The sequence below is a fragment of the Argiope bruennichi genome, chromosome 2, assembly GCF_947563725.1.
Source record: "Argiope bruennichi chromosome 2, qqArgBrue1.1, whole genome shotgun sequence".
In the NCBI taxonomy this organism is placed as follows: domain Eukaryota; kingdom Metazoa; phylum Arthropoda; class Arachnida; order Araneae; family Araneidae; genus Argiope; species Argiope bruennichi.
In genome coordinates, this window is record NC_079152.1 from 107,176,042 (window position 1) to 107,445,157 (window position 269,116).

A 269,116-nucleotide genomic window follows, 5' to 3' on the forward strand; every position below is an offset into this window, starting at 1 on the left:
GTTTTTCAAAACATATAACGTAACGCAACTGAAATGTTTTCTTAGAATTTCTTTACAGCGTGGAAATTCCAACCATTATGCCGATAACTATTTGCTGAATTACGAGAATTCAATCAGATTTATTTGGGAAATGAAATATATTTTGCACAAATTTTCTTTTTGCTTATGGATATTTAACAATAATAAATCTGATTTACGGTGAAAGCAGTTGTAATTTCAACGATGTCTGCTTCAATTAACGTCATCATCGATAAGAAATGTTATTGACGATTGATTCATCAATTTTATAGATAAATAGAGATATTTCCTAAGATAATCCCATTAGAGTAGATTTATCGTGATACTACATTCTTAGAAAAAAATGTTGAAATAAAAAAACTGGAATTTAATTTTTTAATTTGAAATTGAATGAAATACATATGAAAATAGCTATAACCAATATTCTAGGAAAATGTAAGAGTTTGTAGACAAATATTATTACAATTCTTATTAACTTTGAAGCCACAATTTTATTATTTCCTTGAATTACATTTATAATGGATATAGGTATTGATTTTTCGAAGTTCAATAAATCATGAAGATATCCTAAATAATTTAACACTTTCTTTCGTATTTTTCATTTTTAAGAATACACAATAAAGAAATAAATGCAAAAAATAATTGAACAAAGCATTTAATTTATTAATAGAACATAATATTTAATTAAAATCGATATTTCCTCGGCTTTGATTTCAGTCAAAAATGGAGATATTTAAGGGATACAAATAGCTACTTAAAATGCCCCCCAGAAGCTAGACTATTAAGGTTTAAAAAATGTAAATGTATACCATTAATTCGATAAAATGACTAGCGGGAGTTTTGAAACAATATTCCTTGAATTTTTCTATTAGAATTCAAGTAAAACATAAAATTTTTCTACTGGATTTTCAAGAACAAATCGGCGATTTTTAACTTGCATTTTTTAACATAAAAAGTTTTAAATTGGTGAAGGTTATGTCTTTTAACTAATATGATTACAAATAATTTAATATTTCTATTTCAAAAAATATAAAATATATATATATATATATATATATATATATATATATTATTTTTGATTCGTATATATTGTGTCCAATCTTATCTGACTTAATTCTCTAATCATAACCAATTTCTAAGCTGCTAGAGATATAATATATATGCAAATGAAAAAATTCCGTAAATGTTTGATACTTTTTTTAACTAAATAAATATATTGCTTAAAATATTTTGAAATAAAAATTTTTATACATCCTCTCGATCCTATAAACATTTTACCAGAATATTCTTGTCAGTTTAGCATTTTAAACAAAAATACATCCCTTCTTCGGCGACTAAACCTGGTCGAGATATAAAGGTTTAAATATCACTATTTTAGATATATTCCATTGACAACTTTAGCAATCGTTACTTGTTGATTGCTTTTGAATAGCTACGCATGCGGCAATCAGGAAAGCCTCTTTGGTATTGGCAGTTTCGTTTGAAAATTGGTTTGCTGTTAAAATATAAAGCATTTGTGAACAAGTGAAGTAAAAGCTGACATAGTTCCATTATATGATGTTATGTTATCCTATAGACAGGCTTTCAGAAAATCCACACATTTGTATTTCATTAGGAAGTAAATTACTATCAGCTGCTAGTTAGATATTACCGAGAAATTCGTTAGGAAAGTGTATATACTGTCTTTTTAAAAAACAATGCTAATTATGGGAACAGTCAGGGGGAAGAATCCATAACACTATTTCTCAAATCCATACTTCTCGCCTCTGACATACCTTTATCCACAAAGTCAATGGCTGCCTTTAAAAGTGTTGATATATTGCTGAATTTTCTATTCTCTCATGCGCGAAGTATACAAAATGAAAGCATAGGAATCGGAAAAAAATTCGAGCTTGAGAATTTAATGAACTTTCACTTTTAAGAATTTCCAGAATCCAAACAAACATTTTCGAAATTACGTCTGTCCGTCTGTCTGTAAATAAGATAACTAATCTTATTCATTCGTTTAATTCTTTGGCTCAAAGAAATAAACGAATGGAATTTGGTATAAGATCTTCACACAATATAAATATATTTCTATCAAAATTTGAGCGAAATCCATTCAAAGGCATTCTCACTGGATACAAATTAAAACGATAATTACAAATCCAAAGGCTAGATGAACAAAATTTGTAACAGATTTATCATTTAAAGTATAAAATCATGTCGTATTTGGAATTAGACACAAAAAAGGCGATTGTCTGCCGGTCTGTACTTTCAGTCTGCAAACGCTACAACTCCAAAACGCATTGATTCAGATATATGAAATCTGGTACGCAATTTTGAGATTACAATTGTAGTTTTTTGTCAAATTTTAGTTAAGTTACAATCGGTTGAAAAAAAGTAGACCAAAATATGCATTTGATGTTGCGGTGGTGTTCAATAGCCGTAATCCAGGGCATTAATCAACAACAACAACAAAAAAAAAACAATTGCCGAAGATCGGACGCTATTTGTAACTACCATTTGCCAAAGATATGTGGTTAATAATTTGCAAATACATTTATTAGCGAATATATGAAAAGTTTTGGCTAGATCATTCCCTCTAATTTATAATTTAAAAATTAATTAAAAATTTCTATTAAATATGACAGATATACGTTCAATACTAATCAAATACTGAAGATGTACAAACTTTATACACATATGAAAAATGTGTACAAAGAAAACACAGTTTTTTTTTCCTTTTCACAATATTAAGAGAAATGGATCTCAAATCTATAAGTAATCATCTACGAAGATAACGAACAAACATAAAATTTATTTACATGATATGTACTCTAATGAGAGAAAATAATTTATAAAATGTTCTTTTTTTCTCTTTTCAAAGGGCTAAGAAGCTAAATAAGTTACTGAATTCTAATAACGAAAAGGTATATTTTGATAAAGTACTATTTAACATTGGACAAGATGCTTTATTTATTATGATTAGCGTCTTAAGACATTTTCTAACATTTGCATGACAAGCTATTTATTGTTATCTTTCATAGATCGTGATTTTTGCATACAGTCATATTATGTTTGCTGGTAGACGAATTTTTAAACTAAATCTGACGGATGTCGTGGTACAAAATAAAATCAATGTTGATTCTCAATGACTATATAATTATTTTTTGACTCTTATTTAAACACCATCCTATTCATTGAGTCATGTGTGCGAATCCATAGATTTTCACTCCAAATATAGTGAATCAAGTGGAATAAAATGTTTGCAATCCTCTTTTATGCTGAACTTCATGGCAACGGCGCATGACCTGAATTGCCAACGGGATGTGAAAGAATGACCTTTTTCGCCCCAAAAGGCAAAGGCTTTATTTATATTTACGCTCCAGCATATGAATCGCAGATTACATGGTTGAGCAATCTCGACTTACTTTTCCATTTGGAAGATAGCAGGAAAGTTAAATTTACACACGATGCGAATTTATTATATTGGTTTGTTTTATCATTTTCTATAGAAATTTTCTGAGCAAATATTTTATGATTGTAAAAGTGGCTTCTGTTAAATCAGTTTTTATGATAAGGCTATTAAAATATTTTAACAATCACTTTCTTGGTGAATCAATTAAGATTTCAATTTGAATTAGAACAAGGATTTAGATTTCTTAAAGGGGGAAAAAATGAGACTAAAATTTTTATGATTTTTTTAACTTCCCTTTTCAGAAGCTGAAACAAATTGAAAGAAGCTATATCTTTTAAAAGGAAACTGAGATTGAATGGAACTGACAATAAAAACTATAGTTTTTGAAAAATTATGAATGGAATTCTTGGGTGATGCCAATAAGTAAGTGCCAGAGCAATCAAAAGATCAGAAAATGTTGTTTCCTGCTTTAAAGATTTATGAAAGCTTATTTTCATTATTATATGATTTTGAATTTTATTGATAGCCTTGAGAAAGATGGCAATCGTATCAAGTATAAATGAAAGATTATTCACAGATTTCTATATAAGAGAAATTGTTAGTAATCAAAATAGAATAGCTGGAAATCCAAATTAAATGAAAATGAATTTGTGAGATTTTGATATAAAAATATATTTTAATGACTGTTTATAAATAGATGGTGTCTCAAAAAACGTGGAACAAACTTCGATTTCTATAACTATTGCTCTTAGACATATACTTTCAATTCCAAATTTTCATCAAATAAAGTATCCAAATGTATGAAAATGCTTTGATTTTTTTAAAGGGGGATAATAGAAAATTTGATAAATTAAATATTCGTATGGGATCTTAAAGAAAAAGTGTCACAGTACGTACATGGATGGATATGTCAGTATGTACATGGATGGATATGTGTCAGTATGTACAGATGGATAATAGGAAAATATTTTCCTTTTATTCATCTATGCACATACAAAGTTTCATACTTTTATGTTTAAAAATTACTAACATATTAAAAGACAAATTCATTGAATTATACCACTTTTTATAGATCTTACTGGTGTTTGACTTAAGTTACGATTTTCGATGATAATATCATACGACAAAAAGCTGTTAAAACGGCAGAATAAAAAAAATCAACGCATTTAATAAACCTCTTATTACATTTAAGATTAATTCAAGTGATTTAAAACTTTTTCAAACTAAACACTTTCGGCGCGTATACAAAATAGCATTCTTTTAACAATATAGTGCTTATGAGATTGAATTCACTGCTTAAAGTCAGGTTTATTGAATTCGCCGACAAAGATATACAGAGCGCGAACTGATAAAATCAATTCATACTTTACTTCAGACATTATAACTATCAAAACTTCCAAAGCCACTGAATGTACAAACTTCCAAAGCCACTGAATGTACAATTTTATTTATTTTCATACATGCTGTTACTCAATCATATTTAAGTTTTGCTCCATCTTGTAAAAAGAATCTCTTTCAATAATTTTTAAAAGTAGCTTGAAACAAATTTTATATTTATACATCTTGCTTAAAAATAAAATTCCAGACTTAAGACGATTTCTTGTATCATAATAATTAATATAACAATATTTTAGAATTAAAAATATTACATTTATATTTTTAAAAATTGGTAATTTTCGAATATTTTATATTTCTTTAATTATGAATATTTAATTTATTTTTATTTTTCCATGCATGGGCTTTATACCACATAGCCGTCAACAATCCTGTATTCGATAGCTATCTTCGATAAATTTTAAATGAAACTTATTGCATGAAGAAAAACCCTGAAGATTACAATGTATAAAAAAATTGTAAAAAGGAAGAAAAAAGAAATTAATAAAAGTATGAATGTATTTTCACTCAGAAATTCAAACCTGGTTTTTTTTTATGTTATACCTCGTGACTCGAATCTTTTAAAAATTGAAATTTCAGTATGAAAAAAAAAGAAATTATAGAAGCAAAAATAGAAAAACCAAGAATGAAAAACAGAATTACAAAAAACGAAAGTTTAAATTTTGATTTTTGACGTGACAAGTCAACTTTCAGGTCACAAGGGGTTAATTTTTTTTGATGACTGTCATGTCCCTTACAGAAAAATGTTGCCAATTTAAATCCCTGCCCAAATGTAATCCTTAGTAAAATTCCGTTTATATCTTGCAGGAAATGAATCATATTTTCATTCATCTTATTTTTTTTTCTTTAAGTCCATTTTTATTTTTATTATTTTTTACATACATCTTCAGGCTTTTTGTTCTAGGAATACTTTTTTTTAGATGTTGCATCATTTGCTCATTCTTATTGCAACGATTTCCCTAAGAAATTATTCTCACACATGAATTATTTTAAGACATTTTATTCTTATTTAGGTTTTGCTTTAATTATTTTCGGATTTTCCTATGTTGTATGAAGTAAATTAAATTCTGTTAAGAATAATAAAGCATAAAGTCTATTTTAATAGATTTTTCATGATAATTTATAAAATAGTTGAATTTTTATTAATAAAAGAACGCGAAAACATTTGTGCCTTGAATAATCATGGATATACCTGCTAGTAGTAAAACACTGAAGCAGCAGGCTGGTAAAGCTCATAACATCAACTTGAAAATAAATGTTGAAGGACAACAACCTGCAATATAATTGAGCTGTGCTGTTGGCTTTGACAGGATGCCGGTGATTAGTAATATTCTCTTTCGGTAACAACATAATGCCAAATGTAAAAGCCATTGTTCTCTTTCGGAATAGACAAGGAAAAGGATGTATGGCAAAGCAAAATTAATCATTTATTCAAAATTTCATTTTATGCAAAATCTTACCTGATGCAATAATTTAAAATGTTATTTTACCAATGAATTTCTCTTGTTGACTTTGGTATAACTTTTAAAATAAGATTATGTTCAGTTTTGAAGCTATTACCTTAGAAATTTTTATTTTAAAATTAAATAAAAAAAATATAAATAACGATAATTAAAATTGCACAAAATGAAGCAATGGCTTATTCAGGACATAGAAAATATATGGAGAATAAAATCAAGTCTAGATTAAAATAGTTGATTGTATTTACGTAACAATCTGAAAACAGAATAAAATCAAAAATGCAATTTTCGTTAAGCATCGTTTCGTGCATTTTTATCGTTGATAAATAAACTTTAGATAAAGATTGCGATTACCAGTCTAAATTAATTCATTTCAACATGTGAAGGGAAATAAAAGAGAAAACTATCGAGTAATCTTTAATACATTCATCAGGTCAAGGAAATTTGCTATTGAAAATTTCGATAACCATAATGGATTTATATTTTTATTAATTTTTGTTTATAGTTAGCTTTATAAATATTTATTTACTACATCACTGTTTCATAATATTTAATGTATGTGTGTATAAAACTGGTAGTCTGTGTATTAGAATTCTTCAGAATTCGACACTTCTTGATTCGAAAAAAATTTAGAACATGTACTTTAGCACTTGAAAGATAAGGTTTTCGATCTTGAATCAGAATATATTACAAAATAAACTATTTTTAGCCAGTCTTAAAATTTAGACACTTAACGTTTTATTGACATCAGTTTCATTTCCATGCAAATATTGTTTTAATTTTTTTATCATTTTTTTTCAAAATTAATTAACAACATTTAATTAATAATAATTCAAAGTTATTAATAATATTTTCTTGTTATAAAATTAAACCAACTTTACTATTTTATTATATATATTATTGCTTTGGCAGTATTTAAATTAAATTTCTTTGTTTATATATTTCCACTTTTATTTCGTATTAACCACATATTTTAACAAACACATGCAGCAATTTAACTATAAGCAATACTCTTTGAAATCGTTAAGATTTCTCTTATTGTTTGATTAATTTTTTTCTTTCAGTTTAGCACTTGCAGATTTGAAATGTTACCAGTTGATATATATCCTTTTGATGATCGTTTTTAAGTTGACTCGTTGAATAAGATTTTATTTTACTTGCTAAGTTTGTTAGTTTTTATTGCATTTTTATATATTTTATGGAGCCGGCATCAAAACTATACTTTTAAAACTTGCCGAGAAAAATTTTCATTTTAGATTTGCGCTTACAATTGTAGATTTTTAGCCTCTATTTTTCCTTCGTATCATCGATAATTCAGGTATTTTTTCCCCTGTTGAACATTTACTATAATGCATATTATTCTTAAGTTATTAAAATAACCAAATGCTGGATATGGGGCATTAATTGAATGATAAAATTTAATAACAATGCTCCTATTAAAGTATGGGCATGAAATAAACGTGAATGTGATGTTTTTGTGGCACATGCCCTCAAACACTACTTATCGAATTTCTTATACTGGGCTAAACTTAGAACAATTATTATTGAAGATTATAAAAAGAGCACTAAAACTTTTAAACTAACAGAGCTTTTAATGTTCAGTAAATTAGAAATTTATTGAAATTTTGATGTTTTCATACTTTGATTATTTCAGCGCAAATCCTCATCCAAAACATAATTGCATCATCTGAAAATTACAAAATAAATCTTTAAAATTATGAATCCATTTTCTTTTAATGTTTATTAATAGTTCAAAATTAATTTTTAAACATAATTTTAAGAAATAAAAATTTCTGTTTACCATTTCATATACCAATCATTGTAAAGAAATTGTAAATCATTTTTATTGTTTTCATTTCTAAATTGATTCTATTCTGTCTTTCATAGGTATTTAACGTCATGTTGCAAGTAAGCTCATTGCTTTGTAAGATTTTTTTATTCCATTTGATATTTTTAATTAATATTTATTACAAATATTTCTCTTTTACTTTTAAACTAAGTATTATCCGATATTTTAATTAAATATAAATTCACAGAGGCATGGGTAAATTAATGACTGTTTATTAAAACTTGAATTCCTTGAAGATTTTGTTAATTTTATGGATTTGTGCTTACTTCCGTCCAATTATTTCAAACTCACTCAAGCCATTTATTATTTAAAGCTGGCATTTCATTTTGACTTGTGCTTCCAACAATAGAATTTGGCTTTTCAAATTTCGAAATACTATGATTCAGACATTTACTTTCATGTTAATAATTAAAAAAGGTAAAAATTTCTAATAGATGTTTTACATATTAATAGTTTAACAGAAGCGAGTACAAATATTGCAAGGGTTCAACCTGGTAGCTAAAGGTGTGACTTTGTTAATAACAGATGAAATGTCATCATCTAAAACGCAAAATGGTCAACGTGGAAAGAATTGGAAGTGAACGTTAGGGCTTTAAGCAGCAATTGCAGATTAAAATATGAAAAACTATTTGTTTCTTCTGAAATGTTGGGCAACTAATACTAATCACTGGACATTTTAAATTTTGCGATGATATTTTAATGGACATTTAACTTCAAAAGCTTGGCATCAATGACATTACTGTATTTAATATTGTGCAACAATATCATTCAACCGTAACGCACGTGTTAAAAAAGTAACGGGTGAACATTATTGAAGTTACAAAAGAAAGGTCACGTAAGCATTGAATCATTAAGTATTACGCCTTCTTCGCATTTATTTTCCTACAGAAAAAGAAAATATGACTAGATCTAAAATTAAGACATCGTAAATAAGAATTAATTTTGTAGTGTACTCAACTTCATTTTTGCATTGTTCAAAAGGAATAAAAATGGCAAATGGAATACCTTGTCGCCAAGTAAAGGGGAAAAAAAACTAGTTTCATCCCTGTAAAGTAATCGTCGGCAGAACCATGACACCGGCTGTCACGGCCGATGACATAATTTATTTCCTAGAAGTATGGTCTCCCGTACTGGTTATTCCTCCTGATGTCACAGTTGTTTGGCGGGAAATTTCACAATAGAATTATAAGTACATCGTAACCTTGACAATAAAAAAGAAGCACGCAGTGCCGAATTCTTTTTTTTTTTTTTTAATGTTATTCCATCACGCTAGTAGAACCTTTCTGAGATGATTACTGTAAACCTGTTCGTTGTTTGGTGCAGGACGGTTTAGAATAAACATTCATATTATTTACAATTTCTTGCTTTTCTTCCCCCAAAAAAATTTCTTTTTTAAGTTCCTAAGAATTTTTTAGTTCCTTATCTTTAAAATATCTTACTGTTGTAAAAAGCAACCTTTTCTGTGTGTGGTTTTTTACAAATAAATTAATTTTTATATACTTTACTTTTTTTTTAAAAGGAGAAAATATAATCGAAACTTAACTAATGTACAATTGTTGTTCAAAGAATTCTTCTGAAATAACAATTCTCATTTCAAAATTGGTTTTGATTTATTTAAAAAATTCAAAATTGGTAAAGTTTTATTTAAAAAATTCTTAAATGGTAATCTAAATCTTATTTTAAATCTCAGTTCTTTTGAACACAATTAGGATTTCTTTTTTAGACAACTATATGTTATTGATTAATGTTCCAAGTTCATGTTGTTTTATTTTTAAAGGTATGACTGAAGAATTATTAGCATCATGTACAAGATAGATATAAACAAATTTTAAATCAATATTAGTAATTAAATTTGCAATCATACACAATATAACAAAAAGATCAATTTATCTTTACAAAGCTTTCAACTTTCAGACATAAAAATTGTTGCTACAATATTTATAAATTAATATCTTGAAATAGTAAATAGATGGATTTTTTCCCGCATTTTTAACGATACAATTACTCCACTATTATTACAAAATTATACAAATATAAATATGTCAATAAAATTACTACAGCGTTTATATTATTTTATTGGTATTATATACAGTGGTAGCTCTTTTATTATAACAGTTAAATTTAGCTGTAATTAATCTATACCGTTTTCAGTGGAATTCATAGCTCATAAACGGTTACCAATAGAATTTCTTAAAATTGTTTTGCTTCTCAACACAGAGAAACAAATAATCATAATTTACCGCAATAACGATGGTTAAAGTAAAATTCCCATTCAAATAAAAATAAAAATGTTTTATTGATATGACTTTGAATGTTTACTTTTATTCACAAAAGTTATGTGACGCCGAGATTCATTTAATGTTTACGAATGATAATGCTTATTTCCCACGACCAGGGTTTATTATTATGAGAAATCAGTAGGCCAAGAATTGAACAAAAGTGAGAACAGAATGAAACCAGCCGAAGTGGTGTGCAGAAACTTTTTCACATACTTTCCAAAAATGGTCTTATGACCCCGCATTAAATTCTGGACCTTGAGAAAGACCGTGAATGGATTGGAGAATAACAGTTACGAAATATAACTTTGACAGGAACCTAGAATTTTTACTGAATCTATCGTGCGAATATGTACTTTGAGTACCTCTTTGTGATTAATTGATTAATATCAAAATTTTGCACGGAGATACAACTGTAGTCACAAGAAAACATACGAATTCTATTTTTTAAGTCATTGTATTTATGGATTATTGAGTTTACATGCATTGAAAAAAGTACTGACTGATAGACATTTAACATTCCGCTAAAAATTAACATTTTAACAGCGGTGAATTAAGTTTTATTTACCTAGCGTTATGTGTTTTTTTATTTATTGAGCTCACTTGTAATCGAATAAAACCAGAAAAAAATATGTTGTATGTGTGAATGTTTTTTGTTCAATATATGTTGGAAATATGTAAATTTGGTCTTAAGTTCATATAACATATTTCATCAGACTATGTCAAAGAGTTTTTGGTTTATCGTATTTACAAACAGACTAATCACACATGTGATGTCAAAAATATGTGTTTTTCGGATTCAAAAAGGTCTAAAATGTAGAGATTCGTCAAAATTTCGAATTCTAATTTTTTGTCAATTATAATACTTTTTCTATACTTCGCAAGCAAGAAATGCAAAATAAATAAATAAGAAATATAAATATTTTTAAGAAAAACCCTTGAAACCTTAACATTTATAAAAACAAATAATAAATGCACGAACAAAAAAAAATGTAATGCAATAAGAGAAGTTACTCAGAGAGCTAGGCATTAAATATAGAGATATTACATATCGCTTTACTTCAATGGAATTCATCCGTCACAAAATAATTAATCAATTGTATAGTGAACAATCATTCAGATTCATAGTTCCGATGACTACATTATGTCCCTCAAGACATTATACTTACCATTTAGAAGGAAACTTAAAAACTTATGAAATATATATTGATTTTTGTTTTAAAGATTTAGAGTACAATTTTTATGGACTATTTATTAAATTTATACTTAAAACTATAAAAGTTTAACGGAAATCTTATAACAAAGGAATATGTTCGTATGTAAGATACTACAACAATACGCCTCAAAATTATATGGATCAGCCATTTTTTTGAAATAATAAGGGCGGAATAATCGGGAAAAAATAAAAAGCATATGAAATAAAAGCATAATTATATTCCAACAAAGACATATAGTATAAGCTTTACAAAACTTCTGAATTACAAATTAAACAAAATAGGCTGCTCCAAAAGTATTTGTACTTATCGAATATTTTGCATTTAAATTCAAATTTTGGATCTGTTCATTTAACTTGAAATGTCTATAAGGCATAAGTTGATTTAAAGTTTGGAAAATGTGTGTCTATTATGAGAGCTAAATCTGCTCTGATTTTTTCTTTAATCCCTGAATTGTCGAAACTGACAACCATGAGCATACATTCTCATGCAAATATTCTTGAAAGGTGGGTCAGTTAGATTCAGGTCAGAAATGATGGATGGTCAGTCTAAAAGCCACTGATTCTGAATGGACAAGTCTATTGTTGACTTGGAAGTGTGAAGCCAAGTGTCGTGTTTTTAGAATTTCCAGTTTTCCCTTTCTAAAATGTTTCCAATTAAAAGTAGATGAATTTTGAGGAAATTTTGATAATCCCAGATCATTAGCGACCGTTAAGAAAAGCAATATCTGTTGTTTGTTTGAACAGAACGTGTCCACACTGAGGGGGGAGATATTTTCTTATTGTCGATTGAAGAACTCCAGATATTTTCGTTGTATATTATTCCAATATAGTATACCCATATGTGAGGGTCATCCAACCTCACTTATTCTTTATCATTGAAAATAGATCCATCATCATCATTCATCCACACAATGCATGAGTTTTTTCGCCCAATGAGTGCGCTCCTTTCTATGGTGTAATTTCTGCAAAAGTATTCGATGCATTCTTCGATATTTATGAGATTTCCATCTTGTATGCGATGTGAACAGTTTATCTCGAAACAAGAAATCTCCACAATTTCACGAATGTTGGATAATGTTTTTCTTATGAAGATGTATTTCTTCGTCAACCCGAACACTTTTTTCGCAATCGCTTTATCAGCTTTCAATAGAATTTCATGAGTTCCAGATATGTTGCTTTTCATTTGTTTCGCAACATCAGAAACATTAATATTTTGAGTCTGTAAATGCCAAATTTTGCTTATAGAATTTCCAAAGAATCGAACTTTGTGAGGCAGTTTTCAAATATTCACAAATTGAAGAAGTGTACTGATTTTATATCTCGAACTGTTATTTTTTTAAAAAAATGTCTGTCCATTTAATTTTGAGACTCAAGCATTCTAATTAATATTCTTCAGACATATTCTTAAGTAATTTCGCCAAAATATATTCCATCAATGTTATATTAATATAATATTGCCAAATTTTACCAATAGAAACTTCAAAAACTTGACATTCTTCAAATAATCTCAAATTAAAAAAATGTAGTTATTTTATATTCTGAAAAGTTATTTTTTTAAAACAATCGTCGGTTCATTAAATTTTGAGACTCGTCGCATTCTAATTAATATTTTTCAGATATATTCTTAAGTAATTTCCCCAAAACATATTCGCTCAGTATTATATTAATAAAAGGGTATCATAGTTTCCAAAATACCCAAGTTTTTATAGTGAAAACAATATGACAAACTTTAAATTAATAATATTTTGAAAATTATGAAATGGAATTTTACTTTTTGGAATTATATAATTTTGCTTTCCTCAAAGTTTTGCTTTAAATTATAATTTGTGCAAAAATAAATGTCAATAGGGCATTTTTCATTTCTAAATCGAAAATTATCTTGTTTTAAAAAAATCATGCAAAGGTAATATTTGAAAGCATTTTGCGTTACAGCTAACAAAGTTAAAATACCATTGAATGCGCTTTCTTCATTGGTCAAAAAGAAGAACACAGAATCTGAAAGGTATTCTTTACAAATAATGAATTATAACTATTATTACATATTCTTTTATAAAAAGAACTGCTCTAAATTTAGAATTTGTCTAGCAGACATTTTTCATGCAATGAAGGCTTTACTTACCATTGGCAAAATGGGGTTTCATTTCACTTTACGTTTCACAATAAGTATATCATTACTTTAATGAATAGGATATTTCTTATTGCTTGATTATCATTTGCAGGCCTAAGCGGTAAAGTTGAACAAACACAGACTCTCAAAATTGCCCAGTGCATCCACTGGCCTGAATACATGTGTAAACAATAATTATTGTAAAGCAGTCAATGCAGTGTCGCATTGGTGAATCTTAGTAATTATTGAGCTATAATGACATTCTGCTCATACAAATGTTGCAACTAAGAAATGGTGTCTTATGGTTAAAATTAATGATTGAATGCTGTATCGTTACAAACTCTCCAATTCTTCATTTGACCTTTTTCTGTTCCTTTTAACCTTGGGTTTCAACAGCTTGGATAAATGTAAATTCAAAAGAGTAAAGTCGATTTAACTACTTCCTTCTTTTTCAGAAAAAAATCATTCTGGCTTTATTCATAATAATTATTTGTTCTATGACCAGATAGACTAAATGCATATTATTTATTACAATAAATGACAGTTATCGAAATAGTTGAGAAATCCTTGAATTTACTATTAATTAAGAAAGTCTATTTCTTAATTATATATTCATATTCACCTTCTTTTCTATTTTCAGTCATCCAGAATTAAATTATGATTTCTTTTAAATAGCGGTTCGTTTGATTTTTAGAAGCAAACCGAAATCCTAAGAGTATTTCATCGACCAACTAATTGATATTAATAAATTGATTTTAACGAATTGCTTCATTAATACATATTTTTCTAAGTTCTTCTATTTCGGTTTAACTAACTCTTTTATAATATAACAGATTGCTGTACATAGAGACGGTTTTTCCTAGCTTTTAACATTATTACATTGGAGATTAAATACTTCTTGTTTCTCATTTTGGGTATAGTTTTCAGAAAATAACCAAAGGATGTATTTTTATTCTTTTAAATTTTGTTATTTTGTTCATTGTGCATATAATTGCTTATAGATGTTTCAACTGTTTATTTTTTTATTTTTAAGTTAGTGAAGTTACAAAACATTTGCTATATTTTACATAATAAAGTATGCAATTTATACGAATCCACACTAGAGTCTATTGGCGCACAAAAGAATATGATGGACCAACGGACTCTTTCCTTCGTATAATTAAATCGAAATTAATGAATGTGGATGATAAGGAATTTGATATTCCTTTAAAAATATTAACTCTTCTAATAATTGAGGCACAACTGTGTGATTACTAGCTAAATTGAACTTCTATATAACAATTTCTGATATAATGTGAATTTGTGTAATTATTATATTTAGCAAAATGACTGTCGCATGAATTGCCTGTGAATCACACCTACTTTCTAACTAGATGACCCCTTTCTTTACTGTAGTTAGGAAACGTCGCACATCGTGACAGTGAACTTGTTATACTTGCATAAATTCGTAAATTAAGCTTCTTCAGTACGAGTTACTATTAAAAAAATGTGCTCTCCTCATTATAAGAGATTATACTGTATTTAGAAAACAAAATCTGAGTTTTTATAAAAGTTAGTTTGAGGTTAAAATTAATTATTTGAGATTAAAAATTTTAACAGAAGCACTAATCGTATTCCGCTTCCTTATTTTGAAACTTTTAGTTTATGCCAATTTTGAAGTACCTTCAGATTTGAAACTGGCCTTTTTTTCAATGATTTTGCTTTTTATTATCATGTGAGAACATAATGTTGTTTTGGTTAGTTGGATTTTGAAGCTCGAAATCGCTTAGGCAATGAATAGTGAAGTTCGAAATGGCGTAGGCAATGAATAAAGCATAAATGGCAATTTTCATCATCATCTTTTAATCGCATATAATTTTTTAACTGTTTTTACCAGTATTGCATTATTATTTCATATGCTTCTTTGCCAGCAGATGCGTTTTTAAAAAGTTGATCTGATTTTACCAATATTGCTTTATTAATACAACTAAAAATATCTCATTTTGAAAAAAAAAAAGATTACAGTTCGTTTTCACATTTATATACCAATTTCATATTCTGAATTTTCATATGCACATTTTTTAAAGTGTGAATTCTTTTTTCAATCAAATATTTTCTCATCTTATAAAAAGCAAAATGCTTCTCCTTTATTCAAAATTTTTTTTAAAAAAATGTATTTTGACATTTTTAGGATCATTTAATAGATTATATCTTTTGTATTCTTTAAAACAGTTTAGTTATAATTTACAAAGTTACTTTTGTTTTCTTTAAAACAGCTTATTTATGTCGTTACAATTACAAACACACATCAAATTCTTTCATTTTTAATAAAATTAAAAACTTTTAAATATTAAATCTAGTTACTTCATTAAAAAAAACTTAAAGAATATTTTTAAAAAGGGCTTTTAAAATAAATCCCAAAAAATTAATCATGTTAATTGGGCACTTAACTACTGCAATAAATAAATTTTTTTATTGCATCTTCACAAAATTGGCGTCGATGGAAAAGAAATTCGAAGGGAAGATTCGTTCCACTATACAAATTGATTAACCGCATTAATTAACCTAATGACTTAACTACTATTATAGAAAGTGGAAAAATTTAGAAAGTGGAAATATAGAAAGTGGATTTATTGAAATATTTCCATTATAGAAAGTGGAAATTTTCAATATATCTATTCGGGCTCTTTTATGTATATGTATCAAATTTTGTTTCAAAATTCACAATAATTCTTAATTTTGTTTGCTGAAAACTCTGCCCTAATAACCAGTTTACTAGAGGACAGTATAATTAGTAAATCTCAGCTTACTAATAGCAAATGAAGATTTTTCTTCCATTTTTATTCACAGATTCAGATGAAAATGCCTTAATTTCGAACAATCTTCAATACGATTCACAGATTCAGATGAAAATGCCTTAATTTCGAACAATCTTCAATACGATTCAGATGTATCGTTAATATGAGCATGATTTTTCAAATTTTGAGCCTTATATTGTTTTTATTTTAATATTAAGGAATTTCCATGACTGTTCAATTCCTGGAATTCAATTCATTCAATCAGTATCTTTTATTTATATTGACCTAAGACATCAGCAGTTATAAATTTTTATGACGAATGAAATATGCTGCTTAACGCATTTATTAAAACCACCGATTATTGATAACGAATAAAGACATTTAACCAAGAAACAGTAATATATATATATATATATATATATATATATATATATATATATATATATATATATATATATATATATATATATATATATATATATATATATATATATATATATATATATATATTAAGCCAATGAAATTATCAACATTCATTTATTTTTCTGGCGGATTTTTTTTTCCTGTGGAAACGATTTTTAATCGGATAGGGGATTTATTAGGTTTAATAGGGTTATTTCAATATAATAAAAATAATATGAATCTTATTTTTAAATAATGTGAAACAATATTTTAATTACTTCAGTGCTATGATACTTACATAGAGTTTAACAATATTTTAAATATTTCAATGTTCTGAATTTTATTCAGAGTTCAACAATATTTTAATTATTTTAATGCTTTAAATAAATGCCAAATATTAAAAGATTTTTCTAATAACACAATAAAATTTTAAATTACGAAATTATGGTAAAAGAAAAAGATAATTCACAAGGATGAAATTCCATTTATCTGGTTAAAAATCCGCACCCATGATTTCGACATTTTAGCATTTCAGTTTAGCTCTCTAGCAAAGGTTTTACTATATTATAATTCACATTTCCAACTTCATGTTTGACAATCATAAAAACAAAATAAATTAGAGTTATTTATTCATTTATTTTGCGATTTTATGAAATAAGACCATTTTTTTTGTGAGAGCAGATATTTTTTAGAAATCTATAAAAGTTACCAAGATATCGTCGTAGAACCAAAAGAATAATATAACATTAGAAGCGCCATTCTTCAAACCCTATAACTCTCGAAATTCTTTCCAGAATTCCATAAAATTTCATTGAGAGTTTAATTCCATGAAAATTATTAAATCATCTAAAAATGCCGCAATGAAAAATTTGGATAGTAGTTAATTAACTCATTTGATCCATTTTCCAAGAGTGGAGCAAATCTATACTTTCTCTTAGGCATTCCCATTGTCGTCAATTTTGTAGGACCACCCTAATACATAAGGAAATTACAGAGGTGTTCTTTTTTTTTCGCTATTGTTTGTGATCGTGCAATAGCCATTCCTTTGTTAGCCAAATAGCCAAATCTGTTACCTTTAATTCAGACAATGTCAAAATTTTCCATTAAAATTCCAATAGTTTTCAAATATTTAAGATTTTACAATTATTAAACTATTTTGGAATTTGCGAATTCGAAAAATATTTGTAAGCAATTCTCTAACTGACACAAATCAATTTTGACAGGACATATTCCAAAGTTATTGATATTAGAAACAATACTTACTAAGAATATGTGTTGTCATATGTCTAGTTAATATCATATTTATGAGAAAAAAATCAATCCACCTAAAATATAATTTCAAATGACGTGGATAAGTTATCATCTGTTACTATGATGTAATATACAATTTTTCTACGAACCTCTTGCATAATTTGTAATCATTGGGGGAAACCAAGAAAAAAAAATGAATGACAGAAAAGCGGAGAGAAGTTGGAAATGTACAATTATTGCTGTGTACAATACCTTGAATTCAACTGAAAATAAAATAAAAATTGAACATCAATAACCAATTCCGTGAGGTGGATGTTTACAATAAGGATTAAGAAAAAAGAATTGAGTAAATGCTTGCAACTTTGTTTAGTTTGTAAAATATATTATGAGATGGTGTCCAAATTGAAATTTTTATTTAACCAAATTTAATTTTAATGAAATTATATTTTCGATAGTTCTCTGACTGAAAACTATTTTACGAAATAAGTGGCGATTTGGTATTAAATCTATTTTCAAGTGTCATTGAAGGATACGCTCTAAAATAAAGATATGGGTTTTTGTGTACTGTTTCTTTTCTTTTATTTTTTATGGAATGTGAAATTTTTAATAAAATGAATATTATGAATATTTATTATGAATTTTATGAAATATTATTATTATGATTTTTTTCTAAAAATGTGTGCAAATGATCAATGAATATATAAAGCTGCAAGCAATAATAACAATGGAAATAACTTTGTTCCTTGTTCGCAAGTTTATCATCTTTACATATGTTAATTTCGCTATACGTATAATGTGTTAAAATAAATGCTTTTCCGTTTATGAGTAAGACGTTCAATTTTTAATTTGATATCATTTTAATTTTTGTTTTATTATTTTGTCCAGCTAATTTCAAAAGGAAATTTTAAGAGTTAACAAATAACCATAACAATAAAATTCTAAAATTTAGATCTGGTACATATGTGTAATATGAATACATATGAATAACGAATGGCTCATTCCAGTCAAACTTACTATTACAGCTTTTCTTGGGTTTTTTTTTCTTCTAAGTAATGTAACAGCAATTTCATCTGAAATTTCATCATATTCCTATATAACTAAATTTTCTTTAAAATAAAATTTTGATATCAAATTCTTTAATTTACGATTGGGTATAATTATATCTAAAGTAATTTTGAAGAATTAGCAAATTACCAGCAAGTATTATGCGTCATATTTTATTAACGGCAAGATTCAAATTCTAAAATATAATAAAAAAATGATGCTTTAAAAACTTATTAAAATTTTTTTTAAAAAAATTGCAGATGAAGTATTATATATAAAATGCATAAGAAACTGAATGAAAAAAAAGAGTAATAATTCAGGGAAAGATAAAATAAATTGATTTTAATGTTTACTTGTATGTCAAAATTTTTGATTAGTAATTACTAATGGTACATTACTTAATACCTGCAAAACCAACTCACAAGTCCTTTTGTTCCCTTTATCAATTGTTTTATTATTTTCAGCTAACATGAGCCAAGAAAATAAGCTTTTCTGAAACAAAAAAAATTAATAATATACTTATGTTTTTTTTTTTTCAAGAAATTGGCGTATTATGGTTTTTCAACTATAACTCTTTTTTGTATTTTTATCTCTTTTTCTACTAAAGGAAAAGCAAAATCTGTTTTAATTCTTATTAAGAGATTGTTTGATCTGCCACTTTTAGTACAAATATACTTTGGAAATTAAGAATGTATACCTCGGACCGATTTTATTGAAATATTATTTAAATAAAAATAAAGACAATTTTTAGAATATTTCTGATACATGATAGAACTACCTGCAAATTATCGGGCAAAATTCTTTTTGGTCATAATTTTAGATTTGAAAAAAGCAAACAAAATAAAACAATGTACTTTTAAAGCTAATTACTATTTTCCATTTATAAAATTATTTTCAATTAATATATATATATATATATATATATATACACAATGGATTTTATTATTAATATGAAATTCAAACCATTTTCATTGAATCATCAACCATTTAATCGTGTAATTTTCTTCCACTTCTTACCACTGTGAAAGGTATGGATTGAATATCTGTTTATATTCAGAGCAGCTTACATGCAATCAGAAATAATAATTTTATCACAAAAGATATTTGCAGTTTCAAACAGATTATCCATAAGCGTAAATATTAAATGGCAATGTGAAATCATAGGAATCGACTGCATTAGTGAGGTTCATATATATAGTAATCAGAAGGTATGTTAGGCTATTAAAATTTTCTATCTTTAATGCTTCCCATTTCTAGATGCTTAAAAATATCTTGTTGAGAAAATCACAGATTTCAAGTTATGAATACATGATTACATTAAAATAAAACACAATTCAAGATTTTCGTTGCTCTTTAGACATTTAGATTAAGAATAAATTGCCTTCCTATACAGTTTACGATGGAAAAAAAATGTGCCTAATTCTACTAAATTATGTAAAATACAATCATACACTAAAATCTTGTCAAGAAAAAAAAAAGGAATATTTCTATTTTATGAATAAATAATTTTTGTGTTTTTATAAATCCCACTTAAAATTCAACAATCGTCACGATTCTAAAGAAAAAAATACACTTGTTAATTTTCCACACTGATGGTTACTTTTAACATTTAAGCTATTCTTCCTTATATAAATCTTGTTTTATACTCGTTAGAGCGCAGTGAGTTAGTTAAAAATAAAGAAAGGGGATTTCCTATCAATTAACATTTAAGAAGTTGAATGCTTAAGCTATTTCAAAAACCTTTTCTCGCAAATATATAATCAGAGATAGGTTAAATGATAAAAAAGGACAATAACTCGAAATTTGTAGTTTTCTTTACTTATATCATTTTTCAAGCACTATCTATCGGCTTAATTTACTTTCATTATACACCATCTCATATCCTGTTCTTGCCAAGTGAGTGGAAATTAAATTTATTGATCCAGCAGGCTAAATGCATTCATTATTTACATTTTCAGCTATTATCACAATCTATTATCAGTTCCATCAAATTAACGATGATGCAATTTTCTTCATTTTTCCCACTCGCATGTACTCGTAAGCAAACATCCGGGATTAAATTACAATTTTTTTTTTTTTGTAATAATAGACAGAACTAAAATTAACACACAATGCATGGTTGCAAATATCAAACCATGACTAAAACAGTTTATGTAGATTTGTAATTATTAAATCCACATAAAACGATAAAATATATAGCCTTTGTGATAATCTGGAAATCCCCTTTACGAAAATATGAATTATGAGTTTCAAACAATAATCATTTATGATTTACAAACTGAAAACAATTACAAATTGATATATCTTAGCATATAAAAATTATATTAGCAAGAAATTTTTTCAAGTATTTTACATGAAAGGAGAATATACATATACAATTTCTGTTATATGACAATAGTAATATATCTTTTAATGTTGTGATAACATTGAGTAACTTAGATGATATTTGACTTTTTTATCTATCAAAGGACGCGCGCTTATATAATATGATATAATATAAAATAGAATAACACAACACAGGTGTCAATTATATAAAGAATTAAAAAGTTATAAACACTTTATTTAAAAAATAAAAAAAAAACTTATTAGAATATTTAAAAATAAATCAAATTTACAAATAAATTTTTTTAAGTATATCACATGAAAGGATATTATGAATGAATAACTCCTGCTACCTGAATAAAATTTATACATTTTAAGCTAATATAATAAATATATATTATAAAATGATCTTAATATTTTTATTTAAAGAACACGCACACATTATAGAGATTCTAATTATAATTTTGTATGATTTACACAACGGTGTCATTCGTAAAAAAGTTTAATAGTTATAAGCATTTTATTAAAAAAACATTAAAAACACTTATTAAAAGCATTAAAAGGTATTTCCATAAAAAGTGTGAAACGTTTTGTCTTTTTTATTTAAAGAAATATTATAATGTTATTAAACTATTCAATGCTATTACCAATCAGGCAGTTGTCTCATGAATTCTTGTCGATACAACTCAATTAATGCAATTGAGTATGTAAGTGCATTCAACCATAAAACTGAAAAATTTATATAAAAAATGACATGCTATAAAGAATAATGAGCTGATCATTCATGCTTCTCTAAAGTGAAGCCAATCTGAGCAGTTCAAACCCAAACTGATCGTTAATGTGAAAAATAGCCAGAACTTGCATAGCGTGGAGTAGAATAATGGAGAATCAACATGTCTTAAATTTTATTACATTGTATGGAATAATCACTCCGTGAATGTGAGCAATTAGGCAGATGTTTGATGTGGATATTGGAAGTAATTTAATAAGGCATGCACAGCAGTGAAATGAACTTGGTATCTAAAACTAAACTAAACTTGATATCTAAAACTAAATTATCTTGGTAACTAAATTTCCAAAACAGCAATTAAGTTAATAATTATTAAAATAATAAATAATGGATTTTAAAATTGGTTTAAAGTGTTTATGGGCAAATTATGACTTATAAAAATCAAAATAATATAGAATTTGTTTAATTCAGTCATGTTCTGCTTACATTCTCAATATGAAAAAAAGATATTATTTACTGAAAATAACAGATATTTCATGCACTTCAATATTCACTTGAAATTTAAGTAATCTCATAAATTTTGTATTTTATTTCATAATAAAATTTATTTTGCACATCTTTTTCTTCTCCTATTAATGAATCAACTTAATGTCCATCAGTTATTTAAAAAGGAAAAGAAAATTTGTAAATCAATTTTATATATTTTAAAATGTAAAATAAGAATATATTCGCATTCTGACATCAAAGATAAAAATTATAGTAAAATATATGCAACAGAAATGAAGCACTCGTTTGAATTTATATGTCGCTCTGAAGTTTCCGAATTTTTTTTAAATGCTATTTTTATGCAACGTTGTTAATATGTCTTTAACAGTTTAAGCAGAACTAATTAAATAAACGAGTAGAAATTTTTGGCACACATATATCTAATTTCGCAGCTTCAAAATGAAAAGTGGAAATAAGTGGGTAAGTTTTATTTCTTTTAAATGCGGAATTATGTACTAACTTAAGTATCTTTAAAACTAACATCTCGTGATGGCTCAGAAATGCCATCAGTAACTGTTCTTTGCAATAAGAAAATGCAAGTTAAGTAATATGTTATTACATTAAGCCATGCTCGTACAATATTTGCCTTTTTTAACTGAAATATTTTCTTCCATGCATGAAACGCCCATCGGATAGCAAGTAAGCTGAATGAAGTATTCATGATCACGTGAATCAATGAAGCATTCCAAGCAATCTCATTGTTTCAAAAACTTTGAGAAGCTATAAAAATGTTTCCTCCACCGTTTGATGCATTAACAGAAAATAAACATATCTGTTGAAGAATAAAATAAGCAGCGTAAACACCGAATTCTGAAAAGGCAAATGCGATATATAACCTGATTAATTTAAATCGGCTTGCATTTTACGATTACGATTTTACGATTAGGTAGCCGAGCATTTTGTCAGAAAACGTTATTTTGCATTTACCTATTGTTTGTTCATAGACATTTCCCCTTTTATCTCTTTAAGATTTCCAATCAAACCAAAGCATTTCCTCCTTAAAAAATGGATATTTCCGAAAAAACAATATCATGATTAAATTCTGATTTTTTTCAATCAATTAAAATTTTTTTACTTTTGTTTTTTACAAACAATTAATTATCAAATCTAATTATATATGCAACAATATATAAAAATAAAAATAGCAATTTAAACTGCGTGAAAACACAGTGCTTAGGCCAATTTGATTTCTATGGGTAATATTATAAAGGAGAAAGCTATTTAGAAAAAAAAAGGAAAAAAAGACGAAATGTCTAAATAAAATTTGCGGTTGTGAGCGCACATGCTCATGATCACACGTTTTTGTCAATGGCGAACGTGATTTAGGTCAAGGTTTAGATTTCTTTTTCGGATCCCCGGTCTTCATTTTTAAAGTTTCATCTATGAAGCGAAAGTGTTTTATAAAATGCATACGTGACGGCCATGGAGGTTGCCGAATTTCACTTACAATGAATTAGAATAAAAAAAGGATGAGAGACGGACAGAATGATAAAATGGTAAATTCTCCAGGTTTCTAAAAACCGACAATTAAATCTTAATGCATTAATCACTTCATTTTAACAAATATTTTAAATCTGATTATACTAAAGTATAGTATTTTAGATCGATTTTAGGTATAATATATAATATTCAAAATGTGATCAATTTTTTTTAACTTTCTCGCATACGAAATATAAAGGAAGTATTTCAATCGTCAAAAATATTCAAACTCGAGATTTTGACGAATTTATACGTTTCAGATCTTCCTGAGTTCGAAAAACACATTTTTAGAAAATGTCTGAGTGGTCGATCTATCACAAAGATAACTGAAAGCCTATCGCCAAATGAGAGACTATTAACATGGATTATTTCCCACAATATTCATTTTCCATTTCATCATCATTGGCTAATATTTCCATTAATACTCTCCAAATTAACCTTGCCCAGACAGGGAACAGCTCCAAAAATATATCTTCAACTTTAATTCGGACATCCTTCTTATTCAAGAATCGTGGGCTAATGCAAGAGAAATTCAAGGTCTACCCAAATCTTGGAACGTTTTCCCATCTAAAACCAAAAAAGCAGACATAGTAATAGTCAGTAGAAAATTATATACAGTCATCATAGCGTATAAACAAAATGTGGTAGCCATCAAATTGCAAACAGGAAATCAACCTACTACTTTCATTTTAGCCTATAACTCTCCCTACGCTAACATCGAAGACACTTTACAGGAAATGCAGGAAATCATCATTTCTTTTAAAAATGAACTCATCTTCATCGGAGCGGATCTTAACGGCCATCATACACTGTGGGGATACAGAAATAATGACAGAAGAGAAAAAAGTATCAGATCTTATCCTGGCAAATGTTATAAACAGATCAGGGGCTCCCTCATCATTTCAGAGAGACATATTAAAGGGTTGGCCAGACCTTACTATATCCACACAAAATCTGATTTCACAAATTCAAAAATAGATGTCTCTGAAGAACCATCCCTCAGTGATCATAAATACATCACCACTCAAATTAACACCCAAATCCAACAATGATTCTTTATGGGAATAACAGGAAATTCCTCAATCTTCTAAGATCAACTATCTATATTCTCCTGTAATTAAAAAAACATGTATTTCGTAGGAAACAATTAATAAAGCTACAAGCCACATTCAGAATTCAATAATTGAAGTTTGCAAGAGCTCCTACAAAATTAAAAAAGCAACAAGTGTTGACCTCCCCCCCCACCCGCACCTGATACACCAATAAACTGGAGATAGAGAAAAGTGCTGAGATGGCGCACGCAGATAGTCGCACAAGACCAGAGGAGGGCTACGTTCCATCTGTTAAAGAAAAATCCAACGATTTACATGATGCATGCACGAGAAACCAAGAAGTCAAGTTGGAAAATATTCTGTACAAATTCCAACAAGACCATTCTTGTTGTCAATTGAGTGCTAACAGAACGACCCAACATCAGCGCTCCAAGGTATCCTCTGGATCCCTCCCCCCATTGCCTCTTAAACTTCAACAAGAAGCCAGATATACTTCCATTAAAAGACTCCACGTTTCCCTACCAGAGACCCTCACAATGTTCACACCGAAGGATGTTGAAAAAACTGAAACAGGCTGTGCTGCTCACCTATTACAGTATCCATTTCAAGATCAGATCTCCATTGAAGATGGTGGACACATTTCCGAAAGAGTTCGTCTTTACACGTAGGGTTCCCAGACAGATAATGGAGTCGGCCTGCATTTTGCGTCATGAAAAACCCCAATATTATGCATAGATGGTCAACAAAAACACATAATTATAATACAATATTTCCAACTGTACTTCTTGTCCTTCAACAAGCCATAGAATATACCACTGACCTCCCTTCACAGCACATAACAATGTTATTTGACAACCAAGCCTGTGTGCAAGCGGCAGCTAACCTCAAAAACCGAAATCCAATTAAGAAAACCATCTGCAAAAATCTAATCCAAAACAGACAAACCAAAGTTTTTTGGATTAAAGCCTACGTTAGATATGAGTGAAATGAAGAAACCGACAAACTGGCGAAAGAAGCAGCGGAATCAAACATGGAACAACACCACACTAAAGTACCGAAATCAAACATAAGATTGTTCTTTAAGCAAGAAGGTACTTAAAAATAGCTAAATAAAATGAAAGGGCAAAGGAAGGAAGTCCACCACTAATTTTTCAAAATTTGAAGTGACTTTCTAAGGTTAAACTGATGCATATTATATTTTTCGAATACAAACAGAGCATTTCAAAAATATACATCATGATGACAATAAAAATGCTAAGATGACTTAGCATTTTTATTTCAAGAATTTAGAATTTTTATTCCAAGAAAAAGGATGAACGCAAACAATGAATACATCCAAATTAAACATAATTCCATCAGGAAATTATTCAGCTGAAACACTCAGACAAAACATACGAACGGCATCAGAGACTTACCAAGCCATAAAAGTATACAAACTGAATAATCTTAATAACTTTTCACAAAAATTTCATGAGAATTCATGATTTTTTAATTGTTTTAGTTCTTATTGCTTTATGTTAAGAAATTTTAATTTTTTTTTGTTTTGTTTTTGTTTTTTAAAAACATTCAGCTTCTAAACTTTTAAAACCAAAATTTTGCAATTTTATCTCCGAATGAATGTTTCGTATATCCTTTGTAAAATATTTACGAAAGTATTTAATTAATTTATTACTAAATCCATTTATTTATTAGAAAGAATAGCTTGATATTTGATGATGAAAGAAAAAGGAAGTTAATTTGCAACGAGAAAGAAAATTTAAAAAAATAAGCCTGTACCCTATTAGCACAAAACATTATTAAATATCCTCAGGATATTAGTATCATTAAGTTATCGTAAGCAATATTGTAGAAAACCTCGTGAGAATAGAATAACACCTCGTTTATAATCAAGATTATTTATTCATAAATAAATAAAAATCTCTTACGAAAGGATGACACGTAATTGAGTGAAGGAGAATAGCTCTATTTACTTCTTTAAAAATCTATGCAAATGGATGCCAAATTTGATATTTAAACTGATTTCACGACAAGAGAACTTTTAATATCATAAAGGAACAAGAAACAAAGTTAATCTAATAACTAATATAAAATCTAATATTGATATTGTATCATTCTTTTATTTGCTAGGAACAGGTCAGTATCAAACCGTTTAAAATACATAATCTGAATTAAATATCTTCATGGCCGGCGTCCTGGCAAAGGGGTAGCGCGTCTTCCCCGTGTTCTGGGCGTCCTGGGTTCGAGTCCCGGTACGGGCATGGTTGTTCTTCCTCCGTTCTATCTGTGAGATGTGTGAATGTACCCCCTGTAAAAAGGGGTTGTGCAAGCTAATGAGATGTGTGAGTAGCTAAGACGCACTCTTGGCCCCAGTTGGCGCTACTAAAACAAGAGACGCTCCCTTGGCTTAAAATCGCTGACTTCGTCATCGAGCTTGTGCATGGCAAGTGCCATTATAAACAACAACAAATATATTCATTTAAAACATACTGTCTGAATAAAATAATTATATTTACAGAGAACAAAGAATATCTTCTTAAGATTTGTATTATGATTAAAAGAAGAATCTGTATAAATGGATGTACTTAAAAGATTTATCGTAAAGGGAATTAAAATAAATATTTTTGATAAAAATAAGAGGGATGGCATATAATGAAAAATTAATACTGTAACTCACATTTGAAATTTATAAGTAAAATAATGTTCATTTAATGAGAGAAGTTAAAACTTCATTACCTGAAAACCAATAAGATAAGCACGATTTCTTATTATTGGCTGATAAGTCCAAATATGTTCACTTTCGAAAAATGATAATCTCGTAAATTTCTCAATATAACTATTGCATGCTTTTGCTAATTTCCGTATAATTAATTTCATTTCTGCTAAATGAAAATAGCATATATGAAATTTGCTTTTCTTTTCTTGTATATGATCGGTTTATAGATATAAGCAATACCAAATCAAAGATAGACTTATTTCAAGAAAGAAGCCTCTGTGTGAATGTCCATTAATGTATATTATACATTATTATCTATTAAGTTTATTAGCATCAAAATAAAGGAACATGGAATTGGTGTAAGAATTCACAATGCGTGTTATAAAAGAATCTTACATTATTTTCACCTTTATCATCAACAAAACATTCTTGTAATTTTTGGCGAAAACTGAAATCTCAAATTCAGATTTCTATCATTATAATTCGTGTTAATTAAGTTAGAAAATATTTAAACGTTTAGTCAACAGAATTTCATAAATTCTCACCTATTTTGCAGTTCTTAGCACATTTTAAACGTGAAATGTAAAGCTCTATTTTGCTGTCATCCATTTGAAAATAATAGCACTATAAGCAATTATGAATCGAACCCAGTGTGAATCCCAGCAACGTAATATGAATCTAAATGTGTGTTTTTTTGTATAGAAATAATAAAAAATAGTGAAACTATACATTATTTCAAGAAATTGAAGAATTCGATGACACTATGCTATCTTAAACATTGATACAATTTCGATAATAACATAAAAAGATTTAACGAACTTTAGAAACACATATTCCCAAACATTTCAACATTGAGTTCCCCTTTTTTGAAACCGAATATACAGTGACCCATCCACAGTGTTCTGAATTTACTCAGAAATGCATAGTACGCTTTCTTTCAGAAAGAGGTTTTGTGGGACATAAAAAAAAATTTATGAGGAAAAAAAAAGGACATTCATTATTAAATATATTTTTACAAACAATATTTCTAATATATGGTTGGATGAAGATTTTAGCCAACATCATAATTTTGTATTTTATGAAAAGATGCACATAATTCAAGATCTTACTGCGATCCACAGTTTGAGAAGCCCTAATTTAAAAGACAAGATTATACCAAAAGGGAAATAATGATATGTTAGACAATGAAACACATACACATTATTTGGAACATCACACATATCCTACCACAGTTTATCTAGTCTATCATTTTATTTTAAACTGATTAATAAGAAAAAAGTTGTTATAATTTGATGCGATTAAATTTATATATCCTATACATTATTTCTGGTATTAACATTTTTTTTCTCAACTCATACTAAACATAAACGATTTAGCTAGCTATCAATGGGTGTATATATATATATATATATATATATATATATATATATATATATATATATATATATATATATATATATATATATATATATATATATATATATATAACCAATCTAAAGTAAGAAAAAGTTTGAAAACGAAACTAAAATGAAAACGAAACAAAACAGTTTCGAAATCGCAACTAAAATTTATTACCTATTTAAACTAAAACCAAAAAGGAACTTCATAGTATTTAGAGAGCGCAATTGCAGCTACTTCTAAAACACAGATGAATTGATACTAAAGTATTAGAATCAAGTTAATAGGAAAAACAAAAATCAAATAAAAATTAAACCAAAAAAATTATTAAAAAAATATTAAAAAAGAATCCGGCCTGAAGACTTTTTCAAGGGTCACCCTCAGGCAGGGATTCAAATAAAGGGATTTTTTCTGTGAGGACATACAGACATAAGTCTAATAATGATTCCTCGTGACCCGAAAATCCCCTGAAATTATGCTCAAGAGATATACCATTTTAACAGAAAGGAAATACAAAATAACAAATTAGAAAAAAATAACCACAAAGTAAAAATACAATAAAAACAATAACAATAAAAACAAAAACAGCATTAAAATTAAAATTAAAATTAAAAACGAAAAGGCCAGAACATACCATCCAACAGTGAAGGAAACTTTAAACAATCGTTTGTGATTTCCTGTTTTAAAAAAAGTTAACGGTAAATTATGTAAACAGAGGTAGGCACCCAGCGCCATCTATTGAGTGATCCAATATGCAAGTAAAGTTCTATTTTTATTTAAGCCAAAAGATTAATCCCAAACCATACCCTGTTTAATTAAAAAATTGACATTACAGTAATTTCTAGGAAAATCATTTTAAATTTTTAAGGAGGATATTTGATGCTTCAATATAAGAATTTTTATTATTGCAAACCCTTTTGATCCTGTTAACTTGCGAGAAAATTAGATTTTTGAAAATTTTAGAGTTTAGATTGGAATGGTAGTTACATAGTTTTGTTATTTTAAAGTTGAAATCATCCCTTTTATCGTATATACCAACTATTGTTTTATCATTAGCAATTTCGATTTTTAAATCCAGAAAGGTAGCCTCAAGTTGATTTTTATTTGTATCTTTTAGAATTAAATCTTTTGGATAGCAATTAGTAATAATATTAGTATTGTCGAAGTTAATCAAAAGTAGGTCATCAATATATCTCCACCCGTTTATTAAATTATATTTAATTATTTTTTTCTCATAGTAATGCAGGAAAATATTAGCTAAAGCACTTGAGAAAGCTGTCCCCATTGGAATGCCCTTGACTTGTTTATAAAAATTAATACCATTAAACACGTAATTTTCAGTAATATTAAAATTACATAACTCAAGCCAGTTATTTTTAGGAATGATATTTTCATTTAAATATTCGTCATATATAAAAGTGCAGACCTTTATTAATTTTTCATGAGGTAGATTAGTGTATAAATTTTCGAAATCAAAAGTATTAAGTTTAAGTTTTAAGTTTAAGTATTAAGTTTTTGTTTTTATTGTATTTTTACTTTGTGGTTATTTTTTTCTAATTTGTTATTTTGTATTTCCTTTCTGTTAAAATGGTATATCTCTTGAGCATAATTTCAGGGGATTTTCGGGTCACGAGGAATCATTATTAGACTTATGTCTGTATGTCCTCACAGAAAAAATCCCTTTATTTGAATCCCTGCCTGAGGGTGACCCTTGAAAAAGTCTTCAGGCCGGATTCTTTTTTAATAACTTTTTTGGTTTAATTTTTATTAGATTTTTGTTTTTCCTATTAACTTGATTCTAATACTTTAGTATATATATATATATATATATATATATATATATATATATATATATATATATATATATATATATATATATATATATATATATATATATATATATATATATATATATATATATATATATATATATATATATATATATATTAAATAACAACTTTTTTCTTATTAATCAGTTTAAAATAAAATGATAAACTAGATAAACTGTGGTAGGATATGAGTGATATTCCAAATAACGTGCATGTGTTTCATTGTCTAACATATCATTCAATTATTTCCCTATATTATTTTGCAGATCTCAACGACAGATTTGAGTCAAAACATTATTTTTTTCAAAATTTGTTGAAATACAATTTAAGTTCAAGCAAATATATCCATTCAACAAGCAAATGTATGGATAATTTATTCTAAGATATGAGTTTGAGATTTAAGTAAAATATTTATTTGCTCAAGATATTTAAGTAATAGACAAAACATTATAATCTTTGCAATGCGCGTTATTTGTGTGAATTCACCCTATTAGTGCAAGATATTCTTTGATGTTTCCATGATGTTGTTCGGTATTCTGAATGCTGGCCAATATCGAGAAGATATCGTAACAACATTGTTGGCAATTTTGTGCTAATAGGGCATGCTGTTTAAAATCATATCACGCATTGTGTTATTTGTATTCAATGTTTGTTCACAGGATAATTTTCCTTTCATTATTATTTTGTTTGATTTTCTGAAACACTCGTACTTATTTATTTATTTTTATACTTCTCAGTGGTTCCTTGCAGGCTAAAAATAGACTAACGCGAAAGAAAAATCTAATTAAATGTTAGAGTTGTTGTTTTTTTAGTTTTAATAAAACTTTAGCACAATTTCAAAGAGTATTTTTATTCAGATTTGCTTCATTCATTCGCAACAACTTATCTTCTTACTGATGCTTAGTCTTTTATATTATGCCAATGGAACGAATTCGTGAAGGTGTGAATGAGAGGTTTCGCTACAAAAGAATGGCGGCAATCTAGACATCTGGCCGATGAAAATAACGATTTGCACTCTTGGGTATTTCTCAGAGAGTATCCCGTTTCTGGAGAGTCCATCAATTGCAACTATAAACAATTGGTACAGACAATGAAGTTATGTTAATAGAGAACATGTCTCAATCTACAACCAGCATATTTTCACAACAAGGTTTGAAAGCATATACTGAGAAAAACAAATGTGAAATAAGCTGCCAACAGCTTATTGACACTCAACGCTTTTTCAAAAGATTTGTATTGAAACAAAACATGCTCTTGATCCCATGGACAAAGCATGCAAGAGTTGTAGCGCAAAGAATCTTTGAAGAACATAATTTCTTTGGTATCAAAGAAAGTCATTGTTTTTAAAGAACTTAAATTTTTCTTTGGTAAAATTGCGTAAAAGCCTAAAGACTATTTCAGTATTATTTATCATTTTAATAAATATGTTCAAGTAAACTCAGTACATCCTAAAGGATGTGAACCATTTTGTTTTAAAATTCATGGGCGAATGCATCACATGATTAGTGGTTTGCAAACATTTGAAGATATTTATCCATATCTTGCTTAATTATTTACCATAGAATCTGCGTAGACTTTAGAGCAATGTTTTTGGAAATCTCTGAATATATTTTATGATCTGAAAACAACGAACAAATACCTAAATAATTTAAATATTACTTAAAGAACGTTCTATCCGACAAAAGGCCAACCAGACGCTGTTTTTTTATACCGAAACTAATTATCGTGCAATCAAACTGTAAATGATTATAACTGTCAAAAACTGTTCTTCGTAAATGTTTAGAATTGTCTTTCACACAAAGAATCGTTTTCATACTTAGATTGGACGAATCTCCTTTCTTTTAAAATAACAAAATGGAATTTAAAATGAAAATGAAAACTATCCAGACTAAAACAACTCGAATAAATATAATTTATTGTAATTTTGTATAAATATTTTGACGAATTGTAGACAATTGAAATCTTCAATTCTTGGTTTTTAAATTTGAATTTTCGTTGTTATTATATATTTCAAGATGTAATGAATCTCACAATAATTTTATTGTAATTATTATCTATTATCTATTGATAGAAAAAAACTAAAGTTGCGGATTTTATCAAAAATGAAGAAACGTTTTTTATATTTATTTTTATTAATTATTAAATGTTATGTAATAAAGTTCTGAACTTAAAATACATAGAACCACATATACCAATTGAAAGAGCAAAACCCGAAACCTCACTACTTCAAATCTTTCAGTTAAGTTGCGGGGGGGGGAATTTCTGGGCAGCAGGAATTTTTTATGGATGCATCCACTTGATAAAAGGGCTCTTTACTTTCATGAATAATAATAAAAAAAAATGAATAATGTAGATGAAATTTTTTTAAATATATTAATTTCAATATACATAAATGCTATCTGAAAACTCTTAGAACATGATTTGTAATAAAAATTCACCAAGAACTATTGCTGTCATAACCAAAAGGAATAACATATAGGCAGAAATATACTTTAATTATGAGCACAGACTAAAATTTTAATTTGATAACAAAAAAGTAATAAATTTGAAAAGCAATAAAATAAACGTATTCACTATCACTGTCTGTTCAAGCATAAAATTTAATCAAATGTGATATTTTGTTAGAAAATGCCTTCCATGGTGAAATAAATCAAACATATTATCTTTTTGCCTTTTACTTGTGCACTGACTTGCGAATTAATCAAAACCATATCTAAAATGGGCAATTTTTTGAAGAAAATTTTACGTTAAATATAAATTAATGCGAATAATATAATAGAAACTTTCATTCTGATGTATCAACAACATAAGGAATTGTGCAAATGTTGTAGGAAATCACAACAGATAGTTTTTAAAAACTTGAATTATCTTCATATTTACTATCAATTATGATTTATCAGTGAAAAATCAGATTTACACGTTTTTATTTCTGTAGTTATTGGCAGTTGTTTTAGAAAAAATAATAAACGAAAATATTTTTTTTATAAAAAAAAACAAGACAGAAAATTCATCACCTACCTTATAATTCACATTATATTTAAACACAGAGACTTCGATTGTGCTGCCATCTATTAGCTATAAAGAATAATTTAGACAATATCGCACCAAGAAATTTAATATTGTAATGTTGTTGTATGTTTTTTGTTGTAATTTTTATGTACATATATATGTATATATATATATATATATATATATATATATATATATATATATAAACTGATAAATTTATGTGGTATTTAATCCAATAACAAACCATCCATTCAGTAGTTACCTCTTGATAACCAAATAATTTAAACAATAATTTTCCAAGTGATTAATATGAAAAAGATTTTTGAAAAAGTATAATTTTATTAAGAATTTTAAATGTTAAGGGTGCATTTTAATGTTTTAAGATAAGGAGTATTTGCGATAAGAGTAGATGTAACTGCTTAGTGTCTATTACCGATAAAATTATTTATTACATTAGATATTGTGGACAAAATCTGGAAATACTGCATGCATACTTGCCATATTTTTACTTGAAAGTAATTAATATAAAATTGCTTATCTTCAATTTCACAATATTTATTTTTATATTATTTTATTAGATTTCAATTTCATAAGTTACATTTAATTACATTAATGACAACTAGTTTATAATTATTTTTAGATTTTAATTAGCCATCCATAATAATTTATGCAATTTTAATGATGATTACAAATATAAATTTTCTTTAAAATTATTATTTGAATATGATCTTTAAATTATTCATTTAAATTTCTTTATTGCCATTTCAGAAAATATGTAATATGTTTTTTTTTTTTTTTTTTTTTTTTTTTTTAAGAAATTTATTTTTTTAAAAAATCTATTCTTTTTTATCCCGTGTACAACTCAAGATGGCGCTACTGTCGTATTAAGATCAAGTTGGAAGCGTATGATCGTCCGTAATTGCCGCTGCCAGCTCTATATCGAATAACTTTTTGGTTACTGCAGACAAAAGAACAAGAATTTAGATTCCCCCCCCCCATATGTAAGCAGAGATGAATCACACTTTCTTCAGAAAGACAGAAATTAAAAGAGAAGGGATAAAAAAAACGTATAGATCCAAGAAATTACGAATTCGCAGTATATACTTATTTTGTTAGTTCCAAGTAATTTTTATTTTTTTATTAATTACATTTGTAATTATGCTCATTCTTAAAAAGATTCATTTTATTATTTCATAATAAAAAAAAAGATGTTGAACTAAAATTTCCTTTTACTGACATGAACTGAAATAACTGAGCATTTACATTATTTCTCTCGCATAAAATTCTATAATTAAAAACTAAAATTTACGCTTATAAAATAAATGATAATAATAATAATAAACTTGGTAAGAATGGTGTTTGGCTAGTTAAATTTTGAGATGACATACAAGTTTTAAAAGGAAGAAAATTATATATGTCCTATTGTATCGTTTGTTTCCTTTTCTTATTTTCTCGCATACAAAAAGGAAGTATTATAATTGCTCAAAATTATGCAAAGTATCGTAATCGTAATTTGATCTCGATATTCTGAGGAATATTAGGTCAATATAACGATATAACAAAGTTTTAAAATTATGTCTGTTTGTCTTTGAACATGATAACTCAAAAACTCTATGTGTTGGCTGATGGAATTTAATTTGTGGCGTTTCCATTTCTTTGTAGATTTCTATAAAATTTTGGATGAAATCCTTTTAGAGGAAATAGGTCTATCCATCTACCCCAATATAGTAAACACAATAATTATTGCACGAAAAGAGCTAGAAAACTAAAATTTGGTAGACTGATTTATCATCTATTGTGCAGGTTTGTGACAGAAATGAAATCAAATCTGCCAATGGGTTGGCTGTTTGTTCGTCTATAATTTTTCATATTAAAAACTTAATAATTGTTCTATAATTTGCAATTATTTAAAAACCTAACAAGTTAGGAAGATGAAATTTGATTTATTGTTTTAGTATCGAAATTGTGTAATCGTATAAATTTTAAGCCACATCTATCGAAGAGTTAACTGTCTGTACTTTCGAATGCATATAAACGTGATAACGAAAATTCAATGCCTTAAATAAATTTCAGTTTATTCCTGTTACTACTTGGTTACAGTCGTTTTGAGAATAAAAGCGGCCAAAAATATATATTTGGTTTTCTTGGGCTTGTGTGTTAACCACATCCCAGCGTTTAATTGCCCAAAGAAATGCACCTCTGATAACATATTAATAAATTATTTCATAAATATTGTTCGCGGATGGCATGCGGTTAATATACACATTTATAGTTTATTATTATTATGATATGAGGCACCCAGCTCTCATATTCGGGACACTAAAAATAAAAAACTGAGTACCCGTCACCTTCACGTCCTTTCCAAAGTCTACCTTTTTATGCGGGGTAACTCTTTTATTAGAGAATATATGGGGAAGTTTCAGTGGGACATTCCTCTCGTTCCCATTTTGACAATTGAAGTAGAAAGCCAGGGAAGTGCAGTAGGTAATATTTAAATCCAGACGATTTGTCATCAAAAAATATCAAAATAAGGGGAAATTACATAATCGTGATTTTATTGATTAAAATTGAGTTGTTTATCGAAAATAGGCCTCTAAATTTTCACTATGTTATGGAGTTGAGAGAAAGATAGTAGTTGAAACATTATTTTTTTGTGCTGCAAGAAAAAATTATTAATATGAGTTGAAAGTTTTTAAATAAAAAAATTTAAGCATCCAGTAAAGCGTTTTAATAGTTTAATTAAGTCAGTGGAAAATTTAAATCATTTTATCTGTAAAAAAATTCACCCATTTTTTTTATAAAATTTACTAAGATTATGGAATTTTAATTAAATATAAGCTTTATATAAAGCAATAAGTAGTCAAAATTTCAAATCCATATCTTAATTTTTTTTGAAAAATTTAATATTCTAGAAAAAACAAACACAAAAACAGGATCTTCAAAAAATACAAATGCACACTTCTCTATCTTTCAGGTGTAGTGAATCGAAAAAAATATCCTATTCTAAAAGTGTTATTCTATGATATCCAACAATATCCTAGAAATAGATTAAAAGAATGCTAGAAATTAAATTTGAAATTATTAATTTGTTTCAGTTATTAAGCCCGAATTCATTTCCCAATGACCACATTATTATTGCACTACTATTTATTGTTTTTTGAGAAACAGTAGACGCAAAGTAAGGCTTCTTTTCTTTCTTAATTTTTTTTAAAATTCCAATATTACAATACCATTTAAAATTGTAGAGTAAGGCTTTCAGTACAAGAAATTTTGATTTTGCCCGAGAATTTTGATTGATAGAAATATACTAAGGAATTTTTCGATGAAATTATTTTGTTTTTGTTTTTATCCCTAACAAAATATATTTTTTTTTGTTTGTTTTAAATAATCAGGCACTATTTGAAATTTATCAAAAAATATTTTTTTCTAAATTTTCTCTTTTTAAAAATTTACCTCTGGTTTAACTAAGGTATTATAGAATTCGACATTTTATTGTATATGTTCTTTCAGCACCCGAAATCCTTTAATTTATAGTTTTCCTCTCATATAAATTGCTCTTTAGCTATTTTTTTCAGCACGAAATCCAATGACATCATCCTTCCACCCTTACCCAGTAACATTTATGGGTGCAAACTTAGAAGCATGTTTTGTATAGCCAATTAATAATTTAAACTGTAATATTAATAATTTAAACTTACAAATTTGCTGTATGTTTTTTCCCATACATAAGTAATATTTATTTCAGCACGAAATCCAATGACATCATCTTTCCACCCTTACCCAGTAACATTTATGGGTGCAAACTTAGAAGCATGTTTTGTATAGCCAATTAATAATTTAAACTGTAATATTAATAATTTAAATTTACAAATTTGCTGTATGTTTTTTTCCATACATAAGTAATATTTATTTCAGCACGAAATCCAATGACATCATCCTTCCACCCTTACCCAGTAACATTTATGGGTGCAAACTTAGAAGCATGTTTTGTATAGCCAATTAATAATTTAAACTGTAATATTAATAATTTAAATTTACAAATTTGCTGTATGTTTTTTTCCATACATAAGTAAAATTTGAGTGGAATATTTATGAAAATTAAAAGGTAGTATTTATTTCTGTTATAATAATTATATTTCTTTTGAAAATGTCTATTATTTAATTTTTAAACTTGTTTCGATCATAAGAATAAACATTTTTAAACAATGAAACCTAATATACTGTTGAACACGATCCGATGTCACTTTATACTTGACTTTTTTATACATGATTTTATAGTACAAACAATTTCTGCTCTGTGTTTCCAAGTGACGAAATACAACTACATATATCACATAAATCTTCTCATATTATGCTCTGCGACAATAAAACAAAACTTCTTCAATGCAAATTGCTTTACCTTGAGAAACAATTTCAGGATATTAACCCGAAAACCTTAAACCAGAAAAAAAGATTATGGGCGATTTTTTTTGTTTGAAAACAATGAGTCGACAATCGACTACAGAGTATATAAGTCTGCATTTTTGTTCACATTTCCGCATTCATTTGTAACTCAGCATTCATGTTTATGGAAAAGAAAGACTTTTTCCAACTGTTTTTAATACATTATGTAATATTAAATCTTAAAGAGCGTCATGCAATTTCAATGATAAGACTGTGTTTCATTGCAATTTCGTTCCTATTAATATCAATTAACAACCTTCTGAGTTTATTGATCCATTAACTTAATACCTTTTATGTAAGACATTAAGATGAGATTTTATATGAAAAATTGCGATCAGTTCCTAGTAGTATTAATATCATTTACTTAAAATTCTCTTTTCAAAATATTTTGGCATAAAATCATTAAAAATCCAAAAAATATTGAAATTAATAAATATTATAGAAGTTTTTATCATATTTTGTTTTCCGACTGTTGCAGAATTTCTTAATTATCATTTATTAACCCAATTAATAATTTTATGAATAGCTTAGAATATGGTAGTTTCAAAATTTACCACACACATTTATGTTTTTGTGTATTATTTAAAGAACAGAGAATTTAGAAACACAGATTTAATCGGAAATTTGTCACATATATGCAATTTTAGATAAAAATTTCATACTAAATTTTCTCAATTTATCTTATTTAATTTTATCCGCTCGCTTATATACGAATAAATAGAAATGAATGGATTTAATACTATTTTGAAATGTAATGGTGGTAAAAAGACATAAGTCAAATTAAAAACTTTTGACGATTGTTAGGATGCATGCTTGATATTTGGATCATATATTTAATTAAAATACCCCTTTTCTGCTATTTCTTGATTATAATAGAAAAGAAGTCAGCGAATTATTTTGGTGCCTTAATATAATCATACAGTAGCTGTGAACCACGTGCAGGTCATAAGGCAACCAACGCGTTTATTTATTTAAATACAGTATTTCATAATTATATTCACATACACGAAGACTGACACCTTTTCTACTAACATAATCCAACTAATAGGTGAAATACAGTTGATATAACTAATATATAAAGTTTGTGTACAAAATCCACAAATCAAACAAATTTATTTTGAACATTTCTAATGAAAAAAAAGTACTTAGGACATATTAATTTATCATTTGTTCACATATTTTTTCTTTCCTTAAAACTGACATTAAATCACTTTTAATTACTAAATAAAATTGATTATATTGCAACGAAGCTATGTCTCCGTGGTTCGTTGATAAGACATGGGACTGCGGGCAAATAGATTGCTGGCTCAATCCTCACCAAATAAATTTGTTATTTATTTATTTCTTTTCCTTTAAGCTCTTCCAGAAGTTTCTGGAATATTCCATTACTATAATTTCCTCATAATCTTTGCACGTCATTTCCTCTTCAGTTAGTTCTAGGAATGTTCTAGAACATTCTATATCTGTATATAAGAGTTTGCTTTATAGTAACCGAGGTCTTTGGTTTACTTTGAATAAACTAATATTGTTCTACGAGTGTTCTCTTCCGTAAGCCTATAAACGTGACAATATTCATTTATATTATTTTTTAATATGATGAAATTATCTACTATCTTTTAATATATCTTCATATGCTCTTATTGTTTCGAATCCGAATTTTTTTAAAATTTTTTTCCTTTAGTTACCATGCCTTTCGAGAGACCACATTATAATAATCCTCGGAAGAAGCAAAATAATAAATAGACAAGGTAAAATTGTATATTTGGTGAAAAAACATTAATCGTCACTTTGGCTTTTGTAGCAGGCAAACTGTTTTCGAATGGGACCCTTTCAAAAGTAAGATTAAAAACGTATTATTTTTTATTATGAAATTTTAAAATAATTCTAAATATTCAAATGACCTTGTGTTCATACTATGTACAGACATCAGGTGTGTTATTTTGTTTTGAAACAAGATATTTAACTATGTTCAAATTCTTGGAACCTCTTTTGAAGTATATATATTCGTTGACATAGTTCATTTATAAAAAAAAAATATTTGTAAAATAGTAGACTATTTTTCGTTGCTATGCTCATTGCTTGCAAAAAAGTTGAAAAAAAAAAAGAACCTTGAAAAAATATGGTATTTTTTATATGAAACGTTATACCAGCCTTTCTTGAAAAAATGTTATTCATCTGACATTCTTGTGTGACGTTCTTGTGGATGGCTTTTTGTCATTCCTCAATAGCATTCTACGTTTATAAAACTTTTTTATATTGGAAAAATGCTTAAAGAAGACCATTTTGACAGGCATATTATTATTTCTGTCGTTAAATAAATTTTATAATGATCAAGATAAATGACGAGTTAAGCCATCACTATGTGTTGGAGATCGAGAAATCTCGGATGTGGATATCCTCACGTTTTCTTGATGGGATATAAGTTTTACCAATCTTCGATTTGGTAAAGCTAAACCCTTTTCTATAATTGCATAAATGAGTGTGATTAGTTATTCTATATGCAGTCAATAAAACTATATATGTATTAATTTTCGAAGAACCAATATTGTTCTGAAATAACAAAGTTTTACTGATGAATATCAATTTCTGATTTATTTGAGCTTGTTTTACCAATAAGAATTTTCAATTTATGTATTCAAAATCTTCCAACCATAGTCAATTATTTTGCAAATTAATAGCTTTCATTGCGTTGAATAAGTATAATAAATAGTTTAAAAAAATTGAGTTCATCAAGAACACATACATTAAATTTTCTCTGCTGCCAAGTAGTTTGAAATATTTTTAATGCATGCACGAGTGAATGTTTTGAGATTTTATTGTGTGAGGAAATGTGGTTCTGTATTAATCTAAATCCTAATTACTAATATGGCTGTCATATTTTTTTTCTTCCGTTCAGCTATTGTAATGCGCCTCGTTCAATATAAAAATATCACTACACGGAAAAGACAATTTTGTTTCTACCATTTTTTAAGTTCTTGACTCCATTTTTAGCACATAACTTTTATATAGGACAATTATATTTTCTAATTTAAGAATGTGAAAGATAATGAATTTCTTTCCAGTTTCTCTTTTGACGTTAGCATGTACAAAGTTGCTTATTCTCTTTCCTATTTTAGAACGTTTTTATAGGAATTACATCAGGAAATGCAAGATAAGATTCGAGTCTTAATTCTTTTAGCTTGTTTTTCCAAATGAAACACTTGCCTCACATATAAGCCACTCAATTTCAGAGTATCTTTTACTAAATCTCTAGGCGCATAAATCTCACTTAGGAGATAAAATTGTAAATACTAAGCTAAATCTATTCAGATGCTTATTGAATTACTAACTATATTCTCATAAATAAATAAAATTGATAGTAACTATTTTAACGTGATCCACCCTTTTAAGGCCATTATATTATATTTTATTATGGTGGTTGACATGTTATATATTAACATGCTGAATCACCAATGATTTGTATCCACATTTTAATGAGATAATCCTTTTCTACTAAAGTTAAGAGATAACAAAGAAAATACAATTAGAAGTTGAATCACCAGAGGGAAACGTACCATCAAACATGTTACTGTAGAAATAGTAAATTTAAAAAAAAAATCTTGAGATTTATTTTTAACAGTTTAATTTGAATGTAAATAGTACCTTATTCAACCTCTCTGAACTCCTGTGTAGTACAATTCTTACTAAATAAAATTCTAACATAATTTACTTGACAACATTTTGAATTCCACCTTTTTAAGGCCTGCTTTTTTTTCCTCGAAAGATAAATATTAGAAGACGTTAATTTCAGAGACTTACCATATTACTTAATTATAGCAAATTCAGAATATGCCGATTTCTGCCATTTGTACGTTCTAATTTTAGCTAGGTCGGTATTAAAATCATAGTTAAAATCGATGTATTCCTATTTTCAAAATTGTCATCCTCCAAGTTCACTTAAGAGTACTGCAACTTAAAATTTCTAATAGTATAGATTTTAAATCCCAAAACTTGTAATTTACTTTTTTCACCTATGCTTAATCCTTCACTATTTAATTCCTTTTTAACTTTTGAGACTTGCTTATTTTGTACTTGCATGATATTTTGTTATTTATAAGAAATTATAATAGTGTGTCAATCAAATTCTGTTTTTTACTCTGAAAAACCTGATCAACCGCTTAATAAGATTTACTATTTATACAGGGTTATATACAATAAATCAATAAGTAAATTTAAAATGTCAGTTAAAATTTATAAACGAATAACTTGAAATATTAACCTGACAGCTTGATATATCATGAATATACAACATTTTTTGGAAATACAACTTTTATTCCCTTTGAAAAACTAGATTCTTTTAAGTATTTAAAACACTCAAGCAATATTAGAGATAAAAATTAAAAGTACAATTTATAAACTAATTTCCAAAAATTTTTTATTTAGATTTTACAAAACTTCCAGCAAAGGATGACTGATGGTTTGACTGTCAGCTAACCAGGAATCCTTTGAATTAAAAAAAACCTAGAAATTTTATTGTTAAAAGACTAATATATAATTCTATTAATGTGTGTGTGTGTTATAAACACACATACGTATTAATAAAATTATATATCGCACATTTATAATTAACAGAATTATATATGCACACATTAATAGGATTATATATATACACACATTTGTATCACAAAAACTTTTTATGTTCATAAATTTTACTTTTGAAATCAGGATATGTAAAAGTTATATATAATGCTGATGATAGTATAATATATTCGATTTTCTATAGATAAGAATTATGAATAAAAAATTCCATTCTGCTTTTTTTTATCTGAATTGAATGTATCATTTTTTATTTTATTCATTTTTTTACTGCACAAACATCCAAAATTTCGAATTCTTAATTTTAATTTGATTATCGAAAAACAAGTTTTTAAAACAACAAATCAATTAAAAATAAATCGATATATTGATTATTTATATTATTAACTTCAGAAGAATTTTCATTATTTGATTAAATCATTCATGCAGCTAGGAAAGAGATGTAAAATGGATTTTTAATGTCAGCAGTGTTATCACCACAATACTTGTGAATTGTCAATGCTAAATATAAAAATGAAAATACATATAATAAGCCTTATCTTAGAGAGTCTTTACTATGTGTTATGCTTCGATCTTCACTAATCTCCAAAACAATGATGGGAAATCTGTAAAAGATTAATCACCTGACTTCCCCATTATTAAATAATTGCTAATAGTAGAATACAGAGTGGAATTTAAAATTTTAATTTCAAATTTCGTGTTTACTGAAGGCTTTTGAAAATTATTGTTCTAATGATAATTTGCCAATGTTTCTCAAATTCTTTTGAGAAAAATATTTCTGTATTTATCGAAAAACTTGTATAGTTTTATTTGTCATCACTGAAGTTGCAGTATGTGGATAAAAATGTTCTGTTTCTTAATTTTAAGTAATTGGAAATGTTTATAAAAATTATCTATTTGAAGATTTCAAGAAATTCTTCGATTTTCGTTTCATGCTTAAATTTAAAAGTGATACCTAAATAATATGCTATTAAGCAGCATCAAATCAAATACAGTGCAAGCTGTTTAAAATCCTATTTTAATTTTATAAATCCTTCTTTTTTTAAATATTTAATATCAAAATTTGTTTGAAAGAAATTTTTTTGCATATCCTCAAAAATTTTCCAGAATGATGCAAATTATATTATTCAAAATTAATAAAAATTTCCAAGTAAAATCTTTGAAGTTCTTGGAATATTGAATTTCTAAACCATCTTCGGTTTTCAATTTTCAAGGCAAACCAACTTTTCACAATAAAATAACAGTAGCAAAAAAATAAACATTTCTACAAGGACAATAGCAGTTTCCTGCTATTTGTTGCAACTATGTACTACAGAAAGTTAAGGTCAAATCAAGGAAAACAAACGAAAGTGCAATGCGTAGTGGAGCGTTATCAGTGACAAGGCAACATATTCTTTACATTACTAATGTTCATCACCTTGTTAATATTATGCGAATGTTGACCGAACTATTTTTAGGTTCCAGATACATATTTTGCCTGAATTTTCATTAATTTTGTTAATTTAATATTTGGCAACTTAAAGATTTGTTTTAACCCTTTATGACTGAAATTATCTTATAAATATTTAATATATTTAAAAAGTTTAGTATTCCAACCAATCTAAGATACACTATTTACCGATTTAATTAATTTATTTAATGTAGATATTTTCAATTTAACAGCATATTTAAAACCCAAGTAAAATAATTTTTTGATTTTTTTTTCAATTTTTTGTAATTGTCTATTAAAATACTGCAAATTGTTATTTTCGTAACTTTATTGGAAGTAGTTTTTCATCAAAAACATTTTCTAAGTGATCTGATAAAACTTATACAAATCTATTTCCATTTTATATGATGAATCTTCGTAAAGCGTACAACGTTTTTCATTAGTATGTTGAATAATTTACCTGGTGAATTATTCGAATAGAATTACTCATTCATTATAATTAGGAGAACTATAATAAAAATTGTTCAAGGAATTATTTGAATAAAAAAATTCCGATTCATAAAGTATTTTAAAGTGGTTGATAAATGTAAGCTATAAATTCACCTATGAAAAAAAGTTTTCTAAATTTCATTCGCTTAGTAATGGAATTTTGTGAAAGAAATGATAAATATTTTCTTACTGACAGAAAATCTAGACGTCCAAAATTCTTTCGAATTTACTTACAAAAGTGGATAAATACTCTGTAAGCATTTCATATCTTAATGAAACAAAAAATGGTAAAATTTCACTTTTCAGCGATTGAAACTAATGATTACAAAACTATTATATTTTCTCATTGTTTGTTTGTATCAATTATGTAAAGTTTCTGACAAAATAAGTTTCTTTTCCTGAAATTAAAAAATGATATCAATAAATTGGAAAAATATATCAATTGTTATTACTGTATTCATCAAATATGAACATACACAAATTCTTGAAAGGCCAAAACTATTGCACTTATTTTAACTTTTTAGATTTGAAGCAATAAAAACTATTAATTAAATGATAATGAAATTTAATTGAAAGTGAATCAACTTTTTCTATATTTTGCATCCGGAATACTGCATAAGGCACTGACAAATGGATAGATCTTAACCATGTTAATTCCCAACTCTGAGGTTGATAGAAAAAATTCAAAATTGGAAACATGAATTTTAGGTATAATCAAAATATCATTTTAGCGTTTGATAATGGCATCTAAAAGTAAAAAAAAAAAAAAAAAAAAAAAAAAGACGCCTAATCACAATTGCGAAATTACAGTAATAAAAAAATTGTTATAATGAGGTAAGCCAAAAAATACATGTCCATTATAATTCTAAAAAAATATAAATTTTTAGACACTGTAAGAAAATATTTCAGAATTTTAAAATGAAATGAAAATTGGTTCATTAAATAATTTTGAGTTAACTGCGGATCAGTGAAATTTATTTTGAAATTGACATAATGAATATTTTAAAGAATGTGAACTATCTTTTTTAAAATTTAAAATCTTTAAAAACGAAAAAAAAAAATAATGCTGTCAAATTTTTTTCGCAAAATTTTTATTCTTTTCTATAAAATCAAACATCGAAGAGAAAAAAAATAATGTCAAAATATTATTAAAATATGGAATTAATATGTCATCTAGTGTGACAATGGGCAGTATGAACAATAGTCTTGTGTCAAGCAAACATAAATAATATAGAAAACAAAATCTTTTATATATTCCATTAGAAAATTAGCAAAATGGTATGACTTTTGCTACAATTATATTGTTCCGCTTCATTTTTTTGTTTAAAAAATTAATAAAATTAAAGAGCATTTGTGTGCACCAAAGCTGAGTTTGTATTATTAAAGCATAATTTTTTTGGAATTTTAAAATAATGCCAATTTATTTTTGAGAAATAATGTTTTTAGAAGATACTGTTAAAAAATAACACACTCAATTGATATTTTTAACTTTTCTAATTTACAATTTTTTGGATTATAAATTAAATAACTTTAATTTAATTTTAACTTTTCTTTTGTTTTCGAAGACAATAATTTTCATAATGATTTGTAAAAAAATGTGGATTTTTATACGGAACTGACAAAGGCATTGTTTTATGTTTAAATTTAAGAAAAACTAAATATACTGTTGTGAATCATAATGGTTTTGATATTTGATTTTTTATCATAATTTGCAAGTATATTATTTAAAAATGGGAAGGTTCATATGCGTATTATAATTCCTATGAGTGGAATTTTTTTTGTAAATATGAGCAATTTATCAATTGTTATCAAATCAACATTATTTAATATTTAATTTGAATGAAGAAAATTAACTGATCATAAATACTCTTTTTCTTACTTTCTGCTCTTTTTCATTACTTTCTACTACTTTCTTTCATTTACTAAATGTGTTGAAAATTTTCTTTTCCTTTTATTTTTGCTTTGTTAACCGAAGCTAATGTACTACTATATATATATATATATATATATATATATATATATATATATATATATATATATATATATATATACCATTTTCGATAATGTAATAACTGATACTCAGTTTCTGATATAACTCGGTCAAAAAAAGAATGTAACGGCGTTCTTTCTTTAAACTGAATATACGTGAGAAATGTACTTTGTTCCAGTCATGCTAATCTACAAATAATCGGCGCTTTAAAAAAAAGTTTCTGTGAATCAGAACTCTAAAGTTTGGCGCGAACTGCATTTATCGTCGCATGCATTCATTAATTTGCTTTCTTATAATATTTCGAGCGCTTGGCAACGTGTAAAATGTGATAGAATGCTTAAAAGACGCGAAGATGTTGATTGTAAAATGGCTTTAGATACTGTGTTTAAAAATATAGAATTATTTTTTATAATAGCTGTAAAGTTGAAGTTAAATTTGTAGCCGTGTAAAACAATAATTGCATATAAATGAATGGATAAAAGAAAGTCTACATTAATTAAACCAAAATTTGTCATTAATCTTGAAGCTTCCATTCACCGATTTAAATTTTCATTAAATAACGATATTAGCTTCCAAATTTTTTCATATTATATTTGCTAGATATTTAATAACTGAGGAAGAGATTCAAAATCAAATTTTGTATGGAAGTTTTGAACATTTTTTGATCTAGTAAAATAGAAAACCAATCGAAATAATTTCCCAATTTTTATCTCTTATATTTGTAAGAATTCGTCAAATAAAATAATTCAAAAATTGCCAAACTATTCAAATTAATAGAAAAAATATTTGTATTTTGATAAAATGTTTTATTGTCCTCTTCAATGAAATTTGAGTGGAAGAGAAAATGGAATATGAATTAAAAAATGTACCAATTTGTATAGAAATTGTAGTATCGACGCTCATTAAAATAAAATATATATATATACAAACATACATACAGAAGAAAATTCGCCCACATACCATTATTATCATTACAATTCTGAAAAATGATTATGGTTGTATTAAAAAAGATTTTAGGAAAATTTATCAGTTGTCATTTAGTGTTTGGTTAGTATACAAGTAATTTCCTTGAGCTTCTAGTCTTTATCTTCATCAATCACATCATTTGGATTTACAACACTGGCTTGGTAGTATATAACTTTGTTATGAATCCAACTGTAACTATTATCAAATTGCAAAATGTCTGAAAAAGAATTTATACAATTATATTGAGGAATTTATAGAGAGGTGAACATTTAAAAATACAAAATAATTAAAGAAATATTAATTCTTTTTACCCTAGTAGCATAAAGATACAGTTCAATATTCTTATTATTGCTTAGTATTCAAAATGTTATATAACACTGTTGCAAAATTATACTGTACAGATTGAGTGCATTTCCTTTGAAATTTAAATTTGCTTTCTAGTTGTAACTGAAAAGCAAAATTTGAAATGAAAAAAAAATCATATATATATTTTTTTTTATAATAGGAACAACTTAATTATGTTTTATATAAAACTTAGTTTAACACCATTATAACATTTGCTTGCTATCTCCTCTTATTGATTCCTTTTGATCTTCTGATCTCTCCTTATGTCTCTTGATCGAGCTTCATGAATCGAATTAAATTTATGAAATAACAGGAAGAATCTTTTTATAAAAGCTTAATAATTTTCATATAAGGTTTATTTGTTTAATTTATATAATTATAGAAATACTTACAGGTTCCAGGCTTCTCACATTTAACTACTCCAGACTCTGATTCAAGAATTGTGTCAACTCTTTGCTTCGGTAAAATCTCTTCGCCATCTTCAGCTTCCTTTTCGGGATCTTCATATATCAAAGTATAGCTTATATCCTTATTTTTCACATCGAAGTCCCATTCAATATGTGATCCGGATTGCTGAACTTCAAGTTTGACATTTTCTTTTGATCTTCGATTGACAACCAATTTTTTCACTCCAGGGAGTTTCGAAAAACTCTTGCGATCCCTCTGCACATAATATTTCTCGGGTATTAATCCGCCATGTTTGATCTAAAAAACGTATAAATTCGTAATCAATATTTAATTTTGTAAATACAATATATGAAACAACATTTAACATTGAAGCATTATCGAATAATTTCTTCGTAACAAATGCATCCATTTTTTATCATACTTCGAAGTAAAACAGAAATGCGATAGACTTTATAAATTATAATTATTTATTGACACATTGATTTAAGTTAAAATAATATATATGACTGTTTAATTGAGATAGATTTATATGGTAAGTAAAAATAACAATGCACATTTTACTTTGTTCATCATGAAATTCATCTAAAAACGCTCATTACTGTAATGCTCATTTTTAACATTTCCTCTGGAAATGCAAAATGAAGGTCGACCTTTATTACAGAAGAATGATGTATACAGAGAAGTTTACAAAAATTGGTTTTCTATTGTTGAATAGCGCATCAATGAATTTTGATCCTAAAAGTTTAAGAATATTTAAATGCTGCTTGGCATTTTTTTATTTTGTATTCTTAATTTCTAAAATAAATTTGTCTATATTTGATGTGCTGGTTTTAAATATGAAAACTATTTTGCACTAGCTGCTTTATTTTTTAGTTTTTTTTTTTTTTAAATTCGCAAAAACATTCAAAATTTAAAAAATTAAAGTACGTCATTTATTGGAAAGAAAATTCAAATGAAAATAAAATATAAGTGCATATTCTTATATAAAAATTTACGCGGTAAGTGTTAAGTATATGATACCAAAGCTTTACAAAGGGAGCTGACTAAGTTTCTTTAAACACATGTATTGTAGAATTAAATGTAATTAAATATCTGCCTCATTAAGAGGAGAGTGAGTGCTTAAAATATCCTTGCTTCAGATACAGACTTTATTTAGGTATATATATATAAAGAGTATCCTATTAAAACGAAACTGTCCTTGGAGCAAATACAGTTTCAGGAATGACATTTCTTGATTGATATAAGATGATCTCATTTTTTTTCTACATTTTCTGGTGTTTTCCTTGTTATCTATCGAATAATCTGAATTGCAGGATTCCAAAAATACCCTTCGTATTTATTTAAAATTTAATGGAAATACATCTTTTTTATATATTAATTATTAAATTGCTTAAATATATATAAATATACAGCTTACCCCAAAAAGATCCGTAAAAGCTCCAATTTCAGTAACGAATATACCTACAAGAAACTTATTTGCTGGTATGTGCCAAGCAATGCACGCAGTTCTTTTCTCATCTGTTTTTGATTTCCTGGTGCCACTCATCATAAGTCAGTACAGGAGTGAAAGACTTCACGATTGTCCACTATCCTCTCATAATTTTCTTTGGAAATGATTGTAACTACAGATGTTCAAAATTTAGGTCTTCTAAAATCAGAACTACAGTAAAATGTCATTTTCTACCGTGTGATGGAGCACCTCAATGATCATTGACAATTCGCAATTTCCTGCATTATTTCTTTCTACAGCGTTTAATAGACAATGTTGGATGGTCCTATTTCATGGGTGTCAAGCACGCTTTCATCCATCCCCCCTCCTCCTAGTAATAGACACTTCTTCATAAATTATGGGAAAGAAGTTATGAGCTAAATAAAAGTTCATAGCGTTGTGAAATTGAAGAAAATTGTTCCAAAATGAATTTTATTATCTAATTTCATGATCAAAGCATACTAAAACGTTTTTGCCTCAACCCAATCACATTCTTAAATGTTTAAATTTTACGATTTTTGAGATTTTAAGGGATTCACTATTGTTTTTAGACTTTTTAGAGATCTTTGGTTTCATGGAGATGGTATAGGACAACTACAACACCTGGGATTAGAAACAACAACAACGACGATAAAACGTTTTTAAATGGTATCAGAACGCTATCTTTACATTATTCGAAGGAAAATGTGAAAACAGCGTTCTTAAATGTGAATTATGGAAATAAATTTAAATTCGAAAATAAAAATAATTATCTTTCCTGAGTTTTCCTCATCATAACTACAAATAGTTTTATTATAGCCATATTCTTTTTTTAAATAAAAGTCTAAAATTGGACGTATTCATTTTTTTCTTGGCTCATAAAAATTTATTGAGCATTTAAGGTTTATTAAAGCTTTTGTTGTTTACTTATAAAACGTTCGTTTTTTTTTTACTCGTAATAAATATCATTTCGGAAAAAATGTAAGTAACATTAACTTACAAATGAATTACACATAGGATTTCCATCTGGGTCAGTGACATTTCCCCCTAAAAATGCTGGTAAATTATCAGCTCCAATTTCTTTTTTTAGTTCCTCTTGCCAACCTTCTACAACACAAATACCATAGAAATGTTTCAAATTGTAAGATATTTAATTTCAGAAATATGTTGAAAAATATAAGCAAAATAGAAAGGAGTATAATTTTTAATTTTTTTAGCTTTTGATAGTGAAATAAATAAACAAAAATACCCAAACTAAATATATATATATATATAATTCAGTTTCAATGAAAGAATAAATAACTATTTGATAAAAAATAGAAATTCAAAATAGACAGATTTTATATTTTATTATGAAAAAAATATTATCCTTAAAATATTAATGCAAGATCCATTTAACTTTTGTAGCATAATATTTTAATATATTAAAGAAATATGAATGAATCATAACATTATCTTATTGATGTACCATTAAAACAAAACGTAAATATGATGAATATAGATTAAAAGAAGAGACAGATTTTTTTAAAAAATTAATCATGAAATTTGAATAGGAACGGAAATATAAATCGCACATTACAAAGTAGTAATATAAATATACAATACATATAAAGCTTTGTTAAGTTTGCAACAAGAAATATCGTCGTTTGATTAAATGAGTCATAACTATAAACAGAAAATAACAAACTACCTTTTCCAAATATTTTTATCTTCCGGTTTGTTTCAGCGGAAAAGAATGGCTTTAAAACCGCCCAAAGAATAGTGAAGTAAAATGAAGCTAAAATTATATAAAAAAAACATAAAAACAATATTGTTAAAGACAAGAAAAACATTTATCTCAAAAATGCTGAATAAAATGGTAGCATTATTAAGAGAAACAGAAAATAAGGCTTAGTGTACGTCTATAAAAGCTCAAATTTTGTATCAGAAACATCAATTTCTATTTCACTGTATTTCATTAATTGCATTACATGTTTATCTCAAAAAATAAAACAAAACAAATGACGATAAAAATGAAAAAAAATTGTATAATATTTCAAAAATAAATTCCACGAAAAAAAAATCTAAGACCGTTTCGTAAAAAGATATATGTAGTTAAAGTTAAAGGCTTTATGTTATTTTAATTTACAAAATTATTATAAATCTAAAAACTGCATTCAAATTCTCAAAACATAAAAAATGCAAATATTAATTTAAAGCCCATCATTGACCTTATAATATTATGAATTATACTCTTAAAATTCTTGTTAATTTTATTTAAAATATGAGAGAGCTGGCAATTTTTACGTTAAAATATTTAAAATGCATGTAAAAAGAACATGGTATTATAAATAATTTAAAACTAATGTCGAGTTTTCTACTCACCGTTAATCAAATAGCCAGCTTTCAATCTTTCTGGGTAATTTGCGTCGTATATTTTGATTAAGTTTATAAGCACATCAATTGCTGAAAGATTTGTAAATATAATTTGAATAATGAAGGCGAGTTAAATAATTTTGTCATTCGTTATATAATTATCATACTAATGAGAAAAATAATATGTGGTCAAAAACATGACAAAATATTTTCATTTGTTTAAAAATTATAATGATGATATTTATGAAATTTATGTTAATAATGAAATTAATATGATATCCATCGTTTCATTGTCTTACTTCTTCTATCTGTTGCACTGGCGAGTGAGAAATGTTCATAATTGAATATGTAGCTCCATTTTTCGACTTTCTTTCCAAGCTATACGGAAAAAAAATTGTTAAAACACATTACTGAAGTAACAAAAATTTAATTTACTTTTTACAAATTATTTTAAATATGGTGAAATTTTAAAAAAAAGTTTTCGAAGCATTCTTATAGATTTTGCAGGGCATTAAGCAACTAAGACTGATTAATTCAAAGTATCTTTAGCCTTTGGATAATGTATTTACGTCATTTCTTTTAACAGATATATATTGAAAGTTCTTAAAATGATATATTATACATAAAATATGAAATTATTGTTATTTTTTAACATTTAATAGAAATTTTATGATTGCTGATATGTTTACTGCTATTTTTATTTTTATTCTTTTAAAGAAAGTATGATATTTTATGATTATTCTAAAATAATTCAGATAAAAGAAACGGGGAAATTATGAATAAAATGAATTTCATAAACATAAAATAGTTATTCTAAATTAAAACTATGCGTGACTACATTTCATTGTACATTAAAAACATTAATATCAAAGAAATAACTGCCTGAACATTTCTGCTTGATGGATCTTATATATATATATATATATTTCACTTTAAATAAATTTTAAAATTATTCACTTTAAAGAAATTTTAAATAAAAAAAACTTTTATGTATTTTCTTGATCTTGAAAGGATCTTTCAAATAATGAACCGTTCGTGCTATTTATGTTATATTTGAAAATAATGATATTAACTATTAATAGATGATGATTAATAATAGTTAGATAATGATAGATTAAAGATAAAAAGCAAAGATAATAAAATATAACCTTTTCACTTTGAGATTTCAATTTTTGAGTGTCTTCCTCTAGGTGATGCAAGAAGAAATGAAGAAACTCAGATTTTTTCGAGCATTTCGCCAAACCTAAAAGTAAAGATTAATTTCATTTAAATGCCATACATTTCAACAGATAGATGACATTTTTTGTAAAACAAGAAGTTATGGTCTATCATATTAGTTTTTCAAACTGGTGAATGTAAATTGATCCTTTCATTTAATGGCACATTTTTATACAAGCAGAAATTTGTTCTGTTTGTAAGAAATAGTACAAATGTAGCATTTGAAATATAGTATTTTATTCCCCAAACTGAAAGCAATCTATTTGATCTCAAATGACCGACATATAATTTTATTCCTTGGTTGATTAATGAATTTATTACCATTAAAACAAGACAAAAATTAGTGATACTAATAAGTAGTGAAAAATGAATAAATGTCTTACCTTCATATATCTTGAAAAGTGGAAATCTACTATGTAGAAACCTTTTTTAACACTCCTTTAATGTTCAGATCTATTTGACCAGTAACTGAGAAACGGTGATATGAGGTTATTTATTAGATATTCCTTGCTGTGTTAATGAAGATATACTATTTCTCGTAAAATGCTTTTCTTTTATATATATATATATATATATATATATATATATATATATATATATATATATATATATATATATATATATATATATATATATATATATATATATATATATATATATATATAATATTTAAATTAATGTATCGATCGATCATATATTGCCCAACCAATACTGTTTTCTCTTAACAGCACAACCTTTTTGTACTTTAATCAACAAGAAAATATTAAAAGAAATTCCTGTAGATAATAATTTATTAAGAAAAGTCGCACATATATTTTGAGAAATTTGGAGAAAAAAATGGCTAGAATTTCAGTCGAAATTTTTTATGAATATGAAAATGCTACGATGGATACATAATTAGTCTTTTTTCAGGGAAATCAAATAATGTATTCCATATAAAGGATCTAAATGTATAATTAACATATTATATTTAGGTCTTTGCAAAACTTTATTGTTTTTGAAGGCCTCTCTGTCTTTCTCTCTCTATCTTTCTATATATATATATATATATATATATATAATAAATACTTTTAAAAATCCATCAAAAACAGAAAAAAAATCAAGAAATGCGAGCTATAAATCATTTAGCATAGAAATATAAGCAGGACATTAGATCATGTCAATGTCAAATTTTAAATTTCTTCTAACTTAGTCAGCTATTTCTAAAATCAAGTATTATTACGTTTGGTACTATCAGATAAATCAGAATTTTCTGTTAAAAGGAAAAAGATATAAGTAGCTAAAATTTTTAGTAACATATAACATTTGAAATATAGATGCGGCTATATATTTCCTTTAATAAAAGTATAAGAACAGCACTCTTAGAATCACAATGTATCTTGATATATCAATTAGTAGTAGTCTATATAAAGACATAAGATCAGTGAATGACTTTTGATAATCAATTTTTACAGGCATTTATACAAAGAAAACTTCTTGTTGATATAAGATTACATTTTGTAACAGATCTGTAGCTTTGCTCGCAAAACATTTATTTTCGGAACATCAATCATTACCAAATGGATTAAAAACGAACTGTCCAAAAGATAGCTGTTTATAAAAAGAAATTTAAAAAAAAAAAAAAAAAATTAGGGCAGCACTATTTTTCCCCCAAAAATGAAGAGTCACTTATTATAGTCGGAGGAAAAGAGGAAGAAAACAAAATGCTTTATAATCACATCTAAATATTAATTTCTTTGTCATAAGCATGAGCGTTACATGTTGCGTCCATCAATTAATGATAAGAAAGGAAATGCATTTTGCAAGAATTATATAAAAAAAAATACCCATGTAGCATATTTTTGTCCAAGTAGAAAATACAAAGGAAGTAGCATTCAAAAATTGTTCTCTTGTTTTTTTTTATGTTTCTTTTTTTAAATTTGAAATACCTAAGCTTTACATTTAATTATTTAATGAATTATTTTTTAAATTATATCACGTTACTTTATTAAAACAATTCTTTGATAATGAATACTTTAATTCTTTTTTTTATGAAAAGTGAGAGGACATTAGCTCTTAAAAATAGTATTAAATATTTAAGTCTCATTGACCTAAACGTTATATCCTATAGTAAATGCGAACAGAACAGCAGGGTTAAGAGTTTTCAGTCTTCAATCTAATAACTAAAATCAAAGATATATTATTTTTTTTTTATTCTGCTACTTTTTATTATTTTTAAACAACTTACAAAGTAAGAACAATGAATAATAAATGCAATATTAATAACGTTTATATTTTGTGCAAAATAGATTTATGCAACAGTAATAATCTTTTTATCTCATAAAGTTGTACTCTACCTTTATATTGCTGTATTATAAATTTTATAACAAAAAGATATAGATGTTTTGAAATTGATGTTTTGACCATTTTTCTTGCTGTGAAATAAAAATTAAATTAACAATAAACCTTCTTACCTTTGACATCAAGGTTTCCATACGCACAATAGGTCACTGAGCAGCCGTCTTTATCATAGCACATAAAATTTAACGGGAAATATTTCTCGAAAACCTAATTGAATGACAATAAATTAATAAATTTTTATTATTGAACTTAACTAAAGACTAACTTTGTTTATTGCAACAATTTTAAAACTAAAAGAAAGTCAAAATATTCTTTGACATCATACATAAAAAGACCACATTAAAATTACATTTCTATTCATAAGCATTTACTTTATCTAAATAAAATTTAACCCTTTTTTAAAAAATGCTCTTTTCTTATTTACATAGTTTTAAACTTAACACAAATATTAGCATTTTAGTTTTATTTTTATATTATATATTTTTTCTTTTAAAATATACATTTATGCTGTAAAAAAATCCACCGGCTTATAAAATACTTATAAAATATATATTCATGTCTTATTTGCTTATATTTCTGCCCTATTTTAATTGAAAATGCATCATTTCTCAAAAACTTTACTGCACATTCATTTTTTAACCATTATCTCCACCTCAGGAGAAAAAATTTTAAAATTAAATAGTAAAAATTACACTTAACCAAAAAGATTAATACAAATGAAATATTTCGGATATCAGTTTCCCCTCCCCCATTTAGCACATATTATTTGCCATTTTTTGTTCTAATAAATGGTACATTTTTAATTATATTGATCTGGTGTTGATATAAAAATATAGGACAAAGAAAAAGAAATTACTGAGTATGAACTTGAAAACAGAATTTTGTTGATTGTATCGTATCTTTCCCTTTAAACTATAAATGAAAAATAACAGATATTTTAATCGAGAATCAAATTAAAATTGACAGTTTCTTATATATTTTATTATATTTACTGATTTAACATCCTTAAACATAATATATATCTACAAATGATAAAATAAAATGTGTGTTTGAATGCATAATGCTGCAGTGACAAATCTCTTAGAGCTATAAAATATCGGGCATGTTTATTTAGAAATTTAGAAATGTGTATCTCGGAAGTGAATTTCTATTTAAAGTATATCTTAATAAAATTTCTGAAAATTTATTTTACTTACTGTTGAAGTTTCAGTTCACAAGTATATACTGATGAATAATTTTTAAAATATGTTTGATTATAATCATTCTATTCTTTTCTGTAATTTAATTAAGTTTATGAAAACAATATTATTGCTTCTATAACTTGAAAAATGCTTCTTAATTCTGTTATACTCTATTTTTCTTGAATTAATGGAAATTTTATTAAACAATTCTTTAAATTACTACAGCACACACAAACATTCAATGCTAATAGGTTCTACTTTCTATCCGTGTATTTTTAGGAAGGCGAAAAACTGGTTTGCCGGGGTATTGGCATATGTAGTTTTAGGTAAATTATTTAATCATGATTCCTCCAAATTGTGTGATATGAACGCCATAATTTCAATTGCCTTATTTAAGTTATGTTTCTTGTTTGGATGACCCTTTTTAATATATGCCAGTCCCAAAACACAAAAAAATCAATTAAAAGCTTAAATCAATTAAAAGCATAAATGTAATCAATTAAAAGCATAAATGTAATCAATAAAAACGTAAATCGTCTATCTTCTAACTTTCGCGGTACTGTAATTTGATTTTTGTCATGTAAATTAATTACATATATACCAGCCTCAATCGTGTTGAAAACTGGAGTAATACGATTGTGGCTGGTATATATGTAATAAATCCTAAAATATATCTAAATATGTATAAAATGTATGTAATATAGTGTTTAATCCCGTATGTTAAAAAAACGACGGGATTAAACATTCGATGAAACTATGAGAACGTTTTGAATTTCAGAGCAACGGCGCAATATATTGCAGAAATTTATGCACAAAATAGCGCCTAGACAAACATAATGATAATGCACATACACATCTTTAGTATTAGTAAATATAGAGATGAGTATGATGATAAGAAAGTTGCTAAATTAGTTGAATTTTATCTATTCATTTCAAACTAAATATGAACTAGAACTAATTTTAGATGAACTGACAGTAGGAGATAGAGTAATAGGGAAGGATATAAATAGGGAAATCACAGTCATTTTTCATGGATCATTTAATCTGGGGGGCATATTAGGATTTGCAAGTTTCATGACAGTAAAGGTCATACTATCTTTTAATGATTGAATGCATATTTCAATCATTTCTTCTTTGCAAAAATATGCATATGAAAGAGATAAACTTAATGACATCATTTGTAATAAGTATTTTAAAACATCCTGCACGTTTTTATGGAAATTCTCTTGGCACGTGCAGGCACTAATGCAAATTTATTTCTGAAATAATTAAAAAGAATTTCCTATTGTTATCACGAATGAGTAAAAGTTGAAGGGAATCAAACTGACATTCGAAACTTCCTTAAACGTTATGTAGGAATATCTCTCACAATAAATATATTTCATTTTCCTTGTCGTGTTTTCCATATTTGCGAAATTATTGTTTATCAAATGATACATGTCACCTCAACAGAAATCTTTTCAGTGTTTCAGATATATACTTTTAGATTTATATAATATTTTTATTATTTTCTTTATTATTACAATCTGTAATGATGATAAATAAAATTCAACAGGAAAGTCAGAATTCATTTATTTTATTTGCAAATGAAAGGAGACGTTCTGAACATCAAAATATATTTCTTTTGTCTTATATTGTGTATATATGCATGTTTCGAATATTTTTTAATTAAAACTTTAGTTATTAATTTGGATTAATAAAATATTAGGGAAAATATAATTCTTTTTTTTTTGCCATTAAATCTTAACTCACAAGCGTACTTATCAAAGATTTTCTTTTTACAGAGAATTATTTGTAGAATTATAGAAGTAATAATATAAAAGGACACTAAATGCCATGCATATGTTATATATTTATTGGTATAATTTTCATTATTGTAAATTCTTTTAATAGACGACATATATATTAGATTATTAACAAAAAGTTACTATTGAGATGGATTATGAATATTCTGTATGGCTACTTTTGTTACACTAGTCTTGAAAATAAATGCATCGGAATCTGTCAATCATCGGAAAGAACTGACAACTTTAATAATATTAAAAAATTGTTAATAGTTGTTATCTTTGTTTTTCAACGTAGCTTTATAGTGATTTGCATGAAGAAATTTGAATCAAAATTAAATAGCAGATAAAGAGGAAATATTATCTGGTATAGTTTGCCCTTTTTATTCTGATAAAAATACATTTTCTTTTTCTTTTTGAAAATAAATATATTTTAAGAATTCTAATTTATATGGTCTATTAAATGAACTTTTTTTTAAATAATCAGTTCCATTCTTTTTCCTAAAAAAAATCTTAGCATATTAGAGCTGTCTTACCTCTGGTGCTTTATAATCCGTCAGGAGGGTGTCAATTTTGCTCCTTTTTCTCCACTGTTGATGCTGATAAGTGAAATTATATTAATTTACAAGACTTTTAAAAATATGGGACAATTTTACAGTAAAACGAATGCTTTCGTAAAACTTTTAACTTGCAAAGATGAAATGTCGATTATGTAAATGTAAACTTTCTATTCATATTAGAGTGCATTTAAGGAAAAAGCTTTAAAGTCTACATTAAACAGTTTTGTAAAACTCATGCTACTTTTAAAGCATATTTAAAAATAATTTATTTTTTCAGATTATTAATTTAACTCCATTTAAAGTAGTAGAATAAGAAAAGGTCTAAAAAGATGTGATTTTGTTTTGCACCAAACTATCTATTCTTTGAAATAACTATATTTTTCTTTAAAAATTGAATCAAATTTAAACATTAATCTTTGACACAATTTCTAATACCCAAAATAAAAATCAGAATCATTATAACAAAAATAATGTGTTTTTAAATTTGATGACCAAACATCCTCGGCCTTTTTACGATACCTTCATCGACGCATCACTACCTATTTCAAAATTAACTGAGGTTCACAGAAATAATAACAAGGGACTCGGAAATTTCCATTTGGACTGAGAATGTATGGGAGGAGTTCCTAAAAAGAAACGTTTTGCAAATGAAATCATTATTTTTATATTATGCATTTAACTTATATTATATATATTGTTAGTCATCATTATTTTTATATTATATATATTAGTGATTCAATGAGCATAATTTGAACTATTTAAGAATTAATGAGAATTTTTGCAATTTCATCAGTAAATCACTTTTCCAAAGTGATAAGAAGTAATAGAAATGTTATTAACATTTGGAAATATTTTTTTATTCATAAAATAGCATAATTGTATAGATTTGAATGTTTGAACTACCTTTAAATATATCTTAAATTATTTATAAGAACTTTTTTTTATAGTTAATCGATTTTTACTGAATAAAAATATTGAATAACTACAATTATTTTTTAATGTTTTTAGCTGATGATTTATTTAAAAAAAATTTTTTTTTCAAGATACTACTAAAATTGCTTGTTTGTGACATTGCATTATCCACACACATGGAATTGATTTTACATCTGATTAATTTTTTTTTTCTTTTAATCACATTTGCATATTACAAAATCATACATTTTCGGGACTTTGCTTTTGTATTTTTTTATTAAATAAAGCTTTCACAATTTTTTTTTATAACCGTAATTGGTTCACTCTTGTACCAAACAAAATGCCACTTGAAATGTTAATGGAGTACACTTTATTATCAATTCATATCTTTATAAATAAAATGGAACAATAATATTTTGAACAATAATATTTCAGATTCTTTGATTGGCATCAAAAATATGGTGAGTTTTATTCAAAAACTCTTGACTTATAGATTAAAGATGCATATTTTTTTTTCTTTTCTAAGTAGTGTTTTAAAGTAAAATATGAATTATTGCAAACTAATCAAATCTTAAAATATACTGAAAAAAAAAAGAATCAGGCATTTAACACCAGGAACTAAAAATTTCAATTATTTTTGACTTTTCAACAGTTTACTCAAAATTTCTAAATAATATACTCATTTGATAGATATTTTAATCTGGAGAATTTGGATATGCGTTTGTAATTAGGCATTACTCTTTGAAAAAATTGATATTTTTAAATATATGTTACGGCCAAAGCCCGAAGTACGGCCAGTTCCCAAAATGGCAGGCCAATTCGCGAACTGGTCAAGAGGTTTGGCCAAAGTCCGAAATACTTGCTATTAATATTGTATTTTCTACTTCAGCTGGCCATTTCGCGAAGTGGCCGGGAATCCTTGGCCAAAGCCCGATGTGATAATCTATACTTATAAATAAAGTTTAGTGTGTGTGTTGGCTCTCTATAGTCCAAACCGTTTGACATACAGTTACAAATTTGGCATATATATACCTTGGAGGTCGGGAATGTGCACCATGGAGCGATTTTTAAAAATTTTTAATTAGAATTTTAATTAAAAACTAAGTGTAATTTCGGCGTTTTGTCGCTATAACCAGAAAATAATGCATCACAAAATCGATTTTTGCATCAAATTAAAGCTCAAAAAATTATCTTTTTAATGATACCAATGTTTTAATTTATAAATTATGCTTAGATTTTCAACGAATTTTTAAAGAAATATTTTAAGCATATTTCTCAATAATATATTTCGCTCAAAATAAAAATAAAATTTAATCTGCACGAGCACGGCAAATTAAAAAAAAGCTTTTATCAACGTGTTGCCATCACATTGATAGAAGTTTAAATTAAAAAATAAATCAACTATTATTGCAAATTTAATAAAAAAAATTGTAATTTTTGGCAGGCGTCTGTATAAAATGAAAAAAAAAAAATGAATAAGATATTTTCTGAAAAGTAAAAGGAGGAAAAGTTTTCTATGAGCTTTGACAATACCTATATTATTAATTCAATAAAACAATTTCATTTAAGGCAAACATAGTTTAATATACTTATAATCATTCTAATAAGCGACCATCAGCTAATTTGGGGCATACATTTGCTAACAAAATGGTCTAAAGGAACTAAATAATTATATTTAATATAACTTTAATCAATAAATGCTCCGATGAATCAGGAATTTTAAATTTTTACGCTTATCTTCTGCCAGGATTTCTCAACAGTGATTCTGAAAATGTTGATTGTTCTAAAACTGATACATAAAAACTTCATTAAATCGGTCAGATTCATCGCAGAAGATAGGAACGTTTATTTATTTATTTAAAAGTTGAAGTGTCAAGAGTATTTCGCAGAATATGATTCCTTTGGGACCAAAGGACTGTGTAAAATTTCAAATTCGTAATTTTTTCATAAATTCCTTTATTGACTGAAATAAAATAAAATATTTTTATTTGCATCATTTAAATCTTTTTAAAGTAAAAGATTAATTTTACGATGAATCAGAGAAATTTTTGTTGAATAATTTTTTAAGATATTATATAAATTATTCTGCAGTGCACATATAATTTCACAGCTAAAGGACTATGATTTCAATCTTCATATTTATAAAAAAGACATGGTTAGCTTCAATATAAAAAGCTTTTATATTGACTGCAGTTTAACATTACCACTTTTATTTAAAGTAGAAATTTTATGGATACTGACAGAACATTAGAGAAACTAGTACAATGAATAGAACTGTTTAAGGCCTACATAAAAGTATGACTGAATCATATAACTACCAAAATATAAAGCTCAAAAATATTTTATAGAAAAAGCTACTAAGAGAACAAGTTACATTAATTGAAAATTTTAGCGATCATTAATACTGGCGAACCGACTGGTCGCCAAAGGCGGCTAGTGGTAAATCAATATAATGACATTTATGTATAAAATATTAATAAGGTCATGTTGTAGGTGAAATTCGACAGATGGCGCCAACAAATAAATGTCTTTAAATGATATTAATAACAAAACTATATTTCCTTCATATTTGTTTTAATTAGCCCTTATATTTGCTATTTGTCTTTGCAAAAAATTTCATATTTTTCAAGCAATATTTCGGGAGACAGTGTGATCTGGGATCTTTAACATTAGGCCCATGGAGCAGAAAAAGATTAAGGGTCACCTTTAAATGTAATTGAAAACTGTGTACTCAGTTTGCCTTTGTATTCATACACGATACGCAACGCCTTTGCTGAAGATTAATTCTTTCATTTTGACGGGCGCAAATCTAATCTTCAAGCTATCACGTTGTTACAGCGTATACGTTCACTGAATAATTTCTATTATGGCTTTAATATGAGAACAGAATAACAAGAGATCATATTTTTATATATTACAAGCTTATTTTTAACTCGGAGGTGTCATTTATATTTGAACTCGTTTCTGAAACAATTGTACTAGAAAAAAAAAAGTATTCGGCCAAAGCCCGAAATCAAGAAAAGATCGGACATTGGCCGGTAAGTTTACAGCAACGTTGGCCAGTTCACGAATTGGCCCGTCAATTGGCGAACTGGCCGATTTCGGGCTTCGGCCGTAACATATATATAATATATGCCGATGACCTATATTCAATATGTTTATATGGAACATATTTCTACAATGAAAGAAGTTTTCAATTTTATTTTGTCATAAATAGTTTTGGAAAAATAGGTAGCATTCGAATACTTTTTGACAGTGTGGAAAGGTAACAATTTAAAGTTCTTAAATGTTGTGATCTTTACAAATTGAATTCGAATTTGCAAGTAATGCATACATTTACTTACCAAATTGTATAGCAGAGACTAGATCATACTGGAGATACTCAAACAATACTTAAAATTTATACAATTAAAAAAAATTCAACAATTTTACATTTTACAAATAATAAATTTATTCACCGATTCTCTCATTATCAAGACCTAAATGGAAAAGATCAATGTATTTCTAATAAATTCTTCTGAGTATTTCTTGAGATTGTTTAATCATTTTACAAGATAGCAGCTTTTATTTCACTAACGGTTTGTAATTATGATCGTAGTTACATCATGTCCAAGATAGTAAAGTTTCCCTTATATCATGATATTTTGATCTCTTAATGGTTTTCATAGAGAGGCATGAACTACAAAGTCATCTACATAATATGAAAATATCATGATCCCTTATATCATGATATTTTGATCTCTTAATGGTTTTTATAGTTCGAATTTATGAACTACAAAGTCATCTAGAGATCAAAGGGAAATTAGGGAAACTTTTGTAACTTGGGCATAGTGTTCTTCAAATCACAAATCGTAATCTCAATAATTATTTTAATTTCTTTTTGAAATATGTAATTATTTTCAAAAGAGTGATTTTCCTGAAATAAGAATTAACAAACCTTCACTAATAATCTGTAATTATTAATGAAAATAAAAATTAACTAATCCTACCTTCAAAAGCATATCTTCCGTAGCTTCTATGTTGAAGCTCCGAGCTGTAAGACAACAGATTTTGAGAAGGAAGTCATTTGCGTTTTGAATACATCTCTCAAAAATTAAAATTTATTTCAAAATTCATTGATTCAGTATTTGATGAATACTACAAATAAGTATTTCATTTTTATCATTCATTAACGAATAACATTAGTTTCATTTCTTATCCTAATATTTTATTTCATAGAAAAATGCTTCATTTTAATCATTTCATGTTCATTTTGAAATATGGCCTTAATTTTGTTACCAGTAGGTTTATTTTAAAAAGAGTATTCACATTAACAGGAACGCAAGCAAAACTTTTCCTTACTTTACTTTCAACTAAGAATGTTGCTTAGAAGATAAAATTATAATTTTCTATAAATTTATTGCTTTATGATTTCGAATTAAATTTCAGTAGAATCGAAAATACTTTATTATGGTATATTTTCAAGCTCTTTCCATAGAAGTCTACTTGCATTTTAATTTATAACTTAATAGTTGAATTCGAAACTTAGGTAGCTATTCAAACCAAATTTTATCTGTTTAATATCTAAATATAAAGTAATGATTTTAGAAAAGTTCAAGTTTTTCATAAAATTGTTTATTATAAGTTTAAATTGTGGAATTAATATTGTTTAATAGAAGACAATTTTTATCACATTGCAATAGACATATATGATTACACCATTGCTTTTGCTTTTGTATTAATCATGCTCATAAAAACTGATAGAATTTAGGGGATTGCTTTTTGCATTAAACGCTTCATTAGGTTTCATGGTAAAAAAATTTACGAACTTGATACTTGCAATCAATATCTTCATCATAAGCTATAAGATAAAAGTTAATTCTATGTTTACAGTATTTTTTAAAAAAAGTTGTAAATATATTTTGAAAGAATTTAGTATTATGAAATCTTAAGCTCAGTATTGGTAATCGTTTCACCAAATTGACATTAAATGGAACATCATAAACCGAAACAGTAAAATTTTACTTGAAAATAAAGTTATAATTTAAATAAAGTTAAAGTTTATGTTCTAATAAATATGTCTTAGAGCGTTATTGAAAAATTGGTAAAGCTATGTGCGCCTTAGCAGTAAAGTGTTCTGTATAATTCGGCAGGTTTCAAGAGATTTTCTCGAATTTTGTCAAGCGAGTAACTAATTTCCTCTAAAAATGTACAAGATAGTGAAAATATTTATATACACAGGAACATAAACTGCACTTCTACCATAAACGTTTTTGGTTGTTTTAGTCGAGAAAAAAATGTCGCATATCTACTTTATCATGAACTTTTGGCATTCTATAAAATAGAATGTGTGGGCTTAACAGGTTAACGAATGATGAAAAGTTTGAACAAGTATTTATTTTTTTGATTTTATGAATGAAAACTTTGTTAGCATTTCACAAGAAATAAAAAAAAGAGTTTTCAATTTTGAAAGTGAAATTTTCTTAAACTCGTCCTATTTTATTCATGTATTCGCAACTAATAAATGAAAAAGAAATATATATTAAAAAAAATAAAAACTGAAATTCAATTTCCTGCAACGAAAACATAGAGGAAATAGTCTGGTGGTAGCCCTTTCACATATTTTCTTAAACATGTGTTAACACTCCCCATAGCATAAAACTTTTGAACTTTAGATAAGACCGTAAATGTCACAAGAACTCAATTTTATTTTCAGAGTCTCCTCATGAGTTTTTTTTGTGTTTTGTCTTTTAGTGAAGAAAACCTGGTAGACATTTTGGATTTCTTTTTTAGAGAGATTAAACCAAGATCTCACACACAAAAATATGATTTCAGTAACAAAAGTTAAATCTCATTTATCTAAGTATGATCAACACAATGACGGATTTAAACTAACTTTCGATATTAATCTACACTTTATATGATAAAAAAAACTGTACTAAATTTTACTCATCTAGCTCTTTACGCTTTGTAGTTATCATGCTCATTTTTACTTGGACAAAAGGTTAGAGTTTCTATGTATGGATTTCTTTCCAAATAGAAATATACAAATTCGATTTAAAGTTCACACAGTATATTTCATAAGTCTAGTTAAAATGCTTTAATATTCGAAGAACGAACATAGTTCCAAAAATACACTCGTATTTATTGGACACTTGTAAGTTTTTAATACGAAAATTCATAAAAATCTCAAAGCTGATTTTTTTTATAATGATGCCTTTTTTGTATAAGGGGAGAAATAAGAAAGATAATCTATTCATTATAGATTTAATTTACTTGTTGTTTAATTAAACATACTTTTCTATCTTTTAAAATACTTTAAGAAAGCAGGAATCATTTTATGAAAGTAATCAGAAAATTTTATTATAAACAAATAAAAAGTGTTCTTACCTCTTAAGAAACGCAACAATAAATCATCTGTAAACATTTCTTCGCTCATCTTCCCCTTCAATCTCTTTCGAAGCTGAAATAGTTTGAAAAATAAAAGGTTTAAGAAAAAGGTTCTTTTTAATAAATAATTTCTATAATTTTTAACAAAAGAAATAATTTCCAGCACTTTCGTATAGAGATATTAATCATATGAATAATATGATTAATATCTCTATACGAAAAACACACTGTTCAACGAAAAACACACTATTCAATAAGTGTTACGAAAAACACACTATTCAACAAAATTTCTGAGGTCTAGAATATTAGAAGAAAAATAAAAAACAGTTTAAAGCATTTTAATCCTTAAATACATGAAATATGTATGTATATATATGTATGTATGAAAAAAGTTAAAACGAATAAAATAAGTTTTTTTTTAAATCGCCTTATTTGTTTATTAAAAGGCAAATTTTTATTTTTTGAAATATAAATATTTTCAATTTTTTGTACTAAATTTATAATTTGTGATTTAAGAACAATTTTTCTTTACATAATTAAAGAAAAAAATCCTAAATATGATATTGAATGTTGGCGCTGGTATGTTATCCAAATTCAATCAATTTAATGATTAACTAATAATAAAGTTCTAAAATGAAAAAAAATTAATAATGTATGAATACGTAAAATTTTGAAATGTCAGTTAGTAATTCAACTTTAAATACAAAATTCTATCCTTACAAACATGTAAGAAGTAAAGATGAAAAGCATATAATAATTCCAGAAACTTTCCGCCCCTATAATTATTGATTAAGCATACTCATATATGAAATTATTCCAATAATTATATATATGAAATTATTCCAATCATTATATATATGAAATTATTCCAATCATTATATATATGAAATTATTCCAATCATTATATATATGATACCATTCGCATATTGGATTATTCCATTCTTGTAGTTTTAACAGTTCTTCATTGCCTGCTGTTAGTTTCTTGATATGGAAATCGTAGGATCGTGCAGATACTCCATTCTACAGAATGTATATATCTTTTTACCTAATCTTACACAATGACGTGTATGCCAAGCACGTACAGAATAACTAAATTTTTAGTATTTAAATCCGCAATTAAGTGAAAACGCTTAAGAAGGAAGATCTTCAATATGCCTAGATGGTATTACAGGCATGGTATATACATATGGCCTTTAATGCATTATAGGCACTGAAATAACAACAAATATTCCAAATAGAATATGTAATGTAATTTAAAGGTTAATTAAATTCGCAAATCAAGGAGTTGAGGAATATGAAAATTTTATCATAGGTCAAATTGTAGCCCATTGGTGTTATGCAAAAAATTTTTCAAAACGATGCCAACTCAGAATGGTGCATTGATCAGTCAGCCTTAATGCCCTTCATAAATTAAGTTTTATGCTGCTATAGAATAGGACGTTTATCTTATTAAATTAGAGAAGCATAATATAAACATAATTATTTCAATTAAACTTTAAAAATATTTTTAATTAACAAGTTTTTATTCCATTTCTGAGAATATTTCAATATGATACAAAATAATATTAGTGTTTTGGAGCAAAATATATGAAAAAGAAATGTAATTCATTTTTTAAAAGAATTTTGGACGATAAATTTGAACAAAGTAGTAGATTCATAGAAGTAATTTTGGTTCAACAAACAAGATAAAATATTTTTTTGGTAGGATAAATACTTAGATAGCATCCAGAAACTATATTATTCTGATAAGATTTCTTAGGTAGGATATATAAATAGGTTCCTTTTGCCTTATATTTTTATTTCTCAAAAGACTGTTAATGTCACGACCAATTCATCTCTATTCTATAATAGCATACAACGTAATTTAAATGCAATACATAATGTCACCATATATTTATACATTGTTATTTATACGAAAACAAAAATAGGTAATGATGAAAAAAATAAGAAAATAGCAATAATCTTTTGTGTCAAATAATAATAATAATAAAAAAAAAAAAACAGATCAGGAAATTCATATGTGGTTTCTAAAAAAAAAGAAAAGAAAAGAAATCAAGGCCATTTAATGGTTTTGTAAAGCTAGTTAGTATATCATTTGTGCAAAAAAGTAAATAAATAAATAAAATAAAATAAAATAAAAATAAAATTAATAAGTAAGAGAATAGAGGAAAAAAACAGTACAAGCTCTCATAATATTTTAAACATTTTTAAAGTGAAATAAATAAATAAAAAAACATATTTGTGTCATAGTATGAAGACTGCTTGAAAACGATCGCATGCATTGCTTCAAGAAACAGGTATTAAAGTAATTCTAATAATTTTTAGGTATTATTCGTATTCAAGGTTGAAAAACGTAGGTTTCTTTAGGGGTATCCAAAGACAAAAAAAATAAAACTTTGATTTTTTTTTCTTCAGTGATGTATGTGTCTTTATCCAATGCCGTTTATTAGAAATGAATATTTTAAATAGGCTGTTTCTTTTTGAATATTCTTGTGTTGATTTCAGTTGTACTCTCGTTGAATATAGCTGCTGATTTTAACATATGAGTGTAAAGGTGTCATTTTTATACTTAAAAATAGTTACAGTTAAAATTATAAAATACAAGCATGTCTTTTTTTCATTAGTTTAATAATAAAAAGAAGACAATTTAATTTTATACTCTATATACTTTTGGGTTTAATAAATTATCAAAAATATTTTTTTTATAAATAAAATATCAAATTTACTAAGATACATAAAAATTAATGCTGATAATTGTAATTTTTCTAAACTTTATAGAGACTTTATCGTAACTAACTAAGCACTTTATTGATATAAGTGTTCATAACTATGAAAATTTTCTACTAACTATGAAAAATCTACTCAATTTTGAACGACTATTTAGCAAAGCAACTAACGGCCATATAACAGTAAAAAACATCTTTAAAAATAACTGAATTTCTTAACAAAACACAAAACAGTACGAAATGATGTTGAAAAATGAATATGATCCACTTGATAAAACAAATATTACGGGAACTAATAACTTTCAAATGTGAACTTTGTTTTGTTTCAAAGTCTCAAGTGCCAATTTAAAATACTTTTACAATTGGTAACTTTTATTTTTCATGTAAAGAAACAATACACTTAGTTAAATCAATTAAAAAAATAAAGCAATTTTCATAAATTGATCATTTCTTTATTGGTCGTAGAAAGTTACAATTGACAATTAAAGAATCCTTAATAAGTGATCTATACAGTCTAAATATCTACATCCTGATCGTAAATGGAAAATTCACATTTAAGCTTTGTGTATTTTTGTGTTGAGAAGCTTATGATTTAATACCCTCCCCCATGTATATGTATTTATATATCCCTAAAGTTTTATATAAAGTTTTCGCTTTAATAAATAAATGTGCATCATAAATCCTAGATTCAGCAAATTTCTTGTTTATTGTTATTTGACCATATTTGTTCGGAGAATATTTTGATTAAACTTTACTAAGTCTTACCATATTTGTTCGGAGAATATTTTGATTAAACTTTACTAAGTCTTACCATATTTGTTCGGAGAATATTTTGATTAAACTTTACTAAGTCTTACCATATTTGTTCGGAGAATATTTTGATTAAACTTTACTAAGTCTTACCATATTTGTTCGGAGAATATTTTGATTAAACTTTACTAAGTCTTTATACCTATTACAATTGCTATGAAATTCTACAGCATAATTTTATCCTTTATCCTTTATAATATCGCAATACTTTAAAGTATGATTTCTTTCAACGAAAAAAAAGTAAGTTACATGTTTTTTGAAACAAAGAATTTTTCAATAGTGTACAAAGAGCGTACTCCTTATTAAATCACTAATTCTTACATGTTTTATGATTATTTTAACATAAAAATGAACTGATTCTGCAATGCTCATAAAGAAGTTAAAAGTTTCAGAAAGAAAGCGATATTTTTAATTAAAATATTCTTTGAATTGTCAAGTAATTATACTAATAATTTTTTCTGTACAAAAAGTATTTTTGCATTACTTTCATGCCAGAAATATGAAAGCAGAGCAACTGAACAAATATAATATATATATATATATATATATATATATATAGATAGATAGATAGATAGATAGATATAGATATATATCAAAACAAAGCTATAAATGTAGAAGTTCATGAATGATAAAATACAACTTACTTTATCCACATAGCGCTGTTCATCGGCATTGATATCTCCTCGAGTCATTTTGCAAAATTTTGGTTTTACTACTCTGCGTATTTGGAGAGATATGCTTTTTGGAAACCTCTGAATATCTGTGCAAAAACGCCACCATAAATTTCTTTTCTACCGATAAAAAAAATGCAGATTGTACGAGTACTGATGAATAAGAATCTAATCTTCTTCCGTGTTTGGATAAGAAAATTATGCATAATTTTCTGATTGTTAAGTCGATTATACTTTTGTAGGAAAAATGCAAAGACAATATTAGCTCGAGCTATTGCATGCAGAACATATTAAAGTATAATCTGGAAATTTAATCTTTTTGAATATCTATAACCAGTTTTATTTCATTATTTTAAACATCTGGAAATATTACTACTACAAATTGATATAATTGCACAGCGGATATGTCGTAAAGCTTTCAAATGTTTCTTAAACTATCTATAATCAAATTCTGAGGATTTTAAGCTTTATTACATCTAAATTCTCTATCTTTCTGAATCATTTGTTCATTGTTTAAAAATTATCACGGAAAAGTATTCAGTTCAAAAAATGCACAATATTTGCATGTAAATAAAATGAAATATTTTGTATAATATACGAAATGCAAGGAAAAGGTACATTATGCTTAAAATAAAATGTAGATATAAAGTGATGAAAGAAATACGAGGACCTTCTGAAATCTTGAATAGCAGAAAAAATCTTTTATCGGTATTTAGGAATATAAAGCATACAAGCATATTATCTACATCCAAATATCAGCAAGCGTACATAAATGGAAGGAAATAGGATAGGTGAATGAACGGATAAAATGTGTTAATAGAAGTATAAGTGAAGATTTTTTTAAATTCTTATAATAATAAATCGATAAATCGGCTACATAATTTTTTTATGATAAGCATAATTCTAATTCAAAATTTCCATGGTTGGGGCGAAATAATTTATAAAACTCTAATTGTTGTACCATGGTTTCGCCTGCATCTATTTGTCCGATATGTATATAGGAAAAAAACAACACTATAGGCTGTACTGTATTTAATCGAACAAAAATAATGCAATTGCTACAAATCGCTTAAATTTGAGGTACCGATAAAAAATCAACGACAAATTATACAGCAATAAAAATTATATTTCTATAAAAGCATTTTTTTTAAATTTTAATATGGCTTAAAAATATTATTTGTGCGTTAATTTTTTCAGAAGTTAGAAGTAGAAGGAACTAAAAATCTTTAACTCCTGTTTCACCTCTTAGAGGAGCTTAGAAACTTTTAAATACCTCATTTAATCCTTCCAAGCGGGTCTGGTGCACGTTAAATTCATCATGACCAAATGTCTTTCTGCTGTTGTGGTGTGGAAACCTGAAGAGGGAGTGCCAGCTCAGGTGTAGTCCATGTTATCTGACAGCGGCACAAAATTAATAGGTCCGCCCTAAACTAGCCCTAGTATTGCTTTAAAACGGGAAGTTAATATAACTAAACTAAACTGAAACTTTCATTCCAATCTTCGCAAAGAATTGGGGAGTCAGCCTCGTGAGCATCTATGATTAGCGGTATAGCAAAGAAGATCCAAGATGCATTTTGCAATCAATTTTCAACCAACTATAAACAAAATTTGATACAAGTATACATTTTTAACAACGAGATTGCATCTTCTTAAATAAATTTCATTTATTTAAATCCGAACTTTTACTTACTGAAGAATATACAGATCAACAAACAGTTTACCCTTTGATGAATTTGGCTTAACATTTGATACATAAATAGAAAATATTGCTATCGCCAACAATTCGAATTTGTGATTTAGAAGATCTCTAGTATTTGAATCTTTTTTAATCCGAAAAACACATGTTTAGAAATTTGTCTGTGTGTCTTTGCACACGATAGCTGACAAATGTTTGAGGTGGATCAATGAAATTTAATACATGAACTTAAAACCAATTTTGTAGATGTCTTTCAAGTTTTTAACGATATCCATTTAGAGGAAGTCTTTTTACCTGGCTGTCCAAGCATAGAGAACACAATATCTACAATTTTTAAAGAGCTAGATATTGAAATTTGGTAGAAAATAATTAAGTATCTAAATTATCTAAAATATAGATCCATATCATAATTGGAACCAAATCTGATAAGGGATAAAGGTATTCAGATTTGAACTTTTGTATGCATGTAAAACAGAAATTCAAAAACTCAGTAACTTAATGAAATATGGTATGTAATCCGGTAATAGCAATTATAATTCCATGCCAAATTTTCGATCGGTTAAGAAAAGTGCATTCAAAATTCTAATTCGATTCGATTTTCTGGTTATTATTATTTACCGCACGTCAAAGATTAATCGACAGATATAAGCTAGATATAGATTTGCATCAAAAAAGGATTTTTTATAATTATTATTCGCCGCTGACATGCTATTAATAAAGAAGATCCGGATTTTCTTTGCTATATTAGGAGACATACAAATTTGAAAATAAGAATATGAACACTTCTGGCATTCAGACTTGGCCAAGATCTAAAATTTTATTTCAGAAAAAGGATAACACTTCTGTTAGTTTCCGAGAAAGTTTTGGGAAGAACCTTAACAAACGCGTGGTTATCATGTTCACTAGTATTCGGACAGACAGATAGAATATTTCGTCCAAACTCTGTTAGAAATCAACAGAATTTGTATAAAAGCCATATAGAAATTGTCATTCCTATAGCTGAAATATTCTAATAGTTATCGTTTTCGCGAATAATAGTATATATATTTCCAATCAATATAAATGTTCTCATCCTGATCTTCCTGCATACTTAAATATGCTATGATTTTTTTAGATACTTTCTCTTCCTTCCCTTGAATATCCCTAATGGGATAGTATGAAGGAAGGCAGGATGTGGTAAACAATCCATGATTACGTCATTCATGCTTTCATTCTTGACTTGCGTGGGTTGTGACATATTGTAGTGGGTTTTGTCTTAGTAATATATAAAAGAAAATTTAGTAAGTATTTTGGACGTTTTTCTTTCCCTCAGTTATATCCAAAATGTGGTAGAGATTGTGGTGAAAGCTTATAAGCCAGTTAACAGCTACGCTACCCGAGCAATTGCTTTTGTATTGTGTTTATGTTACTAGGATGCGAGCCACAAGGTCTCAGGTTCAATTCTCGCCCAATCCAATTCGCCACAAGATCAAGAGGGTGACTATGAGACCATATACATAATATTTTTAATTTAAATTGTTCTGATCTTTAGGTTAGACCATTCACATACAGGAAAATATACAAATCAGCAAATAATCCCCCATTTTATAGATTTAGTTGACATTTTGTTATTTATCTAAAATTTCGATTGTGTATCTGTAAATAAATCTGTCTTTATATAGCTTTTTTCGGTCTTAAATGGTCTAACCTAATGGTCTTTTCGGTCTTCGGAAGTCTGCTTCTCTTCCTCTACGTGCGTAGAGGAAGAGAAGCAGACTTCCCTTCTACGGACCACATCAAAAATTTTATAAAAATTTATAAATTCTGCTTTAAAATTATATATTGTGTCCATTCTTATCGTATTTCAATAACTAAAGTCTAATCGTCTGAAGATGGACGTATAGTAACAGCTAAAAATTCTTTAAATGTTAGCAAAAATTAAATTTTATGTTAAATCTTTAAATGTATTTCTCAAAAAAATAACGAATGCTAACTTTTTATGCACACCCAAGGTCCTATAATTATATTTAGTAAAATATTCTTGACACTGTAATATTTAAATAAAAAAATTAATTTCTACGATAAAATTGTTCGAACAATGAAAAGTTTAAAATGACAATTTTAGATGAATTTTAATGGTAAATTTGGAGCATCGGTGGATATTTAAGGAACCATTTTAAATTAAAATTATGTGCTGTTATGTTACTCTTTCAAGTTGTTCCTTAAAATAAATTTGCATATTGTATCCGTTTAGGTTAAATAGCCATAAACTAGTAAATTTTAATCATAAAACAACGAAAACTTTTTTAATCATATGCTTTTGCATGTCAACAATTTTTTGGTAAGTATCAGTGATAGGTGCAGAAGACCGTATTAAGAGTTAGATTCCGTAATTTTTTGAAAAATATATTATTGATTTGAACAACATAAAATATAGTTCTTCCCGAAAATCAAGCATTTTTCCAAGTCAAACTACACGTCTATCTAACAGTTTAGGAATTAGCTATTGGGTAACGATAGGAGTGGATATCCTGTACACTAAATTTCATTAAATTTAATACGTTTTCCTGTTACCGTTTTCACGGGATGACAGAGGGGCACACATAATTTGAGGCTGTATTTTTTCAGGAAACTCTGAAATTAAGCGTTTTATCAAAATCGTGTCTCCAATTTTTTTTTATCGATTTAGAAATTTATAAAAAAAGGAAAAAGCAAATTCGAAGGATACTATCTGGTGCAACTAGCTAGATATAGTCTGTGCAATATTATGAAGACCTCCCCCTACTCTTTCAAGGTCAGAGTGCCTTTTAGTAACTTAGGGAATATTTTTTTACTTCCTGGATTGAGAAATTAGTGAATATTAGAAAAATAAATTAACCTGTTTAGCCAGAAGCAAGAAATTCTGATTCTTTAATCAGCTGTTTTGAAAATCCAAAGCTGATGCTTCATAATCCATTTTCTTCATTTAATTATGCACTAGAGGTTTTATAGTATTGTTTACTTATGTTTCTTGATGACAAAGCATTTTCATTAGTCAAACTTAAACATTAGTAAGTCGTTTAATTTATTTTAATTTTGATTTAATAAAAGAAGTCTCAAAATGATATTGAATTAAACAAAATATTGTTCTTGCAATTTAAAATATTTATGATAATTTATTTGAATCGGAAAATAAAAATTACATAAAAATAATTCATGTAAAGATATATTAATATTTTTTCTCATTGATAAAGTTTATTTTTAGGATTTTGTTTAAATATATATTTCCGAAGTTATAATTCACAGAATATGAAGTTTGAGGGAAGAAATTTACGATTCGATTATCAAAGTATATTTGCCTCCAGAAGAAAATATTCTTTTTATGAAATAAAAAATAGCTTTTATTAAAAAAATATATTTTTATAATATTCACATTCTCAGTTTCCACTAATTAAAAATGGAAAACGAATTTTGAATTTTTTTTTTTAATTTGAATGCCATAACGTTGTTTTCTCAAATTGTAATTGCGCAGGAGAATCTCAAAATATAATATTTGTATTAGACGAATTATTTCACACTTTTTGTCAGATATAATGATCTCTTGGATCACGTATTATTGCAACATGTTTTCATGAACTCGCTTTTTGTTCCGGTTATTCGGTGCAAATTCTGTAATCCATTTTAAATAAACTTTCCAATGAGCTATAGTCTTAAAACTTTAAATATTGTTCAGAACTGGATTACGATGGGGTATAAACTCTCGTTCTTGTTCGTGTGTTTATTTGCATGTTCGGTGACATCTTTCATTACTAACGATGACATATAAAAATCGTTAGATCATTCGGAAGTTAGCCTCAAATCGATTGAAATCTCACACACATTAGACTAAAAATCAGAAAAAAAAATATTTTTAGAGTTCTGGTAAGGGACATAGAAACTCACTCAAGGTTATAAATATTGTAGCAGGATATAGTGGAAATTAAAAGAAAATCAGAATGGATCCTTATAAACATGTCAATAAAATATGCAAAATTTAATGATGAGTGGTACTGGATAGCGCACCACAAAGGGTTAAAACAAAATAAAATTAATAAGCGACCATATATATATATATATGATGATATTTTACTTCTAATTTCAATTTAATTAATTTCCAAGATTTTATCTTAATTTAGCCCATAGTAACTTCATTCTAAAATATACTCTTATTTCGTGATCCAATTCCACTTTCGGTTTAATTAATCCCTTTCTAAGAATAATGCGCCATCAGAACCACGTTTCAAATGAGAGTGATACTTCGGTACCCTGGAAAAGGTGTCAAAGGTCATTCCCTCGTCGCGTGGCCGGAAATCCTATGTTATATAAGGCTAGTGATCATCTGTTTGGCCCTTTTCTTACTTCTGTGTGCACCGCGCTGCGTTTTCTTGTATATAATCATGCCTGCCACTCGGAATAGAATAAAACGTAATTAAAAATACCAAGTCTCTTCACTGTTTCGAACCTGCATTCTACTTCAATATATATATATATATATATATATATATATATATATATATATATATATATATATATATATATATATATATATATATATATATATATATATATATATATATATATATATATATATATATATATATATATATATATATATATATATATATATATATATATATATATATATATATATATATAATACTGATTATCATTGCCAATCTCAAATCTCTCTCTCATTAAGAAATATCTCAACGTTACAGAAAGCCACTTACTTATATGCAGGTTATTTCAAACATATGTGAACTGTTTAAATTTAAATGTGAACTATGCAAATATTCCTGTTTATTCAATCTAACAACAGACAGAAATAATAGCATATCTTTACATACAATTCTAAATTATAAGATGTTTCAATGGCTACTCCTGTTTAACGTTTAAACCCATTCATTTGAAATTCGATACTTAATTAGTATTTGATACTTAATTAAATTCGATATTCTTTTAATTAATATTTGAAATCCTTTATTTTAATAATTTTCTGTTATTTAAGCCCTTATTACTTTTTCTCATAATTAATAGTATTTCTGTAAAAATATATAAACATCGTACTACTTTTTTTCAATAATTAAATTCTTAATTGATAAAGAAAAATTTGTGTTGATTAGTATATTTTTTTAGAGAATTTTTCATTTCATTTTCAAAGCATAAAATTTCTTACAGGATATTCGTAAATATTTCCGATTTTTTCCCCTTTATCTACGCATAAAATTTAAAAATATTATAATTATTATTTAAAATATTAAATATTATAATTTGCATTACTATAGTGCATAAAAATTATTAAAAGTCTCTCCCATGATGACAATTTTATGAATTACATTTCCAGATATATTATAGTTTTTTCCCCATAATTTAAAAACTTCCAGAAATCCTATTGAAGTTTGCAATTGAAATTAATTGCAATTCAAGATTTCAAGAGAGTTAATATTTCAAATTCTTTGTAGCAATATACGTACAATATAAATTCAAATTAAAATTTCTTGGAGTCCTATTGGAGGGCACCATGAGTTATATACATTATGTTATATAAGTAAGCAGTTTCTCATTAATCTGGTGATGCGGTGTATATTTATCTTTATTCCATTAGCAGAATGCATCTGCTGCGAGATTGATTAGGTCATTGTTAATGGTAGTAAGTAGAATCTGCCCACAATTTCATGGTAGTTATGAACATATTTGTCGCACTGACTTTCATGAAGAAATCATGCTACTGTAATAATGATCATTCCGACCACCCTGGATCCCTAAGCAAGGGGAAGTAAGTTATCCGTGGTTAACAGATGTTTTACTATGCAAGCGCAATCAATTTAGATAAAATTAATACAATATTAAACATTTTGCTTCAAAAAACATTGCTAATTTCTTAGAACATACTGAAACTGTTTACTCTTACCAAATTATACAATTTAATAAATGCCTAGAATGTTTATATGGAAACTGTTAAATATTTTGGAATGCATAAATTCTAATTTTTTTTATCTCTATAATCTTTACTTATTTATTTTATCTTTTTTAACTCTTTATATTTACTGCATTTGTATCCTTTTCTACCTTTAATTAATGCGTATCGATATTGGAATATATGTTTGAAAATGTGTATTTCAATCTCAAAATAAGGTATTCACATGAATGATTTTCGATATAAAATTGACAATTCTTCCTATTAGTAAAAATATTTGATATCTTTCAATATTTTATTCGAAATACCGAACGCCTTACAATATTGTGAAGATATTGTAACAATATTGTTGTACATTTTGAGCCAACAATGATTCAAATAATCAATAATATTTACAAACGCATAATATAAATTATCAATATTGTTTACAAAAAAACTTCTAGTATCTTATAAATCTCAGTATATTATATTATATTGCATAGTATTGTGCTATAACAAATACAATCAAATATTTTTCACAATTTTTCTAATCAGTAAGCAAAAAGTGTCTTTGTTTCACTATGCCTCCGAAGATGACGGATCAATATTTTTCAAATTAATTTTAATTTGAAAATATACTTAAGCATATTTCTCAGAAAATAAATGAGCCAATAATATCCAAGCAGTGATTTATTAGAGAAATAATATGATTTGATGTTATTTTTAAAAAATGTATGCCAACTTTAGATATTTATGATGGTAAATAATAGACATATATAAATATGTTGATTCATTTAATTAAAGTTTTTAATTGATGTACCTTCTCCTCATTTCGGTATATTTTATCTTGTTTTTTAATATTTCCATGGTGTTAAAGGAATAGGTCGCAGTTCTAAAACCAATGGCAATACATATGCCATGACATTGAATTCATTGTTATGAAGGAATAAAAAACAAATCCAACAATAATCTTTAGTTTTTGCAAACATCTGTAAAGTATAGAAATTTATATAATAGTAAAAAAATAACGTTTTCTTGAAATACAGAAAATATGAGAGTATTTTATTAAATCTTTATTGTATAGTTAAAATAATTTACAAATTTTCTGTAAATGAATGGATAAGATGGAACTTGGATGCAATGAATGTAATAAAAATATAATTTTTTAGCTATGCAATCGTAAAATCAAGTGTAATAAATTTGCAATTGTCACAATGAAGTAAAGTAAATGGGATTCATAAAAGTAAAATAAGTGAAAATCGCAATCAGATTTCCTGTTTCACATTTTGTTAGAATTTCATTTGATCTTGTTTTTTTTTGTGTGTGAAGAAAGCTGGAAGATGAAGTGAAGGAAGGCACAATTTGTTATTGATTGTACTAATCTTCCTCTTCGTTAATCACATCATTTGGATTCACCACACTGGCATAGTAGTATATAATTTTGTTATGCATCCAACTGAAGCTATTATCAAATTGCAGAATATCTGAAAAAAAATATTATGAAACATTTTTAATTACCAAAAATAAATTATTCAAACAAAATCAGACTAATTTCCCAATTGTTAGTGTATTTATTTTGGATTTCGAATCTATTAAAATGTTTCAGATTATGGAAATACTCATCTTTATTATACACATAGTTTTTAAATCCAAAGATTTCAACAATAAAAGATAAAATTGCAAACAATTTTGCTACTACAATATTTATGTTTTTAATCCCCAAATATATTGTTTCTTCAAGAAATATTTTGCTCGTAAGCACTGATGTCTCAATCATAATCAAATTTTGCCATTAATATTTTTTGCTATTAAACATACTTGGAAGATATTCATGAATTTATTAACACGCGCATCATTTATAATTGAATTCTGTTCTATTTCTCCCTCGAAAAATTTATATAAAAACACTATAGAAAGATCTAGATTTGTAGAATGATATTTATTAATGGCAATGAATTAGCAATTCATAAGAAATATATCGTAGCGTAGATCAATAATTGGGAATCAGAGATTTTATCTCAAACTATGAAAAGGAAAGAGATAGAAACAAAGCATAAGAGCACAGCATAATTAACTTTCTTTTGAAATGATCTTATGAGGGAAAGACTGACCAATATTATAATTCATTTAAAATCCTTGAAATACATATTTAAGATAACTTATCAACGTTGAAATTACATCGTTAAACGTATGAATAAGTTTTAAATTTTTAAAAATGTATCGATAAAATCACAATTTATCTAAAAAATTTGTAAATCAGCAAGATATTATAAATAAGACAAATGAAAAATAATATGTCCTTCCATTATTTTTGTCAATAATAATAACAACTATTATTATTTTTATTCAATAATAATAATAGCGTACCTTTACAATTAACAATGGAGTGGTAATATTTCCTAAATTTTTAATTTTATTGATATTAAGATAATTATTTTTAATCAATAATAATAATAATACCGCACTCACTAGAATTAACAATCGAGTGGTAATATTTACTAAGTTTTTAATTTTATGGATATGGAGATGGTTATTTTATATAAAAATGTTTACATTTTGTGATTCACTTTCTTCTTCTGTGCCGTATATCTTGAAATATAATATCTATGTTCAGACCTTTGGAAATTCATACACTCTGAACATATTCAAATGATAATGTGGATTTATTTCTTCGATTTAATTCTAATTAATTAATGTGGACTTATTCCTGAGCTGTGGATTTCGAACATAATTCTGCATTGTATAGAAATATTCTGCATACAATAAAACGTGACCGCTTTTATTGTTATTCTTAGAACAACCTTTATTTACCACATATATTATAAAATTTTATGACTAGATTAAAATTTACAAATTTAAAATTTGCTCTTTTATGAAATGAATTAATAAAAACCTCTGAAATCGTACTCTTTTCAAATAAAAATGGATGAGCTTAAGAATCATGAACATTCTATACTTACATGTGCCTGGCTTCTCACATTTAACTAGTCCTGATTCTGATTGGATTATTGTGTCTACTCTTTGCTTCGGTACAATCTCTTCTCCATCTTCTGGTTTCTTTTCTGGATCTTCGTATATCAAAGAAAAGCCAATATCCCTGTTTTTTACGTCGAAATCCCATTCGATGTTTAAACCAGGCTGCTGAACTTCAAGCTTAATATTTTCCTTTGATCGTCGGTTTACCACTAATCTTTTCACTCCAGGGAGTTTCGAAAAACTCTTGCGATCCCTGTGCACATAATATTTTGGAGGTATTGTGCCACCATGTTTGATCTACAAAACATATTTAAATAATCAATATATGATTATAATATTTTAATTGAGAAATGTTATCGAAGATTTATCTTAAGATAATTCCTTAGTAACTAGTATTTTATTATTAGTTTTATTCTATTTTTGCTTAATATGCAATTTCTAAGCCTTTAAATATAGGTATTGACTCTCTGTTGGTAAAATGTTCTAAAGAACAAAATATTTTATATTATTTGAAGCAATAAATAGACTGCTAAAAAATTAGGTAGTCTAAATATTTATGTAATTTCTATATTCAATAGTCATATTTAGTGAAGTGTTTTTACTTATTAACATTGAGAAAAGACAATGTCATGGTTTCGAAATAAACATGATGAGTTCTGAATTTCATTATATTCAACCAATTAATGGTTGCCTTGAGGAAAAATTGCCTGTATAAAAATTGCCGGATCTACTTTGAGGCAGATATTGAAATGATCGAAATATTAATTGATATCCAAGGTTCATATGTCATCAATTACCTTTAGTTGCAGAAAAGTGGAATAGTATTTTTGTTTAAAATGTTAGTGGATAAAATATTTTAATAAATTACAAATGCGAATTATATGGCTGCGGAAAAAAAATTATTATTTCTTTCCTAAAAACTGCTTATAATAATGTGAAAGTTTTTGCTTTTAAATGCCAATTTTAAGATATAGAAAAAGCCTGTAATACTTGAAACTCAATTCAAAAATATATTAAAATATTCAAAAATATATGTGCTATTAAAATATTCAAAAATATATGTGCTATTAAAAAATTCAAAAATATATGTGCTATTAAAATATTCAAAAATATATGTGCTATTAAAATATTCAAAAATATATGTGCTATTAAAAAATTCAAAAATATATGTGCTATTAAAATATTCAAAAATATATGTGCTATTAAAATATTCAAAAATATATGTGCTAGATTCAAACGAATGTCAATTGAATAAATAAAATATCAATAGAGGGGCTATATAGTTTTAATAAACTTCAGTTCTAATTATTCCTCTTATATAGTTCATTTCTCAATATTATACTTGTAATTCTGAAGCACGCCACTAGACATGGAAGCCTAAGAACTGTCAGTTATAAGTAGTAACCTTTCAACACTATAGGCTAAGTGCCTTTAGGTGACTTAAAATTTAAAGGGTTGAAAGGAATGGTTAACTCAACACTCTATGTAAAACTGAGAACTTTAGGAAAACCAACTGTTTTTTTGTAAAATTATCGAAGGATAACAGTTTAAATTACTTAAAGGATTGCAAACAACACATCATGGAATTTTTGTATAATGTACCAGAATGGTCTCAAAAGAACATTCTCATATTCTCTACAAAATAGCTTTTATTTCTTTCCGCTGCAAAAAAGTGGACTTTCGGTAAGGGCGCGAACGCCTTGCATGCCAATGGTGAACAACAGTTATGAAATATAAATGAATATAGCATTTTTAATAAATATATCGTGTTAATATGCATTTTTGACTACTTTTTTTCCAATAGATTCAAACCAAAATTTGAAACTGAACTACACTTTGTAGTCACAAAATCAAATTCAGAATTTTATTGATTTAAGTCATTGCATTTATGAGTTATTGCGTTTAAATGGATGTAAAAATGCAGACAGACATACAATGAATCCTTTGACAGATTCCCTTCTAAATCTGATAACACATTTAAATGATGATCCTGTGTGGTAAATTTTATCTATCAATAAGCTTTGTAGTTATTGAGCTCACTAGTACTTGAATAGTCAAACAGATTTCCACTTAACAAATTTCGTTTAGTGTTTGATAGAAATTTCTAAATTTTTGTCTAAAATTCTTGTACTAAATTTCATCCGTCTAGCTCAAAGTTGTTTTGAGTTACCGTTTGTGCAAGCACAGACAGATATAATAATGAATGTGTGTTTTTCGGATTTGGAGAGATCTAAAATGTAGAGTTTCGTTATCATCTCCAGTTTGAATTTGACGATTACAATTTTTCTCTGTATTCTGTATAAAAGAAAGTAAAAATATTAACTTCTGGTCTGCTCACAATTTTAGGAAATGTAATAATAAGAAAAAATTCATTTTATTTTTAAATATTTTTTAAAGTTTAAACTGAAACACCATTTTGATGAATGTTCTTTAAAAAAAAACCCAAAGAAAATGGGATAATTTAAACATCATTTACTTGAACAATTATCCAACAATTTTCTGATCGTTATTACATTGAAATTTTCCTCAATTTTAAAACTTTACATGTGATTAAATTACTTCAAAACCACGAATCAAATTATAGGATTATATATTTTGTGTTTAAAATTAAGTTGGGTTCCATTTTGTCATATTGAACATTTAATTATGTTAAACGGGCTGTCGTCCTGGCATAGGGGTAGCGCGTCTCCCCCGTGATCTGGGCGTCCTGTGTTCGAGTCCGGTTTGGGGTACGGTTGTTCTTCCTCTGTTCTATCTCTGAGTTGTGTGAATGTGCCCTCCTGTTAAAAGGGGTTGTACAAGCGAATGAGTGATGCATGAGTGGTAAAGTCGTACTCTTTATCCTAATTGGAGTTACGAAAACAGGAGACGTACCCCATGTCGGCTTTAGTCGCTGTCTTCGTAACAGCGGGCTTGTCTAAGTGCCATGAGAAACAATAACACATTAAACGGCAACCTATATGTTCTGAACGATAAAATTGTTTAAAAATGTACAATAATGCATCAGATATTACAAATTGATTTAGAAGTAAGTATCAATAACTTACATGTGTATCCGATGCATTTCCTCCCAAAAATTTTGGTAAATGATCAACTCCAATATCTCTTTTGAGTTCTTCTTGCCAACCTTCTAAAAAAATATCAGAAATTCTAAGCGTTATCCTTTAATCTTTCGAAAACATATACTTGTTTTCGAAAAGATATTGAAATGAAAAAAACTGTGTTTGGATTTTTATTTCCATACCATTATATTTTTTCTATCTCGTAATGGAATCAAAAAAACATTGGAAGGTATAAAAATAACTTGCTATAAATGAGCGAATACAATTCAAATTCAATAATCATTTGAAAATATATCGCAATCTTTAATAGAAATCTCAGGGAGACAGGCTTTCGCTCCGCAGTTTTTTTCCCTTGTAAAATAGTGTTCTTTTAGGAGAAAATATTTATAAAAGAATCGCATACTGATTACATATGGATATTATTCAATCTTACTTCATCTCACATCCACCAGCGAAATCTCTCAAAATTTTGTGTTACCACTTGGTTATCATCCTATGGCAACAATGAAACTACCACAAACATTTACGAGATGGCCATTGTCAGTATGAGAACAATCAAAAAAAGGCTCTATTAATTAGTTATAAAAAATGTTTTTTTTTATGTAAAATCGCGTTTTTTCAGGAAAGAAACCTATACAGATAAACTTAAAAAGCAAAACTTTATCTAAATATAAAATTTGACCCAAAGCATTAAAGCCGTTTCTGAGATAACACGAAATAATTTTTATATATACGAGAATTGCTCGTTTAAAGTTATAACCTTTGGTAATTATGGTATCTGAAGCGATACTACTAATTTCTAGAATATGTATATAATGTCTAAAATGAATGAAAGAAAAAGAATTTCATACTCATCTTTCACTCAGTAAAATATTATAAATATAAATTGCTGTTAAAACAGAAATTGAACCTAGTAAAAATAACATTAATATACTATAAAAAAAGGGATCGTATTTTTTGTTGACTTTATAAAAACTTCTAAACATACAGCAAAATATCATAATTATAAATAGGTAAAAGAAACAAGCTACCTTTTCCAAATATTTTGATTTTCCTATTTGTTTCAGCTGACAGGAATGGTTTTATAACAGACCATATAATGGTGAAATAAAATGAAGCTAAAATAATATAAATGAAAATATTATTACACATTTATGTATAATTGATTACACGCATTTCATCATTTTCGTTTGCTAAATCGAATACTCTTTCTACACGATTATTATCAGTTATTACCTAACGTGCAATTAATATATACATGTTTGGATTGCTGCACTAATGGATCTGATTAAATTATTTTTTAATATTTTAAGAAGCAGTCACACAGGAATAGAAGTTATAGGAGATTAATCCTTTTTAAATTATTTAAGAAAAAATAATTTTTATAACATAAAATTTTTTATACCTTTAAAACTTTTAGAAAAAAATTTAAGAAAAAAATCTTTTATGACGCATTTCCTTATATATATTTCATATTCTTAAGCAAAATATAAATCAAAATAAATTAACAATTCATAAAAATCCATACCATTTCAAATCAAGAACATTCACATCCATAACATTTCATAAAAACAACATATAAAAGTTAAAACCAATTTGTTTTAAAAAATTATTAGTATTTCTTAGTATAAAGATTTTGGAATATGATTTAGAATATATTGATTATAATTGATTTAAATACAGATGTTATTTAACATTGTAGTGAGTCCAGTGATATTTTAAGAAGAAAAATATTATTGTTTCCTTTTCTTCAGCTAATTTAAGATTACTTATAGCTGCATTGTAGTAAACTTATACAGGAAATATAGGAACATTTCGTATTTGTTGTAGTAATTTGAATTACACACTTTTCAATATTGTTTTTCTTTTCAATTATCGTTTTAATACTTATATATTGTACAATTTATTATGAAAAAAAATTACTTTAAAATAAATTATTACTATAGATTAACAGAATAAAAAATGTTTTTAACATTAGAAGTAAATGGAAATAGTAAAAGTGGCTGACATGAAATTACAGATTTCTTCTTTCCCTGAAAATATCTAATTTATATTTTATAGAATAATTATATAACTATAAATATAGGGGAAAATGATCTTTAATGCATCTAACATAAGTTTTTCAGTGTGCTCATAAATTATTTAGTTCTATAGTTATTTAAGTATCATTTGTGAATTAAATCATTAAAATCAAGTACATCAACATATAACATATCATGAAATGCATAACCCTCAAGAAGTGTAGCCACTCAAATATTAATTAAAAGTTCCTCTTGCAAGATTACTAGACTACTAATATCATTTTTTATTTGCTATTAAAAATAGATAACCATTTTTGGAGAAAAATTGAAAATGGCATATCTATTCCATTAAAAAAAATTAATGGCTTTACCAAAATATATATAGTATTTCAAGAAAGAGTAAGGAAATCAAAACTTTCCACTCACCGTTGATCAAATATCCTGTCTTTAATCTCTCCGGGTAATTCGCATCGTACATTTTGACTAAAGTTATGAGTACATCAATGGCTGAAAGATTATATTTCATTTAAACGATAAATCCAATAGTGTTTTAACAATGACATAATTATTCAAAAATTACTATAAACAGGAAGCGATTAAAAATTGAAATTTATTATTCCCAAATACATACCTCATGAAAATAATTAAGATTATTCTACGCTACTTTTTATTTCTATCTATCGGCCCATTAATAATATAAAATGCAATTTGGAGCTGTACCTCACCCAAATTTCCAAATATTCCGAATAATCTAAAATTTAAGTTTTAATGTAAAGTCTAAATAGCAAATTTACTTCGCATAAGTCATTGGTGTATGGATTAAATATTTCAGATGAAAGTGAAATTTTAAAATTATCTACAATTGGAGGCATGTTTGAAACTACAGGAAATGCATGTTTGAAATATCATTTCTGATAAATATATAAATATTTTCAGGAAGAAAAATAATGATGATTTTTAGTACATAAACAAATTTTGGTTCATTATTTATATGGAAACTTATTTTATGAATCTTTTCTGCATTCCAAAAAAAAAAAACCCATCAATATTCCTTGATAATTGTACGGCCTATTATCTAATAACAAAGGTAATATGGATTTTTATAGATAATAGATACTAATATAGATATTAGATAATGAGACAGGGTTAAAATTAAAATGATGCATAGAGATGTATAGATTAGGTGATATATTTTAAATATGAATTTTAGTTAATCAGACATTTCACGTATAAAAGAAAAAAATTAGATACGATTTAATTATTTTCCTGGTAATCTTATATACACTGAGTCATGGGGTATCCCCTAATAGTTACTTTTGCCCGGCAAAATGCAGCAACTCTACATGGTTTGGACTAAAGTTTAGTTCATCACCATTTTCGCATTGTTTCCCATTGTTTAATCACTAAACAATGCGAAAATGTTTTTTTTTAGATTTTAGTTTGGTAATAATGCCTAAAAGCTGCCTTTTAGGTTCAAAAACAATTTTTAAAAAATTGGTTCCAATATTGCATTATCTTGAAGTACCACAAAAAACTGAAATCTGTAAAAAAAAAAGGAAAAAATTGGCATTTTTAAAATGGGCCTTTAAAAATTTTTCTTAGATTTTAGTTTGGTAATAATGCGAAAAAATTGCCTTTTTGATTCAAAAACAATTTTTAAAAATTCTGGTTTCAATGCAACAATATCCCGAGGTGCGGCAAAGAGCTTAAAGTTTTTTTAAAAGTTGAAATATTATAAATTTTGATAAGATATTTTTATGAATTTTTCATTCATATAATATTACAAAAGATGATTTTAAATACATATATAAGCATTACAATTGGAAAAAATTATTAATTACAAAGTAATAATAATAAAAAATATTTTTATGTCAAATTGTGCGTTTCTTATTTTTGTGTCTTTAATGATTAAAAATGTTACAGCTGCAAAATGTTTGTTTCTATTTCATTGCCTCATTAAACTGTTTTTTAATTAAATTTTGGCATATTCACACGTGGGTCAATTTTTGCTTTTATGTATCCTTCTTTTGCGATTGAACCACAGATATTTTGAGCCAATTCGACCATCAGTTTCACAACTCTTTCCACTACTTGCATGTGACAAGGCAGCCTGGGAAAGTCGATAAACGAGCCCCTATACTATTTGGTTTGACTTCAGATGCCTTCTGTATAAAGTGTTTGAGAGAGTCACTGGAAACATATTTTAGCAAGGAGGGGGGGAGGGTAAGTTACGTCATTTTCAAGCCATGAGATCATGTCGATATAATCCTTTGCATCAAAGTTTATGTTTGGAACTTTAAACTTCCTGGCTCTCTCTTTATTTTCTGGCCTTGCTTTTAAAACACGTCGTAAACCAAGTAATATTTGAATTTTACTTTCATCACTTAGCATGGATAAGAATATTTTCTGAAGCAGCAAAGTACCCATTTCTTTGAATAATCTGGTCTGGTCTATAACGTTCTTGTGATTGTCAGAGACATCGATATATGCGAGATAAAGATGTTTGGAACCATAAGTACATGAAAGTTTTAACTTAATATCACCTTTTATCTATTTGATGGATCTGGTTGGCTTTCCTCTGTTTGTAAAGAACACTGTTTGTTCTTCAGCGTTGTCATTGTCACTAGTAATCGTTTCTGATGCACTAGCATTTTTTGTCCTTTCTTGATTAAACTATTCTTTATTGTTCTTTATTTTTTTTTCTTGTTTCTTCCTCAAACCGCTTATGGTAGCAATATCAATATTACCTATAACCATTTTCCTGTTGGAGCGTTGATCGTTTAGAACCTTTTATTCCGTAACTGGTATTTTTTTTCTTCTTTTATACAAATCAGTAATATCAAAAGAACGTCTGGCTTCTTCTCTAAATTCTGTGAGATTGGAATCAAACTTATCGGAACATTTTCTGCTTTTAGATTTTAATAAATTCCTGTATTTAACATGATGAGCTTTTATTTTTTGCGAAATTCTTTTGCTAGAAGCAGCGGGAATAGAAATTCTTTACCATATTTATTCTATTATGGGAACTAAAATGTCATATATTTCGCTTACAGAATGATCCTTCTCTGAAGTAATTTTGAGGTTATGTTTAATATATCATTAATACTAGATTCGTAAGTAAGAAGTTCAACCTCAAGCAAATCACTAAATTTCTCAAAAATAAAACACTCCGATATTTCTCTTGACTTCAATAATTTAGACGGAGCCATTTTTACTCACAGCAAAGCACATAAGCTCACAAACTAACAAATCAGTTACATAATAGACGTAGCGGAGACGCCAACTCAACTGAACACTGCAAAGCTACTGAGTTGAAACTAATTCTGTCCTTGTCACCAGACGCAGACAAATCACGACCTTATCTCCATAATAACCGCTCTGGCGACGACTCAGTGCCATACCTGTGCAATAGTAAAACTGTTTTTATATTTTTATTCATATGACAACACCTATTAAAAGCTTTTTATTTCATAATCGAGGCACTTAAAAATCCTTTAAAAGTTAAAAAAATTTTGTTTTTATGAAACTTTAACGTCCTTGCGGCACCTCAAGATGTATTCCAATATTTTTCATATTTATAATTTATTTTAACTACACCAAAAGGCAACTTTTCCGCGCTATTACAAATCAAAAATCGATTTTTTTTTTCGTTTTACCCTACTGAACAAGTTGTTGGAAGTCCCTTACAAAAATATTAAGACATTCTGCCTCTATAGATATCCATAATTGCGAAATTATTGCCGGTGTGTGATTCTGCGCACAAACCGACCTTTCGATTATGACATGGCGCATTATCATCCTTAAAAATTCTATCGTTGTTTGGGTATGTGAATTCATGTATGCCTTCAAGTAGTTAGCAAGTTGGATCTGAGAACCCAGTTCATTTTATGTAAACACATATCATACTGTATGGAGCCACCACCAGCTTACACCATATTTTGATGAAAACTTGGGTCGATGACTTCGCTGGGTCTACGCTACCTTGGAATCCTACCATCAGCTCTTACCAACTGAAAATGTGACTCTTCTGGTTAGGCTAGGTTTTTCTTTCGTCTAGAATTTAATCTGTATGGTCACGAGTCCAGGAGAGGCTTCGCAGATGATATCGTGCTGTTAGTATTGGCGCTAGAGTCGATCTTTTGCCTGCGATCTCTTTAAAGCCAAATTTCGCAGCACTGTCTTAACCGACACGTCCATCATGCGTTACACATTGATTCCTGCTGTTATTTCACGCAGTATTGCTTGTCTGTTAACCCATACTATTCTACACACACGTCTATGGTCTCGGTTATCAAGTACATGGTCGGCCACTGCATTATCCATGATGGATTGTTATACCTGAAATTAGGTATTCCAGTCACATTCTTAACACAGTGAATCTCTTTATTTTCAATTCTCTAAATGTTTACGAAAGGAAATGCTCTATGCTCTATATGCTTTGCTCCAACTACCATTCCGCATTTAAAGTCTCCTAATTCACGTCGTACGGCTATAATCCCATCCTTTTTCAGGTGAACAAATTTAATACAAATGAAATCCCTGTCATCGGACTGCCCATTTAAACATTTTTTACACGATGCTACTGCTATCTGTAAATTTGTATATTGTTATTCACTGATTTTTGTCACCTTGGTGTATAGTTCATTGACAATACATGCTACACATAAGAAATGAATTCCATTTAATTTTAAAATGTATGCTTTTCCCCTGTCTTACCTTTTTTATCAGTTGCACTGGCGAGAGAGAAATTTTCGAAATTTATTACGTAGTTCCATTTGTCAATTTTTTTCCCAAGCTGTAAAAAAATAAAACTGTTATAAATGAATTTTTATAAATATTCTAATACGCATACAAATATCAGTCAATATAAAATAGCTCATTAATGCACAAAGCTGGCAGGAAAGTGGGAATATAAACATTTTACAACAAACAGGGATTTTCTGCAAAAGTGATGAAACAGTTAACAATGTTGATTTATTTTCAAATCTTTTTGTTCTAGCTAAAACTGCATTTTCAAAGTACGGAGCATATTTAGCCAGTCATTTGAGTACGATTTTACATAAAAAAACTGACTAAAACATATTCAAAAGAAATTTTTGAATCCATAATTATATAGACAAAATAACATTTATCAATTTTTGCTACCATAGAATTAAAAAATTTGATTGCTCTTATATCCGAAAGGATAAAATTCTTTTATTGATTGAATTTTGATAGTATTTCCTGTCGAATTTTATCTTCTCATACCTTAAACAAAACATGATGTTTCAAATTTTGTTTTATTAACTAAAAACACCAATTCAAAGTCAATTACTTTCGAAGTATTAATTGATTACTTCAATCAATCAATTATATATAATTATTATTGATTGACTAATCAATTAACGATTAATTAAATGACTATGATTAACTTAGTATTATATTAAAAGGATTATAGTAACAAATGTTACATTACAAGGATTTGGAGACGAGCATTTTCTTCACCAATGGCCTAATGTCTTGGATGATGCTTCATTCGGCGCCACACCATGTGCGCCTAATAGACATCAGTCCCACGAAAACATTTGGCATTTTTGTTAAATTAAATTTCTAAGTAAACCCTTCATTCCGAATACAAAATTACAAGACCTTACCGAAATTAAAATCGAAACCGAAATATATCGAAATTAAAATGTATTTCATCATTCCACAAAACTTTGACATAAAATATAACACGGGAAGGAAAAACACAATATTGTTTGATAAAACTTGACTAATTTATCGCAATAAAAAAATAGAACGATAAAAATAACCAAAATGACAAATAACTGAAAATTGTTTATTTGGAAACAATAATAGTAAAAGCATTGAAAAAAAGATTGAAGGCACACAAAAATGAAAATTGAGAAAGATACCTTTTCGCTTTGAGTATGCAATCTGCGTGAATTTTTCTCAAGATGGTGCATCATGTACTTGGTTATCTCAGACTTCTTTATGCATTTCGCTAAGCCTACAAAATGAGGTTTATTTTATGTAGATAACAAAATTTATCATTGTTGTATTTTCTAAAAACAATACATATACTGGTAGCCAGAAAATAAACTGATCTATTTGAAAGTATTTACGCTTGATTGGTAAATGGGATAGAACCAACTTTCTTATACAGAGTATTGAAAAATGAAGCAGTCGCAAGAAAAAATAGTAATGAAAATCACATACAGTAGAGATTTTGGTGCTATCGAAAGAAAAAAAAATGAAATTGAGGATTACGCAAATTGATTGTGGGAATTACCACAGGAAATTTGGTAAAACTGTAGGGTACCTATGATGAAAATAAAGAAAGATGTGGATGCGAGTCACTTTAAAGAAAAATGACACTAATCATCGTAGAAAACCATTTTTAGAACTAATTTTTTTATATTATTTTCAAGCTCTGCTAAATATTATTAAATTTGGAGTGATAAAAATTATCATGCAGAAATCAATGAAATGCAGTTTCAAATATAGCCAAAAAAAATTTTTCATTTATCCACATATATTTCCGAACTGATGATCTGGCCTTTGTGTGCAAGATATTGAATTGATAACATTTATTTATTTAGAAATTTGTTTCCCATGTCTTCGATAATTTGTGTATGGAATTTGGGCTGCAGACTTTCCATAAGATGAGTTATTTTATAGGTAACACTGCATATGTATATACATAAAAGTGACTAAAAATGTAGAAATAAATGCAATGCAATGCAGTAAATGCATCAACTGCGGGTATGAAATTAAGTCGATGTGCTTGAAAATAATATAAAAAAATTAGTTCTAAAAACTGTTTTCTACGATGATTAGTGCCATTTTTCTTTAAAGTGACTCGCATCCACATCTTTCATTATTTTCATCATAGGTACCCGATAGTTTTACCAAATTTCCTGTGGCAATATCCCAAAGGCGCCAAAAATTTTAACTACATGCACTATGAATTTCAATTATAACGCACTTTAGCCAAATTTGTAAAGAGCTGTGCTTTTTTTATGGCTTTTCTTCACTTTTAATGATATAAACCTTTTTTTTTCTAATATCAATTTTCTAATTAGTATAAGAATTTGATACTTATCAAATTATTATAAAAGTTGGAAATGAAAGCGTATTTTTTTCGATACTCTTTGTAGAAACCTCTATCTTTCTTTCAAGCGTTCTGCATGAATTTCAGCCTCTGATGGCGTAATTAATTCTTTATTGCATTGATCGACTTTGTCTCTATTATTGGTTTATATATAGTTCCATAGCATCCCTCTATTTTTAACCTTTTTTGCAGTCTGCAAAAAACGCAGCATTTGCGTTTCATATATTTTTCCACCCTTTCTATTAGTGTGTTATTTTCTGTTGGCACTAACCACTTTTTTTCTTATTTTTATTCTTTTTTTCCCTTATTTCCAGTAATTTTATTTATTTATTTTGTTATTGTATAATTTTGCTCTTTATTGAATTTTTTTCATTACATATATTTGCATAATAAGAAACATATATACAAATATCTGTAATGAGATACAATCATCGTGAATAATTTATTATTTAATTATTCATACTAATCAGATTATCAAATAGATTATTATGAATATTTACCTGCTAGTACGTATAATTAGGAATTGTTATTGAAACTAATCGTATTAATTGCTTTAGCCTTTACACACATATACGCACGCACATATACACACTCGCAATATACTAGGCATCCTGAAATAGACTGAGGATTTTCAAATATGAGAACAGTTAACTTTTAAAATACAATTCTTGCACCAAATTCACGTGATAGGGCTTAAATCTTTCAATCCACAATTTTATGATTGAATTAAAAAAAATTGGCGATAGATGGCAATAAAAGTCCTTTTTATTGTTCTTCCAGCATGCAAATGATCAAAATACGCAGGCTCAGAAGAGGTTCGAATTTAAAAGGAATGTTTTGTGACTGTACCGGCAGTAGAGAGCTGAACAGCATCTGTTGGAAAGATGTGAAAATGACGCATTCGTTGGAGGAGGGAATTTTTCTTGTATTGGAATTCCAGTGATTTGGGAAGATTATTACTGCAATGAGAGGAAGCCTTCAGTGCAAATTCCAAGTCACTAAGGATCTCTCTCTCTCTCTCTCTCTAATTGTTTATATATATATATATATATATATATATATATATATATATATATATATATATATATATATATATATATATATATATATATATATATATATATATATATATATATATATATAATATAAACAATTCAATAGCTCGTGTTTTGGTTGAGAAAGCATAACTGTTGGACAGTCGTTCGGGTATTACAGAAGCAAATGTACAGACTGTTGAGGAAACAACTATACTCTCCCATAGAAAATATATCTGAAAAATTGCAAAATTGCAGTCGCATTTCAAGTGAACGGAATGGGGATGCATAAAATAATGCGTGAGTGTTTAGTGTCATTCCGTACAAAATTCAAACACAGCAACCGCTTCATACCGTATCTGTAGAGAAAAGGAACATGTTTGCAAATAAAATTGCTGGATATGATTGATGGTGGTAATATTGATGAGAACTCTCTATGATTTTGAGATAAAGCACATTTCTACATCGACGGATTTGTCATTAAGCCGAATTCACGAATTTGGAGAATTGAGAGCAATCATGTATGTGTTCCAAATTCACTCTGTTCTCAAACAGTGACTGAATGGGCAACTTTTTTCAGTAAAGGTGTAACTGGACTTTTTTTCCAGCATGATACAATGAATTTAAAATTTTGCATTTAATTCAAATTTTGCATCACTTTGTGGCCATTGAAAACGCTGTAATCGGACCATCCATGACAATCAGATGTATTCAAGATGGCGCGAAGCCTCACCGTATTGCTAGCATTTTCTATTTCTTAGAGAAATATTTTGATAACCTTTCAGTTCAGGCCACCGATTCACAGACCACCGAGTTTACCAAACTTAAATCACTGCGACTTATAACTTTGAGATTACTGTAGGATGTGGTGTAAGAGACAAATTCCAGAACACTTGAGGAACTTGAAGAAATAATCAGTAATACATGTTCAACCATTCCATTGGCCACTTTCCAGAAAATGACTATCAAATTCGTCATCCAATTACGACATGTGATTGCAGCTGAAGATGGGCATTTTGAAGGTATTGCACTGGGATTTTCCATTCTTAAAATATTTCACAAAATTGTGATGTGATTTTCTATTTTTTTGTTTACATTTTACCGTGTGTATCGCCAACTACCTACAACTTTTTGAACTAAAACGAATATTTGTGGAAAGAAAAATTTATGCCTTGTCATATGACTTTATAAATTGTTTTTTTTTAACTTCAACCAATTTCCTGTTATGCATTTTTTTAAATTGTCAGTCTAATTCAGGACGCCCAGTAAATATATATATATATATAGGAGAGCGAGAGGGACAATAATATAAAAATTAATGAAAGCATTTTTAGAATAAGAAATTATTCTGTTTTAGAAGCATGCAGGCGATCACTTTAATAAAAAAAGACAGAATAAAAATCCATCTTTCTAAAGACTAATGGATATCCTAGGACACAGAAAGGAAATAAATATAGAATATATGAAATATCTGTGAATAAAAATTATTATCAAGTCAAAAGAAAAATATTTAACTAAGAGAATGGAAGGGAAGGAATAGAAAGAAATGGTGCACAAAATATTCACCCAAATTCCGCTGCCCCCTCCCTCTGTATATATATAATGATATTTTAAACTCTTAATTTAATCCAGATTAATTTTCTAAATTTTTTGCCTAATTCGGCCCATGTCGGGATCCTTCTAAAGTGTTCTCTTGTTTCCTGGTACCATTTTACGTATGAAGCTGTGTGAAAATTACTGCGCAATCAGTTCTATGTATCAAGTGAAAATGATCCGTCCGTTGCCCTTGTCTAAGGTCAACAAATGTTTCCAATTGACACGTGGCCGCAAATCCCATGTTATATAAGATTAGTGATCCTTTGTTTCGCGCTCTTTCTTACTTCTACTTTTGTGCCGCACTGTGGCGGAAGTGCCTTGTCCGCGTCTCTGCTTGTAAATAAAATTGCTTCCCCGGAATGGATATTAAAACTAATTTAAAATGAAACATGTTTCTTCAATGTCTTCAAACTTGCCTTTTACTTTTTTTTTACATTACTTTTCAGAAATATGCTTATATATATATATATATATATATATATATATATATATATATATATATATATATATATATATATATATATATATATATATATATATATATATATAATATAGTTTGGGATATGCTTAATTTTCCTGAAAATGCGAAAGTGTTAGGAAATCACAGGGCATTGTTAAAGGGGATGAAAATAACAAAACAGTTTGATAGAAGACACCTTTAGTGGCACTGGGTAATATTCATTTATAAGGAGAATCTTTTGACGTGGTGTTCAATCCAGTTGTAAATTTTTTTCTGTTTTAAGACTATTTTTCAGTATCTTTGTATGTTTGTGGAAATGGGCTCATGCTCAAGTGAACATAAATAATGCTTATTTATATGTTAATTTAGGTACAAGAGTATTCATGAAACCACTAGCAGAATACGAAACATAACCACATAAAGATTGTCTGTTACGATAGACAATTTACAGTCTTCATCAAAGTGGCCGTCAATGCTTTTTAGTGTTAGAAAATACCTTAATTAAGTTAGAATTTAAGAAGTTAGATTCTTGTAGCAGTGTATATACATTTAAAGATAATGCAATTCTATTGCTTAATGTTGATGACATAATCATTTTTGGTAAAGTGATTCAAATTGTAAATTATGTATTAAATTTACTGAAAAATAATTTTAATCTAAACGTTTTGAGTAGAGTTCCAAGGAAAAGGAAACATTTTGTTTATAGTCTTATAGAAAGGTCTTAGGTCTTATCAAAAAAGGTCAAAGGTTTAATACAGAAAGACTTTACACGACTTATGAAAAATATAAATTTTTAGTTTGTTCCCTGCTTATAGCAAAAGGTCAAATTCTTTCTGGACTTGATTTATCTAATATTAGCAAAGAAGTAATAGATTTTCCATATAGAAATTTAATAAGCATTTTAGCATTTATTGTTCTTACAACAAGGCCAGATATCTTTTACGCAATCAATATCGTGCCCCAGATTCAATCCAACCCAAGTATAAAACACTGGAATTGTTTGTTGAGGATATTAGGTTAGGTAAAATATACCCAAGATTACATGTTGGAACTTTCAAAAATTAAATGTTTAAAATGAAAATGATTTTCGGATTTGGTAACAAATTGAGATGATAGAGTATCAGTAGGAGGTTTTATAACTTTCATTTACGGAATCCCAATTTTTCAAGGTGAACTTTTAAACAAAAATCAGTTAGTCTATCTACTATGGAAGTCGAGTAACTAACTAATTCTAACAGAACTTTTTTCTAATAGGAGCGGCAAAAAATTATATGGTTAAAAAACTTATTGAATAATAAAAGTTAAAATTTGAAAATAAACGAAAATATAAGGTTTTGTGATAATCAAACCACCATATGTTTCTTGAAGTCACCTGTTGAAAACTATAGGACAAAACATATTTGCGTCAGTTTTCATTTTTTGAGAAATTTATGGCAATGTATTTAAAATTCAATATGGCAATGTATTTAAATTTCAATATGTTATTTAAATACATTGCCATATTGAATTTAAAAATTTATGGCAATGTATTTAAAAATTTATGGCAATGTATTTAACCAAAGCAATGAACCAAAAAATTTATGGCAATGTATTTAAAATTCAATATGTTAAAACAACAATTAATTTAGCAGATATACCAACTGAACCTATGGTTAAGGATAAATTGCCAAATTTTATAGAAAAATCTTTTCTACCTAAGATAGTTTTTTCTCGTCTTTTGAAAAGCAGAGATGTAATTTTTGTAGAGTATTATTTGTTCGCAAATAAATAACATAAAAATTGTGTAAATGTTGATTTGTAAAGGATCATGGTGTGGATATCATTAAAAAAAAGGGAAGATGGTTAGATATTTTAAAAAATTTCAAACTAAACTTGATTTCAGATACGAGGTGCATACTGTCTCCGTATTTAAAATTTTCGAAGTCATGATCTCAAATGATTCGAACCCGATCAGCACGTGTTTCATACTGCGACTAGCAATAATTCAGACGAATGGAGTGTTTTATAAAGGTTGAAGTTGTGTAAACGTGAAACGCGTACGAGATCGAGGTTTGTTTTGCAGTAAGAAAATATGTTAGAGTAGTATGTATACTTGTAGTTTTTCCTTACTTTTTTTCAAATTGGATTATATTTTATTTTATTTTTAATAAATCATTTTAAAGAAAAACCTGATTTCGTGTTTTACGTATACGACAGTTCATTGTGAACTAATTCTGCTAAAAGGATAAAAATTTTATTATCTTATTAAAATAAAGTATAAATCTTTAATAACTACAATTAAACTCAAATGATTAAATATATTATTAACAAAACTTTTAAAAAAATGTTTTTATAATTTTAGCATTATTTCAAAAAATTTTCAAAGCACTATTTTAAGCAAATTTCTACAGCCTAATATAGAAAATTGTTACACTTACAAGCATTTATTTTATAGCTAATAATTTATTCTGGGAAGCCAGAGGCTCAAAAGTAAGCTTATTTTTAATTATTAAATTTAAAATTTGAAATAGATTTTTTTTTTCAGAATTGAAACATTCAATTTATTTAGTGGAGATTTTGGTGAGATACCGAATTGTTCGAACACCTTATCAATTTTACTATTGTAAAAGATTGGTTAGAAAGTAAATGAGAAAAAGTGTCTGTAACTTCGGTTTTTCTTGTTAAAGATATTATTGAAATAAAAAAAAAAGCAAAATGTACCTTTAACATCAATATTTCCAAATGCACAATAGCTTGTTGGATAACCATCTTTATCATATCCCATGAAATTTAGAGAGAGGTATTTTTCCAAAACCTAAATAAAATGAATAATTTAATAAACATTGATAATTTCAACAACTTTGAAAAATGAAAGAAAACAAATACTGGTAAAGATTTGTTATTATTACAGAAAAATGTAATGCTATTATTTAGTAATTCCTTCTTATAAAGTTTAAAACTATTTCCAAAAGAAAACCATTTTATTTGAAATAGGGATTTGTTTATCATTTCTTCCAAAATCAGTTTGTTTTCTATTTTAAGATATAAAAATGTCAATAAAAGACGCTTTCAGGAAAATTAATGATAATTACTCTAAAAGATTTATAATTTACATTATTACATTAATTTCGTATATTTAAAAACAAAAAAAAATATTATATGGAGCCAACGAATTGGTTTTTATATGCTAACTTATAACTTAAATAATTAATGTAGGAACAATCAAGTAATGCTAATAAATATTATAGGTAGCCATCATTTACTGTGAATCAATGATAATATACTTCTTACTAGAAGAAAGACGATGACGAAACAAATGTTATACATGACAAATGAAATAATGCAAATGCGTTCAAATATCCTAATTTACCCAATTTTAAAGTTCCAACAGAGTTGTTATATAGAAATCTGAGAAATAGATCTGTACAAATGTTGTAAATTTTTGTTTATTTTAAAGTCTATGAATCTGTGAATATTCATCTTAATATGGTTATATTAGGGGTTGGCAAGCAATCTCTAAATTACAACATGTGAACGATGCAAATTGCTCTACAAGACTGACCAATGTACTTAGAATTGATGATGATGTCGTGTCCGCTTTACCACGAAAATAGGGTGCAGTAGCTTCTGAGGGTAAAGACCCCTGAGCACCCGAGGGCTGAAGTCTGCCTTCTAGCTCATATGATGAAACTCACACATTCGCTTGCACAACCCCTCTTTACAGGGGGGAGGGGTCACATTCACACACCTCACAGATATAACGCAGATGAAGAACAACCATGCCCGAACCGGGATTCGAACCCGGGGCGCCCAGAATACGGGGCAGATGCGCTATCCGTATGCAAGGACGCCGGCGCTTAGAATTTCCAGACAGGAAAGTATTTATTGGCTGGATGTTAGTTGCATATTATAATAAAGTTTTTGAAATTTGTATATTTTTTTTAAAAAATTATGAAAATAACTTATATTTTAGTGCAAATCTTCGATAACAACTGAGTATATTTTAGCACAAATGCCAGATATACAGAACTTTAATCCTTATAATAATTATTTATTTGCAAGAGAATTATCACTTAAAAACTGCTACTTTAGACTACATATATCTTCCTAAACTCATTTAAAGAAATTAGGCATAATGTAATGCAACAAAGTTTTACCCATTCGAAAAAGAAAAAAAAAATACAGCATGTCAATACATTTTTACCTCTGGGGCTTCGTACTCCTTTAATATATTTCCAACATTTGAATATTTTCTCCATTGAAGATGCTGTAAAATAAAATTTCGTTTATTTTATAAATTATATCCTCCATACAACTAAAGAGAGCTTTCAAAAAAATTTAAGCATCTTGAAAAAGAAATGTGACTTACTTTGGGAATGAATAAATCGATTTATGCTGAAAATAACTGATTGCTAAAATTATTTAGTTAAACTTTAAAAGTAAAAAATAAACTATTTATTATTTTAGTTACATTTTAGTGAGCTTTTATGCTATTTAATATAATATTCTTTTATATTAATCGCATTTCAAAACTGATGCTATCAATTGTTTTCAAGAAAAAACAATACAGATTGCTAAAAACCAGTAATAATTTCAACCTTATGCGTTTAATTCAATCCATTGAAAGATGCTTTTAATTTGTAAAGACACTTTACAAATTCTGCTTATAGATAATGAAATTCTTTGATATGGAAAGAAAACGCTTTCAACTTCAGCTTAGATATTAATAATGTGTAATATTATGTGTTAAAAAACACATTTATAAATTTCATTATCAAAAAATATATAATGGTTTCAAAGAAAAATGAAATGAATAAAGTTTAAACTTTCTTTCTAACATTTAAATTAGGTTTTTCCTTCCTACGGACCTTTAAAAAATTTAATGAACATTAAAAATTGCGATATTAATTAAATTATAAGATAAATTTTATTTCATTTCTGAGTTAGTTTTATAAAAAAAAAATACTTTTCTTCCTTATGATAATTTATACCTAACTCGATTTTTTCAGAAAAGAATGATTTATCAAAATTTCATTTTTTTTAAAATTTATAATAAAGTAAAACAACAACTGCAACATTTAATAACGAAAGACACTGCAATAATCATGACAAGTCTTTTATCAATATTTAGAAATACTATGAGCATCAAAAAATTTAGTTTTATACATTTTAAAAGCATGAAAATTGTTAGAAATTTCGAAACATTATAGATAACTAAAAAGTTAAGAATGACTTAATAATCGAACGCAATAAATGTCGACAAAATAAGCAATATAAATATAATTAATAGCTATAAAAGCTTAAAAAATATATTTTCATGTAAATGAGAAAATATTAGAAATTGTTTTATTTTGATTTAAATAGTGGCTGCCAAATTGTTTAATAATTACATTATTTTTAATTCTAATTTATATTACACATGCCTTATAGATTGAATTTTTTGCTGGTGCTGATAATGCTTTTTAATAACTGCTTTGAAATTCTTGATATTCTTAAATATAAAAGTTTTATCATTTCTGGTAATTAATAACGAAACCTGAAATTTGTATTTTCGGTGAAAATGTGAACAAAATATAAATGAATTAAACATACCTTCGTCAGCATTTCTTCTGCAGCATCCAAATTGTAGCCTCGAGCTGTAAGATTTTATTTGGAAATGTAATTTGTCTTTATTCAATAAAATCGCATTCATACAATAAAAGCTTTAAAAAATCACAGTTTTATACTTTTCTCTGTTGAACTGATAAATAGATTCGTTACAATAATAGCAAATATCATACCAATTATTGTCTAGCTCAATAATATTATTGATGGGTTTTCCATGAATTTGATATATGAAAAACTCAAATAGCAATATAATTTAAGTAAGAATGAATATTTTAAATATAAATAAAAAATAAAACCATACAATTGCAATGAATTATCTGAGCGATAAAAAGTTACAAAGTGTAGACTCACATAACCTTTTTTTTTAATATAAGTGTTGGAAACCAACACTTTTCTGATTTAAATATCCTTTTACTAATGCAGTTTAACGCTGTCGTATGGCTTTTGATACTTTGAATACTTTTATAATCGTTGTGTGTGCTAAGATGAAAAATTGTAATTGTCAAAAATATTCGACATCAAGATTTTGGTGTCTTTTCTTGACGTTGCCTTTCGAATACATTTTTCATCTGCCTTATTCTTTTCATTTGTATGGAAAAAGTTCCAGAAAAACTGAAGAAAAAATGGAGGAGATGGGGGAAATTCGTTCCAACATGACATATTATTATAAATACTTACTTTTCTAGATTAAATTCTTCAAAATAAAAAGTGTTTATATATGCGTAATTCATTACTATGACTCAGGAATCTAATTATTTGCATAAATGAAGATAGAAGATCTTTGTATAAAATTTATTGAAAATTGGCACATTTATAGGATAGAGTGATAGTATTGCTTATTAATAAATTGGCATAAAGAAATTGTACCCTTGCTCAAGTTAAATCTATACGAACTTATTTTTGAGTACATATCATAAGCAATAATCTTTGGATGTAATAAGAAAAAAACAAGCGAAAATTAGTCTTGTTATTTTTAATAATATTATCATAATAAACATTTATTATCATATTTATCTTATCAATATCATTATTTAATTCAAAAAGATAAATAACAAAAATTTGAATGAAATTCTGTTTTGGGTTTCTGCTTGATATATTGCTGCATCTAGCATAACTTTTTATACATTGAGTTTATTTCAGAAAAAAAATATCATATTAGGTTATTGGCCTTTAAAAACAAGTAAATGTTTACCTCTTAAGAAACGAATAAACATATCATCATCAGCATACATTTCTTCACTCATTTTCGGTTTTAACCTCCTCCGAAGCTAAAATATGAAGAAAATAATTAAAGAGAAATATTTTGTATTCAATAAGTGATAAATTTATACATTTTTCAAAATAGCGTTAATGCATTAATATATTTTTGTTTGATCTTACACAATAATCAACAATGATAATAAAAAGAAATGCTACTGATTTTAATTTTACACAAATAACTAATATCAAACAGAGACCAAGTATAAAGGCCAGATTAAAAATCAGTTGCTGGATTGCAAAATAAAAAAAAAGTAACTTGATTTTAAAAATAAAGGATCTGGATTATTATCTGTAAAATTATTGAATAATTTTATTTAATATTTTTTAATAAAAAGATTAAGGTAAGTAGAACCAAATAATTATATCACTTTTTTAATTTGGTCATTTTAATTTAATTTTTTTGTCAAAATTTTGTTTTTGTTTCAATTTTTTTATAAACTGCATATATATATAACTACGTAGTTTATTTATCTACGTGTTAATAACGTGTGTAGTTTTTTTTAATTGGAAGGATAAACGATTATTGTAAAGGAAGTAAAAATTTAACACATAAGGTAAAGAAATATAGTGAGATTCTTATATTTTTTTTAAATTTTGATTTAGATTTCCCGAGAAAATTTAAAAGAGCATAGAGATTGTATTATACAGTTTTCTTAAGAATCGTAAAATACATTTCTATTCTAATTAAATATACTTCTGAAAGAGAAAGACCAGTTATAAGCTTTTAATATCATAAAGTACAATATTTAAACTCATGCCTACTCCGATACATTTTAAAACATATATAATTTTGGGACATATATAAACAAATAATTTCTTTGTTATAGAAACATGTTTAACGAAGATTAACTTGATATTTTCATTATTAATGATAGGATAACTAACAAGACAATGCATATATTTTAAATCTCAGATCATCGGTATTAGAATCTTAGATTTGGAGACGCTTACTATGCTAATTATTATACAAGTTTTTTTTTTTTTGTAAGAGTCTTTTTTTTATGAGGATTATTCAAGAGTTATCCATTATTCAAGTTCTGCTACAATTTGCTCTAAATTCGATTATGGTAAAACCATACACAAAATACCTTCTAGAAATTTCAAAAGAAGCATTATAGAGACTTACAATCCATATTTTCAGAAATTTTTGTAGATATATAATCAAAACAGGTAAAGAATTCAAATCTATCACATAATTTCAGACGCAGTTTTAAAAATACCAAAAATGAAAAATTCTCAGTGTATTTAGCAATTTTAGATTAACAAGCCATTTTGATAATGGATTAAAAAATGCTTTGCTGTAGACTTCGTAAAATTGAAGAATGGTCGGACACTTCCACCGACATGCCTCAATTACCATGAATCTGAGGCTAAGAGATCGTCAAGGGCATTTGATCCTTGACCACAATCCATTGTGCACCAAATCCACTTATAAGAATAATGTTGATAGAAGTCCTGCGATTCTCCTTACCCAAAAAATGAGAATATTTTGCCAGATTACTGGACTGATATATCTTTCTGCCAGAATAGTCAGGAGACTGATGGTTTTAATATTTTATTTCTGCATTCACCGTTCACAACTGTTTTGAAACGCAATAGTAAATTTAGAATAATTAACCTAACGATATTACAAATGATAAATATTGCAATTTTCTATATTTCAATATTTACTTCAAATCTTTTTCACTTAATTTGATGATTTATTTCTTGACCCCTATTCTTCGACCTCGATTACATAGAATTTAAATGAAACACATGAGTAGACGAAGTAATTAAAATGCTCATTAATCAATTTTTGGACAAAAAATTCTTTAATTTCTTTACAGAATTGTTCAAATTTGTATTGGTTTGCATCAAATTATATCAAAAAATAATTCTTCTAATAATTTTTCTTAATTATTTCCGAAACAAGGACAAGGAAAGAAAATAAAAGACAATAGAATTCAATCATTATAGATTATAATATTACAGAAAGCACGAATAGAAAGAAAATCACGTTTTCTATTGTTTTCTTAGATTTTGTTTGAAGGTTGGGGTATGTAATCAAAAATTCAATTCTTATTTTAAAATAGAAATGAATGTAATTAAGCTGCATGATTGCGGAATTCAGATATTGCAAGGTCATATTACTTTTACAAAACGGCATTTCCTATAAAAGTAGAAAATCATAACATATTTAACTAATAAAGGTTAAAATGATTTTAGAAATGCTGCTATTAAGGCATTTCAAAAATCATTTATAAAAAGGCAATAGAATTCAAAATTATTATTTAATAATTAATAAATTTGATATTATAAATTGCTGGTAGTAATATAGTAATTTGAAAACAAATAATGCTTAAGACATATAAATTTTTATTGAACAATTTTTAAAACACAGCTGCATTCTTTCAAAGAAAATATATGTACTTATACAAATTTATAAAAATACAATTATAATATCTACAAATAAATACTAAATTATAGTTTTGTTTTCCTTGCACACATTTCAGTTAAAAGGAAGTATTCTTGAATGCTTCTGTTAAATTTTGTAAGCTATTCTGTTTTCTTGGAGTTGCATTGGTTTGGAGTTGGAGTTTAGCATTTGGTTTCACCTATATGCTAAATTTATAATTTGTATATATTTCAATTCTGATTAAAATTGTAAGAAAATTTCATTTTTAATCATTTATTTTAATGTCTTAAATTAACAAGTTGTAATTAATTATTCTACTAATGACTAACAGTAGTGATACATTAAAGTTTAAGATTTGTCTTGAAGTGTTATGCTTTATGCGTAGTATATACATTGTCCTACATTCAACAGTTATTGTGCATAATTATTTATTTCCAGAGATATATGTCATATTCTACGCATCTTTAATGTTTCATATTTCATGTTTCTTTTATTTCTTATAGGGAAAAAAGAAACGTTTGGTAATTTTAAGACAGATTACTCCTGATGTTTTTATAATCTGCAAAGCTAAAGTGAATTATGTTTAATTGTTGCGCTTTTAATTAATAAAAGTCTTATTTTAAATATTATATAGTAATGCTTAGTATATTAATAAAAATGCCTGTAAAGTACCAAAAAAATGCTGAAAAATAAAGGATTCTCTTGTAATATCAAAATCTCAGATTATAAAATAATTAAAATAAAGATACTTTAGATTTTGGTTGATGCTCTGTAAACAATTAATTGTTAATTTTAACACATTTGTATAGATATGAAAAATGAATAAATGGCTAAAATGTCTCTCGTTAAAGTGAAATGTGCTCTGATTCATGAGAAAGTTTTTAGACTATCTTATATATCTTTTCTTGTACTTAAGGTCTTCAAAATGTTTACAGAATTCTAAAAAATGCGACTCTAACAATTAAATTTATTGCTTTTGATTAAAAAATATTATAGAAAATATCGGATTCAAATATAGATAGTTCAGAAATATTATTTAATAATTACAAATCTTTCTGGTATTTTATTTTTGATTTCTAATTAAACTTATTTCAATTATTGTTGTAATTCTCTTCAGATAATTACTCATTTCTTTCTGGTGAACACCATTTTATTTTCGGACACATTTTTTGTGCCTCTTCAGGTAGACTGTTACAGATTAGGACACCTCTCACAGTTGGATGCCACGTCTAAGTCACAGAATCGTTCTTACACACTCTGCCTTCAGATACAAAAAAGAACTAACAGAACTTTGTACTCGACAGATACGCCATCTATCGGCGTGAAGCTGTAACATACTCCCCACCTTGAAACCCCAAGGTTTCAAGAGATTACAATGCTCAATAACATGCACAATATTACAACTTTTACACAAATTTAGTAAAAAACACACAAAAAAAATAATAATAAATATCTCTAAGAAATAACAAATCAAAACTTACAAATTACAAAATTAAATATTACAAACTAATTATGTTCCATTGGCAATACACAAATTTTAGAAATGGCTCTTTTACAAGTACTAGACTGCGTTTTAATCTTAACAACACGAATTTTCTTATCACCATAATAAATTTTAATTATCCTACCCATAGCCCATTTATAACAAGGCAAATTATCTTCGATTAATAACACTAAATCTCCTAATTTTACATTATTTTTGTCAAACATCCATTTAGATCTCTGTTGTAATTGACTTAAATAATTACGATGCCAAAATTTCCACATATATTGTACAAGTCTAGTTACTTTTTGCCATTTCTTGAGATGACTTTCTTTTAAATTTGTCAAATCAGGCTCACTCAAAGAGGTTAAAGACCTATTTACTAAGAAAGAAGAAGCACCAACATGTAAATATTTATTATGAAAATGTTCTATTATAATTAGAGTTAATGTATGGCTTTTTGGCAAAATTATTTGATGCTTTTTATTAAAACTAAAATTACTATTACCCAACTGTCCTCCGACTCTTAACAATCCTTTAGAATCCAAGAAAGGATTCAAAGTTTTTAATTTACTACCAGGTGGCACACAGTGGTGTTTTTGATGACTACTGACGTTCAGAGTTCTTCGCAGTTCTTTTCACCTCAAGAAGATATTGATCATCTGAGACACGAGGATCGTCATTGAAGTTTGGCCATCTACTAGATGAAAGAAAAGACGGTCCATTCCACCAAATGTCCAACTGTTGGATCTTTGAAGGGAAAACTCCTCGTGATATCAAGTCCGCAGGAGTCTCAGCAGTATTGACATAATGCCATTGGAAGTTCTCAGTATACTCTTGAATCCTAGTGACTCGATTAGCAACAAAAGTTTTCAACGATGTAGGTGGAGTTTTGATCCAAGCAAGTACCACAGTGGAGTCCGAGTACAAATGTACTCCATGACTGTCTAGCTGCAAGGATGACAGAACTTTAACGATAAGCTTGGAAAGCAGATCCGCTGCACACAGCTCCAAACGTGAGATACTAATTTCTTTGATGGGAGCCACTCGAGATTTGCTGTATAAGAGTGACACCTTTATCTCACCAGACCCTGACAAAGACCGGGTGTAGATGGCACAACCATATGCATTTTTCGAAGCGTCTCCGAAGCCTATCAGGTCTACTTTCAGAACTTTAGAACATAACACATGACGATCTATGTTTACATTTTTCAATTGACTCAGTTCAGAACTAAATTTTTCCCACTCTCTATTTAAGTGTAAGGGAACTTCATCGTCCCAATCAATTCTCAAAATCCACAACTTCTGCAAGAACATCTTCGTTGTGATTATCAAAGGTCCTAAGAGACCTAAAGGGTCAAACAATCTGGATATGTCCGATAGCATTGTTCTTTTTGTTGCAGGTCTCACAATTTTTTGAACACTAAAACTAAATGTATCCTTTTCAGGATTGAATTGTAATCCCAAAGTTTTTAAAGTTGCTGAGTTAGGGTTATCGAAATTGTATTCTCGGTCCGACGTTGGAACATTTTGTAACAAAACAGGATTATTTGAGCTCCATTTGTGAAGCTCCATACCAGCTGATTTTAACAAATGTATTAAATGGTTTTGTAGTTCAATGGCAGAAGATAAATCCTCGGTACCACTGAGTATATCATCGACGTAAAAGTCCTTGCCAGCAGCAGCGGCTAAAGGATAATTGTTCTGCTCATCACAGCATATTTGTTTTAGTACTCTGGTCGCCAAATAAGGAGCGCATTTGGTTCCGTAGGTAACAGTGAGCAACTTAAATACACGTAATTTCTCTTCCTCTAAATCCTTCCATAAAATACATTGTAAATCACACTGATCTGGATGTATCCAAATTTGACGATACATCTTTTTTATATCAGCGGTGAAAACTATAGAATGTTTTCGAAACCTCAACAAAATAGCAAACAAATCATCTTGGACAACAGATCCTGAATACAAATTATCATTAAGCGATTGTCCAGATGACGTTGCCTCTGATGCGTTAAAAACAAAGCGTAATTTTGTAGTACTATTTTCTGGCCTAAAAACGCCATGATGAGGCATAATATATCTTGGAGTTTCGCAAGTTGCCTGCATATGCCCCAATTTCTCATACTCAATTAAAAATTCACTGTATAGTTGTCTATATTCTGGTTTTCTCTTCAGACGTTGCCAAAGTGATTTAAATCTTTTAGTAGCAATGTGTTTTGATTCGCCTAAACATGGGGGCTCTATTTTAAACGGCATTTTAACAACAAAGCTTCCATCGTCATTTCTGAAATGTGTTTTCATGAAATGATCTTCACATATTAAACTCTCATCATTTTGTAATTTATCCCCCTCAACATCTTCAATTTCCCAAAATTTCCTTAAATTTGCATCCAAATCTTCTATTACCAATCCACAATGAACAGTAGTTTCTTTTTCAATTGGAACAATTCCGGTAGCAACAAACCCAAACACAGTATTTTCAAAAACAATGTCTGTTCCCGAAAACCTAATTTGACCCGATCTTAAAAGTTCACAGAATATTTGGGCACCTAATAAAATATCCACCTCTCCAGGTTCATTGAAACTCGCATCCGCTAAATTGAAACTATCTAATTCTAGCAAACCAATGTCAAATTGTTTGGAGGGAATACAATCTGTTATATGCGGTACTATCAATAGTCCAATTCCCTTTTCAAAGCTTCTGCTTACGTTCGAAATTTTCGTTTTTACGATCGAGTCAATAACAGAAGAAGATTGATTTAGTCCAGAAACCAAAATGTTTCGTCTTTCTTTTTTCAAATTCAGTTTATCGGCTAACCGTTTTGAAATGAAATGATTCATACTACCAACATCCAGTAACGCACGTGCACTCATAAACATTCCTACATTATTTTGAATCATCACATTTGCAGTACTTAATAAAACCATTTTGTTTAGATTTAAGTTGGTAGCAGTGCATGAATGCGTACTGTTCGCAGGTGACTCATTCATCAGTTGCGAAGAATTATGACTGGGATTTTCAATTCGCGGAACGAATACATTTGACCTTGGATTTAATCCCGCGTTAACATTTTGCGAACGAGTTTCAGTTTCGCTTTGAATATTTCCCAAGTCCAACAATTTTATGGTGATTTAAACAATTAAAACATAATTGCTTATTTTTAACGACCTCTATTCTCTCATTAACAAGTATATTTTTGAAAACAGGACATACATTCAGGGAATGATTTTCATTAGATTTACAAATTACACATTTCGGAGTTTTAACTTCCGCTACGAATGCTTTTTGTGGACTGTATCCTTTACGATATTTTTGCGAATGGTTTACAATTTGCGGTCGTGAAAACACATTACTATCGTTTTTGAATTTTGACGATACATAAATATCGCAATGCCTGGCCAAATCTGGTGGCACATACCAAGATTCTCCTTGTTTCACGCCAATATGAATTTGTAGTTCACGATCTAATGAATCAAATATTTTTTCCGAAACCATGAGTTCACAAACTCCCTTAAAATCATTTACCTTTCTTTATTGACAATAATAATCAAAGGCTGCACTAAGTCGCGATGCAAACTGGATATAGCTTTCGTTTGGACGTTTTTTCGCTTTACGGAAATTATTTAAAACTTCTCGTGGGGTGGACTGAAATTCTTTTAACACTAATTCTTTTAATTTGTCATACATACACAATTAATCTTCATTTAAATATATTATTAAATTGGTAACTTTTTCGCCTAAAATATTTAATAGGATCTCTGATTTGAACTGTTCTGGGACATTTTTGGTTTTGAAAGCTCTTTCAAGCGATTGGAAAAATAAATTATACGACTCTGCTCGTGTAGGAACAGGAATAGTTAAAGTTTTGACACTTTTTATCAAACTTTCTAAGCTAAAATTAGAATCAGAATCGCTATTTGTTACATTAACCTTTTGTGTTACATCTTTTCGTAAATTCACAAGCTCAAGTTGTTTTTCTAATTGCGCGAGTTTAAGTTTTTCCAATTCTACTTTCTGTGCTTCATTTTTCTCGTAGAGTTTAAGTTTTTCCAATTCTACTTTCTGTGCTTCATTTTTCTCGTAATCTTTTTTCCTATCAATTATTGACTCAACTACAGTTTTTACGAATTCATAATTATCTTTATAGATCTCGCTCTTTTCAATTAAATCTTTAATAGTAACTACTTTGGCACCCGAAAGAATATCAATTTCTAGTTCCTTGGCAACTTCAATTAATTCACTCTTTTTAAGTTTTGAAAAGAGAACTCTAAATATATATGCAACTCATAAAAACGAAAGTAATACACAAATTCAGAAAACAAAAGTGTACTCACAGTTACCTTGAAACCAAAAAGGACACAATAATCCAATTATCAGATAGTCCAATCATAGGAATTTACACTTTATATCCATTGGAGATGACTCTAAACGATTCAGAAATCACTGAGGACAATATCAAGTAAGCACACGCGGCAAAACAGAAACACTTGCCGACTTCTCAAAACTCTCGATGGTTCAATACTGCGTAGTCGACGGACCACTTAATGTAATTCTCTTCAGATAATTACTCATTTCTTTCTGGTGAACACCATTTTACACACACACACACACACACACACACACACACACACACACTATTTTTTATGACTAACTATTAAAATAAGTATATTCAGCTTCCGCTTCGAAGTGTGGGTAGTGCAAACAGTGGGCAGAACTACATGAATGACGAGTGTGCAGGGACCTCGGCTTGAGTCGCGCTTTTTGCTTTTTTTTCCTTACTTATGTAGTTATATTTAATATACTTCTTTTCTTTCTGTATAGGTGTCTTTTCTGAAAAAAAACGCCGCAATTTTACATAAAATAAAACAGTTCTTTATAAGTAGCTATTAGAGCCTTTTTCCTATCTGTTCTCATGCTGAGAATGTCATATAGCGCCATCTAGGACCCGATTTCACCATGGTAAATCTGAGTACAAATTCACAAAGTAAGTAATGATAAACTGTGAAAGGAATACTGTAATATAGCAATCTGTTTCTAATAAATTTTGCATTCATTTTTTTTTTTTATTTAAATGACCAGTTTATTTGTACATAAGATTAAAAAATATTCATATGTAATGAGTATATGATCCATATCTAAATATTTTCACAGAAAAAAACAATTTTTGCAAAGAAAAAAAGTGCCCAGCGAAGATTGGTCTTCCAGATATGTCAATTAACAAATAAATGTTTTACGTTATATCACTATTATTTTTTGTAATTTAAAAGAACATGTGTATGTTAGAGCTGTAGAAGGTTTTATACGAATATACTTTGAAAGAAGTTAGATGGTAATCTATTCCTCAAAATGAATTTTTTAAAAATTTAACTACAATTTAAATTAATTAAAAATAAAACAAAATATATTCCCTTTTATCCAATGCCTTTCAAAAATGATTTTTGCACCGATTTAAGACGAAAACGAATTATCTTTTAAATTACATCACTTTAGTTGCACTGCATTTTTTCCTTACATTGTTGAAAATTAACATTCATTCTTATTTCGGAAGATGTATTTCATTGTTGCAATGGAATTTAAACTTTTTTCCTTGTATCATCAGATATTTAATCACGTCATTTTCTTTTATTATTGAAAGATGGAGAAAAATATTCCTTTTATTATCTACGCACTTAAAATGAGACATAAGGACGAAATGATAAAGCATTGTGAATGATAAAATGTAGCTAAAAGGCAGATTAATCTTAAGTTTTTAATAACACTGTGATGCCACGGGATAAGATTTTACTAAAAGTTCTATCTCCTAAAAAAGTTAAACGCTATAGAAAATTCATTAATTTTTTAAGGATTATTACAATTTGATTCTTAATGTATATTTTGATAAGCGAATCCTGAATATGAATTAAAAAAATAATCAAAACCAGTATTATATTTAAACTTGCTACAAGCCAAAAGCTATTAGTAATTACATAAAATTATAATATTTAATAACTTCCTGAAAACCATTGAGGAATAAAAATAATGAATTATTTTCGAACAAATGTGATCTATAAATAAAAATTCTATATTCTAAATCACAAGTACAAATAAGACATATTTTCGCCATTGCATTTTACTTAAGTAACCTCTATTAGCCTTAATTTTTTCTGAGATTTATATCCGTTTTAGGGATTGTTTGAATGTAAAGAACGGGAAATTTCTTTGAGCATTTGAGTCGTCATTAAAGAGATTTTCAATAAAAATTGAAATCTTACACATTGTTATGCCATTAAATTTAATTTAAGTATTTATCACTTATTGCTTGAATGCTCAAAAAATTTATTTAATGAATTTAAGAAATAATATTTTAAATCGCTTCCTAAACATGAAATATCTCTTGATTGTAAATTTTATGGAGAATAATGTCAATTTAATTTTAATTTTGAAAAACCCATTTTTAATCTTCAAAACTTTGGCATCGATTTTTATTTTATTTAAAGAATCGCGGCAATTTTGGTTTTTCTTTGAATGCCACATTTGCAATTTTTTTTGCACAAAGGCAAATTGCTTTTGTTACTTCCCTAAATTTATAAAATTTTTGCGATATTGTTTCTGTGTTACCCGAGGAAAGAGAGGTTAATGCTATTTCTTCACATCCATATCGTGAGGTATCATTTTAATATTTATTATGTATTGAATTTTTCGTCACACTATCTTCATAATTATGTTATATAGAAAAAAATATATTTGAAAACTTTTATTGTTAAAGCTATTATTAATTATAATTCAAGAAATTAATGAACTATTATAATTACTTAATTTTACTAAATCTCTCAATATTGAGCATTTATCGTAAATTTTCATAATTAAATTCTATTAAGAATATTATATTTTATTTACTAAATATATATATATAATTGACGCATTAAATTATATTAAGAGCATCATTCTTCCGGTTAGAAAAAGAGATTATATAATGAGGCGTGCTATTAAGCACATTTAAAAGGTGATATTTCCGATAATTTCTCATGACTAGTTTAATGTTAAGAATCATTTCATAAAAAAATATATCAATTTCTGTGATATTTTTTACAAATGTCATGAAGTTAAACCCTGAGTAAACATAGCTCATGATGAGTAGAAATTATAATACACTTTTTTAAAACTTTTAATTGTCCCTTATGACTTATATATTCTTTAAAATAGTATGAGAACACTTATTACATGATTATGTCTAAAGGAATTCGGATTTTATAAATTTGTTATTGAACATTCTGGTGAAATCTGCAAATTTTATAAATGTTTTTTTTTTCTTGATGCTGAAGTAAGATGCACGTGTGCAGCTTAGGGTCTATTTTTACAATAATAAAATCAACTAATAAAGGCTGAAAAATGTTATATATATATATATATATATATATATATATATATATATATATATATATATATATATATATATATATATATATATATATATATATATATATATATATATATATATATATATATATGCATATATATATATATATATATATATATATATATATATATATATATATATATATATATATATATATATATATATATATATATATATATATATATATGCATATATATATATATATATATATATATATATATATATATATATATATATATATATATATATATATATATATATATATATATATATATATATATATATATATATATATATATATATATATATATATATATATATATATATATATATATATATATATATATATGCATCTAATATATTTTTGGATCATAAACAATACAAATTACTGGATATATGTCTAGCATACCATAGCAGTAACTGATTTTTAAGAAGTTATCTAATATTGATTTCAGAATTGCATTTTCTACTCGAATGCTTTTCATTGAAATAATTTATGTTTTACAAAATTACAAAATTAGTAATCAGGTTTCGTATCATATATATTGCAGATTTTAACCAAATACTGAGTTCTGGAATGAAAAGTAGAAGCTAGAAATCTTGAAATGATGCTAAAAATACAGAAGTTGGTAATTTCAGAAATAATTGCAATAATTTATAAGAATATTTCTACTGAGCAGTTTAAAATATTTCAATGAAACAATCTATATTTACAAAAATATAAATCCTTAGATTGACTTAAGTATTCTTTTGTTTAAAAAATGGAAGGAATAACCGGAAAACTGCATTGATGTGGTATGGTTTTGATATTGTGTATTTAATTATTTCAAGACTATGTAGGCGATGTAGAAAATGTATAATTTTTATAAAGTAAAAATAACCTACCTCATCCATATTCCGTTGTTCATCGGCTATGATATCCTCCTGAGTCATTTTGCAATATTCATTGATGTTACAATTCGTGTTTCGAGAGATATGCGTCCTAAACCAAAGAGATTCTATTTAAAGGTCCCATTGTAAATTTCCTTTTCTCCTGCAATTACAAAAATTCAGGTAGTGTAAGTACTAAAATACCGATGGATGATAAACGCCAATCTATATTTTCCTTATCATCTGTATTTTCGTTATAAAGATAGAGATTATATTTAATTATCTTATTGTTGAAATAATAGTATTTTCGAAGGAAAATACGCAATGAGGAAAACGATTTTGGATGTTTCATCAGTTGAAGAACATAATCAAATACTGCCAATCAAGAATCGCTGTAAAAAGAATGTATGTTGAATATATGTTACAAAAAATTCAAGTGTTTCTTTTCATGAAAATTGATTCACGTTTTTATTAGTGGCACATTAAACATATGTATGTACTGAATGAGATGAAAAGACCTGTTAAAGGATGATTATTGTGGCATCAGAATCAAAGAGTTAATATATTTTGTTATAATAAAACCCCTATAATATAATTTTGATCACGTTTTAATGATAGGTAATACAATTTAATGGTTTCTTAATATTTTTCATTTATTTGTTATTTTTGTGTTATATCAGAGAATGCCTTTCTTTCTTCGTTTGGATTCAATAACCTTGAATTATTTTGAAATATCTTTTTATTTATATATCAAATCATATTTTACAAATGACAAATTACCAAAAATTCCAATTTTCTATATAACATTCTATATAATTCTCTACATAACATTATGTGAAATAATTGTAATTTTGGAAATTTAATCTATACAATAAATCTTTAAATGCGATAAGTCTTTCATGTTGTTAACATTTTATCATAGAATTTATTGGATTGATGAGTTTTGATGTAATAATTAATTTTTAAAATGCTCATCTTTAATTTTGAAATTATTTGAAAAAAGTGTGTATACCTTTCCCAATGGCATCTATTAGAGTTCGTGGAAAATCAGAATGCTTGTATGAAAAAGAATAAAAAATGCTTTTATATGAAGATTTTATTAAAGTTTTACTGAACTAAAAATAGCTTGTGTACTTAATGGTTGTGAACAGAATAGAAAAGCTTAATTTTTTCTCACTAGAATTTTTTTAAAAAAGAATGACCAGTACTTACATGATGCTTATGTTACAGGCATTTATGATTAACCTTTGACAAAAGAAGTTTTTTAGATAGAAACACTCTAAATGAAAGCATATTTGGCTAGAATAATTTTTTTAAAATAAAATTATGTGTTACAATGTTTCGCTTCAGTAATAAAACCTGAAAAATGTTTAATTAGGGCGCTAGAGAAATTAACGCTCATTTAATTTTAATGTTATTTGATACATTATTACATTAGGTAATTATAAATAAATTTTCCACAGGAATCTTGGTTTGATTACTATATTATTGAGGTGTATATCCAATGAGAGTAGAAATATTTTGTCTTTTTCTGCCAAAACTTTGAAATATAAAATCACACATTTTTTCTTTCTTTCATATCTTTAAATTTTAAAAGATTAGTTTTTCAGTAACCTTTATATTCTTTCTTAGTTTTTCATCTTTTTTTTTCAAACTTTTTATGCAGTGACAACTGTTTAATTTAGAGTTAAGTTTCCAAAACATTTTAAGCGGTTGAATATAAGAATTTATATAACCTTTTGCATATTGCATTTGTCAGCAAAGTAAGAGATGAAGCATGTTATTATGCAGAATAGTATTCCGAACAAACACATATCGAATTATCAAATGCTTGGGAAACTGCACTATAATCTGTGTGAACACGGAACATTCCACAGTTGCAGACATGATACGTCACGCAACACACACCTGCTATCGAAGTGGAGAATTTGCGCCGTTTAAGAAACTTTTGGTACAAGCATGCAAACCAAAGCCCGTGATATTGCAGCATCTCAATCCAGTGTGTGGTGCATACACAGGCAGCAGTCACATCCACATAATTTGCAACGGGTCAGTGATTTCAGCTTGAAAATTATTCTCGATGTGTGGAATTCGCGCGTTGATTATGAACAAATAACAGTGACGACAACCTTGTGTTTCCAACTTTCCTTCTATTCATGTATGATGCCCCTTTCTCTTGTTTAGAGATATTTAATAGGGTGAAGCGAAAAATCAATTTTTGATTTTTAATTTGTAATGGCGTAGAAAAGTTGCATTTTGGTGTATATAAAATAAATTATAAATATGAAAAATATTGGAGTATGTCTTGATGTGCCGCAAGGACGTTAAAGTTTCATAAAATTGAAATTTTAGCTTCATTAAAAAAATTACGAAATAATTAATTTTTGATTTTTTAATTTGTAATAGCTCCGAAAATTTCCCTTTTGGCGTATATAAGATAAACTAAAAATATGAAAAATATTGGAGTACATCTTAAGGTGCCACAAGGACGTTGAAGTTCCATAAAAATACACTCTTTGGAACGTTTTCAAACATTTTTGAGTATCTCGATTATGAAATAGAAAGTTTTGAATAAGCGTAATAATATGAATAGAAATATGGAAGCAATTTTACTGTTTATTTGGCTCATGGAATCCAGGACACTGAATCATCACTAGAGTTGATTCTATTTAAGGGAGGCGGATATTTGTCTACGTGTTGTGACAAGCTAAGAGCTGGTATCAGATCAGCAGCTTTGCCGAGTTCAATTGAAGTGATGTCTCCACTCTGCCTAAAGTGTAACTGATTTGTTAGTTTGTGTGCTTTGTTATGAATAAAAATGGCTCAAACTGAATTAGTGAAGACAAGACAAATGTAGGAATACACTATTTTTGGCATATTTAGTGATTTGCTTGAAGTTGAACTGCCTACTTACGAATCTGTTAAAGAGGGCTATTGTTATATCAGACATACCATCAAAATTGTTTCAGAAAAGGATACTTCTGTAAGAGAAATATGTAACATTTTAGTTCCCAAAATAGAACAAATATGATCAAAAGCTTCTATTCCCATTGGTTTTAACAAAAGAATCTTACAAATAATAAAAGCTTATCATGCTAAATACAGGAATTTATTAAAGTTTAAATACAGAAAAGAGGTAGATAAGTTCAACTTCATATTCCAACTTCTCGAAATTTAGAAAAGAAGTTAAACGTTTATTTGATATTGCTGCCTGTAAGTGTGTAAACCTTAATAGTTGTACTTGTTTAAAAGAAAAAAAGATAACAGTTTTGTAACAAGTGTTTCGAAATGATCAACGCTCTTACAGGAAAATGGTGTAGCCACTACAAAAAACTTTAAGGAAGAAAAAAGCAAGAAAGAATAAAGAACTACGAATAGTTAAGTTTAATCAAGAAAGAACAAAAAGTACTAGTATGTCATAGGCAGTTAATTGTGACAATGACAGCGCTGAAGAAAAACAACGTTCTTTATAGGAAGAGGCAAACCAACCAGAACCTTCAAATATAGCTTAAGACTCTGGAAAAGTACATTATGAAAGTGTATATACTTGTATGGTTTAATATTAAATTAAAACTTTCATTTAATTATGATTCCAAACATCTGTTTACGCTTATCTCATATTCATGATGTCTGTATGATGATCACAAGAAAATTAAAGAATATTTTAAAAAAAATTGCTGCTTCAGAAAATATCTTTTAGTCCAAGCAAAATGATAAAAGTAAAATTCTAAGAAAATTTGGCTTACGATTCGTTTTAGAAGCAAAAGCAGAAAGTAGGGGCCAAATTAGGAAGTTCAAAGTTCCAAAAATAAACTTTGATGCAATGGATTATTTCGACATGATCTCATGGCTTGAAGATGACGTAACTGAACTCCTCCTTTGTAAAAACAGTGATTCCCTCAAAGACTTTATATGGAAGGCATTTGAAACTGAGCCAAATATTATAACTGGTGATTCGAAGTGAGCAGTGGACTTTACTTTTGCTCAAACTTCTTTATTTACACTATATACACTCCTTTTGTGGTGAGTAGTTCATATAATACATGGCTGATTGTGGTATTGCATTGCGGTTGGCTTTGTTAAGCCTTACAAACTGAAGTTGTTTACAGTATCTGTGGGGGCTGGGGAGCTGATGCAGGGCAACGTTCTAATGAACCCCTGAAAGACTCCACCGGAAGGGCTGGTAAATGGGTTGCCGTAATTTTAAGATTGCCAAGTTTGGCGTTAAGCGACATTCACGTGAACATACCGCCCGACCGTGCAATGTCTCTCAAAGGTACAAAGACGTTGCACACAGTACATATAGAAATACAATTAATCTGAAATTGAAAGTTAAATTAGCAAATGCAAACTTCAGTATGAAAGAATATATACATGAAGTTCAAATACACATTAAAATACAATGCAGACACTACATACTACAGAATAACTAAATTCAAACTACTAGACATATAAGTATGCAAAATACAATACAATAAACACAATATAAATGAACATTTAGGTTTCAATTAATAATATTGCTAATTTCGTAATTGGACGTTTGTAGGTTCCTTTGGCTGTTTTAACAAGGCACACTCGAATAATATTATCTTTACCCTAAAAACCTAGACAACACGTCCTAACAATCAAGAATTAAGAGGGACATTGTCGTCTTTGACTACTACCATGGTACCGACACTAATATTGTCCTTTTGAAAGTACCATTTTGACTTTTGCTGTAAATGCTGTAAATGATTAAGGTAATCTCTAAGCCATCTAAACCAAATATATGGGGTTATTTTAGCTACCCTTTGCCATCATTTCAAGGCCTTTTCAATAAAATCTGTTAAATTTGGTTCAACAATTGCGGAAATAGGTGTATCAACTAAAAAATGTGCGGGGGTTAAAGTTTGCAAGTCATTTGGATCTTAGGAAAGCGGTGTTAAAGGTCGAGAATTTAAAATTCCTCCTTTTTGATTTGCTACAGTTAGGAATTCTTCTTAAGTCAATTTTAAGTTACCTAGAGCTCTTAAAAAATGAAATTTAAAGTACTTAACTCCTCTCTCCCAAATTCCACCGAAGTGAGCCGATAAGGGAGGAATGAAATTCCATTTAATTTTTTCTGAGCTTAGATAATCAGTCAGCACATTATCTGGGTTACTAACTATCTTGTATAGTCTCTTCAACTCATTATGGGCACCTACAAAATTACGACCACTGTCTGTAAAAATAGTAGAAATTCTGCTTCTTCGTGACATAAATGTTTTTAGGGTAGCTATGCAAGAATATGATGTTAAGTCTGAAACAATTTCAAAATGTACTGCTCTCGTTACAAAACATACAAAAATTGAAACATAAATTTTTTGAAGACGTCCTTTTCTTTGAAACTTATTTTTAATAAAAAACGAACCATAGAAATCTTCTCCAGTATATTGAATGGTAACGAAGGATTACAACGTTCTGCGGGTAAATCACCCATTTTTTGAATAGACAGGTGAGGATTATATCGGGAACAAGTAATACAGTTATGAACAATACTGCGAGCTATATCTCTGCCCCCAATGGGCCAATACATCTGTCTAGTTAAATGAAGTAAAGTTTGGGCTCCAATATGACAATTTTTAAGATGAATACTTTGCATAATTAATTTAGTAAGGATATGAGTTTTAGGTAAAATAATAGGAAATTTTACCTGAAATGGTATGTTGGCATTTCTAAGTCTGCCTCCTACTCTACTCTAATTACATTAGAACCTTCTTCTAAAAAAGGGAATACCTTTTTCTATTTGCTAGAAAGGTTTACCTGTTTACCACTTGCTAAGTTTTTGAAGTCATCAGCAAGAACATTTTGTTGTACAAGGGAAATTAATTTAAGTTCTGCTTCCTCAATTTTCTTTGAGGCGAGTGAGTCCTTCATCTTCTTGTTTCTGCAGTTTCCTAGAAATCTGAGTAGAAAACTGAAAACACGTATTAATTTGTCATACTTATTACTAACATTATAAAGAGAGTAAGAAAATCTGAATTTAAAGTCAGTAAGGTGTGAGTGGTATTGTCCTTGAGTTCCAATAAAAATTGGGAATCTTGAGATGCATCAATCATTTGTTGGTCAGCAGAGTTCACAGAAAAGGTAGTTCTTGAAGGAAAGGTGGTCCATTCCACCATAAATAGTTATCAATCAGTTGTTTTGGAACTAATCCTCTCGTTATCACATCTGCGGAATTTAAAATGGAGGAAACATGCTGCCAATTGTTGTTCTGTGACAGTTGTTGTATTTTTCCCACTCTATTTGCAACAGATGTCTTGAGACGATGTGGTGGTGTTTGAATCCAGGCTAGGGAAATAGTAGAATCTGTGTACATCACTGAGCTATCAATTTGCAGATGTAAAGCTTTTTCAACCTTGGCCTTTAGTTGAGCGGTGAGAAGACATCCAAAAAGTTCCAATCTGGGAATGGAGACAGTCTTTAATGGGGAGACTCGAGATTTGCTGCATACAAGTCTAGATGTGACTATATCATTGGCACCGATGCATTGTAGATAAATAATTGCTCCATATGCGATTTCACTGGCGTTTGAGAAACAATGAAGAATTAATTTTATAGGAGTTCCATTCAAAATCCATCTTGGATTTTTTACTTGCTCAAGAGCCTTAAGGGATTGAACTAAATGAATCCACTCTTTACCAATGACTGGAGGAAGGGGGTCGTCAAATGTAAGTTTTTGCAACCACACTTTTTGGAGAAAAATCTTCATTTTAGAGATAACTGGTCCCAGTAGACCCAAGGGCTCATACAGTTTGGCAATGACTGAGAGCACGGCTCGTTTTGTATGCTTAGATTCATTTTCATACTTGACTGTGAATATGAATAAATCCTCGAAAGGCTTCCAATGCATGCCACGAGCTTTTGAGACCTGCCCATCTATAGGAAAAGTGTTTTCAGGATTAGAAGTTGGAAAACCATTTAAAAGTTCCTGTGAGTTTGAAGTCCATTTATGTAAGGACATTCCTGCTCTTGCGAACATAATTATCAGCTGTTGTAAAATTTGAGTAGTTTGGATATCCGGGGTGCTTGTAATTCCATCATCCATGTAAAGGTCCCGTAAAACCATTTCCGATGCTAACGGAAAGTCCGATGCTTCATCTAAAGCTAATTGTTTAATGGTGCGTATGGCAAGGTGAGGTGCACATGAAGTGCCATATGTCACAGTTTTTAATCTAAATGTCACTTCTTGATGGGAGTTTTCCTCAAACCATAAAATTCGTAAATAGTCTCATTGATGTGGCACAACTAAAATAAGACGAAACATCTTTTGAATGTCAAATGTAAAGGCAAACTTGTGTGTTCTGAACCTTAATATTAATTCAAAAATGTCCTCAACAACATCACCTTTACCAATAAATCATTTAATGAAACTCCATTAGAGCTAGGGAAGCTAGCATTGAAGACTACTCTTAGGGAGGTGCTTGCGGATCCTTCCCGGTAGACTCCCTGATGAGGTAAAAAATAATTGATTTCTGGTAATTCATCTTCCATTACTCTTTCCATGTGACCAAGAGCTTCATATTCCTCAGTGAATTCAGAATAGAGTTTCTTCATTTACGGGTTTTTCTTTAACCCTTTAATTAAATGTTTCAATTTTTTACAATTTGTTAAGCTTACAATTTTTTTAATTTTTTTACACACTTTAAGCTCTTTGTAGAACCTTAAGATGTTGTAGCATTGCAGCCAACATTTTTTTATTATTCTTTTTGATCATAAAATGCAACTTTTCCCCACTATTGCCGAACTAAAATCTAAACAATTTTTTTAAATTCTCATTTTACAAAATACATCTTTTCCCCACTATTACAAAACTAAAATCTGAAAATAAAAATTAGAGGTCATTTTTGTTCTACCCCAACTGGTATTTCGCAGTTGCCGGCAACGGAAGGGCTGAGATACATTTGTATGACGAAAGGTATGCAAACAGAACCGTGCCGAATTACTAAATGTTTCAGAAATTGCACCTTGATCTTTGAGAGTACGGATCATTCTGCCGTAGCAGACATGATACAGAGCCTCAGCGAACGATACACATACCTGCCTTCAATGAGGAGAATTTACTTCTAGTTAAGGAAACTCCTATTCCAAGCACTCGAACCATTGACTTGTGATATCGCAGAATTTCAATTCAGCCTGTGGCACAGATTGAACAAGCAGCATTCGCATCCACGTTTCGCATCCACACGTCCAGTTTTTAAAATAAGCTCATTTCTAAATGACTTCGTTATTAATATTGCTTTGCAGCATAAATTTCTTATTAGATCAAATGTATTTGGAATCAAAATATAAAGTAAGAAAAGCAAAAGACAAATGGTTCAGAAAAATAGGCTCCTTATGGCAAAAGACAATTTGGATTGAAAATTTCATTCTATTTAGAATATATATATATATATATATATTCGAATTCCCTTCTCAAACATAAAATTTTACACCAAATATTGTTTGAAAATGGATAAGGTAGGAAATAAAAAAAATAGCTGTCGAATGATTTTAGTATACATGGTGCACCAATCAATCGAGGCTATTAATTATTATAGTTATGATCATAACTCAGAAATAAATTAACACATTGCAATGGAGTTTTCCATGTTATCTTTCATAGCGTTCCTAATAATGTTTGCAAAGTTTCAAATTTATAACACGAAATTTAATAAATAAATAATTTGATGCCTCTTTGTCACCTTAAATACAGAATGGAATGTATAAACAAAGTAGTAGAGTAATTATTGATATGAAAGCAGTGCTTCTTTACATATAATATGCAATGTTATTAAGCTATCATATTCAGTTTTTTATTATTTTTTCCATTAATACACACATTTTGTTGGATATATAAATACTTGAAAAAAGATGTATATATAACGTCCGAGGTATAAAGTGCGGTTATATTCTTATTAGTATCTTTAAAAAAATTTTGGTGTTCCTTTATTTAATGAAAATGTAAGATTACACTTGTAATGTTATATTGTAGATTCATCGCAATATCTATGAGGTTTTTACTTTCTGAAATTTTAAACAAACCTTGTATCTTAATGGAACTGAGTATATTCTATCATAAATATATAATAATTCCTATCCATCAATATTGTACGTTTTATTATAGTACGTTTTAATTCTAATTCTAATTTTGAGATATAAATGTTTTTTTTTACTAAATACCTTCAATATTCCAAATAAAAAGAATGAGACTATTTCTAGATTTAAAAAAACAAATGTTATGAATGACTAAGGAAGTTTTTGCACACAATAAAGTGAAAACGTTACATAAAACAGATATACGACTGCGTGCAACCTATCAGAAGTGTCAAATTTAAATTAAATTACTGCATGACTAAACTAAATATTTACCAAAAAAAAGATTTCCCGTGATCAAAAACATAAAAAATATCCTTTAAATATTTTTCGCATAAATTAATTGAATAAAGTACAGTCTATATACGTTAATTCACTAAGAATCCTTCGATTGTTCTTTAAAAAAAGAAATAACATTAGTGATGTATAAGCTAACATTTATTTTCACTTGATAAAGGATCATTCAGTTTGTAAGTGGAAAGTTTAAATATATCATCATAAACTTCTACTAATTTTTTAAAAACTTTTTATGTGCAATGTTTGGAAACGTGTTATTTTTTTTAAAGTAGCGAACCATTGTTAAATAATATTTAATAACAGTCGGGTGCAGTTCAAATCTACAACTGCAAAATGCAAATTTAATAGTCCCTGAGAATCATTGGATGCAGGAGAAAAAACAATGTCGTGAAACCAGCGGAAATCGTGGGATAAACACTTTGAGGATTAATAATTGCCGATACTCGGAATTTCTTTTTCATTTGCATGATTTAGCATTCCTAAAATATCAGTTTGTCTTGAAAAAGAATTCTCCCTCTAAAAAATGTCTTTATAAAATAGAAAATATAAAAACGATTTTGAAAATGCCTACTGATATCTTTTAATGACTGACAAGCTGTTTACAATGATGAAACTTTTAGAGTTATCTTTTAACAAGTTGTCAGTTCTTAATTGCTTTTATATCTACGTCTTAAAAATTAATTAACTAAAGGGATTTTAGCCGTTTCCACTAGAACCTTGTTCGTTATTCTGTTATTGCATATGTTTTGAGTATTAAAATTAAGTCACAAGTAAATTACATAAAAATATAATGCTAACGTTGCAATTGTTATTTTTTTTTTTTTGCACAATCGTAAGAAAAATTATTATTGTCAATTTAAAATTATGTCCGTAATGACTGATATGTTATAATTGTTGTTCAAGTATATAAATTAATGTTTTACTGGTGAAGTAAAATTTAGTAACTCTATCAATACGGGAAAGCAGAAAATCCCTTTTAGAACCCCTCTGAATTACCTAGATAATTACTGCCTAATTTGTATTTCTTCCACTAAGTGTGATTGATTGAATACCTATGATTGCTACTTGCTTTGTTCGTTACAGACACTTGCCAAACGTATTTCAGGGAAGCATTGTAAGAACACTTAAAGGATAGTCCGTGGTACGTTCTTTCTTTGGTAAAGACGCTCCCCCATGTTGATTATGGGGAAGTTTTCTATAAACACTCAAAGGATGTCAGAGCACAAATTTGCAAAATAGATAGTAGCAGATACCTCTTTCATATAAGAGCCGCTTAAGACCACAGACTGCAAATGGAAATTTTGAGTGGGATGGAAATTTTTTTCTGATTTTTGAAAGAGAAACTTTGGCTTTCCAGTATTTTGAGGTACTGGACAAAAATGTTCGAAAAAATAAAAAAGAGTTAAACTTTAATATATATATATATATATATATATATATATATATATATATATATATATATATATATATATATATATATATATATATATATATATATATATATATATATATATATATATATATATATATATATATATATATATATATATATATATATATATGTATGAGATAAAAATGAAATTTTAATTTAATTTTTGATAGTAAATTACACCTATGCCGAATTTTGGTACTTATATGGAAAATAATAACAGCGTGATAATTTTTAATAAAAAATAAACAGATAAATTTTAGGATATAACTCAATACATTGAATTGCAAAATATAATAATTATAAGATAAATTTCATAATGAGTACGCAAAAATGAAAATAAAAAAGTGTCCTTGAAATTATTTACATATAAAAGCAATTCTACACAACTGTTTAGTTCACATACTGATTAAAAAACAGAATATGAACAAAATGATTCTTATTAAAGGAAATTGCTGGGGATAATGCATATATATTTGATTCCAGAAATAGTGCATTTATATAATATTAAAACACTATTTTGGTTTCTGTTTTTATACCATACCACCAAACTACATATTCCGAAATAAATCTTCAGTCAAACAGATCCGGCACAGAAGCAAATCCGAACAGATACAGAAGAACTATATCTTGGGTCTGTAATTGGTTAAAAACTTTTCATAATCAAATATTCATCAGACAGAAATTTCCAGGACTTTTTTATGGTATCCGGTTTTTTTTTAATTTTAAAGTTTGAAGAAAAATAAATGACTAAAATATTTACTTTAAAAATGTATATGGCTTTCAAAATCAACTCTAAGCATGGGGTATAAAATTGTGCTACAAACACACAACTATAAATCCTTTTTGAATTTTCGAAATTATGTGAAATATACTGTAGCTTGATAGATCCAGATGTGGAAAACTTACTAAAGTGGCAACAGCAAGTTGGAGCTTGCCTTTTCTTTTTTTCAGACGGATCCCAAACCTTATTTCAGTGAAACCACACAAGTTGTTATGAAATGAAATAAAAAACTTTGCTCTACAAAAACATCTGCTTGTTCTGTATCTGGTATGAATTAAATATTTTTAGGTTGGTTGATGGAGTTTATTGGCGCAAGACCCATTTTTTTATTGAACAGTGCCAGACATACGTAAAATTTAATCTTATTTTAAATGTTTTAAAAATTTCTTTCTAAATTGCATCATTTTCCTGAACTTGTCAATCAGTAAAATCTACAAAAAGTAATAGAATGGTAAAATACAATCTAAAACACAATCTACGAATCAAACCAAAAAGTAAAAGCCAATCATTCTTAAAAAGGTAAAAAGGTGGGGATGGGGAACTTTATGAAAAATATATTTTAATTTGATTTGCGGAGAGTGAAAATAGGGAATTCGTTCATTTTTAAATTGTGGACATTCTATTAAGATGTGAAGAACCGTCATAGGTCACCGACATACAGTACATCGGGGTGCGGGTTCCCCAACAGCAAATGTTTATGTGTGAGCCGTGTGTGGCCAATTCTTAACCTGGTAAGAATGGTAGCAAATTTTATATTAGGCATACAAGGCCAACAATCGATTAAATGTTTTATTGTTTTAAGTTTATTTGCCTCTGTAAGATCCCACTGAGTTTGCCATTTTAAATGCAAACTGGATTTAACGTGGTTTTTTATATCTTTTAATGAAATAGGATATTTCAATATACTGGTAGCAGATTTCGCTAGATTGTCTGCTAATTCATTTCCCAGTATACCAATGTGCGAAAAAAGAACCCAGCAGAAAAGAACTTTGATTCCCCTTGCAAGTGAGATTGTCATGTAGTTCAAGTATGTTAAAAGTCAATGGATGAGAGAAACGGTGGAGTGATGTAAACGATTCCAACACACTTTTTAAGTCTGAATAAATGATATAGTCATGAGGACTTAAAAGTCATTATGAATATGTCATTCAGGATAGGAATATTATAAAAAAAATCAGTGAAAATATTCTTAGTTTTTTTTTTTTTTTTTTCACAAAGATGCTAGCAATTGTTTTCTTTTTAATGAACGATATTGCACGAAGTCATAAAGCTCGTCTTATCGATATTACGTTTCGAAGCAGATTATGGAGTTTATGACGCTGTTAACATGCTCACTAGATTTGAATGCAGAGGAACATTTAAAGAATACTCGTGAAAAGGGTTGCATTTATCTTCTGACTAATCGCGAATTGGAATTGCTTATGTGATGAAATGAGAAAAAGTACCTCCATATATACTAGGTCACTTTGCAATTCCCAAGAAAATTATTTTCTTTTAATTTTTATTTCGAAATATTGAAATTCAACTGATATGAGGAGAAATTCACAATAGTTATAAAGAACTATTTATATATGTACAAAACTGATTGTATAATGCTTTTGCTAGAACTGCATGTTTGAAAATTGCATAAAGACATCCTTCCTAATTTGTCGTAAGAAAGATAGGTAGAATTTAATGGGTTTCCTATGAAAAGTATGCAATCCTTTAATTTTTGTGATAATGTCTTCTCTATGACATAATAAGGCAGTTACAACATATTGTAGTTTACAATTGTCTCCCTATAAACAATAGTTTGCAAATAGAAACTCTCTCTCAATCCAGTCTCTTTTAATTTCAAAACTGATTGTTAATTTAATTCATTGTGTTCTAAAATAATTTAATCTACATTGCAATTTTAGTTCACTGAAATAAAAAAATATCTTCACAAGTTTAAGCTATTGCATGTATGCAATATCAAAGGAAAACATTCATTTACTTCAAATACCACATATCAGAGTTATGATTAAATACAATTACAAAAGCATAGCTATTAATTTACATATAAGGCATTTTCATCAGTGTCTGAGATAAATATTTATAGGTTTTAAAATCTTCTGAAATTGTCACGTTTTCATGTCGCATATACAAAGTCTTTAATATTCGTAATCTGTAAATGCTTTTCGGTCACGTTTTCGAGCACATTTTTTCCTTGATAGTAAAATTTAGTACACCACTATTTAAGATAAGTAGTATACAGAGACGCGGCATAGAGATATCATTGTTTGCTTTATTATTATCTCATATTGAAAAGTCGTACTAATAATCCCGTTTTAACTTTTTAAACATATAGTATCTGTCACGAATACTGATAATCGATTTTTTTTTATTCCTCAGTTCACTTCTCTACTTATCTTGTTGAAACTTAAATATCTATTTTTAAAAATTGTTTTTAAAATTAAAATTATTTTATTGTTTGTTTACAATCTTTATTTATTTTCTGTTATGTTTGCTTATCGTTGTAAGACACATTTCCAGTTCATTTAACCTGTAAAAGCATAGTAATGCCGATCTACATTTTATGTTTAAAACCTCATATCTCTTTATGTAGCAAACTTTACATAGTGTTTTTTTTTTAATTTTATCCAAACTATTTATCATTCCAAAAGCAACTAGAATTTTTGACAGTTTGTTTCTTTATCTGAAGCAATTTTCATTGTTGGCGAGCTATCTGAGAACAATTTCCTTTCGGCGGTTGTTACAAATTACGAATTTTCATATAAAAAGTAACAAAAACATACAGGAAAACTAGTTTTCGGAGAGAAAGAAGGTAATAGTTACAATAATATTTATATTTTTGGATATACTGATAAGTTTATGCATGAAAAATGTAGCTTTTTTGTGATGTAAAAATACATCAATATGCAAAATCGATTCTACATAATTTCCCTTATCTAAGAGGACCATTTAATCCTTCGCCTTCTTTGGATGCCCGAAAAGATGGCATTGGTCACTGGCCTATATTTTCAAACAGATTGAGGCATGCAGTTCCACTATGTAAGAGTATCACATAGTAGTCATATAGCAAATTCAATGTTCCTTTATAATTAAATGCTAGAAATAATTATTTCATAAATTTTAATGTTTTGTAATGTAATGAAAAGTACCGGGTGCGGCATAAATTCATGCAAACTTCAAAAAATCCTAATAAAAAAAGTAATTCTCGAAAAAAATTGCGGTTTGCGGGAATATGTTCAGAGAGTATTGGATTTCGTTATTTTCATTAAAAAAATTGTATTTAAAAATGACCGATTGATGGCGCTCAAACGGTCATACCGAGAGGGTTTATGCAAATCAGGAAAACAGAGCACAGTAACATTGTAGTACATTTTATTTCACAGCAAAAGATGCTCAACATGACCGACACCACAAGGTATTAAGCAAGTGAGGCGCGTAACTACGTCTATTACAGCTGCGTGTAACATGTCGGTATCGATGCCACTAACGGTCAATTGAATGGCATCTTTCAGTTCCATCAAAGTGGCAGGAGAGCCCCGGTAGACACCGGACTTCAGGTATCGCCACAACCAAATGTCCACTGGAGAAAGATCTGGCTATCGTGAGGGCCACTCATTCTTACATCCTCTGCTTATCCCTCTGTCCTCAGTGAATGTGTCTAGGAGGAACGTCTTAACAGGACTAGTAACGTGGGGAGGGGCACCATCCTGCATGTAGGTGACGGAAGATAACGCACGTCTTTGCTGCAAAGCAGGCATAACGTGGTCTCACAAAAGTCTAAGATAGCGTTCTGCAGCAAGAAAGAAGATAGCGTAACAGGTTTTCCAACCGGATACAGGACAAGGCTCTTCAAAAAAGAAAGGACTTAGAATGAAGGACACAGTGAAACCGCACCAAACAGTCACATTAGGAGAATATAGTGTTTTGGTCATGTACGCACGAGGGTTTGATGCTGCCCAGATACGACATGTTCATACATTTGTGCGAGCACCCATGTTGTAAAAGCTTGTTTTTTCTTACAATCTGTTGACAACAACTGGCGAAATGCCTCTATATTGTACGGATGCAGGTTCAAGATTTCATGCAGAATGTATCAGATCTACCTTTCCGGAATTCCTGTTATTACACCTGCTTCACTTGCACTGGAATTCCCCGTTGAAGTCTCGGCTGCGACATTTCTCATGATCCTTTGAACAACAGGGACGCTGTCAGCGTTGACGGATGGTCTGCCACTTCGTGGACAAACCTCTAATCTTCCCGTTTCCTCAAAACGGCGAACTAAATTCAATATCCCATTCAATGACATTGGGTTTTTCTTCGCCTTAATTCCTTTCACCGTCCGTAACTGTCGCAATGCTTTAGTCGCGGATTCACTGTTCTTAACCCTCTCGGTATGATGTGTGAGCGCCATCTATCGGTCATTTTTTAAATAATTTTTTTTAATGGAAATAACAAAATCCAAAGGCTTTCTGAACATATTCCCGCAAGCCGCAGTTTTTTTACTTTACTTTTTTATTATAATTTTTTGAAGTTTGCACGAATTTATGCCGCACCCGGTATTTATGTTTGAAATATTACTGTACATAGTAGATTTGTAAAAGTAAAGGAATGATTGCTCATGATAATGAAATATATCATTTTTTTTTTCATTCTTATGTAGTTTTTCCCATTAACTACACCCATTTTCTAGTTTCAAATTTTATTTATTAAAAATAAAAATTCACAAATTTCAGGGTTAATTCTAGTTTTATGAAGGACATAGGCTTTGTGAAATTACCTGTTTTATGGAAAAGAATGAAAAATTGTTCAATACTTTTTAATATATTCACTTCAAAAATAAATGGATGTTCTTTAAATAATCTATTGAACAAAAGCCAAGTAAACCATACTAACGTAAGAATCCGGGAGACATAAATGATTAACAGAAATGGCGTAGTATTTTTTTCATAACTTTCTAGTTTACTTAAACATTTTAATTCATTTTCTGTTATCATATTTTAGTCATGTTGCGTACTTAAAAGGAGGAAATCAAGTAAAATATTGTACTAAATTTCTTTCAACGATTGGGTTAAAAATTATATATATATATATATATATATATATATTGTTTCAAATGCACACGAATAAACGAAAAATGGCAATTATTTGACAGATTGCAATTATTGGCAATTATTTGCAATTATTTGACAAAATTCGATGCTTCTTTACAAGTCTGTAATTAAAATCATGAAAAATTTCCTAAATCTAGGGCATTGCATTTTCTTGGTATCATGTTCACATGCGCATGTCTGGACAGAGAGACAATGATTAATCTTAAGAATGTGGAAGTATTTTCTTTTGTTTTGTCTTAGACATAAGTATGCATTAAAATAGAGAAATTGAATGTTTTATCTGTCACAATACATTCTATTTTTGCAGGTCGTATGCTAGAAAGTATGGTTGACACATAATCATTGATTTATAATATATAAATGTTAATCTTAAAAGTAATTTTAGAAATTATATGAAATGCCAAATGTCTTATCATTCATCATATACCACCTCAGATTTGATCACAATCAATATAAACATAAAAAAGACGGTTGAACTAAAAAAAGTTATTAATTTTTTTGCAGATATTTGAATAAATCGAATGCATTCTTTAAGTTAATTTACGTTGCAAAATTATCGAAAAATGATTTTAACTAACTTTCTCTTAAAAAGCATTTTATCTCATTTGCACTTCGGAAAAATGTATGTCATTGATATTATTAGCAGTTTTTAAATATTTTAATTAAAAAAACTATATCTATAGAATAATCTATCCTTCAAGGTGTTTTTTTTTTTTTTTTTACAAAATCCAATAATATACTCATTTTTGTTAATAATGTTAAACTTTAATAAAGGTTTAATTTCAAAATTCAATCACATCAGTAAAGTGTATAAATAAATAAATTGAATTTATGTACAAATCAAGTATCAAGAACATGTATTTGCAATAAAATCATTTTAGCCTTGACATTATCTAAATTTTTGATCAGTCAGATTGTGTTTATTAATTTTTTTTTCATGAGTGAATGTCTGCCACTTTTGCTAATTATCATGAGAGAATTTCAAATTAAATATGAATAACGAAGAATTATTACACAAAGAAATATTTTTCAGATGTTTTACTTGCTAAATGAATTAATATCTTGTAATATATTTTTTTAAGAAATTATTTCATGAATAATATTTAATATAAAGTATAGCATTCCAAATTTTCCGTATGCTTGATATTATTGAATGTCATGGTATTAAGCCTTTAACTAGCAAATGATAAAAAAAAATTACATAGATATATTGAGTAAGTAAACCATGTATAATATATTTACGTTTTCTTATAATTTCATTTTAATTGTTTTATTTTGGTTTTAATTATTTTTTTAAAAAAAAAGTATTCTATTTAATACCCCGAAATATGCCTACTAAGTCATGCTTACAGTACTTATGTCAAGTATTTAGATTTGCAAATCTCCCATAAGATTCAATGAAAACGCATTTCTCTACAACCATGATGAAAAAGGATTAATACTATCCCTCTCGATTCCAGCGGGGCGGTTTGAGAATTTACCCTATAACATCCACGTGGGTCGGTTTGGGGCGGCTGCTAGCCGTTTTAGGGGAGATGGGTATTAAAAGAGGCTACTCTACTGAACACTAAAGGAGGTCCTCGTTATCTTCGACAATCGCGGCTTTTTCACAGTAGTTTCCCCTGTGCCTTAGGGCGGTAGGGGTTGAGGAGGAATTCACTAAATAGGTTGTTGGCGTACATTTTGTATTTTGAAAGGGTTTTAGTTTCTATTTTCACGTGTTGTTAAATCAAAATTGGAAAGATTTTATGGCCATTTATAAAAGAAATTTCCCACTGAAGTTCTCTGGTAACGATAAGGATACCGACACGTTGTTTATTTTTCGGACAAGCATCAGAAGCCCCTTTCAGTAGTAAGACTATTGTAATGATATAAAGACAAACCATTGCATTGTCAATGCGGCCTATTCACATCGCAGTTTTCTCACAAAATGGGTAGCGACACTTGTTACTATGGAAGGAAGTCGTTTTACACTCCAAGCATCTTATTCTTTCATCAAAGGAATGTCGGAAATTCTGAGGCCGTGTACAAATTACCGCTTTTAAAATAGAATTAAAAGACAAAAAAAAAAAAAAAAAAAAAAAAAAAAAAAAAAGATTGGGAGTATTCTTTATCGCCTTCTTCAAAGAGTGAGATAATTATATAAATACTGAGTTCCTTTATAGAATGCCATTCTGAAAATTTCTCTTCAGTTGTGAATTTCTACTCTTTATTTTATGTACTGTGAATCGGGTGTTTGGATTATCAGAGTAATTTTTCTATTGACACGCTTACTATTTCTTCATTATGAGTAAAAGAAATCGTGAACACACTGAAGAAGAAATTAAAGCAATTTTACTTGATTCTGATGAAAGTGACAGTGATCTATCAGCGAAGATGATGGTTGGCCAAAAAATGATACTTTAGCTGATCTCTCATTTATTCTAAGCAAAGAAGCAGGAGATGAATGAGAGAGATAGAGATGAGGAGTCAAAAAATGTTATATAATGTACATATTATCAAAAATTTGCAAATGATTCCCTAGTGTGGAAATTTAATATGAAGCTTTCGTTCAAAAATTTATCTTGTCTTAACAATACTATAGGAAACTTCACATAACATTTTAAAATCAGAAATTCAGCTTGAAAAATTCAACATGACAGTTCATACTAAAAAAGTAATATTTATGATTAATGTAATTTTAAATGTGTTAAATCTTCATATTTAGTTTATGAAGAATGTAATGTTTTAGAAAAATGTTCAGGCTGAAAACTGAAGGAATGCATTTTCGTAATATATTTCGCTGAGTAATTTTCCCCCCGAATTTTATTTCATAAATTTTTGTATTTCATTATTAAATGAAGTTTTAAAAATATGTTATCTCATCTATCAAAACAATTCGATAGATGAGATATATAACGTTTGGCGTAATATATTCCCTTGGTAAGAAAAAAATTTTAATAGTTATATTTTAAAAGATTAGTAAAAATGAGTGGCAAAATAAAGATATTTTTGGAATTTATATTTACCCTACATTCTTTTTCGATTGTTTAATGTAAAAGCAAGAATGCGTAAGATTTTGTCGGAAAAATGTGAAAACTTCTTTAAAAATTTAATTAAAGTTCTAAAATTTTTCTCTTAGTATCACTATCGAAAATACAAAATAATATTTTATATTTAAAAATTCAATAAAGATAATCGTTTATACTCAAAAAAAAAAATGCTAAAGACAATAAAAAAAAATCTAGGCTGAGTGTTGAAAGAACATATTATTTTCGAAACATCTTTCAAAAAGAGCAATAACATTTTTTTTATCCAACGATTGTTTTTATTTCGGTATTAAATGAAGATTTAAAACATTATCTTGTTTATCACTGAAAAGCATTGACATCTATACTATGTAAAAAAATGTACTAATTGCATTGATATATGTATAATGTATGTTTTACATTACTATGTAAAAATTTTTTGCATGGTAATATATGACATATTATTTAATTTTGGCAACAAAAAAATGTAAAAGCCTATTGAGAATTAAATGAAACATAAAGATGTTTTTGAAATTGCTAGTAAAGCCAGTTTTTATTTAAATGGTTTGGAAGCCTAACATAAAACTTACAAAAAAAAAAAAACTATTTTCTAAATTATAGAATAAATTTCAAATTTTTTGTAAAAAAAAATAACCTACAAAGATGATGAGCGAAACAGTTCACACTAAAAAATATAAATACATTAGAATAAAACTCTTAAGCTGATGGAAAATGAATCTCGTTGTCGAAAACCGCAAGGCAATTACTCAAGGTAGAGCGTCGACAGTTTTATTACTTTACAGTGCGGAGGGTAACTGTCCCTCAGCTAGGAAGAGTCCATGTCTTTCAGAGACACGCTGAAAAAATCTGGATGTTAAAGGGAGTGCCACTTGAAAAGTGCTTGGACGTTAAAGAGCTATACAGACAGACATGAAACAAAATAAAAATCTTTTGATAAAAACTGATTAACAGGATTAAAATATTGTTGCGAAATTTCCGGGGTTCGTTTGGATAGTGGGGGGTTATATGGTGTGAAAAACGCTCAATCACCAAGCGGCAGTAGAAAATAAAAACAACGACGTTTATTTACACGAAGACACACAGGACAGCACAAAGACGACAACTATATACAGCACAGAAGACGATTATCTTCAGCCGAGACGTGCAGCATACAAAACAGCATAAACAGCAGCATACAACAGACTCTACTGCAGACAGTAGCACACAGCTTAGTTCAGCACTAGCTTCACTCCGTCGCTGCTCCGCTTTTCTCTGAAAGGCCAATTCTTTACCGTCGGTTCCGACTACTCTTCGACTCTACGGGTCCACGACGACGACGACTACTCTTTCTCTTCCGACTACTCTCTTCAATCTCTTTGACGACTCAATTCACGACCACTCCCCGGCATCTGCAGCTCCTTTTAAAGGTGTCAGGAGGCGGGGCTAGAAGCCTCTCAACCAATCAGGAACGTTCGAGGCGTATCTCGGCTCCTTCTGGACGGATCTGAAAAATTCTCAATGTTTCGGGTATACTCTTCTTTGGCGCCAAAGTCACCAAGTCAACAAATGGTCGCCAAGTTTGTCGCCAAGCTCTGGGACCTCCTATGGAACCAACTATGCTGGGTAGCCGCATCACAGATTCGTAAAAATATTATAATACTTATGAACTACATTGCTTAAGTAGTATGGCTTTATTTTAGATTTGTCGTAGCCGCCTAATAGCATAGCGTGACCTATTATAACATATTGAGCGGTATTCACAATATCAAACAGCGTCGTGGGTATATTGTGATGTATATCTTTTGCTAACAGGGTCAAGGGCATGTATTAAGATCTTGAAGGACAAGAAAAGAAACAGATAATCTAAATTTTAATCTAGTAATACGAATAATTGATTAATAATATAATACAGATATTTTGATAGAATTGTTTATGTACTATAATTATTATATATGCAAATAATTAAAATCATTGAAATCGTAGCACGGAAATGGGACAATAATAAGATATTATTCTTTAATTTTGAATATGAGTCTATTATTCTTCATACTGTCCATAAACTAAATGTTCTTTCAAAAAATATAATAAAACTACTTAAAGTTAGAAGAAAGATTTTTAATAGCTGGAGGAGTAACAAAATGTTATCTTTTGGCGCTTTTTATTAAAACAATGAATTCATTCACCATTCATTTTGAGAGTGATAAATAACAAGTATCATTTTTCAGATATGAAGTTAATAGATTTTCAGCCGATATCTTTGTTTTAAATATCACATCTTATCAATCTGAAATGAGGGTTACTTATCAGAGGGCAAATGAACAATTATTTTGACTTTCCAATAATATACCATTTGCGTTTTAAGATATACCAAAATTATTCCACTTAAACTCACGAAAAAATTTGAAAAATATAAAAAAAAACCTGTTTACTTTAATTAAACGAAGATTTTTTGATAATATAGACATTAATGCTAAATGTTCAGTTCATAATAATCAATGATTAATCATTTTATATTTAATGAAGACTCATTAAATCAGTATATGTGCAAGCAGTGGCCATACTTTTAAGAAAACCATTTTGCCCACGCTTTGATTCGTTCCTGCAGAGATCTGATCATATTTTATCAATTGGATTTACTTTTAAAACGCTTCTTCCTATTTAGATGCAACAGTAAAAAATGCTACAATGCAACAAATAGCAGTTCAAACAATAAAGTGTTATCATAAGCATATTCATATTCTCTACAACATATCTTAAAACGATTTGTTTTTTATAAGCGGCCGCCAACAAGAGATTTTATTATTTAATTACAAAACCAAAAAAGGTAACTTTTGCGAGCTCAGAAGCTCAGAAATCGGGCTTTGAGGATTGAAAAAAGTCTATCTGTTCTGAAAGGCTAGAATTTTTTTATACTTATATTGACGAGAGGGTTCGTGGGTAATATTTTAAGCAGATGATGACTGAATAATTGTAACAGCTCCGATGTACTCTAATCCAACCTAAGGAAATAAAATACTCACCAATACGAGTACAATTTCATTCAATGGTAGCAGTCTATTGAGGCGATGTCCAGAAAGATACACTGTTATTAATAGAAGGTACAGCAAAATGAAATTAATGTAACAGATTGTGTTGGATCAGCGTTTCTCAACCTTTCAGTATTCGTGGCGCAGTTTTCAATCATAACTTTCATCGCACCCTCCCCCCTCTACAATAAAATGTATACAACAATAATGTATATTGAGTATTTTGGATTCTGTTTTTAAATTATTTTTAATTAACTGCCAAAACAAAAGTAAAAGCGAGCCAACGTTGGCGAGAAACCACATCTTGCATTTTGGACAAGCGGACAGTGAACAGATGAAGCGAATGAAAGCGGAGAAAATTTAAATATTATATTTGAAATGAAAGCCAAACAGGGAGATAACGTTAAAAGAATATGAAAGTAGAAAAAATCATCAATGAAAGTTAACCTAGACCGGGTGAGCTAAATTCAGAAACGGGGAATACATTTTTTAGAATAATAAAAGAAATAAAACAGAAGCAGGACAAAACGAAAGTGAAAAAAATAGGAATGTTTGTGCAAGGGAATCCACACGACCGAGGATGTCTCGAGCATGCGCGGAGTAACTGTTTTCTCACAAGAAGGAAAATATTCTATACGCAAGTTTCAAGTCCAGCCAGTTTCATTCGAGTTGATCCTTTTATCGCCATCGAATCAATTGTGAATTTGTATGTTATATATGTTTTCGTGTTAATTGCAATTCACCATATAAAATATTCATGGCAGCAGATTTATGCAGACTCATGAATAAATTTTTAAGCGGAAGTAAGCAAGCATTAAAAGTACACAGACGAGCGTGGTTCCGAAAATAAAATCAAGGAAATATTCTCAAGAATACTTAAATTTTGGGTTTATCAGTACTGAAGTAAATGAAGAAAAAAAGGCCCCTGTGAATCATTTGCTCAAAATTGTTGGCCTCAGACAGCATGAAACCTAATAAACTTAAACTACATTCGGAAACGCTTCATAGTGAGTACGTCACCAAACCCAGAGAATTCTAATTAAAATCATATAACAAGCAATAACAATCATAACAATTTGCGTGACAAGTTGTTTTCAATACAGCTTGACGAAGCAACAGATAGTAATAAAGATGCTCATTTAATTGCCATGTTCAAATTTGTGGTAATATGTCAGTAGGAGAACTACTTTTCTGCAAACCAATAGAACTGAAAACATCAGCACTCGCATTATTTGCTATTTTAAATGATATTATGAACGAGGCAAACATAGAATGGAAAAATTGCGTCGGAATATGCACCGATGGTGCTCTTTCAATGTCCGAAAGATTCCAAGATATACAAGCACTTTTAAAAGAAAAATCGCCTCAGTGCACACATTGCATGATCCACAGAGAAACTTTGGCTTCGAAAGAAATGAGTCCTGGTTTGAATATTGTGTTAACTATAGTTGTAACCGTAGTAAATTATATAAGAATGAGACCCCTGAAATCGAGAATCTTTTCCGCACTTTGTGAAGACATGGGTTCAGTACATTCAGCGTTACTGTTTTATTGCGAGACAAGATGGTCATCACGTGGGAAATTTTTGCAACGTGTTTATGAATTAAGAAAAGAAATCGCCATTTCCTAGAAGAAGAAAACAGACAGGAGGCCGAGAATTTTCGCGATAATTTATTTGTGATGAAATTGAGGTACTTGGTCGACATATTCGAGAACTGAGACTGGCTATTTCTAATATTAAGCCTTCCTTCGAAAAACTTTGCTCTGCAAGACAGGCCCAAGGATATCACTAAAAATTATTAAATTTTTGTTTTTTATTTAGTATGTTTTGATTAAGTAAGTTGTTTTACTTCAATAAGTTATTAAATATGTCGAAATGTATTTTGTTTTTTATATGTATGTGTGCTTTCCTTTCAGTCATAATATTTTCTCTTTTAAATAATATTTTCTCTTGGATATTCTCGCGCCCCCCTTCTAGTGTGCTCGCGGCCCCCTAGGGGGGCGCGCCCCGCAGGTTGAGAATCGCTGTGTTGGATAGTTCATAACATTTTACACAATCTATTGCAGGTCTCATATCATACTTGCATTACGTTATGTAACAAAATTAGTATTTAGATTTATTTGTTTATTTTTCTGGACTGATAAGGCCAGTTTCTAGACTTGCATTGTGTAAACGATTCTAGGATACACTTAACTAATTGAAATTTAGTGTAATCAAGGGTCTAAATTCCATGGTCTGATTGAAAATCGCCCTCGAAGGTCTATAAAGAAGGTATTTATTTCATTAAACTTAACGATTTAAATATTACTTAGTATGTATGATTAAATTTGTATATATGTATAATTTTAAGGTATAATACAGTAAAATATATGCTCAAAATTTGAAAAATGGAAAACAAAAATCTCTTCTAATTATAAAGAAGAATATATATATATATGTGTGTGTGTGTGTGTGTGTGTGTGTTGAACAGGTGAGATCATTTGATCATGATCTATAAAATTTGGCACACATATTGAAAGTTAGGAATGGCAAATCGGAACTATTTTTTTGAAATTTAATTAACTAAAATCAAGAAGGAGTTTTACATTCTTCCACGATGTAAAACAATATAGTATATAAATAATTTTTCATTACCTTAAAAAAAAAAAAAATTACAATAATTTTTTGCAGTAAAAATTCTTTATAATTATAATTTTCTAAAAAAAGTAATATTTTAATATTTATTTCTAATATTTTAAGTGTAATTTACAGCAATATTATTCATTGTTTGAATTAAATTAAAATAATTTTCATTATTGATACCAATATTCCATCCAAGCTTCCTTTCGTTGGTAATGAAAAATATATGCAAATTGGTCTTCAATAAAAAAGGATCAGTACACTGCATGGTTTTAATAAGATTTTTGAAATTCTGTTCTATTTATCATTAAACTTCAAAACCTAATACAGCTAAGAATACAGCTTTTTTTTCTTTCATTGAAAGAAAAACAAACGCCCATTTTCAAACATTACTTTTTATTCTTGGGTTATAATTGAGTACATCAATAGAGATACATGAAAATTAGGGAAATGCGTAGCACAATGGAGAGAGCGGTATAAGGTTTTTAAAATAGTAGAAGTAACTGGTTAGACAGAATTTAAGTTTAAATATTTGGCTGGAAGCTATAGTTACACAAAACACTTAAATGAAATTTTTAACAACTATTCATTCCGACACACCAACTAATTAGTAAAGTTTGCTAATCTTTAAAAATAATAAAGACGTGTGTGTGTGTTTCGAATGCGTTAGCACTCTACAAGCTTAATTCTTAGAACTAGAGTTTCCAAACGAGGTGCATACATACTTTGAAGTATAGCACCAAGCATATATTGCCCCACGGAACGATTTTTTGAAGCTTTAATTAAAATTTCAAATAAGTATAAAATTTGTCATTTCTCCGCAAGAACTTCTGTAAATATTATATCAAATAAATAATTTTTACTTAAAATTAAAAAAAAGATGTATTTCTTTTTTCAGTGATACCTAGTTGTTTTTGTGTAATTCATTAAATGCATTTTAAGCAAATTTTATATTTTATTTTTTAAATGTTACTCAACTGTTTTAATTGTTTTTTAAAATGTTTCATCATGGATTTCCTTCCGTTCATGATAATTATTCGACTTTTCTATGCTAATATTTTATTATTTTATATGTAATTATATTTTTATTATTAAATACTTTATTATAAGACATGATTATAATATTTTTTTCGAATATATTGAGAATTACAACTAAAGTTTAACTTCAGAAGGAAACAAAGATTAATAGATTTTAATGTCTGCACATTTTTGGCATTTTTAAAGTATGACTCTCTTAGCTTAAAATCTTACTTTCCTTTTGTAATATGATATATTTTTTAATTAGTGAAATTTTTTAATAATAATTCTCTGATATATTAAGTAATTATAAAATATAATTTGAAAGAATAAATAAAATTTTAGAAATAAAGTAAAAAATTCAAGACTACTTTCTGTTTTTATATTTTTTTCGAAGGCTTCTATTCTGCACATATATAATTAAAATAACATAATTTAGCGGATGCGTAGTCATTTTCTTTTTAAATTTAAAGTAAAACATTTTTCCGAGCCTACAGATAATTAACAAGTTGCATAGTATTATGTTGTAAGACTTTCAAAATTGTGCAAATTCCTTGATAGTCAAAACTTAAATTTTACGAACACTGTAACGTTCCCCGTTTCCCTCAGCTGATAATTGGCATTCCGGGCAGATGTATCGTTACCTGCTTCCTCACATTTTGTTAAGTGCCCCTGGACTGCCAAATGGAGGATCCTCTTCGCCAGTGGAGTCATTGTGTTTGGTCATTTTTATATAGATAAAGGACAGAATATGTGAGTTTTGTCGTTTCAAAGAGATCCATCATATCTTTAAGTGAAAAGAACGTTAATACATCCAGGTGTTAAACATTTTTACCATTATGAAGGGACTCCCCACATATTTCATCAGCAACCGCTGTCATTAAGGTCGAAGTCAAATAGGTTTTAGCCTACGTTAGCTGTGAATTGAATATAATTAACATGTGATCGGGAAGGATCAGCTACAAAGATTAATCATTAACAGACATTCCCACGATAAACTGGAGACCATTGAGGAAGCAATGTTGAACAGCTATTGGTGAACTCAAGTTCACCAATGAAAAATCAGAGGCGGAGATCTGGCGGAAATAAAATGGGTATTTTTTTAGAGAAAAGAGGAGTGAGAGCCGTTTTAAGGAGGACACAGAGAGACATGGGTGTTCGAAGTTTTTCCTGATTTTGTGAGAAGCACCGTGGGATGGGCTTCTGTGTTAAATCCATCCGATAAAGATCGGTTGATTTCTGGAGCTACCCCTGGAATAACCGTTTGAGCTAACTGCCTGTTGGCGTTTGTTGTGGTGTCTATTCTCTGAATTGATCGAGGAACTATTTCATGATTAACTTTCGACTATTGTGTGAATTTTTTAAAAAATATTAACCTAGATGAGAACAAATTTTTTTTGTGCACAAGGAATTGTTGTAAATAAAGGAATTGTTGTAAATAAAGGAATTGTTTGTTATGCTACTCTCTTAACGGTCAGGATCAAGCCATTACAATGCTTTGCTGAAGAAGCCCTTATAGGAAGTTATGCACAAAAGATTCACTTTAAATTTTGTGCAGTCATTACAACCGACCAACCTCATTGTTGATGTGAATAACTTTTAATTGACATCCATAAAACTAATCCTTTACATTAATGTGACCCTTTTCCAGATTAAGTAAAAAATCAGGAACTTGATTTCGGTATCTTTATAAACGCCTTATCTGGAGGACATCTGTGGCACTCATAGATGATTTTAGACAAGATAATCAATTGCTTTATATTTGAAGATAATGCAAACGGGTAACATTATTGTCAGATTTTCATTTTATCAAAATTGTAATCACATCATAGAAAATAAAGATTTGAAAGTCTCTTATGAAACAGTTATTGATAAGAAAGTGATAGACTACTATATTTATATCGCAATAATTATAAAAACTTTTATCTCTAAGTGTTTTTTTTAACAGCAAGTTACATTTTTTTAAATTTTTTTTAATGCTTTAATGTATTTAACATGTTTCTGATATGATTTAAAATATTTATTAAAATATGAAATTAAATCATTAGAAATTAAAATTTAGGAACATTTGAGATTATATATATTGGTAAGAACGTGATAAAATGCAATATGTAAAATCTTCTAATGTCTCAAAAGGTTTATTTTATTAAATTTGCAAAAACGATGATAAGATATCGAAACTTAGAAAACATGTTCAAATACATGAATGATGATTGAAGTTTATAAATATATTTTACCACAATTTTGTATTTTTCATTAGTTTGTAAAATATACAACATATTTGAAATTTAGTTATTAAATATCAAATTATTTTGAAATTCAGATAAAGCGTTTTTAGTTTCTTTAGGTCTAAGAATGAAATTAGTAATATGTTTTGGATATATTTTATAAACGTATTAATTTACGTGTCTGACTTTCTGTAAGTATCTATGCATATGGTTTTCATGCTCTCGATATGTTCCTAACTATTATATAAGATATTTAGGATGTCCACGATGTTTGAATTTATGAAATGTAATTTATAAATACACTTTTATTTCTAAAAATTAAATGAAGCAATTAAAAATTGTTATTCATTAATGAAAACATAGACAGCTATTCTCAATAATATTTTTCATTGACTTAATTTATTAATAAGCTCAAACCGCTTTGAAAACAAACAACGTTATCTGAAAATTAATGAATCAGTTTTATTTCAAGCACTTTTTTTATCAGCACAGATATATGAATAAATGAGTTTGGGACAATAAATATTTTTTCACAACAAATAATCTGTGGAAATTTTCCCCGTTTCTGGGGGGAAGTTGCAGCAGATGTGGTGCATACTGTAACAATAAATATTTTAAAAATTTTAGAACTGAAAAAAAGATAATCTGTTATTTATTATAATATTCTTTTATAAATTAAATTTTTTAAAAAATCCGCTATTTATTACTGATATAGTGACAATTAGTAATGATATTAAATAGTTTATAGCAAAAATAAATGATGAAAATTATTTAATCAATCAACATTAAAGTCAATTTTTAGCCGAATTACAATTGAAACAAACAAATGACAGATCGTTACCTCTCACAAATTCGCAAATTAAGTATTACGCACTTCTTCATTAGAGTTGATGTAAGTATCTCCACAAGCTAAGTAAATTCATTTTTCAATTGTAGAATATGTGTTTCAATTCAAAATCCTCTTTTATACTTTTCTTTCTATTCTTGGAGTTTTCTTTTTCCTTTCTCTTTTTGATTTTTGTTTCTTATCAACTATTTGGTCATTTTCTTTTTTCCAATGCTTCTTTCTTGGGTGTGTGAGTAAGGATCGATTTTTAAAGATTTTTTTCTAAATAAAGCTTTAGGGAGAATTCTGATCTTTGAGAGGCTAAAGATAAACTTTTTGCTTTTAGGTGTCTGGAGATCCCAGAATTGATTCAGTAGTCATTCCACCAGCGATCTAATTTATATTCCCAGTAAGGTTTATATTAAATTCCGGCATTAATTACAAAGATTCAGGATTATCGAAGCTCAAAGCAAATTCATTATCAATTTGCGATAAAATCATTTCTATTTTTTTCTGTATTGAGACTTGAATGATCAGTGACATAGATGTCGCAAACCAAGGACCTTGAAAAATGTCAACATTTAAAATCAGATACCGCCTGCTTTGAATTCACTCATGACGTCCATCTGATTTATTACCAGTGGCAAATACTTTTTCTCTACATTTGGGATGTTGTTCACCTGGAATATCTGAATTGTTGTTCATCGATGCTACATGTGCTTTGTGTAAGTAGTTTTTGATTGAACAATGAACACTTCAAGGTCTACACGTGCCTTGTGAATATCTTTGTAGATTATGTGAATATCTTTGACTTTATGTACGACTGCGTTATTTATATGTGAGCTATAATTATCAAGCAGCAAAAAGATAAGCTGCTTCTTTGTAGGATGTACATATTTGATGAAATGATGGATGAATTTTAAAAATTCTTTTTCAGCCATCCAACCTGAAGAATTTCCACTTCGGTGGTCCGAATTGAACCGATTCGGATAAATATATCCCTGTATCGAATTCTAAGAAAAGCGAATATTGGTAAAGTACTTTGGCCCACAGCATTTACAGCACAAACGAGACTCTCACACAAGGAGTCACGCTTGAAGCTATAATATTCTTTTTTCGGAGAATATCATAGTTCCAACTTGGGTTTGATTCTATAACACGATTCGATGCTATAATCGGGCAACCACGCACAGTTGTAATTCCTATCTCATCAATGTTCCAAATTTAAGAAGCCGAGATGTTGTATGTAGGGATTGCAATACCGGTATACCGGGATACCGAATACCGGTATTTTGAGCCATTTGTACACTTTCGTAATACCGGTATTCACAAGTTTAAATACCGTTTTTTCGGTATTTACTAGAACTTTTTTAAAATGGTCTCCACTATATGTTCAGGGATTGCCAACATAGCAAAATAGTATACGTTTTTGTTTTTATGTATCTCTAACGGGCGAAATTAATTAGCTAATTAATGCCTTAATTACTTGATTAAATCTAAATTAGCGAAACAGGGAATATCCCTGAATGAAGATATTATATCCATAACGACTGATGGAGCAACAGTTATGAAAAAAGTTGGAAAGTTGATTGGTGCAAATCAGCAATTGTGTTATGCTCATGAAATTCAATTAGGAGTAATAGATGTATTATACCAAAAAAATAAAGAACATTAGAATCCAAATACTGTGAATATAGAAACTTCGGATTCCAACTTTGAAGAGAGTAAGAGCGTGAGTGATATTGACAAGGAAGATAATGACAATGTAATTGTTGAAGAAGATATCGCTAATGAGGATGAAATATTAACCCATCAAGAATGGCTTCCTATAATTTATAAAGTTCGAAAAATTGTTAAGATATTTAAACGTTCCCCTATAAAAAATGACATATTACTAAAATATATACTAATTGAAAATAAAACAGTATATATGTTAATATTAAATTCTAAAACACGTTGGAACAGTTTGGATCCAATCCAAAAAGCAATAACAGACTTAAACCTGTAAATTAATTTTTCAGATAGTGAATTCGACTTAATATAATAATATAATATTCGAATAATGTATATGCTGAACCCAATAATTTCCACACTCTGATAAGCGATCTTCTTACTTCAATAGAAACCATCTGAAGTGAATATCCGCAAACTTCAGCAAATAAGATTATATTTTCTCTTCTATTGTAAACACTAAAGTATTTTCAGTATATTTAACAGAGCGAGGATCGTTTTACTTTTTTTAAATACATTTGTGCGACGAAAAGTAAGAAATAACAAATGACTCAGTTGTATTTCTAATAATGCGTGTTTCAATGCAGTTAAATAATATTTATTTATTATGTATGTATATACATCTTTCCTTTACACACTTTCGTCTCTTTGTTAGTAATATATTGTTTTTCTTTCTATCTATCTGCAACTGTTAATGAATTATTTTAACAAGAATACAAAAATTGGCATGATATCAACTAATTCAGGAAGTCTAGCTTCACAAATAAAAAAAATGATGTATTGTTTGTATCATACTGTTTCTTACATTTTTATTGAGTTATAATAAAGTATTGCATTCAGTAAAAAAATTAAAACTCCATTTTATAACCTGATACATGTACAAAATAAATACATAAAACCTTTTTATAAGATCAATTAATTTATTTTAAATCTAAATTTGTGAATTTTATTTCCATTAATGAGCTAAAAAAAGGAAGCATGTACACACAATTGCTCATATCTTGGTTCGGCAAGGTGCTAATTATTTATCACGTATTTAATATTATTACGAATCTGTGATGCGGCTTCGCAGCATAGTTGGTTCCATAGGAGGTCCCAGAGCTTGGCGACAAACTTGGGACCATTTGGCGACTTTGGCACCAAAATAGATTATACCCGAAACATCCAGAATTTTTCCGATCCGTCCAGTAGGAACCGAGATACGCCTCGAACGTTTCTGATTGGTTGAGAGGCTTCTAGCCCCGCCTCCTGAGACCTCGGAAGCGACAGAGTAGTCGGAAGCGACAGAGAGGAGTAGCCGGAAGCGACATAGCAGAGTAGTCGGAAGCGACAGAGAGGAGTAGCCGGAAGCGACATAGCAGAGTAATCGGAATCGACGCTAAAGAACTGGCCTTCAAGAGATAAGCGGAACAGCGACGGAGTCAAGCTACTGCTGAACTAAATTGTGCACTACTGTCTGTAGTAGTGTCATGTTGTATGCTGCACGGCTCGGCTGAAGATGATCGTCTTCTATGCTGTATATAGTTGTCGTCTTTGTGCCGTCCTGTGTGTCTTCGTGTAAATAAACGTCGTTGTTCTTTTTCTATTGCCGCCTGTTGATTGAGCGTTCTCCACACCATATAACTCCCGCTATCCAAACGAACCCCTGAAATTTAGTAAAATACGTTTAGTCATAGAAATCATGTTTCAAATTTTTGATCAAAATTTTTAAAATCTTAATTTGTGTGTTACATCTACTCTATAGTTCTCCTGTATATTCAAAAATTCATCAAGAATATCCATAACTCCTTTACTTGCTTTGTAATCTCATAGAAAATCAGGCTTTTTTCTGGGTCTGTTACTAACTGGTTATCATGATTAATTATGATTGAAAATTACTATAGTTTTCATTCGTCCAAGTTGAATAAAAACTATAGTAATTTGGAAACTAATGAAAACTGTTTTTTTTTTCATAGTGCCATGTATTATGATACTTCATATTAGACGTTATACTGGTTTGTATAAAATTAAAAAAAAGTTATAACTTAAGTTTATTAACATACCTTTTAAGTTCATCTGTTAAAACTTTTACTACACATAAGCTTTTTTTCTGACTTTTACCCAGTTTCTTTCTTTTCCTTTTGAAATCTTTACCTTAAAAGTATTGAAACTTTAATATTACATAAAGACCATATTTTAGTTAAATATTTAGAGATGTTTTTTTTTTTTTTTTTTTTTTTTTAGCATATATTGTTTGAAATGATATTTGTCAAGAAAAAAAATATTATTCATCTATTTTTAGGGATGAATATTTGATTTGAATTTTTAACCATTACTCCGAAATTTCTTAAAGGACAAAGCTGGTTTATCTCTACATTTTTTTTGATGATATGATTGATTGCCAAAGCAATATCTGATTCTGAAATAATTCCAGAAATTTATTTTTATTTTTTCTTGTTAAGGTGTATGTACAAACTTGAAACTTCGAAAATCGTTCAAAATATCGAATATTTTTTTTATTGCTTATAATGTTCTCTGATCATCTAGTTTTCAGACGATACCAAGATGTGGTCAATATTCGAAATATTTCTCGAGTTATAATTATTTTTCTTGAGGTGCTTTCATTAAAAACTCTAGTTACGGTGTTTTTAAAACTCATTTTATGAAGAATCATATTTTTCCACTATAATGCTTCATTCAAACAATCATAACTCAACAAGAAATTAACCAAATACAATTATTTATATATCAAAATAATCTGTATGAAATAGCGGATGTTTTGTGCCTCAATCAAAGTTATATTTATAGAAATAAATTTTTAATAGCTATTTAAAAGTTAAAATTACAGAAAAAATCTTGCTTTTTCTATTCATCGTTGATAAAAAATTGTTTAAAAAATATATATATTTTTATAACTTGATTGAGGCAGACAACATGAAGACTAATATTAGGCACCATTTCCAACTAGAAGTGTGTGTCTGTACAAATTAGAATTTAAGATATCATGTTTCAAAAAATAGGCTAATTAGCTCATTAAATATTATTTTATTAATTTATAATTAGTGTAATATGTTTTTTTCTCACTAAAATGAGTTTAAACATATATTAATGACCTACTGTGAAAAAACTGGATTTTTAAAGTTAAAATTAAAAAAAAATCTTTTAGTGTGTACGTACACCTTAAATTTAGTTTTTTAAAATTTAGTTAAAGGTTTAATTAAATTTAGTTATTTAAAGTTTATTTTCAGTTTATTTAAAAAACACAGTTTCGTATCGTATTGACTCGAAGGATCTATTATTATAATTTGTAAATTCTTATAGAAAATTTACGAATAATAAAAAAATGCTCAGAGAAATATCATAAAATATCACTAACAAAGTTAAGAAATATATATATTAAATTTTTCGATACTGTTACTTTTAATTGAAATAAATTTCCAGTTAAATAAAGATGAACAGATCAACGACGACGACATAGTAAGGTAAATTTTATTCGCTATTTTGTTCAATGTTTATTCTTTAGTAATGCTATTTCTTAAATACACAAAACAAAGAAACGCAGAGTTAATATTAATTCCATGATCTCTTTGATAACTAGGCATCAAATATATCGAAATGATATATCAGAAGCAATTTCAAGGGCATCATAAAAACATGTGAAAAAGAAAAACAAATTACTTGATTCTCTTTCCAAATGTGACAATGTTTAGAAAGTGAGATTAGAACTGAATGTTATGGAAGAAATGAAGCTGATAAGATGAAACTTCAGATAAAAACGATGATTTAGAATTGAAAAGAAATTTCAGTGTAACTTTCTTCTCAGATTTTCAAAACCTTTGAACGAAAATTATGTTTTTGGATATTCTCAAATTCTGTTCGAAAATAAATAAAGTACATAGTAACAGAAATGAAATATTAAAGTTTTAATGCAAGTGTTCAAATATAATTTTTTTTTGTATATTCCAAAAATATTTAAAATTTTATAAATTAAATATGAGTTTTCAAAACTCAAGGTGGAAAACAGACAGCTGAAGTAACAAGTATAGGTAAAAAAAAAGAAAAATAAAAGAATAACATATAATACTCATGTTAAAGAACAAACCATGAAATAATTTTCTCATGACAACCTCAAAATTGCATGCTTAATTGATAATAGCAATAAATCTTCTGGTGGTATGTTTCTTTTAAGAATATATTTTCTTTTATCGACCTAACATTTCTACTTCTTACGCTTCCTTTTGAACTTCAGCAAGTGTATAAGAACATTATTAAAACAATACAGCACGTGGAAGATATACATTTATCTAATTAATAGCTGGTTTAATTAGACTGCTGAGTTCAACCATAAAACGAACATATTTTCTTTTATGCTAAGGTTAAGTAATGATTTTCCAAATAAATCATAAGAAAATGATGTAATATGCAATGTTTTGAAAAATAATAAAAAAATAAACTTTAAATTTATCTTTCAAGAAGAATTTTCTAATTAGAAGTCAATGTAACTCTATTTCAAAGACCTTGTGCATTAAATATATATAATAAATGAAAATAGTTTTCATGATAACAAATTTAAAAATTACAATTTTGATTTTTCAGTCTTAAATAAATATTTGCTAAGTAATGCATGCTTGAAATTATGCTAGAAATTGCTTGTATTTCCTGAAAATTATGCTAGAAATTTTGACATCTACATTTTTCATTGTTCACGATATAAAGTTCCCTTATGTTATTTTTATGCAAATAATTGTTCTGCCTTTTTATTTAACTCATCACATACTGAAAATAAGTACAGGATGAGCACAATGACTTGCTTGTTCATAAAGATTTACTGCACAATTATTGAATATTATACTGATACTTCACTTACTAAAATGACACTAATACTGATTGACTACACTGAATAATTTAATTTAGGCATCACTATACAGATAAATTTTAGCAATTTTCTTTTTTACGGTCCTTTTGTTTCAAGATTTAATTAATAATAAATTTATATGAATTACATTTATTTCGCCCGAAATGGTATCAATGGTGGAAAATGCAAAATGTTAGCTTTTGTTTCACGAAATGAAATCATCAACTTATGTTCAACATGCATTTCGACATTATTATGGATTCATACTATTGCTTCATTGTCTGATATAAAGACAATAAAACAATAGTATGAAAGGTTTACAAGAAGACTAAATCCAGACTTTTTTTTATCTCCCCCGAAGTTAAAGTTCTAGTGTCAGGACTGCGTCTGACATTTTTATCAGTGGAGTAATGTAACATAACGTAACGCAATCCTGCGCACCCTGTGCCTCTAACACTAAGTTATCTAACCTTTTGGATGAGCAGAAGATGGAAAGAGGATAAAAAAAAAGATTAAAAGAGACGTCAAACCATCCAGAGATCTCCAGAGAGAATCCCATCGGTATCAAATCCTACACGACTGTATTTAATATTTTGACGAAGTAATTACTAAATGGTATTCTTGTAATTACTAAATTACAAGAATACCTAAAAGCAAATGGTGACAATGGGTTGAACTTAGATTAATGAGATTACTAAATGAAAAGGAAAAGAGGAAAAATATTTATGTGAGCATCTATATCGAAATAACACTGTGAGCATCTATATGACATCTATATTCGATATATATATATAAATAAACATTGTAGAATCGGAAATCTGTATCTTCCGTCTGGTTCTGTTTTGATTTCCTTCGTGTGGACGTGGTTCTGTAAAGTATTGCACTTTTGGGGGAATAATTTCGGCAGATTTAAATAAACTGTTCAAATAAATGCATCATTTGAGCTTCAAGCTATCAGCAGACAACTGAAGTAAAATTATTCATGAAACGCTAATGCTTCAAACTTTTAAAGTGGAAAATTGTTCAGCCTTGCTATCAAATGATTGTCCTAGACTTGCTGAATTTGTATATCTCCCTAATATTAGTGCAGAAGAAAAGATGCTTTCATAACAATTATAGATTATATGTTAAAGAATAATTGGAGAAAGCTAGACTTAAATATCAGTTTGACATTCTCCGAGTTGGAAAAAAAACTTACGTTGGAATTTGCTGAAATACATGGTTTTATTCAATGTTTTATATCAGTAATTGCAACGTATCTGAGACGATGTTCATTTATAATAGTTTTTTTTACAAAATCCATTTTTACAATCAAGTCATTACTTTATATATAATGAATTTTTCATTATTTTATGGTTATGAAGATGATAAAATATCAACTGGAATAAGGTTGTTAAATGATTCGGTAGACTATGCTGTTTTTCAAGAATCATTCTTAAATAGTATCAACAGAGTTATGGTTGGAATTTGTAGATCCAATATCTGAAAAAAAATTCCGAATTTAAATAATTAATATTTCATAATCTGTATGTTGTACTGATTATCGATTCTGAAGATTATCATTGTAATATTATCTTTATCCTGTCATTTTAATTAAATGTTAGATATATAATTTATTTTAATTTAGTTTTATAAGAAAAAGAAACTCTGAATAATAATTAGTTTGCTTTTCAAATTTTGTAAATTAGGAAATTTATAATTCTTATTAAATCCTAATCATTAGCACTTTTGACTAACATTTTATCCTTTTGCTAACGTCGACATGTCTTATAAAGGACCTTCATTCTTCCCCCCTCTTTCGTGTTAACAATAGGATTAAAGTTGGTAAATGCTATCTTCTTAGATATTTTAATAGCATTTTTTGCCACCATTTCGTCGCCGTCCGATAAGATTATAATTTAATGGGAACCAAAGCAGAAAATTTTTTGCCACATATTTATTTGACAAGGTAAATTTTTTATATTATTTTGAGTTTGAATTTTTTTGAAATTCTATATCAAGAGGATTTGCAATCCTTTCCATTCCTGATTTCAATATCTCTTCTACCTCGTCCACTAGGTAAAAGATATCTTATCTAATCTCTCATATCTTCTACTAAGGTCACTTCTCCCTACCACTTCTTACGCCCTATTTTGTGTATATATAACATAAATCTTTTCTTCGCTTATTATCATATCTGAGAAAGATACTTTACTTAAGACTATATATCTTACTCTCACTGAGTACACATTAAAATTATTTGCATCAACTAGGTAAAAAAAAAATCTGTACTCTGTGATAGTTACTGAAGTTATTTTGAAGTTGAATGTTATTTTCAATTTTGATGTAAGTAAAAAATTTTTTTAGAGAATTTGGCTTTTCTCTAAATTTTATTACTTTTAAACTTATTGAAAGTTTTATTTGAAGTTGATAATATATTTTGAAGGACAATTTTATTGATCATGAAAATATGAAAAATTTAGTGTAGTTAATAATAATTTTTTCGATATTAATAAATTCATTTAAATAACTGTTTTTAAATGCATGTTTTTATATTTTTGGATAGTCGGGTTCCTTTTTTTTAAATTTTGATTCAGTATCAAATTATGATTCGGTCTATGAATAGGGAAAAAATGATGATGAGAATATATTACTATTCATTTTCAGTGATCTTAGCAAATTTTGAATTATGCTCTACAATTACATTATATTTTAATATTTGATGAATTAGAATATATTTTTTTATTTATCATTTTAATATAATATCAAAAGATACATACGAAAGAAATGCAATGATAATGGAAATTAATGTTATTATTTGTTTCCAGTGGTAAGAATTAGTTTTTAATTCCTTTTATAATATTTAATTAATTGTGTTCTTTATCTTTTTTATAATTCAATTTTGAAAATTTTAATTCAAATTGTTTTAGATAAATAATTCCGCATCAAATGCATCTTAACAAAACTAAATGATAATGAAAATTTACTAATATTTATATTCATTTTATTGTATTTTTGTTTTAAACTGCAGTACAACATTAATATGTTTTTGCTCATGCTTTTTTTTCTTTTTTAATTTTCAGAAAAAGTGTAAAACTGATTAGATCTTTAATAGAATTCTGGGAGAAAAATGTCGTTAATACAAGATATTGCTACAGATGAAATGGCTTTGATTGAGGAGGTACACCTTTTTTTTTTATTTAATCCATTTCATTTTCTAAAGATAGAAACAGAATCTATGATAAAATAAAATTCAAGAGATACTACATACAGTTTTGTTTTTAATATTTATTCAGATAGCAGTGGCATAACATTTCGTATTAACAGAATTTGTTTATTGTTTTCACTCTAAAAAATTATTACCGCAATTTAATTGTAGTCTTGGAGAAATTATTGTTATTTTTAATTCCTTTTTCAAATGTAAGCTGCAGTTAGTTTTTATAAATTCAAATTATGGTGGAATTATCCACAGAAGTAGTTGGTGAAAATGAAGCTACAATAATTTATTATTCGCAGATTTATTTGCATTATAAAGTACTGCATATTATAATTTATAAAGTTGTTTTTTACTAAATCAAAGATGTAAATTACTTCAAGATTTAATTTTTCAACAAAAAGGAAAATGGTTTAATTAATTTTTGTTATTTCAAAATCGCACCATCTTAACCAGAAAATTACAGAAGTATAAAAAAAATAGCATATATGAAGTATTGAAATGTGTGGTTTTTTTTATTCTTTAATAATATTTTAAAGCATCCAGAATACACTAATTCTTTCTGCCTTTTATTTTTATTCAGTTACATGCCGAAGAAATCTATAAATATTTTAACACAACTATGAAATGTTAAAACTACAATTTTCAAATGTAAAAAATATATATTATTTTGAATTAAATAATAGAAAAATAAACATATAGAGAAAAATTTAAAATTATGAAATAAAAAGGTTTTAATACTATCATCAAATAGCTGCAGTCTGATTGTGTTTAACAAATGGTTTTCAGCACTTTGTCAGAAATACAACACTGCAATGTGAATTTTTTTCGTAGATAGAATCACAATGTGGCATATATTTCTGATGACATACATGATATTACTATAGGTTGAATTTTTCCCTGATTTGATCATTCTAAAAGAATGATTTGATATTTAGTTAGATGTGATAATAATTAAAAAAAATCCCATGTTTGATCTGATGAAGACCCTCCTTCCCCCCCAAAAAACCCCAATGTAGTTAATTGCCTAGTTTATTCATTTGTAATTTTTGTATAAATGCTTAAAATATTTAAATAGTTTTAATAAAAAATATTTATATATATATATATATATATATATATATATATATATAGAGAGAGAGAGAGAGAGAGATAGATAGATAGATAGATATAGATATATAGATAGATAGATGTGTAGAGATACATTTACTAAAGTCCATTTATTAATTTATTAGTTCAAAACTTTAAACATTTATTTTTTAAATATATTTTGGCGTTTAGAAACAAATTTCAGCAAATAATATTTCTATTTCAACAAATAATAAAATGAAAAGTGACATAAATATCATACTTTATGAGGCAACAAATATGATCTAGTTCAATGATTTTACTATATTCTTTGATTTTTCTAAAACAACTGCAATAAATAAAAAAATAAAAAGAAATTTACTGTCATATTTGCCAGTTAAAAAAAAACATTTCGCTTTCAATTTTTAAAAGTATTCAATTGAAACCAATGCTTGATAAATTTTTACTGAAGTAATAAATAAATAGGAATCAGAAGAAATAAAATAAAAGTAACAAATTACAATGAGCTGAAATTTCAAAAGCAAACATACAGGAACTACGATACCCAGCATCTTACGCTGGAGAGAAAGCAACAAAAATATGAAACAATAATCTGTACAATAATCAATGCTAACTATACGGACATTTCACTAATGATGTAAAATTTCATTTAGATTACAGGTAGTTTAGTGGTTGCAATGCGCGTTGTGTTATGAAATGCATCCGAAGGTACTTTGAAAATGTTTTAAGTAATTTGTATAATGGTTGCATAATAATGTTACTGTAAATATTCAAATTCAAAGAAGCGTTTCTTTAAAGGCCATACTATATGTTTTCTGTATATATATAAATTCTTTAAAAAAATCGACGTGATTATAGAATTTCACAAATAAATGAAATTGGATTAAACTTAATCGATTTATTTTGATTATTGGATTATTTAATTGATTTTATAGTGAAATGCTTTATTAAAATTCTTTCGAATTTGTTAAAGGTTTTTTTGTTTTGTTTTTTGAATAACGAATTTTAAAATGCTTTAAAACTTGTGACTTCGTATACTAATCATATATTTAAAATGCCTCAAAAATTGCCACTTCGTATACTAATATTGGAAAAGAATTATATATATATATATATATATATATATATTTAGTAATAACGCACTGCAAAAGGTCTAAATGTTTCGAACTATATACAAAAATTGGAATTTTATCTTTATTCAAATATACGCAGTATTTTATTAAAAATAATCTGTAGGACAAGATAAGAACTTGCAGATATTAACAAAAGGAATACATTTTGACATTTTGATTACAGAAAAGATAATGCTATCTTTCAACAGTAAATAAAGACCTAAAATGTGTAGAAGAAAAAAAGAAGAGTGGAGCACATCTGTATGAATTGTGAATTCTGTATTGCCTGAAGAATGATATATCGGCTATATAATAAAGGCGGATGAAACATATAGTGAGATAGGAAAGTGCAAACTAAGCAAAGACAAATGAAAGATAACGCTATTGATATTAAAGAACACGATATGATTGGCTGCTATGGCAGAACAACCAACACAGCGTGAAAAAATGGTATTTCCCGTAATATAGAGCCCCATTTTAGAGATCAATTTCCATGATTCACTCCAACAAGCTAACATTAAAACATTTATTTGAATATTTGCACAGAAAGGACAGCAGATCAAAATTATATTCTGGAAAAATTATCAAGCAATTGCCTAGTTGTGAGAAATTACTAGTCATAAATTTGAAAAAAAATTAAACCAGTTTAAATGAAATCAACATAAATAAAATACTATCTTAGTAAAGGTTGTCGGCACTTTCCATATGTTTTCAGAATCATCCAAGTAAGAAATTTGGATTATTCTGAATGCTCGTGTCTTTCAATCATTCCTGATCACTGACATGCTTAAACTTGATATTATTTTTGTTCATTTCCAAACCAAATCTTATAAACATATTTAAGATGATTATGACGCCATATGTTCCAATTTGGTTCAACATTAAAAGATATTATTCTGTGAAATAAAGTTTGAAAAATGTTTTGAAAATTTGAACAATTATTAAGTTAGATGATACTAAAATACTTTATACGACCACTTATTTTAGCTTGGTTTAATGTTTTTATCTTACCGTTCTATTTGGAAGCGTTTGTGTTAGGAAAGGCTACTTAAGGGCTATTTCAGATTAGACTTCCTAATTTAGAGATCCAATCAGATGAAGAAGACGGCACTTGACTTGGCAATCACTCTTCAATTTACCGCTCTAAGAAGGATGTTTGATACTCGACGTTTTTTCCAAACAGAGAAAGACTATAATAATAATTATAACTCTACACATATTAGTGTTGGGTTACAAGAATGTGCCAAAAATTTTAGAACAAACAATTTTGACTAAATATACATAATTTAAAACATATTAAACTACTGGTAATTGAATAGAATGCAAGTATAACTCGAACCGCATCGTGGTGAATTTCGGATCATTTTATAAAAATTGAGAAATTGGTAAAAATTATAAAATACTTTTATCAAAATAATATGTTTAAAATGATTCGCATTAATATATTAGTCAGAAATATGGCAGTTCATGATCTAAATGACCACAATGAGCCTGATAGTAAAATGGCAAAAAAAAAGTTTCACCTAAAATTAAAAAAAATTAGGAATTTTTCACGAACTTAATATGTAGACCATGCTATTTATTAAAATGTTTCTGTAAAAACGCAAATGAAATAAAATACTTACATGTTTTTAAAAATTGAAACAATGTAATCTATATAATTTTAGGGTAAAAGTCAGCTTTGATGTTTTTTTATCATTTTTTCTAAATCTGAGTTATCTCCTCTAATTGAAGATTTTAATTATAATTGCTTTTATCCTTGTTTCTTTAATTAAAATTCATAGCTTTTGAGCTTTGTTAGTATTTGATAGTAGAAAACTTGATTATTTTCTTTCACACTTGAGCATGACATCGACGAATTCCTCTTTGACGCTTTAAAAATTATTTTTTCCAATAAGAAGTTTTACAAAAGTAAATCTCAAAACTTGTTATATATCTATGAATATCTGATAAGAAAGTAATTGGGGGATTGGACAAATAAAAAAAAGATATCTAGATGTAAAAAAAGATATCGAGTAAGAAGTGTATTTTTGGGATTTGAAGCAGATGCAAAATTTATTTCGCAAAACATTAAAACTGAGCAACATTTAGTAGGAAAAAAAAACTTATAAGGGAGCTAAATTATATTCACAGAATTCAAGTGAAATTCTTTCAAATAAATTTATATTACAATTCATTTTACTTTTATACAAATCATTTCCTCATTTTTTCAAACATTTTTAGTTTAAATTTAAAACCAAATTTACATGAATTCGATATCTGTATTAATTCTGATCAATGTGAGGCTTCCTAAAATTATAACACTATTATATATTTGTCACCATATTTATTAAAATGCATTTATTTTATGTTAATAACGGAAAAATAAGACAAATGGGACTTAAAATCACTATAAATTTAATCAATCCATTTATGGATAAAAAAAATCATTGAATTGAAGATAAGAAATATTAAAAATAATTTATTACAGTTTTAAAGCTTAAAAAAAAATAATTTTTTTCAGCTGCAATATATATATATATATATTATATACTAGTTCAGAACTTTGTCTCAAATTTTGTAAAAAATATTGTCTGAAGTAAATATAATCATGATTCTGAAATATTTCTCTGTGAAGGAATCATTATGTTTACGTCCAAAAAGCTTCACTGAAATCAATGAAGAGAAATATATGGATTGTTTTAATAAAGTGAAAGATCAAAAGTGTATAATCGCTAAAATTATTTTGAAAAGTATATTGAAAAATAATTATCGTGGAATTACGATTTTGATACCTTTCCATGTAATAATATTATTATACTAAATGGAATTTTGATTTAATCTTGAAAATTCCCTTTTTTACCATTATTTCTAAAACTTTTTAAGCCATTGTTTTTTTTGTTGTATTTCTGTTTTCTAAGATTTTTATGTAAAAGTTAAATATATGCTTTTATCATCAGCTCAAAAGGCGATATATCAATGAAATTACTCCTAAGATGAGAGAAGACGATACCCTGTGGCATCGATTCTTGAAAGGTAAATGCACTTCCATTAGCTATCGGTTTAATTGTTAACCTTGAACGAAATAAAGTAAAAATTTCCTAAACTAAGGTCCATTAACCTTAAATTTTAAATATTTAGCAACACTTTGATAGTTTCCTTTATCAAAACGAACAACACATTGTATTTAATTTTTATCTTATTTTTGATTTCAGGTTTCTTGACATTTTTTTCTTCAAATTTAAATATTATTTTATTATTATCTATTATTGTGGCGGTGCATCATGTATGATCTACCCGCTTTCAAATTTATATAGTATTTTTGCTTAATCGCTTTCTTGTAACTCAAAAAATATGATATAAATTAAATCAATCTACTGAAAAATCATTAAACCATTAAGAAGATCTCTACAATTTGTGAGAAATAATAATATTACATTTATTTTAAATTTGACCATTTTGTTGAAATTTAGAAAATATTTCTTCATACAATTAATGATTAATGACCTTATTTCAAATACCTCAACTATATAACCAAACATTTCCCAATTCAATGTGGCATTGTTTATTTTAAGAGGATTGTTGTAATTCTTTTTAATATGCAATTAGCAAAAATTTGAAATCAAATAAAGGTTTTAAATAATCGTTTGATGATCATAATACCATTAACTAGTGAGATAGAAATATCTTAGCAATTTGTAATAATACAAAAATTAAATTTGAAAAAAATCGAGTTTTATCGCCGTTTAATATAGATATAATAATATAAAATAGATTCTTTTATTATTATTCATTGAAATGCAATTTTTTTTTCAATTTTCTTTTTATTTACAACTGAAGTTAATAATAGTTTGCACATGAAATAAATTTCCAATTGTAAATATTAGGTGGCTTGCTGAGATATATGTTTTTTATTCATTGTTTCAATAGCAATGAATCATCAAAAAGCATATTGGCAATTGAAAGATATTTATAATTATTAATGATCAAGCTCCAATTTAAAGTGAGTTGCTGCAATTACAATTAAAGGATATAAAATTATTTGAAGTGAATTTGGATCAAATTTCAGAGTAAGTTTTGGAAATAAGATAAGTTTTGAAAAGAAAGTCATATATTCATTTGAAATTACTTTTCAATTTTCCTTGCTTTTATATTGCATTCTTGAGGAAATAAGTTATATACAGTTCGTCAATTATGTATAGTTAGTTTGCATCAATTTTATATATATATATATATATATATATATATATATTAGAAACAGGCAGCAATAGTTTTCATTAATTTAGTGGAAATTATCTTTCCTTAAATATTAGTTAAATTAAATGATTTTAAAGCGAAATCTCCGTTGAAATCAGATCGATTTCGTTTATTATCTGTTTACGTATTCCCTCCATTGTTGATCAATAACATAAGTTTTATAACTTAGAAAAACTTTTTTTTCTTATTTCATTATAAATAAATAAGAATAAAAACTGATCTAAATTATTTGATAGATTCTAGGAATTTGAAATAACCACTAATTTATATTGATTTTATTAGAAACGATTTCAGACCAATAAGGAAAAAAAAAAAGCTTCGTCTTTAAGATTTATCTTTTTCAACTTTTATCGGCTATTCAACTGAATTGAATTTTAACAATGGTGTTATTTGAAGGTTGTTTTTTTTTTTCAGGTTCTTTATTCAGTTTTATCTTAATGCTAGAAATGGGAAATTTTATGATTAAAAAAAATGTATTGCAATTCATTCAAACTTACAACTCTTATCTAATACAAAAAAAAAGCCATGGACAGTCTATATCTTAATACGAAATATCTCATTACGAAAAAAGAATGAAGGTCAAGTGAAACATGCGCACATAGCACAAGTCAGATTTCTAAACACCGTCTAGTAGGTAATCTTTCAGGCTCCTGAACTTTGATTGCAGTTTTAATCTGTTTTTATGACATCTTTAATAAATTTATGCTCTTAATAAATCTAATTAAACAAGCAATCTAACGGTTTTACTCCTATAATCCAAATACGTTCCAAATGCAACTCCTCTTAAAACTAATTCTATTTTCAAAGAACAGTCGGTATTTCGAATAATACTAGGAAGAATCGAATTCAAACAAATTCGCTGGCATTCAATAAGGAATTAGGTCAGCAATATTTTATATCATCACCCTTCATAAAATATGGAGCAGACTTCCTTGATCGTTCAAGTAATTGAGATATCTTTACTCTTATTGTATATATATATATATATATATATATATATATATATATATATATATATATATATATATATATATATAAAATATGTTAAGATTAAAAAATATTTTGTAAAACTATTTTTATAGACAAAATACTACATATCAAATCAGGGATTTTAGTACTATTTATGATAAGATAAACTATCTGTGTTAATACAATAAAAACTGAAAATTGTGCTTTTTTCTACTTTAATTACCAACGGAATATAGTAGTACTGAAATATGCGTTGAATATTTTTATTCATTTATATTTACCATTTTTTATATAATGAATAATCATGAATCAGTCTAAAATATTATTTGGAACAATATATGCACGTTATTATGAAAAATTCTCCTTGCCTTTTGCACTAATAAGAGGAGCCAAACTGATTTTTATTGACTGAAATATTATTTAATTATATAAATTATTTATCCGATTATTGATTTTAATCATCATTTAAGAAAATTTTCTTTTTATCATAAATAAGAGCGAGTCCCTTAGTAATGTTATTCTTGTACTTAGTATCGCATAAAAGGAAAAATAAAACATAAAAAATTATATTAATTATGTCTGATGAAATGAGGGAAATTCTTATAATATGTTTCTACCAAATAAAGAAAAGAAGTATTAAAATATCTCATTAATTTCAGTTTTTTTCTCTAATATGAAATTTTATTGCTATTTACATATTTACATTTCAGTTCTTCTAATTATCAACGTTAATTAATGCGATTTAATTCTTTTTGCAGCACGTGATTTTAACTTAAAAGATGCTGAAGATTTACTGAAGAAGGTGAGTTAATATGCTGACTAATGTATATTCATGAGTACTTTTTATTTCAATTCTTTACTTACTATTGATCAATTAAACAAACTGCGTAGATTATAAAAAAAATTAAATAATAAAACAAGTTTGTCAATGATCAATAATTTTTCAAGTAAATTCTCAAGACTATGAGAAATTTTGCATCTATTTTGGTGTATAATAGTTTCATCGAAAAAAGTTTGACAATTATCATACGAAAATATTATTTAATGTAGCAATCATTCGAAATAAAATTTTTGAAAATGCAGTTGAGAATTTTCAAATTTGGCATGTAATAATTTGCGTTGTTTATAACTTCCGCTTTGCCATTTGTTTATAAAGGATAAATTGGTAGAAATATATTTTTGTTAGCATATTCATAATAAATTCCAAGTCAATTTCTCTCTTTCTTCCATCAGTTTTAAAAGGAAGTTTCTTACCTCTTTCTAATAAATTTACTATCGTTATTTCATCTTTAATTACAGAAAAATCCATTCATTCCAAAACTTTTATTGTTTAAAGAAGGATAAAAGAATTAAATACCATGCAAAATAACAAATGATGGTTAATGCATAAATTGATAAAAACACTTTGATTTTTTTTTCTTTGCAGCACATCCAATTCCGAAAGGAGTTCCGAATTGATCATATTCTGGAGGAATGGCAACCATGCGAAGTGTGTAATAGATTTAAAAGATCTTTACTTTATATCTTAAGTTATTTATAAGGTGCTCTAAATTTGATTCATGCATAGTACGTGAAAACTCACATGTTAATTTGTTCATTATCTTCCTCTAAGACTGATTATTATCTTCCCTTTCCTACGACAAAATATCTTTTATTTTCTGCAATGAAGTTTTTTTTTATTATTATTTACTTATAACTTAAGTTATTTATAAGGTGTTATGGATTTCAATCATGCATAGTATGTGAAAATACATATATTGTTTTCTTATTTATTGCTTCTTTATAACTTATTAATTATTTTCCTCTAAGATTGATTATTATCTTCTTTTCATCACTATTCAAACTCTTTAATTCTCTGCAATGAAATCCTTTTTTCTGTTATCAGGATTGCTTATCGTTATTGACAATAATTTAAAAGATCATTGTGCTCACAATCTGAAAGTTTTCAAATATTAAATAATATTCGCCAAAAGTAGAGTTTGCGTTTTTTTGTAATAGTAAAATATTCATTTTATACCATTGAAAAATAGTTAATTTTATTATTAAGCATTTGATCTTACATTGCTCACAACTTAGCTATTGCTATGTATCAAAATGGTCGTACATAAACTATATCAGGATTACTGTCAATAAAAATAATAATAACTTTGGAGATTTAGGCAGCGAATATTACTAAACATCAAAAGCATTTATTTATTCAGCGATACACACGTGATGACATTACATTAAATGATTAACTAAAAGTTTGAACGAAAGTTAGCAGCAGCAATCTTCAATAATATAGTATACATGTGACGTAAGCGTCTGGCATCTGGCGCATGAACAACTTTGTCAGCTTACATAACGGCAAATTCTACTTTAGTATAAAAGAAGAAGGAAATAATAATCATTGATATCTAACAAAGAATAATAATAAAGGTGACTGAGTCGAACTCAGGTGACTAGCTAGTTTGTCGTGAATATTGGCTATATTTACTACTTCATGTTCTGAATTTCGCCAAAATGTTTGACATTACAGTCATGTTATTTTAATTATTTTAGTTAAGTTCGGTTTGTGGTGTGCGTGTACCATAATTTTATAGCCCCACTTGAAACGAAAATATCTGGTTCCTTCTATTTTCTAAATTGTGCGCATTTAAAACCAGTTTTGCATTTGTTTTCTAAAATACACAGATGTTAGATAAAATCCTTTTTCTTCTTTAGTTTGCGAAGATAGAAGAAATTCATGCGATTAAGTATTTGATGATACAACAGAAAAGTTTTGAAATTCAGAGCACCAGTGTAATTTATTGTTAAAAATCAGGCAAAAAATGTATTTTTTTTTTAAATTCAAAATTTAGCAAAACTTTATACGACTAATAAACTAGCATTATTAAAAAACAATTTCTAAAATTTTGAAACAATTTAAAATTTATTTCTCTGTAATAATATATTTGTAAGCTATTGTCGAAATATGGCAAAATTAAATTTAATTTTTAATTAATTAGAATTCATTAAAATTTTTAAAAACTTGCTCCAAGTTGCACATTTTCAATCTCCGAAGTATGCATGTGCCAAATTTGGTAGCTGGTCTGTGGTACAAATAATACAAATAATGGTACACATACAAATAATAATATCAAAAAACGTAAAATAATTTTTGATGTTTGAAATAAGCAGAACATCTATTTTTCTAATCTATAATACTTATATTTTATATGATCTATATTATTTAATCAAATAATGAGCAGTGACTATAACCAGAAATTGCTAAATTAAATAGGCAACATTTTTATTGTTTCTTCATTATTTTGAATCATATAATACTATGATTTTAATGGCGATGAAAAAGGAACATGAGAAATACAACTTATTAGTTAGAAAGATATGTATCAAAAATCATAATTTAATGCATTATACAAGGGGTGTTCAAATGAAAAGGTACGAACCGACAGTGTGGGTATGAATGAAGGCTTTATTCAAAATATTGACCATAGGCCTAAGAACAATTATAGCATTAATTAAGGAACCGAAGGATTTCTTGTCCCCAGAATTCCTGTGGCCGTGACGAGACCCAGCCCTTCACAGCGTCCTTGAGTGCGCCGTCCGAATTGAAGCGCTTCCCTTTCAGATGTTTTTTCAGGAGACCAAACATATGAAAATAGTTGGGCAACATGTCCGGGCTGTAGGGCGGATGGTCACGCTGCTCTCACTTGGCCGGTTCCGCGTGTGTGAATCTGGAGACGTGTGGACGTACGTTATCATGGAGCAGAACCACACCCTCAGTAGACCTTCGACAGCTAACTCAAGGACGCTGTAAAGGACTGGGTCTCGTCATGGCCACAGGAATTCTGGAAACAAGGAATCCGTCAGCTTGTTAATCAATGGGATCGATCGTTGTGCTCAGGCCTATGGTGTACACTTTGAATAAAGTTTTCATTTATACCCACAGTGTTGTTTCGTATCTTTTCATTTGAACACCCCTTGTAGAAGTAATTTCGTCAAATACAATGACTTATTTGAATTTCGCTAAATACTCTTAATATTACATTATTAAGATTAAATATTAATATTACATTACCAAGATTAATATTACATTATTGGCGAATTAAATTAATGTAAATTTCGAAAAGTCGTGCCCGTAAGAAAATAATCTTAACTAAGAATTAAAAAAAGGAAAATTAAATGGATTAACAACTTATTTTTATTAAAAATATAAGCTATAAAGTTTACCTATAGACTAATTACCAATTTCCTGTAGACTAATTATCAATTACCAATTGAATCTTGTACCCGATACTATTTTAATTACATATGTTGATTTTTCTTTAGAAATAAGTCTATTTCTGATTTTTATACTTACAATCCCATTTACAAATAATATATGAAAAAAACATCTTTAAATTACGATATTTATATTTTAGGTACTTGCGAAATATTGCCCTATGAAAAATATAGGTTTCGATAAAGAAGGACATCCTATAGTTTACATCGATATGGCTGCTGATACAAAGGGTAAAAATAAAGTTCATTTTTTATTTGATAAGTTTCAAAGAAATTTTTTCTTTTATTTTTGCTGGGTTTTTACTTGATTCTAAAGTAACAATCCAAAAACTTTATATTGGTAAATTTATCTTTATATTAATAAATGTTGTTCAACATGTCTCACGAATCAACAGTACCTGGGAGATAGAGTATCGCTCGGCATTTTTTTTTTAAATCGTGCATTTTCGGAGAAATTATTTAGATACGAATCACATACTAATTATATTTTATGTGAATATTTTTCAATCTTGCCTGCATATAAATTAGTATTTTTTTTTAAATCATGACCGCACTTAGTTTAACATGTTATTCGAAATAATATGTTATATTACAGGGTTTCTGTTATATTTATTTTATAGTATATCTATCATTATTTATATTTGTGAACATACACTCAGTTTTACCATGATGAAATCCGGTCTTAGCACAATGTAACTACTACAAAAATTTACGATATGACGCTATATGATATTGTCAGCATGAGAGGAGATAGAAACATATATTTGCTCGTTTAAAGTTATAAGATTTAATAAGGATTTCAGATTCGAGAAAATAGCAATATTTTATTGAAATATTATAACTCTGGTTGATTAGAGAAAGCATAATTATGTATATCAAGAAGCAAAAATCCATAAAAGCAACATCATTTCAACATCTTTTTTGCGTTTCCATGCTCAAGGTTTTTATTTTGAAAAATCGCATTTTTTATTTCATAGTATTTTGTTCATAATAGCAGTTCATAATATTTTGTTTGTTTGAAACAGTTCATAACTGAGAGAATGACATCTAAAAGAAAGAAAAATATTTGAATAATAAAACGAATTCTTTGTTTTTTAAATGAAAACTCGAATTATATGTAATTTCTATCATTTTACAAGCTCATTAAACAAATCGCATTTAAAAGAATACCTCTAATAAAATATACTCTTCTTTCCTGGACTTTTTCAATTGTTATTGTACATTCGAACAGTAACGTCCAAAGTAAATGGTTTAAAAATTCTTTTTCGTCACTTTTTCAATTTTTATTGTACATTCGAACAGTAACGTCCAAAGTAAATGGTTTAAAAAATCTTTTTCGTCACTTTTAAAATTTTAAACTTCATATTCTTAAGGTAAACGATTTATAAGTTAATGATTATACATTTTACAGATTTACTATCCGCCATTATTGATGAGAATCAACCACCGTACCAGAAGAGTTTTATTTCCATATATAAGATTTTCTCCAGGGAGATTGAAAATTAGAGAAAGATCACGATTTCATTAATTCAGTCGATGTCTTCAATGAAAACTGAAAATTTTTTTGATAAAAAAAATTGCACTTCAAACGCAGTCATCGCGAATATAGACAAATATTTTATTTCTACTTAATTGTTCTGTTCTATCCTTTTTTCGTTATTCAGTTACTTATACTTTTTACTTCTAGTCTGCGTACTTCATGCCTTCATACTCAGATTTTATTCTTATATAATTTAGAATAAAATTAAAGTCGAAAACTCCATAAAAATAAAAATACTATGCTTAGATATATATGTCATGCATCAATATTTATTTTACTACATAAATGATAAAAAAATCATTTATGTAATAAAATATGTATTGGTTGAATTAATTAAAATTGGAAAATAATTAATTTCATCCTTTTAGGCCTTGTAAGTTCAGTAAAAAGAGCCGATTTCATAAGGTTTGGTTGCTGGAGAATTGAACAATCCATAGAAATGATGAAGATGAAAAGTAAAGAGGTAAATAACTAATGGTTAACATAGTAATGGATTCGTTTTTCTTTCTCTTTATTCTTAAAAAAAATATTATGTTTCAAAATCTAAATAAACCTCATCATTTATAATTTTTAAGATAGTACATTTGTAAGTTCACTTTTAATGAAAACAAAATAAAATTTTACTCTTTTGTACAGACTAAGAAATTCTAGATGATTTCATTACTTTTTAAATGCCAAGAATTTTATAATTATTTTCGTAGAACACTTTGCATATACATATTTTTCAACGCCATAGAAAGATTTAATCTATCATCTATATAACTGATAAATGATTGATTTTAATATTAAAAATAATGAAATGAAATTCGATTGCTCTGGTTTATGTTTAATAGTTAATTTAATAATATTAATATTTTTGATAATATATTAATAATAATATATTATGTATAATATTTTTGAAAATATCATTTCAATACTTTGTCATAAAATTAAACCGAATAAATTTATACGTGTTTAAACAATTTAACAATTAGTTTAAATTTCTTTAAAAAATGTTTTTTTTTTAAATTTTTAAATAATGCATGATGAATTTGGCAATAAAAACTAAAATATTGCAATGATTTCTTTATATAATGTAATGCGTAATTAATGCGTAATATTTAAGCATGTTCTTTTAGCTCTCCAAATCTGTCTAATTTTTTATTCTACTTTCTTTAGAAATAAAGTTACGACCGTTTTAAGTTAGTATAGTGTGACGAAAGTCAAACCAGAAATGGCATTTTGAAACCGGAAGTTAATGTAAATATCGTTATTTATAATATTTCGATGCCAAAAATTATTAAAAAGGACTTAAATAATTGATATATAACTTTTATACCTGATAATAAGTATATGTAGGTATTATTTTTAATTTTTTCATCAAAATTGGCAACAAATTTATTGCATTGAAGTTCTGTTTGTTAATTTTCTCCATATTATTGAGGACCTCTCAAGTGAATTATTTACGAGATCTTTTGAACTTCAAAACACGTTTTCTGCTATATTCTAAATCTGTTTCTGGTTTTAGTATGCCAAAAACGAGATCAAAACGTTCTAAGTAACATAGTTTTCATCTGTAGTTTCATGAAGGAGCCTATCGGTGACCCACAAAGTTTACGCCTATTGTAATATAGTGAATATTACGGTGATGGTGATTCCAAAGGTTCAGATTCGGTAAAGGATGTATATAGTGTGAATTCTGTTAAAAGAACGTGAGTGCATTGGTCATGTACAAAAGAGGATTGGTGGGCATCTTCGTAAATTAAAAATGAACACAAAAGGGTTTAGTGGCAAAGGAAAGTTAATCGACAAATTTATTGATAGACTACAAAACTATTATGGAATCGACATTCGCAGTAGTGTGGGAAATCTGGAAAAAAATGCAAAATGCCGTCATTACCTCCTTTTTTTTCTCTGCTGTTCCGGCACCAATAATCCAATGCATCGCCAGTGCCCTGAAGGACCAGACAGTGTGTGAAAGTTTCAGAGAGCCAGATTTTCAGGGATAGAACTTAAGCAAAAGAAATCAGGCCTATTATCAGCCGTTATAAATAAAATAAAAAGAGCATATATGGAACTGTGTGATCAAAAAATATTGCAGAAATACCTTCATGGAAAAACACAGAACTGTAATGAAAGTTTTAACGGTGTATTGTGGAATGCTGTGCCCAAAGAAACATTTGCTGAATTGCAAACTCTTCGTTTAGGGACTTATATGGCTGTTTTAATTTAAAATTCTGGATATACTGATTTATTACCAGTTTTTGAAAAATTGAATGTACCTGTTGAATCGGAAAAAGTGAAAGGTTTCATCAACATTGATGATAACAGAGTAGCCAATTCTGTATAACATTATTCAGCGTCCGTAAAACTGTACAGAAAAAAAAGAAGAGCAGCTAGAAAGAGTAAATATGTAAAGGATGATATAAAGGAAGATAAAGGATGATATAAAGGAAGATCCAACTTATAAATTAGGAGAGTTTTAAACATATTAAAAAATAATAATTTTGCTTTTTTTTCAAAATATAAACTTTAAAAGTATTTTGGGAAGAATCTAATTTCTGCACTTTATCGATTACTATAAACATAATACCTCAAAATGTTCTGAATATATTCTTATGAAATTTTGTAGAATTGTTTTATACATTATTTTTAATGCTCTGAACTAAAAACTAAGATATAAATGCAGTTTTAGACATTTTACAGTTGTTCATAGACAAATTGAGCACATTTTTCTCAAAAAATTCTTGTTTGTTTTAGCTATATATCAGCATACATTCAATATATTCAAAACATTTTAGCTCAAAGCATGCATATTAGTTATTCTAATGTTCTCCAAAAATATTTTTAATATCTGCTTGTAATTTTTTTCTCTCCGACTTCTGGCGTAACAGCTAATTTTTTTTTCTCAACAATTGTCCCTTTTTTTCAAAATGTTATTAAAATATTTTTTTATTTTTGAAATTAAAATATTTTTTATTTCACTTTTAATATGTAGATTAAAATATTTTTGTATATTAAAATATGTATATTATAATATTTTTTATTTCACCTTTAATATGTATGGGTAATAATTATTTTTTCAAACACTTCGCAGACTGGAAAGAATATTTATCAAGTGATTTTCGTAGCCAATTTTGATGGCATGACTTTCGCTCAAGCAACCAGCAAGAAAGGTAAAAGACCTTACCACTATATATGTATATTTTTTTTCAACTAATTCGTATTTGATAAATTTGCACTATTTGTGATAGTGGCAGTTTAACAGAAATAAGTATCAGCGATAGTTACAATAGGATTGAGATAAAATGTATAAGATATATGTGTTTATATATACTTATCTATAATTTATGCGTTATTTGAATATATATATATATATATATATATATATATATATATATATATATATATATATATATATATATATATATATACATATATATATATATATATATATATATATATATATATATATATATATATGTATATATATATATATATATATATATATATATATATATATATATATATATATATATATATATATATATATATATATATATGTCTCTCTCTCTCTCTCTCTCTGTGTGTGTGTGTTAAAACACTATCTCTAATTAAACTTAATTATTTTTTGGCCGCATCTTACACATCCTTGAAATAATCCATGTAATTATTAAAATGAAAAAAACTTGCAACATAAATATAAACCCTTTTGAACTTCTAGTAAAGATACTATCCACTAACCCCGCATAAAATTGTGGACCTATAGCTATGAAAATCATGGGTTCTCTAATTTATTATTTCCATATATATTATTTTCAACATAAATTTTTCAACTGCATGTGATTGGCTAAATATATTTATAAAAATGTGGATCTTGAGCTATGAAAATCATGGGTGCTCTAATTTATTATTTCCATATATATTCTTTGCAAAATAAATTTTTCAACTGCATGTCATTGGCCAAATATATTTATAAATCATTGCCCTGAGACTAATGTTTTTATTCGATCTAACATGCTCTCTTTCATGGTTAATCGCTGACGTAACATTAATATGCAAGTAAAGGAAAATTGAACTGTATATATTTAGGTACGCTTTTTTGTCAATCGATTGCAACCAAGTTGTGCTATAAAATTGCAATTGTAGCTACAGGAATACTGCCAAATTTCATTCCATTCAGTATTTACGTTATCAACTTTATATGCATGAGATAGTAAATATTCGTGAATATTTGATAGATTTGGCACAAAATTTGATAAATATCCACACTTTAGCTGCTAAAACTATAAACCAAATTTCATTTTCCAAAATTTTACGAATTTAATTATCGCGTTTATATATGCACAACATTACCTATAGACAGTCAACTTCTTAACGGATTTGATATGGATCTACATTATAAATGCTGATCTTGCGTACGGAAATTTAATTATGTAGCCTATTGCGTTTTGTAATTATTGTACTCAGAAAGCCGGTCAAACAACTTCCACTGAATGGATTTCGTTCAAAATTTGATAGAATTCTATCAATTTAGAACCGATCAAACAGAGTTCTTCTGAATAGATTTTTTAAAATTTGATATAAATCTGTAAATTGATTCACTTTTAAATCATTGTGTTCATCCATAGACAAAGCGACATACATATTTCTCAAAATGCGTTTATCGGTTTCAGAAAGATCTTAAATGCAAAATTGGGTTAACATCTCAAGTTTGATTTTTTTTTTTATGATTACAATTATTTCCCCATCAATTCAAGAAGTTAGAAAAAGTGAGAAAGGAAAACTCATTGTTCGATTGATAATACGAAAAGTGTGTTTTTATTGTGATAAACAAATACAAGAAATGAACCATGACCGTATTTGTTAACGATGAATTTTAGGCAGTATTTTGATTACAAGAAGAAATTATGCCTTTTTTTTTGCCATTGTGAAGAATTTGCCATAAGACGAATTGTGCCATTTATTTCTTCTTGTAATTTTTTGATTACAAGAGGAAATAAATGTCGATCTCATGTTTTATAAATGAAAGTTTCTTTTATGCTCAATACGAAAGAGCAAAACCATATCACCTGGTCCAAATTTTGTGCGAGAGAGCTTCTTTTATTCTTGAACAAAACTGAAATTATCTCTGCACAAGAAGAGGATCTTCACTTGAAGCAAAACATCTGGTTTTGAGGTAAATTTTCACTTACCTTTCGTTGAGTAAAGTTCATTTTGTTACGGATTAATAGCATTACTTACAACTGTTTTTAGATTATATTTGTTTTGATCCCTGGTAAAATCGAGGATAAGTTATTTGACGCAAATGAGTTCAAAAACTGGCAATCAACGTGACTTTAATATTTTTTTTTGTCTTAAACCTCTATGAATTTTTCTCTAATTTGGTAAACCTATTTTCACGAAAATCATCTTTTATAAATTTCTAATGAAAGTATTTTAACTTTGTTATTACTGAACTAATTTCTTTTCGCTTTCATATCGATTAGTTAATTATTCAGTTAGATATCACATATCTTAATTTCTCTGCAATTAGAATTGTAATATGCATGATTTGATTATTTTTGAATTTTAGCTCTTGAGTTGTTTCTGCTAGCTGTGACTGTATTCCAAGATAATTTTCCTGAAAGAATAAAATCTGTGTACGTAATTAATGGTGAGTTTCTACGTTATTACAGAATTATTTTGTTTTCCTTTAAGCATATAAGTTAAATTCTGCTAACATTTTTCTAAATGGTAATGTTGGTAAAATACGTTCTTCACTGAATCTTTTCAACATAAATATTGATCATAAATCTATAGAGTTACAGAAATTCTACTTTGATTTTAAAATTGTAATAAATCCTTAATTTAAATAATTGATTAATGCTATTCTTAATAAGAATATATAAACAGAATTAAAATTTATATAAGCATGCGAAATTATTGATGAAATAAGTAATAATACAAAATATTATAAGTGTAAATAAGAAATACAAGAAATCATAAATTCAAAAATATTATGAATATAAGAATTACAATAATAATTGTATATTTTGTACATTTAAATATTTGCTCACAACAAAGCCTATCCATAGGGGAATTGGAGGATTGAAGAAGATTCCCATTGGAGAATTTGAAGGAATAAAAAATTGCAAAAAAAAATTACATTAGTACCTACTGCATTTCGGAAATTCTACAAAAGAAAAAAAAACACTTGAATATTCTAAAAGATAGAGCTTAGATCAAAATACTAATTTTCTGTTCTTGCAACAACATCAGATTTAAATGCAGACATAATAAATGGTAATGAGTAAATTAGACGCCCTTTAGAATGGGTGACTATACAAGATATAATTAAATAAAGAATGAAAATACTCAAGAACGTTAAGTGAATCAAAGCTACATTTTTTTAGCAAACCTTATTTACTCGAAGATTTCCTTGCAGATGCAGCTGGGATATAAAAAATGTCTTTCAGCTGCAAGATATAACTCTCATCATTAAGGGAAAATTTAAACTATGTAATTATAATTGCTTTTGTAGGTTTGTTTAAGGTGACTGCCTACGTTCGAGACAATTTTTTTTTTAAAAAAGGCTATTTTTTAAGCTTTAATTGGTGTTTTCTAGTTAAGTGGGATATTATAAGAATAAAAATCTATTTAAAAAAATTCTGTGACTGTCCCATTTTTTTGAATTGTCAAATTTGATGTAAATTTTAGCAAAAATCAACCAAAACGGTTAACACTCTACACAAAATTCTAATTAAGCAATTAAAATTTTCTTTACACATATCATACATAACATAGTTATCTTCAAAATGAACTAAAATCTAAGAGATTTATTAAAGTGCAAAAATATTATGAATTTTTTTATGTTGCAATGTACACATTATTCATAATTTTTCAGATATTTTCTAACAAAAAAGGCTATAAGTAAAAAGGTATTAGATGTATAACAAAACTTTTAGTTCATTTCATAGACAATGATATAAAGATCATTTTCTGAAAATTTCATTAAAAAATATTAATTAATGCTGGAGACATCATGTTAATGGTTTACAACTTCTATCGAAAAAATTATTTTGAGAAAAATGAGTTTAAATGAAACTCTTTAACATAATTGCAATCAAAAACGTTGTGGTCTACTTCACCCTGTGAATCGCATATACAATATGGTATGCTAGTTAATTTGAAACAAAACAAATACAAAGGAAATGGTCCATGTCATGTTAAGAAACACATAACATATTTGCTAGTAATAATTAAATCAACAGACCTAAAATAACAAAATAACTTGCATCCTTATTTAAGAATATATACGGTAATTTCGTCAACTAGTTAGTATAGTTTGAAACTGTATTTTTTAAAGAAAGTACTGTAATTTTATTTTTTTAGAAAGAATACCCAGGACTTTACAGGAACTTTTCGCTTAGCCTCACAACAGGCAGCAATTTTTGCAGAAAGATAGTTCAGTTCATTGTGATGAATTTTAGCATGGGTTTTGAATTAAAATAAAAGGATTATCTACCTCGTATTACTAACACTTTTTTTAATATTTAATGTGAAATAGGAATTTTTTAAATAATTACTGACAAGACACTACAGCCAAAGAGATATGCCAAATATTATAAACGCAAGATCGTCTCCAAAATATTGAATGAGGTGTTTGTTATCATTTAAGCATAGTACAAAGTTCATATGGAAATCCCAAATATATATATATATATATATATATAAACTGTGATAATCCATAAGGCAACAAAATTTAATTTCTGTGTTATTTTCAGAACAAATGGCTGCAAATAGAAGTAATATAATTTTTGAATATAATAAATGCCGAAAAAAATTGAAGAGAATCCATCAGCCCGTATTGCCCAAAGGCAATATTTTGTGATTTGAAATGCGGGCTCCGTGAATCTGTTTTCACAATAAGTCCTAGCCCTTAACGTAGATTTTACGTGGTTAATTAAATGGATTTTCGTTTCTAGAATCATATTAATTTTTATGTAATGTCTATTTTGTGAAGAGTATATTAAATTTTATTACAAAGAATTCATTTGGAATTTTTCGAAGGTATGTAAAGTACACAGTATGTATCGCAAAGCCCAGGATCTTTCCTTAGTTTATCTAAAATGATGACTTTTGTGGTAAATGATGACTTTGGTATTGATATAGCTAGGTAATTGTATTTAAAATATACATTTTAAAATACAATTTTTATACATTATTCAATATAAATTCAGAGTTAAGCTCAAAAATCAAGCATCACATTTTATCTTCATTTTAATCACAGCTCAGCCAATTCCCCTAAAAATAACGTTTTCCAAATTTACCAGTTCTCTGAAATTAATATTATATAAAAATTTTAAACATTGCTTTCATTTAGGTTATATTAAGTCATTAAATATTTAAGTCTGTCATTCATAATGACATTTAAGCTGTCCTATATTTTAAGAGCAATGAAACTGCTGCTTGTATGTTTATTACTTGTCTATTTAAATATCTGTTCATATTTTTGAGAGCAATTCTTACAGTAATTTTCCCAGTATTTTGTTTTGTTTCAATTAATAATTAACATCGTATTTTTTAAATACCAGATTCTCTGAGGGCATTGCTTTTTTTTAATTTTATTTATTTATTGTACAAAACATCAAATTTGCTACTTTCATTTTTTAAATTATTGTTCCAAAAACAGAATTGTATAATACTGGATTAAAGCGTTTTCAGAAACTTTTAAAAGTAGATTTTAGAATTTTTTCAATAATATTATTAAACGCTTTGTGTCATTAACTGTGTCATTAATCTCGTTTTTGAAATAAAAAAAAATAAGAAGAAGATGATTTTTGAAATCAAAAAATTATTCTTGATTATTGTGCTTTGTCTTAATATTAAAATCTATAATTTTCTGATTTATTGTTTGATTCCGATTTATTTTCTAGTTTCTTTGGGCAAATACTTTTATGATCACTGATGGCCTCAATATCAGAAATGAATTAAAGGCCAAGTAAATTAAAAAAAGAGTATTGATAAAAGTAAAATCTTATTTATGAATCATTTGAATGAAGCAGATTCTCCAAACTTTTCCTTATACCAAATGTATCCAGATTCTCTTAAATGAAATACAAAATACACAAATCGTAGTAATTCTTTGAAAAACGTTCATTTCCGATACATAAGAAATTTCAGCAAGTAAAAGTAAAATGTTCTACTTAACAAGGCACCTTCTTTAAAACATTTTGCAGCTTTATTCTCTTTTAGCATCTCATGGACAGCTGAAAATCGGACATTTTAACAATTTAAATGAAAGATGAACCGTTTCTCCCATTTTATCAGTAATCTGGTAGATAAACCTCTAAAATTGTCAACCTGATACGATTTCTGGGAAAGATTTATTTCTGAAGGTAAAGGATAGGTATAAAGACAGAGAGAGAGAGAGAGAAAAAAAAATAATAATTTAAATAAGAGAACAAAAGCCAAAAATAAAAGTAAAATTAAGTTCCGTTTTCAAGAAACAAGGCTTTAAGCTGAGTTTCTAATAGAGTTACATATTTCCGAGCCTTCGTCACATATTTGAAATGAAATCCTCTTATTTTTTTAAAGGAATAAATTTAAGTCTGTGATCCAATTTATAGTTGTTGTTTGTCATAATCGTGTCTAAATATAACGAAATATAGGTTAAGTGAACTAATATGGTGTTTATTTTATATCTAAATATCATTGAATATTCTATCCAGCACCAAAATAATTGAATCATTAATTAAGTCATCAAAGATATGCGACTTTATTCACTTTTTTTTTGTTTTGTTTTAGGTTCAATATATTTTTCTATGGTATGGTCCGTAGTGAAGCAATTTCTTGCTCCTGCAATTATAAACAAATTTATAATTTTCGGCACAGGTAAGTTTTTTCTTATTAATAATTTTAAGAGAATATTTATTATTTTTGATGCAACCCTGATGTGATTATATATTTGTATACTTCACATAGAACATTAATAGAAAGTGAGTAGTGTAGCACCACTTTTCCCCCTTGAGCAGAGAGCGCCCCCTCGAGCGCCCTAGATATATATTAATTATTATGTTTAACACACATGCACACATTAGTTAAATGCATCAATATAGAAAATACAAAGATTTTATGCTTTAAAAAATTACTACAGCTTTTATTTGTTTTATTTTAAATTAATTTATTCTGAAAAAAATTTTCAAATCTTTATTATGTAAACTTAAATAGACATAGCTCACAAAGCTTTCTTACTATTTTTCTTCATTTTGGAATAAGTCGAATTTTAAAGACTCGAAGGCAACGTCCATAAATAATATATGAAATAATTTTTAAATTCTAATTTCCTAACAATCTAAGTTATATTAAACATATTAGATATCAATGCCATTTTTTCCTTACAAAATAATGCAGGTTATTTTCACTTATTTTCTTTTAAATTAGAAGGCACGGTATGATTAAAAGTGTTTTTACCCACAAACTAAGTTTGTTTTTTTATTAGTATGTAAGGTATTTGCAGTTGGATATCCAATTTTGCATTTCCTTCTTCTTAAACGAAAAGAGTTATTAAATATTTGCAATATAACAAATTGACTTCACATGAAGAACGAAATATTAGATTGACATTTCGGGAGTTTCTAATCATTCAGGATGAGAAATCTATGTTTGATTTATGATTCAGGATGATATATCTATGTTTGATTTATGATGGAGGATAATAAATCTATGTTTGATTTATTTTTCGGGATGATAAATCTATGTTTGATTTATTATCATTTTCTAAATTCTGAATAGTAATTAAAAGTTTGTTTTAAAAATAATTACTAGATTGATACAAGTTTTATAATTTATAAAAATATTAGACCGATCCATTTATATTGTTCCCATTTATTTCTTTTGAAAATCTGTCCGTAACACTTGGCGGAATTAAAAATACCCCACTCTTTTGGTCTAGGTCATTACAGGATGCGAAATTCCAGTTTTTGCTTCGGTCTAACAAATGAGACAGTTTTTTAGGAATTTAAATTGACTTATTTATTGACATGTAAAGCATTTATAATCAGCAAAAATCAATGAGTTGAAGATTGTTATTTTTCATATTTATCATGATTAGTTCCCCTTCCTATCCCCAGATGGCAGCGCATTCTCGTTGTCTTGAAAGTTATGTAGAGAAGATTTCTTGTTTGCTTGACAGTCAAGAAAAGGAAACTTTAACATGAGTGGGAGCGATGAGTAGCTCACAAGGGAAAATAGAGTAAATTTATTTTAGCGATCAAGCGGAAACCTAACGAGTTTCTTGTGAAATTAGTAGTTTATTAAGAAAATAATTTTATTGTCTTCGCAACCTTTATATGGAAATGCTTATCGGAAATTGTGTAAAAATAAGGAGTGGATCGATGTGAATAAATGGATGACTGGTCAAGAAAACTATTTCCTAACTTTTCTTGCTTAGAATCTTCAATTTTTTGCAAACCGGAGCACAGAGTATGTGCTCACGAACAGTGTAGAAATACTTCGTTATGGAAATGTCCTCTATATTCGACAATTTTCTATGCTCCTTCAATTTATTTTCCTTTCACAAACCTGACTATAGGTTATTGCTGATTTTTCTTCGAACTTATCTTTTAGACTTTGTAACAGGCATTGCAAATTTTGGTGTTAGTGAATCCTTATTTGTTTCAATCCAATTTTAGTGGTTAGTTATGATTTGAATATTCATGAACAGAAGATTCTCCTTCAAAACAGCGAAATCATATATATATATATAAGTAACCAATCTAAAGTAAGAAATATTTTGAAAACGAAACAAAATAGTTTCGGAATCGCAACTAAAAATTATTCCTTATTCAAACAAAAACCAAAAAAGGAACAGGAAAAACTTATTTATTAGTATTTAGAGAACGAAAATGCAGCTACTTCTAAAACACAGATAAATTGAGACAAAAGTATTAAAATCAAGATAATAGGAAAAATCAAATTAAACCAAAAAAATTAAATCTAATAAAAAAAGAATCCGATCTGAAGACTTAAAAAAATTAAACCAAATAAAATTAAACCAAAAAAATTAAACCAAATTAAAAAAAAAAAAGAATCCGGCCTGAAGACATTTTCAAGGGTCACCCTCAGGCAAAGATTCAAAAAAGGAAAGTTTATGTGAAGGAATACAGACAAGATAGTCTAATAATGATTCCTCGTGACCCGAAAATCCCCTGAAATCAGGCCCAAGAGATATAAATAAAGCGGGAATCACAACTGATAGCTTAAAGATTCTTTGCCTGTTGCTGGTATGTGCTTTCTTTTTTGTTTTTATTACTGGTTTCAGTGTTATTATATGGTATTTTTGTTATTATTGTTTTTGTTTTTACTTATTAGGGGATATTTTCTCCTAATTTGTTGTTTTGCATTCTCCTTTCTGTTAAAATGGTATTTCTCTTGGGCCTAATTTCAGGGGATTTTCGGGTCACTAGAAATCATTATTAAACTATCTTGTCTGTAATAAAAAAAATCCCTTTTTTGAATCCCTGCCTGAGGGTGACAGTTGAAAAAGTCTTCAGGCCGGATTCTTTTTTTTATTTGGTTTAATTTTTTTGGTTTAATTTGATTTTTCCTATTAACTTGATTTTATTACTTTTGTTTATATATATATATATATATATATATATATATGTGTGTGTGTGTGTGTGTGTGTGTGTGTGTGTGTGTGTGTGTGTGTGTGTGTGTGTGTGTGCGTTTTAGTTCTTAAGTATTCTGTAACTATGCATTAGATTTCCTATTACTACTTTACGTATTGCTATATGACAATCAAAATCTAGATATTGTTAACGGGGAAACTGAGGGCAATCTAGACACAGTCTATACGGGCATATTTTCTAAAAATTTAATAATACGCATTATATTTAATAATGTACTAAAGCAAATATTTTTCTAATTTAAGATTTCGATTCTAAAAAGAATTACTTTTACTGCAACTTTATATTTTTCCCTAATAATTATATTATTTTTGATTCTTTTGTCTAAAGAATGAATGTTGAATTCCTTGTATTTCATTTGTTTTAGTCATAATAATGGTCATTTGTCTCTATCACACTAAATGCTTTGCGAAAATTTTTAATTCATAAAATTATTTCTTTATTTTTCATTTAAATATAATTAAATACAATTATGTTTTCAGCTATAGTATTTCTTTCAATGCAATTATTTATATCACAGAACTTTTAGATATTTTGTATTTGATATACTTAATTTTGTAACATAAAATTATGCATTCCGTTAATTTCAAATCTATATTCAGATAAATGGAAAGATGCCCTTCTAAATGTCATCGATCCTGAAGAATTGCCAGCTTTCATTGGTGGAAAGAAGACAGATCCGGACGGAAATCCTCGCTGCAATACTATAGTAAGTTTAATGGGAAATATATTTTATAAATTGAAAGAAAGAATAATATTTCGTACCACGTAGAAATCTAAAGTATTGAGTACATTTACATCGAATTAAATATAAGATATTTAAAAGAAATGTTTATGGCACTTAATTAAATAGTTAATTTAATTTATTATAATATCAAAGTAAAATTAAATCAAACAATTTAATCTATAATATGTTTTACTGTGCATTTCTTATTATTACATGGAAAAACTTAGTTTCTTTGCTGCTTTTAATAAAATTGTTTAGTAATTGATGGGCGAACAACTACAAAAATTGCTTATGACAGTTAATTAATTAATTAATTTAATTTATTATATTGATTAAAATATTTTCATTATGCATATATAATACTATAATACTGTGCATATAAATAGCACGACAAAGTCTAAGTTATGTTTAATGAATTGAATTTAAAATAGTCAAAACATAGGGAAGCAAGATATCTAAATTAAATTTATTTTACATTATTGATAGTGAAAATTACTTTTAAATTTAAAAATAATTTTGAAATCTTCGTTTATTTAAAATTGGTTCAAAACTTTTTTTTTTTTGCTTCAAACACTCAATAGAGATTAAAATTTCTAGCTGAAAAGTACTGACATCAAATTCCACACTTTAAATATATAAATTAATTTTCACAATGCGAATTTAAAACTGTTAATTATTCCATTAAGTTTCGAATTATTACTTAAAAATTTTAATTTATGAAAAAAGTTTTCTTTCTTCTATTAAAAATTTTGTTTTGCAATAGCAATTTTATTTATCAAAAAATCTAAATTCTTTGATGCAGCAAATTTTCTTTATTTAATAAAAATAAAATTATAAACAATAAAAATACTTTCTATATTTAATATATTCTAAAAAGAAATGTTCTATATCAATGTCATATAGCAATGAACAATTTTCTCGATGTCTAATGTTCTATTATCTTTTTGTAATAAAATTACAATGTATATTTAAAAAGCTTTCTTATGGCAATGTTTGGATTGTGGTGAGCGTTAATACAAGATAATCCCGTATATGATTTTTACATTATGTAATTTCTAACAGCTGATTTGATATTTTATATATTTAAATTTTATTATATTTATATAGCGAGTGCTTCAGGTTTAACTTGCAAATAATGAAGTATAAACTAGCTTCTATCGTTATTCTATGTCAATGATTGATACATTTTTCTTCAAAAAATCATGCAACATTTTATTTGTAGCAAGGCTAGAAATATAGTCTAGTAACGTTTAAAAAAGAAATTAATGGAAATAAAGGGAAGAAGTTAATGGTGTTCAAAGAAATTAATAGATAGTACTTTTAACTCTTTCGAACATGATGAGCATTTCTTTAACCTCATGTGTCAAAATATTTAATGATGTATGAAATTTTAAACAACTTAATAATTAAGATATATTTGAAAATATATTTTTAAACTTTAAAAATATTAATTGATTTAAAAACTGAAAGGCCGGTGAAGTCGATGAAAGTATTTTATTAAATAATCTATCATAATTCAAAGAGTTAATAAATATCAAAATAAAATTCAGTTGAACGTACTTATTAATAATAAACAACACGAAACTGAAAACTTAATCTATTGAAAAATAATGTTTTCAAATTTATATTCATTTTCAAGAGGTTCAAACTGAAAAATGACTTTATTGCCTTGCAAACGTATATCGAGGAATAACATGAGAACTTATTAATTTTATCTAAGTGATTGCCTAAATTTAACTAATGAATTTAAGTGTTTAATAAAACACAGTTAATTAAGAATGAATATAATGCTTACAGTTATCATATGTTTAAATAGCCTAATGGTTATTTTTTTGTAATTTTGAACTAGTTTTATATCATAATGTTAAAGAAAAATGCATTAAGTTCAGATTGAAATGATATATTTCACTTCATCATCTATTTCATATATTGAAATATCATAAATTTCATACATTTTCTTCTTATTTTTTTCACTTCAAGAGTTCATAAAATAAATTATAAACTAATCAAAATTTTCTATTATAACTAAGTAATTTATTTAAAAGCTGCATGTTGATAGTTTTAACACCTTACATTTTCCAAAAATGTATTTTTTTCCTTTTTTAGGTAATTCATGCAGGAACTGTACCCGAAAAGTTTTATATGAAAAAATCTGACAGGAAGTTATATCTTTCCCCTGGAGTAAAAAGACTGACTGTAACACGTTTTGCTAAAGCAGAGCTTACCTTTGACGTAACAATACCAAATTCCTATTTAGAATGGGAATTCGAAACTAAGAACAAAGACATTGGTTTTGGTGTATTTTTCAGACCGTCTTCTGTAAATAAATCTAAAGCACAAGAGATAGTCCCAAAGCAAAGAATAGACACCTGTTTTGGACCAGAAACTGGAGTCTATAGATGTGAAAAACCAGGAACATGTAAGTTTTTAATACATAAACAATCAAGTCTAAAGATTATAATTTTTTAGAATTAAATAAAAACCTCCACTTTTTAATAAATAATAGCATCTAGTTAATAGTTATTTTCTATATTGAAATAGGAATGCTTTAAACAGAATATGTTATTCGCATTTATAAATAATCTTAAAATCCATAATGTATTTCCAGTCTAAGAGGATGCAAATTGCTGTTTCAAGCAGATTAAGATTTTTCTTTTAGCTTATAGATATTATATTAGACATTATTCACTGGAAATGTTTTTCGAAAATTTTTAGAATTACTTGTGAATATGCAAAACGGTTCAAAACTTTAGGCAGTTCAAGTATCGTAGAAAGACTAATTAATGTGAAAATGCACATCACTGAAAATAAAATTTGTAAAAATAACGAGAAATTGAGCTCATTGTTCTAATATATTTTTAAATGGCTTTTTCATTTGTCTCTAAATTTTCACTATGAAACGGATTGTGAATAATAATTTGCAATGCGCACCCTTAGAGTGTACAGCGTGTTATAAACCAAATGAAAACTGTTTAAGAGAAGAAAATGACATTATTTGAATTAAAAATTTCTTATAAAGGTTTTTAACAGCATAAACTGTTTCCATATTTAAACTGCTGAACCATTCCCTTTGGTAAGTGGCATTATCATTTCTTCTAAATTTTGTATTAATTCATCTAGAGTAAAAAAGGTAAATGTTTTTTAGCATAACTTATATAGCAATAAACGAAAATCAAGCAAATTATTTCATTTAATTTGCTTTAAAATGCGAATTAAATTGTTTTTATTCAATGGATCACTAATCATTTTATATCAGATCATTTGAAGTGATTTGATATTTCAAGATTTTTAACTATTACTTTTTTTTAACTTCTTAACTTTTAACTTAACTTTTCTTCTCACCTTTTATGCTGCCTTAAAAGTCAAAACTAAATGATAATTCTTATAACATATTAAGCCTCTTAGTAAAATTATGTTCCCTATTTTGGTGATTTATAATTATCTCAATTTCAATTTTCTATGATGTATAATCGTTCAGTATGTTATTAATTTGAAGCAGTTTAGCATCCTCTTAGTCTAATATAATCTTAAAGTTTTCAGTCAGGGTGACTTATATTTATTTCATTTTATGTGAGTGTGTAAAAAATATGTGAACGTGTGATTAATTTTTTTTTATTTTTAATAACTAGGGGGTCCACTCCCCCACCCCCGGTTCTTTTCTTTTCACCAATCCCGATGTTTTCCGATACTGTACGGGGTGGGGTGTTCATCAGTACTAGTTAACAAATTTTTAAACTCCGCTGGCTCTTCGCTCAATGTTGGAAGCTGATCTTTCCTTGATGAGAACATATACTTTCCCGTTTGCCTACTTCATATTCAAAACTCAAAACCCAACAATGTTTATGTCATCAATAATTAAATATATAGATAAATTTTTTACGTTTTGCCGCCACCTTAGTAGCTTTACGATTAGGTTTCTTTCAATTTTTTTTTTTTTCTTTTCAAATTGCCAGATTCTGTTTCGGTCTTTCATCGCATGTTTTCTTCATCTGATATCGCTGGACGCTGGATAATTTTACTTAAACATTTCAAACACTGGCAAAACAAACCTCAAATGTCATGAGTCAGGAGACTGGCTATCTACCAATTACAAAATGAATAAAACGCGATTTTTACATAATTTTTGTATATTAGGTATATTTAATGTAACTTTAACTTAATTATGGATTTAAATATCAGAAATTTGCAATTTGATATCTAGAGCAGCGTTCACAGGAGGTCAACTATTGCGCGCTATATAAAGTCACTCCTACTTCAGGAAAATCACGTGACTGCAAGAAGATGTCTCGGCGGCGGATCTATTGTGCAGAATAGTTGACATCGTATTAATGCGGCTTTACACAGAATAGCCATTGACGGAAGGAGTCATATTTCTTCATTCATAAATCAGAGTTTCCCTGCGTAACATGGTATTTTTGTATATGTGAGATCTTATTGGCCTGAATCAAGAGTCTTTAGTGTGCCCTCAAAACTTATTAAAAATTTAGGTATAAGATTTAATCATTTGTATCATTACTGATATAGTATTTATTGTTATTTAAGACTTTTCATTACATTTTATTTTTTAAATAAAATATTAAAATCGATTTACCGTCACATTTAGTACAATGAAATGAAATTATATAATATAGATTTTGCTTTTTATCTATAAGAGTAAAAGTGTTAAGAATTTAAATGCAATTTTAATTTACTTGTGACTTTTATTCGATATGAAATAACTTTATTTATCGTTCCAGATATTCTGTTGTTCGATAATTCGTACAGTTGGTTCTATCCCAAAGAAATATTTTATAAAACGAAGATAGTTCTTCCAAAAGATGATGGATCAGAAGCCCTTGAACCGATGGCTACAGAAAATTAGCCCTATACCCTATTTCAATGTAAATCTCTGTGAAATCTCCAACTGTATATATTTCATTTCATTGAAATGACAATCGTTATTTAACTATAAAAATCGTTTTTTAATAACTTTCAATAAAATCTTTAATTGCGAAACTCGATGTTTATATTGTGAATAACTTTCAAGTGATGTAAAAATCATATTACTTCATTATTGTTTTTGTTTATTTTTCAATATTCCTACTTTTGTTTATTTTGTAATAAATGTATAAAAGTAATTGTATGGGAAAATTATTGGCATTGTTTTCATTAACACTAATTTAGTATTTAAGGAACAAGAATCTGTAATAATTTTACCTTTACTTTTCTAGTTATTAATTCAAAATTTATGAATTTCAGCAGATAATTGAAAATGTAATATTTTTATTTGTATTTAGGAGCTTACATTTGGAATTTTGTAATGTGCATTGCATTTAAATAAAATATTTAAATGAGATCATAATTCTATGTAGTCCAGATATATTATAAAATACTTTATTTTATTTTTCAATTCAAACTATTTTACAAATAGCTATGGTGTAAATGTGACATCTTTAGAATACATTTTGATGCTCACGAAATAATCCTACATGAAGGTAATCGAAATTCTTTGAAGTTTAATTTTGCTATTCAAATAAGAGCCCCCCAAAAAACAAATTAGTTTGATTAGTTTTTTTTAACACTTTTATCAGTTTTCGTGTAATATTTCAGAGAAAATATATATTATTTTCGTTCATTAGGTTTTATTTTAAGTAACTATCTCTGATATTATAAGAAACATTTTCATGACGAATTAACAAATGACTATTAACAAAGAGAAAGAATCCACTCTTCATATAATACAACATAAATAATGAGCAATAAAGCTTTGTTATACATATATTCCTGTCCTCCCGCATTTTTTAAAAATTAAAATACTGAAGGAGGAAATTAAAGATATTTTGTTATATTAATGCTTATTTTTTTAATTCTGTTTATGCAAGAGCATAATTATTATGTCCGGTAAAAAAAGTTAAGATTTTCAGTTACGAAAAAAAAAATGAAATCAAATCAAATTAAATGGTGACAAAATTAATTGCATGACATCTGGATATATATTGAATGCTTAAGAGTAAATGTAACCGATATGGATATTCCTATCATTACGAGATTTATAAAATGTTCGTACTATGTCCAGAGATGTTTCAGTGCTGAATATGTTTCTATTTAATACGATAATAATAACGCGATTTTCTGTAAAAACAGGTTATAATTACAATTTTATTGACCTGAGCAATTTAAGCTGTCTTTTGGAAACATTTATTTTATTAAAAAATAATATTTTAAACATCAGGGGATCATTATTTTTTTTTCAGAAATTTTTATGTTATTTTTCAATATTATGGTGTTTTGACTTTTTTTCCATTCACAGATGTTTTCCTTAATATTAGATATTTTCCATCAACTATAATTGGAACCGAATTTTGATTGTATGCTACATGGAACATTTAATAATATTTCTTTGTAATTTTGATCTCCTTATGTGTGGTTGTATGTGCATTTCATATATGTATTCTTGAAAGGAAAGCACTTGATCATATCAGAATAGTCATCAGAACGCCATATTTATTAATTATATAATATGCCATATTTATTAATAGCAGTTACCTGACCACATCATTTTTAACACCTATTTTTCCTTTGAATGCAGCATATTTTCTAGTAAACACATTTTTCTATTTCCATTGAAAAATGTACCGCTAATTTTAAATTATAGAAAACTTTCAGGAATTCTAAATTTTTAATAAATGTAATGTATTTTGTTCCAAGATAAAATTTAAAATTTATAACTTGGCGGACTTTTCATGGTTGTTTTATTTTAATGCTAGTAAATGTCATCGATTCACCAATGAAAGGTTTTTTTTTTATTTTTCTGAATTGTTTTTATCTTTCGTTTGGTTTTTAGAATGATTTAAATGTCATTAAAATGATAGAATTTATTCACTCAAGGACTACGCTAATATAGCAAAGAAAAATAATTAATTTTATGACTTTATATACACAACTTTACAACTTATGGAGTTATGTGAATTATTGAAAATTAGCACAAAAACTATAAAAATACCTCTAAAATTGCATTCAATGAGGTCATACGTATTTTTACGCACCAGTTATCATTGCACATATGACGAAGATAACTAAATTCATTTTTGAATATAGAATAGAAATAAATTTTAAGAATTTCTTCAATCTCTTTGACCCTAGTGTGAAATTTATAGTCATTACAATTTCTTTGTATTGAACTAAGTTTGCCTTTATTTAAACAGAAATAAATATAAAGCATTCAGGTCACGAATTCTTATTAGAAGTTTCCACATGGAGGATATCTTACATAACTAACGTAAAAGAAATCAATGCACTTTTGTATATTTGTATCTAATGTAAGAAAAGTAAACAAATGCAACAACATCACTAAACAATTGCAAAGAGCATATATTTTCAAATAGATGACTATATGAATTAGTGCTTTTTCATGACTTAAAACTCTTGCCCTATTGTTCGTTTCAGTATTCCGAGGCTACCCCTTTTCGATGATTCTATTTCGCTAATGGGTGAGGTGATGAATGAACACATTACCGGAATTCTTCATTCTTCTTTGACTTCAATTTCCGTCTCATTAGATATTTTTTCGTTCATTTTTTCCCTGATGTAAGTGAGCGTCGCGTCGTTTCTGATCGTATTATTTTTATTTTAATTAAAATAGTATATTGATTGTTTATATGACTAGTTCAAGTGGGAAAAAGGTTTTCAGGAGTGGCACTAAGAATATCTTATATAATATCATTAAATATAAACCTAATTTAGAACTGAATGACAGTGTAATATTAAACCTGCGTATCCGTACAAATTACGTCATCGCATAAGAACTCATCCAGCAAAGGCAAATGCTCTCTTTAGAAGATCCTGTGTTGAGAGCTGTGGACAATTCTCGAGTATCGAGAATGGGCCGGGAATAGGTGCACGTATTCCCGGGAAAGCTTTGACGAGGAAGGCGAATCCCTGGCTTTCAATTATAATCAGGAAGGCATTGTTGGACAATCCTGATATTCGGTTGGTTCGATGGAGAAAGTTCAAAGTGACCAACCAACCTGTCTGGCTAGAATTCGTTCCGGAAAGCTCTGCTACGATACTATGTTTGGCTCCAGGGGACACCTTGCATTTTAAGGACAGAAATAAAGTCTGGATGTACAATCCGAAGCGACGAAGAGGTCTGAGTCAAAGGCATTGAGTAGATTCGGATGGATCTTTACTTGTCGCCAAATTATATATATATATATATATATATTATAATGATGGAAAATATCATTTTCTTCTACTCGTGTTGGTGAAGAGATGCAAGTTTTTTCATCAATTTTGGATGCTTACCGCTCTCTTTAATTCTGCTATCCAAAACTTCGCAGAAGTTTTCTATAGATTCAAGTCTGGACTCTGAGCAAGCTAGTCCTGTCGCGTCAGCTCCTTGTTATCATGCCAATCCATTGTGAACCTCATAATATGACAAGTAGTGTTGTCATATCATATATTGTTGTACAATGTTACAACAAATAAAACTGCCACAGAGTAGGAAACACATTGTTGTCTAGAATAGTGGAGTAGGATTCGGCATTGAATTTACCTCGAATTGAGATCAAGGGTGCCAGTCCATACCACGAGAGACCCTTCGATTTCACAATTCCACCTCCACCAAACTTTACTGTAGGCACAATTCATTCTGGAAAAAGACGTTTTTCATGCATATTCCAAGCTCAGATTCTGCCATCCGACTGTTGGAGATTAAACTTTTATTCATCACTCCAGATAACCTATTTCCACTCATCTAGGGTCCAATTTAGACGGGCCTTGCCCCACTTCAACCTAGAAGCGGGTTGGGATTTTGTAATCAAAGGCTCATCGTCAGCTTCACGACCATGAAAACCTAGCAAATGAGCTTCCTTGAGGATGATATTTATCGAAACAGCAGCCACGAATGCTTGTTGAAACTCCTAGAGTATGTGGGTCAATGGAATGATATGGTTTTGCCGAATTTCTGAACAGCACTCTTCAGTCTCTTTCTCTTAGTTTCTTGAGTCTGTTGGGTCGAAGGACATTCAGACAATCATCACGCACCTTCCATTTTTTAATCACAAAAGCCATTGTCAATTTTGGAAGGTTTAACTCACTAGATAAGGATCTGCCATTTCTATGATATCCGGCAATTACGCCTTTCTCGATTCGGACAGCTTTGAATTTCCTGGCATCTTGCATGCGACTAATGGCAATGCTGTTTCTTACAGCATATTTAAGTACAGAAGGCGTGACGTATATCAGTACTGCAGATATCCTCATTTGCATGGGTGTCCAAAACCTTTTGTAGATAGTATATGTGTTTGTAATAAAGTATTCAGAGAAAAAAAAATTGTTAAAAATTTATATTCAAGATAGATTATTCTATTAAAGAGCATACTTAAGGGGTGCAAAATACTGTAGTATATAAATATACTCATGAAAATATAAAAGACAAATAAAGTTTATTTAGTTTAATAATTTTTTTTTAAATATGTGACATTATGAAAGTCAGGAAACCAAATATAAATTAATAAAACGTTAAGATTAAAACATTAAATTAATTAAACGTTAAGAATTCGGTTGAATGGATTCAATGAATAAAGTTTCAATATATCAGGTTTGTCAATGGATACCTCCAAGAAGTGATTCAAAACAAGGATTTTCCTTGAGAAGCCTGATTTCGTGCAAAAATCAACCTGTTAAACTGAAAAACCCTATGAAAATTTAAAAAAATCTGGCTGAAGTTAGGAGTAAGAAGAATAGTAAGAAAATAAGAAAGAAGAATTAACACACAGAAAAAATATCTTTTAAACAGGAATTCAGAATATAACCCAAACCAACCCTAAAATAATATTTCGCTTGGATATACAAAGTGGAAACGAAAGAAATGGGTTTAGCCTATCTCAGACAATAGATATTATAGAAAAGATGAAATGAAGTAAAAACTTTCATTACGGAACTATATTTAAGAATTAATATTGAATATTTCATTACTGCGTCGTATTAAGCATAACGATCTTAACAACAAACCACTGCATTTCATTACAATTAGCCCTTGTTTGACTCCTACCGCCATCTATTAAGCGAAAAAGTATAGAGAAAAAAAGTAAAATCCAGACAAATAGCCTAACTCTCTTAACAACAGGGATTGCATTTCGTTACAATTAATCCTTGTTTGACTCCTATCGCCATCTATTAAGCGAAAAATTCTAGGAAAAAATTAAAATCCAGACAAATAGCTTAAGATTACTCTCACTGATGAGAATAGCAAGTTAAAAATATTTAAAATCTCTCTTATTCACCATTCTATAAAATAACAATTTCTTGAAAATTCGGTAGCACACAATTTATTTTGTTATCTTAACGTAAGAAAATTGGTTACTGCAATTTTCAGATATTGCTTAATTGGAAAAATTTTAAACTTTTCATAATTTTAGAATTTGAATTCAAATTGAAACTCATTATTTTCTTAACACCGAAACCAAATTCTTCATTTCCGTCATACTTCTTAATTTGGTATTTTATTATTCAGGTAGGCTCTACGCGCTACAAATCTAGACTTTTTGTAAAATCTGTGGGCTTTTATTAAATAGATTAGTTTTTAAAAAGAATTGAACATTTAGAAATAATTGAGAACAATTTAAAAAACATATTTTTTTTTTTTTTTTGCAAAAGTCAGTATTTTTTTTATATTAATGTAAGCTGCAACAGAATTTATTCACTAATAATATTTCTTTATCCTATTGTTAAATAATACAGCTTTCTTTATAGTGCAAATTTATAGAAACTTAAAAAGAAATCAATTTTTGCTTTTGCCATTATTGTAATAAATAATTTTTAAAAAAAATTATCCTTTTAGAGGAAAAATTTGTTAAAAAAATCCTGTTCATTTTATCGCTGCTATTACAGTTCATCTTATTTTTAATATCTTTTATATTTCTCTATTATATTGTTACGAACCTATAATATTGCTACCCGGCACGAATAGAGTCATCGTAAGAAAGACACTTGTACGATCGGTCCTGTACGTGCTGAGATCAATGAACTTAGAGCTTGGCGACAGACTTGGCGAGCATTTGGCGGCTTGGCGATAAATTTGGCGAGTTTGGCGACTAAATGGATAGTACCGGAAAGTTCGAGAACTTTCCAGATCCATCCACTAACAACCGAGATGCAGCCAGGTACGCCCTGATTGGTCAGAAGATTCTAGCCCCGCCTCCCGGAACTATAAAAGACGGGCACTCAGAAGCTACGAGTGTTGTTGTTGTGTGGATATCGGATATCGTCCGAGTCGTGGTGTCGTGTGTATCGTCAGAAGAAGTTGTGTGGATCTTCAAAAAGTTGTGTGTGTGTGAGAGGAGTCGGAGTCGCCGACAAATAAGAGGTCTTGGAGGATTAGACAGCAAGAAAGCTGCTGAACTTTAGAGATTAAATGCATCACGATTGATCGACGGTATTTTGCTGTATGGAAAAATTTTGTAACAATATAAATGATATTTTTTTGTTTCTATATAAACTATCCATATTGGACTTTCCTCCGTCCATCTGCATTCTGCAAATCAGTAAACAAGTTTTATACAAAGCATTATCACATTATCTATATTTTTTTATATTTTAGTAAACAACTGAGCAAGTGGCTTTTATTTTTACCTGTGTATATCTGAAGCACTACTACCCACAAAGTCATTTGTTAAAGCATTTAACAAGTCATTTTTCATGAAAATTTGCATGATTTTTCCAAATTTGAAAGAAAATCTCCCACCACATTTAGCAATATGAAACGGTATGTTTTTGTCTGCAAATTGTAACATGTAATTTGATATAACTTTTTAATTTATTTTATTTAATTCTGTTTTTTTACATACTTTAACTATACTAAGAGATTCATTTGATAGAGCATTTTATAAAAGAGTGAATCAAAATTTTTTTTTTAAAATACTACGAGTTTGAGACAGTTCATATTAGTAAGGAAGATTGAAGAAATAACGATGATATAGATCATTACATAAAAAAAAATGTTTCTTGTCAACCAAATTCATTTATGCCCTTAATTAGAAATCTCTCATTTGATTGAGCTCGACAGTTTGCGATGAATTCTGAATTTCTCTGAGAAGAATGAATAAAGTAATGAGACTAATTTTTACTTTCTAGAATACGTAATATACTAGGGGAAAGTGTTGTAATTTTTAAGAAGCTCAATCTCAAAATTTCAATAACTTTACAAAAAAAAATTTCTAATATAACTGTAGGTCTATCCAGTTGCCTTTGAATACGATAATTAAAAAGCCTTTTGCACATGAAATTTGATATCTCGTCATAAATAAAATTTATACATTTCTATCAAATTTTGAAAGAAAATCCCTACACAGGAAGTTTGTCTGCATGTTCAGTTAAAAGTGAACATAGTATTTACTAAACGCAAATGACTAGATTTATGAAACTTTTTAAATACTTTATGCCTTTAGAGTGCAAATCAGTACAGAATTTTGAAAATAATTCTTCAGCTTGTTGGCCGTCTGTTTTTCTGTGAATTCGCATGCAAGCAAAAGCGATACTCAAAAACGCAAGGACTTCGGTAAAGGGCGCATTGTACCTTGCTGTTAAAATTGTAATTCTGTAAAAAAAATTATTTAATTCGGCCAAAAAATGGCTTTCTTCATTATGCGAGATGCAAAATGTTCTTATGAGAGGAATAGAATTATCATCAGGGACTAGGGTCTATGTGAGAAATTTTCGGGGAAGCTGTACCCGCTGACTTATATGTTTTCATTCAATTAAAATTACAATTCCAGCCTACCTTTCCAAATTTCATTCCAAAGCCACTGAGTTTCAGAATTCATTTTTCTTTGTTGTACGGGACTGAAGAGTCACATCTATGTTCTCCTTTTGCCAATATTTCGTTAACTTAAAATGCAATATCACAAGGAGTATAGTTGGCATTCAACCCCAAATGTCCTTGATTCCTCGTCCCGCACACGTGAACTTTTTCTGGATTCTTTCAAAAACTTTCTAGTAAAAGTTATGGTTCGCGCTTGGATTAAAGCCTTTATAGACCTTGAGCATTGGAAAAACATACTAGCATACTATTAATTTTCTACTTGCCAGATTTCCTTTTTTTTTTTTTTTGGTGAATTTAAAGTATAACATTTTTTGCACTGTCTTTCCGTTTCCGGATTTTACTTGTATAATAAAGATTTGTCACCAACAAATGTGATACCAGAAATTGGTGATTATTATGATCCACATCAAATATTCGGAGCACTATTTCCTTACTGTAGTCTTTTCTTTCTCCAGAAAGTTTTTCAGAATAATTTTCCCCAAAACTTCTCTTTTCTAATTCATTGGTAAAAATTTGATGCTTGATATCGTGATTAAAATTAATTCTTCTCCGACCATTCTGACTTTTAAATAGCGATTCGAATACACAAAGTTCCGGATTCTGAAAAAAATACCAATTATTACAGTTATGGTCATAATATTCATCTTATCGAATACAATCGATTACATATGTTCTGAAAATGACTTAAAGCGATAGACCCTTGGCCACAAGCTTGTTGAAAAAAACATTTCTATCTTATTTCACTCAAATTTGAAGCTAAATCAAATAGCATTTATCTGTTCTTTATGTAGATAAATATTTGATTTGACACACGCACACATATGCACACAAATGTATATACATAAAGAAAGAGAGACTGGTTGCTGTTAATAATAAAACTAAAAATAAAATGATCGTTGGAAGAACATAGAGTTTCTCTATTAACTAAAAATATAGCCTACCTATCTTAGCCCCATTAACTCATTATGGCATCTCGTTGATGTTGTCCGATATTGTGGATGCCAGCCAACATGTGCAAATAACAAACAAAGTTGTTGGGGATTTTGTGGTAATAGAGGGCTCATACTCGTTTTTAAGTGATTAAATATTTAGAGAATATTTGATTATAATAGAGAAATTAATAATGTCAAGAAAAGGCAAGCTAAAAGCCATTTGATAATACATAATAATATGATTTAATATTTGCTATAGTATCATAAGTAATATAAACTGATACTAAAATACGAATTCCAACAATAAAAATTAAGATTATGTGCAAGTAAATAATTTTTACGTAGTAAAATACAAAGTGAATGCGAGACATTGAATACATTCATGCGAGTTCATGAATGCCAAAGCATATAAGAATATGGATAAATTTAGAAAATATTTTTTAGGTTATATATATTTCGTTATTTACTTTTGCAGATATATTTTTGACTTATATGATCCGGGATCATATTCCTTCTATTTCCTATCTTTTTTATTCAAATTTTACAATATGTATAATCAAATGTTTAAAACCTAATATTAAGATTTAAAGCTAATTGTTAGGCAACAATGGTTAGCAGGAAGGAAAAATGGCTGCTGAAATCTAGATATCAAAACTTAAATAAAATACAAAAATGTTAATTTAGAAAATGAAAAAATAAAAGGAAATGTTTGTTAAAAGCTTTTTAAAATATGATTTCTTAACTGGTGTGATAAAATATGCAATAATATGATCAAAATTAAAAACTTTACAAAGGGAAGGGACATTTTATTTAATTAAATCAGGGTATAAAATTATGATATCAGATGAGTGCATTATAACCGAAAGGTGCTAAAATATTAGACAAAGTTAAGACAAAAATTTTAATAAATTACTATTTAAAAATACAATATTCAGTTGCTGCACATGCATATTAAATTCCATGTTTTTTACATCAAGCAGTAAAAAAAATGTAGGTAGAATAAAATTTAACATTAGAACTGACAAACGCTCGCTAATGATATAATATATGATTTAACAGTCAAATAAGTTTAATATTTTTACAAATAAAATGTAATTGATCAAATTTATTTCCCAAACTAGCTTTTAAAAATGATTAGAAATCACAGAAAAATAGTATGACAATTGAACTTATATTACTATAACAATAAAGTTTTGTATTTGGAGGTATAGAAGAATTTTTTTTTTTTTTTGGTTTGGGCTTTGCTCTGAAAGTAAGATAAAAAAAAAATAAACATAAAGTATTTCAACCCCATCTCTTCTTCGAGGGCCGAGCTACGTAAGATCTCGGCCTGGTGGCAAGATCTCGGCTTCGGAAAAGGAGGGTTTCAGGTTCGATGTCTGATTCCACCGAAGAACCATCGTGTAAGTGTGTCTGGTGCAATTTAAATCCATTTGTGCCAAACTTCCTCAAGCAGGTGTGGTGTGGAAGTTTGGAGACGGCAGTTACAGATCAGGTGTCGTCTGCATCATCTGACCGTGGTTCAAAAGTATGAGATCGGTCTTAAAATAGCTCTAGTGTTGCTTTAAAACGGGATGTTAACATAACTAAACTGAACTAACCCATCTTGTCTTCTTTAGAAGGTTGTAGAAACTTTTTCCTTTTTTAATTCCTCCTTCTTGAAGCTATGAAAGATGTGTCAAATTTCATTCGAATCTGTTCTGTCTGTTACTGTGGAACAGTTTAAAACTCAAATAATCTTACCAACGGATTTTCAGCTTTATAAAAATAATTTGTAATACACACAGGACTACTACATACTGAATGATTCTTCTTTGCACACTTATATTATTTAAAAAAATCCTTTTGATTTCAAGAAGAATATTTTCCCCTTAATTGATGTTTAAACAGTTCAGTTTTAAAGTTCAAATTTTATGGGGAAGTGATAGAAAGTTAGAGAGAAATATAGTAAAATGAACAGATAGTTTAAGTGTTTAAAAGGGTATGGATGTATGACTATCAAAATTTGAAGATTTATGTTAACAGAACTTGAAGCTATTTTACCGAAGAAGCTATTAAAATCAAGTTACATAAAATATTTAATTGAAAATTTTAGCAACCATCAACCATCGTGAGTATTAGCTAATCACCAAAAAAAGTAATTCAGAAAATATACTTTTGACTATTTTGAAATGAATTATAGTGGAAAATCAAACATCCCAGACGTCTGGAAAAGAACCGTTTTGGTGAAAAAAAATTTCATAAAATAAAATCGTTAAAAATCAGATAAATTACAATGATTAGAAAGTAGATATTTTGTATTTTAAAATTATCGAAATATTACAATTATTTCATAATATATATGATAAAAATCTGAACTTAGAGAAAATAATAAATAACTTTCATAACTTACAGAAAATATGAGAAAAAAATCTGAATTTAACTAAATTTAGAATAAACAAGAAACTGATTCAAATTTTAAACTGTATTTTACTGTAACTGATTACATATCCTCAATTCTCAATACAGTTCCTTCACTTCTTCAAACAACATTTGTAATTTTTTTAAAATTTTTTTCCCTTAAACTTTATTTACCTTTTCATGTTGCTGGTTTTATTTTGAATCATTATAAATATTATTGTTTTAGTAAAAGTTGAGAAACTTTGAACAAGACAACTATTACGAAAAAAAAAATAGCCTACAATCAATTTCTGAATTTGGAGCACTAAATCAGTTTACTATCGTGCTTGCACATTTAGACCTTGTAAACACTAATGAATCAATGCTAGTGTAAATAATTAAATATCATATAGTAATGTAGCAATAAATTATAAATTTATTGAGATTATAAATGTAGTGGGAGTTTTAGAAAATATAGTCCAAAAATATGCGATGTTACTTTTGGTTTTAAACCAATTTCAATAAACCAAAAAGGCAGATGAACGCCTTTTTCAAAATCGAAATATTTAAAGTTTGTGTGATTTCAAAGAAGGGGGGGTTTATGGTTAGTATATGCAGTAAAATATCTCGGAAATTTTGATGATTGGTACTTTAAACTTCCTAATTAGGCCTCTACTTTCTGTTCTTTCTTCTAAAATGCGTCGTAAGCCAAATTTTCTTAGAATTTTACGTTCATCACTTAGCATGGATAAAAAGATATTTTCTGGAGAGCAAAGTACCCATTTCTTTGAATAATCGGGTTTATAACGTTATTGAGATCGTCAGAGAGATAGCATGAATATGAGATAAGATAAAACAGATGTTTAGAACCATACGCACATGATGGGTTTTACTTAATATTAAACCATATAGGCACATACACTTTCACAATGTACTCAGCCAGAGTCTTAAGATTTTCAGTTGCTACATACAATCAAAGCAAGCGATTGGCAAATGTCAATCACCTGGAGTGAGCAAGTTTTTCAGGGTTTCTTAAAGATAAATCTAGTGACCAATTTCCACTTGATACAGCGATACACATATTCAATAAATATTTTTGATATGTACTTAAATACTTTTTGTCTTCCAGAAGAGGAAGGTTATTTTCAATTGGCAAGAAGTTAACCACAGGAATATTAGCACAGTTTTCTACTGTTTACCTATTTCGCCTTTAAACTCATTGGGTCCTTTCGTCTTACATCTAATTAACAAAGAAGATGTCGCAATGGTAGCTCATTACAATGGAACAAACAGATTAACCATTGCAAAAGTTTTTCTATTTTCTTTTCCATCAAAGAAATGATACCATTATTATACCCAGTGTTTACCATGGTTCCATGACACCCAACAGCAGTAAAGTTCAAAAGTTGTTTGTTGTGTTCTCTATCTTTATGAAATTACAGTTTACTGCCTACTATGTCTTTTCCGGTGCCAAATTTTGGTGTTGCATGGCCTAATAACTTTGAGTTTGGTTCCTCTATTAGTGAGACTTGCATTTCTGAAATAACTTTTTTATACAACTTATTATCTATCTTTTCTTAAAAATTGTTATGTCGTTTCTGCCATCAAAAAACAATGCTCTATTTTCGATTATCTGAGTATAATGATTGTCTTTAATGAGAACTCTTCGATTTGTTGATCTTGCTCTTCTAATTTTCATCCTGTCTATTACATAGATTTTGTATTCTTCTGTGATTATACCCAAGTCCTGTAAAGTAGCACTAGCTATAGCTTCAGCAGCTCTATCTTATATTCCAATACGGCCAGCAATGGAAGCTGTAGATGGCAATTTAATACGCATTTGAGTGCTTTTTTCTTCGTTCAGTTTCGGAGGGTCTGGTAGTTTTATCTCTTCTTGTATGTTTGGTTGGTCTGTCACTTCTTGTGTGTGCTCTCTTAAAGAACACTGTTATTCTTCAGATCTGTCAATAACCATTTCTGGCACACTAGTATTTTTTGCTCGTTCTTAATTACATTCAACTATTCTCAGTAATTGTTTACTTTTTCTTCCTTCTCTCTTCTGCAAATCGCTTGTGGTAGCTACTTCAATGTTACCTATAACCATTTTCCTGTTAGAGCATTGATCATTTAGAAACTCTTGTTCCATAACTGGTACTTTGTTTTCTTTTATGCAAGTGCAAGTATTAAAATTTACACATTTACAGGCAGTAATATCAAATAAACGTTTAGCTTCTTCTCTAAATTTTCTGAGTTTGTAATCAAACTTATTTGAAGTTTTTCTGCTTTCATACTTTAATAAATTCTTGTATTTAGCATGATAAGCTTTTATCATTTGTAAAATTCTTTTGCTATAAATAACAGGAGTAGAAGCTTTTGGCCATATTTGTTCTATTTTGCGAACTAAAGTGTCAAATATTTCACTTACAGAAGGATCCTTCTCTGAAGCAATTTTGAGGTTATGTACAATATAACAATAGCACTTCATAACTGATTCATAAGTAGGCAGTTCAACTTCAAGCAAATCACTAAATTTCCCAAACATGGGACATTCTGACATTTGTCTTGTCTTCACTAACTTAACTTGAGCCATTTTTACTAACTACAAAGTACACAGGCGCATAAATTCACAAATCAGTTACGTTAATCATTACACAACAGACGGAGCGGTGACTCAAACTCAACTGAACTCGGTACTAGCTCTGATCTCATCACCAAACACAGACGTAACTCCGCTTCCTCTCAATAACATCTACTTCAGTGAAGACTCAGCTTCCTGGATGCCATACCAATGCAAGATGGGTTGGTGGTTTTTTTTTTCTATTCATATTATAATGCCTATTTAAAGCTTTTTATTTCCTAATCGCGGCTCACAAAAATCTTTAAATAGTTGCAAAAAGTGTGTTTTTATGAAAATTTAATGTCCTTGCGGCACTAAAAGATGTACTCTAATATTTTTTTTAATAATTTTTCTTTATCTTATCTATACCAAAAGACATCTTTTCCACGCTATTACAAATTAAAAATTAAAAATTCATTATTTCGTAAAAAAAGAATGTAGCAAAAATTTCAATTTTATGAAATTTTAACGCTTTTGCGGCACCTTAAGATATACTCTAATATTGCTCATATTTATAATTTTTTTTTATCTAATGACACTTTTCTGCGCTATTCCAAAATGACACTTTTCTGCGCTATTCCAAATTAAAAATCAAAAGTTCGTTTTTTCGTTCCACCCTAGTGGAGATACATTCAGCAGGTCCACTCTAATCGTATCCTAATACCCAATTTCTAAACAGTAAGTATTAAGCATATGTATCTAATTTGCAAAACTGTTCTAAGGAAAATAATTGAATCAATTAATGGTCTGGTGAATTACGAATTTTATATTTTTATTTAGTCCTTCAGTTCTATGAGTCGTAATTAGTCAAATATTCTTCAAAAGTAAAATTTTAAATAAAAACGATCCAATCTATTGCGAAAAAATCTGTGTGATTTATTAAAGTTTGAATATTGCTACACACGATTTTAGACCACTCAACTGACCATTTCAAAGAAGATACGCAAATTACTGCCGCAGTTTTGCTTAGTCTAATTACGCTAAAATGTTCTAAATAAATAATCCTATGGAAATGTTGATCATCCTAATTTAATGATAATAAAAACTTCATAACCAGATCAGATGTTATTGCAGAAGATAGATACAGTTTTTTATATAAAAATCGGGATGTCAAGAACATTTCCCTGAATATGACTCCTTGGAGCTAAAGGACAGCATAAATTTAGACTTCTTAATTTTTTTCATAAATACATCTATTGACTGAAATCGAATAAATTATTATTATTTGTTTCATTTTAATCCTTTTAAAAGTAAGTCATAAAAAATCTGAATTTTATGGTGAATCATAAATGTTTTTATTTAATAATTCTTTGAGATACTGTATAAATTATAAAAGAATATTCTGTAATGGATATGAGAAATTAATGCTGAGCAATTATGTTTTCTGTACTTATATTTTTAAGAAATATGTTTGGTATCAGAAAAATAGGTTTATTTTAATTGAAGCTTAATCATTACCACTTCAATTAGAACGTCAAAGTCAAATTTTACGAGATCTTACAGAAAATTGGAGAGGCAGATGATATTACGAACAGATAGTACGCTTGAACAGTAAAAAACATTAAGAGTTTCATGACTGTCAATATTAGAAGATTATAAATATTTTGAAGAGGAAACTATTAAGATTCCAAGTTACATTAAATATTGAATTGAAAATTTCAGCGAACACTAATCCATCCAACCAACTGGTCGTCAAATGCGGCTAGAATTGCTTAAGAACGTTCACTCTTTTTTTCGTTAAAATGAAAAACATATCTTTTCAAAAATTTTGCAGAATTCTGTATTGTTTCACAGTTTTCACGGGAAAATTTGAAATATAAACACTAATCTTTTAGTCTTTAATCTATTAATCTTTAACCCTCTGGGTGATTTCATTCTTGAAACTTCTGAAAAGCGAGAGATGCCAGACTAGTAATGTATCGTAAAAGCGCATCGGTTTTCCAAACGAGATGCACTGAAAGCATTATCCGAATTTTTGCTTTCCCCCAAACGTCATGTGGAGTCAAGAGTCCCTAAGGATAGGAACAAGTTACCGCTCATTCAAGTCAAATTTTATTGCTTTCATTTATATTGTACGGCTACAAAAATCAGAGGGTTTCTAAGAATAGTGAATGGGAAGACTGTTCTGTTTCTTTTTAACCCCGATCGCTAATTTTCGGGGAATGGAAAGTGAGAATTTTAAAGGAAATTAAAATAAAATTGAATACTGATTTTGACAGATCTAAAGAACGTGGGATTTATTTTAGTAAAACATTAAAAAAAGAAATAAAAAATTTAAAAGAAAAATTTGTTATTACAGTAATAGATAAATCAGCAAATAATTTCTGTTTAATTTGTAAATATTATTATAAAGAACTTTTAATTAATGAATATAACTCTAATGTTAAAGAACACCGGGAAAAAGGAATTAGATAAAAGAATGCTAGCTTTCGAGAAAACTAAGACTTGCTCTCTTAACTATCCTTATTTATTCCCAACAGTTAAATTTCATAAAAATCCATTAAAATTCAAATTCGTAACCTGTAGCACTGGCAGTTATAATTACTATACGGGTAAACATTTCTTTAAATACTTAAAAATTATCCTGGACAAAATAAAAAATGAAGACAACTTTATTATTTCTAGTAACAAAGAAGTATTGGATTTTCTTAAAGATAACAACATTAATAAACTTAATACTTTTGATTTCGAAAATTTATACACTAATCTACCTCATGAAAAATTAATAAAGGTCTGCACTTTTATATATGACGAATATTTAAATGAAAATATCATTCCTAAAAATAACTGGCTTGAGTTATGTAATTTTAATATTACTGAAAATTACGTGTTTAATGGTATTAATTTTTATAAACAAGTCAAGGGCATTCCAATGGGGACAGCTTTCTCAAGTGCTTTAGCTAATATTTTCCTACGTTACTATGAGAAAAAAATAATTAAATATAATTTAATAAACGGGTGGAGATATATTTATGACCTACTTTTGATTAACTTCGACAATACTAATATTATTACTAATTGCTATCCAAAAGATTTAATTCTAAAAGATACAAATAAAAATCAACTTGAGGCTACCTTTCTGGATTTAAAAATCGAAATTGCTAATGATAAAACAATAGTTGGTATATACGATAAAAGGGATGATTTCAACTTTAAAATAACAAAACTATGTAACTACCATTCCAATCTAAACTCTAAAATTTTCAAAAATCTAATTTTCTCACAAGTTAACAGGATCAAAAGGGTAAATAGAGGGTCAGATCAAAAGGGTAAATCAAAAGGTGCAATAATAAAAATTCTTATATTGAAGCATCAAATATCCTCCTTAAAAATTTAATTAAAAATGATTTTCCTAGAAATTACTGTAATGTCAATTTTTTAATTAAACAAGGTGTGGTTTGGGATTAATCCTTTGGCTTAAATAAAAATAGAACTTTACTTGCATATTGGATCACTCAATAGATGGCGCTGGGTGCCTACCTCTGTTTACATAATTTACCGTTAACTTTTTTAAAAACAGGAAATCACAATCGATTGTTTAAAGTTTCCTTGACTGTTGGATGGTATGTTCTGGCCTTTTCGTTTTTAATTTTAATTTTAATGCTGTTTTTGTTTTTATTGTTATTTTTGTTATTGTTTTTTTACTTTGTTGTGGTTATTTTTTTCTAATTTGTTATTTTGTATTTCCTTTCTGTTAAAATGGTATATCTCTTGAGCATAATTTCAGGGGATTTTCGGGTCACGAGGAATCATTATTAGACAATGTCTGTATGTCCTCACAGAAAAAATCCCTTTATTTGAATCCCTGCCTGAGGGTGACCCTTGAAAAAGTCTTCAGGCCGGATTCTTTTTTTAATATTTTTTTAATAATTTTTTTGGTTTAATTTTTATTTGATTTTTGTTTTTCCTATTAACTTGATTCTAATACTTTTGTATCAATTCATCTGTGTTTTAGAAGTAGCTGCAATTGCGCTCTCTAAATACTATGAAGTTCCTTTTTGGTTTTAGTTTAAATAGGTAATAAATTTTAGTTGCGAATTCCAAACTGTTTTGTTTCGTTTTCAAACTTTTTCTTACTTTAGATTGGTTATATATATATATATAAAGAGAGAGAGAGCAGTCAAAATGTAGGATAAAATTTTCTTCATATTTCCTTATTATTCTTTTAAATAAATTATTATAATATTTTTGTATCGAGCAATAATATTTGCAACTCGCTAGCATATGTCTAAAATTAGAAATAATCATAAATAGTTCTGTTAATCTGAAATTCATAGATAACAATAAAGAGCTGATGTATTATATTTTAGAAGAAATGGCATCATCTTCTATTATAATAAAACATACAATTTTTGAGTGCAAATCAGAAAATTGGTTGGACAGCTGAAAAAATATATTATTTTAGAGCCACATAATTGACTACCTAGGTATTAGTTATCCAGGCCCAGAAACATCTCGTAGCAGATTTATCAGAATTCAATATTGTTTATAATCATTATTTTTTATTGAAAAATAATGACATCTTCGTTTTTAAATGATTCAAAATAATGAAATATACAATTTAAAACCTTATGAATTGTACCAGTGTAAATGCATATCAAATGTTTTTATTTAGAATTTATTTTTGAAGTTGTATACTGTTCTAGCGATTTTAAAGCGTTAGGGAAATTTAAAACAATCGACATTTATTTCTAATTTTTCCCTCATCTATTTCCACCATTTTATGTTCACATTCAATGAAATTGTCATTTTCAAAAACATTCAAAGGCAGTTAAAACAAACAAACAAACAATTCTTTTTAGATATTATGCAGGAGTATTTTATTCCTCATAAATTTCGATACGTTTATAACACTTAAAATTTTCTATTAAAAAATACAATGCACATAAATGTTTTTTGTAATTTTCATCTAATCCGAAAAACTAGTTTGATACTTTTCATTTAAGCAGTTTTAAACTTAATAATTCAAGATATCTCCTACTGTACGATATTTAAAAATTGCACGTATCACACACCTGGATTTCGCAGATTTATCACCACAATTTGATGTAAAAAATTTATTCGCAAGTTTCAGAAATTCTATATTCATATATTTTCCAGCACTCAGAGAAACGGAATTATAAAGAAATACTGAAAGAAAACAAATAATATCCACCTACAATATCATCCACAAACGTTTATTATTATTATTATTATTTCGAAATTGGGAAATCATAGAGAGCAGGTGATCATTGATGACATATCTAATGGACAAAAGTTTTAATATGAATAAAAATTGGCAGAATCGGTTGGAGCAGCTTAAGCAACAAATGGTTTTGGAAATAATTTCCGCCATATGACGTATCTAGTGAATATATATATATATATATATATATATATATATATATATATATATATATATATGCTTATAAGCTGTCATATAAAGCAAAAATTAATGAAATTGGTCTTGTGGTTGAACTTGGCGCTGATTGGAATTATATATATACGTCGGTGAAATTTTGAAATCATTCGGAAATCTAGTTATTAGCGGATTTGAAAGTATCCAAGGTTTGTAACACAGTCAGTAGTCTTTTATATATTTATTTATTTAAAGTAAATGTTCACTACAGATAAAAAAAATCCGATTAAATAAAATTTTATACAAAAGGAAAGTATTTTAAAAAATTCTTTTATCACCTAACTATGAAAATATTGCAATATGGTCTGGGAATTTAAAAGTTAAACACATTTGAGATTCTAAAAGCAATAAACACTGGACTTTAAATGTATTAAGAAACATGCATGGGAGTTAAATGCAACTTTTAAAAAACATTAAAAAGCAGATTAAGAATTAAAAATGTGTAATATTTAAACGTAATAATGTAGATTAAAAAATTCAGCCTTTTTTAGAAACTTGTTAAAATGTTTGGAAAATTTGCATAACAAGTGTTTATGTATATAATAGACTTAAAAAAATAAACAATTGTTTCTCAAATTTCAGATTAATACAGCATACTGGGTATCGCTTAAAATCCTTTTTTCAACCATTTAAACCCCTTTATTAACCTTTTTTGATCTCCTCTCAATTCAATAGCTAGGGTTAAAAAGGCAGAGCATGTACCCTTGGAATCATTCCTGTCAAAGCATTTGAGAGAACTTTTAATTCTTTCTTTCTCGTACGGCAACGTATTGCAATTTTCATAAATTAATTGCAATTGACTTTAAAGTAATCTTATCTCAAATATTAGATGAAACTGGCTGATGGTAAATCTATCTGACCGTTAATGCGTGAGCATGATACCCCAAAACAAAAGCGACTAGATCAGTTAAATGTATCATGCAATTTTATCAAAATGCAGATTTCTATTAATTTTTTTAAATATAATTTCTAAAAGGATTGATTATCCGTGAGTCTGTCTATTCGTGAGTGTTTGATTAATCATATAAAATTACAAAAAATAGATAAATGAAATTTGGTTCTTTGCTTTGACATCATTATTACAAATATGTATCGAATTTTTGCTTCAATCTAAAAGGATAGGAAGACGCATCTAATTCATACTTGATTCTATTCTAAAGAAATACGGATACCGCTGCACTTATAAGCATATGCATAGGAGAAAGTAGAGAGGTAAATGATAACATTGATCTTTACCTTGATTGCAAATCCTTAGATTGCTTTTAATAATAATAATAAAGTATTGATAAAATTTGTTTTCCAGTTTGGATCCCGCAACTTTTAAGGTTAATCCTGCCCCAATGTGTGCAGTTTATGAAATTTTGTTTCATAAGTAACACGCCCATAACAAAATCTGAGTGAAGTAATGCATAATCCTTTATTTTACACGAGTAAATAACAGGTTGTGATTTCAAGGCATAACTATGAATGTTACACTTTTAAATATTAAAAATAATTTATTGTCCGGTCACCATTGAAGCATTTATCTGCATTATTTTGCCTTAGAACGTCCTTAAAAACATGTAATTAAAAATCTTGCTGCACTTTGCACAAGATTCATCAAAAGCTATCTCATTTATCCACTCAGAGTTTAGGCTTTAATGAAGAATTCTGATTAGCATATTAACAAAAAAAAATGCTTCAAAGAACTGTAAAATAAATATAGAATTTTAGAAATTCCTATTTTTTTTAGATTTTATAAATCTATGACTTTATCTAAGAAATATATCTTCTTTGATAAATTATTGAAAAAAAATCATAAGATAATTTGCGGTGTTAAAGACTTTTACAATGTTATTAGTCTCTTAATGTTCCCAACAAAATAATTCAAACATTTGATTCAATTTATTTTGATATTTGTTTTCATCTACATCAAGGTATAAATACTAATAAATAATCATTAACAACTAAACTAATATTAATAACTAACTAAATATTAAAAACTAAACTAATATTAATATCTTCCAGAATATAAATAATTTTTTAAAAGATCTTTTTATAGTTTCTTTTACGACTTTGAAAGAAATTATTTTATTCAGTTCGTTAAGGAACTTTAAAAAGGAGTCGCATTATAAAAAATCGGACACACAATTCGATGTCTTTATGCGATGTAAATCTGAAAAGAGAAACAATATAACAATATTCTTTATTATATTTTTTTGAAATTTACGACTGTTTTAAAACACAAAATTCACTTTATCTGTTTACTTTGAACGAAGAAAAATAATTGGAGGTAGAGATTAGTGTAAAAAGTATAAATTTGCATTATAAAAATAGTTGAACTAAGAATGAGAAATATATTTAATGTATTAACTATATATCGAGGGCGATTTTTTTAAATGTATCCTTCCGAGTTCCTAATACTTCAATGCGATGTTTAATCACAAGTGAGGATAAAACTGCATTTTGAAAAATAATTTAATGGAACTTTAAAACAACATTTCGATCAAATAAGCTATATCAACGAAATACTATTGAAGCCAAATGCAATTTAAATCTAAGTCCCCATAGAGCATTAAGGGACACACATTTGGGGAAAGATTCATGTTCTTTTCTTGAACCAGCTCTCGTTCCTCCTAACGCCGACACCATCACAATGCTCTATGCCTAAAGCAATCTTTGGGCCCTCAGATCCTGTGACATCCTTAAATGGCCGTAAAACTTCATTGTGTTGTCTCCCCTCCAATTCATCAAGATGTCGAAACTTGTAGTGGGAAAGAAATACGTTAAAATACATCGGCACTATTTTCGGTGCAGTATAACCCCTACGCGAATTTCCGTGCAAAACGAATTTGCATGATTCGTTACCCTACGTTAAAATGTGCGCAGTGCACTTTAAAGACATCTATGGAGTATATTAACCCTCTAAGGGTTCCACACGTCGAAAAGCGTGTGGAACCCTTAGAGGGTTAATCTACTACACAAAACGAAAATTTTGTAGAATTCAAGAATAAGAATCATATTTTTAAATTTGCTTGTAGGAACACGATATTTCAGGACAGATTCAGGTGTACATAGCAGTAACAAGATTTCGAATATTTAATTTACTTGCAAACTCTAATTTAACATAATAAAAAAAATGCAAATTCCAAGATATTGTCTTGTGGATGATTCATTTTTTTTTTCCATGAGAGTATATTCCTTTTGTCATGTCATATAATTTTGAATCAAAAATTCCATCCATGATGAAATTTCAATATGGATGTTTTCTAATTCAAAATGTTCTTGCAAATTATACTTTAGCGGTAGTAAATGCGAAAAATTTCTTAGCAAGAAAAAAAGTAATTAAACAATGAGTTCTTTAAGAATTAGAGAAATTTATGTTTCCTCTTCTAATTGGCAATATTAAATAATGTTCTACTGTAAGAGACTTAAAGGTCCTTCACAAGATAGAAGAAATTTAGTTTCTGTAACGGAATGCAATATGGTAAGATTACAAATGGTTCTATACAATCGCAGCCTCGATTCTCATCTTTACATTAGACTGAAAAAAACAAACTAATTCTCAGATTTGGTACCGAGTGCATCCACTTTCCTAAAAGTTGAGTCATTGATTCATAATCACTAGGACAGCCAATTAAATGATTATTATGAGATTCGAATTGAAAACACGAGAAGCATATGTAGTAGCCACCAAAAGGAAGTAAAACAAGCGAACATATACGTTTTGGTCTATCTAAGAAATCCAAGTAGGAACAGGTTATCATGGAAATTTTATTCTCTAAGAATCGAGGGTAGAAGCTAGAAAGAAATGAACCTACGTTTTGTATGGCTCATCTGTGCTTGGATTTAAGTATGAAGGCAGGAGATTTTTTCCAATCAGAAATCGCTCTATCTACGATGAAATATATAAATGTTCCTAAATATACACTAATCATTTCATATGATTTGGAAGGAATATTTCATGTGATGAATGCTCATGATTTTGTGAATCAAGAAAACAGGAATCACATTATTCTATTTTGTAAATTTATAAGTTTAAGATTATGTATACTGGCGTGTCTATGAAATCAGTTTGTATGACTTCCACCACCATATGAGATTGTAAATATTTTCGTTTGATATTTCTTCATACATATATTATGTTAGATTTATAAATGAATAAACTGATGAAATACTTAATCAAGTCTGACTTCGAATTAAGAAACATTTCAATCTCTTCACTTCAAATAAACATGTATGTTTGCTTAAAAAATATCCTTTTTCTCAGGAGCATTACAATATCTGAAGTAAAATTTAGAATTTGATTCGGTTATTATCGTTCTAGCCTTAAGATGAAAGACCATAGGTTCTAACAAGATTAAGATGATAGGTTCTAAGACAAGCGATAATTTAATTGATGTAATTATATGTTATTGTCACACTTTTCAAATTTTACCAACCGATAACACTCTAAATTTTATTAGCCCTTAACTTATATTTATTCATTTTCAAAAATCGGATTTTACAAATATGTCATATTGTTAACACGAGTATAATAAAATGCTAAGTTAAAGAAATGATTAACTAATGTGAGAAATAAAAATAATGATTCTAAAATTTCTTGGTCTCAGCTTATTTATAAGTTTTATGTAAATCGCTATTAAATATACTAAGCATTAAGTATTTAATACTGAAATTATGTACATCTCATTTGTCTATTGTTTTAAAAATTATTCTGTAATAATTTTTTTCAATAAACATCGAGTTGTTGTTTAAAGCTGTGAAGGGATCTTAGAAAATTGCATATCTTTACGAATCCATAAAACCATTTCAAAACTTTCGCCACTTTTAAAATTTAGTACATGCGGAAAAAGATTATATATATATATATATATATATATATATATATATATATATATATATATATATATATATATATATATATATATATATCTGTAATGTGAATTTCGTTATTTGCTAGTTTCCGATAAACAGTTCTAGAAATTTCTGAGATTGTAGAATGCAATATTGTTTACAAAAACATGATAATGTAAATATGCAAGCACGTTTCTTCTTGTGTGCTCTAAAGAAGCTGTTCTAGCGTCACATGTGTCGTGTGCTAAAACTTATTATTGAATCAGTTTTCCATTCAAAATAAAACAATAGAAAGATTGTTCTTATAATTTATTTTTCTTATTTATTCGTTCTTTTTTCTGAATTAAAAACAGATATTCCTTTCAAAAATTATTTTCTTTCTTTCTATTTTTTTTTCTTCTTCTGGAGAATGGATTATTTGAATGCTTAAAACTTGTTATTATCTTAGAAAATTGATGTTGAAGTTTTTTTCCTCCTAGGTGCTATGAAAATTAGTATTTTTTAGGAATACTGAACGGAAATCATGTTCAGAATTGATTAGTTAGAATTAGGGAATGTGCCATTGTAAAGGAAATAGTTTTTTATTACCTCTACAATGGCAACATTTTTCTTATTATTGATCTTTAATTTTTTTTGTCAAAATTTATTTCCTATACTAATTATTGGCAAGAAATTTTAAGAAAACTATAAAAAAGAATTATCAGTATTCCGTTTCCTTTTAAATTGTAAAATTCAGTTTGTCTTAAGCATACTTATAAAGATAATAAGATATATATTCGTTTAACATAATTAAAAAAACACCAGCCCTTCTTAAATTTTGATGCTATTTAAATGAATTATTCAATCAATAATGCAATTATTCTAGAAATATTTTTCTAAAATTTTAAATACTAATATTTTGCCTTTATAAAATTCAAATTGAATATTAAGGTAAATATATTAGTTCTACTATTACAGCGAATGTAAATATTGTAAATCAGATTGACTTTTGCAAATCTTTCAGAAATATACTCCAAATTGGCGTGAAAACGAAAGAGAAAATCCGGAGTACTGTAGCAAACAAACAAAATATTCACATATATATAATATATATACATATGTTCTTTACTGTATAAAAAATTATATAGTAAAGGAATAATAATTCAACCAGAAGGTAACGAAATTTTCGCAAGAATTAGAGGCGATTACATACTAATAATTTTGAATCGAATAAAATGGATTTTCAAAATTGCAAAGGTTATATTGGACACTTATTGCTAAGACATCATTTATAAATCAATTGGTGGTATATCATTGTGTGAAAAGAAGTATCCGTCATTCCGTGAAAGGCGGTTATTTTTAATTCTTTTAGATTCTCTGAATAGTTTCTTATAAAAGCTTTATATATATTTTGTGGTCCTAAGATCTTAAACCATTTTTTTTGTAAATTATTCTCTTACACTCTATTTACACTTTCATTTAACATGCCTTGATTTGAATTATCATGTGTATGTTTGTACACGGATTCTTATAGTTTGAAATATGTAGTCAATATATATATAAAAAAAATGCGATAACTAAATTTTTTCACTTTGTTTGAGTTTCTAAGATTTATTTTCTTCTCCGAAAGACATTTGAAGAAGAAACTTAGTGAAAATAATCAGATATACGTAACAGACAATAATATGACATTTCTTTAAATTAATATGTGTTTTAATATCTTTTATATCATGGATATTTGATAATTAGGGAAATAAGAAAGATAATATTTGGTTTTAAACAAATTTGAATAAGCTAATAACCAGAAAAATTGACTTTTTTCTCCTTGCATTCCTGAATTTAAAATAATTTAATTCCAAAAAAATATCAAAATATTTGAAGGCTGATTCATTGTTTCCAAAGAATATACGGAGAATATTTCTATAGCACTATTTTTTCTAAGAATTAAAAAAAAATGTGGTGTATAATGTTATCATATGGTTATAGTATTTCGGGAAATGCATATTTTCTAAAAGATGAATAGTCCCTACAAAATGCTGTTATTAGCAGTTTTTTTCCTAAATATTAGATTAATCTTTAACTTTTTTGGTATTATTCCTTTAATGGATTATTCTTAAAAGTATGGTGCGCATTATCTGCAGATTCGAAATTTCCCGAGTTTTTTTTTTCAGAGTTCATTGAATTTTTAAGTAGGAAACAACAATAATAAAATCAGACATGAGGCTGAAAGATAAATTTAATCTGTTTACTTCGAAAGGACTTTTCACTTTGTTTTTTGTGAAAAGATTAGAAAATTTCCAAATATCAAAATATTATTTCTGTTACCACCTTTTGTAATTGTTGAAGTTTTGGGAAAAAACACTTGAAATTTAAATCTAGAAATTTTTCCCGTTAATATGTTTGAGTTTTACAATAATCCATGGAAACATTTAAAATTTGTTGTTTTATCTGTAAAAATTCTCACCGGTAGATTCTGCAATAACACATAATGCAAAAATTTTTACAAATTTATTTATAAAAATCTGATAAGCAATATAATTTCTATTATATTGGAATACAAGGTAGTTGAAGTCATAAACTTTTCACAGAAAATAAGGCATAAGATATAAAAAGTAGAAATTTTCTTTGACAACCAATAAATTCAAACAGCTTAGTTTGTAAATTGAGGAATTTGATTCATTACAATGTATGTATTCTTTAAATTTAAATATTCATAAATAATAAATATAATAAACGTATATCAGTTTTCAGATTTTGATGTTTTATCATATAATTTTAAATATTTTATTAAGAAAATATTGAAATGTTAAACTTTTAAAGGTATTTTATATATTGTCTTGAAATTATAAATAATTTTGAAATAAACAAGAAAATTTTCCGAAATTTTTATTTCTTTAAAGAAGACTTAAATTGCAGAATAGCTATCAAATAATTTAAAATCGTTTTTTTTTAAGTATATGAAGCTCATTTCTTTACTTTCTCTGTTGGAAAGAAGAGCTATAAATGGAATCACTCCGACGATTCGTGAAGATGAAATTCTTCACTGTTCGTGAAGAAGAAATTCTTCACTAATGTTTAGAGACTTACAGTGGGTCAAAAAATTGAGAGTACACCTTACTTATACTTGATAAATCCGACTTTCAATATAAATAACACATTACCGGGAAGTGCAAACATCTTTTTATTTTTACACATAACCAATGGCTTAATTTAAAGTAAAAAGAAATCAAAATCAAAGAAAAACTTTTAAATTGAAAAGTTTCAGAAGCATTTTAAATAAACCTACGCAGAATTTTGCCTCAAAAAATTGAGAATACACCAATGAAATTTTTGCAATATCACGCATAAAAAGAACGTGTCAGTATTTAGTTGCATGTCTTTTGGTTCTTATAATGGCCTCTAAACGTCATGGTACCAATTCGATCAATTTTTGGTGGTATCTGAAGATATTTTATTCCATTCTTCTTGCAATACTTATTTTAAATGGGGTTTGTTTCTAATTTTGTGTTTTTGAATCACTTCTTCCAGCATGGCCTACGAATATTCAATGGCATTGATGTCGGGGTACTGGTGGTGTGTATAACTGCTGTTTACAATGAAAAAGACACCATATTTTGACGTTACGTGCATTCTGTTTGGGGTCGTTGTCCTGATGGAAAATGTAATTTCCATCTAAACCCAAATTTTAACACTTTTCTTTAGATTGCTGCGACCATATGGTTCATCGCACTTGTTGCAGAAACTTTTCAAATCATGGGAAGAAGTGTAAGTGCTAAAACTGTGCGAAATGCCATTAGACAAGCTGGATATAAAAGTCGCATTGTTAGAGAGAAACCGTTCATCAGCTTGCAAATTCAGAAAAAACATTTGAAGTTTGCAAAAACTCATCAATTGAAGAGCAATAACCATTGGAAGAAAGCTATATTTAGAAATGAAAGAAAACACAACATTTTTGGCAGTGACAGCCATCGTACTGTATGGAGAAAATCTGATACTGTTTCGGATCCAAAAAATTACGTCCTACAGTTAAATATGATGGTGACTCCGTCATGCTTTGAGGCTGCATGGCTTCATCCGGAGTAGGAAATTTAATTTTTGTAGATGGCATTATAAACGATATGGTTTACTTTTCGCAGCAATTTAAAGGAAAGTGCTAAAAGTTTGGGTTTAAATGGAACTTTCATTCTCCAGTAGGACAAAGACCCCAAATAGAATGCATGTAATATAAAAATATGATGTCTTTTTCATTGCAAAAAGCAGTTACACACAGCACCACAATACCCAGACATTAATACCATTGAATATCTATGGGCCACACTATATTCAGTGGTCCCAAAAACAAAATTATAAACAAAACTCATTTAAAACAAGTGGTGCAAGAAGAATGGGATAAAATATCTTCAGATAAAAAGTTTCTTTGAAAGGTTTCTGCAACAAGTTCGATGAACCATATGGTCGCAGCAATCTAAAGAAAAGTGTTAAAATTTGGGTTTAGATGGAAATTTCATTTTCCATCAGGACAACGACTCCAAACAGAATGCACGTAACGGCAAAATATGGTGTCTTTTCATTGTAAACAGCAGTTATACGCACCACCAGTACCCCGACATCAATGCCATTGAATATTCGTAGGCCATGCTGGAAGAAGTGATTCAAAAACACAAAATTAGAAACAAACCCCATTTAAAATAAGTATTGCAAGAAGAATGGAATAAAATATCTTCAGATACCACCAAAAATTGATCGAATTGGTACCATGCTTTTTAGAGGCCTTTATAAGAATCAAAAGACATGCAACTAAATACTAACACGTTCTTTTTATGCATGATATTGCAAAAATTTCATTGGTGTATTCTCAATTTTTTGAGGCAAAATTCTGCGTATGTTTATTTAAAATGCTTCTGAAACTTTTCAATTTAAAAATTTTTCTTTATTTTTACTCTGAATTAAACCGTTTGTTATGTGTAAACATGAAAACATGTTTGCACTTCCCGGTAATGTGTTATTTATATTGAAAGTCGGATTTATCAAGTAAAAGTAAGGTGTCCTCTCAATTTTTTGAGCCACTTTACATATTTCATAAGAGCATCTATTACTAAATGAGACATTTTCATCTACTCAAATTATCTTAGGTAATGGATTCTCTTATAAAAAAACCCCACATGAATTAAGGATTTTTAAATTTCCGTTCAAATAGAGAAATAAATTTATAACATTACTATTAAATATTAGGTTTTGGAATTATCATTCAACATAAAAAAAAATATCTTTATTTTTAAAATAACAGATGAAATATCTAAAATTTTTGCATTAGAAAGGCAATTGCTTATTTAAATTTATTTAATAAAAGAAGACAAATAGATTCTTGATAATATTATTGTGAATGAGACTACATTCGTAAAGTGTGAAATTTTGTTATTTTTGAATTTTTTTTTTCAAAATAATATGTAATCACAACAGAAAATGGTTGCTTAAGTTGTTTTTATCTTTTTAAGAATATATTTATTTTTCTATTTTTACATGTTTTTCGTTAGGTTTTATTTCCCCAAATTCTTAACAGTTATCTATCTTTATTGATAAAAACATTTGGCAACCTTTTGCTTTAAGATAACATCAGTATATATTTATGACATACTATTTCATCACAGGTATTTTAAGCGGTATTTATTTCTCTAGCCGTTTATCTATTATCAGTCTTTTTTAAACCTCGTTGCTATATTATTTCCACACTTCACTGATTTCGATTTCATAGTTGAAAACTATAAAAAAATTATCAGTAACCTAAATGATTTTTTTTAAATATTCTGGAATTTGATAATTTGCCATGCTTAGTAAAAACAGGAATAACTATTCAGATTAAAACGCAAACTGAAATTCAGTCCAATAGAGCAAAATGCGAACCATACTTTAAATTTGATATCGCATTTTCATCGTTTGAGTAATTTGAAATTATAAAATGTATTTTCCTTATTGTTTGATGTAATTAAAAAAATATATTTTTATGTCAGGTATAAAACATATATGTTTCCACGAAAAAATATAAAAGCAATTTCGCCTCCTTAAGTTTCCTATAAGCATGATCTCCTTTTTATATCGTGCGTGCTCTTATTTTTATCTCTTTTTTTTCTTACTAATTGTATTTTATCTTTCACTTATGAATGAAACTATAGATAAAAGTTTTAAATACACGTACAGTGTGTTTTTTGATAAAACTGATTAGTTCATTAGGAGGAAAGAAGTATGTATTATGTAAAAATACATAATGCATACAAATCTGTAAACAGTGTAAAACAAATTATTTCCATCATTTATAAGAGGAAAATTAATGTTCAGGAAAAAAAAATGCTCCCAAATCTATTTATAACATATCGTAAAGTCTTTAATTTAACAAATGCAAAATTTCATCATAGAAACAAATTACTTCTTCAGTGTTTCATTCATAAAACAAACACAAAATGGCTTCTTATCCTTAAAAAATGAGCTGGTGTAAATTTAATATTAATAAATTTGAAAAACACTATATTCAATGAAAAAATGTTCGCTTAAAAAAGACATGGGTCGATCCATGATGCTTTTCCTTATGCCGATATAATAAAATTGGATAGTCTGCTTCTATTCAAAAAGCAGTAAGCAGTTGATATGAATAGAAATTCGCAGTGGCCACTTTTGAAATTTTCGAGCAACTACTTTTGAAAACACTTCGCCATATGTTAGTACTGTCTGTGTATTTCCATTCATAAATTTCAATCAAAGAGAGATTATCTTTGTTTCCATTAACCAAATTATTTTCCATTTGATTTTTATAACTGCATCCTCATCTAATATGTCATGATAATAAGAGAACATAGAATTCATGTATATTTTCACGCATTTTATCTTTCTGCATATTATTATTCCTAGTAACATTCAAAGTTGAAAATCGTTGTTAATGGTTTCATCACAATGCCATTTCTTATATGCTTGCAAATTCTGTAAATAGTTATTTTTATTTTTTTCTACAGTAAATATTTTGCTATTTAAATGAAATTCCCGTAACATGCCCATCAAACCGTTCAGAGACAAGAATGGGTGTGGATACGGGGGTATGAGACGGAGTTCTGTTCTGTAGTACCACGTTCCTGATTATGTTAAAGCTTATTTTCTTTCACAGTACGTGATATCATTCTTTTACTGCCTGCTATTTGGTTCTCTTAGATCCGGTTGCTAAATAAAAAGATTTATTTGGATTGCTGATTTTTGAGAGTCTGTACCAATTTTTTCACGATTTGCAGTCCTTTAGCATCGACTCATGATCTCTATAGGAAAAAGAGACATATTTCGCCCGTTAAAGATCTTCTCTAGTGATCACATTTTAGAGTTCATTTTATCACTGGATCATTTCCTATGAGCGACTCTTATGTTTTCAGCTACATCTTCTAAATTTGTCAAATTCTCAACAAAATAAGCAAGAGATTATTTTAAAACGTGTTTGTAAATCTTTTAACAGAAATTTCATCTTTTTCGAAATTGGATTCGCTGAAGCCAATTCTCAATTTATTATCTTCATTGAATTTATTATTCGAATTTCATTTCTTCATTCAATAATTCAAACAATAAATTGAATAACAAGGAAGATCAATGACCAATCCTTATAACAACACCATTTTAAAATTTACTGAAGAAACAAGAATTAAGGACTCATAAGCTTCGTGCCAATCCTAAAAACGACTTTTTCGATTAAAGGAAGCGTCTTTATCAGTATTATGAAAATAAAAAGCACGGAAAAGCTCCACCAGTACTTACCATCCACTGACAAATACTTCTATAATGAAAAAATAAATTAATGGTCCATATCTATAGTGTCCAAAGCAGCTGGAAAACTGTAATTTTATCTCCCAATTATCTTACCTATTTTAAGTCAATCTAGTAATATTTTCAATGGAATTTGTATTTTTAGCATCAATTTCATAAAAATAAAAGTTTTTCAAAAGTAACTTGCGTTTGATATTTTACAAACTCAAGATCATTTTGAAAATTCCTCATATCCACTGTAGGGAAACATCTTTCCTTGTATTGTGTAGGAGCATAAAATGATTATATAGAGATTTTTACATCACGTGTAATCTCCTTTAATGAATGAAACCTGGTAATTGATTAACATTTTCTGGAAATATCAAAGAAAAACTGCTTTCGTAAAATTTGAAAAAGTAGCAAACTTCTTTCAAAATGCCGACTCATTTAGATCTTTATTTATTTCAAATAGCAAGTATTTATGAATTAATGGATTATTAAGAAGCGAGGATAAATATAAATTTGTCAGATTTAAATATAGTAACCATGTAATATACAGCTTGGCTAATAATAATGCTTTCTTTTAAAATTCGCAAAGCATTGAATTCATCTAGTATAGTTATATTAACTCCTCGCTTTCATATATCACATTGAACTTTTCAACATATGAAAACGACACCTCAACATATTCTTCTTACAAGGCAAAAAATCTGAAGCAGTTACTTACCTAGAAATTATTCAAAACTATAAATTAAAAATGTTGGCATTTTCATCTTAACGCTATATTTTCACATTAGTGTAATATTTATAAGTAAGCAATAAAATAATTTAAAATAAATCTTTTAAAGCGTTCTATATTTTTATATCATTTTTTTAATTTAGTAAGTACATATATCTAAGCTGTACATTAAAATGGTACGATTTGTTTATTTTTTTAATTAGCCATATATTAGAAATTCTCTAAACTACAGGAAATGGGGGCCGAAAGGACAAAATTAAGCCTAAGATATTTGAAAAATATTTTTAATTCTCAGAAAAAAGATTCAAGTGGATAAATTGAACTCTGAGCTTTAAATTAAAGTGAGACAATCATAAGTTTTCTCTTAATAAATTTTTAAAACATCTCAATTAATTGAGGAAATACAAAAGAGAACTTTTATAAATGCACATTGGCTTAGTTAAAGGTTAAAAATGAAAGATGAAATAAAAAGGAGCATTTTTTACATTCTAAAAGATTTTTTTTTCACATTTTTTAATAAATTTTGTTTACTCAATCTGCTTTGGAAATTCCAAAAGACATTCCAATTGACATGAAAACCTTCATTATATGAGAATTCCATCTCATTTATCCTGGTGTTTACTGCATATTGTCTTTATAACTTGGTGAAATGATCTCACTTTCACAATCGCTCACTAAGAACTGCCGAGAGCTCCAAGTAAACTGTCTAAATGGCTGGTAAGTATAAAATATTCTCACATTACGACAATTATTTCTGAAATCTTTAAACATACTGATGACAAAATCAAAACAATTTTTAGAGTTCTGGTTTTTCTCAGAAAGTTCTTCATACAAAAGGAAAACGGAGTCTCTTTTCAATCTATTTCATTAAGGGAATTTCACATATACTCAAGTAACCAAAAGGTAGACATTTCGGTTTTCTGTTGTATAAATCTCCCATTCATAGAATCTAAAATATAAGGAATGTTTATGATCTGTCTAATTTGAGACCCTAATAAATTTCAGCTTTAAGTTTTCTCTATTCCGGCAATTTTCTTTCCTATATATCCAAATAAAAATATATTCTGTTTAAAAACTTTTACTAGCTGTTCCATTAACTCTATCATTATATGAAATACGAGAACAATAATTTTATCTCGTCTAACTAAAAATTTGTGAATAACATTTCTTTCTCCATCTATATCAAGTTTTCTCAGGTAGCAGTTTTCATTTACATTGATATTGATTGCTCCACTATTCTAAAGATATAAAACACAAGAGTATTTCATGCGGTCCTCTTTTAGGGACAGCGGGAACACTGTCTTTTCTGTTTATAAAGCCAATAAAATTGTAACCATTCTCCCTATTCGTGGAGAAATTCTGTTTGTCACAGGACACAGTCAATTTCTTTATTTCAACGTGTCCACTTATTAGAGGATTAATTTTGCTCTTATGGAGAAGTCGGCGATACATCCACAGTCTCCTCTTTAATTCTTTAACGGCACCTCAGAAAAGCCCTCATCATTGATGGAATGTTTTTTTGGCACCAAATAGCCCTTAATACTTCATCTTCCAAAAAAAAAATCATAAATATGATTAAATTCCTCATTGATAATGCAAAATTATTCCAATCAGATTAACCTTATCAATTTTTCTGTGATATATTTTAATACTCCTTGTATTTTATTCATAATATATCCTTAAGTTTCCTCAAATGCCTAATTTTTATAATTGTTTTATTTTTTTCTCTCGTACTGTACAATATCATATTCATTCATCCACTTTTATTGTATTCCAGACATTTGTAATTTTAATTTTTATCAATTTCTGTTATGTGACTTGCATTTGTATTTTGTCATATGTAAGTTTCTTTCCAATTGATTGGAAAGTAATTTTTCTTTTCTTTTCTTTTTTGTCTTTTTTTATCTTTGTTTTAATAAAGTCCACATACATCTATACCAGACCGGAAAGGGGCCACATGAGGTCTAGAAAGGGAGTTTTGGTGTGTTGTCAAGTGTAAAACAAGTATTTTATACGAAAAGAATTTTTATCGGTTGAAATCTACACAAATTACTCATTAATGACCTCAAATTCAATTTTTTTCCGTAACCAAAAATATGGTGCATATTGTTACTTTTATTGTCCACAGGACCGTTTTCGTGAGAACAAGTATTAATACACTTCTACGTTTTTATCTGAATATTTTTCTAAGAATACTTTATTCTCAAAAGCTCAGATTCTATATAAGTAAATTTCTTATGCGGTTGCAGAAAAACATGGTAACTATAAGATTAGACAATACCTACAATATTTTCGTATCAGAACGCAAACGAAATAATATAAAATTTATATTATTTAAAAATATCTTAAAAGTATTCTAGTAGAATTTTAGTTTAGTTTAGAATTCTCTTTAAGCAAGAGAAATTGTTTTGGAATGCAAAAATTATTTTTACATAAAAAATAAAATATATATTATATTTTTATAAATCTTTATATTTTCACTTCATCTGGGCATTCATTCTTTTGATCATTTGAATGCATTCCATTTTTTAAAGTTAATTCTGCTATTATTTGAATTTTGGTTTAAGCGTTATTTAAAATTTTTACCGTTATTACTTAAACACGAATTTGTGCCGCGTTGAAAATGCTACTGACATAATTAGATAATATGAATTCAACAGGCAAATGAATGAATTGAAGAAAGTTTGATATGCGTTCAAGAAAAAAGGGTAGAGAATTTCAACACGCAGCATGCTTGTATATACGTAGACGGTTAAAGCGTTAATGTTAGAGATAACTTCATCGGCACAACGATAGAAATTTGTGGGGATTATTATTAGAAAAATTAAGTATATTTTTAATAAGTAATAAGTAAATGCTATGAAAGGGCGTTTTGCCTTGTAGTTGAACTGAAAACAACACATTTGGGTTCCAATTGAATACCGTGATTATCGACTACATATTTATGAAATAAGTAAATACAAGTATTCCAAATGGAACAGGAACTTAATACTTCATACATTTCTGCCAGATATACCAACAAGTAACAAAACCCAGGTAGCACATCCTGTTGTACAATATTATACATTATTGTTCAATATTATATTATATCATTTAATATAAATACAATATTATACAATGTTGCGAATATTTAATATCATACAATACTGTACAATATATGTGTGCTACTAGGGAAAAAATTCAAATGGTGATTAAATACAGCTTTATATATTTGATTTCAGTTAAGTCTTAAGTTCATGCGGATGTCAAGCTAATATTTTGAGTCGGAGCTTATAGAATGAGGTCCAAAATGAGTATTCCTAATTGCCAGAATACCACTCATCCAATCAGACAGTAGTAGGCCTTTTAAGTTTAAAAGGAAACAATTCATTGAATATAAATAGAGAAACGGAGCTCACGAAGAAGAACTCTTTTCATATTTGAAATCAGTACACTAAATCGTGCTAAAAAGCAGTTGAAAAATTCTAAGCACCAAACAGAAAAGGGTTTTAACTATTTCTTATCGAAAATTCAGAATGGAAATGTTGTAATTTTATATTTCTGATAATCAACTCAATAACTTCTATTCAATTTTTTCTTTATTAAATTTTTAAGTATGTTTTTTGATTAAACATTATGCAAAGGAATCTAAAATCGCATTTTAAAAGCTTTTAGCAAAGAACCATTATTGTGAAAGTATCTTGCTCTTTAAGCATAATTTTTTTTAAAATTCGAGTGCTGTTAATAATTATGTGGTTGGAATGACATAAATCTACTTCTATTCATCGTAAAGACTCACTTACTACATTTTACCATTCATTAAATTTTGTTTTGGAAGAATAGATGTGGATAAAACGGGCATAATTCAAAAACTAAGTGAAAAAATAGAAACATTTTAATGGAAATTAAACGTTTTCGAAAGACAAAGCCATTCAGTGTATTTTTGTGGTGGAAAATGATTTAAAATTCTTTTAAGGCAAAAACGTAGATATTAGAAATAAATTAGATTAGAAAAAAAATAATGATATAGTCTTTCTTTCAAATTAGAGATGATTTTTCTTCTATAAATACAGATCATACAGAGCAGAATGTCCAGCAATTATTTCGATGCTATAAGGTAGACATTTTTTCCGAGACAGAAAATTTAGCGCAAAAATATTATTTTAATCAAAAGTTTTCCAGAATGATAACGTAAAAAAGTATCAATATAATAACCAAAATGTATTCCATCTAGAACAAAATAATCTCCTTCGACTTCACTTCTTCCAGTGATTTGTTTCCTGTTATCAAATCATGCCTGAAAGTCATTATGTGAAAAGTATTCAGCGTTTGTTACGGATTTTCTCTAATGGACTCAAAATTAATAAAATTAATGAACTCAAAACGCTGACCACAAAGATGAAATTTTAACGGTAGAAATAATATACTACCATATCAAGTATATACGGAAGTTGTGTAGCCGTATTTGTTAAATGATAAAAACTGATAATTGATATGAGAATGTACATTATTAAAGTATCATCAGGTGCTTAGCCACATTTAGGCCATTTTCTAAAAAATACTTCATGCAAACAAATAAACTATTGAAATAATTATTTTTACATGCAGTTTGGTCAATTCAGCATGTACATCATCACGATAGTTAAGAAAAATAGTCAACATTATCCTGATATTTCATCAATTTTGACGCAGCTTTTTCTGTTTTACTTAACATTTTAAGCGTCTTTCATTTGAATGTTAAGTTGTTTGTGAGTCAAAAATAAACTTCGGTAATAATGTGTTTAAGGTCCATTTGTGAAACTTTTTCTTATGAGGAATAAATAACGAAAGCTTTACTTTTTAAAATAAAGAAAAAGTCTTCTCTATTCACCATTACAGATCTTTACGTTAAAATAACTTTCAGAATATTTATTGCTAGCAAAATATCTGCATGAGTAGAAAAAAGGATAGAGCTTCCATTTGTCTGGAGGTAAGTATTAACACTTAACTGGGGAGGTGAAAATCCAGCACTTAACTGGGAGGTGTTTTTCTTTACATTCAAATTAAATTTTCTAATGAAAGTATTAGTTTGAAAATCAATAAACATATTCTGCCTATATTTTTCTTAATATATAAACATGCTTAAAAAATTTTCAAAATATATTGAAAAAATAATTGCGTTTGAACATACATTTTCTTCTCAAATTACATGTTACAACAAATAATATTCTCAAAAAAAACACACATTACTTTTTACTTTTTACATCATAGTTATTTTTCCAATATACAAAGTTATATAGAAAATAATATAATGGAAAATGCAACAATTATAGGAAATATAAAATAACACAATGGGTAAAATTGACCTTTTTTTTTATCGGCATCATTTCTACGCTGAAACTTGTGATCATTCGTAGCAGGATTTTCAAGGGCATTTTAAATATATAGGTTAAATATTAATATAAAAGTCAGCCTGTAAATTCTATAGATATTTCTCACCGTATATTAATATATTTAATATACGGAATTTTTTTCAAAATAAATTATCACTCCAAAAATTAATTATGTTTGAGCATACATATCAGAATCAGTTGAATGCGAACTTTCGTCTAAAAATTCTTCTGTACAATTGTCCTCATCACAAAAATCACTTTCTGCTTCATTTAAAATCTCTGGAACTCTGTTTCATAAGAGGATCAGTATGTTCGATGATATTTCGAGAACCAGGTTTTAGAGCCATCTGCTAACCTTTGTATAATACTGGAACACTAAAAGAGAGGTGCGGTCTCACAGACCGTCAGCAGAAACTGTTTGAAAAAGCCTCACGAAACAAGAAATCATTGGGTCAATGAATTCTATTGAGCTAAAATTAGAATTGAGGTGATCGAACGTCCATCCTTAGAGGTCTGAAAAACCACATCTCCACAGTTAAGGGTTAACTTCACAGATTTAATTTTTTATTATCTTTTTTTTAATTTTGGGTATCAAAATAATTCTTACATTTCTATAAAAATTGAAGGACAATTTTTTTCTTAGTTCACATAAACTTGGATATTTTACATTTACCCTTGAATCTGACACCCATGAAATCTTAATACTTGATTATGTATACCTAAGCCATTTGCTTTGATAGTCTTGTTTAACAGCAGAGACATTCGAGTAGTGAAATTCAGAAAATTCCGTACATAAACCAACAAGATTTTTTTTTATTTGTTGAAAGTAAAAGAAGAATTTTTTGGAAAGTTTATATTATTCGTTAGAATATATTTAAAGAATAAAATAAACTGCTTAGGCAGAATGTATTCTTAAAACACATAAAAAGGAATAATGATATTAAAAGTTTAGGTTTAAAATTTTCAAAATCGAATTGAAAAAATACATTTTTTTTAAAAAATCGCTTAAAAATAAAGGGTTTTTTTTCCTAATTTACATTTAATATAAAGGAAGAAAATAAAAAAAAAAGTAATTTCTGAAGAAATCGGAAAATGATACTTGAGCAGTTAGCATATTTTGTCTAAAATCTATCGTTGTTAAGAATGACGATTATCAAAATTATTTAACTTATTAAATTTTTTTTTGTTTTCGACTTCTAATCAGATTATTATTTATCAAAAAGCTTCTTAGGCATTTTTTTTTCAAATCTGGCATAGAGATAACAAAATTTCATTGAAAAGATAATGATTTTACTTAAACTGCGATTTTAGATCAATTTGAGTTTTAGAAGAGGGAAGCATTATAAATTGTAGATATGATTCAAGAAGAGATTACTTAAAATTAGGAGCATATAGAATTTGAAAAAAAAATTTAATGCGCCAATAGTATCTGTGGATAATAGCTGAAAAAAGAAAAGGAAAGAAAATACAACAATTTCTTATAATTTGAATGGTCTTAGAATTTGAATGCAATAAGCATATGTTTATTTTATACATTTTAAGACTTTGAAGGTAAGCGCATTTTTCTTCATTCTATAATTCCTTTTTATTTTTAAAATTAGGATTTTCTGGATGCTGAGTGAATTGATATTTCTTTTTTATTTCGCGAATTAAAGCGAAAAAATGAAGGTACACTAATTTTTCAAAAATATAATATGCTGTCTATTAAGATGTTTTTAAAGCAATTGAATATTCATAGGAAAAAATGGTTTATAAAACATAATTTAAGCCTTTAATATGTTTTCCTTGTTGATTGAAATTTGCCAATAATATGAAGAATTAAAAAAAAAACTCCTCTGACTAAGATACTCATGAAGAGAGCTAGTTGTTACAGTCCTTTTTTAAAGTTATTTATTAATAATAAAAAAATTATATCATAGATAAACTGCCGGTATGAAATGGTTATAATTGACGATAATTTGGTAGCAAAAATTATAAAAAAAGTTTTGAAACAATGAAAATAATATTTATATTTAAATGCAGTTAAAATCTTAATTTCACAATTTTCCTGGATTATTAAAAATGATCGTATTCTTATCGAAAATTGGCAATTATTTAATTTAAGTTCGGGAAATCCATGTATTATAAATATTTCACGACTGTATAAAATATTGATAGGCAAAGTACTCTAGAATTAGAGTACTTACTTAATTATGAAAATTATGTTTTACCAGGTTGACTTTTATTTAAATCATCCCGTAAGGATTTTTTACTTTACGTCATATTTCATTTCATTACGATAATGTTGTTTCATTCTGAGCTTTCTTACTAATTAAAAATAATGAAGTCAAATTTGGTACAATTTAGTTTAAATAATTTTCCATGAATTTTCAATGTAGATGGTATTCAAAAAAGGAAGTTTAAAATTCCTTGCAAATCAAGGAATATATGTACTCAAATTTAGTTTACAATATTAATAAATGTGTACGTGTTTATTTTTTTATTTTTTTCATACGAAAAAACAGAGGTTAAAACTTTCTCCGAAACGGTCCGCTGCCAAGTCTGCTTTCATGACAAGACGGATTTTTTTTAATCTGTTGAAAGAAACTAAGTAGATGTAAATTTTTATGGAGGAAATTCACACTAAAATGCACAATTTTTTAATACTTTTATTTTTTTTCCTAAACTCTGTGACACCTTTTAAACATATATAAATTGGTCATCTTGGATTTTTTTTCTCATTTCTTCAATACAGTTATTTAAAGTAGCAATTTAACAAGTTTTTATCCTATTTTGTAAAGAAATATATAAATAAGAAATAAAATTAACATTTAATGTCAGTTATAAAAATCGAAACAATCCCACCTAATACTGCGAATTAAATGTTATAAAAGATTGAAAATAAAATTAGGCAAATAGTTAACAAAATAAGATTATGAACTTAATTTCCACCACTTAGTTTCAAAAATCAGTCATTGTAGTGCCAACTATATTCTCAAATTAATGCTCTTAAAATAAGAATTTATTTCGCACAATAAATTTGCAATATACAAAGACAACTGTGGCATTTTATAATGACTGTTTTTGCCACAACACTATAGTTTTCAAAAATTTTGTAAAAAAATGCGCCTATTCGAGAAAATATTAAAAAAAAAAAGAACAACTTTTGAAAGTAAATGTCACTTTTCTTTCAAGTGTTTTTTCTCATTAAACGTAGTTTTCAAATAATTTATAAAATTTTATAGATTATATAAACAAGTGTCGTCGAAATACTAGTTAAAGTTTAAGAATAATTCCGAAAATATTCTAGAAAAACTGATTTTATTAAATAAATTTCAACTGCGCAATATCGCCCAGTTTAATAACATTTAAAAGCTGAGTATTTAAGATAAAATATATAAAAATTGTAATTGAATATCAGTAAGATTCAGAAAGAAAATCGATGCTATAGTGAGCTGAATTTTAATCTCTCTCTAAGAGGTAGGTGGTGAAGAAAAAGTACGAAGTCTCCCACACATTGGTAATCTTGGAGAATTACACTGAACATTCAAATGAATACGATTAAGATTTAGAAACAACATCGATTCTAGAGTTAGCGGAATTTCAATTACCCTCAAAGAGAACCTTGGTCAAGGAAAATTATGGAGTCTCCTCAAGATTGAATTTTTTTTCATTTTGTGTCTTGGAATAGTTATACTGAATTTTATAAAATGTTATAAATGTGCTTACATCTTTTCTTACAAATTACTCAAGTATCTAATATCATTTGCAGTACATTAGGCATCAGGTGTAAAAGAAAGAATCATAATGTTAATGATAATTTTTTACACAAATACTGCAGTTCGATATTCATACCTCGATTTACAACGTAATTAAAAGGTTTCTGGCACTGTTTTAATCTGTTTAATCTTTGAATGTTTCGCTATGTATTAATATTCTATTAAGGTGTATTAGTAGTAGTATTCTAGAATGTATTCAAATATAAAGTATTCTAAAAAGAAATAAGAAGCCTTCTACTGTGAAGAAGGCTGGTACTCTGTAATGAAGTTCATATTCTAATCTTTAGAATGTTTATGCAAGAATAGCATGCCATTCTTTTAATATTAATTCCCATACTTTCTTTTGAGAGTGAGCGTATGTTTATAATGTCATTTATAATCTTAGAAACATCCTCATTTTAAACAGATTTCCTTAGAAGAAACCTGCACTTTATTGTGCTTTAACTTTCCTTTATTTTACTTCCCTTTACAAAGATAAAATTTCTTAAATAAAAATGATAGTATTCAAATAATTTCCTCCAAGAATTTTCAATTGAGTAGTTGATCACTAACTATTATCTAGTGTTGCTCCACAAAATTTTCCCGTTGGGTGTTTGTTTTTTTTCATCCAAAACCAACGTAATAGAAATATTTCGCTTGTAATTTGTATCTGTTTAGGTAACTGGTATAGTACATTATTCATTCCTTAATTCAACAATTATTTTTATTTTTCATAGACATCTTATCTTTAGAAACGAGTTATTTTTGTTTAAAATGATATTTATCATCTTAGAAACCTTTTCATGTTTAACAGGTTTTCTCTTCTAGGTATTTTTCTTGCCTGTAATTTAACATTTTCTGCGGAATACTAATTGAAAATGACGTTCGAAAATGATCTGACTAATGAGCAAAAGATCGCAATTGACGAGGTAATATTCTAAGAATATACTAATTTCTCATTAATTATTATTTCGTCAAAAATGATTGGAAATACTAAATGTTATAAAAATATTAGATTATTAATAAATATTTTTTTATTTTAATTTCTTATTTTTATGGTGACGCTGATTACTTGTGGAAACTTAATTAAATTATATTTTTATTAACTTATTATTTTAAGCTTAATCAAATTATATTTATTCAGCGTTTCAAAAACAAAGCGTTATTTAAATATTGATATCTTATAAATAAATTATTTTTTCTGTTAATATTGTTACTGAAGAGAGTTTAAGAAATTTAAATAATGAGAGTTTAGATTTTTATCATAAATATAAGGATCAAAAGTATAATTAAGGCAAAAATTCACGCTACAATATAACTATATAAATATTCAATAATATGTTTTTGAAAGTCTTTTTTTTTCATAATTTTTCGAGAAGAATTCCTAACGTCTTTCAAGGGCAAAACAGGTGTTTAAGAACAACAAAAGTTACCTGATAATATAATGCTGTAGTAGCATATTTAGAAGGTGTTCGATAAGATAATATTCGATATTTAAGATAATATGTGCAGTAAGAATAAAATTAAATTGCAAATAGTAATAAATATTTGCAATTCTCAGATTACAAATTGTTAAAGATAATGGACGAACTGTGAGAAGTTTAATAAGCTCGAAAATGGATAAATATATTTTATTCGTTTAGAAAGTACAAAACACAAACCAGCCAAAACGCGTAGAATACAAAACTCTCAAAATATAAACAAAACAAAGAAAAATAACAAAAAGTTAAGTGAATTACAGTACATCATAATGCCATGCAGATTACATTTAACTAGCTTTTTATGGAATTCTACTCTACAGAGAAAATTCACTCAATGGTTGTCGAATGTGATGAGAAGACTCGAAATCTATAATTTCCATGAAAGGGTATAGAAGCTTCTAGAAATATTCTAGCTCCTAATAGAGATATCGGCAAAACTCCTGCTATATATTTTATCAAAATGTATATATAATTTGTAATTTTAATTATAACTAAAAAATTATATATATATATATATATATATATATATATATATATATATATATATATATATATATATATATATATATAATGTAAATTACAATTTTCATATAAAAATGTATTGAAATTCCTTAGGAATACATATAACGATATTTATGGAGTACGTAAATATGAAACTTGATCTTTAGGTTAAAGAAGGTTATTAATTAAAATGAGCTAAAAAGAGCTGAAGAATGTTCTTTCATTTTATTAATATTCTGATATTATCTTAGTGAAATATTATATTATATTCTGATAAAATCTTAGAAAAAGGGTAAAAAAAGTGTAATTAAAAAAGTAAAAGATTATCGAAGAGATCGATATTTAATATATGTTAACTGTAATATTTCGAACAATGCTGATTTTTTGAAAATCAATCATCTAAAGAATTTTGTTAATTGCATATAATTGAGGAAGAAATTTTTTCAAAAAGTTTACATCAATATAAAATATTGAAGCATTCTTCTCTTAATGGATTAGCCTTGGAAATATGGTTGCATCGTTTGCAGATTTGACGGATTTTCTAGAGAATATTCCAGTAGTAAAGAACGGGTGACAACAAAATCTCCAAATATGCAATTGAGAGTTAAATCATTCGATTAATTAGTAAGAAATTGAAGTTAATCTCTTAGTTTAGAAGATATTAGAAAATTTCGTAAGAAAATGCATGGGAACAGTAGTTTCAAACATAGTCTTTTGTTGCTATGGGATAATTTATTTTATTGTTATGAAAATTACTAAGAAAGTCGGAATGATTAGATCAGGAACTTTTGCTCATGGATGTCCTCTGAATTTTTAAAAGAACTGTAAGACTGAATTTAAAACTTATTAAATCTGATGAAAACTTCCATAACAAATTTCAACAACTTCAATTATTCTGCACATTATTCAAAAATATTCAATGTAAAAATTGCAAGTGTATCAAAATTTAAATTTAAATATTATTTGCATTTTTTATTTGTACTTAAGGTTCTCTTTGATGTTGTACAGTTATTAACTTCGATATGCAATGGTTATAAAACTCTATTCTATAAATATATCTATAAATTCTATATGCATATCTATAAATTCTATATGCATATCTATAAATTCTATATGCAATGCTATTATTTTTCTTGAATGTGCCGCAGAAAATAGGTCATAAAATGTTACAAGTGAAATATTTTTTGCTTAAAATTAATTGAAGTGAGTTTGAACACCTTCGTTTGTAATTTGAGGAATTTGGACAATTAAAATCTATGCATTTTTAAAATTAAAATATTTTCAGATAATATTTTTATTTAAATTTAAAAGAGGATTTTCCAAATAAAAAAATATATTTATTAAATCTTAGTTTATTCACTTTAAATTAATTTAAAATTATATTCTCAGTTATTCAAAGATGAAAAATGGCACTGTTAATTTAGAATTCTATTTTGTTTCTCAGGAGAACGTCCGAACATGAAAAATTAATCTTTCTTTTAGCCTTTATATGGTTTAGATGCAAAAAAAATATAAAATTTTGCTACTTATCGTGCCCATAAACATATAGCAACGTGTTTATATACACGGAACAAACGTGTAATATTATTTTTATTGCTTAAAATACGGGTGCAGTTAAATTAAGCTTACATTTGAAAATAACTTTGAAACGAGTAAGCAAATTTTGTTCATCTATATTTAAAGTGTCTTAGAAAGCACAGGCTTCCCACCTCTTTAAGACTTCAGCGCTGTTTAACTCTAGTCGCCGTTCCCAGTTACTCTTACTTTGCTATAAAGTTCATTCTGCTAAAAAAAACTAATTAATGCTAACCATAATACTGTACAATTAATGTGGAGAATTTTTATAATGCTATTTAATGATAGAATTATAGAATGTAGAAAATTCAATTAACACGTATTTGTGATATGTATTAAAAATGTTTACATTTAATTTCCTACTTCCCAAATAATATATTTTTATATGATTGTGAACATCATAAATGTTAAATTATTTAAAAAAACATTCGCATAAATCATATTTCTGGATTTTTATCCTTCTCATTTTTAAGAACATTCAAGTTCATGATTGTCGGAATATTGAATCGTCTGAGTTTACCTTTCAAATATAAGATTCTTTATCCGTTTTTAAAAGCTAGAATGACATATCGTATTTTTTTGGAGAGCTCCTTTACAAACAAAAGACTCTTTAATTCCTTCAATTTAGTCTACTTTAATGGAATGAAGAGGAATTTTTGCAGTGATACCGAAACATCTCGAGCACTTATTGTAATTTCAATGAACAGGCGTTTTGTACCTTTCAACATTGATAGAATTAAAAACGAATGCACGTTATTAGAAGTCTGAAAGGCATTAAAAAAACTTTAAAAACTTAGTTTATAATATGAAGTCAGAATTAACAATGCATATTTCTAATCTTTTAAATCGTTTCTGTTTATATCGGATGCTTATTTTTTTTCAGTTGAAAAGAAGAACAATAAATGCCATAACTCCAAAGATGCGTGAAGAGGAAACTCTATATTATAGATTTCTGAAAGGTACGTTTTAATAAATAATACATTTTAAGCAGTAAGTAAGTTGTCATTTAAAAACTCAAACATTTCAAATCTTGCTGTAAGACAGAAAAAATAATTCATATTATTATGATAACTAAAACATGTCATTATCAACAAATCATAAGATTTCCATTTCAAAAATTCTTTTTTTCTCATTTACTAAATAATGATGAAGTAAATTAAAATTTTCAGCCAAAAATTTAATCTGTTTTTCTGATTATTCATAAAACATAATAATACGAATCCATGTGGCTTCAAAACCACATTCTTAAAATGTTGAAATATTTTATAGAATTAGTAGCATTTGCTAAAAACAGATATCCGTCATATAAGTTTTAGTTAGTTTTCTTTATTTTATTGATATTCTAATAAATTCTTATCAGATATTCATTTTTACTGTTAAAAATCATCTCTTGTTATCTTTTCTCCCTTCAAATAATTTAATAATTATATATATATATATATATATATATATATATATATATACAATTATTTTCTCTTATATTTTTAATATACAGGAAAACAATAAGCATACAAGATAAAAAGCAAATAAAAGATTCTTCAAGCAGGAAAAAATTTAAACTGGATTTTTGAGTTGCTCTGAGCACTTTTAAATATTTAACTATTTCTTCATTGCTAGTTAATAAAATTTTAAGATTTCTCTTTAAAACAGGAATTCTAGTTAAGAAATATAAATTTGATAACTCCATCTTAAATTAATGGCATAAAATACTTCCCCTTTTTAAGTAGCATGTGGTTCTATTTAGGCCATTCTTTCTAAATTATTTAATTTTATAATCACGCCTGTGTAAAACTAGCAGTCAGAGTGATAAAAATAGGGACAGCGAATGCAGAACAGTTCTTCTTTGAAGAATCATGAGCTTATTATTAGTGATACAGGATTTATACTAATTTGTCCAGAAAGGAAAAAAAATTAGTTTCATCATCATTACTGAGACATTTAACGAGTTTCATAATTGTAATTTCTTAGATATTTAATATTTATTTTAATATACTTTTTGTAATATTAATTATTTATGATATTATGTTTTGATTGAAATATTTGCGTGAATGTTCTTTTACATTCTGTTAATTTTTAAAATTTATTTCAATCATTAACATAAAATCTTGCTTACCATTTGCATTATTAGAGTAATCACATGGTACTCGCTTAAAAAAAACCACGATTTTTTGAAAATGTGATAATAATTTTTAGCATGTAAATGATTTCTTAAAATAGTATTTATTGATATATTTGAAAATAACCATATGTTATTATATATTTATATATGTTTAGAATATGCTTTAAAGAAGTTCTCTCTTTTTAAGCTCGCGATTTTGACTTAGAAAACAGTGAAACTATGTTAAGAAAAGTGAGTTGAAATTTTTTATTATAATAATTTCTCTAATGAATTTGAAATAAAAGTTCAGTTACTCTTTAATTTTGATAAATTTATTTGTGCATTTTTATAATTGTTTTATAGTTCTTGATTTACATACCACAAAGCATAATTTGTTATTATTCATCTAAATCAATGGTATTTCGCATTTGCAATATAAAAACAGCCATTTAAGTAAATTTACATTTAAATTTACAAATTTAAGAAACATTATTTTAATTGAAGAATTAAAATTTCAAGTCTAATACTCTTTTCTAGAAAGTGAATTAATGTGACAATATTATCTGTATCATTATGTTTTGCTGAAGTTTTGTTATATTTCTTAATGATAAATATTTTTTATCATAACTAGTAGATTTTTCTGATTTATGATGTATGTTGGAACTTTTTAAAGGCAGTTTACTATTATAATAATTTTTTAAGTCTGGTTGTTTAAAATAAAACTGATTCTCACAGTGATTATAAAGTAAATATTTATAAATATCTCTGCATAGTTTTTATACGTTTTTTTTCTCAATTCCGATACATATTCAATTTTTATAAAGTAAAGTCTTATTTATTTTAAATTATTTCCATGATGATAGAAAAGAGATAAACAAAGATGATATAGTAATGAATGATTATTAAATAGTAATTATCTTGGAAATAATTAGTCATAAAAATTTATTAGCACTTTTAAATCCGATTTTTGACATAAAATATTTTTGATTACAAGCGCCAAAGTATCCTTGAGAAATTTTACATCTTTTTTATCTATTTAAGAAATTTAGATAAGATTGTCTTAGACAGATTTACATTATAATACTTATTTTCAATCAGATCATTATGCAGTATAAAATAATTAATATGTTTTCTAAAAATGAAGGAACTGATTTTTCTTTTTTAGAATTAAAAAAAAAAAAAAACTAATTCTTTTCTTTTGTGCATTTTAGCATATTGCTTGGCGTAAAGAATTCCAGGTGGATACGATTTTGACAGATTTTAAGCCTCCAGAAGTAAGTCTAGTATAGTGGAAAATATTTTGTAGCTTAAAGTTCAATGCATTAAGTCATGTTGAAGTGAAAAAAAATTAAGTTATTAACAAATATCTATATATAAGTTTATTTCCTATTTTCCTCTAATTGAAAATGCATTAGCCTTTCTTTTTTAACGTATCACAAATATGATATGTGTAGAGCAATTCATTTCTAGATCAATACTATGATAAAATCGCTTTCAGTGGCAAGTGCGATATAGTGTTTCATTTCTTAGACAATGATATAAGAAAGTAAACATACTTTTGATAGTTATTTTATGTTTCATTATCAAATTAAAAATCATCAAAATCTAAGTATATTTTACATTTACAGCGAAGTTTTCCAGTTTGTAATAATTTACGTTTAAAAAAGGATATGTAAAAGAAGACTCAAGTTATGTATCTTGTTATGAAAGGCTCTCTCAATTTCCATGTTAAAAAATATATGTATTCTCAAGTCATAGAAGTTTCTTCTTTAAATTTCCTAAATAATTTCCTTCCTAAATAGAAACTTCTCCAAATAATATACACTAGTATTAAAGGCAAAGAGATATTATGGCTTCTTAATCTGAATACTTCTCAGATGCCTGAGCATTGAGTTCTTCAAATGTCCAGACAGTGATCACCATGAACCGGCATCCTCTTTGTGGCCAAAAGTATCCAGACATTTCCGGATTTCAGAATATCTGTATTGAATATAATAATTGAAATACTGTCTTTGAACTTGTCCATGTAAATTATGTACCTTAATTAATAGTTTACCGTGAAAATTCTGTCATTTAGGAAATCGGCTGGAAATTTATAGAGAAAAAAAATATTTGGGCTCACTCAGTTACACAGAGAAAGCCTTTTATTAGGTGATATATATACATGTCACTTTTTAGTTTGTTATTAACATAATGATTTGATGTTGTGTGACTTCATGTGTGATAGAAAAAAAGAAAATTGATAAAGAGGAAGAAGAAACTCTGATACTTGTAGAGTTGATATAGATTTTGAATCTTTTCAACAATAAGCGGAGTTTTCCAAAGTATAAGAAGTGAATTGTTTTCAATAATCCACTGTAGAGTTTTCAAGATATATATGCAGGCTTTATTTACACATTTTTAGAATAAGGCAGATAGAGAATTTAAAAAAAGCAAGTATTTTATAATAAAGAATTTTTACAACAACATATTACTCAAACGGAGTTAAAGTTTATTATTTAAAATTTCGCATGTAAGCAAGCTGCGGATGGATGAACACGTTTTTCGTTTTCTAAAGATAAATATTCAGATTCCCCAACCCAAAAGCTTTGTGTAATACACTGTTTGAAAATTTCTAAGTGTAAAATAAGAAACATTATTTATAAAAGAGTGAAAAAACGGAAACCATGTCTTATGTATAAAAATATAGAGTTATTTGAATTTTTTTCAAAATAAAATCGCTGCTAACAAGGGAAAAATCGACATTGGCGAAATAATTTGCTGTGAATACATCTGTAGAGATAATAAATAAAATAATAAACACAAATTTACTATTTAAAAAAAGCTAAAATCATAATTTTCTTCAATTATTGACAGAGCACCTAGTATAATTTAAAATAAAACTATTTAACTGGACATAAATAGAAATAAATATATTGGTATAAAATCCTTGTTAAGACATGGGTTTGCCTTAATTTCTGCGCCAATCTCTATTTATTAACTATTTACTATCAAAAACAAAAAGAAACATACGTAAATCTATTTCGAAAGTTTCGGTAAAGTATGAATTGCCGCATAAAGTAGTTTGTATGATTGCGGCATGTTTCTTCTACAATGGGAAACTAAATAAGAAGATTCGAAAAGAATATCAAAGTCAACACAAAGCAGTATCAAGAGAAATACGATATTTACTGAAGAAATTAGATTTCTTTATACAAATGAATTTCAGATATTGAAACCAAGAAGTCATTCTTCGAAAAATACCACTACATTTCTTGAAAACAAATGAAGACTGATTGAGTTATTGCATATGATGCAAGCATTACTTCGGCTTATCCAGAAATTACGAGGAAAACTTAATGGGCCCACCGAAGATCAGCGCCACCTATCACTAATGAGCAAACTACAATTGATGATATTGAATAGGTGTAAATAATAAAGGACCCTTTAAAGAGACTCATGTTGGTCTAAAAAAGTTATTGCATGAATATCTTTCTATATATTCCTACAAAGTTCCTTTTATTTCACATATGAGCTACTATGCCTTATATCAGTTGAAAAAACCTTTATGCAAATCCAACGTGAATGATCGACTTTAGAAAGTAATAGAAAAAAAAATGGAAAATACGCCTGGAAATTTAAAAAAAAATCTCTTCTATCATGGAAATCTTAAAGCTGATTTATAATCCTGAAAAATATCTATTAAATCAATCACTTAAATATAAATTTTACTTTTTAAACATTAATAAATCACTCCGAAATCCTTCTAAATATGCATAAACATCCTATGTATATTTACATTGAATCTTACATTGAAGGTACCAGGATGAATACCCATAATTCATACGCCTCAGAGATTAATGGAGTTGGCAGTGGCTGGCTACAAATAATTTAAGAGCTTTGAAGTCCTGCGATTTGATTGAAATAAATTTCTGCTTTGGCGTTTATTGATAATTTGAGAAAATTAGTTAATAAAATTAATTAGTTGATTAACTAGTTAATTAATTAAAATTAGTTATCATATCTTGCTGTGGAAGTAGATGATTTTCAGATAGAGTATATATCACAGAAAAATAAATTGGATAAGAAATCGAACATATTCAAGAACTATTAAATTAACTAAATTAGTAAATGTAACTACCAATCCTTATTTATTTTAATATACATTTCTGAGTCATAGATATTTTCTTCTCGTTTTCTAATCATTTCTGTTTTTATAAATTTTTATTTCCGAACTATTATCGTAAAAATTGGCATGGTTTACTCCAATTGAAATATGTTTAAGAGTTATGATAGTCTATTTGTGATATCACATTAAGCAAAGAATATTTTTATTGAAATTGAATAAATGAACAATACTTTGCAATGTTTGGAAATGAAAGAGAAATACATTTTTAGGCAACCAGTTGTAGTTTAGTATTATTTTAAAATATTCTCTCTAATATAGACCACTTTTGTGATCAAAAGCCAAATACACTTGCTCCATATTTGTCCATAGATTCTACAGCAATTGAGAACACACAGAAATAATTATGATGGTGCCTATATTTAAAACTTATTAATTTCTATAATTTATTTGGAAAAAATGATATTGCTTAGGAACTCTCCGACGTGCACTCATAAACAATCCTTTCAAATACAATTAATTCTTTTAAAATTAAAGTATTACGAAATTTGCAAAATTCTTTAGTCTTTCTTAGTCTTTAGTCTTTTCTCTTCTTTTCTTAAATGACGCTGCTAAATAATATGCAATTCTTTTAATGAATTCTTCCTGTTTCTACATCTAATATCTGACATTGTAAAATTTCTGAAGAAATCCACAATCTTCAGATTTTTTTAATATTTCTTTTCTTTTATAGGTATTGATGAAATATCTTCCATTTACCGTTATTGGACACGATAGGGAAGGAAGTCCTGTAATATACGCTGATATGAATTGCGATGTAAACGGTATTTGATGATTTTTTATAGTTTATCAGAAAGTTTAATTTTCTCTTCTTCATAATTTTATTGAATTTAATAATTAATTGGTAGCACTCAAAGTTCCGAGAGGAGAATGGAATTTAATGGCGAATGAATGAATAAGGGCCTGAAATAATTAACTACTGAAATATCATAAAACATTTTGTTTTGCTCATCATGTCATTATGAACTTGCCATTCACAATTTCGTTTAATACCTACAGTTTGATTTATTAAATAATTTTAATTAATTTCAATTATGGGATTCTAATGCATTTTAGAAGAGTTTGAGTCGAAATCATTTACTTCTTTTCCTTTAATTAATTTTAAACGTTTTGAATTATTTGCATCATTTTTCATCATTTTTGCACATTATGCGTCATTTTTCAATATTTTTAACAAGTAATAATAAATTAAATTAAAGTTTTACAAATCAAAATTACTAAATTCTAAAAAGCTAATTTAAAAAGACTTCTACAATCTAAAGATTTACAAAAAGAAAATGAGAGTTAGTTGAGATGTTTTAGCATAAGAATTACTTGAAGAGCGCTAAAAGGTTCAGTTAATTATCAGTTAGTTCTTGCTTTTCTTATTCAAATTTTGAACCCTATTTAAAGACCATTGTAATGCTTTGGAATAAGAAAACAGTAAATCACAGTAATACATTAGTTTCCACAAAATTTATAGCGCACACGATTGTAATTCTTTTTTTCTGTGCAAGTAATTTTGAGACTCCAGGTATTCTGGCCAATATCTCAACTTTTCAAACAGTAACTCGGAACTTGGGTTTCTAAATCAAGAACATTGCTACTACATTGTTAGAAGGTAGGCTAAAATACTTCGAAACAAAAATTGATTTTCAAAAGTCAATGTAAATTTATAAATGCTAACTCCAATGTCTATCAAAAAAGTTAATTGCTTTACATTTTTTTTTATTTTCTTGCTTAATTTGTACATTCTATTAAATATATAAACTAATTCCAATAAATTGGATAAATGTTCTATTAGTTATAGAAGGTATTTATCAAATGTAAAGGGAACACTTCTGGAAAAACATTATAATATTAGCAAAAATTACGAAGATTTTATGTGGAAAAAATAATTTATATTATATTTTAATGAGAGAATTTTCCATTGCTTTCAAAATACATGCAGAAAATCATTTCTATCAGGAATTATATAAATGGTAATTTATTTTTCTGTTTCTAAGCACTATTTTTTTATCAAAAGAAATCTTAATTTTATTTTTAAATACATTTGAGTAGCTATGTATACAAAGTGTTCATTCGTCATCAGGAAACTTAGAATCGCGATTTGAGACTCAAAATACGAACTCTGGGTGCTGGCAAACGTCCTATATCTCGAAGACACATAGTGTAGTAGAAAAATGCAAAAGAAAAAACAAGACTTCAATTTAAGTTTTGAAATACAATAAACGTAAACGTAATAATACAATAAACCTAATTGTGATAGGCTGTCCTTGCATTTCTTAAAATATCTTGGCAATATTGAAAATATTAGCAGTAATAATATTGAAACAGAAATTTACAATGCATAAAAATAAGAGTTGTTATAATTCACACAAAAATCTAGTTCAGATTATTGAAAAGACCAAAATGGTTCTTCACAATTTGATTTTAAAAGAAATTAATAATCTTCTCTATGATGAATATGCAAATTTCATACATTCTTACAGAATTCGCTAATCACCAGAAGTGAATAAAAACAAAACAAACGAAATTTTTGAGTTTAAATTACTAAACTAAAAATTTTATTTGCATTGTAAAACCATTAATCAAATTTGTGTGGTGTTAATAAACTCATAGCCTTCTTTCACTTTAAGAAATCAGTAGATAATTATTTTCAACATGATCTAAATGTAACAAATCCTCAAAATAATCAGATTTTTTTGCCTTATTACAGGAATTTTAAGGTCTACAAGGAAAATAGACCTTTTCAAGCACATAATATTTTTGCACGAAAAACTCCTTGAAGATATGAAGGAACAAAGTATAAAGGTATCTCATTTTCTTCTTTTTATTTCTTCTATCAAAATCTGTAACATTCATTGAAAGGAGTGCACTAATTATTTTTAGTAAGTTGGTGAATGTTGTAATGCAATTTGTGCTAAAAATGATATTACAATTTTTCAAACAGTGCAATGTTTGTTATAATATTTAATGTATAGACGTGAAAAAAAGGAATCACCTAGATTTATTTTCAATCTATAAATCTATATGAAAAACTAAAATTGCCATTTTAAAGGTAGTAAGGAATACTAAAAGATGCAGTACTTAAAATGTTCTCAGGGGGTTGTCTACACATTTAATATTGTACAACTTTGAAATTTCCTATAGAAACATACTTTTTTGATGTTATGAATGAATTTCCCATGGAAAAAATACCCGGAGTACAACTTTTGGTTAATATATCATCAGGATATGTTTGGCTTTTTTTTGTTAAGCGGTTGCTTCAATATTTAAATGCATAAGATTTCAGTATTCTATATGCGTCTGTAAAGCTGCAATTGATTGCTATTTCATTCAAAACAGAATTTTCAATGTCAAAACTTTTGGAAGAATTATGATTATTTTCTTCAATGGAATATTCAAGAGCATTGAAAGTTTCATTTAAATTGCAGATAAGTTGGATTCCCCATTATGCTGAAATCACCAAAATGGAAAGTGCTTTAGTATGACCAAAAATTTTACAATTAAATATGTCTTTTATTTATTAGAAAGGCCAATTTTGAAATTAAAAGTCTTACCGATTCAGAGAGAAAAAAAATTAGTTTTTTTAATTATTATTTTGTGCTTTATTCCAGCATTTCTTCATCAATAATACTATCCCTATCATCATTACCTATTACTGACAAATAGACATGAAATGATACACCGCTTTATTTTACAATCATAAATGTTAAATCAGTTTTCTTCCATGCTTCACCAGCATTATAGTTATATAAATATTTTTTTTTTTTAGTTGCTCGACATTTTTAGTTTCCAAGAATTATTCAGAAACTTGATTCTGGCAAGTGTCGAGTTTCTAAAGTTTATCCGCTATTTGTACTTTCCAATTCGAAAGTAGATTCAAATTCATCTGTTCTTTCATAAGTTCGGTTTCAATCTTTTTTAAGCTAAGAGAAAATGCTGTTCTCAGTCCTTTTCTTTGAGCTTTCAACGCACTCACATGCATTAAACTGTTCAAAGAATTCAAAATGTAATAGTTCAAAATTCAGTAATTCAGAGTTGAAAAGATTACGGTTTCAGTTTCACTTAGAACGCAACAACCCGGTCCCGCCGATGGTACCATAATTATGTAAAGAACAAAAGCAAATCTAAATTCTGTGAGCTGCATCTACCAGATGCCGGGTTCTGTTGGAAATAATTCTATCTTCAACTAGTAAATTAAAGTACACTAATTCATAACAATTGCCGAACATACACTCTATAACTGCTTCACTCTATTTAAATCTAGAACATACCGACGTCACATAGCAACGTCTCAGTTACTCAAACGTGGCGTCATGCAGCGCCTATCATTTACAAAAATCCTTTTTCTTCTTAACACATATATTTATTTACAAAATAAAAACATTTTTCTTCATAACACATATATTCAATATACAAACAACGCCATCTAAAGCAATTTTTAGATAAATCTTTCCTTCAGAGTTCATTTCAAAACATCTTATCTGTTAAATCGCGGTTCTTGTGAATCGCAATGAATGCGTCAGGAGGTTATTTGCCTATCAGTATATTTTATAGGTTCTTGAAAAAAAATGTGAAGAAATTAAATGAAACTTCCTAAAATACAAATACGATATTTATTTAAAGAAAATAAATGTACATGTCAAACAAATTGGTGCAATCCTTCGAAAATGAAATGACCAATGTTTCGAAAATGAATCAACCAATGAAAGACATTTTTTTTTCTTTTATAGAGGATGCTATCAGCACATCATACAAGTATTAATAAACAAAATACAATCCTCGTACTACATCGTTATGAAGCATTTAAAAGCAGTAGGAATATTCTCAAGCTTAACCTCATGATATTAAATTCGTTAAGGAATTCAAAAATTAGGATTGTGACATTCTTTCATTGGCAATCTCTGCAGTTTGAATTCAGTAGCATGACAAGATCTATTTTTGAATGTATTTTTATCCTTCGATGTATAATAGAAACTATCAGTTTTTCTAATTGGATGTCTATCTAGTACAATCTGCGGATTTAATTTTGTACTGTATACACATGGCCATAATTTTTCATCTTCCTTGTTGTAATGATCTAGCCCATTGAGATTTAGAAGGATTAAATATATTATTTTGAAGAATAAATTTCAATTTCTGTTTGGTTAATTGTGATACAGTAGGATCTTACTATTGTACTTTAGAATAAAGAGGCTATCACAGTCATATATAACATTGTGTTTAATACCACTGTTGATCAAATTAATTTAGTGGCCAGAATATTTATTTAATAATACGAAGCCTTTAAACGTTTTATTTATAATACTAAGTACAATTTCTTGGATGGCAGTAACTTCCCTTATGAATGATAGGTTTGCTGTTCCATCAAAAAATTTCTTGTTTCAGAAATCTAGGAACATTTGAAACTTATTCAAAAACTTCTGCCTCCAGAAACATTAGAAAGAATAAATAGCAGCCTTAAGCCTAAATCTAAGGCTAATATTATCAGGCCATATGTCAATATTCCCGCTCTGTTTGCAATTTATTTTCAGAGGTATTAAGAGGTACTAAGAAGGAATATAATTACAGAAGGTATTATGGAAACATGCTGCTCTTCTAGTCACTAAACGCTGGTGCTGGTAGTTTTGTGTCTTTAACCAAGTAGACTGGATTTGCCGCTAAGTAATTCTTCTGCTACAGGATTCGCCTCTTCGACTTCTGCTAAATTAATTCCCTGGTTCGTTGCAACTGTAGAGCCGTATGCGTATCTCCAACAATATTTTTTTCTCCAAATCTAAAGTGGCATTTACAAAAGCCTCTTTGTGAAACCTAACTCCGTAAAGATTCATTCCCGATCTTATTCCTTCGATAGAGGAGAGGGCTCTCAAATCTAGCCTAACATACGTATTGGCTACTTTATTGTTCATGTGAACATATTTTGCAACTAATTTGATAAACTTCATTCATTTCCTTTATACTAATTTTATAATCTCCAGACTGATCTCTAGAATTGTATCCGCTGTCGTTGTGAAATTCTTCAGATTCTTCATTCGAAATCACAACGCTTTTCTCTGTGTCTAAAATTTTTAAAACCATAATTTTTGGAGGAATTTCTGAAAAAAAAAAACACCTGGTTCTTCCAGGAATCTTTTCTTTCTTAATGATTTACTGGGAATCATATCATTGAATATTACGACAGTTAGAATTATCTTATTTAATTTCAAATTTCCTTGAAGCAGTCCAAAAGACTTTCTTTCAAAGTCTTAAGACTCCTTCTCTTCAAAGTCTTTAACACCATAAACTCCTGAGTAATGTCTATGTGTAAAATCAAATACATGTTTGCTTGTTTAAACATTTTACAGTTCTCGATATAATCGAAGATAATTTGACTCGAATTTACTCAGTACCTAGAGAAATTAATTGAAATAAAAAAATTTTTTTTACAAACCTCAAAAAAGATTATCGTGGGATTAAACGAATTCGTGTTTTTCATTATAATTTTAAAAAGTATTGCTGCATAAAAATTATTTTTAAACCATCTTAAAATTTAAAACAATTAAATTTTCGTTGACATAACTATCATTTCAACACAAATATTTCTTAAAATTTTAATTAAATTTTCAGGGTTTTTTTTCTAAATTGATAATATTTAAATTAAAATTGACGATTCTATAACATTTTAAGAGATTTCAGTAAAAGACGCGGCAATAGTGACTGGCGTCTCGTATATTTTTTAGAAACCAAGTTGTTCTTTGAACCATTGTTAAATAAAGCAATAGCAAGATAAATTCTCTACGGATATCAAATTAAGTTTCTATTTAATTGAATTATATTTATGTGTTGTGAATTCAAAACGGTGACATTTGGATGTTATTTGAACGGATCTGGATAAGCTGGGCGATTCCTTTGAAATCATTATGAGAACATTTCAAATCCAGTAAATGAAATAAAATCCTTTAGCGCAAATTATTGACAGAAATGGATAAATTTATTTTATAGTTTGGGTGAGAAAAATAACAAGAAATGCGATAAAGTTTTCATTCATGTGTAATATTTATTTCAACTTCTTAATTATTTTCTACTCTACAAGAATTTAGGATTTCATAGTAAATATTCCAATCTCTCACATTTTTTAAACAATTAAGCTGAATTTTCGGGCATTATAGTGTTTGCAAATAAATTTAGAACATAAAAATAGAAAAGTTTTATATATATATATATATATAAAGTTTTTAAAAAATCATTTAAAAAAGCCATTGCTTAAGAATGATAATTCCCATTTTTGCTAATGTGCGATACTTTTTATTATTATTATTTAATTAAAATATATTTTATTCAAAATTTATAAAATTGTACAGTCTTAATAATTGCTTAAATTTGATAAAGCTTATGTAAATACAAATTTGAAGCAACAAAATGACTTATTTAAATATAATTCCTACTTTTCAAAAATATAGAACAGCTATTTCAAGGGGTAGAAATATTATTTTCTTAGAAAAATTATGAATTCTGCATCAAAAGTGAAGAGCAAGGAGTTTTTATAGCCTATTCTTAAACTCCTACTTTAAAATAAATAATTATAATACGTTCCCCAAAAAAGGAATGCGCATTTATTTTTTTGAATATTTCATTTAGAAAAAAACTTCCAATTAAAATGTTTAATTAAATAAGGTGGGCAAAATTTATAGGAACTCTTTAACATCTTTAATGTTAAAAGTTAAAAAAAAACTGTATTTATGGCTTTCATAGTGAATTTTTTTTCTTAACTCTCATCTATAAACATACATAGATTTTAATGCTTTCATTTGCAAAGTTTGTTGTGGTAATAAAATGCCAATTTAGCTTAGATTACTTCCATTATCTTATACCGATGTTTGAAGGAGGTTTTTGCTGCATATTTCAGATATACTACACAAAATACCGTAAGATAAAAAAGAGAGTTCAATCAACAAAACCTAATGCATTTAGGAACTTCTATTAGTTATTTTTTCAAAAATGATAATGAAATATTAATTAAAATACACACTTCATAAAAATTAGCACTTTCGATACAACTTAAATGGTTTTTTCAGATAATTTTTATCTTATTATGAAATGTTAGAATATATGACTGAAATAACAGTTATTATTATTGATGCCAACACGGAACATTGTGAGCATTAAGGTTAAGGGCAGTTGGTTGTTACTAATAATACCTATTTTTAAAACGTGATTTGAAAACTTGAGCTATTTTACCATATTTATGAAGTTGACTTAACTAGTCTAATATAGATTATATTAGACTAGTTATATTAACTAGTTATATTAGATATATTTAACGGACTTAATGAGATTAATTTAACATGTAATAGTTTAAAAGATAATTATAATTCTATAAAAAACAAGAAATATTTGAATATATGTGCAGCTAGAAAACAGTCAGTTCTTTATATATAAATTTCTTTATATTACATTGCGAAGTGAATGAGAAATATTGTAGCTTTATCGTTTATGATTTGAATTTTTACCTATATTTTCATCAATTTAATCAATCAGTTTGGATTTTAAGAAAATTAGGACAACATTATAATTTTTTGAAGACAAATTCTGAAATTTAACTAAGTAATTTTTAAAAATCTGAAAAAAATATTGGTTTCTTTTTGGTGTAGAAATTATTTTACATAAATTAACATAATATTTGATTTTTATCTTTTAACGTAACTTATATTAATGAAGCAAGTAATACGAAGTTACAATTTCTGATTATAAGAAAATGGATGAAAAGAACAATAACTTTAATTTTCTACTTAATTTTTATTCTTCCTTAAATGTTAACAAGTTTATCCGGTAGAAATTAAAAAAAACAGATAAAAACTTCTGAAGTTTAATTAAGAAAAATATTCATTTTTTTTTTCTTCGACAGCAAGGGAAAGCAGTTACAACTATGGTGCAAATATATGACTATGGCAAGATGACATTTGCCAAAGCTACGAATAAAAAATGTAAGTAAATAATGAAATTTTTCTCTCTGAAAGTATGTCTCAAACAATTGTTAATTGATATTTAATTTTGTCCTTTTATTTCAAAAATTGCATTCAAAATGTTTCTAAGGAATTGAAAAATTCGAAAAGATTTATATCTTCTCATATAATTGTTTATTTCATAAAGCAAGCCAAGTCATAATATCCCCTTTCTATAAAGGGTCGTGTACTTTTATTGAATATTCTTAGCCAGTTTTGGTCATTTATTGAATAATTTTGATAGGAAATCTTTAATTTCAATATAAAACTGACTTTTATAATATATGCTTCAAACTATAGAATCAATGCTAAGATACCAAACTAATCATAATTCCAGATCAGCACGGATTTTGGTTCTGAATTTTTTAAAATTGATTATGAAATGAAATATGATTATAAAATAAAATCAAAATAATTACTGTGCATTGCCTCTTTTTTGTAAGATATGATGTATTAATTAAATTCGCTCATCAAATTAAATTGAGAATGTTGTCTGTAAACTAAAAATTCTTTTCTTTAATAAACTATGTTAAACAATTTTACTAATAGAAAAAGAAACTCTGCACCATTTTTATAAATTCAATCTGCAATAGTTTAATTGAAAACTGTATATAAGAATAATAATAAAAAAATAAAATAAAAAGGGATTTCTTCCATTTCGAGAGCTTTTTCTATTTGACAATTTTGGTTGTTTATGCAGCTTCTTTCCAAATTCTAACAATATGTTATCGGATGAGTATCTTATACTCCCTAGTATTGGTCCTTCTATTTTATAAATCCTGAGTCATTGTCTTATTCTTATTGCTATATTTTCAGAGAAAAGGACCATATGGCTATGCTTAGGTTATGAATGTTAAATTAGAAATCCTTTTCTTTAAAGCAGTTTAGTTCATTTCAAGAATTCGTCATAATTCTTTTGTTAATCTGTAATAACTTAAATTATCTAATGTAATCTAAAAACAGGGGCCCGATCAGATCAGATCTAATTTGCTAAATGATTAAAATTTAGCATACAAAGTATTAGAGAAGTTCGCATTACAAAATCAAGCCGAAAACATAAGACAATGAAAAGTCGAGGCTATGGTGGCCTGGTTGCAAGATCTCGGCTTCGGAACCGGAGGATACTCAGGTTCGAAACGCCACCGAAGAACCGTCGTGTAAGTGGATCTAGTGCATGTTAAATCTGTTGGAGCCAAACATCCTCCCAAAGGTGTAGTGTTGCAGTTTGGAAAGGAGGGTGCCAACTCAGGTGCCGTTCTCGTCATCTGATCGTGGTCTGTCCCAAAATAGCCCTAGTATCGCTTTAAAACGGGGCGTTAATACAACTAAACTAAACTGAAAGATATAAAGAAAATTTATTTTGTTCCATTAAAAAAAACTTTTTTTTGTTCTATTTTTTCGAATAAATACTGAGTACAAATTAATTTGTCATTTTGTCTTGGTGAAATTGTTCACATTCCTTTGCTCATAGTCGGTAAATTGTATCACTAAAATTTTGATGAAAAATATTTATAAGGCTCTTTGTTTCAGATTCCTGAACAATTCAGATTCCTGATCATATAGAAGATCTGCATATTATTAATAAATAGTATTCACACGTTTCAATCCTCCTTATTTAAGGAATCCACAAAATGAGGTTAATTTATAAGTTGTTTGACTTCGGGGCTATAGAAAATGTCACTTTATATTATTTTTATTATTTTTTTAAAACTTAATCCAGGAATTCTGTATTTGTAGCATTTTGTGCTAAAGTTATTAAATGAGATTTTAGGACAAATTGTATGTATATTCTTTTTTTTATATTTTCATTGTGGTGTGAATAAAAACTACATAATGATAAAAAAATCCAATTAAAAAAGGAAATACTGAATTCTCTAAAAATTTTTAATATATTTTCTGCTTTACTAGCTATAGAACTCACGAAGTTTGTAATAAATTTGTTTCAAGACAACTATCCAGAATTACTAAAAGTCGTATTTGACATTAATGGTAAGTTATAAATCCACTTTAATTCTCTACAATTAAGCAATAAATTATGATGATTCGAATTTTTACTATTTTAATGATAAAATTATTTAAAATCTAATATATTTTATGGCATATAAATGATGTAACTTATTCCAGTCATGAAATTTGGTATTGTGTTTAATTAATGAAGGTGTATATCTGCTTCAAATGAAATTAAATTTCTTCATGATCTAGACTTATTTAGATATTTTGACTTTAAATTGTTAGTTTATTTTATTTTAATTAAATATTTGTAGATTTTATCCTTATTTCTACTGAAATATTTTAAGTAATCGTCTTTTTACACTTCATACTTATTCGCATATGAAATATACAAAGAGAAAATATTGCAAGCATAAAAGAATTGAATTCTAGATTTTGACAAAATGGAGCTGTCCAAACACACACACACACGCACACACACACGCACGCACACACACACACACACACACACACACACACACACACACACACACACACACACACACACACACACACAAAATGTATTATTTTATATGTCTATAAATACAATAATTTAAAATCCTTTTAATAATTATAAAATTTGGTATATGGTCTTTTCACCAAATTTGCATATTTCTGTCAAACCTTGAATGAAGTCTATTTAGAGGATGTAAATAAATATAATTGTGCTAAATTATATTATAGAGGATGTAAATAAATATAATATATATAATTGTACCAAATTATCGATGTTTCTTGCATGTTTTGCTCTGCATTTATGTCTGCGCAAATAAATTTATAAATCATTGTGTATTTGTTATTTAATTGATTTATGACATTAATTGTACGGGTGTTTTTTTTTTTTTTTTCGAAACGTTTCGAACTTTGTATCATACTTTCCCGCAAACATCTAGATTGTTTGTAAAATTTAAGATTTATTGAATTACTACAATGAAACTTTAATTAATTACCATCATGCATAGTAAAAATATCAGAATTTAACAATTCATTTTTTTTCTTTTAGCATCATTTTACTTCACTTTATTTTTCCCCATCATAAAAGTAATTTTGGCTCCTGCAGTCTACAATAAGATTCGTTTTTATGGTACAGGTCTGTAACTATGAAGAATTATTCTTATAATTTTTAACCAGTCAAGTTTTAGAAACGAAAAAATGTTTAACAGTAAGAAACTAGATAGATTATTATAAGTTTCTGTAGGTTTCGTTTTATTTTAGATAAAAAAATCGATTTTTATATGTTAAGAAAATCTTGTATCATAATATATTGTAATGATTCAGCTTCTTCCCTGCTTGACTATGGTGACGTTTCTTTTCCCACGCTTCATAATTAGCATCCAGGCAGCAGTATCAGCAATGGCGACGCCCTACCGTATTGTAAGTGCTTCCAGAAGTGCCAGGTGGTCAGCCCTTTTAAAGTAAGGACATCTGGGGAATTAGTGCGAGTCCAGATAAGGGACCCCACCTGCACTGTATTTGAAACAGATGTAAACCAGCATTCTTTACATTGTGGAGGGTGGCTCCCCAACGGATTCCCGCGGTCGACGGTAGACCGGTGAAGTTGTTGCTGAACGACTATTGGATAACCGGGAAAATGGTCCGATGTGAGTGAGGGTGGGAACAGGATAAAAGTGCAAGGAGATTGGAAGAGAGGGGAGAATTGTGAAGAAGGAGGCAGAGAGCGTCCGATTGTCCGACTAGAATTCCACCCGAGAAAATTCAGTGGATCCCTGGAGCTACGGCCTGTTTGCGGGAACGCTAAAGAGTCGGCTAGCTGTTTCCTAGGGAGGTTTCTCCGAAAGAATTCGAGGAACTATCCTTGTTGTGTCGAATACGAATCATTTAACCTAGATGATGAACTGTAATTTTATGTAAATAAAGCTGTAAATAAAGAATTTGATCATAAGGCTACCTTTTATTGGAACGAGACTTTACAATATATTCCATTCACCAAATTAGTTAATCGTTTTACTCATGATTATATTTAGTTACTAGTATTATTTTGTATTTCCTAATTCCAGGCTACAACGTTTTCAGCTAGATTTGCAGAAAAAAAATTAAGAAATAAATCTGGAGTCTCTTCATAAATAAAGTATCCTTTTATACAGAATTCTGCAACATTGACATGTAGAAATTCTTTTAAATTCTAACATTCTGTAAAAATTCCTGTAGAAAATTGGAAGGAAGATCTTCTTGAAATCATTGATGCAGACGAACTTCCAGCCTTTCTTGGTGGAAACCGAACTGATCCTGATGGAGATCCTATGTGCAACAGTTTTGTGAGTGTAAATGGTTCTTTTTATTTCGCAATATGAAAAAAAAAATACTTAGATATTTCTGAATTTAATTTAGATACAATACGAAAATTAAAGCAGAATCTATGAGTAATGTGACTAAATCATTCAATATCAGAAAATATCTATTTTGGAACTTTGATATTTTTTCTCTGAAATCTTCGTTGCAAAAGAGTGAGTTGTGAAATTTAATTCAAATTTATAAAAAAATGTTTTTATTCAAATTGGCTCAGTTGTAATTTAATTCATAAAATAAACTTTTAAACACTGGAGGAATAAAAATGAATAGAAAATTAAGTATTATTTAATTATAAATGTTGAAAATATTTCACTATTAAAACTGTATTTCTATTGTTACTGCAAATCACGGTATAAATCTATAATCTGCATTTGAAGAAGTAGGTACCAGAGAGCGCAAAATCATATTTATAAAGTTCTGAGATATATCGATTTGAAAGCTAGATTAAATATTAATCAAAATATATATCAAAGTTTTTTGTTAATTTCTTAGTATTTGTTGAACTATTCTGGATAACTGTATGCCATATTAGTATTTATAATGGCATTATTATTTCCTTTGTAAATCAGCTGCTTTCATCAGCACTGTTCTGATCCATTGTTAGAAAAATATTCATTATTGAGATTTGGCAAGTTATGCTTCCCATTATAGCTTTTCAAAATCAATGAGATATTTATATTATTTTCTGCAGTTAAAATATAATAATGGCAGTTGTGAAAATATGTAATTATAAAGATGTTATTATTATTAAGAATTATTATGTAAGCGAAATAATAATACTTTAACTAAGGAAAAATAAGATACATAAAAATAACACAAGTAAGAAATACAAAATCTTAGTTGATGATATTTCTTCAGGACCGACAGGATCCTATTTCTTCAGGATTGACTGCCAAGTTCTTGTAGTGTAAACTTCTTATGGTGTATTGGTGGAATGGAATCCAGAAGTTTTAATACATTATTTTAATAAATTTTGTTTGGAACATTATATTTTTCTGCAACTTCAAAATAATTGCATTTTCCTTCTTTCTTCTTGTTCTAAATTTCTCAAATTCTAGTAATTTAACACCTGAATCATTCACCTAAGAAATGGAAAATAATAATAAAATATTACGTTATACAGTTGTGTTAAAAATATCTCCATGCATTTTAGCACTTCACTATAAACTTTACATATTTTAAAAGCTTGTAATGATAATATTAATAACAAATTTTAAACAATTCTTAGCACATTATAATAAAATTAGCATGCAATAATAAATTTTAAAATATTATAAAACACTACTTTTGTTTTAATAAAAATAATACCAAGTCACACAATCATATTTCGGTTTTTCTAAATGGCTGAAAGCTACTAATACAAAAGAACCCCAGTTTTTTGAATAATTAAACAACGCACCAATTACAGATGTATAAAATATTTTATAAACATAATATACAAGAAATAAAAATTACTATCGTTTTAACAGTTTTGAAGAATGAAAATATTTTGAGTGAAAATAATTAGAAGAAATATTTACTTCCATTTCAATTTCTGTAGACGCAACATTTTTTTCTGTAAGTTTATAATGCTTAGCCAAGCATTTATTTATATAAGAATAATCTGAATTGCTATCGGCATTCATTTTTTCCTATATTATCTGGTTATATTCGAAAATTTGCTGCTTGACACTTTCTTCAATCTAAAAATGTTCTAGAAATCTCTGAAACAGAAAAGAAACCTTTGACATATATTGCACCTAATAATATTAGAAACAAAAGATATGTACTTTAATACAATTTTCATTAATAAGCGAAGTGATAAGAAATGACACACATTACTGGATATATTTCGGCTGAAATTTGACTGGTGCTTTCTTGCCTTAAACCCATATTTAATGTCTTTGGTGACAGCATTCCTAAAGATTCAATTCAATAAAAATGTGTAATAATTAGCTTATTTGTGAAAAATTAAATACTATTAAAATTTGTATGCAAAACTGTTGGACATCAATTCGGACTTGGTATTAATCATCCTAGTTGTTCTTCAGATATACACCGCTTTTGAATAGCGAATCATATATTCGGGCATTTGTGATAATTTAGGTGATAAGAAATGCATTTAATTTATTTAAAGTATTTAGACACAACTGGAAAGTAAAACAGAGAGACGGTACAATTATAATTTCGAAACATGAAACGCTAAATTACTTAAATATTTTAAGTAATGTGAAAAGAAACGGTTGAATTATATTAAAAAAAATATCAAATTGTAAGATGATAAGTTAATGTAAATTCCAATAATAAAGAAGAAAAAGGTTATCGTTAACACTCTGCTGAGAGGATTATTTAACTTATCGATTACAAACTCGTCGCATCGATTCTTTGAACGATGGAAATTTGCAATGATTAATGATTTTTCAAATAATATCATAGCATATAATCAAAACATTAAACATGGCTTTTTGTAGTATTCAGCGATGACATCCAAAAGTGTTATAGTTTAAAAAATATTTTTACAATATATACTTTCAAAAAATATCTGATTGAGGATGATAAATTAATTGTCTTATAATCTCTTCTTTAATTTAACTATTTTTTTTAATAATTGCATTATGATTGACAACAATTCTTCCATAACTCTTCATTACCACAAATAATAAATTTATTTGATTATGTTCCATTTTTTAATATGATTAAGTTAAATATATTTTATTATTTCTCAGATTTTATTAAAAATATTGAATGTTTAATACCATGAAAGATACTTTTCATGTAAAAAATGTTTTGGCCATTTGACTGCCATGGCAATGTGACGTCTTGAGATATGCTCCAAATGTAAATTCTATGTACAAAATGGACAGAATGAAAGAGATGTTATTAAAAGGATATCGATTAATTAGCCTTCTTCATTAGGTGCTTAATAATTATTTGAAGAAATAATGTAATATAAAGTTATGCGTGAGAGATTTAACTTAACTATATATAACAAATGTACAAGCCGTACGCCAATGTCGATTAGTTTTTAATAAACTGGACAGACTTTTCATGGAATCATATAAAGTTTTCTTTATTGAAACTTCTTGTCATAATTATCTCAATGTATTTATGTTACTCATAGGTAATTCATGCGGAAACAGTACCTGAAAGTTATTATTTGAAGAAATCTGAGAAAATACTCTGTAATACTCCTGGAATAGAAAAAATTACCGTTTCCCGTTTCTCGAAAGAAACTCTTACCTTTGAAGTAAAAGAAGCTAATTCATTTTTGGAGTGGGAATTCGAAACAAAAAACAAAGATATAGGATTTGGTGTGCATTTTAAGGAAAATGATTCAAAGATTGTTGAAGTTTTGCCGAAACAAAGGATCGATACATACTACGGATCAGAAACAGGTGTTTACAGATGTGAAAAGCCTGGTACATGTAAGTAAAGTGCTGAAGTATTCTACTTCTTTAAAGCTATAATGGTTTTGAAATGCTTCTTCATCTTTTAAATAGTAAGTTTAATTTCAAAATTGATTCAACTCACTTTGAATGGAAACTTCATGCTTTTCAATGGAGGAAATAAAAATAAAAAATTATTTCAAATAAATAGCTAGAGATTTAATTTGTATCTTCTGAAATTTTTTTTCGGAGCTTTATTCAAACATTTAGCTGTAATAAATCAATTTTATTTATTATATTGCTCGAATCAAGTTACAGGTTCAGAACCATTTACAGAAATTATTCCAGTTTATCTCAACAATGTTTTAGTTCTTAGAACTGATTGCTTCATTTCAACCAAAATAGGTGCCTAAATTATTTTTTAATTCTTTTAAATTTGAAATTTTTAGGTATTCTCTTTATCCAGTTTCAATAACAACCTAACAGCCTAGACTTAAATATTATTTGCATAGTTGCAAATAATATTTAAGCGCAAAATTTCATTTTACCGATCATATATATATATATATATATATATTATTTAATATTTATTTTATATTTTTCAGATATTGTTTCGTTTGATAATTCCTACAGTTGGATATATAAAAAGGAGATTTACTATAAACTGAGGGTAATTGGACCGAATTCTATCTAGTCATTTCGATGAGGAGAAATTTTATGTAGAAGTAGAGAAGAATTATTGCATAGGTGGAATTACAGCATAGGAAGAATTATTGCATAGATGGAATTACAGCATAGGAAGAATTATTGCATAGGAGGAATTATCGCATAGAAAAATTATTGCATAGGAGGAATTGCAAATTATTAAATAGGAGGAAAAATTATTGCATAGGAGGAATTGCAAATTATTGAATAGGAGGAAAAATTATTGCATAGGAGGAATTGCAAATTATTGAATAGGAGGAAAAATTATTGCATAGAAAGAGTTATTGTGCCCACAAAGAATTATTGCATAAAAAGAATTATTGTGCTCACAAAGAATTATTGTGCTTACAAACAATTATATACGTTTAATGTAAATTAATTCTTTTGCCGAGTAGTATTCTTATTGTAAATATGTTGTGCATGGTTTAAATAAATATTTCAAATGATTCAATTATATTGTACTCAGCATCATTACTGTGTATCAAAATACTTATTGTATATAATTTAAAAACAATAATTTTTTTATTTTAATTATTTAGATTTTAATTACTATTTCAATTTAAACTTCCTACTTAAATATGCATTATGTATATTTAGTTAACATTGTTTATCTTTCTTATCAGATCTGTTAAATCAGTTTTCAGCACCAGAAACAATGTATTGTATATAGTTTAGTTAAATTTTTATGACATATAAAAATGTTCAAAATCGTTAAATTATCTTATGATCTAAAATATATTACATATAGTTTAATTTTCAAAATACTGATTTATTTTTCCAAACCACTAAAAATTGCTTTTTTTTTCCAACGACAATGGTATTTTATATAATCTAATATAATCTTATATAATCTAGCATTTTATGTGATTTAAATAATGGATTAAAATATATTTACTTTCAACACTAAATGTTTTATATATCGCTTGATAAAAATTTCAAAACTGTTGAAGTATACTTTACTTTATCCAATAAAGTATCCAGTAAATGCTTCTATGTAGTGTTCAAATTCTTTAGATATAATTTTTTTAGTGAATAACTTAGATAATAAATATAAATTATTGAAGAAGACGCAAGTTTTAATTCATTTATACACATTCACGTCCAGTCACACATATGCCCATAAATATTTATATTATATATTGATAACTATCATTTTCAATATATTGAGAAATGCAGAAAAAAAATGTTGCTATATTTTTCCTTATTTCGAATAATTTCCGTACCTTTCAATTTAAATATATCAAAATAATTTAATATTACGTTGAAAACGTTGGACAATTTAAAAAAGATGAAATTGGAAAAAAATTGCATTGCTTATTGATTTAAAAATTTTTTTAAAGAAATAATACCCAATTATTTACATTTCTTGAAAAAGTGATAATTCCCGAAATCGTAGATAGTGCTGAATAGTATTATAAATATCGCCATAAGTTTTCTTCGAATAGTTTTTTAATGTTATTTAGTTATATAGCTTTAAAAATAAGTTTTTATTAGTAAACAAATTGTAAAAATAAAAGTAAACAATGATGTTTATCAAAATCAAACAAGACAAAATTTGTGTTATCTTGTAAATATACATTTTTAAAAAAAGAAGGAATTTTTATCATTGCTTTAGGCGAATGTAAATAATTTGAAAAATGATATAGAGTAAGTTTTTAAAAAAGAAGGTTTGCAGTAAAAATTAACGTAGAATTGTAACTTAAATCTTATTACACACCTAATCATCTTGTATAAACTCATTATTCAAACAGAAAAGTGAAATCGAAACAGAATGAAATATAAAAATTTTGCATTTGTTACAACCCATTTTACAATACTTTCAATATTTTTGATAATATATAACCCCCATTATCACTCTATAACAATTTCTTTATATTCAGTCGTTAATTTACTAAAAATATTTTTATTGTGACTTCTGAACATAAAATAAAATGAATACCTATTTAGGAGAGTCCATTAATTTTTAGTTTAAAAATTTATATCTAACTTTTCCATAACAAAATTATTATTTCTAGAGTAAATAGTAAATGCATTTAACGCACAGGAAAGAAATTTCTTTTGGTTCGGTGTCAGAGGCGCTCGTGAAAATAAAGGTTTTACGTATCCAAATACTTATATAATAATTCTGTGCTGGCAGGTCAGTGTTCAAATGTACTGGAAAGCAAATTGTATATTAGGGTGGAACGAAAAAATCAATTTTTGGTTTTTAATTTATAATAGCGCCGAAAAATTGACCTTTGGTGTAGATAAAATAAATTATCAATATGAAATATATTGAAGCAGGTTTTGAGGGGCCATAAGAACGTTAAAGTTTACTAAAAACACACTTTTTGCAACTTTTTAAGGAATTTTGCGTGCCTTGATGATGAAATAAAAAGCTTTAAAGCCTGTCGTTACTATTGCGCTGGCATGGAGCTGAATCGTCGCCATTATTATTGAGGTAAGGTGGAGATTTGTCTGCGTCCGGTGACAAGGACAGTGCTTGTTTCAAATCAGTATCTTTGCCGAGTTCAGATGAATTGGCGTTTCCGCTCCGACTATTGCGCAACTGATTAACGTAACTAATTTGTTAGTTTGTGCGCTTGTGTGCTTTGCTGTAAGTAAAAATTGTTGTAAGTAAATTAATGAAGACATTACAAATATCGGAGTGTTCTACTTTTGGAAAATTTAATGATTTGCTTGAAGTTGAATTCACTACTTAAAAATCTAGAGCTACTATTATATTAAACCTAACCTCAAAATTGCTTAAGAGAAGAGTCCTTCTGTAAGCGAAATATGTGACACTTTAGTCACCATAATAGAACAAATATGGCCAAGAGCTTCTATTCCCGTTGCATCTAGTAAAATAATTTCACAAATGATAAAAGCGTAACATGCTAAATGCTGGAATTTATTAAAGTCTAAAGGCAGGAAATGTATAGATTTGATTCCAACCTCACAGAATTTAGAGGAGAAGCTAGACGTTTATTCGATATTTCTGACTTGCATAAAAGAAAAAAAAGTGTCAGTAATGGAATAAAAGATTCTAAACGATCAATGCTCTAACAGGAAAATGGTTATAGGTAATATTTCTACCACAAGCGCTTTTAGGAAGAAAGAGTCAAGAACTACAGATAATAGTTAAATTTAATCTAGAATGGACACAAAAATACTAGTGCATCAAAAACGATTACTGGCAACAATGACAACGTTGAAGAACAACAGTGTTTTTTATAAAAAGAGGCAAACCAATCAGATCCATCAGATAGACAAAAAGAGATAAAATTACCAGGTGCCTGTGTGGCTTTAATATTAAGTTAAAACTTTCATATACTTATGCTTCCAAACATCTTTTGAACCCTATCTCATAATCACGCTATCTTTCTGACGATCTCAAGAACGTTATAGGTCAGATTAATAAAAGAAATGGGTACTTTGCTGCTTCGGAAAAAATCCAAAATGCAAAGAGAACTTGGTTTAGACATATTAGTAAAGCAAGAATAGAAAGTAAGGACAGAGTCAGGAAGTTTTATAGTTCCAAGGATAAACTTAGATGCAAAGAATTGCGTAGACATTATTTCATGGCTTGAAAATGAAGTAACTGAATCCCCCCCACCTCTTGTTAAAATATGTTTCCAGTGACACTCTCGAAGACTTTATACAGAATGCATCTGAAACTGAACCAAATATTTTAAGGGATTCGGTTATCGACTTTTCCCAGCGTCCTCGTCACATGCAAGCAGTGGAAAGAGCTGCGAAACTGGTGGCCAAATCGCTCAAGATATCCGTGGTTCAATCGCAAGAGAAGGAAGGGTACATAAGAGCAAAAATTAACTCACATGTGAATATGCCAAAATATAATTAAAACAAACACTTTAATGTAGCAATGAAGTAGAAATAAACATTTTGTAGCTGTGACAGTTGTAATCTTTAAGGATGCAGAAGTAATAAACGCGAAATTTCACGTAAAGAATAATTTTATTATTATTATAATTTGTAATTAATAATTTCCAATTGTAATGCTTATATATGTATTTAATATCATCTTTTATTACATTATATGATAGAAAAATTCATAAAAATATTTAATAAGTTTATAATCTTTCAACTTTTTACAAACTTTAAGCTCTTTGCGGCACCTCGAGATATTGTTGTAATGAAAGCAGAATTTTAAAAAATTGTTTTTCAACCTAAAGCTAACTTTTCTGCACCTATTTCCAAGCTAAAATATAAGAAAATTTTTTTAAAACTATTTTTAAAAATTTCAAGCTTTTTGCGGCCCCTCAGGATAATGTAAAATTACAAACAGATTTTAAAAAATTGTTTTTGAATTTAAAAGGCAGCTTTTCCACACTATTAAAAAATTAAAATCTAAAAACAAATTAAGGCCATTTTTGTTTTACCCTATTCTGTATGCATCTAATTTTATTTATATGTCTTCTCTCAACTCTCCGTACGGTATTTTGTATTGAAAACGCCCGGAGATTTTCGTACAATCAGGAAGCATTTGAACCTAGTACAGGATTTTCTAGTTCATAAAGGAATCACCTGTGAAGTTGAAGAAATGAAATTGATCAGAAAATTTTCTTCGGGTGACTTACTGAAAATTTCATCTATTAATAATAAATATGACAATTTCAGAAACTAGAAACCTGTATGAGAATATAATTAACTATTAAGTGCCTAAAAATTAGAAATCATTTTTATAGGCTGTGCGTGACTAACGAAGAAATACGAAATATTGTATAAATATTAAAACTTGGTTGTGTGTTTTAGTCTTCTGATTTCACTCTGAACTGTAAAACATTGATTTGCAAAATCCCAAGGGTATTTCATACATCATCATCTTGTCCAAAGTTAACTGCTGAAAGTCCTTTAATCATGCTAATTGAATTTAAGATTAATATTGTAATGCTGAATGTAAATCCAATGAAAAAATGGAAAGACATATTTTTTATGGTCAAACGGGATGGCTTGAACTAGACATGACTTAGACTACACCATAGGTGTAGAAATGTTCCATCTTCGTCAGCTGACATCCATTCAAATTGTGATGGCCTACATGTAATAATCTTATACTCTTGTAATGAAAATTAACCAGTGTTCAATCACAATAGCTAAACATGATTGACATATACTGAATTCATTCTGAAATTTTAGGTTTTGTAATCTTAAAAGGAAAATTAATACTTTAAAGTTGTTATATTTGTAGACTAAATTTATTAAAAGTTATAAAGAATATGTTTTATTAGATAAAGTTTAATTGAGTATTGAATTCCAAGCATACTGAACTTTCCAGATAATTTTTTTCAACCGAATCAGGAAATATATCTTAACACGTGGTAAAATGTATAGTATACTGCTTCCTATAAAATTAAGGCAACAAAGAATGTATATTTATTGCTAAATTAGTTATTGAAAATATTCCGTTTCTTCCTAATTTTTTCTGGATAATAAATGTCCAGATAAGAAAAAAAAACATTATTAAAATTAAAGACTCCATTCACAATAAACAATAAATGTCTATTTAATTAGATGACTTAGCTTCTGATGGCATGACCAATAACAGAATTTTATCCAATTACAAGCTTAGAACAAGAATTCAAACTTTATCTGGACATTGAAAAGCCTTTAAATTTTCAAGATTTCAAATTTCCAAATCATGCAGTTTAAAGTTCATAGAAGTACCCCCCCTCCTCAATTTAAAAAGAAAACCTTAACCAAAGATGCAATTTCAATGCAGAAATATCTAAGCAAATGTTTTCCTTTAAAATATTTCAATTTATAAGAAATTCAAAGAAAAAATCTTATTATTCGTATTCAGTTGTCTTTTGTCTAAATCATTATACTTTTCTGTCAGGTTGTTTTTTCATCTGCCATAAAGGAATTTTACTTTGGGTACTACATTTCTAACGTTTTCCATTTTACCATTTGATTTCGTGTTTTTATCTTTGAATTATCCCTTCTGTTGGTTAATTTTATTAGCTGTGTCTAAAATTGATTATCAGGTTTCTATAGTATTTTTTTTCAGTATTAATGTACTTAATAGAATAAGTTTAGAAACATACGTTAAAATAACATTAAAATGGTTAATCTAAGAAGTAATCAAACATTAAAATGAGTTTACACAACGATCTTTAAAGATGATTGATAAAAAAATTTCTGTAGATTAACAATCTATTAGAGATTTTTGGGAAATGAATGGTATTTCGTAGCTTTAGAAAACAGCATTAAATATTTTAAAATAAAAAGAATGAAAATTAAAAGAAAAATTATTGTGATCAGGTGGAAAAATGCGGATGAAAAATAAGCGTTTACAAGTTATTTTTAAATCTATTTAATGATTCAGTTTTGAATAATTAGCGTAAAAAGAAGCAACTAAAAATAAAATAAAATCTTAACTAGAAAATAAAAATTATTTTATTTTAACTTAAGATAGCAATCTTTAGTTAGTAGAATAATTTTCTATTACACTTTTTAACATAGTATACTAACATTAGTTAAAATAATTTTCTCAAATTTTACAGGAAATAATGTCTTTTTTTAAATTATACAGGAAATAATTATTAAACCCAATATTCAAACTTTCCCAATATTAAACCCAATATTTCCCAAACCCAATATAATTGGAAAATATTTCCCAATATTTTCCAATTATTAAACCCAATATTCAATATGTCGCAATAAAGAATATAATAAAATCCAATGAATGCTGTATTTTACTGTCTATAAACTTCCTGATAAGAAAAAAGGAAAAAAATGAAACAAAGTAACTCTTCACGCTTGGATGAATTGTTATCTTTTATTTACTCAGTCATTCAAATATTGTGCACCTTTTCTTGCTTTTATCATTCTGATTTTGTAGTGATTTTATCTTGGAAAATTTATGTTTGTAGTATTAACTTTTTTTCAAAATCTGTTTCCTAGTGTTATTATGAATATGATAGCTTGACCATGCTAAATGTAACTAATGTAACTAATAAGATCTAACTAATAAGATGATAAGATGTAACTAATAAGATACTAATAAGATAACTTGCAATGTAACTAATAAGATAAGAAAAAATATTAACTATTATCAGAAAATACGGTGATAATTCCTATCTTACAGCTCCAGTAGTTACAATAACTCAATTTAAAATTACTAAAAATAGAATTTCTAAGCAACCATATATTTCGGTCTTATTAAAATGGAAAGAAATCACTTTATATTCAACGCATAGAAACCAGACCAAAAGGTAGATATGTGGGTCGATTACAAAACAATAGGACTAAAGCCGGCATAGAAAGAACAAATCATATAGATAAAGTAAGGCTTTTATATTATGATATAACGAATATGAAATCAATTCAAATAAAATATTAAAAAATAGATATATCTTATTCCTCTTTTTTAGCTTATTCCTCTTTTATAGCTTTAAACATTTTGTAGATACTTGAATAATATTTGGTACAATATATAATAAAAGCTATAAAAGGGTAATTATCTCCATGTGAATAATTTTATTTCCAATATAGAATCGACCTGTGACGTAACATTACATTGTATGAGTAAACAGTTGCTAATAGCACACAAAAAAGTAGCACAGATTATTTTAGGACCTTATTATTATTACACAGGATACAATAAAAATTTACTTAATCGAAAACTACATCCATATTTATGCTTAAAAAGGAAGTAAACAGTGGTAAAATAAGTTTACTTTAATAGTTTTCGTATCTTGAAGACACTATATTGTTTCTTATAGAATCTTAAAATAAGTTGAATTCCAAATGTATAATTTCTTCTTGAATTATTTTTTTAAAAAAATGAATGAATTAGCCATGATGAAATAAACATATCTAGAAACCAGAAATATAATAATAAAACCAAATGAAGATGAAAAATCATATGTGAAAATAGGATTCATTATTTTACTATCATAAAAATCCTTCACAAATATACCAAGCACAAACAGATACAAAAAATTGATAGAACAGAATCTAAGAAAAATTATTAATACTGAAGAGAAATTTGGAACACGATAATTCAAAGTAAATCCAATAGCAAATTAGCAATTTGCTATTGGACAATTTGTAAAATTAACAATTAATTTTAAAAATTCTTAATGACTGTAAAAATGTCACAAAATCTTTTTCAAATATTAGTAAAAGGTCAAAGACCAAATATTATAATAAATTAATCTAAAGAACATAGGTTATATGTTATTGATTAGCGTAAGAAACATTAATATATAAAGCTTCGCAAGAAATGAGAAAACGCAGCTTGCCATCAAATAACCTAATAAGAATCAATTTTTTGTAACAATATTACACTTAGTAATGAAATAATAATTAAAAAAATAGTAAATAAAAATATGGAAATCGAATATTGAATTAAGCTTAAAGAAAGAAATTAAACATGTGAACGGCTTTTTAAACATCTAGTCTAATGTAATAACAAAGATCACAGCAATGTTCAGAAAGGATTACCTTACCATCTTCTTACTATGCAGTCCTAGCCTTGATAAATTTAATTCAACTGAAATTGGATCTTCCAGTTCGATAAAGACCCCAAACGCAGATGAAAAACTGGGAAGGAATGGTTATTATATCGCCGACATAAGGCTCTGGATATTTTTTGGTCTCGGAACTTTTGCTTATAACTTTATTAAAATGTGCAGAACTGTGAGAATGAGTGGTGAGAATAGAATGGAATAATGGCAAAATTGTCTTGCATCAACTAACACAAAAATTATGAAACCTATGTCTATAAAAATGAAAGGTAGTGTTAAAATTTAAAGAAATGCGGATGAAATAATAATTTCTACGTTTTTATTTCACAGTACAGATAATTTTTTGCACATCATCGTTGAAACCCTAACTAGAGATCAATGAAAGATTTTCAATTCTTAATTGCGTAATGTAACATCTGTAATTGGTTAAGCCCGAAGGCAGGGAAAGCACGACATTATGATTTCTCTAAAATTATATGGTGCCTTCGACAGCCTACAATACTCAAACATAAGAAAAAGATTCATTTCTTATCAATGAACTCGAAAGTAAACAAAAAAAAATTCTTAATATCCTCACTGAGAGAAGAGTATGGATACAAATCAGCGAAAAGGCAGTACATTGGAAACAGAATAATTACAGAACATAGAAATAGAACAGAAAATATGTATCCATGTTTCATGTAAGGAATCTACATTTTGGAGAATCATACCAAAGAAAATTCTTTATAGCAAAAATTTCATCTACAAATATTTGCAAATGACTTGGTTTACATGTTTATGAGCAATACTTAAGAAGAGTTAAAAAAATTCGCATTACATAAATCCAAATACTGAAGCGACAAAAACACGTACAACATAAATGGAAAAAAAATCTTCTTTTTATCAAACTTGTTAGAGGACCAAATATCAAATTTAATCAATTAGCCAAAAAATCAATTAAAATATTTAGGAAATCATGATAGATAATGAACTAAGTTGGCTGCAGCATATAACAGAGCAAGACAAAAATGCATTGGAAAAATCTTGGAGGAGGGTAAAATAAAAATATCACAAGGTTATCCTGCAAAACAGGCCGTAGAAAGAACACTATACCACGGAGTTGCTGCTTAGTAACATGATATTATATTCCTATTCCAAAGAGAACTGCTGGATTTCTATACGATGATTATCCCTTCTCTAAAAGATGCCTGTAGAACATCCCCAACCATTGTATTCTAGGCAACAACCAGTTAACTCCGTCACTTAGGAATTCAACAGGAGGTAATTTAGTACAAATTACTCAAACAAGATCTACAACCAACATTTTAAATAAAATTTTCAACTCAAAATAATAATAATGCAAATAAATACTGTTATCTTTATATGCTATAGATAATTTGATCTATAGAGCCAAATTTCTCTTACTGAAGAGCTTCTAGTAAAACACCATTGAGATTGATTACTTTTAAACTAACTTTCAAAACCAGCAACGCAACATTCTTCAAGTTTTTTTACTATCAATCATGTCTTTTTCCCTCTAAAATGATTTGCTTATTAATGCTTTTCTTTCTATATTATTCATTTTTTGTATGTATTTGTGTAAGCATATAACATTTTCTTTTCTTTTTTTTTACTTGTCTTTTTACTTAAATGTCAGTTTATATTATTTGTAAGAATTAATTGAATCTGTAATCACTTTTCTGACATATAATTGGGTGCATATGTGCTTAAATTTGAGATGATTTTTTGCTTTGATTTCTTTAAGTTGAAGGCTTATAAGCTGTTAAATTCTACTTAAATATACCCCTAAGTCTGTATAAAGTCAAGAAGGGTAAGTGCGAAAGGAAACAGCAGTACAGTACACTCGACGAAGTCTTAGAGAGAATGGAAACCTGCACCTTCTTTAAGGCACTGTAGAAGAAGGCGAATATCACTTCCCCACACTTTACAATGTTATCTTGGGATCTATGTCTTTGATTGTTTGCAGTTTTGTTTTAATTGATTCTTTATCTATGTAATTATTCTGGCATAGCTCCTACTTGTTGTTTTTTTAGGTAGGATTATAGCTATTAAAAACTTTGTACGTTTCTGCTCATATTCTTGGTTTACCTTCTAGTGGTGCTTTTATTTTCTGTGTGTCTGTCATTCAAGATCTGCTTTGTATTTTCACCCTGTATTTATATCATTCATTTATTTTTCAATTTATAGAATGGGACAGGTATATGATTTTAGATATTGGAACTTTGTATGATATTGCTGTATACAGTATACTATGTTTTCCCTCCTTTGGACATTGTGATATTGTTTTTATGCTTATGTATGTTACTTCTTTCTGTATATACTTTTCAACTTAGTCTCTTGAACCCAGAATTGGTGTGCGAACTGTTTAATTTAAATATTTTATTTTAATCAAATGAACTATAATGCGTACCCTTATTTACCGCCCATATTCTGACGATGACTGTAAGCCTTTGAATAAATAAATAATGCTTCTCTCCTCAGAGATCTTCAAGGTCTTAGACCCCTTCGGGTAGGTGGGTTGTCGCGGGGTAGACCAACACCACTATTATTTTATAACGCTTGTTTACTTTAATTGCAATGATACAAAAAATATGTGAAAACAAAATGTTCTTAAATGTCTTTATTCATTCCTTATATCGATTATTTGAAAGAAAAGTTGGAAATGTATATAAATTTTTGTGAAACTGCAGGACATAACGATTAAGAATAAAATTCGATTTCCATTATTTGATATTCTGCTCAAAAACAAAATCATGTGAACTACCCTTGAAACTTTTCCAGATTTCTCAACTACTCTTAACCACATCTTGAGGTAATTACGTTAGTTTGTTAAGTAAAAGTGTATTTTTTTACAGTTCGAAATATTTGTTATGTGACAGGAAGTGGTATTCCACCTAACAACGCGGTTGTATCATTTCAATTAGCGTTCCGCTTTGGTTCTTAATGAGGATTTGAAGTTGCTTCACGTCAAATATGAAAGAAAAAAAGAATACTGTCGTCAAGGAAACATATATAATGTTGCGAGGGGAATCTGAAAACGATGATTTTGATTTTTCAATAGGAAACAGTGTTTACGAAGGAGCAGGACGCAACTTATCTCTAATCATTCAAGGTTGATTTTTTAAAGAATCTGCATATTTTTATCGGATATATTGAAGACACCACAATGATTGCTCATTATTCATTTGTCACAGAAATAATTGTGTTGAGCTGAATCATATAGATTTGAAGGACAAACGTTTGACTATATCAGCAATAGCTTTTGCGAGTGATGATAGTTTATAATTTGCGAGAGTCAGATGAAAATTATCTTGCTATATTCTGAGAGTTAAGCAGAATTTTTTTTAAACTGCAAATGTCAGGTGAAAGTTATTTGGAATCGGAGATTGCATGTTGATATGAAAGCTGAACATTCTACCATAAAAGCGAAATATTAATTTATTCATTTTAAAGTAAGTTCGAAATTTTATCTATTTTATTCGTTTTCCTTAACGCATTCAACCATTTTTATTTTTATAGACTCATTTTCCGATTTTCTTTTCTCATGAAATTGAAGATAGAAGGATTTTTAGTTAATCCAAATCAATGGTATTTATGTATTTTGGAATTATATTCGATATTTCATGATACAAAAAAAATAGTTTATTTGGAAACCAATAAAATAGCGGTTCATGGAAATGGACGGTAAAGTAATTCCTATTACAACGAATTTCTGCGAAGATTCTTTCATTTTCTATATATTCTCATGAAATCTGAAATCAGTTATTACTGTAATTAGAAGCCAAACCACAATTTTCTACTTACCTCACAGTCTCTTGAGCATTTAAAAAATATATATACTACTCTAAATGAATGTCTTTATAAATAAGTTATTTTAAATTAGGTTAGTGAATTAAATTAATTTTGGGAAAAAAAGTATTTTTTTGTGTACCTTCAAATGCATCATTATACAGTCATATAAATTATAAGACTATTTTCCATCTCATACGGTTTGCTTCAAAGCGAAGAATAAATCAATGTTTGCAAAATTCGGTCGCAATTACCCTAATTGATTTTATAAAATTGTGTATTAAAATGTTATATAAGTGAAGTATAGGTTTTTAAATTTTACTCCGACTTTTCTTAAAAACATATTCTATTTATAAAATTTTTATACTCTTAGACAAAAATATGCATCAGCAGGCTTCAATAATGCATGGAAACTAAATGGTACCCTCAGTTTTAGTCAATAGTGTATATAACTATCGAATGGAATAAATAACAATTATTTAACATTCTCTGTAATTAGAAGTATTAATAATATCCTAGTATTTTTTAAAAATATAATGAATAAAATATAAAAACAAATTTTTTAAAGAATTTACAATTAATGTAATGTACAAGTAATAAGATATGATAAAAGTAGATACTTTATTCACGCCCTTCTTGATCAGAATCTCCATAGTATTTTTATGTTGAATTGAAATAATCAAAAACAACTTCTTCCAGCTCTTGATTTATTCGGAATATATCATGGCATTATAGAAAGTACATGCGTAAAAAAATATATACTGAAAGATAAATAAAAATTGGTGTAAATACAGATTAATTTCCATAATAAATTATTTAGTAATTATCAATGAGAAAAACTGCGACATACGAACATAAAAAAAATAAAACAAAAGTTAGATCAACTCATTGAATTGAAAAAAAGAATGACGCAAAGAAAGGAAAAGCTCTGTTTGTTTTAAATAAGAACGAAAGTTCATGGACTTTTATACCAAGATAAAAACCAGAAAGCACAATAGCTTCTTCAAATATGATTGCAATACAAGATAAGTGCCTTCTTATTTGAAAACAAATTAGATGTTTCTGAATAAAATAATATTTTTAAAGCTAAATATTCTCAACAATTCGTTTTAGAACAGAAATATAAAGTCTTTTATTTTTTAATCCACAGCAGATAACTTCTAATATTAATTTTTATGAAATATAGTTACCATACATTATGATAATACAGGGGGATGACTATATAATACTGAAAATTATGGCTC

At 27.6% G+C, this 269,116-nt stretch overlaps 5 protein-coding genes across 8 annotated transcripts; 2 read left to right on the plus strand and 3 right to left on the minus strand.

The window, feature by feature from the left end:
- Positions 1-48,016: 48,016 nt before the first annotated feature.
- Positions 48,017-71,420, minus strand: LOC129962424 (SEC14-like protein 2). Of its 2 annotated transcripts, XM_056076185.1 has the most exons (12): positions 71,286-71,420; positions 67,106-67,178; positions 64,726-64,769; positions 59,801-59,863; positions 56,413-56,506; positions 53,890-53,984; positions 53,041-53,119; positions 52,751-52,831; positions 52,077-52,163; positions 51,387-51,493; positions 48,903-49,215; positions 48,017-48,382 (listed from the first exon to the last, which is right to left on the minus strand). In XM_056076185.1, the coding sequence occupies exons 1-12, from the start codon at positions 71,331-71,333 to the stop codon at positions 48,276-48,278; spliced, it is 1,191 nt and encodes a 396-aa protein (XP_055932160.1). In that variant the 5' UTR covers positions 71,334-71,420; the 3' UTR covers positions 48,017-48,275. The 2 variants fall into 2 exon arrangements, with proteins under 2 accessions (XP_055932160.1, XP_055932161.1); XM_056076186.1 differs by lacking the exon at positions 52,751-52,831.
- An 8,569-nt stretch (positions 71,421-79,989) lies between these two features.
- Positions 79,990-116,313, minus strand: LOC129959430 (SEC14-like protein 2). Its single transcript, XM_056072259.1, has 12 exons — positions 116,153-116,313; positions 103,922-103,997; positions 102,715-102,758; positions 101,327-101,389; positions 99,844-99,937; positions 92,855-92,949; positions 91,677-91,755; positions 87,387-87,467; positions 85,971-86,057; positions 84,925-85,007; positions 81,862-82,174; positions 79,990-80,385 (listed from the first exon to the last, which is right to left on the minus strand). The coding sequence occupies exons 1-12, from the start codon at positions 116,198-116,200 to the stop codon at positions 80,279-80,281; spliced, it is 1,170 nt and encodes a 389-aa protein (XP_055928234.1). The 5' UTR covers positions 116,201-116,313; the 3' UTR covers positions 79,990-80,278.
- On the plus strand, positions 106,404-187,202 carry LOC129959417 (SEC14-like protein 3). Of its 3 annotated transcripts, none has more exons than XM_056072251.1 (13): positions 106,404-106,416; positions 155,196-155,295; positions 160,469-160,544; positions 163,493-163,536; positions 164,161-164,223; positions 167,138-167,228; positions 168,906-169,000; positions 171,614-171,692; positions 174,092-174,172; positions 178,306-178,392; positions 181,790-181,896; positions 184,021-184,333; positions 186,651-187,202. In XM_056072251.1, the coding sequence occupies exons 2-13, from the start codon at positions 155,245-155,247 to the stop codon at positions 186,773-186,775; spliced, it is 1,212 nt and encodes a 403-aa protein (XP_055928226.1). In that variant the 5' UTR covers positions 106,404-106,416; positions 155,196-155,244; the 3' UTR covers positions 186,776-187,202. The 3 variants fall into 3 exon arrangements, with proteins under 3 accessions (XP_055928226.1, XP_055928223.1, XP_055928217.1); XM_056072248.1 differs by lacking the exon at positions 106,404-106,416 and adding an exon at positions 146,238-146,295 and having other exon boundaries at positions 155,198-155,295; XM_056072242.1 differs by lacking the exon at positions 106,404-106,416 and adding an exon at positions 154,301-154,460 and having other exon boundaries at positions 155,198-155,295.
- Positions 122,232-123,712, minus strand: LOC129962275 (uncharacterized). The gene is made up of 2 exons (XM_056076021.1): positions 123,509-123,712; positions 122,232-123,359 (listed from the first exon to the last, which is right to left on the minus strand). Exons 1-2 carry the CDS (start codon positions 123,710-123,712, stop codon positions 122,232-122,234), a joined length of 1,332 nt encoding a protein of 443 aa, XP_055931996.1.
- A 38,842-nt stretch (positions 187,203-226,044) lies between the features above and the next one.
- Positions 226,045-256,068, plus strand: LOC129962033 (retinal-binding protein-like). Its single transcript, XM_056075711.1, has 13 exons — positions 226,045-226,268; positions 229,283-229,383; positions 232,895-232,970; positions 234,318-234,361; positions 235,321-235,383; positions 238,948-239,038; positions 240,973-241,067; positions 247,144-247,222; positions 249,149-249,229; positions 250,233-250,319; positions 251,399-251,505; positions 254,640-254,943; positions 255,510-256,068. Exons 2-13 carry the CDS (start codon positions 229,333-229,335, stop codon positions 255,596-255,598), a joined length of 1,167 nt encoding a protein of 388 aa, XP_055931686.1. The 5' UTR covers positions 226,045-226,268; positions 229,283-229,332; the 3' UTR covers positions 255,599-256,068.
- The last annotated feature ends 13,048 nt before the right edge of the window (positions 256,069-269,116 follow it).

Coding starts and splice junctions, on each gene's coding strand:
- LOC129962424 (XM_056076185.1), bottom strand. CDS start 71,333: ATGACTCGAGGAGATATCAATGCCGATGAACAGCGCTATGTGGATAAA. Junction 56,507..59,800: donor CGGATTATAAAGCACCAGAG/GTAAGACAGCTC, acceptor TCATTCAATTAG/GTTTTCGAGAAATATTTCCC. Junction 48,383..48,902: donor ATGTGAGAAGCCTGGAACCT/GTAAGTATTTCT, acceptor ATTCTTTTTCAG/ACATTTTGCAATTTGATAAT.
- LOC129959430 (XM_056072259.1), bottom strand. CDS start 116,200: ATGACTCAGGAGGATATCATAGCCGATGAACAACGGAATATGGATGAG. Junction 91,756..92,854: donor TGCATACTCAAAGCGAAAAG/GTATCTTTCTCA, acceptor ATTTTTTTACAG/CTTGGGAAAAAAATTGACAA. Junction 80,386..81,861: donor ATGTGAGAAGCCAGGCACAT/GTAAGTATAGAA, acceptor ATTTTTTTTCAG/ATATTCTGCAATTTGATAAT.
- LOC129962275 (XM_056076021.1), bottom strand. CDS start 123,712: ATGAAGAAACTCTATTCTGAATTCACTGAGGAATATGAAGCTCTTGGT. Junction 123,360..123,508: donor TTTCATTAAATGATTTATTG/GTAAAGGTGATG, acceptor TTATGGTTTGAG/GAAAACTCCCATCAAGAAGT.
- LOC129959417 (XM_056072251.1), top strand. CDS start 155,245: ATGTCGTTAATACAAGATATTGCTACAGATGAAATGGCTTTGATTGAG. Junction 171,693..174,091: donor TCAAGCAACCAGCAAGAAAG/GTAAAAGACCTT, acceptor TTTGAATTTTAG/CTCTTGAGTTGTTTCTGCTA. Junction 178,393..181,789: donor ATTTATAATTTTCGGCACAG/GTAAGTTTTTTC, acceptor ATCTATATTCAG/ATAAATGGAAAGATGCCCTT.
- LOC129962033 (XM_056075711.1), top strand. CDS start 229,333: ATGACGTTCGAAAATGATCTGACTAATGAGCAAAAGATCGCAATTGAC. Junction 235,384..238,947: donor CAGATTTTAAGCCTCCAGAA/GTAAGTCTAGTA, acceptor TTTCTTTTATAG/GTATTGATGAAATATCTTCC. Junction 239,039..240,972: donor TATGAATTGCGATGTAAACG/GTATTTGATGAT, acceptor GCCTTATTACAG/GAATTTTAAGGTCTACAAGG.